The sequence below is a fragment of the Syzygium oleosum genome, unplaced genomic scaffold (assembly GCF_021117445.2).
Source record: "Syzygium oleosum isolate NSW1041296 unplaced genomic scaffold, Sole_v2.1 Sole_v2.16, whole genome shotgun sequence".
NCBI classification, from domain to species: domain Eukaryota; kingdom Viridiplantae; phylum Streptophyta; class Magnoliopsida; order Myrtales; family Myrtaceae; genus Syzygium; species Syzygium oleosum.
The window spans coordinates 7,177,188-7,392,299 of NW_026607500.1; the positions used below are offsets into that span (position 1 = coordinate 7,177,188).

The window sequence follows — 215,112 nt, forward strand, 5'->3', positions numbered from 1 at the left end:
GGGGAAGGCGCGGCGGTCAGGGTAGTGAGCATGGATAGGGTGCGGGCGGAGATGGCGGAGCCGAACTTGAAGGACTTGAGCTTCAAGAACTGTGTCGAGCGAAGAAAGTTAGCGAGATAGAGTGTAACGTCCTGAATTTGACCCACTTTCGTGATCAATAAAATAGATATGTATTTCTCATTTCGTTTTAGTAAGTCTCGCCCGGAACTGATCATTCTCGGGATACTAACCAATAGGGAATGGCTAACTAGGAAAACGATACGTGGACCCAAGAACTCGATCGTGAATTTAGTCCGATTCCAAGAAACGACGAGGGAATATTTTGTGCCAATGTGGGCCGGTCCAAGGAGAGTGACGGATTTGGTTTGACCAACGACGTACGATCGGATAGCGGGTGATTCCGCACGACCGAGAGTACGCGCGGCGAACGATCCCGAAATTATTCCGAACGACCGCGACCCCCGGAACTAGCGATAAATCCTCGTGTTCTCTGGGAAATCGAGATCGTCACAACTCAAGTAACCCTAGATCGATACGCGTAACCCCTAAACGGCCGCCCGTTAGTAAGAGACGCTAAAATCGCATTTGAGCGAAATCGATCGTGGAATTGAGTCCGGACATCGGTGTCGAATTTCGTTGGCGTACGCGACTATTTTGCAAGGACGACGTCATATTTATGTGGCCAATTATATTTGGGATCAGTTTAGTCGAAAATTGGAAATTTGACCCGGGACCGGAAAATTACCGTTTTGCCCCTATGCCCCTAGCCTTGTATTCCGAATTTTGGAATTATTTGGAGATTATTTTAGAGTTTTAAATTGGTTTATCTCAGCCCAATAATGCTGGAAATTTGGACAAGATTGCCCCTCCATTATTGGACATCAATGAATCTCAAGCCTTGGATGGGGGACATGATGGTCTTTTGTGCAAAGTAGATCAACCACCCCACTAGCTTGTGTATAACTCTCCCATTCCCTCTCTCTCTCCCTCATTTCTTCCTCACCAGCCGCCCATCTCTCCTCCCACGCCTCACTCTCTTTCCCCGCCTCCTTTCCATTTGCTCGGCCGTGAGAGGCCCTCGCCGGAAGAGCTCCGCCGCTGCCGGAGCCGGTCTGCCACCACCCACGATCACCCTCACACCATCACCGACCACCTGAGCTGCCATTCGCTGTCCGCCCTCGCTGTTGCTTCGCCGAAGTAGCCGTTGCCGTGCCAAGGCTCTTGTTTGCTTCCTTGCTAGGTTGTCTTGCTTAGGCTCTCTTGTAAGTGACTTCCTAATCCTTGGTTAGGCTAGTGGGTTACTAATGGCATGTCTAGGGATGGATTAGGGGCTGTGGATGGTTGGTTTTGTGATTGTATAAGCTTGATTTGAATAATGGTGCAAGTTTTATGATTCTCGGATTTCTGGTTGTTACTGTACCTCTGTGCTTTATTTTTATTTTTTTGGTGATCATTGTGGGCCGAATCTGAGGAAGTGTTCTTCATGAAATTTGTTCCCAACATCTTTAAGTATAACATACTTTAAATTCAGAATTTTTGGAATTTTTTTGGGGTCATTCGGAAGTCGGTTTTCAGACCGTCGCAAAACTGCCCGATTTACTGTTCACCCGATCTTCTTGTCTTTCCGAATTTTTATAAAATTTTCCAGACTTTATTTCAACAAAATTCCTTAATAAAAATTGTTGAAAACACTTGTTTCTATGACATATAAAAATTTCAGAGCTTTCCAAAGTGATTTGGGTACTGAATGAGTTGTATTTTTGATGGTCTGATGGGCTGTCCGAGCGAACCGGGTTTTGTCCGGATTTGAGTGTCAAAACGAGGTGTTTACGGTTAGAACTGGGTTTTGAGTTCTTCACGGAAAATGTTTATCAAGATGTTTTATGTAACATATCCAAATTTCATAATTTTTAGAGTTTATTTACTATTTATTTCAAATGGATTTCTATCACTGCGCAACTTCCCAGTTTGGACCCGATTTTGTATATTCTCGGTTTTTCTCTCTCTCGAGAATTATTCGGTGTTATCGTGGCGTTTTGACGGATTTAGTTGACAGTGGGCTAATTATGGTGAGTTAAAGGACCGGATTGCCGTGGCGTGTGTGGGTGAAATTGACGATTGATTGTGGCCGACTTGAATGTCGGATTGGTGAGCTCGTGGTTTGGAATTGAGATGGTTTTGGGTGCATATTAGTGGCTAATGTTGGTGGGTCAATGATTGAGCATGTTGTGGCATTAATTGAGTGTGGAAATTGTGGATGCCGAGCGTGACCTTTATGGCCATGAATGTGTATATCGAGCATTGGCATAACATGTGCATTATGTGAGTGTGCATGAATGGGATGAGCACGTGATCACCTAAATCGCCCTGATGCGTCTTACGCCGGGTTCAGATAATAATTGGTGGTATGAGTACGTGTGATCACATAAAACCCTGATGCGTCTTACGCGGGGTGTTGAACCCCTCTTGATGCGTTTTACGCGGGACGATGCCCGGATTGCCGGAAGACGGCCAGCCTAATGCGTTTTACGCGGGTTTTGGTCCGTGTAAGGAGATCGGTGTTGCGCCTGATGCGTTTTACGCGGGCTAGAGACACTGGGCCTGATGCGTTTTACGCGGGCCAGGAAGTGTTGTATGTAATAGACCTGATGCGTTTTACTCGGGTCGGACCTGATGCATTTAACACGGGTCGGTGAATAAATGGAAAGTTGGCACTTGTGCATGTGTGCAGAAAGGAACATGAGCATATGCATAGTGATGGCACGTGTGCAAGAGTGCATTAACGAGTGCAAGCATGTGCATGGCATGTGTTCGTGGCCAATTGATATGTGTGTATGTACCATTGTTGGGCTCAGTGCCAGTATTATTATGTGCCTAACCTGCAGGGTCAACATATGTTTGATTTGGGCCCGAGGGCCTAAGTCGTGTGGTTGCTCTATTATGTGTTTGGGTAAGACTTGTCTGGGTACGCATTGGCCTAGGTAGGGTTTAGGGTGTTGCTTATTGAGACTCGTTCTCATGGTTATTATATAACCATTTCAGACCCCCGACTCCGACCATGAATGGTCCGTCACAGCTAGGCTAACCTACCCGACCACTTGCCCCTTTTTGAGGATTATGGTGGATCTAACCCTAGGAGCCTAATGCCTGAATTGTACGATTGAATGTTGTAAGTGGCGGTCTTCTATTTTTAGGATATTATTGGTTTGCGTTATTGTTACCCCTCTGTCATATTTTATTGTATGAGTTGTTTTAAGTTCGCTTCCACTTGCTTACTCGTGTGAGTGTTTCTTTTGGGTCGGCGACGCGTCCTGGGACGTCGCGTTCAATACGACCAACTAAGGGGTGTCGCGAGTCCGTTGGGGTTCGGGGCGTGACAGAGAGAGAGGGGGGGTTGGGCATGGGGTTGCAGAGTAGTTGGAGAGCAGAGTGCGTGAGGGAGATGGGAGAGAGGGACAATTGTCTGACAGGTGGGCCCGCTACGGACACATGTCGATCACTGTATGGATTATTATAAATCCTACGTGGTATATTAAATGCACCTAATATTTTCTCCCTTCTAACCACGTAAACTGTTTTAGAAAAGGACAGAGGGTTGCATGGTCGCAACCATTGTTTGAACCGCTACCCGTACTTTCCGAAACCTCTCTCCTATTGATGAGCATTTCCTTTAAATTTTTATTTCTACCAGAGAACTATATCGTGTCAAAACTTATCTGGTATTCCAATTTGTATCTTCTCTTTCCAAATTTGAATTACACAAGCCCGGTTTATTCACAAGTCTCAACCATTGAGTTGGACAGAGTTTATGTACAGATAGCCAAACATAACCTTAATGCGCCGGCACCATGCAACATATACACCCACCCTAGCAACCCCATCCCAAGTGGGAATTAAGGACCCATCTAATCTAAAATGGGAATTTAATTAATCGTTACCCACCCTCCATGCATGCACCTATATATAACAGTAATCCCCGTTCGTCCCTGTTCATCTTTGTACTTGGAATTTCAGTGATGGAGGAGTCCCGTGAGTGCAAAGTTCCAGCAGCAATTCTGGCCATTGGCACAGCCAACCCTTCGAACTGCATCAATCAGGAAGACTATCCTGAATTTTTGTTTCGCGTCACCAACACCCAGCATTTGACCAATGTGAAGGAGAAGTTCGTCCGCATTTGTAAGCCCCCACACGCTTGTTTCAAAATCATCCAGAAACCAACTCTCTCTTGTACTTTTGAAGTACCAAAATGCGTTGTTGCATTCTACTTTTCAACTCCATAAATAGTAATTGTTATTTAGACGAAATAGGTGTGAGCTTCTTGAGATTTTTTTTTTTTACCACTATTTCAATCAGTACGACTGGCTATTCATTTATCATTACATACCACAATTTGTTCTTCACCCACAACTATGCACAACAAGATCACATAAAAAGTTCTATGTCGCAGAGCGAAATAGTACCAAAATCAAAGCTCAGTAATGCCCGCAAAGAAAGCATAGGAGGGTGAGTAAAATTATGAAACCACAAATTAATAACAATGTTAAAACTTGTTATTAAATAATCAACGCCAGCCTCTTTAATTCTTCACCTACAACGACGGTTCCATTGCAGTGATAAACGCTGTCCTCTTACACCCACCAAAGCGCAGGCCTAGCATCTTCACAGAATTTCACATGGTCCAACGTATCGCCAGCTAATTTGCAAAATTTGACTGGTCCCGAAGCCTTATCTTGAAGTCCTTTAAGCTCACGACCTTGAAGCTTAACCCCTTCGCCGGCTCCTCAATCTTCGACGTGATCGCGGTCGCTGCCCACTTGGAGGTGAACAAGGACCTGGCCTTCTGCTTCGTCTTAAAGAGGCTTGATAGGTCAAGGCCCGGTGACATAAGCAAGATGAACTCGAATGCATTGAACAATTTCGGCAACCAGACCTTATCAGATTTAATCGACTCTGAATTCGGGTACACTTGCACAGTTGTTTATGGAAATTACAGATTGAGTTTGGTTGCACTTTCTTCCCCAATTAATTGATGTAGACTTCTCGAATTGACTTTCTTGGGTTCAATCTTTAATCTCATGAGAGGAGGATTCGTTGAAAAAGGTTAATTTTGATGATCATGTAGGAGTTATGGCGAACTTTGTCCTTGGATGTGATTTTTTATACTTCACAGAATCTTGTTGAAAACCAACTTCCTGTAAGGCGGTCATTGGACTCCGTGGAATAAAGCCCCTTGGCCCTATCTGCCGTATTAACTAAATGGCATCTTCTTGTTCTTTTTAGAATATTAACAACTGAATTGTTCTTTTGCCAGCACGTGAATGAACAGAGTATCCTAAATGCGGTAACTATCGAGAAAGATGTGGACGGATATCAACCATTGAACATTGGTCGACTTGCTATGAGGCGTAGAGAACCCTTGTTTGTGCCCTGAACTCTTAGAAGCTGAATGCTATTGTCATGGCATTCGCACCACAGTTTTACTTGCACAAGAGACAAGTACTTAACGTATTTCTTTTGATTCAATAATTTTGAACCCCGTTTTATGAATGAACCTGTTAGAGAAAAATGAAAAGAACAATTACAAGCCAGGGTGATGGATTGAGAGTGAGGCGACATTAATGTGATATTTGTGCTTGTGTGCGCTTGACATTGAAATGATCGCTTTTTAACAACGATTGGCATTGAAGTGATCTCTTTTAACAACGACTAGCACTAAAGTGATCACTTTAAAAAAAAAATTAGCTCTCAAATGATCACTATTTACAACTTTTAGACGACATCGTCTAGGGGTTTATATACTGATTGGGCACGCCGGCGAGCCACGTAGGACTAAGAAATTAATACAATATGGCCACGTCAGATTTCCGATTACCTAAATCGGAATTGACACTTAAGTGATCGTTTTTTAAAAAGGGAAAAGACCATAAAAAATCCCAAACTATGCCACTAGTGACAAATTTACCCTGGACTTTTTTTTTGTGACACAAAAAACCCCAAACTATGTCACTTGTGACACATTTACCTCGCAATACTTTGGCCAAAGGGCATTTTCATCTTTTTCCTTTTTCTATTTTTTTTTTTCCTTTCTTCTCACTTCCCTCCGCCGGCCATGGCGGAGGGAAGCTGGCAAGGGCTACCCTCGTCGACGTTGAGGTTGGGCAAGGGGTGCCGTCGCCGGATCTGGCGAGGGCAGCCCTCGCCCGACTCAGGCGACCCTCACCGGCATTGGGTGAGGGCTGCCCATTCCGAATCTAGCGAGGGCGACCCTCGCCGGCGTCGGGCAAGAGTTGCCCTCGCATGAGTCCCTCACCGGCATCGGGCGAGGGTAACCCTTGCTTGCCTAGGCGAGGGCGACTCTCGCCCGACGCCAGCGAGGGCAGCCCTCGCCCAACCCCAACGCCGGTGAGGGTAGCCCTCACCGGCTTCCCTTCGCCATGGCCGGTGGAGGGAAGAGAAAAGAAAGGAAAAAAAAACAGAAAAAGAAAAAAGACAAAAATGCCATTGTGCCAAAGTATTATGGGGTAAATGTGTCACAAGTGGCATAGTTTTAGGTTTTTGGTGGTTTTTTCCCTTTTAAAAAAATGGCACTTAAGTGATCCGAAAAAAAATTTTGACACTAAAGTGAGCACCGTACACAATTTTTAGCACTTCTACTGTCCTTTTCCCGATTTCATTTGGGAACTATTTCAATCAGTACGACTGGCTATTCATTTATCATTACTTACCACAATTTGTTCTTCACCACAACTATGCACAACAAGATCACATAAAAAGTTCTTTGTCGTAAAGCGAAATAGTACCAAAATCAAAGCTCAGTAATGCCCGCAAAGAAAGCATAGAAGGGTGAGTAAAATTATGAAACCACAAATTAATAACAATGTTAAAACTTGTTATTAAACAATCAACGCCAGCCTCTTTAATTCTTCACCTACAACGACGGTTCCATTGCAGTGATAAACGCTGTCCCCTTGCCCCCACCAAAGCACAGGCCTAGCATCTTCACAGAATTTCACAGGGTCCAACGTATCGCCAGCTAATGTGCAAAATTTGACTGGTCCCGAAGCCTTATCTTGAAGTCCTTTAAGCTCACGACGTCGAAGCTTAACCCCTTCGCCGGCTCCTCAATCTTCGACGTGATCGCGGTCGCTGTCCATTTGGTGGTGAACAAGGACCTGGCCTTCTGCTTCGTCTTAAAGAGGCTTGACAGGTCAAGGCCTGGCGACATCAGCAAGATGAACTCGAATGCATTGAAGAATTTCGGCAGACCTTATCAGATTTAATCGACTCTGAATTCAGGTACACTTGCACATTTGTTTATGGAAATTACAGATTGAATTTGGTTGCACTTTCTTCCCCAATTAATTGATGTAGACTTCTCAAATTGAGTTTCTTGGGTTCAATCTTTAATCTCATGAGAGGAGGATTCGATGAAAAAGGTGAATTTTGATGATCATGTAGGAGTTATGACGAACTTTGTCCTTGGATGTGATTTTTTATACTTCATAGAATCTTGTTGAAAACCAACTTCCTGTAAGGCGGTCATTGGACTCTATGGAATAAAGCCCCTTCGCCCTATCTGCCGTATTAACTAAATGGCATCTTCTTGTTCTTTTTAGAATATTAACAACTAAATTGTTCTTCTGCCAGCATATGAATGAACAGAGTATCCTAAATGCAGTAACTATTGAGAAAGATTTGGACAGATATCACCCATTGAACATTGGTCGACTTGCTATGAGGCGTAGAGAACTCTTGTTTGTGCCCTGCACTCCTAAAGGCTGAATGCTATTGTCACGGTATTCGCACCACAGTTTTACTTGCACAAGAGACAAGCACTTAACGTATTTGTTTTGATTCAATAATTTTGAACCACGTTTTGTGAATGAACCTGATAGAGAAAAATGAAAAGAACAATTACAAGCCCGGGTGACGGATTGAGAGTGAGGCGACATTAATGTGATATTTGTGCTTGTGCGTGTTTGACACTAAAATAATCACTTTTTAACAACGACTGACATTGAAATGATCTCTTTTAACAACGACTAGCACTAAAGTGATCACTTTTAAAAAAAAATTGGCTCACAAAAGATCACTACTCACAACTTTTAGATGACATTGTTTAGGGGTTTATATACTGACTGGGCACGCCGGCAAGCCACGTAAGACTAAAAAATTAATAAAATATGGCCACGTCAGATTTTCTGGTGACCTAAATCGGAGTTGGCACTTAAGTTATCTTTTTTTTTTTTAAGTGACACTTAAGTGATCCGAAAAAAAATTTTGACACTAAAGTGAGTACCGTACACAACTTTTGACACTTCTACTGTCCTTCTCCCGATTTCATTTGGGAACTCTTTCAATCAGTACGACTGGCTATTCATTTATCATTACATACCACAATTTGTTCTTCACCCACAACTATGCACAACAAGATCACATAAAAAGTTTTATGTTGCAGAGCGAAATAGTACCAAAATCAAAGCTCAGTAATGCCCGCAAGAAAGCATAGAAGGGTGAGTAAAATTATGAAACCACAAATTAATAACAATGTTAAAACTTGTTATTAAACAATCAACGCCAGCCTCTTTAATTCTTCACCTACAAAGACGGTTCCATTGCAGTGATAAACGCTGTCCCCTTGCCCCCAACAAAGCGCAGGCCTAGCATCTTCACAGAATTTCACATGGTCCAACGTATCGCCAGCTAATTTGCAAAATTTGACTGGTCCCTGGAACCTTATCTTGAAGTCCTTTAAGCTCGCGACCTCGAAGCTTAACCCCTTCGCCGGCTCCTCAATCTTCGACGTGATCGCGGTAGCTGCCTACTTGGAGGTGAACATGGACCTGGCCTTCTGCTTCGTCTTAAAGAGGCTTGACAGGTCAAGGCCCGGCGACATCAGCAAGATGAACTTGAATGCATTGAACAATTTCGGCAACCAGACCTTATCAGATTTAATCGACTCTGAATTCAGGTACACTTGCACATTTGTTTATGGAAATTACAGATTATTTAGTGTTGAGGTTTATCCCACATTGATCGTAAAAGGGGTTGGTAGCAGTTTATAAGTATGAGGGAAAGTCTTACCCTTTCAACTAACTTTTGGGGTGAGAGAAGTTTAAGACCACCCAACACTAGTATCAAAGCTCAAGTTGCCAATAAGTATGTACCCAATAGTCACACGGGAGATATGGATTGTTGCGGCTCCAACCCAGGGCCTGATGTGAGAGGGTGACATTGTTGAGGTTTTATACTGTATCGGTTGTGGAAGTGGATGATGGTCAGTTTATAAGTGTGAGAGAAAACCTCACCCTTAACATATTACATGTGTCAGATTTGCATATTTTCATTGGCTGGTTAGGTTAAGCTACCCAATCCCCATGTTTCGCGTGCTTTTATCTCTATATAACAGGAAACCTGAAGGTTTCGAGTCAGTCTGATAGTCTACAAACAAAGCACTTGTTTCCCTCTAAACTTTGCTTCTTCACTCAAGTCGCGTACGGGCAGATTCTATGATGGCATCTTTAGCGACCAATGGTGGAGATGAGTCGATGGTGAAAGTGATGGGGATAATTTGAAGGTGAAAATCGCCAACAACTTACGCAACACAAGAAGGAGACAAATATGCTTTTTTCTTTTTTTATTTCACTTTATCATAAACGATTACAAGACTTGCCTTTAAATAGACTTGTTACATGACTCTTACTCTTAAATGACTCACAAATATATCTAGCATTTCAAAAGATAGATTCTTGAGATATTTTAAATCATTAAACTAGACATAGAAACACGAAGAAACTCTTAAAAGCAACATTAAAATAAAGACCTTAATTTTTGTACCAGTATTAGAAGCCGAACAGACATTGACATCAAACTTGTAAATCGACAACCAGGTAGCCAATCAAGAATTGTTGACACCTAAATCTTTTGCGTCTTATTTATATTAACTCCATAAAAAATCAGGGATTAATCTTTAACCCCTAAACAAAAATACTAAACTTAAATTGCATACATATAGTTTAATTGCATTTTGTATCAAATTGGCGGTGGATGATTTTGAGCTTAACATTCAACAAATTGAGCCCACAGCAAGAGGCCAAAACTCAACTTAGCAAGGGGAGGAAAAGTGGCTGAAAATCACAGGGTAAAGGGGCCTAATTTGAGCTTAAATCAGCCTATTGAACTTCAATTAGGAAAAACCCAAGATAGTTCGGCCCAATGAAAAATTAAATAGAAAAAGCCTAGGTTAAGACCCATCATCTTACAAAACTCGGCTAATTAACCTAGGTTTACATTATAAATACACACTTATACCTTTTGGTTGAGAGGTTGGCAATCACAATTCAAAATATGCACGAGTGACACACATGAGAAAGAGAGAAAAAGAAACTCTCAACCAAACCTTGGCCGAGGTCCTCATGGCCTGTGGCCACGTTGTCCGAAGAGCGACTGCACCGCCGCGGCTCCCTGAACCGCTGATCCAATTGATGCTCCTTCAAGCAACCGCCAATGCTGCTGCTCTTCCCTCGACGTCAACGCCCGCTGCTCCTCCTTGACGATCTATTGGTGTCGACCCAGCTGCTACTGCCGAGCCAACCCCGACGTCATTGTTACTCTCGCGTTGCCCTCTACTACCCCGCGACCGCGACGCCATGTCGTTGCTATTGGCCCGCGATGTCCAGTGACACCTACAGTTGCTGCTCTCTTGTTTACATGAAAACTAACACATCTCATACTTTGCACGTCATTGCATATAGGTTAGTTTTCATTTATTCAAGCAGAAACCAAAAAATACATTGAGTGGAATTGCTTGTTAATTAAAAATCATATTAGGGTTGATAATGTGATTTTCTAACTAACATTGCATATGCTTACGTTGCTTCGAGGTAAGTAACTCTCTTTATCTTGCAATTTCTTTAATACAATGATTATTGGTGAATGCACCCGTATGATCACCTCATATGTTAGGAAGTAATAAAATTAATCCAAGCTGCCTGCTCAAAAAATTTCATGAAAAAATAGGTATCGAAATAGCGTTAGAATAATATAACGTAATCAAGTCCCTGTACTCATATTCTCTCTGGTTCATAAGAAGAAAGTATATCTCTCTATACTTTATTTGGATTTCTAATCAACCTACCATAAATTGATTAGTGACAACTCCTAATTGAAAATCATTTGCATGTTAAGAACTAAAATCATAAGTTGTGAATTGATATGGGCTTGGAAGAACCCGGGTTAGGTATAGACTTAATAATTCATTAGCTGAACCCCTAGGTGCAACCACCCGGAGGCTTTAGATTGCAACAAGAACCATGAAATCGACAACTTGTCCATAATCGGCAACTGCAATTTATTAAATTATAGCTGAAATGGATTTGGTGTAATTACTAACACTCCTCCTTAAACCAAATTTTCTTCCATCAATCATTCCAAGCAAACTCGTGAACTTCCGAAAGCCATCGATTTTGAGAGGTTTAGTAAAAATAAATGCTACTTGATCTCCCATCTTCTCATGTCACACTTTAATTTTCTTCTCTCACTTGTTCTCAAAGGAAGTGATATAGAACATCGATATGTTTGCTTCTTCATAAAAAACTGGATATTTCGCTAAAGCAATAACAGAAATATTATTGACTAAATTCTCCGTTGCTCTCTTCTACTTCATATGAATTTCTTTGAGTGGTCTTATCAATCATATTGCATAACAAACACATGAAGATGCTGCTACTTATTTAGCTTCACATGTCGAAAGAGTAACGCTAGGTTGCTTTTTTGATAACCCCATGAAAGCAATGTTACACAAGACAAATACAAAACTCATAGTGCTTTTTTTATTATCATTATCTCCATCATAATCACTATATGAATAGGCCCTAAGTTGAAAGAATTGAGATTGATAGTAGCGTAAGCCATGAACAGCAGTACCTTTAACGTAGTGAAGTATCCTCTTTGAAGCTTTAAGATGAAATGACTTCAGTTTCTCTATATATCAACTCACAATTCCAACATTGTACATGATATCTAGTCTAGTACATGTCAAATATCTCAAGCTTCCAACCAAGATTCCATAGTACATTGAATCAACATCGACACCATCATCAAACTTCAAAAGCTTGGCTCCGCACTCCATTGGTGTATTGATCGATGTACAGTTCTTCATATTGAATTTTTCAAGTATGCTTTCTGCATGACTTATTTGGGAAATAAAAATCCCATCTACGCTTTGCTTCACTTCTATGCCAAGGAAATAATTCATGAGATCATAATCACTCATTTCAAATTCCTTCACCATGGATGCCTTAAAAGCATCTATCATTGCTAGTTTATTTCTTATAAAAACAATGTCATATACATATAAACAAGCCAATAAAACATCACATTTTTCTTGCTTCAAATAAAGTGCATGCTCATATGGACATTGAGAGAAGCCATGTGCTTTGAAATAAGCATCAATTATAGAATTTCATGCTCTCAGTGGTTGTTTAATCTCATATAGAGCTTTCTTCAACATCAAAACTTTGTCTTCATTACCTTTCACGATAAACCCCATAGGATGCTCAACATAAATCCCCTCATCAAGGATGTGATTTAAAAATGTTGATTTGATATCCATTTGATACATTTGCCAAGCATTTTGAGCTGTAATCTAATCATTTCTATGTGGATGACAGGGGCAAAAACTTCATCATAGTCGATCTCGGCCTTTTTGCTTGTACCCCTTTGCGACTAATCTAGCCTTCCCCTTCTCGTTCTTTTTGGCCTTGTACACCAATCGCTTTCTTGTCTTTCGGAAGATCAACAACATCCCATGTTTGATTCTTCTCAATAGCTTTAATTTCTTCATTCATAGCTTTCCTCCATTTTTCTTCTTTGAAAATATCATCGTAGACAAGTGGATCACAATCTGCGAGAAGGCATACAAGGTGAAGCTCATCGGTGGCTTCATAAAGCTAGACAATCTCCTCGATCTTGGTACTAATGGTTCATCAACACCAATTGAAGAAGTTGGTGATGATGCACTTGAAAAAGATATTGGAGAAGATGGTGGAGAGTGATCCTTCAACTCCATTTGTATAGAATCACCATGAACATTAGCTTCATCGAACTCGACATCTCTACTTATAAACAGTTTCAAAGTATTAGGATCAAAGAATTTATAGGCTTTGGATGAGGAATCATACCTAATAAAAATGAGCTTTTTGCTTTGATCTTCCAACTTTGATCTTTTCTAGTTTGGAACATGAGCATAGGCAATGATTCCGAAAATTCTCAAAGGGATAATAACACAAACAGTCCCTGAACTTTGGCCCATTTTGCAATTTGGTCCCTGAACTTTTAATTTGTTTAATGTTGTCCCTGAACTTTACACTAATATTTAATATGGTCCCTGAACTTTTAATTTATTTAATGTCATCCCTAAACTATTGCTACATGTTCAATTTAGTCGATGAACTATATGAAAATGTTCAATGTGGTCCGTGAACTTGAATTAATGGAAAGGACTGCATTAAACATTTTCATATAATTCAAGGACTGAATTGAACATGTACCAAAAGTTCAAGGATGACATTGAATAAATTAAAAGTTCAGGGACCACAGTGAACATTACCCTAAAGTTTAGGGACTACATTGAACAAATTAAAAGTTCATGGACCAAATTGCACATTTGACCAAAGTTCAGGAACTGTTTATGTCATTTTCCCAATTCTCAAATGGGAAACACTAGATGTTCTCCCGCTCCATGCTTTTTGTGGAGATACGCCTTCAAGTTCATATGTAGGACAACTATTTTGTAGATAGACTTCATACATGACAGCTTCACCCCAAAGCTCTTTGAGCAAATTTTCTCTTTTCAACATGATTCCAAATATGTCAAGAATGGTTATGTTTTTTTACGGAAGAAGGTTTGTAGAAGCGGCAGGGCTCTTTCTTGGAGTTTCTATGAATTTTTTAAAAATCATCCTCATAAGACTTCATGCTCAAATACTGAAAAGGAATGATGGGCCGAGGTGTCTTAGAAATCCCCGGTCCTTCACTAGATACAAATAAAAGTGTACCCAAAGATTTCCTTTGGGAACTATCTTCAATTAGTCCGACTGGCTATTCATGTATCATTACATAACGCAATCTGTTCTTCACCCACAACTATGCACAACAAGATCACATGGACAGTTCTATGTCGCGGAGCGAAGTGTACCAAAATCAAAGCTCAGAAATGCCTGCAAAGAAACCATAGGAGGGTGAGTAAAATTGTGAAACCACAAATTAATAACATTGTTAAAACTTGTTATTAGTCAATCAACGCCTGCCTCTTTAATTCTTCATCTACAACGACGGTTCCATTGCAGTGATAAATGCTGTCCTCTTGCCCCCTGCAAAGCGCAGGCACCTAATTTTCAAACTTTGATTGGTCCCTGCAGCCTCATCTTGAAGCCCTTTAAGCTCGCGACCTTGAAGCTTAACCTCCTCGCAGGCTCCTCAATCTTCGACCCGATCGGGGTCGCTGAGCACTTGGAAGTGAACAATGACCTGACCTTCTACTTCGTCTCAAAGAGGCTTGATAGGACAAAGCCCGACGACGTCAGCTAGATGAACCCCAAAGCATTGAAGAATTTCGGCGACCGGACCTCATCAGATTTAATCGACTCTGAGTTCAGATACATGTGCAGACTTTCTTATGGAAATTGTAGATTGTTTAGTGTTGAGGATTATCCCACATCAGTTGTAGAAGGGGCTGGTGGTCAGTTTATAAGTGTGAGGAAAAGTTTCACCCTTTGAGCTAACTTTTGGGGTGAGAGATGCCCAAAACCACCCAACATTTAGGGACCCCCTACTAAACCTGTTATGTGCATCAATTCTGCCTATTTTCATTGGCAGGTTAGGTGAGCTACCCCATCCTCGTGTTTCACAGTCTTTCACATGCTTTTATCTCTATTTAACAGGAAACCTGAAGGTTTGGAGTTACTCCCACAGTCTACAAATAAAGCCCTTGTTCCCCTCTGAACTTTGCTTCTTCACTCAAGTCAGGTACAAACAAAAACTGCGATGGCACCTTTGGCGACCAATGTTGGGGATGAGTCGATGGGGAAAGCTCCAGCGGCAATCCTAGCCATTGGCACAGCTAATCCGCCGTACTGCATCCACCAGGACGATTATCCTGATTTTCTCTTTCGGATCACAAACTCCAACCACCTTACTCACGTCAAAGAGAAGTTTGCGCGCATTTGTAATAGCATTTTTCGTGTTGCCAAACAACTCTAAATTCTTTTTCTTTTTAATTTTTTGGGTTGGTGCTGATAATCGGTAGACAAATCTTTTATTTCATGACTATGATTTCAATGCAAAAGTTTTATGACCTATTTACATGAATATTTTGCATGCCCCAACGGTTAGTGATACCAATAGAATTGTTCCTGCTTTAGTAAAGAACCCTTAGAGTGGTAAGGATACTCGGATCAAGTTTTTTACGGCATTTTGCAAAATCTCATATGCTAACAGGTGATCAAGGTCTTCGAGAAAAATCGCATGGGTTTAATTAGTTTCGTTCTTTATTATGTACCACTACTACGTACACTTAGTTACCCTGCATAGTATTTTCCTTTCGCCTTGATAAAGCATTTTACGACTCACTGTATATGTACCACATTTCAGTTTAGATCACTACTAACCCTCTTACCTATGGTTCGCATGGGCTTTGTCTAAAAAATATCAAGGTCATTAAGAGCAATGACCATTCCCTCTTTTTCTTTTTTAATCACAAGCACGCTTACCTTGGTATGTAAACTCTAGGCCCATAAAACGCACCGATCACTTCACGGATTATAGAAAACGCAAGCCAAAATCCTGCTGGGTGGCTCAAATATGGATGCTTGAGCACTCGAAGTATATTTTATCGGAGCCAGAAGACTCGAGCATTATTCCTCATATACCCTTTGCATCGATTTATACTCTATTCTAATATGAACAACATGAATTTGCACAACTTCTTAAATAATGGGTCCAGATGCACTAAGCTTTTCGGCCCTTAAACTCATCACATAATGAGAAGGTTCAGGTAGAAAGAGGTGTGCTACAAATACCATATAATTTTCACATCGTTTCAACCATCCTCTATCTCATACATCGTCTCCAGACATTGTCCCACCACTTTTAATGATGAGCCTCACAGTTTCTATCCCATTTGAGACTCGCTATACCCTATGAAATCTCAAATTTAAAAAGTCAACTCTTCTTTCTCTCCTTACCTCTTGTCATTGTGTTCATTATGGAGTCGTTGCCTTCTACTGTCGTCACTGCCTCCAGACCGAGACTAGATGTAGACGAGGTACCTCCACATCAAGAAATGACTCCTCTAGATCCTCTTGCCGCTAGAGGAACTCCGTCGTCAACGCCATCGATGGTGTTGGCAGAGGAGAGTTCGCAGCCAATGGGGGTGGCCGATAGCATATTCAAGTGTGGGTGGTGCAAAGAGAAGAAAGAGAGAAAATGAGTATTTATGATTATTTCCTTATGATTAAAGACCAAATAAAACATCCACGTTGCCCGTTTAAAGAATTGAGTCTCTAATAATTTTTTTTATTTTAATTCATCGTGCCTGTTGGACAAATCGTTTTTCTTAAAATTTTAAACTGTTAGAAAACGTGTCGGCATAGTATTCCCGTCATGTTTCTTGATAGTCTCATTCGCGGGTCGGTCGCTCTTTTGCAGCGGCAGACTGGGTGTAAATGTCATGAAGTCAACGAGATAACTAACAGATAGGAAGTTAGGTGGGAGAAATTTGAAAGGGATTGGAGTGCCAGAATTCGAACCCTTCAATATGTGTCGTGGTTCATCGTTTTATCATATGCTTCAAGAATGCCGATTATTTAATACTGATGATTGCGTGGAAATTGATTTAATTTTCTGATGATGTTTACTTGCAGGTGAGAAATCTGCGATAAAGAAGCGATATTTTCACTTGAACGAAGAAATTCTCAAGCAAAACCCAGCTTTATGCTCTTACAGCGCCTCATCACTAAACTTACGTCAAGATATGACGATCGACATGCTCCCGAAGCTCGGCATGGAAGCCGCCGTGAAGGCCATCGAAGAATGGGGCCAACCCAAGTCTACGATCACCCACCTTGTCTTCTGCTCCTTCTCCGGTGCGGACATGCCTGGCGCGGACCTAAAGCTCCTCAACATGCTCGGCCTCCGACCTTCGGTCAGCCGGGTCATGCTCTATAGCCTCGGCTGCTATGCCGGAGGAACCGTCCTCCGAATCGCCAAGGACATTGCTGAGAACAACCCTGGGGCTCGGGTGCTCGTCGTTTGCGCAGAGACGACCATCCCCACGTTTCGAGCTCCCTCCGAGGACGATCCGGTGTACTTAGTGAGCAATGCAATCTTTGCTGATGGCGCGGCAGCTATGATCATCGGCGCTGCTTGGCCACGCGTGACCACAGAACGGCCAATCTTCCAAATCATCTCCGCCTCGCAGTCGGTGGTGCCGGACTCCGACGGGATGATCCAAGGCCATTACCGCGAGGTCGGTGTCACCATGCAGATATCGGAGAAGGTGCCGGAACTGATTTCCGCGGATCTGGAGGGCAATTTGGTCGAAGCTTTCGGCTCGATTAAGGTCACGGATTGGAACTCCATTTTCTGGGCCCCACATCCCGGAGGGAGGAGGATTCTTGACTCCATAGAAGCAACATTTGGATTGAGGAAAGAGAGACTAAGAGCTACGAGGCAGGTGTTGAAAGAGTTCGGGAACATGTTCGGCGTGTGTGTTATCTTCATTCTGGACGAGATCAGGAAAAGGTCGATCAAGGAAGGGAAGGCCACGACGGGGGAGGGGATGGAGTTGGGGGTGCTATTAGGGTTCGGGCCCGGTCTCACCATCGAGACCGTCGTTTTACGGAGTGTGCCCATCGTTGACGGGTGAAACCGACACCAGCAAACGCCGGCGAGAGCAATTGTGTGTTCTTAATCTCGACTTAAAATGCCACTGTAATAATAATGACAATAATAGTGTGATGGATTCTGTTGATGTTTGCTTAAATTTGAATCATTTGCTCCTAGTAAAATCATTCTATGAACTATCGCTATAAACCAACTTTCTGTCCGTGCTAGCATTCCTCTAAAAAGATAATACTCGAATGAGTACATTTCTCATTCGAAGGCATAGCAGCGTCTCTCTCTTCGTGTATGCGCGCGTTATTGATATGATGTTTGATCCTGTAATATCAGCACCAAGTATTGACCAAACTAAGAATAAAAATAAACTTATTCTATCAAAGAATGCATTAGCTTTTTGAAATAGTTAAATGCATCAATTGAATGTCGGAGTGTCTGTTATCCAGTCATAAGGTAATTGTAGTAATTTAGGGTTTAAAGAATCTATTTTAGGGCTCAACTTTGGACAGGCTGTTGAAACTACTTAGTTTGGAAATACTATAGTGGCAGAGAGCCCTACTAATAGGTTGAGGAATTCATATAGGGTTTTAAATATAGCTCAATTGCCTCTGTGACTAATTCTAGAGGACGACTTGACAATCTCACTCAAATAGGAAGACCCGAATCTTTAATTTCACTTGCTTGAGATTTATCAGTTCATAATTTCATTTATACATAATAGCCAAGGTCTATATACTAGAGGCCACTACTAACATTTCTATTGGAAGAATATTTTCGTGATAGAATTAGAGCCAAATGGAACTCGATGAAAATCATATCATGACTGAAGAATTGAAGCTTCTGGAATCTGGAGATCCCCTGTTTTGCTTCCAAATGTTGGAAGCAGATAGTTAAGTTTAAGGGTCGCTAAAAGGCCTTGCATCATTGTTATCAGAACTAGTCGATTATTGATTCCTATCTTACGATTGGATACGAAGGGCGAGTTTATTTCAGGTAAAACTCAAGATTTGAAAAATATTTTCCGAAAAATGATTGGTTATATCGCTTAGAAAATTAATCAACGGAAAATATTTTTACTATCGACAAAAATTTACGCCTAACTATTTTCATGGGTGATGAAGATATTTTGCATTATTTTATTTTTGTAGGTGATACAAATGATTATTTTCCGGAAAATATTTTCTAAATTTCAGTCTTCCGTAAAACAAACGCACCGGAAGTCTAAACTCACACCATTTGTCTTGTCTTCTCCCTCCCAATTGATTGGGACAGAGGATCAGGGTGATAGGATGCATTATTCTTTTGTTACTTGGAGAAGAAATGTATGAAGGATAGCATAATAGTTTATTACAATTAACTAATTATTACATCTCTATTCCCTCGCAACCGTAATATCAACTATAACTCGGATTAATTTAGTACTTACTGGCAACTGATCTGACAGACAAGAACAACCCTTGTAGGCAAGGGTTAAGCATAAAAGTACTTTCTTGATTTCTTACCAAAAATTACAAGTTACATCCCTAAAATTAGCAGAAAAGTACTTTGCAAGGGTTAAGCATGAAAGCAACTATTACTCTTGCTACAAGTTTCTTTAAGTCTCTCATATTTATTACCATCTTTCACGAATCATGGCCAAATTCACCGGAAAAGTCTCGTAATTACACCTGAGAGACAAAATGGCTTAATCTTTAGGGATAATGACACAAACAGTCTTTTTAATTTGTTCAATCTAGTCCCTGAACTTTAGGCTAATGTTTAATGTGGTTCCTGAAATTTTATTTTGTTTAATGTCATCCCTGAACTTTTGGTACATATTCCATTCAGTTCCTAATTATATGAAAATGTTTAATGTAATCCCTGAACTTGAATTAATGGAAAGGACTGCATTGAATATTTTCATATAATTCAGGGACTGAATTGAATATATTCCAAAAGTTCGGGGATGACATTGAACAAATGAAAAGTTAAGGGACCACATTGCACATTGAGTTAAAGTTCGGGGACTACATTGAACAAATTAAAAGTTCATGAACCAAATTACACATTGGGCCAAAGTTCAGGGACCGTTTATGTCATTTTGCCGAATCTTTAATGTCCAACAAAAGCATATTTTTGCCCAGGGACAAAAATAATAAACTTTTGTTTCCGTTCAAACTATCCTACCTAGAACAGACCAAAAAAAAAAAACTATCCTACGTAGTTGCTAACATGGCTAACGTTGTTAATATTTTAATAGTCGGGCCATTTTTGTCCGGGCCCAGATATAAGTAGTTTATTTTTGGGGGTTTATGCAAAGGGGTTGGAGATTTGGCCCACAAACGATAGCATGCCAAGAATAATGCTAAATATAAAGATTGATAAACTTATTTTACAAATTTCATTGGCTCAAATGTAAGTGGTTAAGGATTATTTAGTCATCAAGTGATTGTTATATAGATATGAAAAAATGGGTAACGGCCCCATTGGCTATTACCAAAAAAAAAAAAATACAACCATTAAATGTAGCATTTTGATGGGTTTGAATAGACCAAATTTCAATGTATTCGATTAAGGGACTAGGATTCTTTAAATCTTAATTTCCCAAATTCGATGTATTCAATAGTCGATGAGCCCAAACTAGAGACAGTGGGCTTATTCCCTTGATTAGGCTAGACTATTTTAAGCTTCCTTTCTTCAAGACGCAAATAATGGGCTTCAGTGGTCTCTTTCAGGCATCGGAAAATCCGAGCCCAATCCAAGCTTTGGTTTCTATATCACACATATTGGTGAATCTATTACAGTTTTACCAATTCAGTCTTAAATATTTTTATGTTTTATCAATTAAGTCCATCCGGTCAATTTTGGCCGAAAATTGCTGATGTGGACGTCAACCGTTGAATGGCGCAGACGTGGATATTTTTTAATAATATTTTATTTTATTTTTCCAATTTTTAATTTTTTTTTTTACTTTCTTTTTCCTTTTCTTTTCTTTTCCTTGTTTTTTTTTTACAACTATTTTTTAACATTGTAAAATCCAGGTTGCCCTCACCCCGCCTTGTCCAAATTTGGGCGAGGCCATAGCAGCCGCAATGGTCTAGGCCTTTGCCTAGATCTAGCGAGGACCAATCCGACCAGCCACGACATCGTCCATCATTGAGTTGAATCTTCCTAGCATCAACACAGCAACAACAGAACAGGAAGAAAAAGAAGAAGAGCTTTTCATTCAGCCACTATCTGCTCAAACCTTCGACGCTTGCCTTGGGTTGCAGAAGAAAAGCAGAAGGACGTCATGGCTGGTCGGACAGGCCCTCGCAAGTAGACCTGTTAAACGGGTGGGTCGGGTCGGGTTTGGATCGGGTCATAAATGGTCCGACCCAAATTGACCCATTAACCCGTTTATGACCCATTTATTCATAGTGTAAATATCTCGACCCATACCTGACTCGACCCATACCCAACCCATACCCGACCTGACCCATATTGCTAAAACACTTTTATATTTAACCTAATCTAGGAATACTTATTTCTTATGATTTTTTTTTAAATTATACTGCTAAAACATTTTATGCAATACAAAGTTAGTGAAAATTTTTTATAATTTTTTTAAAAATTGAGGTTCTGTTTGTTTTGCGAAAAATGAGACTTTTCTAGAAAATATTTTCCATAAAGTCATTATCCAAGAAAATAAAAAAAATTAATATTTTTTTATTTTTTAAATCGAATTTTTAATTATTTTTTATTTTTATTTTTATTTTTATTTTTTTCTTTTTCTTTTATTTTTGGCCGATCGCCGGCCGCCGTGGCCGGCGACCGACCACAGGCGAGGACGAGCTCGCCAGAGGCCGGCGAAGCTCGTTCTCGCCTATTTGGCGAGGCCGAGGCCTCGCTGGCCTCAAGCGAGGCTCCAGCCTCGCTGATCTGGCGAGACTCGAGCTCGCCGGCCTCAGGCGAGCTCGACCTCGCCGGATCTGGCGAGGTGGAGCCTCGCCCGAGGCCGGCGAAGCTCGAGCTCGCCAGCCTCGGGCGAGGTCGAGCTCACCTGAGGCCGGCGAGCTCGAGCTTCGCCTGCCTCCGGCGAGGTCGTCCCGCCCCGGTGGCCGGTCGCCGTGGCCGACCACCGGCCGGAATAAAAAAAAAAAAAAAAAGAAAGAAGAGAAAATAAAAAATAAAAGAAAAAGAGAAAAAATAAAAATAATTAAATTTCGATTTTTTTAAACATTTTTGTAAAGAGAGAGTGTGTGTGTGGATGGGTCTAGTAGATGGGTTGGACATGGGTTCCAAACTCAACCCATTTAGACCCATTTATCTTTAAGCTTTAAAATTTAAAACCCATTTAAGGTTGGCTCTTTAAAATTAAAGTGACCCATATATGACCCATTTATTTTTAAATGGGTCATATATGGGTTTAAGACCCATTTTGACACCTCTACTCGCAAGGTCTAGAGGAGGGCCGCGAAAGCCTTGCCCAGACCATCGCAGCCGCAGGCTAGGCCACCTTGCCCAGATCTAGGCGAGGCTGCCTCGCTCGCGGCCACTATGGCCTCGCCCAAATCTAAGCGAGATCGTCCTGGCCTTCGCCCTTAGCCGGCGTGAGCCCGGCAGCCCTCTCCGGCCATATATTGTAAAAAAAAAAAAAGGAAAGGAAAAATAAAAGAAAATTTATTAAAAATTTGTAAAAAATAATAAAATATTATTAAAAATTATCCACGTAAGCGCCAGCTGTGCCTCATAGGACGGCCGGCATCCACGTCAACAATTTCTAGCCAAAATTGGCCGGATGAACTCAATCGACATAATGTTGAAATGTTTAAGACTAAATTGACAAAATTAAAAGATTTATGACTGAATTGGCAAAAGTGCAACAGGTATAGAACTTCTTAGACAATTTTCTCCACTAATCTCTCTTGAGCATCATCTTCAAAACTCAGATAACCCCTTAAGATTGAGACTAAAATCCATTCATCACCGAGCAAATGATAGTTTTGCTTTTCGCCTAATTCATGCACCAAGACACAATCTTAAGGAAACCAACTTCAATGATTTCATTAATATTGATTTTCTTAACTACATGCTTGCCACTGCATTTTGATATAGTTCTCATTTTATTTGGTTCTACAAGTTATTGTCCTTTGACAGGATGAATCTCCTAATATTCATAACAAGGAAGTAGCGCATTCACTTCACCATCTTTTTCCATCATCATATTAGTAATAATTATCGTAGCATGCCTTGGATCGCGTTCCAAACAACGTCATGCATACTTTACCAACGGATGAAATTTAGTAAGGAAGAGTGGACCTGCTTTGTGATTTCGACCCGTAAACCCCACTTTTGCAAATGGAATACCGATATGCTCATCTCATATCTCAAGTATGTAATCTTCATCGTTCCCGATGAAGATAATTAGGGATTCAAAACAGAGAATTTTTCTCAGGTTAAATTCGCAACGAGTAGAGCTTTAGTCATCCTAACTTCCCATTGGTCCAGGAATTTTTCTTCTTCTGCCTTACAAAATTTCAACTCCATTGCTAGCGTTCTTGTGGATGGGGCAACATCATTTATCAACCTTTAAAGTCCTCCGGGTAAACCTATGTTTTAGTAGACGACCAAAAAAAAAAAACACCTATGTTTTAGTTCAACTTTGCCCGTGGCAGCTCTCGAATTAGCGTTCGGAGGTGGGCTCGTGTTCTTAAATGTTAGAATTCAAACACGTGAGTATAAAGGGGAGTAAATGTGCAAGAATTTGGCCAACCTTTAGATACAAAAGTACGATCACGTGTATATTTTGAGAAATTATGCAAAATTGCCGACCCACCGTTACAATTTTTGAACATCAAATCATGCCTAATCACTTAAGATTGAAAAAAGTTTACAGTGCTTCCAACAAAATCTTATAAAATATCAAAATGAAAGGTATTAAGTTTAGGGGAAAATTATCCGATCAGTCCTTAACCTATTGTACGGATGTCAATTTAGTCCTAAAATTTTTTTAATATTGTTAATTTAGTCATAAACCTTTGCATGAAATTCCAATGTAATTCTTCCGCTCAATTTTCATCAGAAATCACTAACGTGGCGGACCAGTCACAACCTATCGTCCTACGCGGCACATCGCCACGTTAGCAATTTCAGACGAAAATTGGCTGAACGGACTCATTGAAATTTCGCACAAAAGTTTAAGACTAAATTGGCAAAATTGAAAAGTTTATGATTGAATTGGCATCCGTACAATATGTTTAGGAATGATTGGATAATTTTCCTTGAGTTTTAATCTTACTTTGTTAAATCCAAATTTATGTGTGAGGGGAGTATTAGAATATTTTAATGCTAAACCATGTTTTCGTCTAATTGATTAAACTTGTGAAACAACAGGCAATACTCCAATTAAATTTTTCATAAAATAGAAGCATGAGGTCCACTCCCCCAATCAGTTGAGCCAATGTCCCTATTGCCACAAACCCGACCTCTTCCTGCCTCTTTGTTGGGAAAGCATCCCTGTGGAACTTTGATTATTCCAAAACTATCATTGGTACAATATCTATTATGATAAATGCATATGTTAATATCATTGTCAATTGTGTTGATATCAATGATTCCTACGAGATCAGTGAAGGCAAGGACAAAAATTGTGACAATAGGAGAACAAGTACCAATATGACATGTAGCTACTAACAGAGGATTGTAGTTACTTCACATGGATCTTTTTGGACCAACTGGAAAAACCAGCCTTGGCAGTAAAAGATACCGTCTAATGATTGTGGAAAATTATTTAAGGTTCACATGGCCGATGTTCTTAGCCCACAAAAATGATGCATTTCATTCTTTGGTGAAATTTGCACGAAAAGTCTAGAATGAGAAAAGGTACAACTTTTCAGCTATTCGAACAGATCATGAAGGAGAATTCTAGAACTAAAGCTTCTTGGATTTCTATGAAGCAAATGGCTTGGAGCACAATTTCTCCATAGCATATACTCCATAGTAAAATGGTGCTATGGAAAGGAACAATCGATGTCTTCAAGAACAATGATGATTGAAAGCGGCACTTGTGCTTGTTTCTAGGCGGAAGCAATTGCTAATGCCTGCTATATCATATATTGACTATATTTTAGGCTATTGTTCAAGAAAACCCCCTATGAGTTGTTCAAGATAGAAAGCCAAGCATATCATACTTTTCACGTCTTCGGTTGCATATGCTATATACTCAAGAATACAATTGACAATGTTGGTAAGTGTGAATCAAGATCAAACGAATGTATATTTCTTGGTTACTCGACTTCAAGTAAAGCATATGGTGTTTTTAACAAAGTCTCGTAGGAAGTGGAAAAATCGATAAATATGAAGTTTGAAGATAATTTAATGAGTGTATGAGCCAATAATGAAGAGGAAACTGTACAACCGTCAACACCAGCTGCGGAAATCAATCAAAATCAGCAACCTAGACCACAAAGACCAGGCCCCGTTTCGCTTTTTTCTTTTTTTTAAATAATAATAAACAAAATAATAAATTCTATAACTATTTGTTAGTCTAGCCCACTGTCTATTTTTTGAAAAAAAAAATTCACCAGGAAAATGAGCTTTTGAGACAAGAGAGACAAAGAATAGATTAATTATTACAGAAGAAATGATCAAAAAGATTTTCAGTTTTTTTACAATTATCAAAGTATTTATCTTTTTTCCTTATTATTAGCAAAATACTTTTACACGGTGTATGTAGAACGCTATAGGAATATATATGCGTTATACGACTAGATCTACCCCCATTTAAACTAAAAGAAATGACTGCCGCCCCACGTGTTCATTCAAATGTTGTGAAAGTATGAGGTGTTTTGTGTTAAAAAAATTCAAAATGTGTCTACCATAAATTTTAAATTGAGTAAAAAATAAAAAATAAGAATCTATCCGGACATGCCCTAAATATTAATAATTTCTTTACCTAATAATTTAAACTTTTAAAGCAGTTAGGCAGTAATCTTACATAATCTTACACTCACCTCCTAGACCCACACCTTATAACCACGTAAACTGATTTAGAAAAGGACAGAGGATTGCATGGTCACAACCGTTGTTTGAACCGCTGTCCGCACTTTCCGAAACCTCTCTCCTATTGATGAGCATTTCCTTTAAATTTTTATTTCTACCAGAGAAATATATCGTGTCGAAACTTATCTGGTATTCCTATTTGTATCTTCTCTTTCCAAATTTGAATTACACAATGCCGGTTTATTCACAAGTCTCAACCATCGAGTTGGACCGAGTTTATGTACAGATAGCCAAACATAACCTTAATGCTCCGGCACCATGCAACATATACACCCACCCTAGCAACCCCATCCCAAGTGGGAATTAAGGACCCATCTAATCTAAAATGGGAATTTAATTAATCGTTACCCACCCTCCATGCATGCACCTATATATAACAGTAATCCCCGTTCGTCCCTGTTCATCTTTGTACTCGGAATTTCAGTGACGGAGGAGTCCCGTGAGTGCAAAGTTCCAGCAGCAATTCTGGCCGTTGGCACAGCCAACCCTTCGAACTGCATCAATCAGGAAGACTATCCTGAATTTTTGTTTCGCGTCACCAACACCCACCATTTGACCAATGTAAAGGAGAAGTTCGTCCGCATTTGTAAGCCCCCACATGCTTGTTTCAAAATCATCCTGAAACCAACTCTCTCTTGCACTTTTGAAGTACAAAAATGCGTTGTTGCATTCTACTTTTCAACTCCATAAATAGTAATTGTTATTTAGACGAAATAGGTGTGAGCTTCTCGAGATTATTTTTTTTTTACCACTATATTCTTAGAATGTGTTTGGTAATCATCCTATCCCCGGAAACAATTTATGCTTAGAAATTATTCTTATTTATTCCATTCCCGAAAATAATTTCTAAGCAATTGAAGGCGTTTGGTAACTGCCCAAAATTTCTATTCTTAGAATAGAATAAGAACAGAAATGCGTTTGGTAACTGTACAGAATTTCTTTTTATTAATAATATTTTGAATTTTTTAATATTTCTTTCTTCTTTTTTTCATTTTTTTTCATTTTTTTTTCTTCTTCTTTCCCTTCCTTGGCCATGGCCAGGTCGCTGGCGCCGGCGACCGGTCACAAGTCAGGGCCAACGAGGGCTGGACCCTCACTGCCTCGGCAAGAGCCACCTTTGCCAGATCTGGCAAGGGCTGGACCCTCGCTGCCGCCCTTGCCAAATCCGGCGAGGACGGCTCGCGGATTGGGTGAGTGCCGCCATCGCCGGATCTGGCGAGGGCTGGACCCTCGCCTGGCGAGGGCGGCTAGCGTCCTGTGTGAGGGCCACCTTCGCCCTCACCGGCCCTGGCCTGTGGCCGGTCGCTGGTCACCGGCGGCCGACCACAGGCCAGGAAAAAAACCAAGAAGAAGAAAAAGAAGAAAATTTATTTTCATTTCTAATTCTTATTCCCAGAATCAAGAAGCAACTTTTTTTTTTGCTTCTTGATTATGTTCCAAAACTAATTTTGAGAATAAATTTGTGCAAATTTGTGCCTGGGAACAAAAAATTTACCAAATGGATTTTTGTTCCAAAATTGATTACGGAAACAAAAGAATAGAATCAGTTACTATTATGGTGCGTTCGACAACCGGCCAAACAGTAACTATTTCTATTCTTTTGTTCTCAAAATTAGTTTTTGAACAGAAATCCGTTTAGTAAATTTTTTGTTCCCGGGCACAAATTTGCAAAAATTTGTTCCCAGAATCAGTTTTGGAATAAAATCAAGAAGCAAAAAAAAGTTGCTTATTGATTCTAGGAAAAAGAATCAGCAATGGAAAAGAAATTTTTCTTTCTTTCTTTTTCTTCTTGGTTTTCTTCTTCTTCTTCTTCCTGGCCTGTGGCCGGCAGCCGGCCACAGGCCAGGGCTGGCGAGGGCATCGCAGCCCTCGCCCAGGCGGCGAGGATCCAGCCCTCGCCGGCCCTGGCTTGTGGCCGGTCGCCGACGCCGGCGACCTGGCCATGCCCAAGGAAGGAGAAGAAGAAGAAAAATAAAAAGAAAGAAATATTAAAAAATTCAAAATATTGTTAATAAAAAAAAAATTGTGTAGTGAACAAACGCATTTCTATTCTTTTTCTATTCCAAGAATAGAAATTTTAGGTAGTTACCAAACATGGCAACTATTCTATTCCAAAAAATTGATTCTGCTCAGAAATGATTCTTTTTTATTCCGTGCTCGGGATCAATTTCTAAGCATTTGAAGGTGTTTAGTAACTGTACAAAAAAAAATTTATTAATAACATTTTAATAATATTTTGAATTTTTTAATATTTCTTTCTTCTTTTTTTCTTCCCCTTCTCCTTCCTTGGCCATGGCCAGGTTGCCGACGCCGGCAGCTGGCCACAGGCCAAGGCCAGCAAGGGCCGCCCTCACCGCCTAGGTGAGGGCCGCCCTCGCCAGATCCGACGAGGGCGGCTCACAGCCTAGGCGAGGGCAACTAGCGGCCTGGGTGAAGGCCGCCCTCGGCGGCCTTGGCGAGGGTCGCCCTCACTAGATCCAGCAAAGGCGGCCCTTGCCCAGGCCGCGAGCCGCCCTCTCCGGATCTAGCGAGGGTCGCCCATACCAAATCCGACGAGGGCAGCCCTCGCCCTCGCCGGCATGGGGGACGGTCACCGACCACAGGTGAGGGCCACGACGCCCTCGCCGGCCCTAGCCTATGGCCGGTCGCCAGTGGCTGGCGGCCAGCAACCGACCACAGGCCAAGAAGAAGAAGAAAAAGAAAAAAAATTTCTTTTTCATTTCTTATTCTTGTTCCCAGGATCAAGAAGCAACTTTTTTTGCTACTTGATTCTGTTCCAAAACTGATTCTCGAAACAAACTTTTGCAAATTTGTGCCCGGGAACAAAAAATTTACTAAATGGATTTCTGCTCAAAAACTAATTCTTGATTCTGTTCCAAAACTGATTCTGGAAACAAATTTTTGCAAATTTGTACCCGGAAATAAAAAATTTACCAAAAGAATTTCTATTCCAAAATTGATTTTGGGAACAAAATAATAGAAATAGTTACTATTTGGCCAGTTGCCAAACACGCCTTAAAATATTTAAAAATTATTTTCGGATACAAAATCAAAAAAATTATTTTTAAATAAAAATTATTTTCGAAAACAAAATAATTATCAAATACAGCCTTACTCATCGTTGTTTTTATGTTGACAATGTGAAGGAGGAGTTCGTCCGCATTCATTGTACTTTTTTCTCCGAAACATGCGAGATTGTCTGACTGATTCTCTAGATACCTTTTGTCACATCAACACCGTTTTGACTTCGCGGAATTTAGCAGATGACACTTTTACCTTTCATTCTTTTTGTGTTGACAAACGACCAGACGTACTCAAAGTCGGCTTTGTCTAATCATAATGTGATAATCAAATTACTTAAGAGTTAAACATCATGTTGCGCCGAAAGCATTTCATTTCATTGACTAATATTTCCATGTTATATCTTTAGTAAACAATTTTGTGTGCACTACTTCATACATATACCATCTCTTTTTCTACCCTTTATCACTGTCCAAGTGTGATACGAATGTTACGTGCTATGTTGAAAACAATTTGCGTCCCTTTCAATGTGACTTCGACTTTTGAAAAGACCATTCACTCTTTTTTTGATTTTACAATCACAAGCGCCCCACCTTGGTATATAAACACCGGGCCCATAGAATGCACAATAACTTCACTGATCATGTAAAACGCGAGCCAAAATCCAAAATCCTACTGGCAGCTCAATTATGGAATTTTGCAAACTCAAATTTTAATTTATCGGAACCAGAAGACCCAAAGTGGTTCCTCATATACCCTTTTAATCAATTTATTTCATCTCTTTAAACTCATCACATAAAGGGAAAGGGGGGGGGGGGGGGGGGGATTTCGGGTAAACCGTTTTTCCTCAAAATTTAAGCTGCTAGGAATATATAAATTCTAACATGTTTTTCAAGGATGCCGATGGTAATGTTTTATCTATTGTTAATGATTCTGTCAAAATTGATTTGGTTTTCTGATGATGCTTATGTTAAAGGTGAGAAATCTGCAATAAAGAAGCGATATTTTCACTTGAACGAGGAAATTCTCAAGCAAAACCCAGCTTTATGCTCTTACGGTGCCGCATCACTAGACCCACGTCAAGATTTGACGATCGAAATGATCCCGAAGCTCGGCATGGAAGCCGCCACGAAGGCCATTGAAGAATGGGGCCAATCGAAATCGACGATCACGCACCTAATCTTCTGCTCCCTTTCCGGAGTGGACACGCCCGGCGCGGACCTACGACTCCTCAAGATGCTCGGCCTCCGACCTTCGGTCAACCAGGTCATGCTATACAACCTAGGCTGCTATGCCGGAGGAACCGTCCTCCGAATTGCCAAGGACACTGCCGAGAACAACCCCGGGGCTCGGGTGCTCGCGGTTTGCGTCGAGTCGACCATCGCCTCGTTTCGAGCTCCCTCTGAGGATGATCCAGTTTACTTAGTTAGTAAAGCGCTCTTTGGTGACGGGGCAGCAGCTATGATTATCGGTACTGCTCTGCCGAATGCGACCATTGAACGGCCAATCTTCCAAATCATCTCCTCCTCGCAGTCGGTGTTGCCGGACTCTGACAGGGCGATTGAAGGCCATCATCGCAAGGTCGGTCTCACCATGTGGATATCGGAGAAGGTGCCGGCATATATTGCCACCGACCTGGAGGAGATTTTGGTGGAAGCTTTCGGCTCGATTAATGTCACGGATCAGAACATCATTTTCTGGGCCGTAGATCCCGGAGGTAGGAGGATTCTTGACTGCATAGAAGCAAGATTTGCATTGGGGAAAGAGAAACTAAGAGCTTCGAGGCACGTGTTGGAAGAGTTTGGGAACATGGTCAGCGCCTGTGTCTTCTTTATTCTGGACGAGATGAGGAGAAAGTCGATCGAGGAACGGAAGGCCACGATGGGGGAGGGGATGGAGCTGGGGGTGCTATTAGGGTTCGGCCCCGGCCTCACCGTCGAGACGGTCGTTTTACGGAGTGTGCCCATCGTCACCGGGTGAAATCGGGACAAGCACAGGCCTATGCCGCTACGATAATAATGATAATTATAACAATAATGATCTCAACTTAAGATGCTGCTACGATAATAACGATAATTATAATAATAATGTGAAGGACTTTGTTGAGGTTTGCTTAAATATGACTTATTTGCGCCTCATAACATCATTTTGAGGGCATCTCTCTAAGTGCATGCGCGTGCTATCAATGTGACATTTGATATAGCTCTATTAATAAATTGAGGAATTCAAGTACTATAGTGGCAAAGAATCCTATTAATAGATTGAAAAATTCAAATGGCGTGTCTAAGTATAGCTCAATATCCTCTGTGATTAATTCTAGAGGATGAATTGATTATCTCACTCAAATAGGAAGACCCGAATCTTCGATTTCACTTGCTTGAGATTTATCAATGCGTAATTTCCTTTACATATAATAGCCTAGGTCTTATGCCGAAGCCCAAATGGAACCCTAAGGAAAATCATTTCATGACTGAAGAATCGAAGCTCCTAGATGATGTGTTGACAATAATTGCTACAGGTCTGAGCTTAATCGGTTTATGGAACTTGTAAAGTGTTTCATGAGCGTACTGGTAATTGGATATTCACACTGTGCCCCTGAATTATTATAAAAAATAAAAATAAAAAGGCCAAATGCTCATAATGGGATGCGGTTTAATCCCCCAATCTTCATTTTACTTATAGTGATTGGGAGTATACGTCCACTATCGTAAAGCTTTAGAGAAGAAAGATTTATTTATTGACGAATAAGTAGATTCCAAGGAGGTAAAAAATTTTATACTTTCTTCAAAACTCGAATAAAAAGGTTTAAAAAATTGAACAATTTCTCAATTTGTGCCTATAATTCTTGCACAGACCCGTGCTAATCTGCACTGTATTGTTCTAATTTTATAGGATGTCTCCGAAAAGACGATTTCTCCTATCTCTCTCGTGTAATAAAAGTCGAAGTGGATGTTCGATTGTTTCCATGTTGGACTCCTCTCTCCTCCAACAGAAGGCCTAAATAGAGATTTCTTTATTTCCACACAAGGCCCACCCACACCCATCCGAAGTCATGGTGGTCTACGCAACCAAGCTCTTGTTCTCTTTTCTATACTTTATTTAGACCACGTATTTAAATAATCAACACCCTTCTTTTGACATTATATTATGTAAAATGTAAGTGATCTTGTTCTTGGCGAAGTGATTATATTTTCAATGAATTTTCATCACCTGGTATGCACGTAAACCTAGTACAGTATTTAGATTGTATTCGAATATTTATGTGTCATATTAAACGAACAGTTTACCGAAACAAGAAAACCTTATTGAATTCTTGTGAAATATGCGGAAATTGTTGACTATTTTGTTTCTTCTCTTTCTTTTTCTTTTTCTTTTTCTCAGCTCCCCCGTTCCCACTGCTCAATATTGTACTGTTCCTACTAACAAATCTTTTATAATATTACTTTTGGCCAGAAAATTATTGGAAGTTAAATGGTATGAATTAACTTATCGAGATAGGGAAGTTCACGTTCAGAATTGTGAAGTTGTAGATATATATCATATCTGAACCCAATTGTAACAGAACTAGATAGATACGAAATATATAAAATTCAGTATTATTAGCTTTTATCCAATTACTCAATATATCGAATAAAATTAAACTCTGAATATCATATATGTGGCTAAACATACTATTATGAACCTATTTTGCACTTTCACATGCAACCAAGACGGGACGCACAAACAGCTAAAGAAGAAGATTTACTCCAGTCGATGCATTCTTATCTTCTTGTAGCTTATTTCCAGTCATTTTTCAAGCGATCAATTTTCAGTCGTTCCAATTTAGTTTCTTCGTTCTCGTTCCTTTCTTGATGTAAAAGCGATTCGAAGTACAATGACCGTGATGTTTGGTCGGAATAGTTAATTAGTATCGGTGAAGCTTGAGAGAGAGAGGTAGAGAGACAGGAGCTTGTTGAGTTCATCCTTTGGCTGATGGAGGGAGAGAGCGTATTGGACGCCATCTATGAAGAGGACAACTTCGACAAGATGATGTCGAAATGGTCGACGTGGAGGAGGGCGAACTTGTGGATCATCAGAACATAAAGAACGATCTGGCACAACCTGTCGTGGATGGAGATGCCGAGGTTTCGAAGCAAGAAGAGCTGAGTAAAAATCGCAGGCGTAGGGGGAACAAGAAGAACACAAGAAGGAAAAGGGTTGCTCCTGGGTCTGACTCTAACTTCACTGACGTCAACAGGTCGCATTCCGATTCTTCCTTGGACCTTGCAGCTTCTCGTTCGATGAAAAAGAGTTCATTTGTCGCTTGGAATTTGGATTAGAAGTTCGTTGTTCTGAAAGAGCTTGCATCATTAATTGACCAGCCGGGTTTGAGTTCTCTACTGCTTTGTGTGCGCGTGTTCGTTAGCTAGTTTCGCTCTCTGTCGGTGGAGGTAAGGTGCTTCGCGTTTGTTTCCATTTTTTGTTGGGTGGATGCTTTGAATTCTAGTGTACCTGAAAGAGGAAGGATCTGAGTTTGAATAGGAATCGCTTTGGGTTTGTCTGTGTTGTGTTGAGACCGGGGTCTGGTGCTCGGCCTTCATGGACCCAGGCATAGGTAACAACACCGGAGTCCTAGGCCCTGCCTCAATTGACCCAGACACTGGGGCCGGGGCCGAGGCTCGGCCTCAAGGGACCGGGGCACGGGTGTCAAGGACCTAGGCCCAACCTTGAGTTAGCAGGTCTGGCCTCGATAGACCCCGACGCAACGGCCTAGGTTCTGAGCACAACTTAGATGGATGCAGGCAAGGCCCTAGGTCCTAGGCACAAGCACGAGTCTTGAGCTTGGCCTCGATGGACCCAAGCCAAGGAGCCAGCGAGCCGAGGTCCTAGGCACGAGCCCTAGAGTCCCAACACGGGCACTGCAGTCCTAGACCCTACCTCGACGGACCCAGGCTTGTCCTCAATGGACCTTTGTAGACCCAACCCTAACCTCAAGTCCCAGCCCCGCTACCAAGGGCCCTGGAACGAGTATTGGAGTTCTCGTACCCAAGCACAAAGTCTCATTTTGGAAAATATTTTTCGGTTTTTTAAAGAGAATCATTTTTCTGAATTTAAGCATTGATTTTCCGTTGACTAAAAAAACATTTTTCATTGACTCATTTTCCTAGGCATTCAAACACAGAAAATGTGGAAAATGTATTTCTAGAAAATATTTTTTGTAAAATAAATGGAGCCTTATTGTCGAGTCAACGATTGGAAGGGATGCTTTCCTAGCAAAACATCGTCCAATGATGAATTCATCTTAGGTAACATCTTAAAGTACAAGAGTCTTCAGCTAATATTTCTGTCCCCAATTGCTGGTAAAAAAAAGACTATAAAGCGAACAGCTGGTTCAGAACGAGGCCCCTGGACAAGCCCGTCCCATGGATTTGGTACAAGGCCTGGCCACGAGCCGGCTTGACATGACGCAGGCACGGCCCAGGTATGGAACGGGTTGTACCCAGCACAGAGCAAAATATTATCGGGTGTCATGAAAACCCAATCCGACCCGACCCGAAACATTATAGAAGTGTGTATGTTACGACCCGACCCTATAAGGCTTATAGTCATGACAAGGATTAGAATGAAGTATTCTTCTTCGGTAAGAGTTTTGACATAAACGGGAAAAGACCAATCAAACTATAAGTAGTATATATGCAAACGTGTAATATATTGAGGACTATTCTCAATCTATATTCAAATCAGAAATCTCGAGCGAGTAGGGCTCGACGTTCCGCCCCGGTGAACTATTTCGCAATACCATATAAAACCCGTTTCATTATATAGTCCTGCAATTTACAAATTAGCACACAAAGAAGCACTTCTCCTGTCAGGCCCACTTTTTTTTTGGACGCAACACCCGGTGTGACCATGAACCCACACGCGAAACGGGGTCTCCACTGCTCAGCCGCCGTGATTTGAGCATTCTAGAAAGCAAGCCTGACACTCTTAAAAAGCAGCTCGTAAACACGTTTCCTTACGCGCATATCTTAGTTACCAGAATGCACTGCAGCTCTCAGGGAACCCCCGAGCTCAACTGGCACGAGTGGGATGAGAGAGTGTAGCACGTCCGTTATCAGCGGACGGTAGCTTGGCTCCGGTTGCACGCACAACACAGCCACCGCAGCGACCTAAACAGAGACAATACACGTCCGGAATTAAGAATGGCAAATTCAATAGGAAGTTGGGTCGTTCGACAGAAATACTAAACTCGGCTTTTTTAAGGTCAAGTTGGCTATTAAATTATAGAACTGGGATGGTTTTAGCTGAAACTAACGGTCAATGAACCTGGTATAAGTGTTTCATGTCCATAGTATCTTTTATTGCAGGGTCCACAATGTTTGGAAGCTTTGATCTGTCAGTAAGCTGAGGCATGGCCTGCATTCATTAAGATTGAATAATTTCAGACCATAAATGGGGTTGCACACCCCTCAGATTAGGCATAAGATGGAGATTAGAAGTGGGTGTTTACCCATGTGACTATCGATTGGCATTGACCTGGTGCAAGTTTCTCCACAGGCTTTCTTCCCAAGAGAAGCTCCAATAGGACAACCCCAAAAGCATACACGTCGCTCTTATCCGTCAGTTTACCTGAAATGACACAATTAACCACTATGGTGATGGCATTAAGCACACTGGCCAGCTAAAAAACCATGTCGGTGCACAGATCTCATCTTAAACAAGAAACGCAGTAAACTAATTTCGACGTCGCAAATCATGCCACAAGAGGTTCTTCCGCTATCTGAGACTTGTTTGAAAAACATTCGGGAGAAGTATCTGGCAATCAGCCGTCCCTCTCTGAGTTACAGTCACTAATTCCAGAGTTCCTAGCTTTGTCTCCCTTTTCTCATTAGAGTAAAAAAAATTGGTGCTAAGCTGTCATCTTTTGCAAAATTGCACAAATTAGCATTCATCAGGAAATGCGCATGCAGCCTAGATCTTGTCTTTCGTGATCGAGCATGTTCCATAGTAAATAATGACCAAGGTTAGGCTAACAATATGAACAAAATAGACTTCGCAAGAATTAAGGTGCTCGATGTTTGAATCATAAAGACAATGCAAGCAAAGAAAGAACGTCCACTGTTCCTTCTAACTTGGACAGTAAACCACCTGCAGATAGTGTGTTCTGAGATTCGGAGTGTAGTACTCCAAGAGCGTACAGGGAAATTCTAAGGACTCATAAGAATGGGACTTAGATCTCATGGACTCCTGATTCAAATTAGGTATTTATGTGACCAAAGCTTCAATCATGTGGGTATTAGGTGGATTGCACAGAGGCAGCAGGACATGTGTGACGTGTAGCCAGGCACTCAGAACAATTTCACAAGGGAGGTTGCCCGCGATCCATTAACCGAACTCAGTAATCATCATGCAACATAATTGAGGTCACTGGCGGTCCAAAAGGAGAAGGTAAATAATTTGCGCTGGGGAAGAGTGAGCAATAAATTAATAAGACATCGCAAGCCATTACAATACTCTTATCTGTCAATACAGTGGGCATACCATCCAATAAGTACTCCGGGGCTACATAACCCAGTGTGCCCGAAAGCTTGACATTGTTTTTATTTTGGGATCCGTCAGTCACAGCAAGGCCAAAATCTGAAAGCTGAACAAGAATATGATGAGAGAGAAATAGCTGAATATAATAAACAGACAAGAAGGTATAGCAACATATTTGTAACATATCAGTGGGAATATAAAATTAAGAACATGAGAGAAGTTGCAATATTATACACACAGCGTACCTTAGCATTAAAGTTGGCATCGAGAAGTATATTGGATGATTTCAGATCTCTATGGATGACTGGTGGATTGCAGTGCTCATGCAGATATTCTAATCCTCTGGTCAAAATTCAAACAATTTGTTGAATCCGCATTATTAAATGACAGTGAAAAGAGATCAGCCTTTGGGTGCCACACCAAAAGCTTACCTCGCTGTATCTAAAGCGATTTTCATCCGCCTGTGCCAAGTTAATGCTGATCTTCGAGAAGGTCCTGATACAATAATTTTATGACTGAAAATCAGTTCGTCTTTCTTATGACCATTTTTTTTACCTGTGTTGATATACAAACCGAAGCATAAGCAGAAAGAATATTTTTTTACCATGCAACTGAGTATCCAACGAGCCATTCTGCATCAACTCGTAAACAATAAACCTTGTCTCATCATTGATGCTATAACCCAGGAGGGAAATTATATTCGGATGCTGCATTTTGCTCAACAAATCCACCTCGTTCTGCGATGTCACGCCAGAGTTGTGCAATGGAACAGTAAGATGACTGCAGAGAATCCAAAAAGAAAACACCCATTATGTAATTCTAACAAAATATAGTACCTCGAACTCTCTAATGGCGTCCTGAATCCCACAATCTAGCTTCTTGATAGCGACATGCTTGTTGTCATCCAACCTAGCCTTGTATACACGTCCAAATCCGCCCTCTCCCAAAACGTTACTGTCCGAAAAACTGTTGCTTGCCTTCTCCAGAAGCTTGTATTCAAAGAACGCAATGGAGTTTTTCCGACTAACCATCTTTAAAGAACTGAATTTACCCAAAAATGGAGCTAATGCAACCCCCGTTTCAGCTTCTGCAAGAATCAACCCCCATAACTCACAAGAGATAAAAAGCACACTGGGAATCACATTGTCAGCATCATCACTAGAGCAAAACTGAAACCCACCAAGTATTTATAATTTAGCCCAAAAGAGAATTAAAAAAAGAAAAGAATTTAGATTCAGGGAAAAATGAAAAAGTAGTTCACCTGATCTCTGAGAACTCTTTTTGCTGGACTTGTGGGTGAACTTACTGTAATAAACCCAAAGGCCCATGAAGATCAAGATGATTGCACCCAGTAAAGAACAAGAAACAATGAGAGCAATGAGCAACTTCTCATGTGAATCCAACCGGTGTTTCCTGCCTCCCACTGAAAGCCCTGCACAACCCAAAGCTTCAAACTTTATTGAAAACTTGGCTAGAGCACACAATTCATCCACCAATGTGAGATCTTTCTGCGATGGGCCTCAAAATCAAAGCACCAAACCAAAATCTCAAGAAAACGAGAAACAATCTGGCCACTCACTGATTGCAGCAGCATTTTCAAATCCCTTTCGAAGAACTTTTGGAAACTCGATTAGAGAGAAACGTTGGATCACGAGTTTGACAGAGTACCTGGAGAGAAAGCAGCCATTGAAGTGGAAACTGGAGAGGAGGGAAGAGAAGGAGGAGTGGGATGAGGAGCAGCTGACATGGAGGACAGAGGTGGGTCACTCCTCATTGCATAAGTCCAAACAGGAATCATAAGAAGGCGGAGGAGGAGGAGGAGGTAAAGAGAAAGCTCCATTCTTTGTTTTCTTCCCCTCATTAGTTGTTTTTCTCTTTCCCCTTTTGTTCTTTTCCAAGAACACATGAAAGACAGAGAAATGTGCCGAGTCCTGGCTTTTCGTTCTTGGGGGATCAAACAGGGACACACGACACACGACACACACACAACCCTCTCAGCTCATGCTCACACGAAGAACGCCTTGCCCTTGTGACTTGTGAGGCCTGTGTCTCTGGAGCAAGTGAAAGGGGTGAGGCGGAAAGTGTGGTGGTCTTTGGATCTTCTTCTAGTCCCTCATCCTCTCCATGTCCTTTCGATTTTTGAACACCTTTTCCAATACCTTTTCCTCTCTCTCTCTCTCTCTCTCTCTCTCTCTTCTCTCCTCTTTCTTTACGCTTCGTTTTTTAAAACTGTGTTTCTTTTCTGTCCGATACAGAAAGGCAAAAGGAGAAGAAGAAAGAAAGAAAAGGAGGGCCTTTAAGCGAGAGACGCGGGGACAGGGGCCACAACAATCATGTGGGAATCCGACTCGGTTGTCCATATAGATGGCATAGGAAGAAAAATCGGACTTTTCCTGTTGGGAGTGATCGGTTTTTTATTTTTTTTTTCAGCTTCTATTTAGTTTCTAAATCGAATTGGATGATTGGTTCTCGGACGAGTCGGCCCTGTGACTCCCGGCTCCAAATGATTGGAACCGGGCATCAAATATGCCCATTTTTTGTTCAGTAATTTCGCTACAAAGTGATTACTTTGTTTCTTCATATTAAATATCATGTTCTCATTCTCAATGGATGCGAAAGTACTTTCTTTTTTTTCTAAAAGAGGTTTCAAAACCGATTCAGAACCTGATCAACCTGAAAACCAAACTGGTTGAACTGTTTTTTTTTTGCAACTGGCCAATCGGTGGTTCAGTCTCGGTCGCAGGTTGAACCGGACCTAATGCACGTCCCTACATTGAAATGTGCCGCGAGCCTTTAAAAAAAAACCACCCTTTCTCGAACGGTCAGGTCGGGAGATTCCCAAAATTCGATAATCATTTTCGATATTTTTGAAATATCTTTTTCGTTCTAATGGAAAAGCCCGAAGAAATTCACGGTTCAAATTTTCCCTTCATTTTCATTACCAAGATTGCATTCACTTACCTCAAATTTCCCCCCTTCAAAAGTAGTGGGGATTTGAACATGGAAGAGCCACAAATCATGGCGTTCACGTGAAGTGGGAATTGATAATGCATAAGTGAATTATTACATACACGAGCTTTTTTATTCACTGGAATTAAATAGGAGGCAGGTATATGGGCTTTTGTCGCATTTATTTGGTATTTTTATTTTTTTGGCAGGCCCATGTTGAATTTCTGGAGTACATGTTTGCTTTTCTGCTTTTTAGTTGTAATTATTGAGGAAGAGGAATAAGTTTGGTCAGCAGAGGGGGCAAAAGAGCCGTAGAGAAATGACATTTGGGGAAACGACGACAAAGGGGGCAGGCACTCGTTTGAGCGCCTCGTGGATTTCCGAGCCGTGCGGGCTGGGATTTTTCTAATACGCGCAAGCGGCAATGCTCGCCGTTCTTGAGAAAACGACCCGGAGTTTTGCCCGGTTCGTGGCTAATTTCCAAGGCAATTATTGAAGGGATTGTGACATAAATGATCTACGAACTTTTATTTAATGTCGTGTAACAGAGTCCATAAACTTTTAATTTATTTAATGCGGTCTATGAACTTTATCTCAATGTGTAATGTAGTTCCTTAACTTTTAAATTATTTAATATAGTTTATAGATTTTCGATACACGTTCAATTTAGTCCATGACCTATATGAAAATTTTCCATATTATTCTTTTATTAATTCAAGTTCGGGGACAATATTTAACATTTTCATATAGTTCCCAAAAGTTTAAGTGCCACGTTGAATAATTTAAAAGTTCAGGGTTGATATAGCACATTAGGCTAAAATTCAGGAACCACGTTAAATAAATTAAAAGTTCAGGGATACCATTACATGTTGGAACAAAGTTAAGAGACCATTTATGTCGTTTTTCCAATTATTTAACCATGTATTTAGACACCTTTTTAAGAGTTACCAAGCATGCTTTAGAAAACACGAATTTTCTAATCTAATACGATATGTCAATGGCGTTCGGACAAGGCAGGCGGAAGTCATAGGCTTCCCCTAGCCATTTTCCAGCCACTCAGTGCTTAATGCGATTTTCATGAGATATGTACATGTTATGATCTATGAAATGTCTTTTGAATATTATTCTACTCCCCCCTCTCAATTAGGTATTGTACATTTTAATTATCTCGCCTCTTTAATTTATGTTTCCGCGCCGGTCAAACTAAGCGTAGCTTATTCATTTTTTAAGTGTCTTGATTGTTTATTTCACTAAAGAACCTTACCTAGTGTTCTAAGGTATAACAAGAAAGAAAAAAAAAGTAGGTATGAGTTAATAAGATCCAAATTGTTTGTTTTTGAATTGTTATGGTTCGTCTTCATTTTTCATATTCTAGAATAATCATAACCCATTTTCTCTTTACTTTATTATAACTAGACACAATGCGCTCTATACACGCCAATTTACGTTGAATCGGGCCGAATGACGCCCATTAAAAATCTCCGGACGATAAATAGTTCCCTCGTTAAAATGGTGCAATTACTTTTTCATATGTTGTTTTTCTTTATTTTTGTTTGTTTGACATGTGGATAGTAGAAAGTGGCGGTTAATTATGGTGTTGACTTTTAGAAGCTAATTGACGAGAATAACCCATGTACATTCGTTTCGAATTAATTCAATAAATCATCTTAACTTAGGTTTTAAGGTAATTTAGATCGAGAGACCGAAGTCCTGAAGGGATTTTTGGGCCACCAGCAATTATTGTAACTTATGCAACGGAGCCGCAACTAATAAACCAGCGATTTAATTCCAATTGATATGTTAGGAGAGTCCAAAAAGAAAGCACGAAGCCGGCGAAATTGAAGGGATGCCTTCTGCCATGGGGCCAAAGCTTGTGTCGAACTACAAACAAAAAGACATTACGCAACGTCAATGTCAAGCATTCGGCTGCATTGAGTTTTGAGTTTATGAAGGAGTGGCTCTCGACAAGACTCGTTCGAACGACTGCGAGCACCTTGAAGCGTCGCGTAGAAAAGCAGTTGACAAGTTTGCTTGAATTAAAACTTTGGAAGGGGACTGTTTGATTAGTGTCCGTTATTAAGGGGAGAACGACACCACAACCCCTGATAGATTGACTGGGTGATTAAGCGCGGAAGAAAGTTGGAAGCCACGTCTGTTGGCGGGTGCTTATTAATTGCACGCAATGGACGAGAAATTATGTGCATATCCGTGAAGATTAGTCGAATCAAAATATTTGGATGTTTCGTGCTACAAATGAACTAGAAAATTTTATAAAAAATCTCTGTGAAGTGATGTTCGTGTCTCAAAGTTCTCCTCAAACTCGACCTTATTCCAAATTATCGCGCGAGCTTGATCGATTTAGCCTAATAACCCCCTATAGAGTTGCTCATTTCTCAAAGTTCCCCTTTATTCCAAAATATGTCATGTGCATAGAAAAAAAAAATGCAGAGAAGAAGGCACATGCCATTCACATACACATAAAAAAATGTGTAAAAGCCCCAAATTTACACCGACTTTAAAGCTAAAAAAGAAAAGACTAGGGTTTCTCAAGCATGGATCAAAAAATTCGGGATGGAGGATCATTGAAGATGCGGGAGGAGAGTTGTGATGAGAATGCCGTGCCGTGAACTGAAGCAAACCCGACTAGGTGCTTTCTTGCATCCGAGAAAAACAAGGTAAGGTGAATTGCGAGTTTTTTTAAAATTTGAATTTCATGTTTGAGGGTTATGGTGGTTTTTCGATTAAAATGCCCCTCGGAAGGTGCGAAACGGGCACGTGACAAGCACATGTTCGTCGGCCAATCATTATTTTCACCGGCAATGACCTCGGGGAGTTAGGGCGCACATGGAATCCATTCTGGAGCGGAAATTCTGCTCCAGAATGCATTCCGAAATAGAAATGCGTTTGTTAAAAAGTTTCCGGAATGCATTCTGGAGCAATTTTTGCATTCTGGAATAAAAATGCGTTTGTTAAAAATACTTGATTCCAGAATACATTCTTGATTTCAGAATGAGTTTTGGACAAGAAAAAGAGAAGCTACTTTTTGTAGCTTCTCTCTTCCAGAATGCATTCTCCCTCTTTTCTCTCTTTTTCGTGGCCTTTATAACACATTTTGAGATCTCACTAATTTTTTTTTCAGAAAATGCATAAAAATTGAAAAATTCCAGAAAAATTCATAAAAATTTCTAGAAAATAAAAAAAAAAGTCAAATTTCAGGAAAACAGGAAATTTGGTGAATTATTTTTCAAAAAATATAAAAAAAAATCAAAAATTTCAAAACTTCACAGAATGGCTTAAAACATATGTAGCTACCCTTGAGTGAAATTTAAATTTTTTTAGGTGTTCAAAAAAATCAAAAAATCAAAAATTTCAAAACTTCACAGAATGACTTAGAATACTTGTGGCCACCCACTTTGAGTGAAATTTAAATATTTTGAGGTGCCCAAAAAAAAATCAAAAATTTCAAAACTTCACAGAATGACTTAAGAATACATGTGGCCACCCATTTTGAGTGAAATTTAATTTTTTTGAGGTGCCCAAAAAAAATCAAAAATTTCAAAACTTCACAAAATGACTTAGAATACCTTTGGCCACCCACTTTGAGTGAAATTTAAATTTTTTGAGGTGCCCAAAAAAATCAAAAAATAAAAAATTTTAAAACTTCACAGAATGGCTTAGAATACCTGTGGTCACCCACTTTGAGTGAAATTTAAATTTTTTTAGGTGCAAAAAAAATCAACAAATCAAAACAGATTTCTGTTCCAGAAATCAATTTTTGGAGCAGAATTAGTCATGTTTTATCAAACAGACTTCTCCTCCAGAAATCAATTTCTGGCAAGAATTTGATTTCTGGAGCAGAATGGTTACCATTCGCGCCCTTATTAGATCAAAGCGATCAAGTTTAGGGAGATTATTGGGTCTAAATAGCTAAGTTCACGGGGGGTATTTGGGAATAAAGTCAATTCCGAGGAGAACTCCAAGCAAGGGACACCACTTCAGGGTGGGCTTATTGGGTCAAAGTAGTTAAGTTCATGGGACAAAGTGAAGTCTAGGGAGAACTCCGAAAAACAGACGCTATTCCAAGGAGTTCTCGGAATTTTCCCCAAAAAAATGACACATCTGACTTTCCAAGAAAGACGACACAAGATTTGAGATACTTCATTCCATCGTTTCCAAAAAATTCTAAGACTTAAAGAACCTTCCAATAATTTAACTCGTTAAGGCACTTTCGTCCAAATTGAATGCACGATGGTTTTTTTTATTGGTATAAGAACGGGGTTGAAACTTAGGTATGAATAATTTATAATGAAATAACTTCTTTTGGTCCCACTTCTTGTCTCTTCCAAAATGACATTTCATGAAATAATAAGTAAGAAGTGAACAAATAAACTCGGAAAAAATTGTCCAAAAAGCCCTCAACCTATTGTACTTCTACCAATCCAGTCTTAAATTTTTTAATTATGTCAATTGAATCATAAATATTTTTATATTTTGCCAATTGATTCCATCCAGCCAATTTTGGCCAGAAATTGCTAACGTGGATGCCGGACGGATTGATATTTTGATTTTTTTTTTATTTTCCTTTTCCGTTTTTTCTTTGCTTTTTTCCGTGCCGACGAGGGTCACCGGCCGCGAAATCCTCATCGGCAGCCAGTGGGGCTACGAAGGCCTCAGGCGAGACCATCGCGGCCTCTTTGGCCTTTGACGAGGGTGCGAAAGCCCTCGCCAGATCTTGAGCTTGGTAGTGTTCAATCGAGATCTAAGGCTTGCTCGACAACAGCGAGGATGAACTGCCGCCGCGCGAGTGGAAATAAAAGGCAAGGAGATATGTGGCAAGGAGGTGGTGGAAAGTGACGAGTCGAGGTGGAGAATGAGGGCAAAGACGATGAGGGACGATTGTGATGGTGGCTGTCGACCCATGGTTAAATGTTGCTGTGAATCACCCTCCTATTCCTACTGCGCTCCGGTCATCGCCTGCCGTTGTTCGTGTACTTTTCTCGCGCGCGCCGTGGATCTTGGTGGCTTGCCTATGGCCACTGACATCTTAGCCTCCAAGGCCATGGAGGGTTGCGGCTTTCGGATCCCGAGGCTCGCTGGCTCTGACAGGAAGGGTAGCGAATGAGCTCCCGGGGGGCAGCGGCTGATAGCGGCAAGGTGCGAGCAGCGGGTTGATGGCGGCGCGAAGTGAGCGACGATGGTGGCGGAGGGCAAGCGACGACGGCAGTGCGACGCCACGTGGTGGCCAGACGTGGTCGACTGAAGTTGTTCTTGCTTTGGTCTATTTTCCATGAGGAGACGGGGCGGAATACCGGAAAGGGGACGAATTTTATCGAGAGATTTGCCGATCCCGCGCTAAAAGAAAGTTACGGCTTGTCGCCAATGGCGGAACTACGGCGACATGCTTGCCAATCTCGAACCTTTATCTTATTGATTGTGCCATGCTAAATTATTGCGACTTAAACAAAAGTTTTATCGAGAGTTCATGCAACGGAGAGATTATTCATTTGCTTTTTCTATATTACTGTCCCAATGTAATATTTTTCTACGTTAAAGTCAAGCGATGACGTGAACAACTCGTAAATAGAAAATTAAAACTGTGTTTGTTTTTCTTTAAATTAATAATTTGAAAAATATTTTTTAAAAATAATATCTTATATCGCTTACAAAAAATGAATGCACGAAAATTATTTTCAACTTTCACGAAAATATTTAGACATGAACTGTTATCAATAATGAAAATATTTTTCATTCACCAATTATTTCTACCGATATAAGTAATTATTTTTAGGAATATATTTTCCAAATCATTCATTTTCCGCGAAACAAATGGAGCCTAAGGCCAAAATTGCTTCACAAGACATAAAAATTTTTTTAGCAGTTTTACTGTGTCACTAATCCCACGTACTCAAGAGCAAGATCCCGTTTATATTATTTTTCCTTTGGCCACAACAGCCCAACTATAAGTAAACCCTATATTCCACATAAATAAAACACCATAAGTCAAATTAAGACAGCAAATAGATAGGTGCATGGGGGGCCAAGCACCTATCTATTTGCTGTCTTCTCAAGGATTTCGATAAATCAATCTCAAAAATCATATGAGATTCGCTTTACAATCTCGCACGTCTAACTAGCTGTAGATCATCAAAAGGTTGTCGTAAATCATAACCATTAATTAATGTCGTCCATTATATGAATTGACTTTGCAATCAATCTGCATTATGTTCAAGAAAAAAAAATATTGCAAGTTGTGCATGTTAAAGGGCCAAACTACCAATCATCATACGACACGCGGCACAACGTTATGGCCGCTCAAATCTTCCTTTCCTGGTACACCACTTTAGTGTTTTTCAAACATTTTTTTAAAATGTTGATCGGGGTAGATGACCAATTCGAGCATGGCTGAAGCTTCTATCTTTTTGTCCTCTAAATTAGTTTACCTTTAATTCTTGCTCTTATGACAATCACATTTGAAGGTTGTTTTTCTACATTGTAATTGTCGAGAATCCAATTTCCCTCTTCTTTCTTGTCTTTTATTTGTTTTCCCCTTTAAATTTTTCAGAATTTCAAAACTAGAATGGCATGTTTGGCCTAACTTCTTTTCTTATTATTATTTTTTTGTTCAAAGCAAAGACATTCTCTCGGTTCAAGGCATGATTTCATGTTTAAAATTGAATGGTTGTAACTTTAATCGTCATCTTCTCTTTCTCCTCTTTTCATTATGAAGATAGCAAATGTGCACACGTGTGACGCCCCTTGGATTAACTCACTCGAAATACTGTCCGTTTTGATCCGTACCATAATTTGATCCGACTCCGTCATCTAGCATACATATAAGTATTATCCCACGAAGTTATACATATCGGTAGTGCCATCACCTGAGCAAGCTTAACATTGGAGTTCTAGTGCTAAAATTTGCCATTAGTTCTAGCAAGCTTAACTCCGTCATCTTGTAAGTTAACTCCAGTTTCACATATATATAATCCAGGATTCCCCTTCCCTTGTTCGGTGTACAATTCGATTCATCCCTACTGCCTTCTCCATTCTACAGACCTTTTTAGGAGCCGCTCCTTGTTCGGGCTCACTCGCCCTAACAAATACTCCCCCGCCCTCGTCAAACTAGGTCATTACAGAATACATTGCATGTGTGCAAAAAAATTAATATTTGCAAGATTAGCAAAATCATTTTATGATGAAAAATTTGAATAATTAATGAACAAAAAAAAGTATTGGTAAAATTACACTGTTCTAAGAAATTGCCTATGTGGAAAGATAGAAACTTGATTTTTGTTAGGAAGGTTGTTACAGGATAGAAAAAATTCAAATTTTAACATTAGAACATGTAAGAGATAAAAGAGAATTATTAACTTTTACTCATGGGTACAACATTTATAGAATAAGTATTTGAGGATAATAGAGGAAGAAAGAACAAGGTTTGCAATTCCTAAAAGGTAAGAGGTCTTCTTTATATTATATAGTAGTATAGATTATTTACCATCAATTGCACAACAAACGTGTCACACAGAGTTCACATTTTATAGATTTTTTTCTAATATGAATTTGGTAATTACGATATGAAACTGGCCAAACACATTGTAAAAAATTGTCTAGTGTACTCCATTGTGTACTTCGCTTAACTCAATAAGACGTGATAATAGAAAGAATGACATTAAAACATAAATGATTAACCGTTTCGTTCTTTGAAATTTGATTGAGCTTTTGGAACAAATGATCGCGTCACTCAATTAAGTCACTGCCGTAGTTAGGTTTTGAGTTTGATTCTTCCTAACCCTCAATCATCTATCGATGAGTTTCTTCACGCGCAATAAACAACTGTTTTACTCACGGGCAACGAGTTTGTCTACTTAAAAGCCTTCATTATCGAATCGACCGTGACATAAAGACATGAACGTCGTCGTCTTCTAATGGTTTAAACATTTAGAACAAATTATCGCGACACTCATGGTAAAGCGATGAAGTATTATCTTGATGGACGAAAGGAAAGGAATTAAATATTCAGGTAGTCCTCGCGCCCGTGCATGATGGTCAGGGTCATGTTTTTGGTATAATACGAAGCAAAGAAAAGAAGAACGGCAGTCGCACGTGTTAGGTGAGAAGGTGGAGGGAACAAGGAATTGAAAGCGTAAGCCCTCTCGGGACGGTCCTTCTTGCTCCCCCGTGCCTTCCCAAGGATTCTCCAAGCTTTACACGAAATGCATCCATATTTCATCCTAAAGATCAAGCGGGACGATCGTTCTTGAGCCCTTGATCGAAGATCCAATGGAAAATGGATGTCGATAAGATTTGTGCGTGTCGATGGGCCGGTTCGATTCGGATTCCCCGAACATATGTTTTTGATGATCTGACTCGAGACATGACCCGCATAGAACTCGAACCGGAAAACGGGGTCAGATCGGGTCGATGGTGTCGGGTTTCCTTCTCTATCGTTTGCGAAAAAAAACCCTATTTACTCTAATCGTTTTGGTTTCAAAACAAGTTCAGTAATGTATTTCGGGTCGGTTCCAATTTATGACGGAAACCAAACCGAACCATTAGAAGCTCGCGACTTAAATTAAGAGGAAACACGGCCCAAAAAACACTGAAATTTTTTTCTGCAGATCTATTCGATTCGGTTCGGTTCAGGGGATTCTTTTTGACACTACTAATCAGAGTTAAGATTCATGTTGCATATATTTCCGATCAAAAAAATATATTATTTTTTCTCACAAACGACATTATTCATTCTTGACACGACAAGCAATGAGAAAAGCTTTATTTTCCCCTTAAATATAGAGTTGCTATAACTATCAAATCAACAATTAGAAAAGTCAGTGGGGCAAATTTTTCATGTTCCTTTTAAGATTTCAAAAAGTCGGGAAACAAGGTCTTCGTTAGAATGTGGAGAATGCACTTATTGATCAGATCTAAGGGTAGGTGATGCGTCTCTGTCCGATCGGCTGGATACCAAGCCTCACGAATCTCACTTTCGGTGTCGTACGCGAGTAGAGAAAAGGAAGAACGACCCAAAAACGACGCGTACGTTTCCTCGACTGTTCCTTCTTGAGCGCCACCTGATGAAAAGTCAAACATCGTCCCCATTTGGGTTTCTGTCGAAATTGTCTTTTCTTGCCCTTTTCGGCTAAGATCTTGATGTAGTATTGACTGTTATCACCCGCACATGGCTCTTGAAAGATGAGCCCTTTTGCCCGGAAAGATAAAAAAAAAAAAGAAGGAGAAAATGACACGATTGGTAATAGAACTTTAATTCGATGTCCAATGTCATCTTTGGATTTTTAATTAGTTTAATATAATCCATGAACTATTAGTATATGTACAATCTGGCCCCTAAACCATACGAAAATATTCGATATCATTCTTCTATTAACGGAATCTGCTGATATGATTGTCAATTCTTGGTTGATATAAAAAAAGTCTCAAGTGATTTATCTAAGGAAGATATCTCAAATCGGGATACAATAATTTACGTCATTAAATAACGATGGACATGTTAACTCCCTTTTTTTTTTCCCTTTCTAAAGTAGATGGATGTACGACCAAAAAAAAGTAGATGGATAAATAGACATGTCGACTCATCGTTTTTTAAAGTCCAACTCATCATATGATAACCACGTCATCAAAAAATGTCTGATTTGTCGTTTGAGCAAATAGAGAGACTAAATTGAACAATTACCAATAGTATAAGGACCACATTGAACAAATTAAAAGTTTCGGGACGACATTGCACATTGAACCAAAGTTCATAGATCATTTGTGTCCTTTTTTTTAGAGAAACAATTGAAATAATACTGGTAAGTTCCATATCTATTGCTTCACCATACACTTATGGTTTTAATGACTCCAATAAAGAATTTGAGATTTCTTTTCTTCTTCTTTTTAAGCAAAGAACAAGAATTTCATATGGGTATTTATATCTCGCCCTCCAAGTTAGGGTATTGCAATATATAGTCTAAACTTCTATATCCGCCATCACCCAAGTTCAGTCGCAAGCTAGGACGGTCCAAATCATTTCCAATTTTTTGGTCAAGGGTTGTGTAATTTGGAGCAGCTCGAAGCCTAGAGTACAAAAGTTGGGAAAATCAATTAACATCAATTTATTATGGCCCAAAATAAAGAATTAAAAAAAAACACACGCAAACATCAATTTGGGGTTTCTCTTTGTGGATTCTATGATGTGGTTGAGATAAGAAGCCCAATAATATAGGGCTAAGTTTGGTACTACTATGTCAGTCTTCTATGTACTGTGGGCTCTCTCCATTGAAGACATGTTGGACCTAAGAAGATTGATGGTTGCGCCAGTCGTGAATCATTATAGCGGCGGATACTTGTTGGAGATTTGCAATTAAGGGCGGATCTAGAAAATGAATCTTTTGAGTGACAAAAATCTTGACTTTTAATACACGGAACGAAATATCACTTCAAAACACTATACATCATTTGGTTGATAATTGAAAAAAAGGATTTGCTTTACATTTTTCGGTCATTTTCGTAAGTAATCCGTATCTTTTAAGTGACATTACTCTAATATTGCATTTTATTACGTGTTGAGTTGGGTGGAGCCGAAATAATTTTACTCTCTAGGGTGTAATATATTGCAAGTGACAAAGTCAATTTATTCTCTCCATATTATTTTATAGACGCATCAGTAGATTTTGTCTGTATATACTATATCACATGCCATGCATGATAGAGTTGATTTTACATATATGTATAGGCATATCATTTTCTCATTCTCATAGAGTTAATTGTACTACTTACTGCATTAAATGTTACTAATGTGATATAACTAACTATGTCAATATTTTAAAAATATATTCCCATCCTCATAAAGTCAATTTTACCACTGATTATCGTAAGATTTTCGTCAAAACTTTTATGTTGCTCATTCTAGTCGAATTAACTTCGCTACTCGGTACTATAGATGTTTATAATTAGACATCATATATATAATTATTTCAATATACTAACAAATTTTCTAAATGAAAATTCCTTTACAAATATTTTCTCATTCTTGTAAAGTCAATTTCACAATTTATTATTGCGAGATTTTGCCCAGAACCACTACTTTTACATTGTAAAGCCCTTAAATTTCAATTAGTCAATTAAAATTGAATGCATTGAATGTGCAAGAGTCGCTTTTATTATAATACATTAGATTAGATGTCGTACATTTTTTTTTTTGGATCTGAAATTCAGACCGAAAGTATTATTGATGATCCAATTGCTGCTTTTAAACTCTTTCCTTGCTTGGCAGCATAAAAGTTTCCTTTCTCTTTCTCTACTAAAGAGGCATGTGATGATCTTGTTCTTGACATCAATATATATTCCTTGTTGCTATGCCTCATTGGCATTCTTCACTTTCCAGATTAAGTTCATTGGATTTCCATAAAAAAAAAAGAGATTAAAATAATGGAAGAAATATAAAATACGAGCTTGTATTATAGCAATAGTAGTTAATGGTTGTTGTGTTTAGGGTTAATGTATTTACCCGTTAGATAATATTCTTCCTCATTCGATAATAAACCGACTAATTAAACTCATGTTTCTATAAATCCATGAAAACCCCCAAACTTTTAACAGAGTTCCCGAGTTTCAATGTTACGTTAATCGTACCCTACCATCAGAATTGCCTTTCTATATAGCTTTTTAATACATCATAGCCTCGAATATTTACGGAATTGCCACCAGGGCTAGATTTTTTAAAAAGGACCTCGTTTTCCAATTCCTTACTTTTTTGCCCTTCATTTTGTAAACTTAGAAAATATGACCTATCCAAGGATTAAATACTCCAACCAGCAACAAACAATAATTGTAATTAGTCTTTGTTAGATAGGATTATCGCCTAAGTAGCGTAATTCGTGTGAATTTGTGTGATTGAAAAAGTTGAATTAGGGCGGAGAAAGGTATAAATCGTTGACAGATAACAAATTTGTTCTAGTTCTAGGAAAGATATAATAAATAGACAAAATAAGTTTAAGAATTATGAAGAGATATTAATAAAGGATGCTGAGAAATGTTTACAGAATCGGAATATATCATATATGATCGATTCTAAAGTGAGTAGGCTCCAGGCCAAAAAACTAAAACCCACTCTATTGGAGTCGGTTCTCGGCTTTTGGTTGGTTGCAAAGTTCACCCAGGAATCGGTTCTAACTTTTAAGTAGTATAACTATCGTTTGAGGAAAAAAATATCATGTGAAAAATTTCCCATATAGGGGTTATGGCATTGATGAATTTCCTAACCTTCCTAGATTCACTATATAGAATCTAGAACCGAACTGGTCGAGGCTGATTCTCCAATTTTTTAGCCAAGAACCTACCTAGTCCCCATTTGAAGTAGCTTGGAATTGGTCAGGTAAGGCCTTGCTCGCCCATAAATGCACACCATATATCTAAAGCAACTTGGACTAATCCTAAAGTAATTCAAAATTTTCATTATTTTCCATGTTACACGATCCCAAAGAGAGAAAATTCAATTATTTAGGATTAGTCCAAGTTGCTTTAGAATCTCTAATTGGCTTTAACACTCATCTTATTGTATGTTTAAGACATTGTAGGCATATCACAGACTCTTTACTGGGACTTGATGAATCCAATAAGAGGTAAAAATATGCAATTAACAAACCATTAAGCCCAAAAACTCATAGGTTGAATATGCGCCACGTGGCAAAACGGTGCCACATGTCATGCCATGTACTATATGTCATGCCACGTGACAAGCAGAGAGAGAAAGTGAAATGCAATGCGACGAGGATTAGAACGAACTTTCTCTTAGCTCCGGCTTAACTATATATAATAGATTGTACTCCTAATTATCGCGCTCATTTCCTTCTACTTTGTTCAAAACGTGCCAACTCACACGGTGATTGCCAATCACTGATTGGTAACTAAAGTTTGGCTTTGCTAATTTTAGAATCTTAATTAAATTCATGTTCATAGTGTCTTGTTTTAGTAAATTTTGTTTTTTCGTTTAAAAAATTGGGAAGAGATGATCGACAGTGGTGACTCAAGCCTCGTAGAATATTACCGCTTGCGTATGGACCGCTAAGATATCGAGCCCCATCACGATAGCCCCGCAAGGTGCTAGCGTATCCAAAGCCGGAGTCTCGCTTGGGCTTTGGCATTTCACCAATGAATCGAGGTTTTCCAGGAATTTGAATAACAAACGGCATTCGAACTCGAGACTACCGCTTCTCCAAGCCACTTGGATGTAAGTCTTAAGCCACTCTTGACCAGCAGTGGTATATCCCATAGGTGTTAGACATTTTAAAGGTCGATGACGACCTTTTCGTGAAAACCCTTTAGGTTAAAATTCTTTCGCATTTCTTCGAAGGCTTCTTCGAAAGCGAACCAAACGCAACCAGAGTAGTCGAATGCCTTGCGTGTCTAATTAAAGTAAGGTTAGACTCGGATAAATCAATATCATTCATGCGCCGTCGGGAGGAGCGGAAGAAGTGGAAATGGGTAGGGAAAATGGAAATGGAAAGAATGAAATTTGATTTCCTCTCCTTTTCAAGCCAAGGGGGCGTAGGAAAGGTGGGGAAAAAAAAGGTGAGAAATTTACTTTCCTAAGCCAATTAATTTTTGATAATCTCAAATTTTTGTGGGAAGAAAGTGTGTGAAACTTCCATCAACTCAAATACCGGAAATTTCGAAATGAGGCCCATTCAACGTTGAAAAGATTTAAGGGTAAATGTGTCACTTCATAGGAAGTGGCTCTTGTTTCTTTCTCTTTGTTTTCCTAGTTTGATTTTGTGTTAATACGACGAAAAACTCCGAACCTGTAAATTTGTGATAAATTTACCCAAAATTAATTTTTTTATCACGAAAAACCTCAAACTGATACACCCGTGATAAATTTACCCTCAATTAATTTTCGTTAAATTTTACCGTCAAATTGCTAAGTTGGTGACACGTGGCAGTTGACGAGTGTACCAGTTTAGGGTTTACAAGTGTATCGGTTTGTGATTTTTCATGATATTAATCCAATTTAACCGAGGGTAAATTTGTCACAAATATATCAGTTTGGGGTTTTTTGTGGTCAAAAAATTAGTTTTTGGTAAATTTATCATAAAAGTACAAGTTTGGAGTTTTTCGTGATCAAAATATTAGTTTGGGATAAATTTGTCACAGATATACAAGTTTGGGATATTTTGTGATATTGACCTTTTGTTTTTTTTTTCTTTTTCCAAATAAAGAGAAATACAACCAAGCCACCACCATTCCCTTCCTACTTTACCATTCCCAAACACCCAATAAGATAAGCATCTCATTTATTTTCTCCCTCCTAGAAATTTCTTCCAAAAATCAATTTAAAAGTAGGACTAAGTACTTACTTAGTTATTTAAGATCTTTTTGTATTTCCAATTGAATCCGAAAATGGTTTTTTTTTTTTTGGGCAATCGAATCTTCTAACTATTTTGATTTGTACAATCAAATATTTCCATCAGCTGTCCCTACTAACGCAATCTAATTGACGATGCCTAAAGTTTGATGCTTGCTGCTGATGTGACAAATACCAGCATAACAATAGGGAAAAAGAAAAGTAAAATAAATGGATGACATAAAGTCCGAATTGCACGACTGCATAGATGTCAAGATTCCGGGGACAGATTAGAGGACCATTCAAAATCAAGGGATGTACAAAAATCAGCGTCATCAATAGTACAAATCAAGCTCCGTTCATTGTCGCGAAATATAAACGATTTAAAAAATATTTATCTAAAAATAATTACTTTAATATTAATTGAAATAAATTAGTCAATGAAAAACATTCAATTATCGATAACAGTTCACGTCAAAATATTTTAGTGGACGATGCAATATAATTCGTCCATTTATTTTTTGAAAATTATATAAACAATCGTTTTCGGGGAAATGTTGTCCATAACAATCATATTTTGCCAAACAGACGCACGCTTTAATGTCGGTATATCGAGTCGTATATATAAACATCCTCCAATTACATTCTAAAGAGGACTAACTTTTTTTTTTTTTGGGTCAAAAGCAAAACATTCTCATTAAGGATTAGAACTTGAAGGACAATATAGTTTGGCATCTAAACATAATAAATATCAAAGGGGTTGGGGGTTCAGAGAGCCAATTAATAGGGAGGTACCCTATTCTATGAGCTTTAGCAATCCAATCGGCACAGTAATTAGCTTACCTCCGAACTATAGAGGCGTTCTGAAATGGCGTGTCGTTCCATTTAGCGCGCAAAGGTGAGGGGAAAGGGGAAAAATAAAATCCCCGAAAAGCCAATTTATAAAAGAGAAAGTAAAAAAAAATACCAAAATTATGTTCACTGTGACACATTTACTTTGAACTTTTTTTGTAACATAAAAAATCCAAACTATGCTCACTGTGATACATATAACTTAAAAATTTTCTCGTGACAGAAGAAATTCCAAACTTTTACTTACATGACACATTTACACTCCATCAAGGTTCTGTTAGATGATTTTTCAGTCGAAACAATGTCATTTTTATTCTACTTAAGCCACGTGACCATATCCATACTGTTCGCTTTCCAGAGTCCACGTATCCAAATTTTTAGCTGTCATCATTGATTGAATTTTCACGGAAGGTAAATGTGTTACGTAGGTACAAGTTCGGAATTTCTTGTGTCACGGAAAAAAAAGTTTAAGGTAAATGCGTTACGATGGATATAGTTTAGGGTTTTTGGTGATTTTCCGCTTTTTGTAAAATGATTTTAATGGAGAAAAATAGAAAATAGAATTAAAAAAAGGAAGAAAAAAAAGAAGAAGAGGAGAGAGATGAAAGGGACATTGTCAGCGACACTACATGCGAGAATAGGGGCCAATCCTATTCGGGTCACGTGCGGGCCCCGCTCCCCACACGAGAAGAAGAGCGGGAGTTGGGTTGGTTGGGAAGTAAATAATAGCTTTTTAAATAAAAAATAAAATAGGAAAAAATGGAAAATCCAGATAAGGAAGGAGTAACTGACTGCTTCGCATCGCATGCGCATGCGCTTCGTGTTGGAAAGTCAATGTAGGAAAGAGGGGGGCGTAGGCGTACTCGTGAAGCCGCCCGCACCAAACCATAACCTTAATTATCGAAAAGGAAATGGCATAAATGACCCCTCAACTCTGGTTTGACGGACAATTTCATCCCTAAAATTATAATTTATTTAAAGATTAACATCAAGAGAAACCTCAAATTGATAAGTTTATCCGAAATTAATTTTTTGAGCACCATAAATCCAAACTGGTATAAAATCTACCATCCGTTAATTTTCGTTAAATTGGATTAATACCACAAAAAATCACAAATTAATACATCCATGACAAACGAAGGGTAAAACCCCAAACTGATACACGCGTCAACTATCACGTGTCATCCTACTTAACAATTTGACGGTAAAATTTAACGGAAACAAACGGAAGATAAATTTGTTACAAGTGTACCGGTTTAGGGTTTCGTTTGGGCTAAATCTGTCACATATGTACTAGTTTGGGGTTTTTCGTGATATTTACGTTTATTTAATGCAGTCTTTGAACTTTGGTCTAATGTACAATACGATCCATGAAATTTTAATTTGTTCGATGCGATTCTCGAACTTTGATCAAATGCTGAATATGCTCCATGGACTTTATATATATTCTCGTGTTGTTCCGAGATTACGTTCGAGATTAATTGGCTTTATGGCTCCGATACCATGAAAGGGGCCATGTTCAGAACAAGAAATTAGCAAATCCAGCTATTCAGTCCCCTCACGGTGCCTTTCCTAAGCCTTACCCTGTCGAGATCGACTTGTAGCATCCGGTTAAATCCTCACTCCGAATATAAGGCCTTTTGGCCTCAGTGTCTGATGCACAAGATCCTCACATTGAGCAAATTGATAGTTAATGAACCACATTGTATGTTGGAACCAACGTTCTAGGATTATATTGAGCGATTTAAAAGTTTAGAGAGGTGATATTGAAAATTCAACTAAAATTCGGGGACCTTTGTACTATGATCCCTTACCGAAGAAAAAAGACAAAAGAAAAAAATTTAAAAAATGGAAAAAGGAAAAGCGGAAACAAAGAAAAAGAAAACATAAACGAGAATAACTAGAATCTAACCCTCTCTCTCTCTCTCTCTCTAGACCTCACTCCTCCATCATCACCCAAACCACCTCTCTCTCTCTCTCTCTCTCTACATATATAAGCATCGATCTCCTTCTTATCTTTCTCTCTCTGTCATATTCATCAGCATTCAACACAACACCCCCAACACCGTTCTCTCTCTCTCTCTCTCTAGAGACGAGCTTTTTGCCTTCTCTCTCTAGCAAACATCTCCGCCTCCATCTCCATCTCCATCTCAGTTCTCCTCTTCCTTCGACGTCGGATTCGAGCCCCCTCGGGAAGTTGGGCTACCCCGGAACGAGGAGACCGAGACCGCGGCGGCGATGATGGGTACAGCGGAGGACGGGTGGGTGGCGGCGGCGATGGCGGACAGCGGGGTGGCGGCGGAGCTCCTGGTCCTGCTGAAGCGGGCGCGCGCCGCGGCGGCGCCGGCCAAGCCGGCGATCGTGCCGCCGATGAGGTGGGGGGTCCGGCAGCCGAGGTCGAGGACGGCCCCGAGGTGCGACGCCGCTGCCGTCGCCGCCGCCGCCGCCCAGAGGAAGGAGGCGGATTCTGCGAGGAATAGCCCGACCACGCCGCTCTCCTGGAGCGGCGGCGCTTCTCCGTCGGCCACGGCCGACGGCTTCGAGGAGTCGAGCTTGCCGGCGAACGGATCCTCCGGCTCCGCCAGATCCAAGGTACATCTCTCTCTCTCTCTTCAGAGTTCGCTTTTCTTTCTTTCCCTTGACTTCTCTCTAAGTCGGGAGGTACGTGACTGAACGCAACTGCGCTCTGTTCAGGAGAGTCCTCTCTCTCTTCTCTCTCGTCTGTCTTTCTCTCTCCGTCTCTCTCTGTCTCTCGCGTGAGATTTCCGGTGACCCTGCGAGGTTCGGTTGGTGGTGTCAGGCTACCTTTCTTCTGTGGACCGAAGTACCCCCCCCTCCCAAGTGCCCGTACTTTCGTCCTCTTTGTCTTGGGCCGTCTGGAGCAACAGGCGCCCCTTTTCCTCGCGATGCCCATCTTGTCCTCGCGCAAACCGTTCCCTCCGTCGCCCCGCCGCCTCCGCCGTCTTCGACTTTTCCGTTCATCGATCTTCTCCTTCTTCTCTCTCCCTCTCGCACCTCCTGACCTGCTCGTTACACCCACAAGGGCAAATCCGCCCGAAAGTCTCAGCGTCGCCTCCTCCGCCGTCTCGGCGGCGGGCGGCGGCGGAACCGCGCAAGGCGGGGTGTTGTCTGGTGGATTCGAACGGGCGATTGCTATGCTGGCTTTTTTGCCGCTAGCTATCTCTAAAATGCCCGAAATGCCCTCGAGAACGTCCTCCTCCTCTTCTTTCTTTTTTGGGTTTTCCTGTTGGGTAATGCTTTTGTGAGGTCATCGTGTGGCCGGTTACGATGTACTTACTCTCTCTCTCTCTCTCTCTTTCTCTCTCCTTCTTCTTTCGTCCCCCCCCGTCGCCACCCCCCGTCATTCTTGCCTTCTTTTCTTTTCCGTTTCCTTTTCTATTTGTTGCCCTCTTTTAGCAATTCTTTTTTGTGTTTTTTTCTTCTCCGAGATTTCCCAGATTTTAAAAAGTTCCGAATTTGGATTTCCTCCCCCACCACGCATCCGCATTTATTATTTTTTTCGTTACATTTATTGTCAATTACGCCCCCGATCGGCCCCTCCCTTTTTTTTTTTGGTTTTTACCAAAAGGCCATCGTCGCACCTTCTGTGCCCGTCTTCTCGGCGAGACCCTCCTCCTCTTTTGGTCCCCTTTCCTTTTCGTTCGTCACGCCCAAGGGGGGGAGAGAGAGAGAGAGAGAGAGAGAGGTAGGGAGTCGAGGAGGGCGGGGGGTAGTATGGTCATTTGCGGTGAGAGCGACGTGCGGTGCTTCTGGTGTGGTCCCCCCCTTATGTATGAGGCGGGGCCCAGAGAGAGAGAGAGAGAGACGAAGGAGAAGAAGGAAGGGAGGAGTTGGAGGAGGAGGAAGGGCGGTTTTTGCCTGCGGGCCGGTGCACCGTGCGCTTTCGTGTCGGGTCGCGCGATTTGTGATCTGTCGTGTGGCGAGTCCCGATCGGACGGTTGCGCGCGCGGGAGCGTGTGTTTCCGGACGCGTCGCATCGTATCGCTGACTCGTGTGCTTCTCTTTCTCCCTCTCTCTCTCTTCTGGGTAATTTCCTTTTTGGGGGGGGCGAGAGTGGGAGAGAGAGAGAATGCGTTGAATTTGAGGTGTGCCGCCGGCCCGGAGCCGGAGACCCGAGGCCCCGTCGGATCCCCCAGGGTCCGGCTCGTTTGACCCGGACCGGATCGGACCGGTCCTTCCCGCTCGCTCGCCTTCCTTTTGGAACCGGTTCGGTTCGGCACGTGCGGGGACACGGGAGCGGTCACGTGGGTGAAGCCACGCTCGTAAAGCGAGAGAGGGGGAGGGGTGTGGGGAGGGAGTCTGGTTTGTCCATCGGTCACGTGAAGCCACGTGTCTCGGGGTGACGTGGCGCGGGGCGATTGGCGGCTCGCTCGAGTGCGGGAGGCGACCTGTCAAGCGGGTCCCACTCTCGTGTCCTCTCTTTTTTTCGCTTTAGAAAAGGAAAAAAGAAAGGGAGAAAATGGAAAAAAAAAAGGGGAAAAAGAGAAATGGTTTTTTTCTTTTTTTTTAAATGCAATTAAAATTCGATTTCGAGAGCTGGAGACGACGGGGTTGATCATGGTGGACTGACGCGGGGGTGAGTTGACTCGGATCTCCCCCTTCTCCCCCAGTTTCTTTTTCGGTAGAAAACATACATATAAGAGAGAGAGATTCGAGAAACTCTTCTTCGGTGTTTCCCCTTCGGGGCGCCCCCTCCGTCCAATGAGTGCGCGCCACGTCATCCGGCGCTCTGACCCCCCGGGGGGTGCGTGGGTCAACGGCCCCCGACAATCCCGGTCGCTGTCGTTTGACTTTTGGGACCAATCGAGGATTGGGTTGGGGGGGGGGGGGGGGGTTCCCGATCGTTCCCGGGTTTCTTATTTTACGGTGCTGGAAATCGCGGTTTCGCTTTTTTATCGTTCTTCTGATACGCGTAGCTTTGCGGTTCGTGCAAAAGTCGATTTTTTTTCCGGGCGACCCACGTTTTGCGTTTTTCTCTCCACCTCCGGCTGACCGGCTTCCATTTGATGTGGGGATGATGTCGATCTTTTCAGGGTACTGCTCCGAACGGTGCCGCCTCGTGCCTGGCTGCTGTCAACAAGCTGAGGAAGAAGAAGGTAAAAAAAAAGATTCCTGCTCTTCCGCGGGCGTGTGGGGGTGGGGGTGGGGGAAGAGAGTTGGCTTGTGCTCGCGTCTCCGATTCTGTTTATTCTACTCCCTGCGCCGCCTGCATTTTTTTTGTGGATGCTCATCTCTTTTAAGCTTTCGGTTTCCCTCTGTTTCTTCGATAGACGTTCGCCGAGCTCAAAGACGAGGAGAGCTACTTGCTGAACGAAAGGATCCATTTGGACAAGGTACTGCTGCTCTTGCTCTCTAAGCGGGTTCGGTTCCGAATGCTTGCTCTTGGCCTTGTCGCGTGCTCGTTCCTCACCGTGTCTCGCGTCTTCGAACTCGAAAACAGGATATAGCGAGGCTGCGCGCGGCTTTCGCGGAGCAGAGAGCTAGAAACGAATCCTTGAAGAGGATGAAGGTGATGATCAAGCTTTCTTTTCTTTTCTCTTGTTCCTTTTTTTTTTTTTTTCCATTCGTCCCTCCGTTTTAATGTTTTCTTTTTCCTTGGAACTGTGCTTCCGTTGTTTGGGGATGGATACATGAATGATTAGCGAATAATACAGGTGGGAAACTAAATCATTGTGCTTTTCCGCCAATGAATTTCTCCATCCTCCCAAGCTCCATGAAGGGAGTGGCCAGTGAAGAGAGGGCTTTGAATTATGTGAAACAAAGTGGTCATCGTCTAGACAGTCGTGTTTTGAAGTTTCTGGTGGAAATGGTAGTAATTAGCCTCATAATGTGTATGTATGCTGGTGTCTCGCCTTTCATGGTCAGGAAAAGTGGCATCCATCCGATGACCATATCAGTTTTGGAATCGCGAAATTAGATTTTGTGCACATAACTCCTTGTTATTTGAACCTCTTGAAATCGAGATTTACGCTCGTCTGTTTGTCCTGCTTTTGTAGAATGCGCTTCTGACAGTTAGGCCCTCTGTTTTGCAGCTTGATTTGAATTTGCTTTCTCGAAAGAGCAATGTGGTCACTGCTGATGACAGAGATGAAGCAACCTCTGGTTTGCATGACAAGACGGAAGCATCTACATCGGATCACCCTGCATCATCGACATTGCCAGAACATGACAAGATGGAAGCATCTACGAGCGAGTGTCATCCATCTTCCAGCTTTAGCCAATTTCCTAAGCCGGCGATCAAGGACAGTGACAGATCTTTCATGCTACCTGATCTAAACATGATGCCCTCTGAAGAGGATTCTAGGCCTGAAGATTTTTATGGGTTGAGCTAAGCGAGAACATCACGGATATGCGGCGCCTTGTAATTAAAGTGAAGCGACACTCATGTCGACGATGTTCTAGGTTATATCATACAGGATCGGATAAAGAGGAGTGGATCTCCATATCCATATTCTCAAGAGCTGCAAGTTATAAGGATGGTTCTGACTCTGTGGTCGAGCTGAGATGTCGTTGGGTTGCAGAGCGAGATCTCCATCTCAACTGGAACCGGGGGGGGGGTAACATCCTCGCCGCTTCTCTCGATCGATCATAACTTGTATGAACGATGACCAAGCCATTCTTTGTAGGCATTGGCAGAGCAACTTGAATACAATCTCAAATTTTGTTCCTCAAAAAGAATCGTTTTCAGATTTACTCTCCTTATGCTTTATGTTGCTTTAATTTCCTATCTACCCACCTTTCTTGGATGGAAATGGTATCTGAATAATGAAGCATCACCGCCATTGAAGTCGATTGAAAATTTGCTGCTTCTTTTTGGTTTGGGATGGAGTGGATTCTAAGCTAAGGCTAACTAATCTTCACGTATGCGTGTAAGAAGTCTGGTCACTTTTTCGATTTGTATAATCGTTTGTTTGAATTGGTCATTCTGTCGAAATAACTAGCGAAAATGATCCACGCTGGCGTCTAACATGGTCATTAAGAAACATAAAAGGATTAATAGGAAACCCATTTTTTATACAAGAGAAATTTGGAAAGAAAAAAGTACTAATAACTTTAGCTGGAACGATGGAAAATAGTAAACAGAGGGTGGTGGTGCCGCTGTCCAGCCATCGGCATGGGTGGCCGGCCAGACGCTGGTCGGACTTGGGTGATGGCGGCCCTCTCCGGCGAGGACCACCAATCATTTGATCTTCCTAAGGCAATTGGCTTCCCAAATCACGGTTTTCGTTCTCAGCTTATATAGCTTCACACACATGATCCGTTCTTGAAGCAACATTCTTGCAAGTACCGTTCCGGTGCATCTCCCCGCGCTCTCCGCAGCTCCTGCAACTGCCGCCAATGACTCAACCCTCCATTTCTTGAGTCTGATAATGGTGCTCTTGTAGCTCTTTCTTTCTCTTCTTTGTCTTTTTAGAAATAATTACACAAATGGTTCATGAGCTTTGACTCGACGTGTAATATGATTTAAAAATTTATTTTGTTTAATGTGGTCCGTGAACTTTAGCTTAATATGCAATGTCGTCCCTCAATCTTTTATTTGTTCAATGTAGTTAATGAATTTTTGGTAAATATTTAATATAGTTCTTAAATTATATGAAAATAACCAATGCTATCGTTCAATTTATTCAAGTTCAGGGACTATTGAAAAATATCTACTGTTATCCTTCTACTAATTCAAGTTTAAAGACAACATTGAACATCTTCATATAATCTAGTGATAAGTTGAACATTTATCAAAATTTCAGGGACCACATTAAGCAAATGAAAAATTCAAAACAGTATTGCATATTTGGCTAAAGTTTGTGATCATTTGTGTCATTTCTCTTTGTTGCTTTTCTCTATGGACTTTGGGATGATGAGTCTGGATTGGTTGGTGGGTACAGATTCAGGTGGTGACTTGCCTCCTCATGCTTCAGATCTGGGAACGAAGCACATGCTATACGGATTTGGGCTTATCCAAACAACAAGAGCAAACTACATCGGCTTGCCCTTCCCCTCCGGCTCTCTATCCCACCGTGTTGAGGATGTGTTTGTTAGGGTTTCGTAACTGGCAGCCACGCCACGTTACCTCCGGTGAGGGCTGCTGGACCCTCGTCGGTGGCTGGAGGAGCCTCCGGCGCCGCCCCACTGCCCCATGGCCCAAGCTGCCCTCTCCCCTATCTCGCGCTTTAGGTTTTTGTTTGTCTATTTTTGGTTTCCTTCCGCTTTCTTTGTCTACGACAGCAATTAATTAAGGGATAAACTAACATGGCGCTGACATGGATGCCATGTCAGCATTTTTGTTAAATGTTTAGACAAAAATACTGACTCAAACAAACAATTAAATAGTTTAGGGGTCCCATTGCACAAATTATGAGTTCGAGGACGACGTTGCACATGTTGAAAAAGTTCCGGGATTTTCCATGTCATTATGCCAATAGCCTTGACATGGATGCCATGTCAGCATTTCTCTTAAAGACTATCTTGAACAAACAATTATATAGTTTAAGGACCCCATTGCACAAAAAATAAGTGCAGGGATAAAGCTGCACGAATTGTAAAAGTTAACGGATTTTTCATGTCATTATCCCAACACCCTATCGCGTAACAAGTGTTTATACCTAAAGTCATATATAGACAATTACAGACAAGATTCATGATATAGAAAAAGTAAGATCGGCATATACGATTGTTTTGCAAATTGATACCTCAAATTGTTTATAATTAAAGTGTTCTGCAAGTCCTACAATGTGTAGCAGAAATGTAACGAAATCCTTAAACTTGCAATAATTTCGGCCATCAAGTCCCAACAAAAAGTACCATTAAGTACTTAAGTTAATTCCGTCCAATTTTAGCAACAAAACAACGACGCGGTGTTTTATATATTTATGGAAACCAGATGGCGCTCCTCACATGTGGTGGTCGCAAGAAATGCGGACCCTTACCGATTGCCTAGGTAAGGATCACAGCACCCCATTCCAGCAAACCCCCGTCAAGAGCCATGGTTCTTATTTGTGCGACCCGGTGAAGGAGGGTATTTTTGTTCCAAAGGGTTCTTGGTGGTAGACGGATGTATTTTTGTCACGCTAGTACAATTTTGGGAGGTTTGGTTATACAAAAAATTTGGGGTATTAGTGTAACAGTAGATATAGTTTAAATATTTTGGTGACAAAAAAACATTGAGAAATTGATGTCACGGTGAGCACGGTTTGAGATTTTGCAGTGGTATTTACCTATTTAAAAAAACCACGTCAATGTTTTCTCTCAATTGCACTTTTCGACCAAGTTACCCAAAACCGAAAATCTAGCACACTATATTAGAATTTAGAAAACAATCTAGTTTACCATCTACCATTATTAGATAGAACACCTTATCTCATCCCACCACCGTGGTCTTTGTTGGTTGTTGGTCTAGTGACATAGGGCTTATTCTCAAGTAGTTCGGGGCTCCCGGATCACAGATTTGGAATTTCCCGATCGCTCCTTTGCCTCGTGAAACCACGGTTTGTTCATACCTAGATTGCCATGGTGTAAGATAACCCCGACCGCACTCTCACTAGCACCGTAGTGGGGCTGCGGTGACGTGCGAGCGTGGAATGCTTGGAAGCAAAGAAGCTCGCAATCAGTGATATCTTGCCCTATTTACATCCAATCCAATTATTGACATCTCAACCGTAGAGTTTGAGGATGGATAGGATTCCATTATACATATATATATTTACATCCAATCCACAATCGTTGACCCCTCAACCCTAAAGTTTGAGGATGGATAGGATTCCAATACATCTTAGATCAGGGAAAAAAGTCCTCATCTACAAATCACAGTGAATGTGTCTGATTTAGCTTCCGTCGCGAAATCTAACTCGGGCATGTATGGTTTAGCTCAAAAGCACTTTCGCTCCCAGACCAAACTTTTGAAATGCATATTTTATATGATGGAAAAATTTTCTGTGGACTAGATCTGGGTCCATATTCCGGACCCCAAATTAGCAGCATACGGTTTTTGGAATGCCGGTTTTAAGGAATCGCGTGAAATGCGGGAAAAATAAGAAGGAAAGCTGCACAAGCAAGGGTTCTACCACGCAGCAGTTGGCATTCTATAACAGAGATCGTAATCAACAAAAGATCGAGTTAGAACTTCTGTGCAGGAGGCAAACTTACAAATTATGCTTGAGCTTTTCTTCAACGAGTTCAATGCAGCGATAGAGAACTAATTCTATTGGATTTAGGCCACCGACGGCGTCGAATGAAAATGGATCATCATCATTTCTGTTCTCTGCTAAGATGCCGGTCACCAGGGTCCGGAGAGGCAGAAGCCATTCATTGTAGGCCTTCTTCAAGTTGGTCTCGGACAGCACTCCAGTGTGATTGGTTTTTCCTGTTTCAACAGTCACAGGAAGACTTGCATGAGAGAGAGAGAGAGAGTTCCTTTCTGGTAATGCATCTCTTATGCCAAAAAAAAAACATGGAAAACCTATATGTGGAACATTTTCATTAGAATCTAATTCCGAGTCTGCTTGTGGGTGTGTCCATCTACAGTAAACAGTACTACACGCACACACAAGTCTGGGCAAGGTTGCTAGCACAATGGACGTGTACATTCATACACATATATATGTGTGACTACTTACATTCAAACATCGACGAATGCAGCTGATTGAATCACACTGAGCAAACAGTACAGCCAAACATATCGACAAAAGGTCTCCAAAGATCTTTAGCTAGCTCAGTAAGATCCAAACAATAGCCAACAAGGAGTTTTGCATGCCGAAGAATGGTAGAATGACCCAGCCCCATGAAAAGGTCCAACTTACATGTTCAGTGAAAGATTATTTACATTTTGATATAGTCCATAACATGCCACGTTTGTGGAGGATTTGATGTATGTGCTTTCTGACTGCTACATTTAACCTTCCGATAAAGGATGTAACAGATATTCAAATAGAAACCGTGTCCTTCATCTAAAAGTTTAAGTTTTTAAAACAATTTGCAATTTTCTCATAAAGTTTCACATGGCATCAAAATAAGAGGTCAAGAATCCAGATCTTTCTCCCTATTATCAATTTCCACACTTTAGTCTTAGACTAAATATCATCATACATGAGAGGGCAGTGGGTGCTAGATATTTAGATACTGAACAATGCCTTTATTTATTAATTTACGTTTTTAGAACAATTGGCTGTAGTCAAACATAATTTTAACAGGATTAAATCCCATATTGACCCTATTTACTGTTTAGAAAATAAGCCGTATTTTTCTAGCGGTGTCAGCTTTTCCCCAACTGAGTAGGCAGTAATGGGCCTGCTGTAGAGAATAGGGACATGGACAAACTTAAACGTAGAAGTTCATAGTATTTGTAAGACAATTAGTTTAAAGTGGCATACTCAAATTATATTCACTTATTCAAAGATTGAATGCGACTGCTTCTTGGTATTGTTGTAGTGATGAAGATTGAAATTACTCATCCATGAAAATTAAGTTTAGAAATATTAATTACTAAATATCCCATCTTTAAGATTAAAGCGCAAAATCTTTATTAATCTCCATTATGTACGGAGATAATGATTCACTAATATCTGATTTCTCTGTGCATGAACGATGTAAAATAATCATTTACCAAGAAAGTATCATCAAAATTTGCAAAAATGTTCAGCAAAAGGTCACTGTTTGTTATGCTATTGTCTAATGGATGGTCAAAATACTATGATACCCGGTCTTTATGGTGGTTTGGTCTAGAGATACGATGTAGCAAAACTGCAATTATTCTCCCCTCGTTTAAAAAGCAGTGTCCAAAACTGCCATTCCAATGGAATGAGGCGGATTGACATTGGCATTTTAAAGCCGGGTTTGAGGGAAGAAAGCGTTTAAACAATTAGAATGCAGATACTCAAGGGAGGCACAATATAAATCTATAATTTATAGTGTCTCAGTAATACTTCAAGGTTTCTCACACGAGAAACTTTTTCAGGGAGTTCTTTTCACTATTATGCCAACTTATTCACTAATTTATCATGCCTATATCCCTGACCGATCCAACAGGTCCAGAAAAACCAAAACTAATAAAAGTGAAATAGAAGAACTTCTCCCGAAAGAAGTTCTACAGGTTCTTCGATCAACAAGACTAATCAAGATTGTCCCAAATAGTGGATCAGACCTGTATATTTGAACAAATGCTTTCTTACTGAAATTTTCACAATACGTGTGAAAATCACAGCTGGAGAAAAAACAACAAACTTATGCAGCAACTGCAAGAAGAGTCACAAACTCGCAATTTTAATAAGAAAATAAAAGTGATTGAAGCATAGGCTGAAGACTAACATACAAAATGGAAATAAAGAATTATAAAATTTTTACCTGTTGATTCAGACAAGAACACAAATCTGTACAAGTTGAGGGCAGATAGAACCTGTAAGATCAAATGCAAGCTCGTCATTTTAGATCATTAGACTCTATCAAAGATTTTAAGAGTATCGGCCAATTCATTTCAAATGTGTTTGCCTACACATTTATATTAGCACACTTCTAACACATCTCATAGAGGTTGCGCGCTCATAGTGGAAGAGGTTCAAATGACTAGTAGATAGGTTCATTACGGAAAAGTAAACAACAATAAGATCCATTTGGCATTGATAATGTAAGGATGTAAGAGATTGTGAATATAAGCTTTATATGGAAAAGGAATCGGAATGTGTTATTGCACGTCACATGTAAATATGGACTTCCCCTCAACTTCGCATCTCGAAATTTAATATAGAAAGATGGATACTTTTGATTTGGCCTTTTCATTTTTCTATTCCTATTCATTTAGAGCATTCAATGGTCTTAGGAAAACTAATGAGCTTTAAACCCGTTCAAAAGAGTTTGACACCATGGAAAACGTCACAACCAAAAAAGAAATAAGGAGCAGCCATCATCAAAGCAAGGAGACAATATGGAAATAATCAATAATAAGGAGTCATACATACCGCATCAGTTTGTTCAGGAAGACTTGGAGGGCCTCCTTTAGAAGGCCTCAAAACCAATTCCACTAGTTCAAGCACATCAGCAGACCAAGCTGGTGTCTCATGGAAAACTTCATTAACATTTCCTTTTGACAATTCGCTACTAGTTTTGGCATGCCTCACTTGTCTAACAATATCTAGAAGGATGGCAACCTACACAAGTTGTAGGCAATCAGATCAAGTTATGCGTCCTTCCATGCAAAGAAAAAATACACTTATGTCATTTAAGCAAGCTCTAATAGAGTTACCATAGAGGAAGAGTTGCAATTTGTAATCAGGGCTTTTAAGATGTGAAACCTTTGAGAAATTGGAATATCAGCAAGCACCTGGAGATTAGGAAATAAATGCACAAACTTAACTTAAACAAGAGAGAAGTGGAATATCAACAAGCTGGTTAACGATGCAAGAGCAGAGCATCTTAAAGTCAAAAACACCAACCCTTTTCAGCACATCAAAAGCGTTCTTCCTTAGTACAGCATCCGATGTGTACATAATGACGTTCTCAATCCCCTAGAATTTGCACTTTCATGATAAGAAGAACATACAACATGAAAGGGCATACAATCAAGATCTTTCACTATAATACCTGCAAGGCAGCAAAATGGCTAGGAACAAATGATGAGAAATCTAGAGTCTCACTCTCACACTCCTGTGAGATATCTCCTTCTGTGATGCAAAGCAAGAAGTCAATGGCATGTTTCTTTAATCTCCAAGGTAGAGTAGCTGAACAGAACACATGCCTTAGCATGCCGATTGCCTGCCACCTTCTGGTTTGACTATGCCGAATTTCATTCTTTACCGCAGTTAAATCCTCCTCAGCATTATGAGCAACCTCGTTAGACATATCACCCCATATAACTGTACCAGGAAGCAAACAAATTTGAAGTTGCAAAAGGATTAAAGGAAAACTGCACGAATCAGAAAGATCTTATGCGAAACTGCAACAGAATACACTGTCAACGCACTGCCAAATATTACCTGAAAGAGCTGCTCCAAGCTTGATACTGGGTAAAGGAGCCCAGAAACTATCTTCTTCTACGCATATGAAAAAAAATTTATCACTTTAAATTGCAAAAGTGAAGAAATTCCTTCCAGCTTGTAGATCGGAAAAATAATAAATCCACAGACGGAGCAGCATATTACCACCAGTTATGGTGCTGATCATCATGTCAACAGCAGACCCTGTTATCAAGCCAATATAAGATAAATGGCAACATCTCAAGAAGTGTGAAAGTTCAGTCACAAGGCGGAGAGAGCTGGACACATTCTCATCCATGCAAATGGATACATGAGTCTGCACATACAAAAGTTATATTAAGATGTGAGTATGTCAAACGGCTTCATGCTGACAAATCATCTAATGCACACGCACGCGCGCATGTGTGTGTGCGTGTGGGAGAGAGAGAGAGTAGAAGGGCAACAACCACTTGGTGAATCATCTACAAGTCATTTTCGAAAAGGAAGTTAAATCTTTCGTGTACAGACAGATACTCTAGACTCTTACATGACCTCAAAAATAAATATACTAACCATCATCTGCAAGACATACAGACCAAGCAGAATGAGGAGCTTCTCAGCTGATCCGTTGTCCTGTTAAACTTAAACCGTTAATCTAGGATCTGACAAGAAATTGCATGTAAATAATTTCACAATTATGGATCACAGACCAACTTCTGGTGAATAGTTTGCATCGAATTAGCAATATTTATACCGCTGCTGAACAGATCCTCAAGATCTGAATCCTCCTCATCTGCATCTGTAGACACTTTCTCCCAAACACGAAGGATTGCAGGAACTACCTCCTTTATTTGCTCAAAGTGACGCCTTTTAATCATAAGGAGAACTGTAATACAGAAAACACGGAGCAGTGGTTTTATAGTTTGATGCAGACCGAAGAGTTTTTCTTTTGACTCATTCTTATCAGTATCAAATATAGATACAATACTTTCAACTACAATCTCAAGCTCCCCAAGCATGTCTACAAAATGTGTAGAAAATCCCTGATATTATCCTACCAAAGACAACTTGCAGATGTTAACTTTGGGGCAGTGAATATGCCATAATGCCTGATGTTCAAATGGAAAGATAAGTCCACGTAAAGGGAAAATCATGGAAACAAAAATGACCATGGAAATATTCGAGTTAAGACACAAACAAAGTATGAATATCACCAGAAGCAATAAAATACCATAAAAAATCACAAAGTATTATTTCAAAATCGATTGATAAGCATTGAAAAAGTTGAGCACATTATAAAAAGAGACTTTTTTGTAAGCACATAAAGTTTCTTTATATTACTACGAATAAACAATTTTAAACTTGCAAGACAGACAGGATACATTTTCATCAGCATCCAACATCCAAAACAACATTTGAGCACACATTTATTTAACTGCTTTAGTGAAAGTCAAAATGGAAAAGGCTTCCTGACATTTGAATGAGTTCATGCTGCATAAAGTGCAGTGTTCTACCAGTTTTTCATTTCAATGCCTAAAGCATTGCAGAAAGGGAATTGCATCTCGTTTATTTAAACAATCAGCATGGACATCCAACATCCAATCAAGATATAATGAGCTCATTGAGGAAAAACATTTGTTTTACGTAGCTTTATGAAGGCCTCTCTGCAGTACTTCACGGATCCAAAACTGATTTTGCTAAGCATGCATGAATGTTAACAGAAGTTACTGACTGACACCTCGATAGATGTATATTCAGTACCTAAAACCATGATTGGAGGACAGATGTATTAAGAAAGTATTGATAATGCCAAGGTGGTCAAGACACTTTTGCACAATGGGTCCACAGGTTGGACTGCAAGTATTAGAGTCAGCTTTATCATTTGAATGGCATATATCGAGAAAAGCATCCAGTAAAAATACTTCGAAGAAAAGAAATCCCAAATAGCACTTTTGATACTAGAATCAAGACTTCTTTACTCAGCGATATGTCCGAGGAGATAAAATACTTTAAACGATAATCTGCACCAATAAAAACATAACCTATTCAAGGAATAGAAAAAAAGTACCTTCTGAGAGACCACTCAAAAGAGGGGCAAAGTAGCTAGAAAGCTTAATCGTTTCACCTTCGCTTGAGGAATCTAGGGCCTGTTCCAACATTGACTGAGGATTAGCAAGATCTCATCCAGCAAACTTAAAGCTTAAAAGAATTGATCAGTGCTAACCATATGACTACACATTACTATAAAGAATGTACTGCAAGATCTTATCATTCAGAAAAATCAAAATCATATAAAATTTGAATCAAATTAAAGATCAGGTTTAACCAAAAGCACGTACAGTTAATGCTTAATCCACTTTTTTGGTCATATCACTCAAAGAGGATAATTGAATCCTCATAATAGAATATGAAAGTGATAGCAGAATTTCATGAGAGGAGTGAGTTATTTGTTAGGTCATCTCATGTTTATGCCCATAAACTATCTTGACTGGTATTTGCAAGTGAAAATGCCCTCATGAGATGGAAGCAACTATTGAGTATCAAGAGAACAAGCAACAATTTCAAGCCAGAATGACAGCTCAATCAAACCAAGCCTCCTTTTGATGAGGCAATGCAAGAAAACTAATAAAAATTGGTATTATTTGTTTAGTCTCGTCAACTAAATAACTATCTTTTGAACTCGACCATGGACATGTCAGAGAGTAGATGTTCGCAATTTCTCAGATAAATATAGAAAATTATAGATGACTGCGCATCTATTCTCGACCAAATGAAAGAAAGTTCCAAATCTTTCCCCGTCAAAAAGAATAAGAGTGACTTTTTCACGAAAGAACTCAGGGAAGTATTACTTTCATATATTAATTAGTTTAACTTCATGAAGTTTGCAAAGCATCCCGCTAAAACAGGGGAAATTATTAACATGTGGCTAGACATGTCCATTATGTTTATTGACAAGTTCTTTGACAGCAAGTACAGACTCTTATACTCAGTGCTTGGCCATTCTATTTCTCAAAATGCTTAACTCGCATGTTTCATACATCCATGAACTTAAAGAGGCACTTGAGAGTGTGTGTGCAAACTCACTCATGAAGCCGAAGCAACATGAAAATGAAAGGCTTTCTTCCTATGATGCTTTCACTTTTTAAACCTGGGAAGACATCTATTTCCTCATCTTAAATTTTGCTGATAAATAGTAAACAGCTTCAAAACACCCAGTTTAATTTTACCAACACATGTTTATAAAGGTGTTTGCTAGGGAACTAAAATGCCAAAGAGAGCATTCAACATTTAACAGCTAGAGAGATCACCAGAGCACGTGTTGCATGATATAAATGCAGGGTCGAACAAACAGTACTCACTCACCATTTAACAATAAAAGACAGCGATAGATACACTTACAAATGCCAGATGTTATTAAGGAGCACATGAGGTCACATGAGAAAATCGTAATAATGACCATGAAGCTATATAATCAATCTATCACGTGACATGTGCTTACAGGATGTTTAAAAGAACATCATTTGCATGAGTACTGGTGCAACAAAGTTAATCTACCGCAAACATGTGTCTGGATGTGCAGTTACTAAGAAAACACGGATAAAAGGGGAGGATAGGTTTATTTACTTCAAATTATTCAAAATAAGTCCACGTCAAACCTCGCAGAGAATTGGCAACATGTCCCGCGGATTACACTTCACCAAAAACTGACGGATTATGCTTTCCGCAATCGCCAAAAACCGTCTCGACGCCCCTGAAAATTTCGAAACAGCCTTCGGAAGCTCAAAAGAGAGCGCATCAAGGAGCTCCTGCCATTCCACCACGCAACAGAAAACCTACTGTTAAAATAAAGACGGAACTTACCTGATCAACTAAATGAGCCACAGAAAAACATCAAGACCTGATCAATCGAAGGGGAGCTTATATACTCGTAGATACCCGACAGCAGTTTGAACGCATCTTCGTGCGTGTCCTCATCCTCCGCGGCCGCCACCGACACATCGCCGAGAAACTTGGCAAGCTCGGAGACCAACCTCTCGGTTCGATAGCTATCTCCACTCTCGACCGACTGGAACATGTACGGAGGCAATATACAGTGTCACAACCCCATCGAATGGCACCAACCCGCGGTAGCAACATAACCATTCCAAAGCGCGAAGTACAGAGTCGGAAGAAAAAATCGAATTTCTCTCAGGACAGGGAAAGCCAAAGACCGTCACCGTCGGCCATTGGCGCACAGAAACTCATCCAGTTTCCCTCAAATCCGGCTAAAACAGTTAACGGACAACCGGTCGCTTTCACTCGCGTCAGCGCAAGCGTTCGTCCGGAGAGAGCGTTCAAGCGGGACCGGATCGTTCCGGACACGACAAATCGACCGCGTCGCATCCAACGAGTTCTCTTAGGTTTCGAAATCAACAGACCGGCGCGATCGACTCCCGATTCCTCGGAGGAAAGCGAGGCGAGGCGAGGCGAAGTTCTAGGTTTAATCAGGGCGGGACGGAGAGGGAGAGCGGGGGAGGGCGGAGGAGATTCACTCACCTTGGCGCACGAGCTGAGGATGTCGCGAACGCGGAGCGAGGGAGGAGGATCGGGAGGAGGAGACGAGAAAGCCGCCGCGGAGTCGCTCGCCGCCGCCGCCGCCGCCGCCTCCGTCGACATGGAGGGCTTCGCTCGCCTGGAAGACCTTGCGCTTCGGGGTTCAGTTTTGCTTGGGATACTTGAGGAGACGAAGAAGAAGAAGTGCAGCTGCGAAGAAATGCCCGTTGAAGCCCGGAGGCGTCCAGACGGAGGGTGTGCCTAGTTTTCGATCCGCCTAATTTCCTAAAATCTCAATTTTAAGCCCGGTGTATTTCGCAGAAAATAAATAATTTTAAAAATATTTTTCTGAAAAAATGATTGCGCTTGAAATTATTGATAAATGAAATTTATATCTAAACAATTTCGTAGCCGGCAAAAGTACTTTTCGGTTATTAACTTTTGTAAGCGACACAAGCAGTTAGTTTTAGGAAAATGTTATCCAAATCATTCATTTTCGACGAAACAAAAGCATCCTTAAGTCCAATTGCAATTCTATCTTGAACTTTTTTGTTTATCTAAAAAAGATTCTCAATTTTCACTTTAATTTCAAATCTGTCCACGAATACAATTTCTTGAAAATTAGCAATATCAAGACCAGTCAGAAGTTCATTATCAAAACTTGCGTATACATCAACACCCACACCTTCGTATGAAACAACAACGGTCTCTTGAAAAAATCAGTGGCGATTTTTGGTCGCGAGGGGCAAATTAGGAACTAAAGCGAAAGTCGAAGATTTTTTAGACAAAAATAATTCGGGATAAAGTTGGGATTTGACCTAAAAATTGCGAGTTTTTACGGGGAGTTAGCCTAATTTTTTTTTTATCATAAGGTCTTATAATTCACAAGTCAAATGTGTTAAAGATGCAAGTGTGAGTTGTGTTTAGAAGTCCCACATCGGATAATTGATGTGGTGTTGAACAGTTAATATATTATAGTTGGCCTATAATTCATTGATTTAAATTTTTGAGTGAAGGTGGGTCTAACTGGATATTGACGGACTCGTACTTGAGCTCCTTCTTGGCGATCCCTCCAGGTGAAGGTATCGGATTTTTGCTGCACGTTCTTAACAAATGGTATTAGAGCCGATGGTTGATTGATGGGCCTCCAATCTGTTCCGGTGTTTGATGAATATCTCAACAAAGAAATCTCATGATCGATGTTTGTTTCGAGTGAAAATTGCTATGACAGTTGGTCTGGTTCGTTGACCCATAACTCATTGGCTTAAGCTTTTGAGTAAAGGTGGGTCCAACTAGATATGTTGACGGACTCGGGCTTGAGTTTCCTCTTGGCGATATTCCCAGGTGAAGGTATTGGGCTTCTGCTGCGCGCTTCCTAACAAAATGAAATAAGGGAAAAGTGACCAAGAACATAAAGATATATTAGATAGGGGATAGCATCTCTTTACAGGCTCACGACGACATGAAAGTTTTCAAATTAGTATTCATTAAGCTAAACATGGATTCCCAGGGATTTGAAAAAAATCAACACCAACACTCGTACCGTTCCCTTTGGGTGGGGGATAAAACCGGAAATAATCCGGCCTCCGCCTAGCCGGCGAATACTAGAGCCGGTGAAACGGCACCTGCTAAACTGAAAAATCGCTCGTTCTCCCCTTCCCTGCGAGCCCGTGTTACGGCAACTCCAGATGAAAGGCAAATGGGGGGGGGGGGGTGGTTTACTGAGAAAAGAGGCCGAGGCCGAGGTCGAGATACTTTGTCGATGCGTGGCGGTCCGGCTAATGCTCGTTCAAAGGAAGGGAAACTCGTGCCCGTTCATATAAGAAGAGGAAGCCCTATTGCCGTGGAACGACGGGCCTAAGGTCCGCACGGCAAATCCCTCACCTTAAAACATCGTTTCGTATATTTTACGTGGGCTTTACTTACAGTCAACAGGGCTTTACGGTGGCCTTTGTTCCGTGCACGATGGAGGATCCGCACCGGGCTGGGCCCTTGTGAACCTTATACTATGATAGAAGCTCCTACACTTAGTTCACTTTGTAGCCTTTGATCGGCGCGTTCGTTCGAAGGAAAATTATTTCCGGCAAATTGTTTTCCGACTTTCCAATGTTTGGATGATGGAAAACTGATTGATTTATGGAAAACGTTTTTCATGGGCTGAAAACAACAAGCTTAGATCGAGGGAAAACGACTTCCCCTTTTGGCAAGAAGGAAATCACTTTTTCTAAACCACCAAACAAATGAAAGCTAATGGGTGCGTGCGTTTGTTTCACTGAAAACTTCATGATAAAGGAAAATATTGTCTTGAATATCATTTGTAAGGAAAACAGTTAATTTTCATTTGTTTGGCGGGTTAGGAAAAAATGTTTTTCCTTCTTGCCGGAAGAAGAAGTCGTTTTCCTCCAATCTAAGCTTGTTGTTTTCGGTTCATGAAAAACGTTTTACGTAAATCGATTGGTTTTTTGTCATCCAAACAACGAAAATTCGGAAAACAATTTCCCAAAAACAATTTTCCTTCAAATAAACTGACCCTTAGTTCACTTTGTAGCCTTCAATCTTCACACCCTGATAAGCAAAATGCCAATGTAAAGAAAGTAACTGTAGTTATTGATGCAATTGAACAGCAATAGAACGCTAGTTTTTCCCACGTAGGCTTGTTCTTGCCATTAAGAACAAGCATTCATCTTTTATCAACCGAAAACGTATGAAATTATGCACTGTCGAATCTTATTTTCGGTAACAAATGACGATTTACTTAACCCTAGCTTGCTCAAATCTGTTCATGAATATTCTATTGGATTTTGCAAGTTTCCTAAGAATGCGGTACTTATGAAACCACATTAAACTGTTATTTTCGTTTAATTTGTTTTGTTTACACTTTTACATGGGGAAATCGTTTTTTTTCTCCTTTCATCCTATCGAACGGATCCTATGAATATGAATGCACAAAGGTCGATTGCATGAACAAGCCATTTTTCAGTTCTGTGACATGGTTCTTAATTCTTTTAGTTCGCAAATTTTGTACTTTCCACTTCTTTCGGTTTTTTTTCATGGTTCATGCGTCACATAGACGTAAACATGAAATAATTTTATGTTAATACGATAATTGGATCTTTTAGGATCATAGAAGCGATTGGCCATGCACGGATAAATTCGAAATTAAGAATCCAAAAACTTTTTTTTTTATATATTTGATTGATTACATAGGTTATGCTTCCTATCATCAAATAAAACCGTACTATTCTCCAATAGGCTCAGATAAGTTTGCTCACGAATAGAAGAGAATACTTTGAGATCGAATCTCAATGATTTCATTGACCCATGACGATATCTGAAAGAATATCGTAAGATGTTTTCGTTTTTTGGATGATTACTAGTGAAACTTCAAAATTAATATATAAATATATCAATTATAAAGTTTAAAAAAACTTTCTTTATTTAATATTTGCTGTAATACTAGTAATCAAGGTTAAGTATCAGTATAGAAATCACCAAAAATGAGATTTGATGGTGCATAATTTCATGTTCCGATGTGGGTGGAAGATAAACATTTAAGTTACTCTGAACTTAAGTCTGAATCTCAACCTAAATGGTTAACGTCGGTGTAGTCATTCCTATTGCTCGAAGCTAATTTGTTTTTTTGCTAACGTGGTATTCTGATCGACCATCGTCCTCCGATAATGAGTAATTAACTTCACGCTCAATGTAAAATATGAAATAACCTTTGAGAGCAATACATGTACAATCCTCCTAAATAATATGTTAAATTGAATTTGATAGGTTTGAGCATGGCATATAATGAACCTGCGCTAAAATCGATTCCAGTTTGAAGCCCAAAGAAGGGTTCGGTTCAATGCGTCTTGTGATTGGTAGTGCATGTGAAAGTTTTTCTTTGATCGAATAAAAGAGTCGATCATAACCATGTGGCGACAAATTCTACAAGCTTTTGACAAATTGGAGAGGCATAGCATTTTGCGGCGTAATTGAAGAGCCATAGTCAAGCCACATGCTCACACTCTGGTTGACAAAATTGACTAAAACTACCTATAGTTTGGTAGGGATAGGGTTATTGATGTGAGAACTCCGGTAAAAAAATAATAAATAAATAATTTCTCTAGATTGGTGCATAGTTGATTGAGGTGTCGGCAAATTTCCTAATAGGAAGTCACATATGCAAGCTCTATCAACTGCATGAAAATTACTCTAGATCGGTACCATCAAAATGCACGGGCCAAAAAGCCTGAAGTTAAACGGTTCATGAGACTTGCAAGATGTTACACAAGTCTCCAAGTAATCGGGTCTCTTCACTCCTGTCCCTAAATTATCATAAAAAGAAAATGGCGAGTCAATCAAGCACTCCGGAAGAATCTAAAATTATCTCTACGGATTGCTGAAATTTATATTTAGGATTGACGAAACAATTCACTCAGTAACCTACGGAGCACTTTGTAACCTTTGGACTCTTTGTCATGAATTACAAACAATAGCCAAGGAGTTTTAAAAGAAGTTACAATGTGCTATTGATATGAATTAGTATGGCGAAATGCACAACTACATGGAAGAAGAGCCCTCTATTGCTTGAACCTAATTTGTTTTCCATAAATGCAAAATAATTGGTAATTTAATAAGAGAAAAATCGGTAATCACTCTTATTGAGATATGTAATCTCTAAAAGAGTCGGTAAACTTTAAAAGTTGGCAAGCAAGCAAGAATAGTGGTAACTAAATAAAAAAAGTTGATGAATTAAGAAAAAATAAATGAGAATTGGTAACACAAATTTAGTTGTTAATTTAATCACGAGGTAAGTGTACTGAAAGTCTTAAAACTTATTACGAAAGTGTAATTGACTCTTAAAACTTTTAAATAGTGTAATTAAATCCTAAAACTTGTTAAATTGGTGCAATCAAGTCCTTTCATCAACTCCTTCCAACTTGACAAACGAAAAATGCTAACAAGTTTTAGGATTTGACCAATTTGACAAGTTTTGGACTTGAATACACTTTTCAAAGTTTTAGGACTTGAATACACTTTTAAAAGTTTTAGTACTTAATTGTACTTTTGTGATTGCACTTTTTGAAAGTTAGGATTCAATTGCACTTCGTGACAAGTTTTAGGACTTCAAGTACACTTATTTCTTTAATAATAAAAGAGTTGGTAAGTCGCCTAAAGAAAGGTTGGTTTCTCATTAATAATTGATGAACATAAGTTGTTGGTAAAAAAGTAAACAAAAGTTTGTAAAAGATCAGAGAATGTCTTTTTATTGATGAGAAAAATTGGTTATTCAATAAGAAAAATTGATTATTCAAAAATTCCAAATAAATATTGGTAACTAATTCAAATAAGACATAATAATGCAAAAAACTAGTTGGTAACTTAATTGAAGAAAAATCAATTGTTAAATTTTTTAAAAAAAGTTGGTAAAATTAGAATATTGACAAGCAAGGCAAATGAAAGTTAGTAAATCAATAGAAAAGTTGGTAACAAAAGTTGGTGATCAACCCAAATTAGACTTGGTAAACTTCATATAGTAGGTAACTTAACGGGAGAAAAACTGGTAAGTTACGCAAATAAATGTTGGTAAAATAAATACGGGTTGATAAATTTAAGGCGTTTATAGAAAAGACAAATAAAGTTTGACAAACTATAACAAAAGTTGATAAATTTAAACAAACCAAATAAATATCGGCAAGTAATTCAAATAAGAATTGGTGATCCAAAATTGATTTATTATTTAATTGGAAAAGAGTCAGTAAAAATAATTTACATAACAGCCGGTAATTTAAGGAGTTGGCAAGATTGATAAATGAAAATTTGTAAAAGAAAAGAAAGGTTGATGATTCGCATGTTGTCTAAAACAGTTGGTAATTTCATTATCGTGTCGAAAATTCACCATCAAGTTACCGGGAAATCAGGTCGTAAGTAACTTTTCTATAGACAATTTTTTGCACTTACTAACTCCTTCACAAATTTATTGGCACTATCCTTTTTTGGGAACGAAACAATAGAATCTCTAATGTCGTAAGCAATACATGGGCATGTTGTTGGATCATTCAATGTCAATATCCTCTCCAATCTCACCAGAAAAAGATAGAGATTGGAGAGGATATTTAGATGTCTCGATTGACATTCCCAATCATGCAAAATCATGTACTATAATGTCGTAAGCAATGCATGCGCATGTTGTCGGAAAATTCACCTAATTCCCACTAGCAGAGCAGCAGGTATCGGTTTCCTAATCGAAGTGAGAAATATCCTAATAAAATAATAACCAACACATCCTATCAGCTATCCTCAAATCCTTCTAGTACCATCACAGTGTCCCTTCTATATGATTTATTATCTTTGCCAATGTAGTTACAGGGGAAATACAACAAAATTGTTTAAAAAGTCATAAACCTATTACACTTTTGCCAATTAAGTCCTAAATCTTTTAATTTTGCCAATTGAGTCTTAGACTTTTTCACGTTTTGTTAATTGAGTCCATTTGGCCAATTTCGGCTGTAAATTGCTGACGTGAACGCCGGCTGTCCTACATGGCTGGCCATCTTACGTTGCTCAGCCGTAGGACGGCCAGCGTTGACGTGGATAATATTTATAATATTTTATAGATTTTTTATTTACTTTTTTTATTTTTTCTTTTATTTTTCCTTTTTTTTACACCTCTGGCTGGCGAGGCTCAATGCCCTTGCTTGTGGCCGGTGATGGTTGGCCAGAGGTGTGAAAAGAAAAGAAAAGAAAAATAAAAAATTAATAAAAAATTCGAAATATATTATTAAAAGTTATCCACGTCAGTGCCAGCCGTACTATATAAGACGGCTGGTGTTTATGTCAGCAAATTCTGGCTAAAATTGATCGGATGGACTCAATTGGCAATACAGGAAAATGTTTATGACTTAATTGGCAAAACTAAATGGTTAAGGACTGAATTGACAAAAGTGTTTTGTGTATAGGACTTTTTTGACAATTTTTCCGAGGAAATACAACTTAATTGGCTTCTTATAATATTACATAACAATGGTCATCGCATCCCAAATGAAATCGAAGGATATAGTCAAAGCCCATTGCCTTAGATTTTATTAGAAAACTCGATGGATATATTTTCTCAGAAACTTTAAATTATTTAAAGTTCTCCAAGCCCAAATTTTGCCTCGAAATACTTTCACTCAAAATCCGAAACTACTTGTCAAAATTTTCCGCAGCTTACGCTCATCGTTAGAAAGTCCTCTTCCTCTACAAATAGAAGTATGGAGGGGGTATCACGATGGCAATACTTGAATCGGGTTCTAAGGTACGATAGATGAAAGAAGGTAGACGGCAATCCTCGAGCCATCACCTAATGTGAGCTATTAGATTCAGTGGGCTTCACATGCAACTCGGCGATCGGTACTTGGAGCAACGAACTCGCATAAGTCGGTACGTGCAAATAACATGTCTTGGAGCTTACCCAAGATATAATATATAGTAGCTAGCAAGTGGCTGAAAATTTACAAATAACTAGCAAGTTTCCACCGGGTATGTAATTATCTTTGCTCTTGGAGCTTAAAACACTATAAACCAAGACGATTCTATAGACTACTCGTGGTACCAGGCCACTAGGGCTCATTGATATTGACTGAGTGCACTGTGTTAAGGTCTTGTCTAGTCACTCCAGTTAGAGCAAATGTTGGAGGGAAAGAGAAGAGCAAGAGCGAGAGCTCAGGCCAAGTGCACTTGTGGTCCATGGAGAGAGAGAGGAATTTCCCCCCCCCCCCCCCCAGTGGTCTTGTGGTCCATCACTTGCAAAGCCTAATCTCAAGGTGAAAGGAAAGCAAAAGAGGGAACATGATTGCGGGGAGAAGCAAGCATGCAAGCAAGAAGAAGTTGGGGCAATAAATGCCAAATTGCCACCAATGTAATGGGACACATCACTCTCTCTCACCTTCAATTTCCATCCACCCATGTAAACCTCATCCCTCACTGCCTAATCCATAATTGAAACTCCGTGTCCTAAATTAACTAAAATCTCCTGAGACGGGATCATGAAGCATCTCGTGAATATCACGCGAAATAAAGCGAGAGCGAATTTTCCCGTTCTACGATCACCAAAGTGATATTATCCCGATTTACTTTTGACCGAACTCTTTCAAGGTTTATCCCCCATTGGATGCCCTTTTTTTATGGCATTGATTGTTGTATTAAAATCAGTATGCGATACGTTCTAATCAAATGGCACGACAAATTGCAAGTGGACATCTAATCAAATGGACCATACTCATAAAAAAAACCCCAACAAAAATATGTCAAATCACTTAATATTTCAAAATTATGTCAAATTTTTTCGATCAAGAAAAAACTTAATATTTCAATAATATTATAAAAAAATTTCGATATGCTTGGGACTTCTCTCTCTGTTTTTTTTTATGGGGGATATTCCATATTACCACTTTACAAACACATCGAATCACTTAGTTCATCTTCGCGTCTACATATAATATTCCTTGGGAATTCACTTATAGAAAACTATAATTGCCTAGAATATCGGTCCACAACATGTGCAACATGGCAACTGTAGCTGAGTTCGAATTGAAATTCTTGCACCCCGAAAAACGTAATTTCTTCGAACAGGGCGAGCAACATCGCCAGTCCGTGGAGACGCGACTCGTAAAATTTCAGTCTTTCTTTTCTCCATAAATTACGTGCCATATTTTTTCACCACAAGCGCCACGAGGAAGCAATCGAATCAAAGCAAAAGACAAAACTTGAGAAGAAAGAAAGAAAGAAAAGGGCCTTCGGAAAACAAGAAAACACGAGCCTTTCGTTCCACAGTGCATGGATAAGGCGATCCCATCACCCCGTCTTGCGAGCCGACACCCCTCCTCACGCGTAACGGAATCATACGCTTTTTCTTCCCTACCTTTCCTCCTTTCTTCTGCTGTCTGATCATTGATTTTGTACAGAGGACTTGACATGTTTCGCGACAATTCAATGTGATTGTGGGGATCGTGTTGGTACATCGGCCATTTCCAGAAAGCTTGTGATGGGAACTGTTGGTCCATTCTGATTACTGTTCATGAGAGGAGTTAAAATGATTCCACAAAGGAAAAAAGAGGGGGAGCTCGGTCATACCCTAGGTGCCCTTTTTGACCCACGATGCAAGAGGTTCGTTGTTTAGTTTCTTAGTTTCAGACGATCCTAAGAACTCGGTCGATGAAACGCGGGAAATTCTTATCTGGGTCTGAAATTCATTCGGGGACCGGATGCGATCGCGATCCAGGTAGATCCAGGTATTGTAAGACCCGTGTATGACCTAGATGATCGGAAGTTAGGTTGATGTGGTCTGACGTTGAGCAGTTCCGAACTAGTGTTTGTCAGGAAAGAAGCATGAAAATTCGAACAAGCTTTCTCTCTCTATTTTCATTTGTTTTTTCACATGAGAAAACTCATTGAAGGCGAACTATTTTTTTTTGGTTAGTAAAACATGGAGCAAATTAAGGTAATCGACACATCGAACAATTGAGAATTTCCATTGGAATTGAAGAGAGAAACTAATATGCTATAGTTCAGATTTCATACTAAAATTACTTAATCGGGGTGATGTCGTTTGATTCATCTGACCTTCTTATATACCAACATAAAACAAAAATTTACATTGATTTTGGAGGTATTCCCAAGACTTACCTGCTGATAAAGTAAAAATAAAGAATGGTGAAATCCGGACTCGTTGAGATCCCTATAGAACCGGCCCTTTTTACTTTCGGCAAAAGCAAGAGAAATTATCTAATCAGTCCTGAATTTATTGTGAGGATGCCAATTTAATTATAAACTTTTTAAAGATTGTCAATTTAGTTATAAATCTTTGCGCGAAATTTCAATGTAGTCTTTCCGGTCAATTTTCTTCTGAAATCATGTAATTAGAAAAATTTGAAAATTTAGGGCTGAATTGACATCCCTACAGTAAGTTCAGGACTGATCATGTAATTTTTCCACAAATGCAAGTGGCGCTGGCGGCTGCCATCACAGATGGAAGACTCTAAGAGGATGAATGTGCATTATATGAGTGTATGATTGTATTGGACCCTCTAGAAAAGAAGGAGAAAGGAAAAAGAAAACGCATTATGGGCGACCATAACGGGATAAATATCATTTTCTTGGTAAAGGTAGCGATGGATGCGAAAATGCCCCAACTTTGTGGGAGGCTGATTGGTGGGTCCATGATCTGTGAGCATTCATCATTGAATATCAGAACCAAACCAAAGCCAAGTTGAATCGAATTGGTACTGGGTACGTTTGTTTCGTGAAAAATAAACGATTTGAAAGATATTTTTCTTGAAAGTGATCGCTTATTTTCCTTATAAAAATGAACGAATGAAAAATATTTTTATCGTCCGCGGAAATGTTTAGATGTAAATTATTGTCGATGATGAAAATAATTTTTATTGGCTAATTATTCCAAAACGTGTGTTCGCCTCGCGAAAAATGTATGATTTGAAAAATATTTTTCTAAAAATAATCGCTTATATCGTTTATAAAAATGAAAGAACGAAAGATATTTTCATTGTCCTTGATAATATTTAGACATAAATTGTTATCGATAATGAAAATATTTTTCATTAGCTAATTATTTCAAGTAATGCAAGCGATCATTTTTAGGAAAATATTTTCCAAATCATTCATTTTCCATGAAACAAATGAGTCTAAAAGTCATCTAAATGAAGGTGCGGAATACTAGTTAAATAATTTAATAAAAAATATGTTCTTTCCAAAGTATTGATTACACGTAAAATACGAAAATATCGGTGATTTTAAAATTTTCAGTATACCTTTATTTAGTTAAAGCATTCTCCAGGAAAATCCAATATTTCCCCATAAAGTGTTGAAACAAGACATTTAGATCATTTATCAAAGTTCATTGAAAATGTGTTAGAAGCATAAACTACCTTAATCTATCGTTTTTGCTTTTCTAGTGTATCTTTTTTTCCAATTTTCACGATGTTTCAGTAAGATTTGTTTTTCTGCAAAAGCCACCAAAAACTCTAAATTATGCCCACTGTGACACCCACTGTGACACATATACCCTAAACTTTATTTTTGTGACACAAAAAATCTCAAATTTATATTTGTGTGACATATTTATCCTCCATCAAACTTCTGTCAATGACAACTGTTAAAAATTTGCCTACATGGACGCTAGAAAGCAAATAGTGTTGACATGGCGCCCACGTGAGTTAAATGAAATAAAAACGAAGTTGTTTTAACTGAAAAATCATCTAACGGAACTTTAATGGAGGGTAAATGTATTACATAGTTACAATTTTGGGGGTTTTATGTCACAAGAAAAAAAATTTAAGTTACATGTGTCACAATGGGCATAGTTTGAGATTTTTTATGTCACAAAAAAAATCTCAATGTAAACGTGTCATAGGAGGCATACTTTGGTGTTTTTTTGCGACTTTTTCCCTATTTTTTTTATATTTACTTTAGTTAATGTATTCATACTAGTTTTATTTTTTAATCATTAAATCCTTCCGGGCAATGGACGGGGAAGTGTGTCTTAGGTAGATGACCTCGAACTCTAACTTCATGGGCTGAAAAGGAGACGAACCTAAGGCTAGAGTGAGTCCGGTGCACGCGGAATACACACGCACAAGTTCATCTTTTAACTATTGAGTCAATGCCAAAAGGGATCAAGGTTAGTGGTCTTGAATTGCAAAGAGACCCGTCAATCAACATACAGTATGATCAATACCACAAAAATTCTCATATTGATATATTCATACCACATTTACCCCAAATTAGTATCATAAAAAATCTAAAGCCACTACACGCGTGTCACATTTAACCCAAAATAAATTGCGTGTCATGAAAAATCCCAAATCACAAAATTAGAGATTTCCAATCTAAGATTTTGGTAATTTGGAAATTTTTGTGTTTAGTAATTTAATTTTTGATAAATGTGGCACGAATACACTAGTTTTAGGTTTTTGGTGGTATTATAGCCCTAATAGTTAAGGGATGGATGTACTAGCAGTTCCTGAACTTTTTCGGTTTGAGCAATTTAATTACAAACTTTTTTCTATCAATGGGGTCTCTAAATTATATACTTTCCATTGAGAAAAAGACACAATAAATGCCATAACTTTCATACGGCGCTCACTTGTGTGCCATAATTATTTTTCAATCACTCGAGTGTCATAATTTATGTACGAAGCTCACTTAAGTGCCATAATTTTTTGTTTCGATCACTTGGAATGCCATACAATTGATCACTTGAGTGCCATAAATTTTTAGAAATGTTTATCACTAGTGCCACTCCACGTCAGATTTCCGATGCTTGGATGAATGCTATTAAAAGGTTATGACACTCAAGTGATCGGTTGATCACTTGGAATGCCATACAATTGATCAGTTGAGTGCCATAAATTTTTAGAAATGTTTATCACTAGTGCCACTCCACGTCAGATTTCCGATGCTTGGATGAATGCTATTAAAAAGTTATGACACTCAAGTGATCGGTTGAAAGTTATGGCACTTAAGTGTACGGTGTTTAAAAGTTATGACACTCAAGCGGTTGAAAAAAATATTATGACACGCAAGTGAGCACTGTATAAAAGTTATGATACTTTGGTATCCTTATCCCATTTTTCATTCAAGTTCTTCCTAAAGTAAACGGAATGCTTCATGTGGATTGTCACGTTAGTGCCATGCTAGTGCCAAGTCACTATCCAGGTTAGTGCTAACTAGACAATCTAGTTGAGGTATGGATTTTCTTGTGCTAACTAGATTTAATATAGTTGAAATGAGAGAGAGAGAGAGAGAGAGAGAGAGAGAGAGAGAGAGAGAGAGAGAGAGAGAGAGAGAGAGAGAGAGAGAGAGAGAGAGAGAGAGAGAGAGAGAGAGAGAGAGAGAGAGAGAGAGAGAGAGAGAGAGAGAGAGAGAGAGAGAGAGAGGGGTTGCTAAGCACTAGTCAGTTAGGGTGTGCAAAGGAACCATGAACCGCCCATAATCGGACCGGATCGGCCAATATCCGGTGGTTCCCATAAGGACCGATCTGGGTCTCGATTCTAATTTACTGGAATCAGTGAATACCGGCTCGATTCTCGATTCCACGCATGGAATCACCCTCTTGGATTGGATCGGTGTGTGTATATATAGTTAAAAAAAATTCTAGCTCACTTTCGGTGAAAGTGGGTCTTTCTTGCCTGCCTTTTACTATTTACCCTATAGTTCTACATGCGTCTCGCGGTCCTCAAAATAGAAACAACACGAAGAAACCCTAACCTCATCTCACTCTCACCAAGAGAATCTTATGTGGCCATGTCTTCAACTCTGTCGCTGTGTTACAAACTCTCAATCACCTTGCGCCTCCCCTCCAGCCCTCCCTCACATCCCGCATCTCACTCTTGCCTTGTGCCTAGCCATCGGCTTTCCCTCACATCTCGCATCGGGCTCTCACCTTGCATTACATTCTGTGGCTGAGTCCCAGACTCGCAGCCGAGCGAATTTTTCTACTTAAGGATACCCATTCTTTCTGCTGTTGTTGGCGCATTTGATTTCCAACCTAAGGTGCTTCAAATTATGTCGAAGTTAAGTTCGAGATTTGTCAGTTTTTGGAATGTCATTACCTTTTGCTCTTGCTTTAATTGTGACTTTGGGTGATTCTGTGCTTTCTTAAGCCTTTATTAGCAGATAATTTTAGGGAATATACTTGGTCACCATGTTTGTAGTCTAGTTGTGAATCTATAGGGATTGGGGACCATTCCATGGACCACCCGGGAACCAGATTGGATCAGTGGTCTGGTTCTTGGGTGGATCCATGGAACTAATAAGTGGTTCCCATATCTAATTTTTTGGAACCAATCTTTAGTGGGCGGTTTCTAGTTCTAAGATGGCAACCGCCTATCTAAACCATGCTCACCCCTGCTGGTAAGGGCTGTCGTGCGCTTATCGACCTCTGGTGACTGCAGCACAATAGTCGTCACTGTCTATGATCTGAGCATTCCTGCACACTAACTCAAAAGAGAGATTTAGAAACCCAAGTATGGCTACACACGAAGCGGAATGACGGTTGGGCTAGGTAGCTGCCCCTGCATCATTGTCGCGACTACCCAGGCACGGTGAGGGCCTGGTGTCCCTCATCAAGCCAAGTGAAGGCGATGCAAACTCCATCGCTCTTACTAAGCAAACACAAAGAGAGGTACCTCGAAAGTCAGGAAAAGGACACTAGAAATATTATAACTTTTGTAGGGAGCTCACTTTAGTGTTAAAACATTTTTATCGATCACTTGAGTGCGAGTGCCATCGGCGATTTGAGTTGCTGGAAAATTTGATGTGATAATGTTTTAATATAAATGATCCGACGTGGCTCGCCGCCAAATTAAAGTCAAAACTAATGCTAAACGACTTTGTTTGGCATCTGTTCTTCAAAAAATGCTAATCCTAATTTCTCAATTTGGCGCAAAGTTACCTCTTGAATTTTTGGGGCAACAGACAGATGAAGAAGTGGAAAAGAATCGTTTTGCTCTTGATTTCTTATTTTCCTCTTCGATTTTTCGATCGTTCTTTCTAAGGAATTGAATTTCAATATTGTCACAATCGGGCTTCTTCGGAGCTGAATCATCGTCGTTTTTGTGTGTGTGGGTGCTAGTTGGGTTAATTGTTTTTCTAATCTTTCCGCAATTTTGGTTTACTCTTGTTGTCATCTAGACTTCTAAAGCTATTTGTATGGATAAGACAGCATCTTCTCTCTTAACTTCAGTGGCTCCTCTTTGATTTGCTTTCTTTTGGCCGCTGAATTCGGAGGTTTTAGTGAGCTTTTCCTTTTACTCTTCTATTGCTGCATGACAATCACCAAGGTGTGATTTTTTAGAATTTCCCTATAGCTGGACTTTTTCCGGGTAAAGAAAAAAATAGACTAACAGAGGGCTCTCGGCTGGAACAAGACAACCCGAACGATGTAATCTATAGGCACGAAACAAAAAGCACGAAGAGAAAAAGCGAGCAAAAATCAGAGAAGAAAAAAAAATCAACTGGAGTTTCTCCATTAGCCAACTCATAGTTGACTGTCGAAGAAAATATACATGCAAGTTAAAATTGTAAGTTAAAGATGAAGATGAACACGAACACGAAGGAGTATGTCAGCTCTCAATGAGGATTCGATCAAGGGATTTGTCCACGTTGGACTTCACATTTGTTTAAAATGCCACGCGGACTTTATAATTCAATAAAAATGAAAAAAGTCACGTAGGACAATTGCCAGAATGTTGCTGGAATTACTAAAGTAATCAATTTTCTTTGACGAAGCATTCAAGCGATACCTTGAAAATTTTTTGCACTAAAGTGAGCATCGTATGAAAATTGTGATTCTTATGATTTTCTTTCTCTTAGAAGTTTGATGAACTTTCCTAGGAGCTTATTTGCACATTTAACCTATGGTACCACAAAATTTGGCCATATGGAAGACTTTGGCACCATTTTCAACAGCCAAATTGAAGACCTTCAAGATCATAGTTCACTAATGGGAAAATGACAAACAGTATCTAAACTTTGATTCAATATGGACCATACTTTGGCTCAATATGTAATGTGACTTCTGAATTTTTAATTTGTTCAATGTGGTCCTTGGACTTTAACCTAATTTGCGATATGGTCTCTGAACTGTTAATTTGTTCAATGTCATCTCTAAACTTTTGGTATATATTCAATTTAGTTCTTGAAACTATATGAAAATATTCAATGTAGTTATTCCATTAATTAAAGTTCTGGGACTACATTGAACATGTACCAAAAGTTTATGGATCACATTGAACAAATTAAAAGTTCAGGGACCACATTGAATATTAGGCTCAAGTTCATGAATTACATTGAACAAATTAAAAATTTAGGGACCACATTACACATTGGGCTAAAGTTTAGAGGCTATTTGTGTCATTATCCCTCACTAATTCTTGATTAACCTCATAGAAGCTGATTGCCCCTTGCCCACATCCCAAATCCCATTGGAAACACGTTGGATCCCAAAAGGGGAAAAATTTTCACACCAATTTCAAGTTCAACATTCATGAAGAAACGTGAGATAGGCCGGATTGATTGTCGCCCAAATCGACCAAATGTATGCGGTAGTAGTAGCAGCCGCAGCCGCCATTGCATGTCTAGGCTACCAAATTCCCAGCATAGGATGAGTCCACCTACGACAGCTTTCTTGTATGTGTATGCGTGTGTTCCTTATGGCCTCGTACCAGAAGCGACGACCTCCAAACCGCCTTGGCATGAGCCCGCTGAGGGACGGCATACATCATTGTGCTCGAGCAGCACCACCATAGCTCCCTTGCCCCCTCTCTCGAACTGAGCAATAGTTAGGCTCCTACCGAATATTCCATCGCCGAGGAGATCAGAGCGGAGATATCATTAGAAAGTCTTGTCAGCAATACCCGGTAAAAGCTTCGCGACGAACAGTTGCATTTTGTTAATGTAATCACAACGTAAGATTGACGATGTAGACCAAGACAAAACCCATACTCAAAAGACTTTTTATATTAGGCCGTCCTTGAATCTAATGTTGTCTTCAACATTACAAGGAGGACCCCCCCTTATCAACAAGGCAAAAAAATAAAGAGAAACCGATGACCCCATCTGCCAAATATAGAGGAAAAAAACATAATGGAACGCCAAAAAAAAAAGACAATAATAATAATAATAAAAGCAAAAATAGGAAAAAAAGGGTAAGGAAAGGAAAGGAACCTACCAAAGCGACCATACTTTATAATTTCCATTGGGCACACTTGGTTTCGTGTGGGCACGTGGAAAATGTGTGGGGGCCCACAACGACCGTCCCACGTAATAGGTGTGCCTGACCGTGATTGGTTTCTACACTGACAACCTTGCTGCCTCGGATTGGTAATTGGGCCCACTCGTTAATCGAAGGATGCTCTTTAAAATCAAGATCATAATCATAACAATGACATCATTCGATGTGATACCATTTGGAACCTTAACTATACATGTTCATTTGAGTAAATACCACAAAGAATCTCAAATTATATCCATTGTGACACAAATATTTTAATTTTATGTCATTAGAAAACCTAAACTTACCCACTATGACCCAAATTCGCCAAACTTTTTTTTTTTGTTACTAAAAAACCCAAACTTATACACGTGTGACATATATACCATTTATTTCAGTACCATCTAAGACATATTTTAAGATTTTAGTGACAAAAAAAAGTTTAGTGTATTTATGTTATAGTAGACATCATTTGAAGTTTTTTGTTGTATTAACCTTATTTATTAGGTGAATCGCTAATTTCATCAGTTGTAGATGGGTTTAATAATTCGCCGATGCGTATATATTGATTCCAGCAATTTAATTTTTTTTATTCATTTGCCTATCGCGTCTTGTGTTAAGATAGTTACGATTCGAAGTGAATTTTTAATTTTAAATGCTAAGGTAAATAAAATGACTATAAAGATTTGTAACTAATATTTGAAAGTAACTTTTTCAATAAAGCAACTTGAAATGATATCTTTTTAAGCATTGGGATCGGCACATGTGCTCAAAATTAAAATCGTTTTGCTAAATCATAATTCTTTATTCAAAATTTTATATCTTCTAATGCCATCTATAAATTTTTATATCTCTGACACAAAATACTAATTTAAGTTATTTTACCGAATCTTACCATTCAATTGGATCCTTGATTTACGATTAAAAAATTTTAAGGTTTCAATTCATGATGCAATTTACCCTTGATATAAGACCCTCAAATAGGTAGAGAACTAGCAACAACGACCGTGCGATGCACAATTTCTTCCCTCGACTTTTTAAATACTGGAAACATAAATATAGAAGTAGTCAATGCTACAGAGATATCATACTATTCAGGCTTTCTAATACAAAATATTTGGTCTTTGTTTATAAAACATTTTTAGTGGAGACATTTTTCTTTTCAAGTGAAGATACTCTTCAACATTAGTGCAAATGAACATATATATCTTATTAGAGTTGTGACACTTATGTTTTGGAGTTAATTAGATGTAAGCTTTTATGAATTTCCATGTCAATTTTAATAATAATGAAATGATGAAATTTTCTCATATAATCATTTTACTAATCATCAAGATACGTGACTTTTGCTTTATCGATCATATGAAATTTACATTTCAAGATGTGCATTTTGAATTGTAGTCAAGACGACATTAGTTTTGAATATTATATTGTTTTTTAGAAATCTTTTGGTAAGGAAGGGCCGTTTGAAATTAAACTGAAACTAACTAAACTATATTGTTAAGATAATCAATTGGTTTACTGAATTAATTTCTTTTTGAGAAAAATATAATTTTTTTGACATTACTTCTTGGTATTGGTTGGTGGCTTTTATGATTTTAATTGGGTAAACGACGATATTTGCCTTCGAAAGAAAGAGCCATGAGGCAATTTCGAGTTAAAACTCTCCAAGTTTTGTTCGATGTAATTCATAAATAGTGTTTAATCTAAAAAATTGTCTTAACATGAGTTAAAGTGTCTAATCAAAGTATAATGCTCCCAATAATTTTTCAGTTAAAACTAATCTCATGTTATTTAAATTTTAAACTAAGATAGGCCATTTTCTGCTCGAACAATAAATGTGTTGCGCCGACCTTAATCTTTTCCACTTGTTTTTACTTTCTTCATCTTTTCTTTTTTCTTAAACAGAGAACACAGCTCGTTTACTTTTACAATTAGAGTTTCTGCTTTACGTAGAGACTTGGTTAACATATGTTTCCTTGATATAAATAGTAAATTGGAAATAGACTTACACTATTTACTCATGTTTAATTTTTCTGACAATGAAGGACTTGAATAGAGTTTTAGAGTTGAAAAATGTTAACCACCCCATGCACGCTTCTTTTTCGAATCATATATAAGCAAGGAGGCTATTTTAATAAGTTATTTTGATAGATTTTAATAATTTTAGGACTTTGATGGAGTGTGATTTTTTGGAGTAAATAATGACTCATCTTTTATACCTAAACAATAAAGTATGTTTAATATTTTATTCAAATTATAGACTTATGAATCTTTTGTTGTTATCACTAAATTTTAATATGTTATCAGAGTAAACATTTTCCACATTATATTGTTTTCTTTTTGTCTTTATTCATGTAAGTTGTGGAAAAGTTCGAGTGCCCACAATTTAGGCTTGGACCTCATTGAATTGAGATGTTGCAAAAGTCGATCGAAGTTTCTATTGAGAAAATCTCCTATGATGTTTTGAATATGATAATATAATCAAAGGCTACTGAAATTTGCATTAGTTGGGTAAATCAGTTTATAGATGCACATGCCAATATGTAAATTGAATCTCAAATTGGAACATCAGAAGGTATTGAATGTGAAGAATGTCTGAGGCTGCATGGACTTATGTAGAAGGTGAACAAACTGTAGAAAGAGGGTTCATTAGGGATTGGAGATGCTTTGCTTCTACAGAGTAGAGGACGTGATGCATGTTTCTACATTTCTTAGATAAGAAGACCCTGACTATTCTACAATTTGATTTGAATCCAAATTGGTGTCTAACAACTAAAAGCTCTGGAATCCGTAACAAGAAGCTCAGAAATGATTAGAGCAGTTTTTCTCCTTTAAGATAGCAAATCAGAGAGTTATACAGCCTGTAACAGCCGAACGCTCTAGGAAGAGAGTAGATTGTAGGGTTGTTACAGGTACTTGTGTCTGTAGAGTTATATATTGAGTTTTGTGTAGCAGATTAGTAATGGATTCAAGCCTTGTTAAACGCTATTAGTGTGAGACAATAGACGTAAGCCAAGTGGAAGGCCGGTCAATTAAATATCTATCTTGTACTATCTTCTATCTCTTTAACCCATTCATCATCTACTTGATGAAAGCTACTACATTTGTAAAACAGTCTTTCTTTCACAAAAGCACATTCACAAGTTATTAAGGAAAAAAAAATAGTTTTCTTAAAAGTACTAATTCACCAACTTTTGATGATTGTGTTAGCTATTTTCCAGTGGTATCAGAGTAGGTTGTTGAAGTTTCCGTCGGGATGTTGTCGTGGAGGACACTTGGCCAATTTCCCAGGCACTGCTACATCAATTCACTGTAAAATCAGCATAATTCAATTCAAAGGGTATCGATTAATTTTAGTTTACCATCACTAAAATACGATTTCATTATCAAGCCATTTTAGAGTACACCAAGCACTCTCTTTTCTTCTTCTTCTTCTCTCTCTCTCTTTCTCTCTCTCTCTCTCGTTTTCTCTTGACAAAATCATATCCATCTTCTCCGTCTCTCTGTGTACTCTTCACATCTTCTGGTGTCATCATATATAAACCTTCCTCTCTCTCTCTCTCTCTCTCTCTCTCTCTCTCTCTGTCTCTGCGTAACTATGAACTCCATATGACAGTAATCACCTTCATCATCATTCTCCTCACTTCATCACCTGCACTTCTCATATCATAGCAGCTATCATGTCCTTCCCAAGCAACCACCTCTCCCACGACGACCTCTCCTCCCACCTCCACCACCACCACCACCACAATCAGTTCCCCCACCAACCGCCGCCGCCGCCGCCGCCACCTGCCCACGAACCCTCCCCCACCACCGGCGCCTCCTCCGCCCCGAACTGGCTCAACGCCGCTCTCCTCCACAACCCCACCGCGAACTTCCTCGACCTCCACACCTCCTCTACCCACTCCTCCGCTTCCGGCGTCATGACCGGCGTCATCGCGCCTCCCCACGACCCGGCGGAAGCGGGTAGGCGCGAGGACGACGGGGTCGCTGCATTGGAGGACTGGCGCGAGGCCAAGCACAAGGCCGAGATTCTGGCCCACCCTCTGTACGAGCAGCTCCTGTCGGCTCACGTGGCCTGCCTCCGGATAGCGACGCCGGTCGACCAGCTTCCCAGGATCGACTTGCAGCTCGCCCAGTCCGCTCAGGTCGTGGCTAAGTACTCGGCTCTCGGCGGTGCTGCCGGCCACGACGGGGTTGGGGACGACAAGGAGCTTGACCAATTCATGGTAATTTCGCTTAAAGAAATTTACAAATGTAGCGATAACTATAATTTTTTAATCTTCTTTTTTTGTTTGACTATCTTTCCGAAGGCAAATCTTGTCGCGGTCAGTCTTGTAGAACCTGCACTTCCAACTTTTCAATACAGGAAACTCTGAAGTACTTCTGGAGAAATTTCTTTTAATATCACGATCATTGATCTTAGTTCTTAGTCGAAACTGATGACTGTGATGAGATATGATATATCAAGAAGATTGTTCTTAAGATTACCCATAACTGGTCTCTAACATATCAATCATGGGAATTTTTTCCAAGTTACTGGAGTGTTTTTCTTGACGATCGGTTGTTTCTTTCTAGGGTTTTGTGTCTGTGTTCTTGCGCTTTGGCTTGTGACCGGGTCAAATTTAATTCACCATGTACGAATCATACTGATGAACCTGAAAGAGACAATGAATGCGTTTGCGTCTGCGTCTGTCTCTCTGGGTCTGGGTCTGTCTCTCTGAGACCAATTGTTTTTCATTTTTTGCAGTAAAAGTACTTCATACACACAATTATTTTCTGACATGAGGGTTCTTCAAATTTGTGCTTATTTGCTTCCCGGTGTTTCTGTCATGGAAATTTCTGACACTCAGTTGTCTCTCTCTCTCTTTTTTTGTTGTCTCTTTTAATTTCTTTTGCTTGGAAATGGTTGTTGGCAGTTAATCTTGCACGTCGGGCTTAGGTGAATTACATCAGTCGGAGGCACCGACAGTTTTCTTTCCCTCTCTCTCTCTCTCTCTCTCTCTCTCTAGCGTATCGAGAAGGGAAGATCTTGTGGATGATGGGTCTTTTCGGGTGATGGTTGGGGAACAAGTGGATCTGTTGGGTCGTTGCTTGAAAAAAAAATTGATTGGATTGAATAAGGATGTCACAGAGACTGTAACATAAAGCGAAGATTGGTGCAACTTTTGGCACGCGCCAAACACATGATCTGTTTCTTTGCAAAGCGTTAGTTATATCGCTATGCACAGCCTCCCCCGCTCCGGTCGAATACTTCGGATTGGAAGTTCTTGCTTTGGGTTGTGAAAGGGTGAAAACTGTTGCTGTGTGCTTGAATCAGTTCGTAGAAATTTTGGGGAATGATCTTTTTCGTTCGACCAAGAAAGCCCCAATGAATTGTCTGCTTTCTGTTCCTGAATTTTCATGAGATGTGAATGCTGTAGCAGATACATGACATTGACAATTGTATCTACCAAATCCTCCTAATGCTTCACGAAAGTTGATCTCTGGATGAGCATATGTACATGTCTGTATGTGAGGATGCTTTGTTCCTAGAATCTGGACCTTTTCTCACCTCTAGTTGTTCATGAAAATGTAGATATGTGGGTAACAAATGAAAAGGCACTAAACAATATAGCACTGTATTGAAGCTGACGAAGCTTTATTCCACTACATGACGGCTTCTGCAATTTTTAATGAGGGTTTTAGGAACAAAGCAACAGGTCCATGATTATAGTTGATAGAATGGGACCAATCTGTGTATGGAACTGTCACTAAATTTTTTTATGCAAGCGACGGCCGAAACTAAATTCTTTTCCAATACAGCTCAATATTATTAATCATTTTGTTCTTGATATTGCAGACACATTACGTCCTCTTGCTCTGTTCTTTTAGAGAGCAGTTACAGCAACATGTCCGTGTCCACGCCATGGAAGCAGTAATGGCTTGCTGGGAGATTGAGCAGTCCCTGCAGAGCTTAACAGGTGATGTTCTTCTTCCAGGACTTGTATTCTACTCTGTTTTTTTTTTCATTTTGGGTCTCATCGAGCATGGTGACTATTCTTGTCAAGGTAAATGGGCTCTTTTTTGTTAGTATTTGCTTGGTTAAAAGAAGGTTAGCAACGTTGCAATCTTATTCCGTGAAACCTTTTGAGTCTCTCTGTTCATTTTTTTCACTCTCTTCATGTTAATTGGAGCCTTATTAAGCAATTTATAAAATAATAATAATAACAATAACAATAATAATAATAATTAAAGTTTCCTAAGCATAGATATGATGGCTGGGCAGATTTGGTATACATTACTTATGATACACGGCATTTACTTTTGTTACTTTATCTTTGATGAATCAATCGCTGGCATTTCAGCTGGCTTATCATTATGGTTCTTCTTGAGCATCCACACGATCGTTTTATCTTTATATCACATTAGTAAATGTGATGGTAAGGTCTTCATTTAGCCTAAGATAATCTTTAGCCAAGGGAAGGATTTAACTAGCACATTCTAATGATGTCTAGTCCCCTAATCGTGAATCAGGTTAGCATAATCATGTTCTGACATTACAGACATGCCTTATCGCAGGAGTTTCACCCGGTCAAGGAATTGGTGTGACGATGTCCGATGATGAAGATGACCCAATAGATAGCGATGCAAACCTGTTTGATGGAAGTTTTGATGGTCCAGATAGCATGGGATTTGGCCCTCTCATTCCAACGGAGACAGAACGATCGTTAATGGAACGCGTGAGGCAAGAATTGAAGCACGAGTTGAAACAGGTAAAACAGTTGGAATCCTGAAATTCCTGTATGTTACCTATCGATGCGTGATCATAAATCCTTGTATTCTTTCTTTTTCCCTACAGGGGTACAAGGAGAAAATTGTCGATATTAGAGAGGAAATTTTGCGCAAGAGGAGAGCGGGAAAGCTTCCAGGGGATACTACATCAGTCCTAAAAGCCTGGTGGCAGTCGCACGCTAAGTGGCCATATCCTACGGTATGCTCTATATCGAGCATAATAATCATACATCATTATGCTGAAATGGAAACAGCGTAACGTGAAAACCAGAGGAAATTAATTAGCATGAGAGTTGTTACAGTTGTGTTATTCATGGATTGAATTTCTCTTCCTAATCCTCATATAGTCACAGTGTCTTCAGTTCTCTGTGACAGAGAAAAGCAGTACTCTAAAATGTGGATATAAAAATAGAAAGAAGTGAAAAGAGATAAAAATTGTTGGAAGTACTGTATCTATAAACAAATTTAGGAACCGTGAAAGATTGTTGCAAGCGATTATTACCTGCTTCTATGTAAATGATTAACCTAGCTCTTTGGAAGAATCTAATTCTGTTTTGGGACTTGACAGGAGGAAGACAAGGTGAAGCTGGTGCAGGAAACCGGTTTGCAATTGAAGCAGATAAATAATTGGTTCATCAACCAGAGGAAAAGAAACTGGCACAGCAACCCTTCATCGTCGTCTGTCTCAAAGAGCAAACGCAAAAGGTCCCTCAATATAGGCATTGCCTCGTTAATGCGAAACTTCCTTGATATTCCATTTCTTTGCATGCTAAGTTTGAAGAAATACTGCAGGTGAAAGCAGCAGCTATTGATCCCTTGATGCAGATTTGAGCAAGAGCAACGATCAAGTTCTGACAGACAATATTCAGTGCTTCACTAGAATGGGTACTTAAAGAGTTAATACAAGGAACATTGGCCAGTGGCCTCATACAGAGCTTCATCAAACAGGAACATTCGGAAGATGACTTTGATTCTAGGTAAATTAAAATATGTTAGCGAAGAGGACGGCTCTCGCCTTGTGACAGGAATTCTGAAGGCACTCAACTGACCACTGATGCGATTGTGATCATTGAGGGGGTACTGAGCTAGGAAATTACACATTTAGAACTAGAAGTAATTTCGGATGGTTTCATTGTCTCTATTGATCGTCTATTTTACTGTTTTGTGAATATATAGGCGTAGTTAGGTATTTGTGTACAGTCGGTATAATGATCTCTGCATAGTTCATCTCCATTCTGCATGCTGATTACGTTTATAGCTTTTCTTCGCTCCCCAATGTAGTGTAGATTTACAGTAAGAGTAACATACAGTTGTGCTCTGTTAGATTACTGGGTTTGTATTATTACTGGGGATAATGAGTGAGTATGGTTATGGACACGATCATTTGTCTGAAAAACTATATGGTATAACAACCCTCAAAGATCGTCTGGTTCTCATGATGATTTAGCCACTGCATTGTCGTGGCTACATATTTCATTCATTCTGCAGTGATTGTACATTAGGCTGGATGCAGTAGAAAAGTTCTGTTCATATCCCCTCAGCTTCATACATGTGAGAAAAATTTATCATGCTCTCATCTGATGCAACAAAAAACAACTTTATCGCGACGACAGTTTCTGGCTGTCATGAACTCCCACACATCGAGTGATCACCTCTAGCATGGCTCATGTGGCATACGAAGCTCCGTTTCTTGAAAAACCGAGATCCGAATAGGGGGAAACGTTCCCGGGGGTCAGTCTAAATGCAACATTAAAGCTAACTATTTGAGCTTGTCCTTATGAATCCAGTAAAAAGGGCTGTACTTTACAATAATCGCCAGGAATTTCCTCAGGTTTTCTCCAAGATGACCCATGACAAAGTATTGAAAATTTGTTTCGGCCGGCCAACTCCAAGTCAGCTGATGCTCATTGGCAGAACGAGTCCGAGACAGAATGGTGCGTAAAATAGATGAACATTGGAATTTTCTGATGCGACTTGGGCATATAAAAACATTGCTTCATTTCAACCGCCCTTTTGTCCTGGTATTACAAACATTCATTAAAAACTGTTTGATGATTTCTCAATTATTGTGTATGGTTTTTTTGGTATCTTTATGGCATTATATTTTACTATTCCAATCATTGACTTCTTGGCACGTGTACCATGCACGCTATTATACAATCCACTAAATCATTTGATGCACCACTTCAGGATCTCCTAACGTTTGTGCCACCTACCCCCAATTCTTGAACTGGATAACTGCTATTCCTATTTTTCCTATTAAAGAAAAGGGAGGTATGATGGTACAATTCACAGATATGAACTGCTGTGAGTGAAGGCCATGGCTTGTCATGAAATTTAAAGCTTCTTCTTAGTGTAGTGAACTGAAACCTCATGAGATTACAAGGGCCATATCTAGGTTGTCCAGCAACAGCTTCAGACATAAGAACTTCACTATCACATAGCTTCCCGGTATGGCCAATGACAACACGAGCAACAAAAGCCTGGCGTTCGCTCATATCGAATGTATGCCCAATGCCGCCATTATCCCTAATACTCTGCTTTCCAGGTACGAGGGGTTTTTAAACATCCAATGCAACACGAAGGAATCCACAATGACCCCGAGATTTGGTGTGAATTGACTCAACTTTCACCACTTGGCCCGCCAAACAAGCAATTGCTTTCGCATTGTTCTCTGTCATTTAGCCGAAGACCAATCCATGTATTTGCAGCCGCACCTCCAGTTCATGAAAAACAGAGGTCCTCTGGTCTCCTCTGAGCATCCCATCTCTGCAGGTTTATGCGTTTTCCTCTAATCGACCAAAAGGCCAGAACTTAGGACTCTGCTTGGTGCCAATCATGAAACCTGAGCAAATACATCTTCTCATTTTGAGGGGTTATGGTAATCTCAACCGTACCAGCCCAGGCTTTCCTTCAAACTCTAGCTACGCAGCTTGACTCAAGCACTTCTCCAACAAAATCCTTCCAATGAAAACCATCTCAGCTTCCTCATCATCAACTTGCTCCAAAACCAAATGATCCCCCAGAAGATTGTCTACCAGAGATGCTTGCGATGTTAAGGGAACCTCTGCAGGCATCCTGTAATGAGAAAAAAGACAGATTAGCAGAGAATAAACTCAGAAATGTGGTCGAACAGTTGATAGGGACAGTGTGTAGTGATAGGAAAACTAATGCGACGAAACAATGCCAAAGAGACTTAACTAAAATAGAAAGCAGATGGAAATAACTAATGATGATAGAGAGCGAATACGAGGATAATGGATGATCGAGAAAAAATGGGGGGTGACGGTCATGGAGGAAGGTAGCTGAAAGAAAACGTACATTGTGATGTAGGGAAAGCTCTCGACAAAGAGAGAGGAGCTCTCCAGAGGCGAGAGACACAAATCTATGTATACCTTCCTGAAGAGAACTCAATATCCCATTCTTTTTGGAGCATAAATGCTAGAAAGCTAACATATGAAGATAAGAGAAAAATGGTTGTTGTCATTTCTAGCGTACAGAAGCTCTGTTAGTAAAATCTCTTGATTCAAATTGCATAGACGTACTTATGTGCAATCGATCTTGAGCTTCGGTGGCCGAAAAATCAATCTTGAGCTTCACTCTTTAATACCAATGATCTTCCATTATTTTTGCAGTGTTCTACTTCAATGCAGGGTCACAAGACGTCGTGAACATGTCAAATGGTGATAACATTAACTGCAATAGTGCATCTACGTTCATACACTAATCAACGGACCAGCCACCTTTTCCCTCAACAAAGCCTGCGAGTATTACTTCGTCTACACATTTGCTAATAGTGACCGTTGCTCGCAGGGCCAAAAATTAGCTGTCACCGTCAGTGAAACTTCCACCGCCCCGACCTCCAGTCCAATTGGGATCCCTGTAACTACCAGCCCTAGCCACTGGGACCACCACATCTCCGCCACCACCTGGAAGCAATGCTTCATATTTCTGTTTGACACTGCTAGTCCTATTCGTGTCCATTGCCATAAGCTTATTATACGAGTTCATTATACATGAGGATCATTATTTCTACTAGATATAGGTGAACTATTGATAGATTGTGAGATGTTGCTGTAGGGTTCCTTAAGTGCTAAAAACGCAGGGGAATTGATAAACCGAAACTCTAGACAGGATCCATGCGCATATTGACATCTAAACAGAAGTTCGACACGTACTTTTTTGTAGATCGAAGATAAATTGACAATCGATTGTGTCTGGATTAGCGCCCCAAGTGTTGCGCCTCTACCGGTATCCACACACACGAACGGAAGTCTCCAACGATCCAAGTGCTAGCTAAAGATCTTGGACTTCTTTTTCCTGATCGCCTTTGATCTTCGAGACTCTCTCAAAGATCTCTGAATAGAGAACGATTCTCTTCGTATTCTCTTGGAGGTGTTTTTTTTCTCTCTTAGGGTTTTTCGTCACCTACACGCTCTATATATACATATATAGCCTCATTATCTACGCGAATTAAAAAAAGTGGGGCCGGGCGATTTGGGCCCGCCAAACTGTCCATCTTCAATCATACGTTTAATCGTTATCTCATAACGTGCACGACTGCGTAGATAAGTTGAATAGGAGAATAAATTAAAATCTACTTCTTATTTTAAGTAGATCCCGGCGCACAGAAAATATTGACTCAGTTCGCTATTGTGTGCGACCATGTAGGTTCACTAAACATTAGCAGTGTGCTCAAACCCCTTTTTGGCCCACAAGTCATAAGCGGTCTGTAGCAAGATATTATGACTGCCTAAGTATAGTGAAGGTCGGTTTTCCGACACAACCTAATCCACAACTAATATTAGAGTATCAACCTTGATTGATTCCTAGGGCAGACCACTAACAGTTGCTACTCGTCATAAAGTTAATAAACTTGTTAAAATGCCTCTTCTCATAATTCCAGCATGATTCATATAGATAACAATTCTCAAACTTATAATAGTTCATAGGTTTCATTGGAATACATATATGGTTCTCCTACCAAATTCTGAAGTTCAGCTCTATTTTACAGTCTAGAAAAATTAGAACGTGGCAGACAAAAAGTTGCATACTGGAAAGTCGAAATAGAGCATCACTAGAACAAATCCTCATTGGCACGCGAAAAAATCGCACCATTGGAATGACAAATGGGCAGAAGAGTCCATCATGTGGTGACAGGAAAAATGATGTGAATCTTGTTAGGATCAAACTCAACACGAGCGGTTGATCGAGAACTTAAAATGACAATGAAAATAGAACTCACTCTTGCAGCCTTGCAGCATATCAAATTCACGCCTGATGATTTACTTGAAAGAACCTGATGAATTTTTAGAATCCAGAGCGCCACAAGTCCAGCAGGTCTCTCTCCTTTGCCTATGTGTTTTTGTACTTTGCTTCGAGAAGCTTCCTTAATAATCAACATGTCAATCATTAAATTACTTTGAGCAATCATATGAGAACAAACGAGAAAATTACAGTTGCAATATTCCAGAACAAGAAAAAAACCAATTCAAGCAATCAAGAAAAGCAAGCCAATTCACGTCATTCCTCAGTGTGGGATTTCTGTCGTCCACCTTAAGAAACTGTGATGACTATGGTCAAAGGATTTTTCTTAAAGAGCTGCTTGTTCTTGCAACATTTTGTAATTTCCGCCACATCAACTTCATGTATAAACCAGTATGCCTGCCATTATAACAATCAACTGAAGATAAAAGTTTAATTAGCCATGAAAACAAAACAAACATGTTACAGATGACCTGCAAGCAAGCAGGACACCCTTCAGATACAAAACTGGAAAGGAGATTATTAATCTAAAAGTCTGGTTCCCGATATCATGTTGAGATTGAGGAATCAAGTGGATGCAGAAGACAAATTATTTTCTCAAAAGGCACTCTTATGATCTAGTCCTCCAACAAGGGTTGCCAGTCACATTCCTACCATGATCGAGAGGGATTTCATTCCAACTAAGAAACATGAATTACTCAGAAATGTACAAAAGAGAATTACTCACGGATGATTCACCAGGACTGCCATCTTCATTCTTTAAACTTGAAAGGTCAGGTGATTGAATGGACATGCAACCAGAGTTATCCAAACTAACCAGACTCTTGCAATTTGCGACACATGATAGCCTTAGATGTTTTGAACTTGAAAGGTCCCGTGAACTTCAACTAGATTCTTGCAACTTGCACCATTTGTTTGCCGCGGAATCTTCGAAGTTGCAATTTGGGCTCGTTGCCTCTGGAGAATCTGGGAATGCCTAATCAATGTGTAAGACTAGGCAATACGCAGACTCCCAGCAGCTGGTGACTTTTCTTAGCCCAAAGCACTTGTAGATCAATGAGAGATTCGGCATGTTGAACATATAAGAACGTCGAATAGAAACCTTCGATAGTCTGACGGGAAGCTCAGGGAGACATTCAAGTGGACGGCAATCATAAAGAGTGAGTTCCTTGAGAAGGGTTAGTTTGGAAAGATATGGTAACGATGGACTTGGGAAAGTTACATGCAGAGCTGTTAAGCTAGAGGGCGGTTCTGGCAATCCTCCAAGATTTTTGCAAAATTGAACACTTAGCTGTTGGAGAGAAGAGAGCTTAGAAATGCTTTCTGGCAAGCCCAAAATGCCCGATCCGTCTAAACGAAGCTCGTTTAGCGAAACCAGTTCGCCTATATTACTAGGCAGTCCTTTCAGATTTTCGCAGCATGATGCACTCAACACTTGGAGTTTTGCTAGAATCCCAATGGCACTAGGCAATTCCGTCACGAGAGCTCCATCGATGTCCAAGATCCTCAAATTTTGCAGATTCCCAATGCTTTCAGGTAATTTTGTAATCGATGTCCACGCTAATCGCAACTCAATCAATGATGCCAACTTTCCAATCGAGTCGGGGATCTCTCTCAACGAGCAGCATCGCGTTAAGTCAAGGAGAGACAAAGATGTCAGATTGCCTATGGAGCTAGGTATGAGAGCTAATGATATACAGAAATAGGCATTAAGAGTCTCTAGTGCCTTCATAGAACCAATGGATTCAGGTAATTCTTTAATCCTTGTCCCACGTAGTTCTAAATTAGTTAACGACACAAGAGAGCCCATGGATTCTTGAAGTTGACCAACTTTATCACAATGTAGGGCATGTAGAGTCTTTGGCTTCATCAAACAACCTCTCGATATAGGAATCTCTTTTATAGCAATGTCATTGAGAAGCTCTCTCGATTCTTCCATTCTCCCTACTCTTGCTGGTACCTCCTTCAGTCTCTCACAACTATTGACATTCAAGGAGATGAGGGTCTTGATATACCAGATAGAATGATGAATTTCTTCCAAATTGAAACATCCTTCAAGAATCAAAATCTCTAAGCTTTTGAAAGCAGACAAATCAGGAGTTCTTCTCAAATATTCACAGAACGAGAGGTTGAGAACTTTCAGTTCGATTGCTATCTGAAAGAAACAAAGGAAACCTCAGTGAAAGTGGACAATCGTAACATGTGATTTTCCATTATTTCTTTTTTTTAAAGAATTTTTAAAATTCCTAAAAAATACCCATGCTCTGCTACTCTTTCACAGTTGTTTTATTTAATTTTAAATGGTTTTTCAGTAGTCTTAGGCTACACCACCATATTGATTTTATTTAAGCATATCCATTGCGAAAAGAATGTTGGGGATGTACAAGTGCTAACCACGTTTATTTTCAAATAAAATTTCAAAAAGAAAATATATTCAGTTTTTAAGAGCCATGGCAATGCCGTTGATTAGACATAAGCAAATTTTCTTATCAAAAAGCAGATGACACATAGATAGTATGAAATAAAAGAGAAACGAGTAGTTTCATTATGAAAAGTGATTTTTTAATATTATATGTACAAGATATAAAGAATGTTATATTCTAAACAAAATTAATGCCATTGGAAAGATAATTTTATTACTCTCATAACATTAATAATTTATATTTGTGCTATATAGTGACTTCCATATTCAACAATTATAATGATTAAATGTTTCGTGCAACAAGTCAGAGCAAATCATAAATTATATCTATTACTCTAAGATTAAAATGAATTTAGAATTTTAGTATGTATGTACAACACAAGTCACTACGTAGGAGCTTTTGTTTCTCCATGAAAGAAGATTGGGACAGAGATATAACAAAAATCGCTCAAAAGACATACTTTTGCATGGGGAGAAATTAACTTAGAAGCCATAAACCATCTAGATTAACGTAAATCAAAATAGGCACGAATATGTGGTTATATTTTAAATAGATGTTAATTAATATGGTTAATTTTTTTAGCATTGTCTAAGGTTACGCATGACGGGTTGTTGAGTTTTATCAATTAAAGATATTAAGCGGCAGAGGCTAGGAGCCTATAAATTCCTCTTATATTTAGATGAAAATCCTTAATCTGAGGAACGATACCAAACCTTTCTATAAGAAAGAAAGGAGAACTTGGTGTGATTGGACCTTCGGTAACACATTATTATTCACAAGAGATATATATTCTCAATATCTTACCTTGAGTGGACCCCATCCTCCCCAGTTCTCTGTAATGCTACTATATGATAGATTGAGCACGATTAATTTTTTCGGATGAAAGTTGGCCACTTCGAAATCTGAGGGACAATCCTCCCACTGAAGGCATCTTAATTGAGGAAGCAAGTTTTGGAAATCTCCGGTGAACTGCACACCACACACTTGAAGGAACCTCAAGTTGGGGAGTTTGTTAAATTGTTCACCTCGGCAGCTTTTCCCTCCATAATAGCCAAGACGAAGGGCCTCGATCTTACTAGTGCCCTTCAATTACGAAACATTGTGGACAATAAGTTTTAATTGATGAAATGAGACCAACTGTATATAAAAAGAAGAACTAATTTCAATTTGATTTCATACTATTATGGTGTAGACTTTTTACTTTCAACTTGGTGAAATGACAAGTTCTCATTGCATATGATTTATCTAATTCATGTAAAAATGTGAAGCTCAAGAAGGTGTAATTATGCCTTTTGCAAATTTGCACCTTTTGAATTACCAAAAATTGCATCCTTTCAAAATTACAATACAAGGCCTCTCTTTATGTACAAACTAGTTCAAATATATCAATCAAAATTCATGCCCTTTATATGTGAAACAGCACAACCCTAACTCATATCCTTTACATGTGATCAGCATGACACTTGCTGTTCAAGTACATCTATCAAACTTGTCATCAAAACATGTTTCAAAATCAAAGAATTTGAATTGTAGAATCTCCCCTATTATTCTGGTGTACCTTGTTTGCAATTCTCAATAGCAAAATGAAATCGAGAATGTCATCTCAAAAAGCATGCTCGTGTTTTACATTCCTTTCTTATCATGTGTTTCTTTAATAGTGTTTTTAATTATACATTGAAGAAAAATCGATTATATATGAAACGTTATATAGATGATCTTTACTCCTCTTTTTATTAGTACAGATGTTTGATGCAACATTTTCATTGTCTTGTTTATTTTGTTAGTGAAATAGCATAAATTAATGAGATCTTGCTTCAAGAAAGATTGAACATGAGGATTGATTAAATTGGATCTTAGGAAACTGGAATCTTTTACATTTTTCTTTCGTTGTAACCAAATAGTCTGGGAACTCAAATTTGTTTTTTTTTGTCTTAGGTGATGTATTGCACATTGAGCATAAATCATTAGAGTTATAAGACGGATTTGTTTGGCGGTTTGAATATTTCCTTCAAAATTTATTCGTTCGGATGAGACAGTACTTATTTTTCCTTTAAAAAATTCTTGTATATCATCGTATTTTCGTCAATAACTTTATAGATACCCTTTTTTTCAGTTCTAACCAATGCTTTATTTTTTTTTTGTCCTATTTCTAACTTTCCTTAGTCTCTGACTTTTGCTCTGTCTCTTGTAGAGCACATGAGTCAAACTCCGCATTTGTGATACTAGTGTTCCCACCCCTCAATCCCTTTACCAGTTGGGCCGCATGCCTATTGACAAGCAATGCTCTATTAAGTTGATTACATTTTCATTTGTGCAAAAATATGCTCGCTCAAATGCATCGGTAGCATGTTTTTCAATAAATCTCGTTACTTCATTATATTGTGCATTCTCTATATTTATATTTAGTGTTTTTTTTATTAAAGATACTTATGACATTTGCATAGGCTTGCTTGATGCTTGCACAAATCATTTATATGTTGTAATTGCTTTTAGTTGCATACCTTTGAACTTTCATGCTAATTATGAAAATTAATCATGACACAAAATTCAAAAGCATAATTATTTACATCACAAGTATTGGAATGAGCCATTGCTTTGACTACACCCACTTTGTACAGATATTACGCATATTAATCTCATTAATAAAATTGGATATGTCACTTTTTCAATGTTCCTTCATAAAATTTATCCTACGATAGTAATCTTCACATTTAGATCTAATAATAAACAAAAATATTCTGACTTCAGTTTTACTACAAAGTAATAAGAGGTATCTCTAATTGTGCATTCAATCAAATTAGAATGTAAGTATGTTATTAATTGTTATTATATGACTACATGGTTCTAAAACATAAGTGATGATCATTTTTTTTCAAAAATGTAGAATCGACATTATTTCTTATCCTAAATATGATGATTGAATTAAAGAAAGTACACACACACATATATATTATGTTAATATTATTACTCTATGAGGGATAAGAACAGTAGGAGCGCCATAACTTTCGTATAGCGCTCACTTGAGTACCATAACTTTTTTTTTCGCTCACTTAAGTGCCACATCGAAGTAAAATCGATCATTTGAGTTTCATTTCTGGTAAATCATTCAACATGGATTTTTTTTTTCTGAATTTTTTTTTATTAATTGTCCATGTTAGCGCCGGCGATACCACTAGGACAACCGGCATCTACGTCGGATTTTTCAGCAAGGCAAATCGCCAATGGCACTTAAGTGATCGATTTTTTAAATTTGTGGCACTCAAGTAAGTGCCGTACGAAAGTTATAGCACTTTTAGTGTACTTATCTCAAATATGCTTATACATGTGTCCATTGAAGGAGTGTTTATTTAACTATTCAAGAAATTTATCAATTTAGTCTTAAGCCATGTCAATTCAGTTTTAACTTTTCAAATTTGTCAATATAGTCTTACATATTTGCATGATATTTAAATGTAGTCTCTCCTGCCAATTGCCATTGCAAATGGCAAGGTGGAAATCAACAAATTGCCCCCATTAGCATGCCACTTAGGACGGCCGACGATGACTAAACGCCATGTCAGCGATTTTTTGTGGCAATTAGTTAGAAAGACTATATTGAAATATTGCCCGGAAGTTTAAAACTATATTGATAAAACTGAAAATTAGTGCTGATAAAGTGGAATAAATAGTTATTGACAATAAAATTATGACAATTGTAATTGTATTATAAGAAAATCCAATCAAACTATTGGCAAATACATATTTTTTGTCAATTCTAAATTCATTAAAATTTCCAAAGAAAGAAAAGAAAAATAAAGGTAAGAAATAATCTTAAATCTAGGACTTACAAGAGATATTATTGTCAATTTAAGGTAGTAGGGAGTGTGGAAATCAAAGAAATGGATGGAAAAGGGCCTTTATGCATTTATCATTTTCATATAATTTCTCATTTAAATGTTAAACCTAGCCTACTTATTTATATTTGAGTTGATGCTAGTAAAATAAGGAGAAAGCATGATGCGTTTCTAGAGTCAAGGGCCGTACGATGGTTGGAAAAAAGGAGAAGCGAATGATGTTATTTATAATTAATACTCCTTATATATTAGTACATAATAATTGTTTTGATGATATTTTAATTTCAATCTTTGTTGAAAATTAAATTTAAAATATTTTTGGATTTTATATGCAATGGGCCTCATTCATGAGAAGTACCTAGTTTTATATATATGGTATCCACTTCTATTAATATGTCTTAGAAAGAATTAATTAATGTAAGGTATTTGTTTACGTGGGACTCTTATGGTAAAGTTAAGAGGGATAACTGCATCTCCCCAACCTTTTCACTTATTTATAAAAATGTTTGGGGTAAGGACAATAGGAGTGCTATGACTTTTGTACGGTGCTCACTTGAATGCCACATCAGAGTAAAATCGATCATTTGAGTGCCATTCTCGGTAAATCGTCCTACATGGATTTTTTATTATTAATTTTCCACTTCGACGTGGATTTTTTTATTTTTAAATTTTGTTATTAATTATTCACGTTAGCACCAGCGATACCACGTAGGACAACCAGTGACCATGTCAGATTTTCCAGCGAGGCAAATCTCCAATGGCACTTAAGTGATCATTTTTCAAATTTGTGGAACTCAAGTGAGTGAAAAAAAAGTTATGACACTCAAGTAACCAACGTACAAAAGTTATGGCACTCCTACAATAAAATATTTATAGCTCTATTGTTCCATTTATTGTAAAAATTAACTTTTTTCTTCTACTGTCTTATTTTAATCCATAGATCTTACCAAACAACATAACATATATATTTTGTAGTTGTGCTAACAATTTATAAATTTATCTTTTTTTATGTCCGACGGGCTCATATTTGACAAGTAAATAATATTAAAAGCATACTTGTCAAATTACAGATGAATATCATATTGGACTCAAATTTGACAAATAAATAATATTAAAAAATCAATAAAAAATATATCCATCATCACAAGAAAAATTATATTACACGCTTTAGGAATAAATTAATATAATCAAATTACCCATCATGGAAGAAAAACTGTATGTTTAGAGGAATCTATTACATGGATGCACATAATTCAACAATAAGTATGACGCAATGTAGCGATCACTGTTATGATTGAAAACATGTATGGATACCCATTGTGACTAAGAAATATCCATCATCACAAAATAATTATTCAACATACTTTACAAATAATTGAATGTAATAAAATTGTCCATAATAAAAGGAAAAAGAACATATGTTTAGACGAATCTTTTACATGATTACATATAGTTCTACAATAAGTATAAGTGATGGCTATTATGATTAAAAAGTTCTATGGATACTCATCATGAGAAAATATTTTGTTGTATTTCACAAGCAGATTATATTAACAAATCGATAAAAAAAATTATGTAATATGATAGCTCATATTTAACAAATAAATGATATAAATGTACTAAATATGTGCTATAAAATGCTATTATGAGTTGAATGATGTAGAAATATCAAACATAACATGTAAGCTAATACTTGAGAAATAAAAATCGACAAAAAAGTTATATAACATGATAGCCCATATTTAACAAATGATGATAGAAAGATTAACGAAATTTTTGCTGAATACGATGCTCACAAGAGTTGAATTATGCAGCATTAATTATTATAACATGAAAGCCTATAGTTGACAAATGAAAATGAAAGCCACATTAGCACATTGATGGTGTTAAGTAACGGATGACGACAAAGGACTCGATTACACCAATTGTGAAAGGTAAAGGATTACATTGAAGGGGGAAAAAAATAGACGGGGGACTAAATCGTACAAACAGTAATACTTAGGGGACTAAATCTGTGTATAACCCAACTTGAAAAATACAGGAAGCAGGATAGCTAACCATCGCAAATGAATGGAGGTCTACTTTATCATAGCAAATAACTCATAAGAAGTCAATACTCGGTAAAAGAAAAAAAGAACGAAAGGATCGAACCAGAAATTATAAGAAAAATCCAAACATAAAAATGTGCATCAAACGCATATGTGGGAAAAGCATGGCCCAACAACTTATAGATGTCATGTTTTCTCGGAAAGTGCTCTTTCAAACATTATGTTTTTGTAGTTTTCTCGTTGCATTGCAGTTACCAAAGGAGAGTGTCCTCAACAAAATACTACGAGCTCAAGATATATATCAATCATTTATAACCAAGAAATTGCTCCTTTATGTCCTAAACCAAGGCAAGAACAACACGTAACCGGAAGAGCTCTTTTGCTAATAGATGCGCCAAATTTTGGCGCAGCAATTTCATTTCAAAAAAGAAAAGAGAAGATGGACTCGACATTCATTGACTATAAGCCAAGTAAAGAAAACTCTTACCTTGTTGTGTGCAAGCACATCTATGACTTCCTCATGAATCCATAATCTGCTACGCTTTTGAGGCTTCTTTTGATTTTCTAGACGAACAATTTCCCTTCCAAGATCTCTTAGTTGATCATGCATCAGTAGGTAGCCATATTCATCAACTTTAATGAGGGACATAAGACTTAATATTTCAATCCCCTTCCCCGGGAAAAAATCACAGGCATCCCACATATAAGTCGGACTTTGTTTAGATACACCAATAAAAAAACATGCAATATCCAAAAAAATCTGTTGTTCCTCATACTCTAATGCTTCGTAACTTATCCTCAACGTCTCTTGCACTTTCTTATCAGGCACTTTCTTTAATTTCTTTGCTGTATCTTTCCATACTTCCTTTGTCTTTCCGCATAAAAATGAACCTATAACTTCAAGAGCTAAAGGAAGCCCTCTAGTAATAGATACAACATCATAAGAGAAGACCTCATAATTACTCGAAGGAAAATCCTTTCGAAATGCATGTCTACTAAATAAAATCAATGATTGATCTAAAGGCAACTCATTGAGTTCATACATGTGGCCAGCCCTAGCCTTGTCAAGAATACTCTTGTTTCTAGTTGTGATGATGACTATACTTCCTGCTTTAAACCAACTACCGTCTCCTACCAAAGCATTCAACTGAGCATTATCATCCATATCATCAAGAAGAGTGAGGACTTTCTTACTTGTACATCGAGATTTGAGGACACTGATTCCGTCATCGATATTAGACACCTCACATGGATTTCCTATTATGTCAGAAATGAGCTGTTTTTGTAGGCATATAATACTCTCATGCTTAGATGTTTCTCGAATATTTGCCACAAAGCTACGATCCTCAAAATGACTAGACATTTTGTTGTATAACACCTTTGCAAGAGTTGTTTTGCCGATGCCGCCCATTCCATAAATTCCAATAATCCATGTACCACCAAATTTAGCATCTATCTTGCTCATAATTTCTTTCACACGATCATCAATTCCCACCAACTGTTCGGGAACATTTAGTTGAAAAAGTCTTTTCAACTCACTCATAACTCTTCTGACGACCATTTTGACTAATACTGCTTCATGCCTGTCAAATAACAATATAAAATTTCAATATATGATAGCAATATTTATATGCTTTTTCAAATAAGATCTATTTATGAAAAACTAAACAATGTTTTGGTGGAGAATAACGTACCCATCATCAATTTTATTGGATTCCCATCCTTTCAAGGAACTGACTTCTTTGAGCGCATCTTCCCATTCTTTCACAACCATTTGGTCCGAATTCTTTTTATGCGCGTTGATAGCATCTCCAAATCTTTCCGTAAGATTTTGCACCTGCGAGAGTTCCACTTTGTAAAATATGGGCAACACTACTTGCCCTCTACTTCTCCTGCAATTCAAAATCTGTGCCAGCTCACGAAGGCACCATTTGCTGGAAGCGTAGTCCTCCGAGATAATGGGTATCGAGATCTTAGATTGCATAATACTGCATAGAAGCTCTAGACCAATCTCCTCGCCAACACAGAGGTCATTATTGTCTCTAAACACGCGAATTCCTGCATCAACGAGGCTAGTATAGAGAAAATCGGTGAAGCCTTTGCGAGTGTCTCTCCCTCTAAAGCTCAAGAACACTTCATAGTCATTTCCTTTTGGCTTTTTGGTTCCGGCTTCATAATCACCTACATGTGGAGAGGTAGATGAGGAAGACGCCCTGTATATTGAATCTTTTGAATGAGTAAGTTCTTTTATTTTCATCTCAAGATTGATGGAGCAGAGCCTCAAAAGAAGAGGAATATGGACTCCTACATCTGGGAAGTGTAGAAATGTCTCTCAGAACTCAATTCGCAGCTACATTCAAACAAAAACAAAAGCTCTCATACTACTCATCACTGTCATCAGGAGAAAATGGAGCAATCAAAGCAGGAAAAAGAGAAGAGGAGAAGAACAAGGAGTCACCGATTACCTAAGGAGTGCTCAAACAACAGGATCCACACGCTGCTGTGATTACCGCCAATTCTCAGCCTTCCACGTTGGATAACCCCCAAGCAACACTCTTTATTGTGCGTGATTGAACAATGCTGGGTTCTGGCCAACCAAACGATCCAAGACTCTTCATGCTAATTGAACCGCCGCGATGCATGCTGGACCGAAAGGTCAATTATTGACTGTGCGGAAGCCGCGTAGAGAGACTTGACTTGACTTGACTTTTTGTTTTTTTGGTCGAAGACTTGACTTGACTTTTTGTTTTTTTGGTCGAAGACTTGACTTGACTTGCCTTTTCTATTGACAATGTAAGTAGAAAAGAAAGCTAACGAGCTATGGTCGCCTGCTCCCAGTGCTAACGTAGATGAGTCAATGACAAAAACACATCGGTTGTCGGATTAAATCAGAATTTGTTAAAAAAAAAATGTCTGTATGTCACTTAATATTCAAATAAGGGAAGTTTATTATTTTCAATCCATAATCTGATTTATTTTACTTTTTTTTTCAAAGAGATTCCTTTGAAAAGGTAACTCACAAAATAATTCCCTCCCAAAACAATTTTGCCAAACTAGATTTCTCCATGCTGCGTCATGCCTACATTATCTAGTCATCATCCCCTCACTCAAAGCACTTTTATCTCTGTCCTTAAATTTTTTTTTGAAGTTTTACAAAAATTTGATTCTTTCTATGTCCCGTTTGTAAATTCTTGGCCGACGAATTCTCCACAAATCGAATAATTATTCAGTCCTACATTTTTACCTTGTATTTTATATTTTGTTGAACTTTTTAATTCATCGGGGCGTTCTTCTTTTTCTCAGCTTTTCAATTAGATTTGTTTGTCATTAGTGATTGGATATTTCAATATCAAGATTTTGACCAATTATGTTGTTGTGATCTCCACCTATTCTCAGCCTTCGACATGTTATTACCAACACACAACACTCTCTGTCCTTGAACAGATTGTCCTTGAACTTCGGCTTAATGTGCGATTTGGTAATTGAACTTTTAATTTGTTCAATGTAGTCCTTGAACTTTAACTCAATGTTCAATGTGGTCCATGAACTTTTGGTACATGTGCAATTTAGTTCCTGAACTATATAAAAATGTATAATATAGTCCCTGAATTTGAATTAATGGAAAGACTACATTGAATATTTTTATAAAGTTCATGGACTAAATTGCACATTAAGTCAAAGTTCAGGGACTGTTTGTATCATTTTCGCTAAAAAAATTAGAGAGCAATTCTGCAGCATTATGTGGAGGGTACGTGGACCCAATGCATGTGCTTCTTGACCTGACTTTCTTTTTTTATTAATAAAAAAATTGAAAAGAAAGTTAACGATCAATACTCAGATGCTCCTGGCGCAAATGTAGACGAGTCAAGGACAAAAACATATCAATAGTCGATTTACATATGATTTCATAAATAAATGTCGACACTTTGTTGACATGGTGGAGTTAAGTAATAGCTATTCCTTCAATTGCTGTTCATACGATGTGTTTGTACAGGAGGAAAGAAAGATGCTGGTTGAAGATTTATGGAAAAATTATCCAAAAAGTCATAAACCTATTGCATTTTTGTCAATTTAGTTCTAAACCTTTCAACTTTGCCAATTGAGTTCTAAACCTTTTCGCTTCTTACCAATTGAGTCCATTTGGCCAATTTTTGCCAACGGTTTCTCCCAATCAAATAATTATTCCATGATACGTTTTTCCTTTTTACTTCATTTTTTATCGAACTTTTATTTCATGTTGAAATTTATTTTCCTTAATATTTTTAGTCAAGATTATCACTTATTCAGTTGAAGGTGTTATCATGAACCGATTATATTACAATAACATGACTTTGACCAATTTCTATTGTTATACAACATTGCATCACCAATTGCTTTTTTTGTTTTTTTTTTTAATTTCTTAAGTAGAATCTATTTTGTTAACATGTTCAATGTACTATCTCAACTTACAAATGGAAAAAAAAGCGAGACGGGATGATATGGTGGACTTGTACTTCACGAGGATGGCTAATTACTAGTTACGTGTTTCGTCATGGAAGAAATAAACAAGCATATGCATATATGAAAGATTAAATAGAAAAATAAGTTTGAGGGAAGAAATGGATGAAATTAGTGAGGTCTTACTTGCATGGAAGGCAAAATATTTAGAGTGAATGAACCAAACTTCCATTATTAGAATGAACAATGTAATTAAATTTTTCTGCCTAGGTAATGTTTCCTCTTCATCTGGGAATATATATGAATGAGTTGGTCATTTATTTAGACTAAAAATGTTCAAGCATAGAAAGATCGATCAGCAGCTATTTGTGCAAAGCTCGTAATGACCTCCTAATCTAGAAGGGGGGTCACACTCATCTGTGATTGCAATTGTGTTGTCGTAACCAGATTAAGACTTCTTTGACTTGGCTTGCTGGTCGAAAATAATTTTGTGGTGACCCTTTCATAGATTAGAAGATGCAATAGGCAACGGTCAAACCTGGATTTCTATGCTGTATCGGCGTTTTCTTTTGACTAAGATGTGCTATTTTCTTCTCATTCCCACTTAAGACTCAAACACTTTGAGGTTTTCAAATTTATGATACATCACTTTGGCCGTTGAAATTATGATGCATCGCTTTGAAAACTAAATAAATGATCCAAATTGTTTGCACGATAATTGTTTGCGCATACATCTTTTGCGAACATATGTGTAGTCGTACGGGGAACTATTATTCACTTTATCGGCATAGTGGCTATCTCATGAAAATTCGAAATTTTTTTCTTTATTTTGTTGGCACGGCATAGAGACCTTTATTAATTTAACTTATTTAATCAGAATGGGTTAAAAAAAAAGCGTGAGAGGCATTGGCTTTATGTGAGCTCAATGCCTTACAATCATTAAATCATTCGGGTCTCACATGAGATATACCAAAATCTATTGTATAGTGTGAACCAACTAATGTCATGGCTTTGACCAATTATATTGTTATATGATATTGCATCATAACCAATTGCTGTATAAACTCTTAGTTTACTTGGTTTGAGTAGAATCTACGCCTACTCAAGTATATTTTCGAACTGGATGATACTTAACTCGGTTGCGGCTCGGATGGGATCATCTTCAGCTTTTCTTTATCTGCTCTTCGCACCCTTCAGTTTCAAAACCATGCAATTTCCACCCCCGAAGACTCGAAAAGTCTACGCTTTTACAAGGTGTAGAATGGTAGAACAAAATGTTGAAACAACAACGCGTGGACTTTTTTTTGGTCGGACAATGTGTGGACTTAGTCTTCACAAAATTTCAGGGTGAAAAATGTGAAATCTTGAAATCACAGGGCGTAAAGAGTTGATTTTAAGATTCGATGTTCTAGATTTTCATTAATGAATTTTTCCTTCGGTTTTTTGGCTAGGTTCATTAATGAAGAAAATTCGAAAATAGTGAACAAAAATTTTAATGTTTCGACCAAATTTTTTTTTAATGCCCAAGGTAGACTGAACCCGTTGTATTAGTCAGAGGCCTAAAGTCTAACCTCAATTTGGGCTTAAACAAAAACAAGAAGCCCATTTTTGGAATTTGTCCAATGCGAGTAGGGGTGAGTAGTTCCTAATGCAGTTCAGTTCTTGAGTGGAACCGGGAACCGGACCAGTAAGACCGGTTTCCAATTTTCAGGACCAGGAACCGGACCGACGGATCATGAAACCAGAAATCGGACCGGACCAATGGTCCGGTCCGGTTCCAGGCGGTCCAATGAAACCTTTTGCTATTTACCAGAAAAAAACTAGAAGTGTGAGAATGACACACTTAACAAGTAATACCCGTTGTCGTGGCCAACTTGCTGCAAAAAGAACACAGCACATAAAAAAGGCTTGGCTTAGATTTTATTGACAACTCCTCTTACGATCTTTGCATAGCCATTCGATGTGAGACTCTCGGCATTTGCATGGAGACACGATAACAGAGACAAGCCAAGAGTCCCACATCAAAGGCGTCCACACGAAAGGCTGGACACACAATAGAGAAAAGTTATACACATTACACACAAAGAGTCCCGCATCGAATGGGAACCAAGAGACCATCAGAAGGGTTGTGTATAAAATCCAAACCTTGCACGGTAATTAGAGATCAAATGGATAAGTTTGAACTTTTTATATAAATAAAATTAAAATTTTGAATAGTATCGGTCCGGTTTGGTTGGGTTTCCCCTGGAACCGGGAATAGGACCAAAAACCACCGGTTCCAACTTTTGGAACCCGGGAACTGGACCGACGCCCCTTAGAACCGCCTAGAACCGTCCGGTCCAGTTCCCGGCGATTCCTGGTTTTTTTGCACACCCCTAAATGTGAGGTTCTTTAGAAATAATGACCCACGATTGGATGACGTCCCGGAAGTTTTATTACGATTGTGATTATTATTTGTACCTTTCTCGGCCTTCTGGCTAAGATCTAAGTGTCAATGATTATTTGGCTCTATGTCTTCTGGTTTTCTCTTAAATCAGAAATGCTTGATTGTCGATTAATTAATGATTAAAAATCTCGATACATGCAGGGGTAAGCAAAAAAGGGTTCAAACTCAATACTCAACTAAACTTTTGACAAAAGTACTATCTTAAATAAATGGATCACAAATAAAACAAACCATTTTTTGCAGTTAGGATAATGACACAAATAGTCCTGAACTTTGGCTCAGTGTGCAATTTAGTCCCTGAATTTTTAATTTGTTCAATATAGTCCTTGAACTTTTGCCTAATGTTCAATGTGGTCCCTTGACTTTTAATTTGTTCAATGTGGTCCATGAACTTTTAGTACATGTTCAATTTAGTCCATGAAGTATATGAAAATGTAAAATATAATCCCTGAACTTGAATTAATGGAAGGACTACATTGAACATTTTTATAAAGTTCAGGGACTATATAAAACATGTACCAAAAGTTCATGAACCATATTGAACATTGGGTTAAAATTCATGGACTACATTGAACAAATTAAAAGTTAAGGGATCAAATTGCACATTGAGTCAAAGTTTAGGAACTGTTTATGTCATTTTCCCTTTGTGGTTTGGTTTAGTTCCAACTATTTTGAAACCGACCGAACCACGAAATCATATCGTATAACCTATGGGGTCCATACTTTTACCATTTACACATGAAGTAACTTTTTTTTTGTTTTTTTATTATGAAGTACGTTTGATGTTCATTTTTCGTAATTTTATGAATTGTTGTGAGTGTAGACCTTGGCATTGAAGCCACATTAAACTGCATCGGACTCATCCCTAGGTACACATTGATGGTTTAAGACACTTAAGCCACTTCTTAAATATAGATCCAGATATAGACGATCATCGTAAATTTCTATCACAAAATTGGCAATCATAAGTCCGAGGATTGAAGGATTATCTCTTTAGGTTCCGAACGGTTAACAAAACTTGCAGGTTCTTCATACAGTGTGACATCCTAAAAATTCGTCCGTTTGGGATTTATAAAATACTGAGTTTTATAAATGTACTCGCAGTTAGTTCTCGCCCGGAACTGATCATTCCTGGGATACTAACCATTGGGGAAAGGCTGATTAGGGAATTAAATTCGTACGACTAAGAGAAAATTCGACCGTGAATTTAATTTCGACCATGAAATCGTTGAGGTGATATTTTGAGCCACTGTTGGCCGATCCAAGGATAGTTAGGGGTCAGTTCGCCACTGTCATAGTAGTGGATCGCGGGTGATTCCGCCGGACCACGAAATGACTTGACGAATTATCCTGAACCTATACCGAACGATCGTACCCCATGGATCTAGCGATTGATCCTCGCGATTTTAATGACAACCGAAATTGTCACGAACCGAACGGACTTGCACGTGACTCGATATATTATCAGTCACGAGTCGAATATGCGAATTTCCCAAACAAGCCGCCCGTTAGTTTGAGAAACGCTCGAGTTGCGTTTAATAGAATTTAATTATTTAATTTAGCCCAAATCGGACACCGGAAAATTAGGAAGTCACGACGGAAAGTTAGGACGACGTTGCACGTGACACGTGCGAATTTTTGGTGCGCTCAAATCCTTCGGAAAAATTCGATTTGGACAAGAAACGAAGAAAGTGATCAAAATACCCCTAAGAGTTATTAAAGGATTAGTTTTGTTGGACAAGGGCGTTTTGGTCATTTTTGGCCCAAAGTTGGAAAAGACATATTACCCTTGGATATTTTAAAGCAAGATTCTATCTGGACCGTTAATTTTAAGATTAGATCGAATCTCGGCCGTTGGATAAAAAAAGATTTGAGGGGGGTATTTTGGTAATTTGCCATAAAGTTGGTCAAAATTGATTTTTTAAGCATTTGACCCATTCTCTCTTTCCTCTCCCCACCCCATTCGGCAGCCCCCTCCTCCGTGAAATCCCCTCCCCCATTTTGGCCGTGAACCCCTCCCTCTCCACCGATTCTCTCTCTCTCCGTTTGCCGTCGCCGCCGCGCCGGACCGCCGATCGCCGGTCACGCCCGCAAGCCGCCGCCGTCCGCTCGCCGAACCGCACCACGCCACCCCCATCCCGCCGTTTTTTCTCTCTCTCTCGGTCCCCTTTGGCCGTGAACCTTGCCGGCCACCGCCCAAGCTGCGCCGTCGCCACCCAAGCCAATCGCCGCCACCCGGGAGCCGTACGTCGTTGCCGCCGTTCCCGATTAAGCGCCGCCGCTTTCCGTTCTAGCCGCGATAGTCTAGAACGCGGGTAAGTCGCGCTCTAAACCCAATTTAGGACTTCGGGTATCGACGGACGATTTTGGGCGAAATCTGTATAAAGTTAGGTGCGGAATTGTATGAATTGGTAGTGAAAATTTTATGGCGGGGCTTGGGATTTAATTCGGGCATTAATTATTGGAAATTAGAAAATAACACTGGCTGTGATATACTGTTCATGGGGCCGTGATGGGCCGATCGGGACGCAAGTTGGATTTTTAGAACCAAGAAATTATGGTGAAAAAGTTCCGTGAAGGACCGAAATCGATTTGACGTCGTTTGGTGGAAGAAAAATAATGATTTCAGTATTAACGGACTAGTGTTCGGCAAATTTTGGGGTTTGTTTCATGGACAAATTTATCGAGTTCACCTTGGGTGAAATTATGGCTGGAATTATAATGGTTTGGGGGTTATTTAGAGAGTAAATAAGGGCTGCCTACGAGAAGTATACATGCTGGAATTTGTGGTTCGGAATAATGTGTTTATGGCTTGATTTGTGGTGTATATGTGTCGGATTGTTGTGTGATGTCGTGGCTGAATTGTGAGGGTCCTTGTGACTGAAATTACTCGCGATTGTGATGGTTATATGTGTGTTTATAAGCTGCGAATTACTGTTCACAAGCTGTGATTTACTGTTCACGGCTGTGATGATTTGTTCGGGACACAAGTTGGATTTTTAGAACCGGAATTTAATGGCGAGAAAGTGTCGTGAAGGATCGGAATTGATCCGACGCCATCTGGTTAGAGAAAATTGGCAATTTACGTGTTTTAGGCATGTTTGGAATTATTCTGGATGGAGTTGATTTAATTGGGTGCTTAGTTGTGTAATTATATAATAGAATTATGCATGTTTGGTGCACGCATGGGCCAGATTGAATTAATTGTTGACAGTGACCATGTGAATTGCTGAGTGAGCGTGTTTTATGTGTGAAGTGATGCGTGCACGGGCCACGAGTGATGGGCCAGTTGCGTGTAGTAAATGCATGTAGAGCGTGTGCATGAGTAAAAAGGAATCGTGGTGTGGCAAGTGATTGTGGGAAAGTATGTGAAAGGGGTGAAAGTGCGAGGTTGGTATCGGGCCGAGTACCATAAACTCGGGCAGCGATCACGTAGGTCTGTTGCATTTGGCACAGGCTGAGGCTTGAAAAAGCAAGTATGAGATTCGGTCCGAGGCATGATAAGCTCGGGTGAGATCGGGATTGGACCGAGGCATCATAAGCTCGGGTTCCGATCATGTAGGCCTATCGCATTTGGTGCGAGCTGAGTGTTGAGTCGCAGTGTACCTGAGGCGTGTACGTTTACGCGGGACACTGGCGAGTGGTGTGGGAAGTGATAAGTGGTCGTAGTGTACCTGAGGCGTGTATGTTTACGCAGGACACTGGCGAGTGGTATGGGAAGTGATAAGTGGTCGCAGTGTACCTGAGGCGTGTACATATACGCGGGTCACTGGCGAGGAATGTGGATGAGACATGATGAGAACGGAACGAGTGCATGACATGAAAATTGTGCATGCTTGCGATTGTGTTGATGTGCCTGCTATGTGATTGTGGTGTAAGTGTGTGATTGTGTTTTCTGAAATTTCCTGGAGGTACGTGATAGCCTAGGTGGGGTTTAGGGGTGTACTTACTGAGAAGTGTCTCACGGTTATTTCAACCAAACCATTTCAGAGCCCCCGCCTGAGCCATGATCATATTGAGGCCGACTCGGAGCCGTCAGGTGAATAGACAGCTGAGGAGGATTCATGTGGTGATGCCGAGGACAGTGAGTCAGAGTGGACGCCTCCGAGAGGGCGTAGGGACTAGTTCTGGGAGCGAGGCAATAAATTGAGAGGGCCCCATTTTTGGATAATGCTGATCTAGGATGCTGATCCTTTTTGTATTTTGGAAGTTAATAATTACTGGTTCGGTGTGCTTGTAATAATAATCGATATTGTAAATATTATGATGTAAGTTTGGCAATGAGAACGAATATGTTCATTCTCCCTGATTGATTCCCCAGTTTTAATTGTCCGGGAATATTTGTTAGTGTCCGTTGTGGTTGTAAATCTCTGATGGCGATTTGAGGTCGGCGACATTCCTAGGACGTTGCACTTATCGACCAGGTAAGGGGCGTTGTGTGCCCATTGGGGTTCGGGGCGTGACATACAGTCTTGTATATTAATACAACGATCACTTTCACATTGATACCGGTCAACTGATAGATTCTATTACTGCATTTCCTTGTCAAATCATTATTGCTTCCTAATACCTTCACATTCCATATGACTATGTCTGAATTCAAACATTTTGGAGTTATCTTTTACTAAAGATTGTTCTTTTCATTGTTCACGTCATGATACTGCTCAGTTTGGTTTGGACTCTTTAATCAGTTTTTCATAGGATTCACCAGTCTCGGTGCATTGCTTGTGGTTTAATTTGTCAAATTCTTGAATCTTCACACTTCATTGATGACTGAACATGTCATTGTCACTCTCCGATTTCTCTCAAATCAATGGCAGGTTTGGGAGTTTATGGGATGCTTACTTGATCAATGACTTTTATGATCTCTTGACTCCAGAAAATTTCCTACTTCCACGACTCTGCTATGTTTGACACTTTCTCTTGAACATAACTTTTGATCTGAACTTTTGGCCTGGGCGAAAATAGTATGACATTACATACAAGCGATTGAGTTGTGATATGTAGGGGTGTAAACGGTTCGGTTCGGTTCGGTTTTCTTGAAAAACCGAACCGAACCGAACCATTAAGGGTGCCCTCTTGAACCGAACCAAAACCCCCTTGAACCGAATTGGAACCGAACCGAAAAATCAATTTGGTTCGGTTTAATTCGGTTTGGTTCGGATCAGTTTTCGGTTTCTTCTTTTTTTTTTTTTTGCTTTTTATTCATCGCCGCTTGGATCGCTCGCTCTCTCCCCTTCCTCTTTCTCCCTGACCAACTTCTCATTCTGCAACTTCAACTTCTCGTTCTGAACGGAAGTGGAGATCGCCGGTCGGTCACCATGTGCGCGGAGCCCGCGGAAAAGCCCTGTGGCGGTAAGCCCTCTTTCGAGTGAGCTGGTTCCGTGCATCTACAGCTCGTTCGAATCGTTCATGACCACCGGCGATTCCATCAAAGGTAAGGTCCAGAGGCTCTGCAGCTTGTTCGAATCCGCCAAGTCCCCGTCTCGGGGCCCTGATGAGACTCAGCGTATAGGAAGGAGCTGCAGGTTTTCGTTGCTCAAAGCCTCCCTCTCCATTTCGAGGCCATCCACGAGCTTGCCTAACCCACTCCCTCAGCCCCTCCACCTCCGCATCCCTTTGGTGAAGCAGAGGGAAGAAGAGACACAAAGGTAAATCAAGCGTCCCTCAGATCCGGGTACGAGCTGCTGTTTCTCATCCTCTCAGACGAACTCGAGGAGAACCCATATTCGCCCGATCGGACTCCGACGGTCGTAGCTGTCGTACCACTTGTACGGCGTCGCCGCCGGTTCGACGACGACGACGACTTCCGCGAGTCCGACCTCGGGTACGAGCCCGACGATCCCGCATCTCCGCCGTGGTTGGATCTGCTGAGGAACCCGCGGATGATGGCGAAGAGGACGAGGATGAGGTTGATAGTGTCCCAGCTCTTCTTGACGGAACGGGGCCGGAAGATCTGGGAAGTAAGGCTGAGGAAGACGAAGAGCCAGAGAGAGTAGCACCGGTCTGAAGAACCTTTTAGGGTAAAAAGCAAAGGGTGTGTTTTCAGTTCGGTTCGATCCGAACCGAACCGAAATAAACCGAACTGAAAGAAAAAGAATGGTTTTTTTTTAGTATCCGAACCGAAAACCGAACCGAACCGAAATGCACAAAATTTTTGGTTCGGTTCGGTTCGGTTTGTATCTCGGTTCGGTTTTTCGGTTCGGTTCTGACACCCCTAGTGATATGTGCTAATTTAGTTATTCTGCAGAATTACTGTAGAGTATGAAGTAACTAATACAACATCATGACATTGAAGCTTGCAAATCTAGATGTAGACTAGGATAACATGATCTGGACTTTTGGCCGTTTCATCATATATGTTTGATCCGATTGAGCAAATATCGATTAGTCAAATATTATGGTAGTTTGCTGGAATGATCTACAAATTAAATATAATAAGACTAAAGAATTTGTGGAATCGCAGTCCATTATCAAATCGTCCTCCTCAATCCCATTACAAACGTTTGAGAGACGTCACTTCTTCCCACCCCATCCCGCAATCCATTCGGGCAATATCATAGAACTGACCTTTCACGCCATCAAAAGGCAGATGTGAATGCATCATTCTGGAATTTTTCTTGTCGGTGAATGATTAGTACCGGCTTTCTGTATCTCAATCTCAAACTCACTCACCAACCACTCAGAAAGTTTTATACTCAGTCAAAGTAACAAAGCTAGTGCCTTACTCCACAGTACACATATAGCATCTGGAAATTTTAGGACAAAGGAATCCACGACCCCGAGATTTGGTGTGAATCGACCCAACTTTCACCAGTTTGCCCACCCAACGAGCAATAGGTTTCGCATTGTTCTTTCATTTTGTCAAAGGCCAATCCATGTCTTTGCAGCCACACCTCCAGTTCATGAAAACAGAGGTTCTCCCGTCTCCTCTGAGCATCCCATCTCTGCAGGTTTATGCAATTTCCCCTAATCGACCAAGGGCCAGAACTTAGGACTCCCTGCTTGGTGCCAATCGTGAAACCTGAGAAAACACATTTTCTTATTTTGAGGGGTTATTGTAATCTCAACCGTACCAGCCCAGGCTTTCCTTCAAACATTAGTTAGTCAGCCTACTCAAGCACTTCAACAAAATCCTTTTAATCAAAACCATCAAAGCCTCCTCATCTTCAACTTGCTCCAACCAAATGATCCCCCAGAAGATTGTCTACCAGATGCTTGCGATGTTAAGGGAACCTCTGCAGGCATCCTGTAATGTGAAAAAAGAAATAGATCAGCAGAGAATAAACTCAGAAATGTTGTCGAACAGTTGATAGGGGCAGTGTATTGATAGGAAAACTAAAGCGACGAAACAATGCCAAAGAGACTTGACTAAAATAGAAAGCAGATGGAAATAACTAATGATGATAAAGAGCAAATATGAGGATTATGGATGATCAAAAGAATGGGAGGTGATGATCATGAAGGAAGATAGCTGAAAGAAAACATCATTGTGATGTAGGGAAAGCTCTCAACAAAGAGAGAGAAGCTCTCACAGAGGGGAGAGACATAAATCTATATATACCTTCCTGAAGAGAACTCAATATCCCATTCTTTTTGGCGCATAAATGCTAGAAAGTTAACATATGAAGATAAGAAAAAACAGTTCTCATAATTTCTAGCTTACAGAAGCTCTGTTAGTAAAATCTCCTGATTTAAATTGCATAGACATACTTATGTGAAATCAATCTTGAGATTCAGTGGCCGAAAAATCAATCTTGAGCTTCACTCTTTAATGCCAATGATCTTCCATTATTTTTGCAGTGTTCTACTTCAACACAGGGTCACACGACGTCGTGAACATGTCAAATGGTGATAACAATAACTGCAACAGCGCTTCTATGTTCATACACTAACCAACGGGCCAGCCACCTTTTCCCTTGACAACACCTGCCAGTATTACTTCATCTACACCTTTGCAAACAGTGACCGTTGCTCTCAGGACCAAAAATTAGCTGGCGCCGTCAGTGAAACTTCCACCATCCCCGACCCCCAGTCCAGCTGGGATCCGTGTAACTACCAGCCCCAACCACTGGGACCACCACATCTCCGCCACCACTTGGAAGTGATGCTTCGTATCTCTTTGCAACACTGCTAGTCCAGTTCATGTCCATTGCCATAAGCTTATTATGTGAGTTCATTATACATGAGGATCATTATTTTTACTAGATATAGGTGGACTATTGATAGATCGTGAGATGTTGCTCCTCGTCATAAAGTGAATAAACTTGTTAAAATGCTTCTTTTCATAATTCCAGCATGATTCATATAGATAACATTGCTAGTTCATAAGTTTCTTTGGAACAAATATATGGTTCTCCTCCCTGAAGTTCGGCTCTATTCACAGTTCCAATATCATGAAAACCAAGATCATTAGAAAAATTAGAACGCGGCAGGAGACAAAAACTTGCATACTGGACAGTCGAAATAGAGCATCACAAGAACCAATCCTCATTGGCGATGCGAAAAAATCCCACCATTGGAATGACAAATGAGCAGAAGAGTAAATCACGTGGTGACAGGAAAAACGGTGTGAATCTTGTTAGGATCAAATTCAACACAAACGGCTGATCAAGAACTTAAAATGACAATGAAATTATGAAGTCACTCTTGCAGCCTTGCATCATATCAAATTCACACCTGATGATTAGCTTGAAAGAACCCGTCGAATTTTGGGGATCCAGAGCACCACAAGTCCAGCAGCATGATCGCTCTCCTTTGCCTATGTGTTTTTGTACTTTGCCTCCAGAAGCTTCCTTAATAATTCACATGTCAAACATTAAATTACTTTGAGCAATTATAGGAGAACAGACAAAAGAAAATTACAGTTGCAACATCGCAGAACAATAAAAAACCAATTCAAGCAGTCAGGAAAGCAAGCAAATTCACGTCATTTTAGAGTGTGGGATTTCAGTCATCCACCTTAAGAAACTGAGATGACTATGGTCAAAGCTTAAAGAGCTGCTTGTTCTTTCAATGTTTTGTAATTTCCACTGTATCAACATCAAGTATAAGCCAGTATGCCTGCCATTATAAGAATCAACAAAAGATAATAAAAGTTTAACTCGCCATGTAAACAAAACAAACATGTTATAGATGACCTGCGAGCAAGCAGAACAACCTTCAAATACAAAACTTGAAAAAACATTATTAATCTAAAAGTGTGGTTCCCGATATCATGCTAAGATTGAAGAATCATAGTGGATGACAAATGACAGATTATTTTCTCAAAAGGCATTCTTATGATCTATTCCTCCAACAAGGGCTGCCAGTTACATTCCTACCATGATCAAGAAAGATTATATTCCAACTAAGAAACATGAATCACTCAGTAGTGTACAAAAAAGAATCACTCACGGATGATTCACCAGGACTGCCAGCTCCATTCATGATTTTATCAAGTCTAAGATTTTGCCTTATTAGGGGACAGGGATCGTCTCAAATATCAAACTATCACCAGAATGTGATCTCATGAATACCTGACAAAACAACTGCTGATATTCTATATGAGGAAAACTCAAGACAATTCAGATATTGGCTTTAGCGACTTGAATCTGGAAATGTCTAAAGTTTGTGGAAGCTCCAAGTCTCCAAGCCCTCGAGGCCCAATTAGTTTGTCGCAGTCTCGTGCGACAATTGACAAGCATTATGAAATCTCTATACTTTATAGGTATCTCGATCTTTTGTGCCCTGGGATGTCTGATAGTTTCCAACAAGCTGTCACTATCAAGTTCCTTAAATTTTCCAATTTCGACACATCTGGGAATTTTGCTAACGACTTGCATCCTTGAATACACAAACTTTTGCAGGATGAGAATATCTCTAGGCTTTGAATGTCATGTAGCTTCTCACAGTGGTTGATGTTCAACCTTGTCAGGGTTTTCGAGCACTATAGATCCGATAATCTTCCAAGGGAAGTGCAACCACGGATATCCAATCTTACCAAAAAATCCAGCCCGTCAAGGCCACATTTCAACAAGACTCTTGCAGTTTGCAACATGAAAGCCCTCAAATTCTTTAAACTGGAAAGGTGTGGTTATCTTTCGATGGATGTGCAATGAGAGATATCCAATCTTACCAATAATCAACCTCTCAAGGCCGTGAATTTCAACTAGATTCCTGCAGTCTGCAGCATAGAATCCCTTTAGACATTTTTAACTTGAAAGGTCTGTTTATCTTTTAATGGATTGAAAGGTCGGGTAATCTTTTAATGGACATGCATCTAAAGACATTAAAACTATCCAAAGATTCTAATTAATCAATCAAGGCCTCGAACTTCAACTAGATTCTTGCAATTTGCAGCGTGAAATTCAAAGTTTTTAAACTGGAAAAGTCTGGTAATCTTTTAATAGAAGAGCACCCAGAGATATTCAATTTTGCCAGTCAATCCAACCTGTTAAGACCATGAATTTCAACTAGATTTCAGCAATTTGCAGCATGGAATCTTTCAATGGATGCGCATCCAGAGATACAAAACGTTTCCAGATATTCTATATGGGTCAAAGCCTCAAACTTCAACTAAATTCTCGCAGTTGGCAGCATCTGATTCTTTTAGATTCTTTAAACTTGAAAGGCCAAGTGATTGAATGGACACAGAGATATCCAAACTTACCAGACTCTTGCAGTTTGCAACGCTTGATAGCCTTAGATGTTTCGAACTCGAAAGGTCCCCTGAATCTCAACTAGATTCTTGCAACTCGCAGCATTTGTTTTGATGTTGTAAAGCAGCACCTTCTGCATTGATTTTCTGCACAAGTGCATCTAAAGAGCCAAAATGATTGTCAATGGCCCAACTGAGGGAACCTTTTGGTGGCTCACCACCTCCTCCCTGCATTACCCAACATATGAGGTCAGAGAGACATAGAGCGACCGCATGGATCAAAATTTGTCAAACATGCATTTACCTGAATTGGAGCAAGATTATTCCAGAATATGAAGTGATTAACATGACCTGAACATGGGTTACATCCACAAAATCGTAAGAGGAGCAAAATCATAAAGGATAATAACGGGCTAAGCGGCAAAAGCTAATATTTAACAGTTGAATATGCACATAGAGAAAATAAAAAGAAAATTTAAGATTGTTGGATAATTTATAAAACCAAGAAGAGGTAATAGAAGGGCCGGCACAGCCATCAGTGCTCTTAAAAAAAAAACACAAAATTTCTGCAAATTGTTTTCGAGCAATAGACCTGAATGAAGCGTGTTTCAAAGGTGATGGAGTTCTGTAAGAAAGTTCAATCACAGTCGTGGTTCAACATGCCTTTGCCAAATTGCGTGAACTACCACCGCAATGCCTATGAAGCTTACTTAAAAATGAATTGATAATATCTGATACAACATTTCACACTTGTTCATCACATGCTGTAAATTATTCAAAAACGAAACTCAGAAACCCTAATTTCACCTCTTTTCCACTTCCATTTAGTTGGTAGCAACTGCAATAAGAATGTGCTAATAAATAAAACCTACCGATACAGTGACTAATCTAAGCAACTGTCTTCAGGACGGAAAGACAACCCTCAACAAAATTTTCCTCCTAGTCAGGAAGCACGACACAATCTGAATATGGTCACATTTGAATGCCACCCATTCTCACTAGTGCCATATAGATCCAAAACTTGTCACTCTGTACATTCTATAGTACTATGGCTCGTCAGGAGGACCAGCGCACCATTCACATCGATATGGAAAAAGCTATTGACAACCAATCAGACATTGGTGAGCTATGGCAGACAAATACTAAAAAACCAGGAACTTTGGCTCTAGAGGGGAGCTAACCCATCAAGGATTCGACATGAGCTGCGACTGCAGATAATAGATTTATCTTACCTAGTGCTGGCAAAGCCAGATCAGTCGCTTTATATACACTACAAGTTCCCTCGCGAAGGATAGCTCATCTTTGAAATGTGCCGCTTCTTATATTCAATTGTCCATGAGTTAAATTCTCGACCACCTTTCACTCTCAATTTCATTGAATCTCAAGAAGCTTTCATCACAAATAACGCCTTCCTTCAGTCCATTAACCTTAAATGGAACAAAGTCGAGAGCATTGAACAAAAACTAAATCCCAGACAGAAGGAACGAAAGAAACAAGAGGACAAAACAGAAAAGAATCGAACCTCCGCCATTGAACTTGATAGGCGCTCTGCAACTTATTAACGACAGCCGCAGCGTCGCCCTCGCCCATGGCGTCGTGGAGCTGCTCGAGCGCCGTGTTGGAGGCCTGGCGGTGGTGGTGCTTCTTCTGGCGGTGCAGCTGCATGATCTCGCCGCTGATTGCGGGCTGGAGAGCGCCGTAGTCGCAGGGGAGATCGGGGAAAGGGGGGAAGAAGGTCTGGAGGCCGCGGAAGCTCGTGGCGACGCCGCCAATTGGAGCCGAGGCCGGAGGCGGAGGCTAGGGTTTTTTCCGGCCAGCAGCGTGCGGAGAGCCATGGGAGCTGATCTTCAAGCTCAGTCAGATATACACCTGGGCTCGTCACCTCCGGAGAATTTGGGCTCGTTACCTCTGGACAATCTGGGAATATGCCTATTCAATGTCGTAGTGTATGAAATACCCTAACCCCCAGCGTCTGGCGACTTTTCTTAGCCCAAAGGACTTGTCGCGGATCAATTCGTATAAGCGCTCCTCGTCGGTATCAAATGGAAGAGAAACCCTGGATAGTCGGACGGGAAGCTCGGGGAGACATTCAAGTGGACGGCAATCGAAAAGAGTGAGCTCCTCGAGAAGGGTTAGTTTGGAAAGAAATGGTAACGATGGACTTGGGAAAGTGATGTGCAGAGCTGTTAAGCTGGAGGGCGGTTCCGGTATTCCTCGAAGGTTTTCGCAAAATGCAACACCGAGATGTTGGAGAGAAGAGAGCTTAGAAATGCTTTCTGGCAAGCCCAAAATGCCCGATTTGTATAAACGAAGATTGTTTAGCGAAACCAATTCGCCTATATTATTAGGCAATCCTTTCAGACATGTGCACCATGATGCACTCAACACTTGAAGTTTCGACAGCATTCCAATGGCACTAGGCAATTCCGTCACGAGAGTTTCATCAATGTTCAAGATCCTCAAATTTTGCAGATTCCCAATGCTTTCAGGTAATTTTGTAATCCATGTCAGCGCTAATCGCAGCTCGGTCAACGATGCCAACTTTCCAATCGAGTCGGGGATCTTTCTCAACGATCGACATGCCGATAGGTCAAGGCGAAACAGAGATGCTAGATTGCCTATGGAGCTAGGTATGCAAGCTAATGATTCACAGCCAAAGGCATTAAGAGTCTCCAGCAGCTCCATAGAACCAATGGATTCAGGTAATTCTTCAATCCCTATCCCACGTAAGTTTAGCTGAGTTAACGACATAAGGGAGCCCATGGATTCTGGAAGTTGAGCAAATTTATCACAACTTAGAGCACCTAGAGTCTTTGGCTTCATCAAAAAACCTCTTGAAATAGGATTCTCTTTTATAGCGGTGTCATTCATGAGAAGCTCCCTCGATTCTTCCATTCTCCCTACTCTTGCTGGTAGCTCCTTCAGTTCCCCACAATTCTCGACATTCAAGGAGGCGAGAGTCTTGATATGCCAGATAGAAGGATGAATTTCTTCCAGACTCCAACAGTTTCCAAGAATCAAAATCTCCAAGCTTTTGAAAGCAGACAAGTCGGGAGTTCTTCTCAAATGTTTACAATACGAGAGGTTGAGAACTTTCAGCTCGGTTGCCATCTGAAAGAAACAAAGGAAAACCTGAATGAAATTGGAAAGCTGCAATGTGTGATTTTCCTCTATTCCTTGTTTTTTTTTTTAAGAACCTTTAAAATTCCTGAAAAATACCTATGCTCCACTACTCTTTCACAATTGTCTTATTTAATTTTAAATGTTTTATCAGTAGTATTAGGCTACACCACCATATTGATTTTTTTAAAGCATATCCATTGCAAAAAGAATGTTAGGGACGTACAAGTGCTAACCATGTTTATTTTCGAACAAATTTTCAAAGAGAAAATATATTCAGTTTTTAAGAGCTATGGCGATGCCATTGATTAGACATAAGCAAATTTTATTATCAAAAAGCAGATGACACTTCAATAACGGGTAGTTTAATTATGAAAAGCAATTTTTTGATGTTATATGAACAAGATATAAAGAATGTTGTATTCCAAAAAAAATTAATGCCACTGGAAGGATAACTTTATTACTCTCATAACATTAATAATTTATATTTGTGTTATACAGTCACGACTTCCGTAATCAACAATTATAATGATTAAATATTTCGTGCAACAAGTCAGAGAAATTCATAAATTATATCCATTACTCTAAGATTAAAATGAATTTAGAATTTCAGTATGAATGTACAACACAAGTCACTGCGTGGGAGTTTCTGTTTCTCCAAGAAAGAAGATTGATATAGAGATATAACAAGAATCGCTCAAAAGACATGCTTTTGCACGGGGAGAAATTATCTTAGAGCCATAAACCAACTAGATTAATGAAATACAAAATAGGCACAATTAAGTAATTAAAATTTTGATTGATTTTAATTAATATAGTTAATTTTTTTCTTTCTAGTATTGTCTAAGGTTAAGCATGATGGGTTGTTGAGTTTTATCAATTAAACATATTAAGGGGCAAAAGATTCTGAGTATTTAGATAGCTATAAATTCCTCTTATATTTACCTGAAAATCCTGAATCCGAGGAACGATATTAAACCTTTCTAAAAGAAAGAAAGGAGAACTGGGGGCGATTGCACCTTTGGTAACACGTTATTATTCACAACAGATATATCTTCTCAATTTCTTACCTTGAGTGGATCCCATCCTCCCCAGTCCTCTGTAATGTCACTATTTGATAGATCGAGCACGACTAAATTTTTCGGATGAAAGTTGGCCACTTCGAAATCTGAGGGACAATTCCACCACTGAAGCCATCTTAATTGAGGAAGCAAATTTTGGAAATCTCCGGTGAAATTCACACCGTACACTTGAAGGAATCTCAAGTTGGTGAGTTCATTAAATTGTTCACCTCGGTAACTTTTTCTGTCCGAAACAGCACGATTAAGGGCCTCAATCTCACCAAGCCAACCAAAATTGTGACGACAAAGGGCCTGCCGATCAAAATTGTGAAGACGAAGGGCCTCAATCTTACTAGTGCCCTACAATTACGAAACATTGTGGACTAGAAGTTTTAATTGATGAAATGAGACCAATTGTATATAAAAAGAAGGACTAATTTCAATTTGATATCATACTATCATGGTGTAGGCTTTTTACTTTCATCGAATTTGAGAAGAATAGGAGAAAGATCAAGGTCTTGAAACTGAAGTGTGCAGCAGAAGTTAAAAGTATTTCGACTGTTAAAAGATCTAAGTAGAATACTTATGAATCTGTCAATCCCACTTATTGTAAAATCTCAACTTTTTCCTTCAAATGTCTTATTTTAATTCATAGATCTTACCACATAACATATGTCACTTAGTTGTACACACATATTTGTTCTAGTTACACATATATTTTATAGGAATGGAAACAATTGAGGGATTTATCATTTATTATGTGCAACGGGTCATTTTTTACAAATAAATAATATTAAAATCATATAGTGACTATAACAAAATGTGCAATAAGTGATGACTGTTATGATTGAAAAGTTGTTTGAATATTCATTATGAGAAAATATTTTCTAAGTAAATGATGTGAAATAAATTGGTAAAAAGTTATAAATCATAATAGCTCATATTTAACACGTAAATGATATAAAAATACTAAATATGTACTAAATAAAATGCTCACTAAGAGTTGACCGTTGTAGATATATCTATAATAACGTGGTAGTCAAAATTTGACAATAAATGTTATTAGGGCGTTCATACAAAAATTATCCATCATCACAAAAAAAAATAGCAAATTCATGGAAAAAATTATGTACTACGATGAAAAGTCTATAGAATGAAAACAATAAATGTTTAGAGGGTTAATTACAATGTTGCACATATATCGTAGATAAATATGAAAGCCACATCAATAAATTGACTGTATCAACTAGCGGTTGACGATAAAAGACTCGATTGTACAAATTGTGAAAGATAAAAGACTACATTGAGCATTAAAGAAGGGATAGGGGACTAAATCGCCACAAGTAGCGATACTTAGGAGACTAAATCTGTACTTAACCCAGTTTGGAAAATACAGAACAAGGATAGCTAATCATCACAAATGGATGGATGTCTCATTTATCATAGCAAACAACTCAAAAGAAGTCAATACTCAGTAAAAGAAAAAAGAGCGAAAAAACCTCACAAGAAATCAAAAGAAGAATCCAAACATCAAACACATGCATCAAACAGAAATGTGAAAAAAGCATGGGCCCAACAATTTATAAATGTCAGGTTTTCTCTGAAAGTGCATTGTCAAACATTATGATTTTTATTTGTAGTTTTGTTGTTGCGTTGAAGTTACCAAAAGGAGAATGTCCTCATCATGTACTACCGGGTAAAGATATATATCAATCATCAATGACCAAGAAATTTCTCCTCAATTATGTCCTAGAATTAGGCAAAAACAGTTTCTAATTGAAAGAGCTCTTTTGCTGGTAAAAGTGAAAAGTTTTGGAGACTGACAATAATCTTATCTCAAACAAGAAAGAGAAGGACTCACGTTGACTAACCAAGACAAGTAGAGATAGCTCTTACCTTGTTGTTGTCAAGCACGTCCGAGGCTTCCTCACAAATCCATAATCTGCTACGCTTTTGAGGCTCCTTTGGATCATCTAGACGAACAATTTCCCTTCCAAGATCTCTCAGTTGATCATGCATCATTAGATTGCCGTCTTCATCAATTTTAATTAGCGACATAAGGCTCAATACTTCAATTCCATTCTCCGGGAATAATTCACAAGCATCCCACATATAAGTTGCACTTTGTTTAGATGATCCAATGAAAAAACATGCTATATCCAAAAATATCTGTTTCGTCTCATAATCTAATGATTCGTAACTTATCATCAATGTATCTTGCACTTTCTGGTTAGGCACTTTCTTTAATTTCTTTAATGTATCTTTCCATGTTTTATTTTTCTTTTCACGCAAGAAAGAACCTATAACTTCAAGAGCTAAGGGAAGCCCCCCAGTAGTAGACACGATATCACGAGCGATAACCTCATAATCACCATGAGGAGAATCCTTTCGAAATGCATGTCTACTAAATAAAATCAATGATGGATCCAAAGGCAACTTCTCGAGTTTGCACATGTAGGCTGCCCTAGCCTCGTCAAGAATACTCTTGTTTCTAGTGGTTATGATGACTATACTTCCAGATTTAAACCAACTACTTTCTCCGGCCAAAGCATTCAAGTGAGCCTTATCATCCACATCATCAAGAAGAACTAGGACTTTCTTACTTGTAAATCGAGATTTGATGATACCGATTCCCTCATCGACATTAGACACATTTTCTGGACTTCTTAGTATATCGCGAATGAGCTGCTTTTGTAGCCGTTCAATACCCTTGCGTAGAGATGTTTCTCGAATATTTGCCACGAAACTATGATCTTCGAAACGACTGGAGAGATTGTTGTACAAGACCCTTGCAAGAGTTGTCTTACCGATACCACCCATTCCATAAATTCCAATAATCCTTGTATCATTAAATTTAGCATCTATGAAGCTCATAATTTCTTCTACACGATTATCAATTCCGACCAACTCTTTGGGAACAATTAGTTGAAAAGGTCTTTTTAACTCGCCTATGACTTCTCTGACAACAATTTTAACTAATTCTCCTTCATGCCTGTCAAATAACACCGAATTTCAGTATAGGATGGCAATATTTATATTCTTTTTTAAGTAAGATCTAGTTATGAGAAACCAAACAATGTTTTAGTGGAGGATAACGTACCCATTCTTAATTTTCTCCGATTCCAATCCTTTCAAGGAACCGACTTCTTTGAGCGCTTCTTCCCATTCCTTCACAACCATTTCTTCCACTTTCTCTTTATGTGCATTGATAGCATCTTCAAATTTTTCTGTCAAATGTCGCACCTGTGAGGGTTCCACTTTGTAAAATATGGGCAACACTACTTGCCCTCTGCTTTTCCTACACTTCAACATCTGAACAAGCTCGCAAAGGCACCATTTGCTAGAAGCGTAATCCTCAGATATAATCGGGATCGAGATCTTAGACTGTGTAATACTGCAGAGAAGCTCCGGACCAATTTCCTCACCAACATGGAGCTCATTGTCATCTCTGAACACTCGAATTCCTGCATCAACAAGGCTAGTATAGAGATAATCGGTGATACCTTTACGAGTGTCTTTCCCTCTAAAGTTCAAGAACACTTCGTAGTCATTTCCTTTCGGCTTTTTGGTTCCGCCGCCTTCATAATCACCTACATGTGGAGAGGTCGATGAGGAAGATGCTCCGTATATCATATCTTCTGAATGAGTAGATTCTTTTCTTTTCATCTCGAGATTGATGGAGCGAAGCCTCAAAAGAAGAGGAATATGGAATCCCAGATCTAAGAATTGCATAAATGTCTCTCAGAACTCAATTGAGAGCTACACTAAAGAAAAAAACAAAAGTTCTCATACAACTCATCAAAACATATGGAGCGATCAAAAGAAGGAAGAGAGAAGAGGAGAAGAGCAAGGAGTCACCGATTACCTAAGGAGTGCTCAAACGACGCAATCCACACGCTCCTGTGATCGCCACCGATTCTCAGCCTTCGACGTTGGATAACCCACACGCAACCCTTTTTATTCTGCGTGCTTGAACAAAGCTGAGTTCTGGCCATCCAATGATCCAGGACTCATCGTGCCAATTGAACCGCTGCGATGCATGCTGTACGGAAAAGTCAATTATTGCTGGCGTGCTTTCCGTAGCACTGCGCGGAAGGTGCGAGGAACTTAATGAGCAATACTGACGTGCAATGCTTTTGTGCTTTTATTGAAATGTCAGATCCAGCGAGGCTTTGACAGCCTTGACTTGACTTGCTTTTTCTATTAACAAATAAAAGTGGAAAAGAAAGCTAACTAGCTATAATCACGTGCTCCTGGTGCTAGGGTAGATGAGCCGATGACAAAAACATATCAATTGTCGGATTGAATCAGAATTTGTTAAAAAAAACGTCTGTATGACACTTAATATTCAAATAAGGAAAGTTTATTATTCTCAATCTATAATCTGATTTGCTTTTTTTAAAAGAGATTTCTCTGAAAAAGTAACTCAAACTAAATCTCTCTCAAAACAATTTGAGTTCCTCAAACTAGATATCTCCATGTCACGTCAAGCCTAAAGATTATCTAGTCATCATTTGCCTCTTGCCTGATGCACTTTTGTCTTTGTCCTTAAATTACTATTTTTTCCGACCAAAAAAAATTAATAATTTTTTATGTTTTACATAAATTTTATTCTTTCAGTGTCGGCCAACGGATTCTCCATGATCGAATATTTATTCAATAATACATTTTTACTTTTTTTATTTTGTTTTTTGTCAAACCTTTTTTTATTTCATGGGGACATTCTTCTTTTGCTTAGATTTTAAGCCAAGATCATCACCTACAATATCTAGACTTTGACCAATTATATTGTTGTGGTCTCCACCATTCTCTGCGTGCCACGTTTTGTTACCAATGCACAGCACTTTCTGCTATTAAAAAAAATTATAGGGCAATTTCCGCAGCATTATGCGGAGGGTGCGTGGAAACTACGCAGGTGCTTCTTGACACGACTTGCTTTTTCTATTAATAGAAATTATACAAGAAAACACACCAACAATACAATACTCATAAGTGATTAGAGAACTGTGTAACTGTGTTACATATGTTCATGCTGGCAAATTGGCGTTAGAACAATCTAAAGAAAAGTGCCCATTTTTACGGCTCATTCAATTGGGATTACCATAAACGAAGTTCCTGTCTAATTTCTCGGCTGCTGAAGGGTGACACCAGCTTAATTTCTTTTGCCCTTTTCTGTGGTTTAGCAAACGCAAATTAAGTTGAAGCAGCTGCTGTCGATTTTTTTTCAACAATGTCTAGAGAAAGAGATGATGGCAATTTTTAGGACGAAAACGTTAAGAGGAGTATCTTACACACTCTTTTTAGCATCTGGTCATTTTGTAAAATATTATGCTGATTTGTCTGTTCAATTCGATTTCTTTACAATTAAGTTGCATGATATATGTGTATATAGAGAGATATCTTTGTACATGTATCACAGCTTAACAAATAGTGGGCTTAACAAATAGTGGACCATTACTGTGAAGAAAGTGGTGTGAAACAGAAGCGTGCACCTAAGAATTTTCAAAAGATGAGTGGGTCCCTTGTCAAGTGACTTGCTTTTTTTTCTTCCTCACCCACTTTTTTGAAGGTTGAAGCTATTTGTAAGCTAAAGGGATTATTCTTTTCAATCCGTAGCTCCAGGAAGCTTCAAAGAAATTTCCATGACGTGTTCTAAATAAGAACTCTTTTTAAAATTCAATTTTCGTGTCTCAGCAATTTGTCCTTTCCTTCTTTTTGTCCTAAAAAGAAAAGGTTCGTTGATGTCATGGGTAAAGTTCATGTCATGGAATCTTCACTGTTCAATTGGTATGGTCAAATTTGTGTCGTCAGCGACAGTGACGACCCTTGGTTCCACCTAGAGGTGGCCACGGTTCGGAACCGACCGGTTCCGGTTCGTGGCCAAGTGTGAACCGGAACCGGTTCCGGGCCGGTTCCGATTTTTTTTTTTCTGTTTTTTTTCTTTTCCTTTTCCTTTTCTTTTTTTTTTCTTCCTCCGCGGCCGGCCATAGCCGGGCCGGCGCGGAGGTCGCCGGCCTCAGCGAGGCGGCGCTCGCCGGCGCCCGGGCGAGGCCGGCCTCAGGCGAGGCGGCCCTCGCCGGCGTCGGGCGAGCCCGGCCTCGCCGCCCGGGCGAGGGCCGGCCTCGCCCGACGCCGGCGAGGTCGAGCCTCGCCCGACGCCGGCGAGGGCCCCTCGCCCGACGTCGGCGACCTCCGCGCCGACCCCGGCCATGGCCGGCCGCGGAGGAAGAAAAAAAAAAAATATAAATTATAATTTTAAAAAACAGAAACAAGGAAAAAAGACAAAAGAGAAAAAGGAAAAACAGGAAAGGAAAAGGAAAAGAAAAAGAAGAAAAACAGAAAAGGAAAAACAGAAATGAAAATAAAAAAATAAAATAAATACTATTCTTGTGATAGAACATTATTCAATATAAATTGTGATTAAAATGTAAATTGTACTCAAATTTGGGGACAAAAAGACAAGAGAGAAAGAGAGGGCTTCAACTTAATAAATTATCATTAAGCACATTACAATTCGTTACAACGATCTTAAAAAAAAAGGAGTACAATATATATACCCTAAAATTATCCCAAAATCTAAACATTCCGTGCGCAGGGGACCAGAGGTCACATATCGTCGGATTATATTTCGGTTTCCCTAAGCTCAAGTGGGCGTACCCGGTATGAGAAACAAGAGTTCCCGAAATACTTGCCAACTCCAATAGTTCTTTTACCCTCAATCGTCACTACCCGTTCCAGTACGGATACTGGTAGCGGTAGTATCTCCATCGTTAAAGAATTCGGATTCATTATTCCGATCTATCTCTTGTTGCCGGTATTGAGCCTTCGTCCAATCAGCAACACAAGCTTGCATCTCCACTAATTCTGGATCTAATCTTGAACGATGTTCGTTCAAAATATTACCTCCGGCACTGAATGCTTGTTCGACTGCAACTGTGGAACAAGGGGTTGAAAAAATCTGTTTTGCAATAAGAGAAAGGATTGGGTATTGGCTTGCGTGCCTCTTCCACCAATCCAAAATAAAAAAAATCTGTACCACCTTCGGCTTCAGTAAACTCAAATAAAATGGTTAGATAACTCTCTAATTCAGAAATATTTCCTATTACTCCCTTTTGTTTTTTTTGTCTATGTAATAAAAGTTGGTACCATCTACTAATTTTACCTGTATTGTCATTTTGTATCTTCGTAGATTGAGAAGATCTAATATCACCTAAATTATATTTAGTATAAAATTCATTATATAATTCTATTACTACGTTTTTAACCTCACGTACTATGGTTGTAACATTTGTCACATCATAATGTAAACATTGATAATACGCACGCAAAAAATCATTTAAGCCATCCAATTTGCAACGCGGATCAAAAACACAAGCAACTAAATAAATCATGGGAATTTCACTATAATAATGAAGCCATTTCATTTTCATTGCAACTATAGTATGTTGTAATTCAACATCATTTTCATATTCATCAAAAGTTCCGACAATATTAGTACACTCTACTAAAAATAAATGTGTAGTAGGATAATAAACACCAGACAAAGTATAAGTTGCATCATTAAAAACCTTTAAAAGATCTAAAATTTTTTGGCAAATATGCCACTCTTGTGGGTATAAATTAATCTGAGGTATATTATTAGAAATGAATGCACATAATAAATCTTTATATGCTAAAGATTCACTAAGCAAGTGGAAAGTAGAATTCCAACGAGTTGGAACATCTCTTGAAAATCTTTTTGGCTTTTTGCCATTTTCTCTACAAAATCTACCCCATTCTTTCATTTTTTGGGGATGTTTCCATAAAAATTGAATCGCCGTTTTTATTGGTTGAAGAAAAATATCAAGAGTTTTCAAACCATCTTGTACACATAAATTTAAAACATGACAAGCACATCTAATGTGAAAAAATTTTCCGCCAAAAGCGGGTTTACAAATATTTTCTAACTCGGCAATTGAAGCGGTATTTGCTGCGGCATTATCAAAACCAATTGAAAATTTTTTGTTAAGCAAATAATATTCTTCTAAAACTTGCCTAATTATTCTATAAATATTATTTGCCATATGATGATCATCGAAAACTCTAAATGCAATAACTCTTTTTTGAATAGTCCACTCGTCATCTATCCAATGACATGTTATGCCCATGTAAGAATGATTTTGCCAATGATCACTCCAAATATCACTACCTATATGCACGCATCCATTAAATTGCATAAAAAAGTTTTGTAAATCATTTTTTCCATTTTTGTAAAGATCTTTAATTACTCGTTTAATTGAATTTCTAGGAACACGTTTTGCTTGTGGAGCACATGCTTTTTGTACAAATTCATTAAAACCAAATCTTTCTTCAAAATTAAATGCTAAATGCTCAACGGAAATAAATTTGCCTAATTCTTCCTTATAAGTTTTTTCATTAAAACGAAATAAAGGGGAAGTGTTAGGATTGACGTACCCGGAAATTTGTTGTTGCCCGATATCGATTCCCGTTTCGGTTGGATGTTTGCTCATAAGATGTCGTTTAAATGTTCCATATCCTTGTCCACCTGTATATTTATATATTTTTCCACAATATTTACAAATTATATCATACCTTTTTTTACCGATATCAAACCTTTCCATTTTCGTGAAGTGATTCCAAATGTCAGATGTAAATTCCCGTTCCGCTTCCTTTGTTGTAGATATTTCAGCAGGAGGATGAAAACTTTCTTGCGTCAGGATGCGCTCCACATCGCGAAAAATGTTGATTTTATCATCTTGAAAATCTGCATATTCACGAGGATCAAAAGAATGATGGGATTCCGTCGCGATATTCTTACCTTTGCCAGTTGGCACTCGACTTCCACTTGCCATTTTTCGAATGGATTGAGAGAATTGAGCGGATTAATTGGGAGAATTAAGAAAGAATTGCGTGGATTGAGAAAATTGAGAGAATTTCAGAGAATTTGAGAGAATTTCGAGTATTGAGAAAATTTGAGACTTGAGAGAAGAGAATTGGAGAGAATTTGAGAGAATTGTGTGTGTATTGTGAGAATTTGAGAGAATTTATAGGAAAAAAATAGAAGAAAATTTAGAATTAAAAAAAATAAAACATAACCGTTGCAAAATTGCAACGGTTATGTGTTTTTTTTTTTTAATAAAAACGCCCGTTGGGGCGTAGTCGTTGCCGCAAGGTGCAAGCCCGCAGCGGGGCTGCACGTCTCCGAGCCCCGCCGCGGATAAATTTTTTTTTTTTTCGCAGAACCGGCCGAACCGGCGGTTCCGGCCGGTTCAATTTTCTGAACCGGAACCGGGCCCGTATGCCACGGGCCGGTTCCGGTTCCGGTCTCCAACCGCGGGCCCGGTCAACGGGCCGGGCCCGGGTTTGACCGGGCCGGTTCCGGTCCGGTTTCGGGCCAAAACCGGCCCTTGGCCACCTCTAGTTCCACCTAAGAAAGCCTTTACTTTTGTTTCTAAGGAAGGAATCAACACAAAGTGATAAGAAAAGAAGAAGGAAATATCGTATGCAATTCATTGTACTTTCTAGAGGTGTCATAACCGAACCGAACCGAAAATTTCGTGCATTTCGGTTCGATTTTGATTTCGGTTCGGATCATCAAAATAAATCAATTTTTCTTTTCGGTTCGGTTCGGTTCGGATCGGTTTGGATCGAACCGAACTAAAATAAACACTTCGGTTTAGGGCTATTTTGCCCTCTCTCTCCCCTTCTCTCTCCTCTCTCCTCTCTCTCTCTCTGCTTAATGAACTTGAAACAGAAAACTGATCCGAACCAAATCGAACCGAGCCAAACCAAATCGATTTTTCGGTTCGGTTCCAATTCAGTTCGGTTCAAATTCAGTTCGGTTCAAGGGGGCACCCTTAATGGTTCGGTTCGGTTTGGTTTTCTTGAAAAACCGAACCGAACCGAACCATTTACACCCCTAGTACTTTCACGGTCAAACTAACAATTCAAAGTCGCACAATTTAAAATGTCGTAATTTTTTCAATCATATTCTTTTGAGCAAACAACATTATAAGGGATATCAGGTTTGGTATTTTTATTATGAGAAAGCCCACTAAATATAGATAAGCCCACCTATGATGCCAATCAGTGCCCAAATAGATGAATCAAATATGTGTTATAGGAATTAAAAAATATTAGATGAAAATTTAGAACTAGGCGTATCAATAATACCGTCTTAAAGATAGTGATTTTCTCAATGGGATTCGCGATCCAATATAGTTGGCTCCAATGGATATGTTGTCCCCTAATACAATGCCCTGACTATAATCTTCCTCACTTAGTCTATGTAGCAAGCAAAAATGAACACGATTCAAGCTTAGAAGTGGTAGCCAATACAGAGAAAGCATGAAAGAGATGAAGAGGAGAAGAAGGAACAAAGGATAGAGTATTATTAATCGTGATCTCTTAGTTTCTGTTTTTCCTAGAAGATGCCACTGGATATATAGAGAAAGGAAATGACACATGCGAGAATTCTATTTACAAAGAGTAATTCAATTTGCGAACTTTATCTTCTTGACCAATTTCTATATAGCCTTCCTGTTGAGATATAAGTTTCTTCATCTAAGTCGCCATTTAGAAAGGAAATTTTAACGTCCATTTGACGAATTACCAAATTATGTATAGAAGCTAAAACCATCATTTAATCTAATTGTTGTAAGCCCTGTTACCGGAGAATAAGCATCAAAGTGATCAAGTCCTTTTTTATATACCTTTTAGCCACTAATCTTGCCTTACATTTATTTAGAAAAAATTTCAAATAAGTGCCATAAGTAGATGAGTTTTCTCAAAAGAGGGTTCGGAGTGAATGTTATCTCAAGTAAGAATCTAAAGTGGCAATTTAGTCTCAAATAAAGGCCTAAATTCGCCGGTCTGTCAAATCTTCACCGGTTAGCAAGCGCATGTTTATTCCGACACCAAGCATAAAATCGTCCAAAGACATTTCTTTTTTTATCTTCTCACTTTTTTTCTCTTCTTCCTCCTTCACCCACGCATATCTTCAGATCTCGCCATCTTCCATGCCCGTCGCTCAGCGTTTAAGCATCTTCTTGGCCAGCTCTTCAGATCTGGCCATTCATGGCCACCAGCGCCGAACGAGCCGTCATCACTTGTCACCACGGCTTGAGTTGATATTTGTTTGTCACGAACTCCTCCATGAGTAGGTAGTCCTTGATCCGCTCCCGCTTCAGCAGCCTGAGCTTGCACTTGGTCAACGGTGTGAAAATCGTACCTCGCAGCGGCCTGCGACCCTTTCTATTTCTGTTGCTTCCGACCAACGTATGAGGGCGATGTCACCACTCAAACTTCTTCTTATTCTTATCAGAGCCATGCTGCTTGCGATCGCCAGACTAGCAGTTGAGGGTCTTCTTGCCAAAGCTGTCCCATGGCTCTTTGGAGGTTTTTTGGGGGCGAAATCAAAGTATTGAGAGAGAAATCATAGGTGATTTTATCAGAAAATGGCTTTGGGAACAAGTTATAGAGAGATGAGAGCTCATTCGATGCCAGCTGCCGTGGACGACCAGATTTGAAGAGCCAACCAAGGCGATGCTTGAACGCGATGCTAGTGGCCATGGAAGATGGCCAGATCTAGAGGTGAGCTTGAGACCTACAACTTCACTTCAAGCATGAAGAAGATCAATAGTGAAAAAATAGGAAAAGAAAAAGAAACATAAAAAGAAATGTCTCTGACAAAACTGCCTCCACTCATGCTACCAGAATAAGCATGTGCTCACTGATCGATGAGTTTAGATCCTTGTTTGAAATCAAATAGCCACTTCATGTCATTATTTGAAATTAAATAGTCACTTCAGTCGTTTATTTGAGACAGAGTTCACTCTAGACCATCTTTTGAGAAAAAGCATCTACATCATATCCTTATTTGGAATTTCTAATTTATCTATGGTATCGTCCGATTTTTAATTTTTTTCGTCAACACCCATTTAGAACCTATAGTTCTGGTGTTAGGAGGAAGATTAGCTAATGACCCTGTATTATTTTGCTTAATAGACTTTACCTCAACATCCATTGCCATTTTCCACATATGTGCATCCGGTCTAGACTTATTATCACTATAACTCTTTGGATCATCTACTAAATCTATAACATAAGTGAAGAAATTGGGTCCTAAGACTTTTCTTATTCATTTTACTGTTAAATGCTAAACATACTTCGCCAACTAAATTTGCTTAATAACTTGATGTGGCAAATTCCTCTTAAGTGATTACCGAATGCTTAAATAAGCCTGCTTAAATAACTTTTGAATGCTAACGTCTGTCAAACTAACTAATAGATAAGAGATTAAAAAGAAAAACAAGACAACTACTAGATAATTTAAAACTCTCGATCTAATAAATTAAATGAACCAATAAATTTTTTTTAGAAAATGAAATTATTTACTTTCGATGAACTTATGTTGTGTGTCTAATCGACACACAAATATATTCCTAAACAGCCAAATGCGGAGAAAATTACCAAAAAAGTCTTAAATCTATTATACGGCGCTCAATTCAGTCATAAACCTTTCAATTGTATCAATTTAGTCCTAAAGATTTGACGATTTGTCAATATAGTCCTTTCGGTCAATTTTGACCAGAAATCACCGACATTATGGTCCAGTCAACACCATTCGTCCTGTGTAGCATAAATAGCATTGGCATGGACAATTTTTTTAAAAATAATTATGATTTTTTTTCATTTTTTCCTTTTTCTCTTTTCCTTTTGTTCTAGTGGCCGGTCTCAAGAGATGATAATGATCATGACTATTTAGGCGCTTACCATTGTAAATCAAGATGGTGATCACTTTGGAGATAGCCATTGCCCCCATTCCTTTCTCCATAGGGTTCCCTCTCTCCCTGGATACGAGAAATAATATCTGACCCAACTCGATAACTTTTATTTAGGTCCATATTCACATTAAGTCTGCATTTTGTCACGGTCCGATAACTAAGGTCTCCATACAAGCATTTATATTTTCTAATCTAATAAGAAAATGTCGGACCTAGGTCGGCCCATTAGGGCATAACTAGGCCCGGGCACGGAGCAAGACACGGCCCGCCACCTTATGCATGGCCGTGCCTGGCCGTGCATGGGCCACTACCGATCCCTATCCACAAGAAACGGAAGTTGCATCCACATCATCATACCCATAAAGTAAATCCGATTCATCCAAAGACATGATTTACACTTCTTGTTAGTTCGCATTCCGTTGACCCAACACTAATCAGCAAAAAGTTGCTTGAACACAGATCGCTCCCGGCAGGAAGCGAAAGCAAAATGGAGCCAACAACCACACATCGAACCAGAAGTTCCATGGATTCTCCATGAATTTGAGATCTCAAAAATCTACAAATTGTAAGGGCACTATGGACCTTGATAGCCAAACTTGTCGATCAAAATCAAAACGAATCTTTTCAGAGACGAAAAACTTTAGCTGCGTGCTACTGCGACTTCCTCTGTTTGCATCTTCCCCGGCGGCGACCGATCTGGAGACACCGGCAGCCTCACCGAGAAGTTCCTCACCGGGAACCCCCCGTCCCACTCCCGGCTCCAATCGTCCTCGAAGTTGAGCGCATAGCTCGCCGGGTCGTACCTGAACTCCGAGGCGGCCGCCACAGCCACCGCGACCTGGCCCCGCCTCCTCCGGCGGCTCTTGATCCGAGCGACGAGGCTCCGCCACTTGTCCCGGATCTCCCGGGCCGTCGAGCGGAGCCACGCACAGGGCGATCGACCCGCCCCGTGGCGGCCGCCCTTGTCACGGCCCGAGGAGGCGGCGGCGGCGTTGCCGCCGTCGTGGAGGTGGCAGAACAGGAGGCGCGGGGAGGACGATCTGAGCTTGTGGATGAACAGCATTTTGGGTGTGTGAGGATGAGGGCTGGAGGGGTAATTTATAGGGCGGACGGGATAAGGACGGTGGCGGGCGGCGGCACAAGCGGCGGAGCGGAGCGGAGGCAGTGCTGAGTGATGTGTCGCGGGCAAGTGGGGACGCGGTTTCTCGAGTTTATCCCGCGTGACGTTACGTTTCGTTTCAGTTTTTACCCCACCACTACTTCATTTTTGGGGCAGCTTCGTAATTAAGCAAAAGTCGAGGGACCGGATAAGGGATAAGCTGCTACCTTTTTTAACTTTTCCGTGTTTGCCAAGATTGAATTTAAATAATTTTTGGGCAGCACTAGTTCCGCTTCTGTGTGATTAGGTCTGCCCGATTTTCGTCGAAAAGATAAAATTGCCCTCGATTATTAGATTGCAATTTAAAGTGCCGGTCACAAATGATTTTACTTTCCTTTCTTTTTAAGTTTTTCTATTTTTATGTAAGATTTAGTTACCAAAAAAATAAAATTCCCATGTATATTAAAAGATGATGTGTTTTTTTTAATTGTCGGATTTTACTTCCATAAAAATTAGTTTTGATGAAAAGAGATATCTCTCCAAATAAAAAACCTAGGTCTTTTCCACTTTGTCATTCAAATTCATGGATAAATTGTCGAGCAGAATCTAAAAATAAATTAACATAGACCATTTGTTTATAAATTTTCACTTCTGTTGTGCATATCATCACCATCAAATCCCACGTTATCAGCTTTCTTTTATATATGGGATGATAAAGCAAAAAAGAAATTTCATTGAAGATTTTCCAAAATAAAATCACGATTACATTCTTCAATGTGAAACTTGTCGGGCCTAGGCTGGCCCGTGGGCCTGACCCGGCCTAGCACAAAACAGACACGGCCTGCCACCTAACCGGGTCGAAACGGCCGCTACCTATCCCTATCCACCAAAAAAGAAGTTATCATCCACGTCATCCTTAAAGTAAATCCCATTCATCTAATACTAAATTTGCTTCTTGTCGATTCGCATTTCATTGACCCAACACTACTTAATCAGCAAAAATTGTTCGAACATGGAAAATTCCAGATGAAAAAAAGTGAAAGCAAAACGGAGACGAGGACGACATATAGAAGCAGAATTTCCATGAATTTCAGATCTCAAAATCTACAATATGTACAGGCAACTGGGATCCCTCCAAGGACTGTTGATAGCCCCCACCCAACTTGTCGATCAAAATCAAAAAGATGTTTTTTTTTTTGCCAGAGGAAACGACGTCAACTACAAGCTACGACTCCCCTCGGCAACTTCCCCGGCAGCCTCGCCGAGAAGTTTCTGGCCGGGAACTCCTCGTTCGACTCCCGGCTTCTATCGTCCTCGAAGTTGAGCGCATAGCTCATGGGATCGTACCCGAACCCCGAGGCCGCCGCGGTGATGTGGCCCTGCCTCCACCGGCACCTCCCGAACCGTGCGACGAGGCTGCGGCACTTGTAACGGATTGAGCAGGGCGATTGAGCCGCCTCGCGGGGGTTGCTGCCGTCGTCGCAGTCGTCCGAGGAGGAGGCGGCCTCGTGGTAGGCGGCGGCGGCGGCGTGGCCGTCCTGGAAGCAGCAGAATAGGAGGCACGGGGAGGACGATGATCTGAGCTTGTGATTGAGCGACATTTCGACAGAGAGAGCGACGAACTCGTAGCCTTGGCGCGGTCGGTGGAAGACTGTGAAGGGAGGGAATGGCGATGAGGAAGCAGATGGAGAAGAGGATGAGGTTGGTTTTTTATAGGACGTGGCAGAACAGAGTGGAAAGTCGACGTGGGAGTGACGATGAAGAAAACCGAGGGTTTGTTCGCGGGGGCAAGTGGGTATCGGTTTTTTTGCGTTAATCCCGCGTGAGGTTTGGGGTGGTTTGGTAATTAAGCAAAAGTCGAGGGACCCCATAGGTCCTGCTTTTTTTTTTTTTTAAAGTCTTTCTTTTGTTTTACCAAAGTTGGAATTTAAATAACTTATTTATGGGTTTTATTAGAACTATCAAATAGGTGGGTCGAATCCGGTCGAAAATGGTTCGAGCCGAATTGACCAATTTTCATGTAATACAAATTTAGTGATTCGTACCCAACACGTATCCGATTAGACCCATATTGTTAAAACACTTCTATTTTTGGCCCAATCTAGAAAAACTCATACCCAAACTAAGACGAGAGCACGGAGTGAGCCAGCGCGATCGAGTGAAGGCGAGAGGGAGCGAAGAGAGAGTAATAGAGGTAGGTTGGATCTAAGTAAGTTGTTAACGTATTTAACACTTACATTATTTGAGCCTTATCATTCTAAATTCATTTATGATTTATTTACTGAATATTACTAATCCATAAAAAAGACCCAAACTATCAGATATGGGTTAAGAAATAAATTTATGTCCCATTTTAACAGATTTAGGTTTGAGCATACAACCACATGAATCGAAAGAATAAATGTGAAGAACATAAGTGTGATTTCAAAGTCTTGACTCCTAACCATAGTCTCCTGAAATAGCTACGGCGTGCGAAAGATGATTTATTTGAAGTTGGAGAATCCATAATCTTGAGAATGTGATGGACACGATTAAATCCAAAAAGAAAACCAATAAAATTTGGAATATCGCAGTCTAAACGAGTATAACTTGGAGGCAAGACGACAAAAAGAAAGGGGATTAATCGGGATTTTTCCCGTGACATCAAATCAAATATTCGAAGGTTCAAATCCCTCTATCACCTCCAAATTACTATCACTCTTGATTTTCTTTCAATGTCTTGAGAAAGCATATTATATAAATGGGTTAATACCACGAAAAACCGTAAACTGGTACACTTGTGACAGATTTACTCCAAACTATTTTTTTTACCATAAAAAACCCCAAACTGGTACATTTGTGATAATTTTACCCCGAACTATTTTTTGACCACCAAAAACCCAGTACATCGAACAATTTTATTTCGAACTAATTTTTTAATTTTATTTTTTTTTTTTTCGAATTTTTTTAGTTTTTCTTTTCTTTTCTTTTTCCTTTCCTTTTCTTTTTTTTTTTCCCTTCATTTTTAACCTCTGGCCGGTGAGGTCGGCCTTGCCTACCCTTGGCGAGGTTCGACCTCGCCAGTTGCCGGCGAGGGGTCGTCCTCGCCGTCGCTGGCGAGGGTCGGCCCCGCCACAACTGGCTAGGTCAGCCTCTCCCAGAAGCGGCGAGGTCGAACCTCGCCAGCGACGGCGAGGACGACCCCTCGCCGACAACTGGCGAGGTCGAACCTCACCAGGGGTGGGGCAAGGCTGACCTTGCCAGTTGCCGGTGAGGTCGGCGTCGCCAGCGGCCGGCGGGGCCGACCTTGCTTACCCCCGCCTTCGGTCGGTTGCCGGACCGGCGACCGGCCATAGGTTGAAGATGAAGGAAAAAAAAAAAGAAAAGGAAAGGAAAAAGAAAAGAAAAGAAAAACTAAAAAAATTCGAAAAAATAAAAAATAATATTAAAAAATTAGTTCGAGATAAAATTATCACAAGTATACCAGTTTGGGATTTTTGGTGGTCAAAAAAATAGTTCGGGGTAAAATTGTTACAGATGTACCAGTTCGGGGTTTTTTATGGTCAAAAAAATAGTTTGGGTAAATCTGTCACAAGTGTACCAGTTTAGGGTTTTTCGCGGTTTTAACCCTATATAAATCGATCTACACACAAATAAATTATTAAAATTGAGGATTCAAATTGGGTTACTCCAATAATTTTTTTTGTTCGAAAATGAATATTTCATTTACATCTTAAAATGATATATGAAGGGTTCAAAACGAAACAAATCTCAACAGCAAAAACAATAACATCACGAACCGTCGTGACGAGTACATTTGCATCCCATAAGAATGAATGTCTTGGCATCAATATAGAACTAATGGCGGCCAATTATTAAAGTTAGTAAGAATGAATCATTTTATTCCTTAAATGCCCTACACTAATCTCCACTTATCTCATTCACGTGACCCTAGCTCTTCACTTGGTGGTTTCATAGATCTCCAAGCTGGTTTTCGCACTTACCAAGAACTGCTTGCTCTCTCTCTCTCTCTCTTGTTGTAATAAACGAGATTGTCCCATGGTGCATGAACGAAACGTGGGTACTGGGAACGATGAACGATCCCTAATACTCAGTAGCTACGACACATCCATTGAAATTAACTATTAATTAAGAATGATGGGGGAGGTCATGTTGTTTTGGTTTGGATTCTAGTCAATTTACGAGCCGAGCGTCTCGCGTGATTGTTGGGCTCGCGTGGTTCTCGAAGTACAAGGCCGCATATGAGAGGGCTCCACGTCAGAGTGGATTGGAGTGAGTGTGCCCGCCGCCGGACGCTTTCTCACCTGACAATCGAGAAAATTATTGAAAAAGTCTTAAATATGTTGTATTTGTGCCAATTTAAATTGTGCTAATTGAATTTTAAATATTTTCACATTTTACCAATTGAGTCCATCCAAATAATTTTAGCCAAAAATCGCTGACCACGTAAGACAATCCTACAAGCCCAACGAGGGCCGGCCAACTCTCGCCAACCCCAGCTGGTCATAGGTGAGGGCTGGCCGACCCTCACCGGCCATTGGACGATGGGCGCGAGGCCCTAACCAAGCTTGGAAGAAAAAAAGGAAAAGAAAGAAAGAAAAGAAAAAAGAATGAAAAATTTAGAAAATTTAGAAAATTTTAAAAAAATTATAAAAATTATCCACGTCAGTGCCAGCCATATCACATTGGACAGCTAATGTCCACGTCAGCAATTTTTAGCTAAAATTTGTCAGATAGACTCAATTGGCAAAATTTTGAAAGGTTTAGGACTCAATTGGCACAATTAAATGATTTAGGACTGAATTAACACAAATGCAATAGACTTGAGACTATTTTGGTCATTTCCCTTTCCCCCGATAATTTGGTATAAGAATAGAGAAATGTGGCATTTGTCTTTAGGAGTGTATTCAAGTCAAGTCCGATCATATACGGTGCCCTCAAGCTTGGTTTGACTTGATCCGTGTGCATGACATTTACAACTCGACTCGAGCTTAATCGAGTGTTAAAATTTATGCTCGAGTTCAATTCGACCAGAAAAATTGTAACACTCGAGCTCGACTCAAATGAAGTTGCATCCACATTATCCATAAAGTAAGTTCATTCATCCAAGACAAAATTTACTTCTTGTCGGTTCGTATTTCATAACACTGATCAGCAAAAATGCTCGAACACAGAACACTCCAGGCGAAAAAGCGAAAGCAAAACGGAGACGATGAAGAGATATCGAAGCAGATTTTCCATGAATTTCAGATCTTGAAATCTACAGTATGTACAGGCACTGCGGATCGCTCCAAGGACTGTGGTATAGCCCAACTTGTCGATCAAAATTAGAAGGATCTTTAGAGAAAAAGACTTATACTACACACTACGACTTCCCTCGGCATCTTCGCCGGCAGCAACCAATCCGGAGACACCGGCAGCCTTGCTGAGAAGTTCCTCGCCGGGAGCTCCTCGTCCGAATCCCGGCTCCGATCGTCCTCGAAGTTGAGCGCGTAGCTCATTGGATCGTACCCGAACTCCGAGGCCGCGACATGGCCCTGCCTCCTGCACCTCCCGATACGCATGATGATTCTCCGGCACTTGTACCGGATCTCTGGCAGCGGGAGCTCCTGAGCCGTGGAGCGGAGCCACGAGCAGGGCAACCGAGCCGCCTTGCGGTGGTTGCTGTCGTCGCAGTCCAAGGAGGCGGCCTCGTGGTAGGCAGCGTCGTGGAAGCAGAAGAAGAGGAGGCAAGGGGAGGATGGTGATCTGAGCTTGTGATTGAACAACATTTCGACAGAGAGAGCGATCCTCGGAGTCTTGGTTTGGTCTGGTCTGGTCTGTGCAAGAGAGTGAAGAGAGTGAATGGTGAGGAGGAAGAAGATGGAGAAGAGGGATGAGATTGGTGGGTTTTATTTATAGGGTGGACCGGATAAGGACGCGATCGTGTGGCGGCGTCAGCAGCAGAGCAGTGCGAGTGATGAAGAAAACCGTGGGACGTTCGTGGCCAAGTGGGGAAAGCGGTTTTTTGCGTTAATCCCGCGTGGGTTTTTTCACTTTGTTTTTCTCGACTTCCGCTTTTGGATAGTTTGGTAACTAAGCAAAATGCGAGGGACCACGTAGCAACTGCTTTTTTTTTTTTTTTTTATCTCTCTTTTGTTTTACCAAGAAATTGAAATGACTTTTTCATGGGTTTTATTATACTTGTCAAACAGTTGGCTCAGATCGAAGATGGTCAAACCAAAATCGATCTATTTCCATGCAATACAAATCTAGTCACCCGTACTCAACAAATACCCGAGCATATTCATATTGCTACAACACTTTTATATTTAACCCAAATTTAGAAAAACTCATGTCCAAATTAAGGTGAGAGCATGGAGTAAGCAAGAGCCATCAAGTGAAGGCAAGAGAGAGTGAAAAGAGAGTTATTGTGAATTCATTTAATACTCATGAATAAAGAGAATAAATGGCAAGAACAAAATCGTGACTTCAATGTCATAGCTTCTGACCTTAGTCTCCTGAAGCAACTACAGTGCGGGAAAGTTGATTCATTTGAAGTTGGAGAATCCACAATCCTGAGAATGTGATTGACACGATTAGATCCAAAAATAAAATCAATAAGATGTCAAACATTGCGGGCTAAATGAGTATAACTTGGAGGCAAGGCGACAGAAGAGAGGGAATTGATCGGAAGTTTAATTTTTCACGTGATATCGAATCAGATATATGAAGATTTGAATCCCTCTATCACCTAATCACTTTTCATTTTCTTTCAATGTCCCACACAATACTAGCTTTGAGTCGTGTTAATGCAACTTCTTTTGAGCGAATAGGTAATGTTTAGACCACTTAAACCAGTGCTTTGTTGGTGTGTTGATGCATCTCTTAAACATGTGTTGATGCGCAAATTGATCCCCAGCTTGAGAAAGCGTGTTGCATTAATCGATTTGCATGCACAAATAAATTGTGAATCAGGGGTTTAACCTGGGTTACTCCGATAATTAAAGTTAGTAAAAATGAACCATCTCATTCCCTAAGATGCCCTTGCACTAATCTCCACTTAATTTCATTCACGTAACACTAGCTCAACTTCTAATGGTGGTTTCATAGATCTCCAAGCTGGCTTTCCCACATGCCTAGAATTGCCTGCTTTCTCTCGCTCTCTAGTTATAATAAACGAGATGTCCCATGGTGCGTGAACGAAACGTGGGTACGGTGAATGTTCCTCAATACTCAGTAGCTACGACATAATCATTGTAATTAACTAATAATTAAGAATGATGGGGGAGTCATGTCATTTGGCTTGGATTCTAGTCATTCACGAGCCGAGCGACTCGTGTGATCGTTGGGCTCGTGTGGTTCTCGAAGTGCGAGTCCACATGTGAGAGCGCTCCACATCGGTGTGGATCGAACTGAGCGTCCGAGGAAATGGTCCATGCACCCAACCATCGGTGCCCGCCGCCGGACGCTTGCTCACTTGACAATTTGGTATAAATAATTGGGGAAATATGGTATTTGTCTCTAGGGGTGTCTTTGAGTCAAGTCCAATCGATACAGTGGCCTCGAGGTCGGTTCGACTCGATCCTTATACGTGACATTTAAAAGTCAACTCGAGCTTAATCGAGTATTAAAATTTATGCTCGAGTTTGATTTGACCAGAAAAATCGCCATACTCGAGCTCAACTCAAATAAAGTTGCATCCACATTATCCATAAAAGTAAGTCCATTCATCCAAGACAAAAATTACTTCTTGTTGGTTCGCATTTAATTCACGCAACACTGATCAGTAAAAATGCTCAAACACGAAACACTCCAGACAGAAAGCGAAAGCAAAACGGAGACGATGATGACATATCGAATGTTGGAGATATAGATATATATATATATATATAGGAGATTTTGTGTATTTCTCTTGATTGATTCTGATTGTCATTTCAAAACTCAAGTAATATTTCAATCAACAGTTTGAAATGATAGATCTTGGGCGACTAAGCTTTTAGGCTTAGAGGTTCATTCAGATTCTTTGGTTATAATATTTCCCAAGTCAAGTATGCCACCAATCTCATCTGTCAAGCCAAACACACAAATAATAAGATCATTACAACTCCTCTTAAGACAAATGCCAAATTTGATGATCCTCTTTCGAATCCTACGCTCTATCAACAACTAGTCCGCATTCTTATATATCTCACTATTACTCAATTTGGTATAGCCTATGCTATCCATATTGTTAGTTAGTACATGACTGCGTCTTGTACGACTCTATTTCATAGCTAGTAACCCTCAAGATTGTCGCTCCACTGTGGGTTACTGTTTCTTTTTGGGCATCTCACTTCTCTCATGTCGTAGTAAGAATCAAATGACTATCACTTGTTCTATTATAGAAGTAGAAAATCGAGCTCTTGCTAAAATCAGACCTATGATGTTAGAAATATATATATATATATATATATATATATATATATATATTGTATTTCTCTTAATTGATCCTGTAAAGTCTCGTGTACTTTTCATTAATGAATGACCAGAAAATTACATTTTTCTATTATCACAATTCTCAACTTCCAAGCATATTTTCCATGTATTTGAGATCTCGAAATCTACAATATGTACAGGCACCTTGGATCCTTCCAAGGACTGTTGATAGCCTCCACCCAACTTGTCGATCAAAATAAAAAAGATCTTCAGAGAAAAATATTTTAACTACAAGCTACGACTTCCCTCGGCAACTTCACGGCAAGAAGACTCGATCCGAGACACCGGCGGCCCGTCGAGAAGTTCCTCGGCGGGAATTCCTTGTCCGACTCCTGGCTCCGATCGTCCTTGAAGTTGAGCGCGTAGCTCATCAGATTGTACCCGAACTCTCTGGCCGCGACGTGGCCCTGCCTCCTGCACCTCCCGATCCGCGTGATAATTCTCCGGCACTTGTACTGGATCTCCGGCAGCAGAAGTTCTTGAGCCGTCGAAAGCAGCCACGAGCGGGGCGATCGAGCTGCCTTGCAGTGGCGGTTGCCGTCGTCGCAGCCCAAGGAGGCGGCCTCATGGCAGACGGCAGCGTGGCCATCGTGGAAGCAGCAGAAGAGGAGGCGGGGGAAGGATGATGGGAGCTTGTGATGGAACAAAATTTTGTGGGTGTGAGAGAGAGAGAGAGAGAGAGAGAGAGAGAGAGAGAGAGAGAGAGAGCACGATGGACTCAGAGTCTTGGTCTGGTCTGTGCAAGTCTGCGAAGAGAGAGAATGGCGATGAGGAAGAAGATGGAGAAGAGAGAAGAGGTTGGTGGCTATTATTTATAGGGTGGACCGGATAAGGACGGCGGCGCGCGGCGGCGCGAGCAGCGGAGCAGAGGCAGTGCGAGTGACGAAGAAAACCATGGGAAGTTCGTGGCAAGTGGAGAAGTGGTTTTTTGCGTTAATCCTGGGTGGATTTTATCAATTTTGTTTTTCTTAACTTCCGATTTTGGGCAGTTTCGTAATTAAGCAAAAGTCGAGGGACCACGTAGCAACTGCTTTTTCCTTTTCCGCGTTTACGAAAAGTTCAAAGATGAAATAATTTTTATTTATGGGTTTATCGTATGACAATATAAATTACAGAGGGAAAAGGCCAAGAACGGAATCGTGACTTGGAAGTCATGACTCCCCCGACCTTAGTTTCTACCACGAGTAACAAAAAGATTGTTGGAAATATGGGATAAATTGATGGGTGAATGAATGAGAAATTGATGCTCAAAAAACACCCTTGAGTTGGAAGTGGGACGTGGAAAAACGCTAGTCCCACATCGGAAAAGAAAGAAGGCTATGGAGTGCTTTATATACAGTTACACTTATTTGAAGTGGTAACTATCATAGCACAAACTCTCTGCCTCGCGCGCAGGCGCAGGGGGGGTGCAAATCCGACGCCCGACAAGCTGAAACTTGGGCGCGAGCGTACACGATTGCAGGACCGAAAAGTGGGCCTCGCGACGAGCCCAATTTTGCCTTCTGATTTATTTTTCCTTTCAACTCAAACAGTTACGAATTTCATAACGTGCGACAGATTTAATCAGCCGTTATTCCCATACGTATTTATCTTATAACGGCAGAATTAATAGTTCGTTATTCGTATTGATTTTATAACGGCAGAATTAATCGGCCGTTATTCGTATTGATTTTATAACGGCAGATTTAATCGTCTGTTATTCGTATTGATTTCGTAACGACAGATTTAATCATCAGTTATTCGTATTATTTTATAACGGCAGATTTAATCGTCCGTTATTTGTATTGATTTTGTAATGACAGATTTAATCGGCCGTTATTATTCCCGAAATGCTCTCCCCTGCGTTCTATTTTTATCGAAATCATTCTTCCTCTGTTTTATATTCTCTGCATTTGCACGATTTTCGATAGTGTTCAGTTCCGCAATTTGTTCAAGTTCGCCGGAAGCTTTGAAGTCCTGATTATTTCTTAGCAGTCAACCGTTGTATCCTGGGAGACAGACGTTCACGAAACCTCGGACGCGTCCTGAGGGGAACGAATCTGTTTTAAGGAAACTGTGTCAAACACAGGCCTCGGTATTCATTTGTATCGATTCCAACTTTGTTATTGCAATTTCGTTTATTTGCGATTCTGTATTGTTTGTGATTTTTATACTAATGCCAATTTGAATTTCGCAACAATCTTAAAACAGATTCGTGCTTTTACAAATTCAAATGGCTACTGGTAAAGAAGTCATGGATGTGGCTGCTGGAAACGATGGTGTCGATGTGGTCGCTAACGACATCACCAAAAACTCGCCTATGCCTCACTGTCCAAATTGCCTCGGCTCATCCTCTGTCCTTCCGCGGTTTCGTCCATCATGGTGAGAAACCTGAAAAGTTCGACGGATCGAACTTCAAAAGGTGGCAGCAAAAGATGTTGTTTTACTTGACAACTTTGAATCTTGCGAGATTCTTGACTGAGGAAGCTCCTAAGTTATCCAATGGAGAAACGGATAAGCAAGTCTTCAATGCTGTTGAAGCATGGAAGCACTTTGACTTCCTGTGTCGGAACTATGTCATAAATGGCTTACATGACTCATTGTACAATGTCTATTGTGCAAAAACGACGGCAAAGGAGTTATGGGAAGCCTCGGATCGGAAATATAAAACAGAGGATGCCGGAGCAAAGAAATTTGTTGTCGGTCGATTCCTTGATTATAAGATGGTGGACTTTAAAACTGTGATCAGTCAAGTGCAAGAAATTCAAGTGATCTTGCATGAAATTCTGGCTGAGGGAATGATCTTGAGTGAAACCTTCCAAGTGGCTGCTATTATTGAAAAGCTACCTCCTGGGTGGAAGGATTTCAAGAACTATCTCAAGCATAAGCGAAAGGAAATGAACCTGGAAGAGCTGATTGTTAGACTTCGAATTGAAGAAGACAATAGAGGATTTGAACGCAAAGGGTTCAATCCTACTACAGCTAAGGCAAATGTTGTGGAACTTAGGCAAGGCCACAAGAACAAGAAGATTGCCAAGCCAAAGTTGGGACCAAAAGGAGGAGTTTCCAAGAACAAGTTTCAAGGAAAATGCTTCAACTGTGGTAAAATGGGACATAGATCTATGGAATGCAGACTTTCGAAGAAGAAGAATTATGAGACAAATATGGTGAGTGGCATCGCTCAAGACGTGTCAAACATAAACCTTTCTGCAATGGTTTCTGAAGTAAACTTAGTTGGGTCCAATCCGAAGGAATGGTGGATTGACACTGGTGCTACTAGGCACATATGCTCCAATAAGGACCTGTTCACAAATCTTGAACCAATTAATGGGGAAAAGGTTTTTATGGGAAACTCTGCCTCTTCTGCTGTCGAAGGCCAAGGGAAGGTGTTGCTGAAGATGACCTCAGGAAAAGAGCTGACTCTAAACAATGTTCTTTATGTGCCAGAAATCCGAAAGAACCTGGTTTCTGGGTCTTTGTTGAACAAGTATGGATTTCGTATGGTATTTGAGTCAGATAAAGTTATTTTGTCTAAATCCGGAATGTATGTGGGGAAGGGATATGTAACTGATGGGCTTTTTAAGCTCAATGTAATGACAATTATCAATAAAGATAATAAGTCTTCCGTTTATTTGCTTGAGTCTTCCAATTTATGGCATGGTAGACTAGGACACGTTAATTATGATACATTGCGTAGATTAATTAACTTGGAACATATACCTTCATTTCAAATTGATTCAAAACATAAATGTGAAATTTGTGTTGAGGCAAAATTAACGAGATCATCATTTCAAACAATTGAAAGAAACACTGAACCCCTTGAATTAATTCATAGTGATGTTTGCGATTTGAAATTCATTCAAACGAGAGGTGGTAATAAATATTTTATTACTTTTATCGATGATAACACCAAATACTGCTATGTGTATTTGCTTAAAAGCAAAGACGAAGCCTTAGAGAAATTTGTTCTCTATAAGAATGAAGTTGAAAATCAACTCAATAAGAAAATTAAACGATTGAGAAGTGATAGAGGTGGCGAGTATGAAGTACCAATTGGTGAATTTTGTGCACAACACAGAATTATACATGAAATAACTGCGCCTTACTCTCCTCAATCAAATGGTGTTGCTGAACGTAAAAATCGCACATTGAAAGAAATGATGAACGCGATATTACTAAATTCAGGTTTACCTCAAAATATGTGGGGAGAAGCTATATTGTCAAGCAATTACCTTTTAAATAAGGTACCTCGAAAGAAAGAGGATAAAACCCCTTATGAGTTATGGAAAGGTAGGAGACCATCCTACAAACACTTGCGAGTGTGGGGGTGTCTTGCAAAAGTGGCGGTTCCAACACCAAAGAAGACAAAGATAGGTCCTAAAACAGTGGACTGTATCTTTATAGGCTATGCACATAACAGTAATGCATATCGATTTCTTGTGCATGAATCTAAAATTCCAGATATACACAAGAATACGATCATGGAATCTAGGAATGCATCATTCTTTGAAAATGTATTTCCTTGTAAATCCAATGATTGATCAAGTTCATCTAAACGAAAGAATGAAACTATGAATGAAGAAAGTCACGATTCGGCTCATGAAATTCATGACTCAGAACCGAGACGTAGCAAAAGAGCAAGAGTGGAAAAATCTTTTGGAAATGATTTTCTAACTTATTTGTTAGAAAAGGAACCATTAAATTATGCAGAAGCTGTAAATTCTTCTGAGGGACCTCTTTGGAAAGAAGCAATAAAAAGTGAAGTTGATTCTATTTTGCAGAATCATACTTGGGAGCTAGTGAATCTTCCTCCTGGTTGTAAGCCTTTAAAGTCCAAATGGATTTTTAAAAGGAAAATGAAAGCAGATGGCTCCATTGATAAGTACAAAGCCAGACTTGTGATCAAAGGATACAAACAACGAGAAGGCTTAGATTACTTTGATACTTATTCTCCTGTGACGAGAATAACCTCCATTAGGATGATAATTGCAATTGCAGCATTGCAAAATCTGGAAGTACATCAAATGGATGTAAAAACAGCTTTCCTAAATGGTGATTTGGATGAAGAAATCTACATGGAACAACCTGAGGGTTTTATAGTTCCAGGACAAGAAAGAAAAGTCTGTAAATTGGTGAAATCATTGTATGGCCTAAAACAAGCACCAAAACAGTGGCATGAAAAGTTTGATAATGCAATGATTACCAATGGTTTTAAGATCAATGGATGTGATAAATGTGTGTACATTAAAGAGACAACAAATGGCTATGTCATTTTATGTCTTTACGTAGATGACATATTAATTGTTGGTAGTGATGATAAAATGATCAAATCTACCAAGTATATGTTGAATTCAAGATTTGACATGAAAGATATGGGACCTACTGATATGATTTTAGGAATTAAAATCACAAGAACATCAGAAGGTCTTATTTTAAACCAGTCACACTATGTGGACAAGATTCTTGAAAAATTCAACATGAATGATTCTGGTATTGCTAGAACACCATTAGACAATAGTCTTCATCTTTCCAAGAATAGAGGAGAGGGTATTTCTCAAGTAGAGTACTCTAGAGTTGTTGGAAGTCTAATGTACTTAATGAGTTGTACTAGACCAGACATTGCCTATACGGTTGGTAAATTAAGTAGATATACAAGCAATCCGAGTGCTGACCATTGGAAAGCAATAGTGAGAGTATTCAGGTATTTACGATATACTCGGAATTATGGCCTGCATTATACCAGATACCCAGCTGTTCTGGAAGGATATAGTGATGCGAACTGGATATCTGATATAAAAGACTCAAAATCTACTAGTGGATATGTATTCACACTAGCAGGAGCAGCCGTATCTTGGAAATCCTGTAAACAAACTATTATAGCCAGATCCACAATGGAATATGAATTTATAGCATTAGATAAATGTGGTGAAGAGGCTGAATGGCTACGCCATTTCTTAGAGGATATTCCAAAATGGCAAAAACCTGTGCCACCAATAAGTATACAGTGTGATAGTCAATCTGCGATTGGAAGAGCACAGAGTAATATGTATAATGGTAAGTCTAGACATATACGTCGTAGACATAATACCATTAGACAACTACTCTCAACAGGAATTATCTCTATTGACTACGTAAAGTCAAGGGATAATATTGCGGATCCGCTAACCAAAGGGTTAAACAGAGAGTTAGTTGAGAAATCAACAAGAGGAATGGGACTGAAGCCCATGAAAGAATAAGTTGGTATAAAGGAAACCCAACCTAGTTGACTGGAGATCCCAAGATCTAGGTTCAAAGGGACAACCTAATTATATAAACTTAGTGATGTCACTGTGGGGGTTATCCCTAAAACCATTCCTATATAAAATAACAGTGATATTGTAATGGAAAGGATAGCATTTTGCTTTAATGATTCTTAAGTGGAGTAAACAAATTACTCAAAATTAAGTAATCACCTATGTAAGAGAGAAGTGGGGCCGCTTCAAAGGAGAATTATTAGGGCTAAATTCTTTAGAAACTCTTGCAGAACCAGGTTGATGTTCATGGCCAAAATGAACATAACTATGAGAACTGAATAAACGTTTAGATGATTCCTGTGTGAAGTGTATGGTTCATTTACATAAGAAAGCTGGACAGTTCAAGGACATCATGTCTACTGGACAACTAGTAAAGTAAATATACTTTCACAAGGGAAGGTTCAAAGGGTAATACCTACCTATCCTATGCAGGTTTCAATTGTTGAACACTATCACAGAGTCAAAACTAAAACAATTTTCATTCATGTGGGGGATTGTTGGAAATATGGGATAAATTGATGGGTGAATGAATGAGAAATTGATGCTCAAAAAACACCCTTGAGTTGGAAGTGGGATGTGGAAAAACACTAGTCCCACATCGGAAAAGAAAGAAGGTTATGGAGTGCTTTATATACGGTTACACTTATTTGAAGTGGTAACTATCATAGCACAAACTCTCTGCCTCGCGCGCAGGCGCAGGGGGGGTGCAAATCCGACGCCCGACAAGCTGAAACTTGGGCGCGAGCGCACATCCCGCGTACACGATTGCAGGACCGAAAAGTGGGCCTCGCGACGAGCCCAATTTTGCCTTCTGATTTATTTTTCCTTTCAACTCAAACAGTTACGAATTTCATAACGTCCGACAGATTTAATCAGCCGTTATTCCCATACGTATTTATCTTATAACGGCAGAATTAATCGTTCGTTATTCGTATTGATTTTATAACGGCAGAATTAATCGGCCGTTATTCGTATTGATTTTGTAACGGCAGATTTAATCGTCCGTTATTCGTATTGATTTCGTAACGACAGATTTAATCGTCCGTTATTCGTATTGATTTTATAACGGCAGATTTAATCGTCCATTATTTGTATTGATTTTGTAACGACAGATTTAATCGGCCGTTATTATTCCCGAAATGCTCTCCCCTGCGTTCTATTTTTATCGAAATCATTCTTCCTCTGTTTTATATTCTCTGCATTTGCACGGTTTTCGATAGTGTTCAGTTCCGCAATTTGTTCAAGTTCGCCGGAAGCTTTGAAGTCCTGATTACTTCTTAGCAGTCAACCGTTGTATCCTGGGAGACAAACGTTCACGAAACCTCGGACGCGTCCTGAGGGGAACGAATCTGTTTTAAGGAAACTGTGTCAAACACAGGCCTCGGTATTCATTTGTATCGATTCCAACTTTGTTATTACAATTTCGTTTATTTGCGATTCTGTATTGTTAGTGATTTTTATACTAATGCCAATTTGAATTTCGCAACAAGGATGGCATCCGCTCATATCGGATCTCTACCCAATACCTTTCACCATGGTCCCTGACACTCCACTTTCCAGGTAAGAGGGGTTTTTTTAACATCCACTGCAACTTTAGCGCGAAGGAATCCATGAGACCCAGAGATTTGGTGCGAATTGACCCAACTTTCACCACTTTGCCCGCCAAAGGAGCAATAGATTTCGTACTGTTTTTATGTCATTCGGTTGAAGGCCAATATATGTATTTGCGGCCACATCTCCAGTTCATCAAAACAGAGGTCCTCCAGTCTCCTCTGACCATCCCATCTCTGCAGGTTTACGCAATTTCGCCTAATCGACCAAGGTCCAGAACTTAGGACTCTCCCTGGTTGGTGCCAATCGTGAAACTGGAACAAATACATCTTCTCATTCTGAGGGGTTATAGTAATCTCAACCATACCAGCCCGGGCTTTCCTTCAAACATTAGCTATGCAGCTCGAGTCAAGCACTTCTCCGACAAGATCCTTCCCATCAAAACCATCTCAGCTTCCTCATCATCAACTTGCTCCAAAACCAAATGATCCCCCAGAAGATTGTCTACCAGAGATGCTTGCGATGTTTAGGGAACCTCTGCAGGCATCCTGTAATGAGAAAAGAGAAATAGAGCAGCAGAGAATAAACTCAGAGATGTCGTCGAATAGTTGATAGGGGCAGTGTGTAGTGATAGGAAAACCAATGCGACCAAACAATGCCAAAAAGACGGAACTAAAATAGAAAGCAGATGCAAATATCCCATCCTTTTTGGAGCACAAATGCTAGAAAGCTAACATATGAAGATGAGAGAAAAACGGTTCTCGTAATTTTTAGCTTACAGAAGCTCTGTTAGTAAAATCTCCTGAGTTAAATTGCATACACGCACTTATGTGCAATCGATCTTGAACTTCAGTGGCTGAAAAATCGATCTTGAGCTCCACTCTTTAATGCCAATGATCTTCCACTATTTTTGCAGTGTTCTACTTCAACACAGGGTCACACGACGTTGTGAACATGTCAAATGGTGATAACAATAACTGCAACAGTGCTTCTATATTCATACACTAACCAACGGACCCGCCACCTTTTCCCTCAACAAAGCCCACGAGTATTACACCTTTGCTAACAGTGACTGTTGCACTCAGGGCCAAAAATTAGCTGTCACCTTCAATGAAACTTCCACCACCCCAAACTCTAGTCCAGCTACATCCCCGTAATTGCCGCCCCAAGGCCCCCAACCACTGGGACCACCACATCTCTGCCACCACCAGGTAGTGATGCTTCATATCTCTGTGTGACACTGCTAGTCCTGTTTATGTCCATTGCCATAAGCTTATCATGTGAGTTCATTGTACATGAGGATCATTATTTCTACTAGATATAGGTGGACTGTTGATAGATCGTGAAATGTTGCTCCGTGTCATAAAGTGAATAAACTCGTTAAAATGCTTCTTCTCATAATTCCAGCATGATTCATATAGATGACATTGCTCAAACTTGTAATAGTTCATAAATTTCTTTGGAAAACATATATGATTCTCCTCCCAAATTCTGAATTTCGGCTCTATTCGCAGTTCCAATATCATGAAGACCGAGATCATTAGAAAAATTAGAACACGGCAGGAGACAAAACCTTGCATACTTGAAAGTCATAATGGAGCATCACTAGAACAAATCCTCATTGGTGAAGCGAAAAAATCTCACCATTGGAATGACAAATGAGCATAACAGTAAATCACACGGTGACAGGAAAAACGGTGTGAATCTTGTTAGGATCAAACTCATCACAAACAATCGATTGAGAACTAAAAATGACAATGAAACTATGAACTCATTCTTGCAGCCTTGCAGCATATCAAATTCACACCTGATGATTATTAGCTTGAAAGAACCCGACGAATTTTGGAGACTCAGAATGCCACAAGTCCAGCAACATGATCACTCTCTTTGCCTATGTGTTTTTGTACTTTGCCTCCAGAAGCTTCCTTAATAATCTACACGTCAATCATTAAATTACTTCTAGTAATCATATGAGAACAGACAAGAGAGAAAATTACAGTTGCAATATCGCAGAACAATAAAAACCAATTCAAGCAATCAGGAAAAGCAAGCAAATTCATGTCATTCCTGAGCGTGGGATTTCTGTCGTCCAACTTAAGAAACTGAGATGACTATGGTCAAAGGGATTTTCTTAAAGAGTTGCTTGTTCTTTTAATATTTTGTAATTTCCATAGTATTAACATCGCGTATAAACCAGTATGCCTGCCATTAATCAACAGCATAAAAGTTTAACTCGCCATGTAAACAAAACAAACTGGATTTCTATACTGTATCAGCGGTTTTGTTTCAACTAAGATGGGCTATTTTCTTCCCATCCCCACTAGAGACTAAATGCCTTGATGTTTTTCAAAATTATGATACATCACTTTGGCTGTTCAAATTATGATGCATCGCTCTGAAAACTAAATAAATGATCCAAATTATTTGCACAATATATGTTAGCACATACATCTTTTGCAAACATATGTGTAGTCGTACAAGCAACTATTATTCACTTTACCGGCAAAGTGGCTATCTCATGAAAATTCGAAGTTTTTTTCTTTATTTTGATGGTATGGCATAGAGACCTTAATTAATTTAACTTATTTAATTCGAATGGGTTCGAAAAAGTGCGAGAGGCATTGGCTTTATGTGAGCTCAATGCCTTACCATCGCTAAATCATGAGGGTCTTACATGGGATATGCCGAAATCAGTTGGATATAAGGAACCAACTGATGTCATGACTTTGACCAATTATATTGATATATGATATTTGCATCATAACCAATTGCAGCATGAACTCTTAGTTTACTAAGTTTGAGTAGAATCTACTCCTTCTCAAGTCTATTTTCCAACTAGATGATACTTAACTCAGCCGCAACTCGAAATTACAATGTGTGGACTTAGTCTTCACGAAATTTCAGAGTGAAAAAGTGTGAAATCTTGAAATCACAGGGCGTAAAGAGTTAATTTTAAAATTTGATGTTCTAGATTTTCATTAATGAATTTTTCCTTCTGTTTTTTGGCCAGGTTCATTAATGAAGAAAATTCGAAGATAGTGAACAAAAAATCCTAATGTTTCGACCAAAAAAAAAAGAACAAAAAAATTTTAATGCCTAAGGTAGACTGAACCCGTTATATTAGTCAGAGGCCGAAAGCCTAACATCAATTTGGGCTTAAACAACAACAAGAAGCCCATTTTCTGAATTAGTCCAACGTGAGGCTCCTTAGAAATGATGGCCCAAAGATTAGATAGCGTCCTGGAAGTTTTAGTACGATTGTGATTATTATTTGGACCTTTCTCGGCCTTCTGGCAAAGATGTAAGTGTTGATGATTATTTGGCTCTATGTCTTCTGGTTTTCTCTTTAATCAGAAATGCTTGATTGCCGATTAATTGTATCCGAAGACAATCTTCGAATGATAAAAAATCTCAATACATGTAGGGATAAGCAAAAAAGGGTCCAAACCTTTATACTCAACCGAACTTTTGACAAGAGTACTTTCTTAAATAAATGGATCATAAATCGAACAAATTTGGCTTCAATTATTTTGAAACCGACTGAACCACGAAACTATATTGTATAACCTATGAGGTTCATAATTACGTTTACCATTTATACATGAAGGTTTTTTTTGTTTTTTTATTATGAAGTAGGTTTGATGTTCATTTTTCGTAATTTATGAATTATTGTGAGTGTAGACCTCGACGTTGAAACCACATCAAACCGCATCGGACTCATCCCTAGGTACACATTGATGGTTTAAGACACCTCAGCCACTTCTTAAATATAGATCCAGATATAGACGATCATCGGAAATTTCTATCACAAAATTGGCAATCATAAATTTGAGGATTGAAGGATTATCTCTTTAAGTTCCGAACGGGTAGCAAAACTTGCAGGCTCTTCATATAGTCTTGTATATTAATACAACGATCGCTTTCATGTTAATACCGATCAACTGATAGATTCTGTTAGTGCATTTCCTTGTCAAATCATAATTGCATCTTCTCATTCCATATGATGATGTCTGAATTTAAACATTTCGGAGTTATTTTTAACTAAATGTTATTCTTTTCATTGTTCATGTTAGATTGCGACATCGGATAACCCAGTGGACATAATGACTAAGCATGTTTTTTTGGCTAAGCTCAAGCTCTACTTGAGCACTATTGGTATCTGCGGAGAGTGAGCGTCTATCGGGGCGTTGGGAGAGCATCATGATTTATGAGTATTATAACTTTGCTACAAACGTCGAACCAAAGTGGAGAATTGTTGAATTTATGTCACGGGTTTGAACCCACGTAACAAATTCACTTTCTTATTTAGCTCATTTCGGCAGGGGCTCACGGTCATTGGCTTAACACAAATCGAGAATAAAGAAGGCCACTAAAAGACAAAATAGGAGCACACTTTATTTTATTATATCTATTTCGGTGGGCCCAGGTCAATTTGTTGACTCCTTTACCAGTAAAGGACTTCACTTCTTGTACGTACAAAAGAAATGTGTGGGGCCACGGAAGTTAGAAAAAAGGGAAAGCAAAAACAAAGGGTTTTTTGCCGCATATAAAAATATAAAAATTGAGGGTTTCTTTCTTTCAGCGAAGACCAAAGCCGTACAAAGCAAGACGTACAGAGATGCTTGTATTCAAGCCGCATAAAGGAGGCAGAACGTACAGAGACGTTCTTAGACATGCGCGTGTTTTGCTTTGGACTTGAACACGCGGTGATTTGTATAGTGAGTTTATTTCGTCTAATTGAGTTATTTATTTGTAAACACTTTGGTTCTACGCTTAAATCTAGGTGTGAGAAACACTCGAGCGTATAAGCGAATTGTAAATCTGATTCTCCGATTATAATGAATTATTTGTTGCTGACTCTCACCGTAAATGTAAGTACCGATACTTGGACCGAATCACATAAATCTCCAGTGTCCTTATTATTTATCGTATTTTTCTAGTATTTTCGCATTGACTTAATTTACAAGATCCTATCGTTTTTGCGTCATATTTCAACAATAACCAACCTCGCTCTTTATACCATAAGCAATATGACATTACATACAAGTGATTGAGTTTTTATATGTGCTACTTCAATTATTCTGCAGAGTTATTGTAGAGTATGGAGTAGCAAATATAACATCATGACATCGAAGCTTGCAAATCTAGATGTAGACTGGTATAACATGATCTGAACTTTTGGCCATTTCATCATATATGTTTGATCCAATTGAGTGAATATCAATTAGTCAAATATTATGGTCGGTCGCTGGAATGATCTACAACTTGAATATAATAGAGACTAAAGAATATGCATGATACCACCCGCCTGGGTGGCGCTGCTGGAAAGGGCACTCTTCCTCTCGCAAAAGGTTGGGTGTTCGAATCCCGGGCGCCGTAGGGTGACTTAACCGGTGCACGTGTGTGGTGGCTAGCACGTGTCGCCCCCAGGGTTTACCTTCCGGCTGTCGGCCGTGCGGGGGTTCCCTAGGTTACCAAAAAAAAAAAAGAATATGCAGGATTGGCAGTCCATTATCAAATCGGCCTCCTCAATCCCATTACAAAGGTTTGAGCGATGTCACATTGATTCCCACCCCATCCCGCAATCCATTCCGGCAATATCATAGAACTGACCTTTCACGCCATTGAAAGACAGATGTGAATGCATCATTTTGGACATTTTCTTTGTCGGTGAATGATTAGTACCGGCTTTCTCTATTTCAATCTCAATCTCACTCACCAACCACTCGGAAAGTTTTTTTTTTTTTTTTTGGTAACCCAGGGAACCCCCGCACGGCCGACAGCCGGGGAGTAAACCCTGGGGGCGACACGTGCTAGCCACCACACACGTGCCACCGGTTAAGTCACCCTGCGGCGCCCGGGATTTGAACACTCAACCTTTTGCGAGAGGAAGAGTGCCCACTCCAGCAGCGCCACCCAGGTGGGTGGTTCCACTCGGAAAGTTTTATACTCAGTCGAAGTAACAAAGCTAGTGCCTCACTCCACAGTACATATATAGCATCTGCAACTTTTAGCACCAAGGAAGCCACCACGACCACGAGATTTGGTGTGAATCGACTCTACTTTCACCAGTTTGCATGCCCAATGAGCAATAGGTTTCACATTGTTCTCTTTCATTTGGTCTAAGGCTAATCCATGTATTTTGCAGCCACACCTCCAGTTCATGAAAACAGAGGTTCTCCCGTCTCCTCTGAGCATCCCATCTCTGCAGGTTTATGCAATTTCCCCTAATCGACCAAGGGCCAGAACTTAGGACTATCTCTGCTTGGTGCCAGCCGTGAAACCTGAACAAATACATTTTCTCATTTTGAGGGGTTATAGTAATGTCAACCATACCAGCGCAGGCTTTCCTTCAAACACTAGCTACGCAGCTCGACTCAAGCATTTCTCTGACAAAATCCTTCCAATTTAAACCATCTCAGCTTCCTCATCATCAATTTGCTCAAAAATCAAATGATCCCCCAGAAGATTGTCTACCAGAGATGCTTGCAATGTTAAGAGAACCTCTGCAGGCATCCTGTAACGAGAAAAAAGAAATAGATTAGCAGAGAATAAACTCAGACATGTCGTCGAACAGTTGATAGGGGCAGTGTGTAGTGATAGGAAAACTAATGCGACAAAACAATTCCAAAGAGACATAACTAAAATAGAAAGCAGATGGAAATAACTAATGATGATAGAGCGCAAATATCAGGATATTGGATGATCGAGAAGAATGGGGGTGACGATCATGGAGAAGGATAGCAGAAAGAAAACATCATTGTGATGTAGGGAAAGCTCTCAACAGAGAGAGAGAACCTCTCACAGAGGGGAGAGATACAAATCTATGTATACCATCCTGAAGAGAACTCAATATCCCAATCTTTTTGGAGTATAAATGCTAGAAAGCTAACATATGAAATTAAGAGAAAAACGGTTCTTGTAATTTCTAGCTTACAGAAGCTCTGTTTGTAAAATCTCCTGATTTAAATTGCATACACGTACTTATGTGCAATCAATCTTGAGCTTCAGTGGCCAAAAAATCAATCTTGAGCTTCACTCTTTTAATGCCAATGTTCTTCCATTATTTTTGCAGTGTTCTACTTCAACGCAGGGTCACACATGGTGATAACAATAACTGCAACAGTGCTTCTACGTTCATACACTAATCAACGGACCAGCCACCTTTTCCCTGAACAAAGCCTGCGAGTATTACTTAGTCTACACCTTTACTAACAGTGACCGTTGTTCTCAGGGCCAAAAATTAGTTGTCACTGTCAGTGAAACTTCCACTGCCCCGACCACCAGTCCAGCTGGATTCCCGTAACTGCTGGCACCAACCACTGGGACCACCACGTCTCTACCACCACCTGGAAGTGATGCTTCGTATCTCTTTGCAACACTGCTAGTCCAGTTCATGTCCATTGCCATAAGCTTGTTATGTGAGTTCATTATACATGATCCTCATTATTTCTACTAAATATAGGTGGACTATTGATAGATCGTGAGATGTTGCTCCTCGTCATAAAGTGAATAAACTCGTTAAAATGCTTTTATAATTCCAGCATGATTCATATAGATAACATTGCTCAAACTTGCAATAGTTCATTAGTTTCTTTGAAATACATCTATGGTTCTCCTCCCAAATTCCTAAGTTCGGCTCTGTTCACAGCTCCAATATCATGAAGACAAAAACTTGCATACTAGAAACTTGAAATAGAGCATCACCAGAACAAATCCTCATTGGCGTAGCGAAAAAATCCCACCATTGGAATGATAGAGCAGAAGAGTAAATCACGCGGTGACAGGAAAAATGGTGTGAATCTTGTTAGGATCAAATTCAACACAAATGGTTGATCGAGAACTTAAAATGACAATTGTCGGAGGTGTCAACAACAATGAAACTATGAACTCACTCTTGCAGCCTTGCAACATATAAAATTCACACCTGATGATTAACTTGAAACAATCCAACGAATTTTGGGGATCCAGAGCGCCACAAGTCCAGCAGCATGATCGCTCTACTTTGCCTATGTGTTTTTGCACTTTGCCTCCAGAAGCTTCCTTAATAATCCACATGTCAATCATTAAATTACTTCGAGCAATCATATGAGAACACACAAAAGAAAATTACAGTTGCAATATCACAGAACAATAAAAAAACCAATTCAAGCAATCAGGATAAGCAAGCAAATTCATGTCATTCCTGGGTATGGGATTTCAGTCATCCACCTTAAGAAACTGAGATGACTATGGTTGAAGGGATTTTGTTAAAGAGCTGCTTGTTCTTTCAGTGTTTTGTAATTTCCACCATAACAACATCACGCATAAGCCAGTATGCCTGCCATTATAAGAATCAACAGAAGATAAAAGTTTAAGTCGCCATGTAAACAAAACAAACACGTTATAGATGACCTGCAAGCAAGCAGAACAACGTTCAATACAAAACTTATGATCTAGTCCTCCAACAAGGGCTGCCAGTTACATTCCTACTATGATCAAGAGAAAGATTTCATTCCAACTAAGGAACAGGAATCACTCAGTAATGTTCAAAAAAGAATCACTCACGGATGATTCACCAGGACTGCCAGCTTCATTCATGATTTTATCAAGTCTAAGATTTTGCCTTATTAGGGGACAGGGATCAGTCTCAAATATCGAACTATCACCAGAATGTGATCTCATGAATACCCGACGTAACAACTGCTCATATTCTATATGAGGAAAGCTCAAGACAATTCAGATATTGGCTGTAGCCACTTGCATCTGGAAATGTCGTAAGCTTGTGGAAGCTCCAAGTCTCTAAGCCCTCAAGGCTCAATTAGTTTGTCGCGGTCTGGTACGACAATTGACGAGCATCATCAAATCTCTATACTTTACAGGTGGCTCGATCCTTTGAGCCCTGAGATGTCTGATAATTTCCAACGAGCTGTCACTATCAAGTTCCTTAAATCTTCCAATTTCGACACATCTGGGAATTTCACTAACAACTTGCAACCTTGAATACACACACTTTTGCAGGATGAGAATATCTCTAGGCTTTGAATGTAATTGCAGCGGTTGATTTTCAACCTGTTCAGGGTTTTCAATCACGATAGATCCGATAATCTCCCAAGGGAAGTGCAACAACAGATATCCAATATTACCAAAAAATCCAGCCCGTCAAGGTTGCGTTTCAACAAGACTCTTGCAGTTTGCAACATGAAAGCCCTCAAATTCTTTAAACTAGAAAGATCTGGTTATCTTTCGATGGATGTGCAATTAGAGATATCCAATCTTACCAATAATCAACCTCTCAAGGCCGTGAATTTCAACTAGATTCCTGCAGTCTGCAGCATAGAATCCCTTAAGACATTTTTAACTTGATAGGTCTGTTTATCTTTTAATGGATTGAAAGGTCTGGTAATCTTTTAATGGACATGCATCTAAAGACATTAAAACTACCCAAATTTTCTAATTAATCAATCAAGGCCTCGAACTTCAACTAGATTCTCGCAATTTGCAGCGTGAAATTCTAAGTCTTTAAACTGGAAAAGTCTGGTAATCTTTTAATAGAAGAGCACCCAGAGATATTCAATCTTGCCAGTAAATCCAACCTGTAAAGACCACGAATTTCAACTAGATTTCGGCAATTTGCAGCATGGAATCTTTCAATGGATGCGCATCCAGAGATACAGAATGTTACCAGATATTCTATATGGGTCAGCCTCAAACTTCAACTAAATTCTCGCAGTTGGCAGCATCTGATTCTTTTAGATTCTTTAAACTTGAAAGGCCAAGTGATTGAATGGACATGCAAACAGAGATATCCAAACTTACCAGACTCTTGCAGTTTGCAACACATGATAGCCTTAGATGTTTCGAACCCGAAAGGTCCCCTGAATCTCAACTACATTCTCGCAACTCGCAGCGTTTGTTTCGAAGTTGTGAAGCAGCACCTTCTGCAGTCATTTTCTGCACGAGTGCGTCTAAAGAACCGAGCCAAAATGATTGTCAATGGCCCAACCGAGGGAACCTTTTGGTGGCTCACCACCTCCTCCCTGCATTACCCAACATAGAGCGACCACAAGGATCAAAATTTGTCAAACATGCATTTACCTGAATTGGAGCAAGATTATTCCATACTATGGAGTGATTAACATGACCTGAACATAGGTTACATCCACAAAATCGTAAGAGGAGCAAAATCAAAAGGATAATAATGGGCTAAGCGCCAAAAGCTAATCTTTAATAGTTGAATATGCACATAGAGAAAATAAAGAGAAAATTTAAGATTGTTGGATAATTTATAAAAACAAGAAGAGGTAATAGAAGGGCTGGCGCAGCCATCAGTGCTCTTAGATAAAACACAAAATTTCTGCAAATTGTTTTCAAACAATAGACCTGAATGTAGCATGTTTCAAATGTGATGAAGTTCTTTAAGAAAGTTCAATCACAGTCGTGGTTCAACATGCCTTTGCCAAACTGCATGAACTACCACCACAATGCCTATGAAGCTTACTTAAAAATGAATTGATAATATCTGATACAACATTTCACACTTGTTCATCACATGCTGTAAATTATTCATATGAAACAAAACGAAACTCAGAAACCCTAATTTCACCTCTTTTCCCCTTTCATTTAGTTGGTAGCAACTGCAATAAGAATGTGATAACAAAAAAAACCTACCGATGCAATGACTAATCTAAGCAACTGTCTTCAGGATGGAAAGACAACCCTCAACAAAATTTTCCTCCTAGTCAGTAAGCACGACACAATCTGAATGTGGTGACATTCGAACGCCACCCATCCTCACTAGTGCCATATAGATCCAAAACTTGTCACTCTGTACATTCTATAGTACTATGGTTCATCAGGAGCACCAGCGCACCATTCACATCGATAGGGCAAAAGCTATTGACAACCAATCAGACATTGGTGAGCTATGGCAGACAAATACTAAAAAACCAGGAACTTTGGCTCTAGAGGGGAGCTAACCCATCAAGGATTTGACATGAGCAGCGACTGCAGATAATAGATTTGTCTTACCAAGTGCTGGCAAAGCCAGATCAATCACTTTATATACACTACAAGTTCCCTCGCGAAGGATAGCTCATCTTTGAAATGTGCCGCTTATTATATTCAATTGTCCACGAGTTAAATTCTCAACCACCTTTCACTCTCAATTTCATTGAATCTGAAGAAGCTTTCATCACAAATAACGCCTTCCTTCAGTCCATTAACCTTAAATGGAACAAAGTCAAGAGCATTTTTCCTTGTTCATCTGTTTCGCTGACAAATAAGACTATATGCTAAATTGCGTTCAGCTACTGTGACCGAAAACCTTAACAGCTCTGCCTAGTCCTCATCATTTCTCGAGGGAACACTTTAAGTCACTAAGGATTGACCCCAAACGAGAAGTGAAGCACCTCCTCAGCAAATTTGACTCTGGCAATTCATTAAGGTCCTGTTTCTATGCAACGGCAGGCAACAGTTAAAGAACAATCCGAACACTCGTCGAGTCCGCGTTAGACAAGAGAATGCTCGATCAATTATCGCTCCGACAAATTTCACCCTCACTTCCATTGAACTTAGAAAGCAAACAACAAAAACTAAATCCCAGACAGAAGGAACGAAAGAAACAAGAGGACAAAACAGAAAAGAATCGAACCTCCGCCATTGAACTTGATAGGAGCTCTGCAACTTATTAACGACGGCCGGAGCGTCGCCCTCACCCATGGCATCGTGGAGCTGCTCGAGCGCCGTGTTGGAGGCCTGGCGGTGGTGGTGCTTCTTCTGGCGGTGCAGCCGCATGATCTCGCCGCTGATTGCGGGCTGGAGGGCGCCGTAGTCGTAGGGGAGATCAAGCCGCCATTAGAGCCGAGGCCAGACGCGGAGGCGGAGGCTAGGGTTTTTGCCGGCCAGCAGCGCGCGGAGAGCCATGGGAGCTTCCCTTCTGCTGTGGAGCTGATCTTCGAGCTCAGTCAGATACACACCTGGGCTCGTCACCTCTGGACAATCTGGGAATATGCCTATTCAATGTCGTAGTGTATAAACGGCCCAACCCCCGTCTAATGCGAGCGCTGGACAAATTAACCTCCCCAGAGAAAGTAACAGATCGAACAGAAACCTTGGATAGTCGGACGGGAAGCTCGGGGAGACATTCAAGTGGACGGCAATCAGAAAGGGTGAGTTCCTCGAGAAGGGTTAGTTTGGAAAGAAATGGTAACGATGGACTTGGGAAAGTGATGTGCAGAGCTGTTAAGCTGGCGGGCGGCTCAGGTATTCCTCGAAGGTTTTCGCAAAATTTAAGGCTGAGACATTGGAGAGAAGAGAGCTTAGAAATGCTTTCTGGCAAACCCAAAATGCTCGATCTGTCTAAATAAAGCTCGTTTAGCGAAACCAGTTCGCCTATATTATTAGGCAGTCCTTTCAGATTGTCGCAGCATACTGCACTCAACTCTTGGAGTTTCGCCAGCATTCCAATGACACTAGGCAATTCCGTCACGGGAGTTCCACTAATGCGCAAGATCCTCAAATTTTGCAGATTCCCAATGCTTTCAGGTAATTTTGTAATCGATGTCCATGCTAATCGCAGCTCATTCAATGATGCCAACTTTCCAATCGAGTCGGGGATCTCTCTCAACGATCGACATTCCGATAGGTCAAGGCGAGACAGGGATGCTAGATTGCCTATGGAGCTAGGTATGCGAGCTAATGATTCGCAGCCATAGGCATTAAGAGTCTCCAGCGGCTCCATAGAACTAATGAATTCAGGTAATTCTTTAATCCTTGTCTCATGTAAGTTCAGCTGAGTTAACGACACAAAGGAGCCAATGGATTCTAGAAGCTGAGCAAATTTATCACAACTTAGGGCACCTAGAGTCATTAGCTTCATCAGACAACCTCTCGAAATAGGATTCTCTTTTATAGCGGTGTCACTTATAAGAAGCTCCCTCGATTCTTCCATTCTCCCCACTCTTGCCGGTAGCTCCTTCAATCTCTTACAATAGTTTACATTCAAGGAGACGAGGGTCTTGATATACCATATAGAAGGATGAATTGCTTCCAGACTACAACAGTTTTCAAGAATCAAAATCTCCAAGCTTTTAAAAGCAGACAAGTCGGGAGTTCTTCTCAAATGTTTACAATACGAGAGGTTGAGAACTTTCAGCTCGGTTGCCATCTGAAAGAAACAAAGGAAAACCTCATTGAAATTGGACAGCTGCAATGTGTGATTTTCCACTATTCCTTGTATCTTTTTAAGAATCTTTAAAATTCCTAAAAAGTACCAATGCTCCGCTACTCTTTCACAATTGTCTTATTTAATTTTAAATGTTTTATTAGTAGTGTTTGGCTACACCACCATATTGATTTTTTTTAAGCATATCCATTGCAAAAAGAATGTTATCTACGTACAACTGCTAGCTGTGTTTTTTTTCGGATAAAATTTCAAAGAGAAAATATATTCAGTTTTTAAGAGCTATGGCGATGCCGTTGATTAGACATAAACAAATTTTATTATCAGAAAGCAAATGACACTTTAATAGTATGAAATTAAAGAGAAACAGGTAGTTTAATTATGAAAAGTAATTTTTTAATGTTATATGTACAAGATATAAAGCATGTTGTATTCCAAAAGAATTTGATGCCATTGGAAGGATAATTTTATTACTCTCGTGACATCAATAATTTATATTTGTGTTATACAGTGACGACTTCCATAATCAACAATTATAATGAATAAATATTTCGTGCAACAAGTTAGAGCAATTCATAAATTATATGCATTACCCTAAGATTAAAATTAATTTAGAATTTTAGTATGTACGTACAGCACAAGTCACTGCATGGGAGTTTTTGTTTCTCCAAGAAAGAAGATTGATATAGAGATATAACAAGAATCGCTCAAAAGAACTACTTTTGCATGGGGATAAATTATCTTAGAAGCCACAAACCAGCTAGATTAACGAAAATCAAAATATGCACGAATATGTAATTATGTTTTTAATAGATGTTAATTAATATAGTTAATTTCTTTTTTAGTATTGTCTAAGGTTAAGCATGACGGATTGTAGAGTTTTATCAATTAAAGATATTAAGGGGCAGAAGCTTCTGAATACATAGGTGCCTATAAATTCCATATTTAGATGAAAATCCTTAATTCGAGGAATGATATTAAACCTTTCTACAAGAAAGAAAGGAGAACTTGGTGTGATTGGACCTTCGGTATCACGTAATTATTCACAAGAAATATATCTTCTCAATATCTTACCTTAAGTGGACCCCATCCTCTCCAGTTTTCTGAAATTTTACTACTTGATAGATTGAGCACGACTAATTTCTTCGGATGAAAGTTGGCCATTTTGAAATTTGAGGGACACTCCTTCCACTCCAGCCATCTTAATTGGGGAAGCAAGTTTTGGAAATCTCCGGTGAAATTCGCGCCGTTTGCAGCTTGAAGGAACCTCAAGTTGGTGAGTTCCTTAAACTGTTCACCTTGGTAGCTTTTCCAGCCATAATAGCCAAGATGAAGGGCCTCAATCTTACTGGTGCCCTACAATTATAAAACATTGTGGACCGTAAAATTGACGAAATTGACTGTATATAAGAAAAGATGGACTAATTTCAATTTGATATCATACTATTATGGTGTAGGCTTCTTACTTTCAACTTAGTGAAATAACAAGTTGTTTTTGCATATGATTTATCTAATTCATGTACAAATGTGAAGCTCACGAAGGTGTTTTCGAACTTTTCCTCTTCCAATTATGCCTTTCGTAAATTTGCACCTTTTGAATTACCAAAAATTGCATCCTTTCAAAATTACTATAGAAGACCTATCTTTTTGTACAAACTACTTCAAATATAACTATCAAAATTCATGCCCTTTATATGTGAAAAAGCATAACTCTTACAGTTCAAGTACATTTATCAAACTTGTCATCAAAACATGTTTCACAATTAGAGAATTTGAATTGTAGAATCCCCCCTATTATTCTGGTGTACCTTGTCTGCAATTCTCACTGGCAAAGTGAAATCGAGAATGTCATCTCAAAAAGTATGCTCGTGTTTTACATTAATTCCTTTCTTATCATATGTTTCTTTAATGAGTGTTTTTTAATTATACATGGAAGAAAAATCGATTATATATGAAACGTTATATAGATGATCTTTACTCCTCTTTTGTTGGTACAGATGTTTGATGCAACATTTTCATTATCTTGTTTATTTTTTTAAAGTGAAATAGCATAAATTAATGAGATCTTGCTTCCAGAAAGATTGTACATGAGGATTGATTAAATTGGATACTAAGGGAATTCAAGTCTTTTCCATTTTTCTTTCATTGTAACCAAATATTTAGGGGCCTCAAATTTATTTTGTCTTAGGTGATGAATTGCACAGTGAGCACAAATCATGAGAGTTAAAAGACGGATTTGTTTGGTGGTTTGAATATTTCCTTCAAACTTTTATTCTTTCGGATGTGACACTACTTATTTTTCCTTCAATTTTTTTTTTGTATATTATCATATTTTCGTTAATAACTTCATAGATACCCTTTTTTTCAATTCTAAGCAATGTTATATTTAGTTGATTACATTTTCATTTGTGCAAAAATATGTTCGCTGAAATGCATTGGTAGAAATTTTTTTACAAATCTCGTAACTTCATTATATTTAGTGTTTTTTTAATTAAAGATACTCATGACATTTGCACATGCTTGTCTGATACTTGCACAAATCATCCATATGTTGTAATTGCTTTTAGTTGCATACCTTTTAACTTTCATGCCAATAATAAAAATTAATCAAGACACAAAATTCAAAACCATAATTATTTACATCACAGGTATTGGAATGAGCCATTGCTTTGACCACCTCTCTAGGAAGTAAAACGTCCGAACTGGAATTTCTCTTTGCATTTTGAGTGGCATAGTTTCTAGACGATTTTTTTTTATGGTACATACATAATGTTTTTGCATTAACGGACACTTAGTTTTGAAAACGTAAGTTTGAATAGACACATTTCTACATATTACACGTTCATGAAACAGAACCATGTAATAACTTTTACATAACTCAAACCAATCAACATATAGCTACTTCGGCTTTATTACATTACGGTGTGATAGCGATTATATTGTAGCCTTGTTCCATTACCGTAACCATACGGGTTGTTAGTGTAATTTGTTGACCACCTCTAGTTTTGTAAATTCATTGAATTTGTGAAGAATAGGGAAGATCAAGATCCTGAGACTAGAGTGCAAAGCAGAAGTTAAAAGTGTTTTGAGTGTTAAAAATCTAAGTAAAATATTTATGGCTCTATTGTTCCGTTTATTGTAAAGATTTAACTTTTTTTCTTCTAATGTCTTATTTTAATCCATAGATCTTACCAAACAACATAACATATATATTTTGTAGCAATGGGAACAATTTATGAATTTATCTTTTATTATGTGCGACGGCTTCATATTTGGCAAGTAAATAATATTAAAAGCATACTTGTCAAATTACAGATCAATATCATATTGGACTCGTATTTGACAAATACATAATATTAAAAAATCAATAAAAAAGATATCCATCATCACAAGAAAACTTATATTACATGCTTTAGGAATAAATTAATATAATCAAATTAGCCATCATGGAAGAAAAAATGTATATGTTTAGAGGAATCTATTACATGGATGCATATATTTCAACAATAAGTATAACGCAATGTAGCAACGACTGTTATGATTGAAAACGTGTATGGATAACCATTGTGACTAAGAAATATCCATCATCGTTGTTTAGCATGCTTTACAAACAAATGAATGTAATAAATTTGTCCATCATAGAAGGAAAAAGAACATATGTTTAGACCGATCTTTTTACGTGGTTATATATATTTCTACAATAAGTATAACAAAATGCATAATTAGTGATGGCTATTATGATTAAAAAGTTCTATGGATACTCATTATGAGAAAAAATTTTGTTCTATTTCACAAGCAGATTATATAAAAAAATTATGTAACATGATAGCTCATATTTAACAAATAAATTATGTAAAGGTACTAATTATGTGCTATAAAATGCTCATTATGAGGATGTAGAAATATCTATTATAACATGGTAGCTAATACTTGAGAAATAAAAAATCGACAAAAAAGTTATATAACATGGATAGCCCATATTTAACAAATGACAATATAAATATTAACTAAATCTTTGCTAAATACAATTCTCACTTGGAGTTGAACGATGCAGTCATAATTATTACAACATGAAAGCCTATATTTGACAAATGAATATTATCGGGGGATTAACAGAAAAAATAATCCAACGTCATAGAACTAAAAAAGTATTAGCAAATTCACGGAAGAAAATTATCCACTATTATGAAAAGTCAATAGAACGAAATAATATATAATTAGAGCATTATACTACACAGTTGCGTATATATCATAAATAAATATGAAAGTGACATTAACAAATCAACGCTGTTAACTAACGATTGACAACAAAGGACTCAATTGCACAAACTTGGAAAGATAAAGGACTACATTGAGCCAAAAAAAAATAGATAAAAGACTAAATCACACAAACAATAATACTTAGGGGGTACTAAATCTGTACTTAGCCCAACTTAAAAATTACAGGAACCTTGATAGCCAATTGTCACAAACGAATAGAGGTCTCATTATCATAACAAACAACTCATAAGAAGTCAATAATGAGTAGAAGAAAAAAGAAAGAACCAGACCTAGCAAGAAATCAAAACAAGAATCCAAACATCAAACATGCACGTCAAAATGATATGAGAGAAAAGCATGGCCTCAACAATTTATGCGAGCTTTTCTCTAAAAGTGCTATGTTAATCATTATGTTTTTGTAGTTTTGTTGTTGCGTTGAAGTTACCAAAAGGAGAGTTTCCTGATCACAATACTACCGGGTAAAGAGATATATCATTTATCAATAACCAAGATATTGCTCCTCAATTATGTCCTAAAACCAGGCAAGAACAACAATTAATCGAAAGAGCTCTTTTGCTGGTAGAAGCAGCAAGTTTTGGGGACTTAGGACCGGCAACAATTTTAATTCAAACAAGAAAGAGAAGATGAGCTCACATTCACTAATTAAGACAAGTAAAGAAAACTCTTACCTTGTTACTCTTGAGCACATCCGTGGCTTCCTCACGAATCCATAATCTACTACGCTTTTGAGGCTTCTTTTGATTTTCTAGACGAACAATTTCCCTTCCAAGATCTCTTAGTTGATCATGCATCATCAGTGTGCCGTTTTCATCAACTTTAATGAGGGACATAAGACTCAATACTTCAATCCCCTTCCCGGGGAAAAAATCACAAGCATCCCACATATAAGTCGGATTTTGTTTAGATGCTCCAATAAAAAAACATGCAATATCCAAAAAAATTTGTTGCTCCTCATAATCTAATGCTTTGTAACTTATCCCCAACGTCTCTTGCACCTTCTTATCAGGCACTTTCTTTAATTTCTTTGATGTATCTTCCCATGCTTCCTTTGTCTTTCCACATAAGAATGAACCTATAACTTCAAGAGCTAAAGGAAGCCCCCCAGTAGTAGATACAACCTCATAAGAGATATCCTTGTAATCACTAGGAGGAAAATCCTTTCGAAACGCATGTCTACTAAATAAAATCAATGATTGATCCGAAGGCAACTCGTTGAGTTCATACATGTGGCTAGCCCCGTCAAGAATACTCTTGTTTCTAGTTGTAATTATGACTATACTTCCTGCTTTAAACCAACTACCATCTCTGACCAAAGCATTCAACTGAGTATTATCATCCATATCATCAAGAAGAGTAAGAATTTTCTTACTTGTAAATCGAGATTTGAGGACACTGATTCCTTCATCGACATTAGACACCTCACATGAACTTCCTATTATGTCAAAAATGAGCTGCTTTTGTAGGCATTTAATACCCTCGCGCTGAGATGTTTCTCGAATATTAGCTAGAAAGCTACGATCCTCAAAATGACTAGACAGTTTGTTGTATAACACCTTTGCAAGAGTTGTCTTACCAATGCCGCCCATTCCATGAATTCCAATAATCCATGTACCATTGAATTTAGCATCTATCTTACTCATAATTTGTTCCACACGATCATTGGTTCCCACCAACTGTTCGGGAACATTTAGCTGAAAAAGTCTTTTTAACTCACTCATAACTCTTCTTACTACCGTTTTGACTAATTCCGCTTTATGCCTGTCAAATAACAATATAAAATTTCAATATATGATGGCAATGTTTATATGCTTTTTCAAGTAAGATCTATTTATAAAAAACTAAACAATATTTCGACGGAGAAAAATGTACCCGTTATCAATTTTATCGGATTCCCATCCTTTTAAGTAACTGACTTCTTTGAGTGCATCTTCCCATTCTTTCACAACCATTTGGTCCGAATTTTTTTTATGTGCATTGATAGCATCTCCAAATCTCCCTGCAAGATGTCGCGCGTTCGAGGGTTCCACTTTGTAAAATATGGGTAACACTATTTGCCCTTTACTTCTCTTGCACTTCAACATCTGAACTAGCTCATGAAGGCACCATTTGCTAGAAGCGTAGTCCTTCGAGATAATGGGGATCGAGATCATAGACTGTGTAATACTACAGAGAAGCTCTGGACCAATCTCCTCACCAATAGGGAGCTCATTGTCGTCTCTGAATACATGAATTCCTGCATCAACAAGACTAGTATAGAGATAATCGGTGAAACCTTTGCGAGTGTCTTTTCCTCTAAAGCTCAAGAACACTTCGTAATCATTTCGTTTCGGCTTTTTGGCTCCGTCTTCATAATCACCTACATGTGGAGAGCTCGATGAGGAAGACACTCCGTATTGCAGATCTTCTGAATGAGTATGTTCTTTTCTTGTCATCTCGAGATTGATGGAGCAGAGCCTCAAAAGAAGGGGAATATGGAAATCCCAGAGCTGGGATGTGCAAAAATGTCTCTCAAAACTCAATTCAGAGCTACATTCAAACAAAAACAAAAGCTCTTGTCCGACTCATCAGAAGAAAATGGAGCGATCAAAGCAGGAAAGAGAGAAGAGGAGAAGAGCAAGTAGTCACCGATTACCTGAGGAGTGCTCAAACAACACAATCCACACACTGCTATGATCTCCACCGATTCTCAGTCTTCGATCTTGGATTACCCACACGCACCGCTCTTTATTGTGCGTGCTTGAACAATGCTGAGTTCTGGCCATCCAACGATCCAAGACTCTTCATGCCAATTGAACCGCTACGATGCATGTTGCACGGAAAGGTCAATTATTGCAGGCGTAATTTCCGGAACACTGCTTGGAAGGTGCATGGAAAGACTTGACTTGACTTGCCTTTTCTGTTAACAATAAAAATAAAAAAGAAAGCTAACAAGGTAAAGTCACATGCTCCTAGTGCTAACGTCGATGAGTCAATGACAAAAACACATCAGTTGTCGGATTAAATCAGATTTTGTTAAAAAAAAATGTCTGTACGACACTTTATATTTAAATAAGGAAAATTGTTATTTTCAATCTATAATCAGATTTTTTTTTCAAAAGAGATTTCTTTGAAAAGGTAACTCACAAAATAAATCTCTCCAAGAACAATTTCTCAAACTATATTTCTCCACGTCACCTCAAGTCTAAAGATAATCTAGTCATCATCAACCCCTCACCCAAGTCACTTTTGTCTCGATCCTTAAATTAATAATTTTTTACATTTTACATAAAATTTATTCTTTTAGTGTCGGTTAACGGATTCTCTTTGATCAAATATTTATTTAGTAATACATTTTCACTTTTTTATTTCGTTTGTTATTGAGCTTTTTTATTTCATGTGGACATTCTTATTTTGCTTAGCTTTTAAGCCAAGATCATCACTTAAAATATTACGACTCTGACCAATTATATTGTTGCGATCTCCACCGTTCTCAGTCTTTGACATTTTATTACCGACGCAAAAAAAACTCTCTGCCATTAAAAAAATTAGAGAGCAATTCCGCAATTTCCACAGCATTATGCGGAGGATGTGTGGAAACTACGCAAGTGTTTCTTGACATGACTTGCTTTTTTTATTAATAGAAAATATAAAAGAAAACGCACCAACAATACAATACTCATAAGTGATTAGAGAACTGTGTTGGATAAGATGGCAAATTGGCGTTAGAATAATATAAAGAAAAGTGCCCTTCTTTATAGCTAATTCGATTGGGATTAGCGTAAATGAAGTTTTTGTCTAATTTCTCGGCTGCTGAAGGGTGATACCAGCTTAATTTCTTTTGCCCTTTTCTGTGGTTAACTTGAAGCAACTGCTGTTGATTTGTTTTAGCAATGTCTAGAGAAAAGAGATGGTGGCAACTTTTAGGAGGAAAACATTAACAGGAGTATCTTACACACTCTTTTTAGCATCTAGTCATTTTGTAAAATGTTATGCTGATTTGTCTATTCAATCCAATTTCTTCACAATTAAGTTGCATGATATATGTTTGTGTGTATAGAGAGATATATTTGTACATGTGTCACAGCTTAACAAATAGTGGATCATTACTGCAAAGAAACCTTTTTAATCGGTGAAATTTTTCGATGTCCTTCTTACAGAATTCCAACCTCTTGATCAGAGAAATGTTATGCCGCATTCATAAGAAAGTTCTGTCGTGTCTCTTTCTCTCTCTCCCTAACAAGTGAAAGATTAACAAGTACAACATCATAATAGCATAGTAATGTGCACCTATTGTGATGTACAACATTACGACACGTCAAAGTAATTAAGTACAAGAACATCATAATAGCATAGTAAAATTGTTATGTGACGTTATGATGTATTATTGAAATCAAGTGCAAAAATGGTGTGAAATAGAAGTGTGCACCTAAAACTTTTCAAAAGATGAGTGGGTCCGTTGCCTATTGACTTGCTCTTTTTTTCTCACCCACTCTTTGAAGGTTGAACCTTTTTTTTAAGCTAAAGGGATTATTCTTTTCAATCCGTAGCTCCAGGAAACTTCAAAGAAATTTCCTGTTCCAGATTTTTTTTCATTGCCTTTATAAGGTAAGACAAGTTAGTTAAGAAATTATAATGCTAATAATTAGTAATGATCGGTATATGAATTCCCTTTAATTAGCCAAGAAGAAAAGCATATTGTTATATGACTTCAGTAATTTCTCAGTCACTAAGATGATCATCCAGAAAGGATTGTTTTAAAAGATTCATTTTGATTAGTGAGATAATTTTTTTTCGTTGCTCTTGTTAACAAACACTAATAGTGTATGAAGAGACTGAAGCCTCATTATATAGAAATCTGATATATTGGGAATGAGATATATTATGAAAAACAATAGAAAAATGTAAACTTAAACAGTTTTCATTTTCAATGAACTGGAAATGTTTTCTCGAATCAAATGGGCCGTAAGTAAACTTGACTCTAGTTATTTTCAACGAAATCATGTTCACTAAAAAAAGTTTCCATGAAAATTATTTTCCAGTAATGATAATTTACAAAATCATGCCTTTCATCTATCGTCATGCGAGGGCTACAATCTCCATGGTCGCGGTGATGGGGCTCATCTCCACCGCGGGGATTGATTTTCACAGAGAGATAGACGTGGCCATGGAGGTCACGGCCTCTGTCGACTCTTTCCGATGGAGATTTGCAGTCACTGGAGGCCACGACTTCCATGGCTGCGGGTTCAAATAAAATATCCTTGCGCTATTATGCCCTATTTTTTCTTGGACCATTAGACGGTTTCTGAATCAGCAATAAAGTCACTTTTCTCGTCTCAGCAATTTGTTCTTTTCTTCTTTTTTCCTAAAAAAAGGTAAGTTGATGTCGTGGGGAAAGTTCATGTAATGGAATCTTAACTGTTCACGACATCAATGAACCTTTTTTTCTTGTCAATGACCCTCGCTGCCACTTAAAAAAGCCTTTATATTTGTGTCTAAGGAAGGAATCAACACAAAGTGATAAAAAAAAAAAAGAGAGGAAATATCACATGCAATTCATTGTACTTTCAAGGTAAAACTTACAAATTCAAAGTTGTGCAATTTAAAAATGTTTAGCTAATTTGTCTATTCAATTCAATTTCTTCACGATCAAGTTGCATGATATACGTGTGCGTATATATAGAGATATATTTGTAGATGTATCCCAGCTTAACAAATATTGGGCCATTAATGTGAAGAAATCTTTTTAAGGGGCAAAATTTTTGAATGTCTTTCTTGGAGAGTTCCAACCCCTCTATTAAAGTGATGCTATGCCACTTTCATAGGAAACTCCTATTGTATCTCTCTCTCTCTCTAGCAAGTGAAAGATTGACAAGTATTTTTTGAGTATGCTTTTCAAATAATTCAATTATGTGAATCGTATAAGGTCCCCACATTTTTCAATGGTTGAGATAGACTAACATTTTTGTTTTGCCAAAAAAATCATGAAGAATAGCGTGCAACCAAAGTCATGCATTTGATTACTCTTCTTTTCTATCTCGTGAGAATCGCGGTGTACATGAATAGCAACTCAAAATGAAAGAAAGGAAAAAAGAAAGAAAGATTGATTCAAGGGAAAATTCCAATTAAGGACGCCAAGTGGGGTCAAATTCTCAAAAAAGGGTCCAAAGTGAATATTGTGTCAAATAAAGGCCTGAAGTGTCCAATCAGTTTCAAATAAGGACCCGAAGTGCCCAAAAAGTCTCAAATAAGGACCTGGGTCCCCGGTCGGCCAAAATACCCGCCGGCCGGCGAGAAAGTTACTGTTCCGGCATCGGAACAGTAACTTTTTAATTTTTTTTATTATTTTCTTTCTTTTTTCCTTTTCTGTTTTTTTTCTTTTCCTTTTCCTTTTCTTTTTTTTTTTCCTTCTCTTCCTCCGTCGGCCATAGCCGGGGCCGGCAGAGGTCGCCGGCCTCAGGCGAGGTCGGCCTCGCCAGTTGCCGGCGAGGTCGAGCCTTGCCAAATCTGGCGAGGGCTCGACCTCGCCGGCGTCGGGCGAGGCCGGCCTTGCCAGTTGTAGGCGAGGACGAGCCTCGCCAGATCTGGCGAGGGCTCGGCCCCACCGGCCGCTGGCGAGGCTCGACCTCCCCGGCAATTGGTGAGGCCAGCCTCGCCCAGCCTAGGCGAGGGCGGCCCTCGCCCGACGCCAGCGAGGGCGGCCTCGCCTGAGGCCGGCGACCTCCGTCGGCCCCGGCGATGGCTGGCAGAGGAAGAGAAGAAAAAAAAAAAGAAAAGGAAAAGGGAAAGAAAAAAAACAGAAAAGGAAAAACAAAAAGAAAATAATAAAAAAAATTAAAAAGTTACTGTTCCGGTGCCGGAACAGTAACTTTCTCGTCGGCCGGCAGGTATTTTGGCCGGCCGGGGACCTAGGTCCTTATTTGAGATTTTTTGGGCACTTCGGGTCCTTATTTGAGACTGATTGAGCACTTCATGCGCTTATTTGACACTATGTTCACTTTGGACCCTTTTTTGAGAATTTGACCCTACTTGGGGTCCTTCATTGAAATTTTCCCTTGATTCAATGGCCTCTCAAAAATATGAGAAAGATGGGGCTGCTTCTGGTCTGGCGCTTTTATGCATAACAATTTTGCCATGTCTGTCAGCCATTCGATGCAAGTATTTGAATGTCATTTGTACATTTAATTTGCGTTGAGCTGTGCAATCAAAACTTTGCCAGTGTGAACCATCAGATTGAGCATGGTAAAATAGCCATGTTCAAGGTCACTGGATCGCAGCAAAGACCGAAAGACGAGGAAACCTTTTATGGTATACCTATTGTAATGTTACAACATTACAACACATCAGAGTAATTAAGTACAAGAACATCATAAGAGCATATTCTATGACGTAATCAAGTGCAAAAGTGGTGTGAAACAGAAGTGTGTATCTAAAGATTTTCAAAAGATGAATGGAATCAACACTGATGGAAGTTTCGCAGGAAAAATATGAGCTGACTAAACCTGTGGTATCCGTCGCCTAGTGACTTGCTTTTCTTTACTCACCCACTTTGATGACAAAAAATTTGCCTTAATCCTGCTTTTTTATCAACAGGGAAAAAAGAAACAATAAAGTGAGAGCATTTACACTTCTTGTGGACCCCCAATTGATTGTGTTCCTGAGCGGGTTGGAAATTGGAATCTAAAAGAAACTAAATATATTTGTTCATCTCTCTAATAAAAAATTGCTCTTTGTGACCCAAAAGAAGAAATAATTATTGAAAAAGATATATGATTTGTCAAATAATATAGAATGTGACACGAAAGTTAAATGTATTTTGGGTCTCATGCTAATTATGTGTACAAAGATTGTAGGTTCAACCTCTCATGATTAGCGCAGTTGGTTAGCGAGTCAGAAATTTTCATCTTATAAATTAGAGTCAGATGTCCAAATCTCATCAAAACGACTCTAAGTCAAAGCCACTTGCGCACAGTCCAAAGGTCTGAACTTAACTGATTTATAAGTTTAGCAAGGTATTTCACGTGCTTTCAAATAGCTAGCTTATATGTCGGTGCGTATGAGTTATCGTAAGTTTGCTCTTGTAGACACTGAAATTAAAATTGGTTTGAAAAAACTCTTCAAATTTTCATTCTTACTATCATTTGACTGAGCAGGTGAAGTCTCTCTCTCTCTCTCTCTCTCTCTCTCTCTCTCTCTCTCTCTCTCTCTCTTTGAATACCCAGTTAATTCTTCAGAGCTCCAAAATATTAGCCCGAACTTTATCTTGAGTGACAATTCTTGCCTAAACTTTTTTTTGTCTCAATAAAAAGCACCAACTTTTACTCGAGTCCCAAATATGGCCCCCGTGATGTAAAATTTTCATATTGTTCGGGTCAGATGTGGAATTTAAGTGAAAATTGGTGATTTTTTATGAGATAAAAAAAAGTTCGGATCAAAATTGTCATTCAAGGTAAAGTTGGTGCTTTTTTTTGAAATTAGGCCCACAAATTTATCAATATTTGAAGCATTTCCGTGATTTTTTTGAAGGTTGAAGCTTTTTTTAAGCTAAAGGGATTATTCTTTTCAATCCGTAGCTCCAGGAAGCTTCAAAGAAATTTCCTGTTCAACATTTTTTTTCATTGTAAGACAAGTTAGTTAAGATATTCTAATGCTATTAAATAATAATGATGGGTATAGGAATTCCCTTTAATTAGCCAAGGAAAAAAGCATATTGTCATATGACTTCAGTAATTTCCCACTTGCTAAGATGATAATTCAGGAAGGATTGTCTTAAAAGATAGATTAATATCATGAAAAATCCAAACTAGTACACATGTAGCAAATTTACTCCAAACTAATTTTTTAACCATAAAAAACCTTAAACCGGTACACCTGTGACAATTTTACCCCAAGCTAATCTTTTGACTGCCAAAAACCCCAAGCTTGTTCATTTGTAACAAATTTACCCTCCGTTTACTTGGATTAATATCACGAAAAATCGTAAACTAGTACATTATGTGACAAACAAAGGATAAAATCTCAAACTGGTACACCCGTCAATTACCACGTGTCCTCGAACTCAGAAATTTGACAGTAAATTTAACGGAAACTAATAGAGGATAAAATTGTCATAGGTATACCAGTTTGGGGTTTTTCATGGTATTAACCCTTCAAAGATTCATTTTTATTAGTGAGATAATTTTTCCATTACTCATATTAACAAACACAAATAGTATATAAAGAGACTGAAGCCTCACAATATAGAAATATGATATATTGGGAATGGGATATATTATGAAAAATTAAACCAAACGTGTATTGTTAGTTCCAATTTCTACAGAAAATTTTCACACCAAACGTTTTTCGGTGAAAAATAGAAAATGTAAACTAAATCAATTTCCGTTTTCAATGAACTGAAAATGTTTTTCCGAACCAGATGAGCCGTAAGTAAACTTGACTCTAGTTATTTTCAACGAAATTATGTTCGCTTGAAAAGGTTTCCATGAAAATTATTTTCCAGGAATGATAATTTATAAAATTATGCGTTTCATCTGCGGTCACATGAGGGCTACAACCTCCGTGGTCGTGGTGATGGGGCTCGTCTCCATCGCATGTGTTGATATTCGCAGAGAGAGAAAGAGAGACGTGGCCATGGAGGTTGTGACCTCCATCAATTCCCTCCGATGGAGATCAGCAGTCGCAAGAGGCCTCGACCTCCATGGCTGTGGGTTCAGATGAAATATTCTTGCATTCACATGCCTTTTTTTTCTTTTTGCCGCTAGATGGTTTCTGAATCAGCAATATTTTTTAAAATTCAATTTTCACGTCTCAGCAATTTGTCCTTTTGTTCTTCTTGTCCTAAAAAATAAGAGAAGTTGATGTCATGGGTAAAGTTTATGTGATGGAATCTTGACTGTTCAGTTGGTAGTGTCAAATTTGTGTCATCAACGACAGCAACGACCCCCGCTGCCACCTAAGAAAGCCTTTATTTTTGTGTCTACCGAATCAACACAAAGTGATAAAAAAAAAAAAAGCAAATTTCATACACAATTCATTGTACTTTCACGATAAAACTTACAAATTCAAAATCGTACAATTTAGAATGTTGCTTAGAATTTCGATCATATTCTTTTGAGCAAATGACATTGTAAGAGGTATCTGGTTTGGTATTTTTATGATGAGAAAGCCCACTTAATATAGATAAGCCAACCTAAGCTGCCACCTAGTGCCCAAATAGATGAACCAAATATGTGTTATGGGGATTCAAAAAAATTAGATGAAAATATAGAACTAGGTTTATCAATAATACTGTCTTCAAAGACAGTGATTTTCTCGAAAGGATTCGAGATCCAATAGAGTCGGCTCCAATGGATATCTTGTCCCCTAATACAACGCCCAGACCTTAATCTTCCTCACTTAGTCTATGTAGCAAGCAAAAAATGAACACGATTCAAGCTTAGAGGTGCTAGCCAATACACAAAAAGCATGAAAGAGACGAAGAGGAGAAGACGGAACAAAGGATAGAGTAATGTTAATGGTGATCTTTTAGTTTGTGTTTTTTCTAGAAGAAGCCTTTGGATATAGAGATAAAGGGAACGACACACGGGAGATTTCTATTACAAAGAGTAATTCAATTTACAAACTTTATCTTCTTGACCAATTTCTATATAGCCTTCCTGTTGAAATATTAGTTTCTTCATCTAAATTGCCAATTTTTTGTCGAAATAAAGCCTTTCATTCATTTGCGAAAAAACCCGGAATCAAATATAACAGCTTCGGAACATCAACTATTCCACAAAAACCCCGGGGGTTTAGCCATCCGGTCTGGAGATAGAGCATTTCGACGGAAGGCTTTAGCAACCCAATCGGCCGTAGAATTGGCTTCACGAGAGCAACGAGGGACTTTAACGGATCTCAACTTGGCCCACATCAGCTTGCAATCGTCCACGATTGGAGACAAGGCCCATGGATTTTCTTCTTTGCCCAAGAAAAAATCTGCAACACATCTGCAGTTTGTCTCTAGCAGAACCTCCATATCTATCAGCCGGAGGAGATCTACTTTTTCCATCAAGTACAGCAGAGCTCGGTGGGGGGCTAGGGTTTCCGTGGTCAAGGCAGAGTCTGTTGGCTAGAATCAGTCAATGTAGTTTTCTTTAGAATCAGTCAAAGTTGTATAGTTTGTTAGAATTTTATTGTTACGGTCTTAGATTATAGGACTTGGTTTCTTTTGTTGCTTTCTTGTAGTTACCCCGTTTGTATCAGATTAATGCAAGCACTAAAGCACTTTCCTCTGAGTGTCTCTTTCTTTATTCGCTTTAGTGCCTCTTATTGCATCAGTGGTATCAGAGCCTATTTTAGTTGAGAGTGTTGAGAGTTCAAACATGTGAGAAAATGTGAGCCACAAAAGGTTGAGAGCAAAAAAGAAAGAGAGTCCGTGAGAATAGCGCAGTAGCTCTATTCCATTTTTACGCTTGCAATAGCAGTTGAAATCGAAGGCCTTGGAGACATTTGTGCAACCAGCTATCCCACGTTTTGTGGTCATTATGACCATTGGAGCATGTTGATGGAAAATTTCCTCAGATCCAAGGAGTATTGGCAAGTAGTTACCTTTGGACTTGCAGAACCAGAGGAAGGAGCTATGTTGTCGGTAACGCAAATAGCATATCTGGATGCATTCAAGCTGAAAGATCTCAAGGCCAAAAATGATATTTCCAAGCCATTGAGAGATCAATCTTGGAAACAATTCTTTGCAAGGATACCTCCAAGCAAATTTGGGACTCCATGAAGAAGAAATATCAAGGATCAACAAGAGCAAAGATTTAGACCCAAAAAAAAAAAAAGATTAAAGAGGCAGCAGCTTTCAAACACTTTGTTTGTAGTTCGAAATCCTACGAATGAAATCGAGAGGGTCGGTCATAGACTATTTTTCCCAAACAATGGCAATTGTCAACAAGATGCGGATTCATGGCGACAAGACGGATGACGTCACCATAATTGAGAAAATTCTTCGATCTTCGATACCAAAATTCAACTTTGTTGTCTGTTCCATAAAGGAAGCCAAGGATATCGAAGAACTTTCAATTGATGAATTGCAGGGATCCTTATTAGTTCATGAACAAAAATTTCAATAGCAAGAGATGGAGGAGCAAGTGGCTTCAACTGAAAACCACTTTTCATCATCAGCTAAAGCAAATAAAGATAGATGGTGGGTGAGCATGGAAGAGGCATAGGCAAAAGAAACAATGATTGCTGTAGCTCAAATAAAAAATCTGACAATAATCAGTTTCATAATCCTTAAGGGAAAGGAAGAGGTCGTGGAGGTCGGCATTCAACTGGTTAGGGACCAAAGTCAGCATACAAATCTAATGTAGGGTGTTTCAAATGTCATAGGTATGGCAATTACAGATCAAAATGTCAAACTAATTTGAATAGACAAGGTGGAGAAAGAACTAACTTTGCAGAAAAAGAAGAAGAAGTGTCTTTGTTGATGGTGTGTCACGTGAAGGAAGAAACTCAACCAAACATGTGGTATTTAGACAATGGCTATAGTAACCACATGAATGGAGATAAAAAAGGTGTTTTCTGATTTGGATGAATCTTTCCACAACACTGTGAAGTTTGGAGATAATTCCACTATTTCTGTTATAGGAAAAGGGAAGGTAACAATTTGCATGAAGGGAAATTCTATGCAGACCATCTCAAATGTTTTTTATGTCCCTGAGTTAAAGACCAATTTGCTGAGTGCTGGCCAACTACAAGAGAAGTGATATGAAATCTCTATTAAAGGTGGCATTTGCAGAATAAAAGATGAAAAATTGGGCTTAATTGCCCAAGTCCATATGACGGAGAAACGAATGTTTCCGCTGTATCTCCACAATACTACCTATTCATGCTTCTCTATGAGATCAAAAGATGTGGCTTGGTTATGGCATTTTCATTATGGACATCTCAATTTTGGTGGGTTAAGAACACTACATCAAAAGAACATGGTGACGTGTCTTCCTCAAATTACAGCTCCTTCTCAAATTTGTGAAGAATGTGTTGTTAGTAAACAACACCGTAGTCAATTTCCACAAGGAAAGTCATGGAGAGCAAGGAGGACATTGGAGCTCGTTCATTTGAACATCTGCAGGCCAATAAATCTATCTTCTAATGGAGGTAAAAGATACATAATTACCTTCATTGATGACTATAGCCGAAAAATTTGGATTTATTTTTTGCAGGAAAAAATCTGAAACTTTTGTAGCCTTTGAAAGCTATAAAGCACTTGCTGAAAAAAAAAATTGGCAACCCAATAAAAGTTTTTCACACTAATTGTGGTGGAGAATACAACTCACATGAATTTGTAAATTTTTGTGAGATTCATGGAATCAAGAGGCAACTTACAGCAGTCTATATGCCACAACAAAATGGTATTTGTGAAAGGAAGAAGGGCACTATTTTGAATATGGTACAATGCCTTTTGACAATAAGTGGCATTCCGAAAAGCTTTTGGCTCGAAGCATTCAATTGGAGCATTCATATTTTGAACAGAAGTCCCACTTTTAATGTTCAAAATATGACACCAGAGAAAGCATGAAGCGGCCGAAGACCAGTAGTAAACCATTTCGGAATTTTTGGGTGTGTTGCTTATGCCTATGTTCCAAACCAGAAGAGGAAAAAGCTAGATGACAAGGGAGAAAAATGCATCTTTCTTGGCATTAGTGATCAATCAAAGGCTTATAAGGTTTAAGATCCTATCACCAAGAAAATCATTATCAGTCGTGATGTAGTCTTTGATTAAGATTGAACCTGGCCATGGAGCAAGAATAGTGTTGGAGACCATATTCTAGCAAACTTCGATAATGATGAGGAAAGATAGCAACCTATTGAGCATATGCAGCAAACAACAATCACTCAAACTTTCCCAAAAGATGCTCAAAGTCCACTTGTAGCTTAACAACGGCCACAATGTGTTAGAAGGAGGCCCACATGGATGACTAATTATTAGGTAACTGAAATTGATCAATCTAATGACCCACTTACACATTTTGCTCTATTTTCCAAATGTGATCCTACAACTTTCGACGTCACTGTAAAACAATCAAGTTGGTAGAATGCGATGGATGAAGAAATTGTAGCCATTGAAAGAAACAATACTTGTGAGTTGACAGATCTTCCTAGATGACACAAAAAAATTGATGTCAAGTGGGTGTACAAGACAAAGTTGAAAGCAAATGGTGAAGTTGGCAAGTACAAGGCATGCTTAGTAGCTAAAGGGTATAAGCAAGAGTTTGGTGTAGATTATAAAGAAGTCTTTGCACTTGTTGCACGGCATGATATAATCAGATTGGTGATTGCATTGGCAGCTCAAAATTCATGGCCTATCTTCTAATTGGACGTGAAATCAACATTTTTGCATGGTGACCTGCAAGAATAGGTATTGTTGATCAGCCTACTGGATATCCGAAGCCTAGTAGTTAACATAAGGTATATAAACTAAAAAATGCATTGCATGAGCTAAAACAAGCTCCACGGGTTTGGTAAAGTTATTGATGCTTATTTTTTGAAAGAAGGTTTTAAAAAATGTCCATATGAGCATACACTTTTTATTAAAATAGGTGATGGAGGAAAGCTGCTTATTGTGTGCTTATATGTGGATGATCTTATATTTACTGGAAATGATCATGCCATGTTTGACAAGTTTAAGAAGTTTATGATGGTTGAATTTGATATGATTGATCTAAGGATGATGCATTACTTTATGGGTATTGAAGTGACTCAATCAGCTGCAAGGATTTTTATTTCTCAAAAGAAATATGTACTAGAAATTTTAGACAAATTTCCAATGAAGAATTGCAATTCTATGAGTACACCAACTAAAGTTGGTTTCAAGCTTCTGAAAGATTCCAAAGGAAGAAAGGTGGACAGCACTCTCTACAAGCAAATTGTGGGAAGCTTGATGTACTTGACTCTAGCACGACCTGATATAGTGCATGCTACTCATTAGTAGGTACATGGAATGCCCAAAGAGATGTATCTTAATGCTGCAAAAAGAATTTTTTGTTACTTGCAAGGTACTGCTGCTTATGGACTGTTTTATAAGAAGGAAGAGAAGTCATATCTATTTGGCTTTACACACAGTGATTATGCAGGAGATCTAGATGATAGAAGAAGCACTTCACGATATGTTTTTATGCTCGGTTCAGGAGCTGTCTCATGGTCCTCAAAGAAGCAACCAATTGTTACTTTATCAACAATCGAAGTTGAGTCATAGCTGCAACTTCATGTGCCTGTCAAGCTATTTGACTAAAGAAGATTCTTAAAGAACTTCAGTTGAAGCAACAAGGAGCAACTTCAATTTACTGTGAGACCATTAAACTACCTAAAAATCATGTTCTACATGGTAGACAGTATCACTTGTTCAAGGATCTTATGAAGGATGGAGTAATTGATCTTTTTTTTTTGCAGAAGTGAAGACCAAGTTGCGGACATGTATACTAAACTCCTCAAGTTGCCTACGTTTTCTGAAGCTAAGAAGATTGCTTGGTGTTTGCTCGGTGGATAATCCAATTTGAGGGGGGTATCAATTGTTTTTTTTTTTTAACTGAGTGTCTATAGCATTAATTTAAGGGAGGGAATGTTGGCTAGAATCAATCAATGTAGTTTTCTTTAGAATCAGTCAAAGTTATTTAGTTTGTTAGGATTATGTTGTTACAGTCCTAGATTATAGGAGTCGGTTTCTTTTGTTGCTATCTTGTAGTTTTCCTGTTGGTATAAGTGGCCTATTTAAAGATCTGTTGTCAGATGAATAATTAATGCAAGAAGTGAAGCATTTTCCTCTGAGTCTCTTTCTTTATTCGCATTTGTGCCTCCTATTGCATCAAAGTCAGCCTGAACGGATTCGGCGAAGCCGGCTACCAGAACTCTAGTGGAGTCGCAATACACGCCAGCCACCGATCCCGTCGAAGCACCTTCCACCCACGAACCGTCGATGTTGAATTTAAGCTTTCCTCTGGCCGGCGGTTTCCATCTTTTAGGTACGGTTGCTCAAGCTTTGCTCTGTTTTCCTGAGCGTGGGTTCCATCTCATATAACTCCAGTGCTGGCTAAGGGCGTTCTGCACAATCGTTGACGGGTCAAGTGTCCGGCCTTGAAAAATCCAAGCATTTCTCGCTTTCCAGATCATCCACAGTACTTCAGTAGCGAGCTCTCCCGATGGTGAGTCCCGGCTTGAACTTAGCACTTCCGTTAACCATTTATCCATCCTCGTCATGCCTAAAGAGCTAATTGCGAGGTTGATGCATGGGTTTCCTTTTATCTAAATCGCCATTTAGAAAGGCAATTTTAACATCCATTTGACGAATTACCAGATTATGTATAGAAGCTAAAATCATCATTACTCTAATCATTGTAAGCCTTGCTACTGGAGAACAAACATCGAAGTAATCAAGCCCTTTACTATACCTTTTTGCCACTAATCTTGTCTTACAATTATCTAGGGAAAATTTCAAATAATGGCCCAAAGTGGATGAGTTTTCTCAAAAGAGGGCCCGGAATGAATGTTGTCTCAAGTACGAATCTAAAGTGGCTATTTAGTCTAAAATAAGAGCATAAACTTATTGGCCCGTCAAATCTTCGCCAGCTAGCAAGCACATACTTATTCTGACAGCACAACCAGAGACATAATCATCCAAAGACATTTATTTTCTATTTTTTTTTCTTTTTCACTTTTATCTCTTCTTCCTCCTTCACCCACGTTTCTCTCCAGATCTGGCCATCTTCTATGGCCGTCGACAAGCGTTTAAGCATCTTCTTGGCTAGCTCTTCGGATATGGCCATCCATGGCCATCGGCATCGAACGAGCCATCATCGCTCGTGGCCATGGCTTGCCGATCTTCTTTTGTCATGAACTCCTCCATGAGCAGGTAGTCCTTGATCCACTCTCGCTTTAGCAATAGGAGCTTGCACTTGGTCAGCGACGTGATGGTTGGGCCTCGCAGCGGCCCGCAGCCCTTTCTGCTTCTAGTCAAAGTACGAGGGCGGCGCCACCGCCGGCTCAAACTTCTTCTTTTCTTGTCGGAGCCATTCTGCTTGCAATCGCCGAACTAGCCGTTGAGGGTTTTCTTGTCGGAGCTGTCCCATGGCTCTTTGGAGGTTTTTTAGGGGAAAAATCAAGGTGTTGAGAGAGAAATCATAGGTGATTTTATCATAAACTGGCTTTGGGAACAAGTTAAATATATGCTTTTTAGTGTAGAGAGAGACGACGGCTCGTTCCGTGTCGGCGGCTATGGACTGCCAGATTTGAAGAGCCGACCAAGGCGATGCTTGAATGTGATGCCAATGGCCTTGGAAGATAGCCAGATCTGGAGGTGAGCTTGAGACCTGCAACTTCCCTCCAGGTATGAAGAAGATGAACAGTGAAAAGATAAGGAATGAAAAGGAAACAAAAGAAAAAATGTCACTGCACAAAAATGTCCATGCTCGTGCTCCTGGAATATGCATGTGCTCATCAACCGGTGAGTTCATACCCTTGTTAAGACCAAATGGCCACTTCATGCCATAATTTGAAATTAAATGGCCACTTTAGCCCTTGTTTGAAACAACGTTTACTATTGGCCCTCTTTTTAGAAAGCACATTTTTATCGAGTCCTTATTTGGACTTATCGTGTGATTTTAATTTTTTTCTTCAACACCCATTTAGAACCTATAATTCTAGTGTTAGGAGGAAGATTAGCCAATGACCATGTATTATTTTGCTTAATAGACTTTACCTCAACATCCATTGCCATTTTCCACATATGTACATCCGGTCTAGACTTAGCATCATTATAACTCTTTGGATCATCTACTAAGTCAATAACAGAAGTGAAGAAATTGGGACCAAAGACTTTTCTTATTCTTTTTACTGTTAAATGCCCAACATGCTTCGCCAACTAAAAATGCTTAATAAGATTTGGCCAACAAAATTTTGCTTAAAAAGTTGATGTGGCAAATTCCTCTTCAGTGATTACTGGATGCTTAAGTAAGCCCGCTTAAATAACTTTTGAATTCTAACGTCTGTCAAACTAACTAATAGATAAGAGATAAAAAAAAAGAAAAAAACCAGATAACTACTAGATAATATAAAAATCTCGATCTAATAAATTAAACGAATCAATAAATTTTTTTTAGATTATGAAATTATTTATATTCGATGAAATTATGTTGTGTCTAATCGACACACAAATATATTCCTTAATTGCCAAATACGGAGAAAATTATCAAAAAAGTTATAAACCTATTGTACTGCTCCTAATTCAGTCCTAAACTTTTCATTTGTGCCAATTTAATCCAAAACCTTTTGATGATTTGTCAATATAGTCATTTCGATTAATTTTCATAAAAAATTATTGACATGGTGGTCCAGTCAACATCATCCGTCCTATGTGGCATAAACAGCACTAGCATGGACAATTTTTTTTAAAATTATGATTTTTTTTCCTTTTTGCCAGTGGCTGGTCTCAAGCAATGGCAAGGATCATGACTATTTAGGCGCTTGCCATCGTCAAATTGAGATGGTGATCGCTTTGGAGATGGCCATTGTCCCAATTCCTTTCTCCACGGGGTTCTCTCGCACCCTAAGGTACGAGAAATATTATCTTACCCAACTCAACAACTTTTATTTAGGTCCATATTCATGTTAAGTTTGCATTTTATCATAGTGTGATAACTAAGGTCTACATACAAGCATTTATATTTCTAATCTAATAAAGCCTTCATCTTTATGTGTCTGCATAATCAACAAAAGTGAACAAAAAATTTCCCGCCCATCGCTTATGACATTCGCCTTGCGATCCCTTCCAATCTCATGGGGCCCGACTACTGGACTCGACCTCCGCGGCCAAACCCCCCGAAAAGAAAATCGTTGGACCTAGGTAGGCCCATTATGGCCCATGGACTTGACCAGGCCTAGGAAAAAAAAAAGCGACTCGGCGAGTCACCTAATGGGCCATGCTTGGGCATGGGCCCAACTACCGGACTCAACCCCAAAGGCTGAATCCAAAAAAAAATGTTGGACCTACGTCGGCCCATGGGCCCAACCGGGCCTGGGCACGGAGCAAGACGCTGCCCGCCACCTTATCCATGGCCGAGCTCGGCCATGCATGGCCCACTACCGATCCCTATCCACAAGAAAGGAAGTTGCATCCATCCACATTATCATATCCATAAAGTAAATCCATTCATCCAAAGACAACATAATTTACACTTGTCAGTTCACATTTCGTTGATTCAACACTGATCAGCCAAAAAGTTGCTCGAACACGGAACACTCTGGACAGAAAGCGAAAGCAAAATGGAGACAATAACCACACATCGAAGTAGAAGATCCATGGATTCTCCATGAATTTGAGATCTCAAAAATCTACAATTTGTAAGGGCACTGTGGACCTTGATAGCCGAACTTGTTGATCAAAATCAAAATGAATCTTTTCAAAGACGAAAAACCTCAGCTGCACGCTACAACGACTTCCTCCCCCGACATCTTCCTAGGTGACGACCAATTTGGAGATGCCGGCAGCCTCGCCGAGAAGTTCCTCGTCGGGATGAAGAAAACCGTAGGGATGATGTATCGTGGGCAAGTGGGGACGCGGTTCCTTGAGTTAATCCCGCGTGATGTTACGTTTCGTTTGGGTTTTTTTCCGAACTTCTTTTTTGAGGCAGCTTCGTAATTAAGCAAAAGTCGAGGGACCAGATAAGGGATAAGCTGCTGCCTGTTTTTCCCTTTTCCGTGTTTGCCGAGATTGAATTTTAATAATTTTGGGCAGCAGTAATCCCGCTTCTGTGCGATTAAGTACACCCGATTTTCATCGAAAAGACAAAATTGCCCTCGATCATTAGATTGCAATTTAAAGTGGCGGCCCAAATGATTTTACTTTCCTTTCTTTTTAAGTTTTTCCATTTTATGTAGGATTTAGTTACCAAAAAAACAAATTTCCCATGTATATTAAAAGATGCCGTCAAATTTTACTTCCATAAAAATTAGTTTTGTCAAAAAGAGATATTTTCAAAAAAATACCTAGTTCTATTCTAGACTATCGATCAAATTTATGGATACATTATCGATTAGAATCTAGAAATAAATTAACACGGATAATTTTTTAGCACAATCATTTATTTATAAATTTTCACTTGTGCATATCATCATCAAATCCCGTCCTATCAGTTTTCTTTTATGTATATAATAGGCTGATAAAGCAAAAAAAAGAATTCTTTGAAGATTTTCCAAAATAAAATAACGATAACATTCTTCAATGAGAAACTTGTCGGGCCTACACTGGGTTAGGCCCTAGCCTAGACACAAAACGGACATGGCCCGCCATCGGCACAGCCCCACAACCGATCCCTATCTACAAGAAAAGAAGTTAGCATCCACGTCATCCGTAAAGTAAATCCAATTCATCCAAGACTAGATTTGCTTCTTGTCGGTTTGCATTTCATTGACACAACACTACTTGATCAGCAAATATTGCTCGAACACAGAAAACTTCCAGACGAAAAGCCCAAGCAAAACGGAGACGACGACGACATATCGAAGCGGAATTTCCATGAATTTCAGATCTCAAAATCTACAGTATGTACAGGCAACTTGGATCCCTCCAAGGACTGTTGATTGCCCCCAACTTGTCGATCAAAATAAAAAAGACGTGTTTTTTTTTACAGTGGAAACGACTTCAACTACAAGCTACAACTTCCCTTGGCAACTTCCCCGGTAGCAACCAATCTGGAGACTCCGGCAGCCTCGCCAAGAAGTTCCTCGCGGGGAACTCCTCGTCCGAATCCGTGCTCCGGTCGTCCTCGAAGTTGAGCGCGTAGCTCATGGGATCGTACCCGAACTCGGAGGCCGCGGCGGCAGCGTGGCCCTGCCTCCACCGGCGACTCCCGATCCGAGCGACGAGGATGCGGCACCTGTGCCGCATCTCCGGCAACGGGAGCTCCCGGGCCGTAGATCGGAGCCACGAGCAGGGCGATGGAGCCGCCTCGCGGCGGTTGCGGTTGCCGTCATCGCAGTCCGAGGAGGCGGCCGCCTCGTGGTAGGCGGCGGGGCGGCCGTCGTGGAAGCAGCAGAAGAGCAGGCGCGGGGAGGATGATGATTTGAGCTTGCGATGGAACAGCATTTGGGCATGTGGAGAGAGAGAGAGAGAGTGGATGGCGATGGCGAAGGAAGGAGCCGGGGAAGAGGGATGAGGGTGGAGGGATAGGTTCGACGGATAAGGACGCCATCGTGTCGCGCCCCGAGCAGCAGAGCAGAGTGACGAGGAAAAAACCGTGGGATGAATCGTGGACAAGTGGCGACGCGGTTCTCTTCCTAACTTCATTTTTTGGGCAGTTTGGTAATTAAGCAAAAGTCGAGGGACCAGATAGCTGCCGATTTTTCCTTTTCCGTGTCTACGAAGGTCGAAGTTAAAATAATTTTTGGCCGCGCTATTTCCAACTCTTATGTGATTTATTTTTTTTTGTCAGACCAACTCCTATATGATTAAATTCACCCATTTTTAATAAAAAAGATAAAATTGCGCTCAATGATTGAGTTGCAATTTATAAGTGGCAGCCCCGAAATTTTACTTTCCTTTTTTTTTTACTCTTTTCCTGTTTTTATTGCCATATATATTTAAAAGGTACTATGTTTTTTAATCGTAAGATTTTATTTCCATAAAAATTAGTTTTTTCGAAAAGAGAAATTTCCAAAAAAATCTACTTCTTTTCAAAGGCGTCGATCAAATTTATGAATAAATTGTTAGACAGAATCTCGAAACAAATTAACATAGACAATTTTTTAGCACAATCATTTATATAAATTTTCACTTTTGTTGTGCATATCACCGTCAAAAAGAAATTTCTTTGAAGATTTTCCAAAATAAAATCACAATTAAATCCTCCAACATGAAACTTGTCCAGCCAAAATATAATTCACAAAATAAACTATACTAATTCACAAAAATTCCAAAAAACAAAGAAGTCGGGCCTAGTCTGACCCATGTGCCTGACCCGACCTAGGCACAAAACGGACAAGGCTTGCCACCTAACGGGGCCATGCCCTGGCACGGACCCAAGTGTGCCGGGTCGTGCCATGCCCGGGTCGGCACGGCCCACTACCAATCCCTATCCACAAGAAAAGAAGTTGCATCCAGGTCATCTTTAAAGTAAATCTCATTCATCCGAGACTAAAGTTGCTTCGTGTCAGTTCACAATTCATTTTGTATGTTTTTTGGTCGAAGGTTCGCATGTCATTGACGGAACGCTGATCAGCAAAAATGCTGGACCGCGGAATGCTCCAGACAAAAAACGAAAACAAAACAAACACTATGGTGTCATATCGAAGCAGATCTTCCATAAATTTGAGATCTCGAAGTCTAAAATATGTACAGGCACTGCAGATCGCTCCAAGGACTGTTGATAGCCCCCAACTTGTCGATCAAAAAAAAAAAAAAAAAGGTTTTCTTTCCAGAGGAAACAGCTTCAACTACAAGCTACAACTTCCCTCGGCAACTTCCCTGGCAGCAACCAATGTGAAGACGCCGGCAGCCTCGCCGAGAAGTTCCTCGCCGGGAACTCCTCGTCCGACTCCCAACTCCGATCGTCCTCGAAGTTGAGCTCGTAGCTCATTGGATCGTACCCAAACTCAGAGGCGGCGACGTGGCCTTGCCTCCGGCACCTCCCGATCTGAGCAACGAGGCTGCAACACTTGTAACGGATTGAGCAGGGCGATCGAGCTGCCTTGCGGCGGTTGCCATCGTCGCAGTCGTCCGAGGATCCGGCCTCGTGGTAGGCGGCGGCAGTGTGGCTGTCGTGGAAGCAGCAGAAGAGGAGGCACGGGAAGGATGATCAGAGCTTGTGATTGAACGACATTTCGACAGAGAGAGCGACGAACTCGTAGTCTTGGTGTGGTCGGTGGAAGACTGTGAAGAGGGATGAGGTTGGTGGGTTTTACTTATAGGGTGGACCGGATAAGGATGGGGACGGGAGTAAGGATGAAGAAAACCGAGGGTTGTTCGTTGGGGCAAATGGGAAGCGGTTTTTTGCCTTGATCTCGCGTGAGGTTTGGGGCAGTTTGGTAACTAAGCAAAAGTTGAGGGACCACATGGCCGCTGCTTTTTTTTTTTCATCTCTTTTTTGTTTTACCAAAGTTGGAATTTAAATAAAAATATTATGAATTTTATTAGACCTATCAAATAGGTGGGTCAGGTTCAGTCAAAAATGGTTCGAGCCGAATTGATCAATTTCTATACAATACAAATCCAATAAATTGTACCCGACTAGACTCATATTAGTAAAATATTTCTATATTTAACCAAATATAGGAAAACTCATACCCAAATTAAGATGAGAGCACGATATGAGCGAGGGCGATCGAGTGAAGGTGAGAGAGAGTGAAGAGAGAGTACTAGAGGTGGGTTGAGTCTAGGTAAATTGTGAACCCATTTAACACTTATATTATTTTGAGCCTTACCATCTATGACCTATTTACCGAATATATAACTAACACATATAACAACCCAGCCTAACACATATGGGTTAAAGATAGAGATTTATGTCCCATTTTGATAGGTATAGGTTTCATCGTACGACCATATGAATAGAGAGAGTAAATTGTGACTTCAATGTCATAACTTTCAACCTTAGTCTCCTAAAGTAGCTACAATGCGGGAAAGATGATTTATTTGAAGTTGGAGAATCCGTAATCCTGGGTTTAGATTCAAAAAGAAAATCAATAAGATTTGAAACATCAAAGACTAAACAAGTATAACTGGGAGGCAAGACGATAAAATAGAGGGGATTGATCGGAACGACAATCACAAAAAAATGAAAAAGTGAGAAAGAAGAGAAAAAATTCAGAAATTTTAAAAAAATTATTAAAATTTTCACATCACGTCAGCCATGCCGCATAAGACGGCCGACGTCCACGTTAACTATTTCTAGCTAAAACTGGACGGATGGACTCAATTGACAAAACGTGAAAATATTTATAACTCAATTAGCACAATTAAAAGGTTTTAGATTAAATTGGCACAATTGCAATAGATTTATAACTTTTTTGGTAATTCCTCCTCCCAAGATAATTTGATATAAATAATAGGGAAATGTGGCATTTGTCTCTAGGAGTGTATTCAAGTCGAGTCCGGTCATATGCACAACATTTACAACTTGACTCGAGCTTAATCAAGTATTAAAATTTATGCTCGAGTTCAATTCGTCCAGAAAAATCGAGATACTCGAGCTCAACTCAAATAAAGTTGGATCCCTGTTATCCATAAAGTAAGTTCATTCATCCAAGACATAATTTACTTCTTGTCGGTTCCTATTTCATAACATTGATCAGTAAAAATGCTCGATCACGTGGACAAAAAGTGCGAGCAAAACGGAGATGATGATCGAAGCAGATTTTCCATGAATTTCAGATCTCGAAATCTACAGTATGTACAAGCATTGTGGATCGCTCCAAGGACTGTGATATAGCCCAACTTGTCAATCAAAATTAGAAGGATCTTTAGAGAAAATGACTTCAGCTACACGCTACGACTTCCCTCGGCATCTTCGCCGGCAGCAGGCGATCCGGAGACACCGGCGGCCTCGCTGAGAAGTTCCTCACCGGGAACTCCTCGTCCGACTCCCGGCTCCGATCGTCCTCGAAGTTGAGCGCGTAGCTCATCAGATCGTACCCGAACTCCGAGGCCGCTGTGACGTGCCCGTGCCTCCACCGGCACCTCCTGATCTGAGCGACGAGGCTGCAGCACCAGTGCTGGATCTCCGGCAGGGGGAGCTCCTGAGCCGTGGAGCGGAGCCACGAGCAGGGCGATCGAGCCGCCTTGCGGCAGTTGCGGTCATTGTTGCAGTCCGAGGAGGCGGCCTAGTGGTAGGCGGCGGCGGCATGACTGTCGTGGAAGCAGCAGAAGAGGAGGCACGGGGAGGATGGTGATCTGAGCTTGTGATTGAATAACATTCCGATAGAGAGAGCGATGAACTCGGAGTCTTGGTGTGGTCTGTGGAAGAGAGTGAAGAGAGCGAGTGGCGATGAGGAAGAAGATGGAGAAGAGGATGAGGTTGGTGGGTATTATTTATAGGTCGCACGGATAAGGACGGGGGTCGTGTGGTGGGCCTGGTGGGAGTGGGAGTGAGGATGAAGAAAACCGCGGGTTGCTCGTGGGCGCAAGTGGGAAGCGGTTCTTTCGCGTCAATCCCGCGTGAGGTTTGTTTCATCTTTTACTTGTCTCCATCTTAATTTTGGGCAGTTCGGTAACTAAGCAGAAGTCAAGGGACCACGTAGCAGCTGCTTTTTTTTTTCCTTCTTTATCCCTCTTTTGTTTTACCAAAGTTAAAATTTAAATAATTTTTTTATGGATTTTATTAGACCCGTTAAACAAGTGGATCGAGTCAGGTTGAAAATTATCCGATCCAAATTGACCAATTTCCATGTAATACAAATATATCCAATACGTGCTCGCCCAGACCCATGTTGCTAAAACACTTCTATCTTTATCCCAATATAAGAAAACTCATATCCAAGCTAAGGTGAGAGCACGAAGTGAGCGAGCGCGATCGAGTGAAGGCGAGAGAGTGAAGAGAGTAATAGATGTGAGTTGGATCTAAGTAAATTATGAATATATTTAACACTCATATTATTTTGAGCTTTACCATTCTAAATCCATTTATGACCCCATTTATTGAATATAGCTAATCCATATAACAATCCAACCTATCAAATACGGGTTAAAAAATGGGTCTATGACTCATTTTGACAGATGTAGAATTTGTCGTACGACCATATGAATAGAGAGAGTAAACGCCAAGAACAAAATCATGACTTCAATGTCATGACTTCTGACCTTAGTCTCCTGAAGCAGCTGCAGTGCGGGAAAGTTGATTTATTTCAAGTTGGAGAATCCGTAATCCTGGGAATGTGATGGACCCGATTAGATACAGAAAGAAAATCAATAAGATGTGAAACATCTTAGACTAAATGAGTATAACTTGGAGGCAAGGCGACCAAAGAGAGGAGATCGATCGGGACGTTCGATTTTTCATGTGATATCAAATCAGATATTCAAAAGTTCGAATCCCTCTATCACCTTCCACATTACCATCACTTTAAATTTTCTTTCAATGTCCCGGCATATACTAGCATTGAGTCGTGTTAATGCAGCTTCTTTTGAGCGAATAGGTGATGTTTAGACCAGCTAAACCATTACTTTGTCGGTGTGTTGATGCATCTCTCAAACATATGTTGATGCGCAAATTGATCCCAAGCTTGAGAAAGCGTGTTACATTAATCAATCTGCATGCACAGATAAATTGCAAATCGGGTATTCAACCTAGGTTACTCCAATAATTAAAGTCAGTAAGAATGAATCACTTCATTCGAGACGCCCTTGCACTGATCTCCACTTAGTCTCCTTCACGTGACACTAGCTCCACTTCTAATGGTGGTTTCATAGATCTCCTAGCTGGCTTTCCCAAATACCTAGAATTGCTCTCTCTCTCTCTCTCTCTCTCTCTCTCTCTCTCTCTCTCTCTCTCTCTCTCTCTCTCTAGTTAAAATAAACGAGATGTCCCATGGTGCATGAACGAAACGAGGGTACGATGAATGTTCCTCAATACTCAGTAGCTACGACATAATCATAGTAATTAACTAATAATTAAGAACGATGGGGGGTGTCATGTCGTTTGGCTTGGATTCTAGTCATTTACGAACCGAGCGACTCGCGTGGTCGTTGGGCTCGTGTAGTTATTGAAGTACAAGTCCGCATGTGGGAGTGCTCCACATTGGTGTGGCTTGGACTGAGCGTCCGAGGAAATGATCCATGCATCCAACCATCGGTGCCCGCCGCCGGACGCCTGCTCACCCGACAATTTGGTATAAATAATTAGGGAAATATGGCATTTGTCTCTATGGGTGTATTCGAGTCGAGTATGGTCGATACGGTGCCCTCACGGTCGATTTGACTTGATCCGTATACACAACATTTAAAAGTTGACGTGAACTTAATCGAGTATTAAAATTTGTGCTTTGAGTTCAATTTGATTAGAAAATCGAGATACTCGAGCTCGACTCGAATGAAGTTGCATCCACGTTATTCATAAAGAAAATTCATTCATCCAAGACAAAATTTACTGCTTGTCAGTTCTCGTTTCATTGACGCAACACTAATCAGCAAAAGTGCTTGAACACGGAATGCTCCAGTCAGAAGCGAAAGCAAAACGAAGATGATGATGACATATCGAATGTTGGAGATATAGATATATTTAGGAATTTTGTGTATTTCTCTCGATTGATTCTGATTAATTCTGATTGGTATTTCAAACTCAAGTAATATCTCAGTTAACGGTTTGAAATTAGATCTTGGGCAACTAAACTTTTAGACTTGGAGATTCATTCAGATTCTCTGGTTATAATCTTTCCCAAGCCAAGTATGCCACTAATCTTATTTCTCGAGTTACAACTCTTCTTGAGACAAATGCCAAATTTGATGCCAAAGATGGGATTCCTCTTTTGAATCCTACACTCTATCGACAACTAGTCGGCAGTATTATATATATCACTGTTACTCAACTTGGTAGCTTATGCTATCCATATTGTTAGTCAAGTCCTTCGAATTCGTTGCTACATCAAGGGTATGCTCCACTATGGGTTACTGCTTCTTTTTGGGCATCTCACTTCTCTTATGTTGTAGCAGGAATCAAACCACTGTAGCTCGCTCTAATACAGGAGCAGAAAATCGAGCTCTTGCTAATACAAGATCATAGTTACTATGGTTACGATGGCGCTGTTGGAAAACATGGGAGTGCATTAACATACAAGAACAATCATTTATTACGATAATCGAAGTGTTATTCAAATAACACATAATGATGTTTTCCATGAACAAATCAAGCACGTTGAAATAAACTATCATTTCATTTGATATCATGTTTTTTGCGGCGTTGTTCGACTTGTCTCTATTCATCCGCTGAACAAACTGATGATATCTTCATTAAGACACATCCACTTGCACGTTTTTTAGATCTTTTCTCCAAATATGTATTTCTCTTAATTGATCCTGTAAAGTCTTGTGTACTCTTCATTCGTGAACGACCAGAAATTTACATTTTTCTATCATCACAATCATCAACTTCCAAGCACATTTTCCGTGAATTTGAGATCTTGAAATCTACAATATGTACAGGCAGCGTGGATCCCTCCAAGGACAGTTGCCAACTTGTCGATCAAAATCAAGAGGATCTTGAGAGAAAAAGATTTCAACTACACGCTACGACTTCCCTCGGCAACTTCACCGGCAGCAGCCGATCCGGAGACACCGGCAGCCTTGTCGGGAACTCCTCGTCCGACTCCCGGCTCCGATCGTCCTTGAAGTTGAGCGCGTAGCTCATGGGATCGTACCCGAACTCCGAGGCCACGACGTGGCCCTGCCTCCTGCACCTCCCGATCCGCGCGATGATTCTCTAGCACTTCTACCGGATCTCCGGCAGCAGGAGCTCCTGAGCCGTCGAAAGCAGCCACGAGTGGGGCGATCGAGCCGCCTTGTAGCGGTTGCCGTTGTCACAATCCGAGGCGGCCTCATGGCAGATGGCAGCATGGCCGTCGTGGAAGCAGCAGAAGAGGCGGGGAGAGGATGATGGGAGCTTGTGATGGAACAACATTTTGGGTGTGAGATAGAGAGAGATAGCGCGATGGGACTCGGAGTCTTGGTCTGGTCTGTGCAAGTCTGCGAAGAGAGTGAATGGCCATGAGGAAGAGGGATGAGGTTGGTGGGTTTTATTTATAGGGTGGACCGGATAAGGACGGCGGCACGAGCAGCGGAGCAGAGGCAGTGCAAGTGATGAAGGAAACGGTGGGAAGTTCGTGGGCAAGTGGAGAAGTGGTTTTTTGCGTTAACCCCGCGTGGGTTTTATCAATTTTGTTTTTCTTAACTTCCATTTTTGGGGCAGTTTGGTAGTTAAGCAAAAGTCGAGGGACCACGTAGCAGCTGCTTTTTCCTTTTCCGCGTTTACGAAAGTTGAAAGATTAAATAATTTTATTTATGGGTTATCGTATGACAATATAAATTACAGAGGGAAAAGGCCGAGAACGGAATCGTGACTTGGAAGTCATGACTCCCGCGACCTTAGTTTCTTCACCATTATCCCTGACACTCCACTTTCCAGGCAAGAGGGGTTTTTTTAACATCCACTGCAACTTCAGCGCGAAAGAATCCATGAGACCCAGAGATTTGGTGCGAATTGACCCAACTTTCACCACTTTGCCCGCCAAAGGAGCAATAGCTTTCGCATTGTTCTCTGTCATTTGGTCGAAGGCCAATCCATGTATTTGCAGCCACACCTCCGGTTCATCAAAACAGAGGTCCTCCACTCTCCTCTGAGCATCCCATCTCTGCAGGTTTATGTAATTTCCAATAATCGACCGAGGGCCAGAAATGAGGACTCTCTGCTTGGTTTCAAATATGAAACGTGAACACATACATCTCCTTCTGAGGGCTTATAGAGTAATCTCACCCATAACAGCCCGGGCTTTCCTTAAAACATTAGCTACGCAGCTCGACTCGAGCACTTGTCCGACAAAATCCTTCCAATCAAAACCATCTCAGCTTCCTCATCATCAACTTTCTCCACAACCAAATGATCCCCCAGAATATCGTCCACCAGACATGCTTGGGATGTTAAGAGAACATCTGCAGCCATCCTGGAATTAGCAGAGAATCAACTCATAAATATCGTTGAACAGTTGATAGGGGCAGAGTGTAGTGATAGGAAAACTAGTGCGAGGAAACAATGCCAAAGAGACTTGTTAACAGAAATAGAAAGCAGACGGAAATAACTAATGATAAAGAGAACTTGGATGAGGATTACGGATGATCTGAAAAGAATGGGGGATGACATCATGGAGGAAGGTAGCTGAAAGGAAACATCATTGTGATGTAGGGAAAGCTCTCGACAAAGAGAGAGAAGCTCTCACAAGAGGGAGAGATTCATATCTATGCATACCTTCCTGAAGAGAAAAACGGTTGTTGTAATTTCTAGCCAATAGAAGCTCTGTTTGTGAAAGTCTCCAGACTTTTATTCGCATAGACGTTGTGGTCATTAATGAAATTTTGTTTTTTATAATATTTTCTTCGAAGGATTAGAAATTTAGAATCGAGATGATAAAAAAAATCATTCGATCAGCGTAGAATATGGAATTGAATATGATTAGAATATTAAATCCTTCAAGCCGAATATATTAGCTAATTTGAGCCCCATGAATCCTGTTTCATAATTTGGCACAAGCCTACCGCCTGCACCATTTCTGGTATTCAACTGAAACAAAGAAATTCATACTAAAAGCCAAGAAGTAGCAGTCTAGTTCAGTAACCATTCACGACAAAATTCGACCGGAGATGTGTCGATCCTAGTAAGTCCGAGTATTAAAAGGATTATCTCACGCCATCGATAGAAAGATTTGAATGCATCATTTTGACTTTTTCTTCGTCGGTGAATGATTAGTACTGGCTTTCTCTATTTCAATCTCACTCGCCAGCCACTAGGAAAGTTTTATACTCAGTCAACGAAGCTAGTGCCTTACTCCACAGTACATGTACAGCATCTGCAACGTTTAGCACAAAGGAATCCACAACGACCCCGAGATTTGGTGTGCATTGACTCAACTTTCCCCAGTTTGCCCACCCAACAAGCAATAGGTTTCGCATTGTTCTCTTTCATTTGGTCAAAGGCCAATCCATGTATTTGCAGCCACACCTCCAGTTCATGAAAACAGAGGTCCTCTGGTCTCTTCTGAGCATCCCATCTCTGCAGGTTTATGCGTTTTCCCCTAATCGACCAAGGGCCAGAACTCAGCACTCTCCTTGCTAGGTGCCAATCGTGAAACCGGAACAAATACATCTTCTCATTTTTAAGGGTTGTGGTAATCTCACCCATACCAGCCCAGGTTTTCCTTCAAACACTAGCTATGCAGTTTGACTCAAGCACTTCTCCAACAAAATCCTTCCAATTTAAACCATCTCAGCTTCCTCATCATCAAGTTGCTCCAAAACCAAATGATCCCCCAGAAGATTGTCTACCAGAGATACATGCGATGTTAAGGAAACCTCTGCAGGCATCCCGTAATGAGAAAAAAGAAATATATTAGCAGAGAATAAACTCAGAAATGTCATCGAACAGTTGATAGGGGCAGTGTGTAGTGATAGGAAAACTAATGCGACGAAACAATTCCAAAGAGACATAACTAAAACAGAAAGCAGATGGAAATAACTAATGATGATAGAGCGCAAATATGAGGATATTGGATGATTGAGAAGAATGGGGGGTGACGATCATGGAGAAGGATAGCTGAAAGAAAGCATCATTTTGATGTCGGGAAAGCTCTCAACAAAGAGAGAACCTCTCACAGAGGGGAGAGACACAAATCTATGTATACCATCCTGAAGAGAACTCAATATCCCATTCTTTTGGGAGCATATATGCTAGAAAGCTAACATATGAAATTAAGAGAAAAACGGTTCTCGTAATTTCTAGCTTACAAAAGCTCTGTTTATAAAATCTCCTGATTAAAATTGCATACACGTACTTATGTGCAATCAATCTTGAGCTTCAGTGGCCGAAAAATCAAACTTGAGCTTCACTCTTTTAATGCCAATGATCTTCCATTATTTTTGCAGTGTTCTACTTCAATGCAGGGTCACACAACGTCGTGAACATGTCAAATGGTGAAAACAATAACTGCAACAGTGCTTCTACATTCATACACCAATCAACGGACCAGCCACCTTTTCCCTCAACAAAGCCAGCAAGTATTACTTCGTCTACACCTTTGCTAACAGTGACCGTTGCGCTCAGGGCCAAAAATTAACTGTCACCGTCAATGAAACTTCCACCAACCCGGACCTCCAGTCCAGCTGGATCCCCGTAACTGCCAGCACCAACCACTGGGACCACCACATCTCTGCCACCACCTGGAAGTGATGCTTCATATCTCTGTGTGACACTGCTAGTCCTGTTCATGTCCATTGCCATAAGCTTATTATGTGAGTTCATTATACATGAGGATCATTATTTCTACCAGATATAGGTGAACTATTGATAGATCATGAGATGTTGCTCCTCATCATAAAGCGAATAAACTCGTTAAAATGCTTCTATAATTCCAGCATGATTCATATAGATAACATTGCTCAAACTTGCACTAGTTCATTAGTCTCTTTGAAATACATATATGGTTCTCCTCCCAAATTCTGAAGTTAGGCTCCATTCGCAGCTCCAATATCATGAAGACAAAGATTATTAGAAATGTTAGCACACAGCAGGAGACAAAAACTTGCAAACTAGAAAGTCGAAATAGAGCATCACTAGAACAAATCTTCATTGGCATAGCGAAAAAATCCCACCATTGGAATGACAGAGCAGAAGAGTAAATCACGTGGTGACAGGAAAAATGGTGTGAATCTTGTTAGGATCAAATTCAACACAAATGGTTGATCGAGAACTTAAAATGACAATGAAACTATGAACTCACTCTTGCAGCCTTGCAGCATATAAAATTCACATCTGATGGATTAACTTGAAACAGCCGGACGAATTTTGGGGATCCAGAGCACCACAAGTCCAGCAGCATGACCGCTCTCCTTTGCCTATGTGTTTTTGCACTTTGCCTCCAGAAGCTTCCTTAATAATCCACATGTCAATCATTAAATTACTTCGAGCAATCATATGAGAACACACAGAAGAAAATTACAGTTGCAATATCACAGAACAATAAAAAAACCAATTCAAGCAATCAGGATAAGCAAGCAAATTCACATCGTTCCTGAGTATGGGATTTCAGTTGTCCACCTTAAGAAACTGAGATGACTATGGTTAAAGGGATTTTCTTAAAGAGCTGCTTGTTCTTTCAATGTTTTGTAATTTCCACCAAAACAACATCATGTATAAGCCAGTATGCCTGCCATTATAGGAATCAACAGAAGATAAAAGTTTAACTCACCATGTAAACAAAACAAACACGTTATAGATGACCTGCAAGCAAGCAGAACAACGTTCAATACAAAACTTATGATCTAGTCCTCCAACAAGGGCTGCCAGTTACATTCCTACTATGATCAAGAGAAAGATTTCATTCCAACTAAGGAACATGAATCACTCAGTAATGTTCAAAAAATAATCACTCACGGATGATTCACCAGGACTGCCAGCTTCATTCATGATTTTATCAAGTCTAAGATTTTGCCTCATTAGGGGACAAGGATCAGTTTCAAATATCGAACTATCACCAGAATGTGATCTCATGAATACCCAACGTAACAACCGCTCATATTCCGTATGAGGAAAGCTCAAGACAATTCAGATATTGGCTGTAGCCACTTGCATCTGGAAATGTTGTAAGCTTGTGGAAGCTCCAAGTCTCTAAGCCCTCAAGGCTCAATTAGTTTGTCGCGGTCTGGTACGACAATTGACGAGCATCATCAAATCTCTATACTTTATAGGTGGCTCGATCCTTTGAGCCCTGAGATGTCTGATAATTTCCAACGAGCTGTCACTATCAAGTTCCTTAAATCTTCCAATTTCGACACATCTGGGAATTTCGCTAACAACTTGCAACCTTGAATACACAAACTTTTGCAGGATGAGAATATCTCTAGGCTTTGAATGTAATCACAGTGGTTGATTTTCAACCTGTTCAGGGTTTTCAATCACAATAGATCCGATAATCTCCCAAGGGAAGTGCAACAACAGATATCCAATATTACCAAAAAAATCCAGCCCGTCAAGGTTGCGTTTCAATTAGACTTTTGCAGCTTGCAACATGAAAGCCCTCAAATTCTTTAAACTGGAAAGGTGTGGTTATCATTCGATGGATGTGCAATTAGAGATATCCAATATTACCAATAACAACATCTCAAGACCGTGAATTTCAACTAGATTCCTGCAGTCTGCAGCATAGAATCCCTCTAGACATTTTTAACTTGATAGGTCTGTTTATCTTTTAATGGATTGAAAGGTCTGGTAATCTTTTAATGGACATGCATCTAAAGACATTAAAACAACCCAAAGATTATAATTAATCAATCAAGGCCTCGAACTTCAACTAGATTCTTCCAATTTGCAGCGTGAAATTCTAAGTCTTTAAACTGGAAAAGCCTGGTAATCTTTTAACAGAAGAGCACCCAGAGATATTCAATCTTGCCAGTAAATCCAACCTGTAAAGACCATGAATTTCAACTAGATTTCGGCAATTTGCAGCATGGAATCTTTCAATGGACGCGCATCCAGAGATACAGAACGTTTCCAGATATTCTATATGGGTCAAAGCCTCAAACTTCAACTAAATTCTCGCAGTTGGCAGCATATGATTCTTTTAGATTCTTTAAACTTGAAAGGCCAAGTGATGGAATGGACATGCAAACAGAGATATCAAACTTACCAGACTCTTGCAGTTTGCAACACATGATAGCCTTAGATGTTTCGAACTCGAAAGGTCCCCTGAATCTCAACTAGATTCTCGCAACTCGCGGCGTTTGTTTCGAAGTTGTAAAGCAGCACCTTCTTCATTCATTTTCTGCACGAGTGCGTCTAAAGAGCCGAGCCAAAATGATTGTCAATGGCCCAACCGAGGGAACCTTTTGGTGGCTCACCACCTCCTCCCCGCATTACCCAACATATGAGGTCAGAGAGACATAGAGCGACCGGAAGGATCAAAATTTGTCAAACATGCATTTACCTGAATTGGAGCAAGATTATTCCAGACTATGGAGTGATTAACATGACCTGAACATAGGTTACATCCACAAAATCGTAAGAGGAGCAAAATCAAAAGGATAATAACGGGCTAAGCAGCAAAAGCTAATCTTTAATAGTTGAATATGCACATAGAGAAAATAAAAAGAAAATTTAAGATTGTTGGATAATTTATAAAAAGAAGAAGAGGTAATAGAAGGGCCAGCACAGCCATTAGTGCTCTTAAAAAAAACACAAAATTTCTGCAAATTGTTTTTAAACAATAGACCTGAATGAAGTGTGTTTCAAATGTGATGAAGTTCTGTAAGAAAGTTCAATCACAGTCGTGGTTCAACTGCCTTTGCAAAACTGCGTGAACTACCACCACAATGCCGGTGAAGCTGACTTAAAAATGAATTGATAATATCTGACACAACATTTCACACTTGTTCATCACATGCTGTCAATTATTCATATGAAACAAAACGAAACTCAGAAACCCTAATTTCACCTCTTTTCCCCTTTCATTTGGTTGGTAGCAACTACAATAAGAATGTGATAACAAATAAAACCTACCGATACAGTGACTAATCTAAGCAACTGTCTTCAGGATGGAAAGACAACCCTCAACAAAATTTTCCTCCTAGTCAGTAAGCATGACACAATCTGAATGTGGTCCCATTCGAATGCCACCCATCCTCACTAGTGCCATATAGATCCAAAACTTGTCACTCTGTACATTCTATAGTACTATGGTTCATCAGGAGCACCAGCGCACCATTCACATCAATATGGAAAGAGCTATTGACAACCAACCAGACATTGGTGAGCTATGGCAGACAAATACTAAAAAAACCAGGAACTTTGGCTCTAGAGGGGAGCTAACCCATCAAGGATTTGACATGAGCCGCGACTGCAGATAATAGATT

The 215,112-nt window shown here is 39.4% G+C and overlaps 12 protein-coding genes, 1 non-coding gene and 2 pseudogenes across 32 annotated transcripts; 4 read left to right on the forward strand and 11 right to left on the reverse strand.

The window, feature by feature from the left end:
* Positions 1-15,035: 15,035 nt before the first annotated feature.
* LOC115684395 (chalcone synthase-like) lies at positions 15,036-17,926 on the forward strand. Its single transcript, XM_030609126.2, has 2 exons — positions 15,036-15,226; positions 16,923-17,926. Exons 1-2 carry the CDS (start codon positions 15,046-15,048, stop codon positions 17,924-17,926), a joined length of 1,185 nt encoding a protein of 394 aa, XP_030464986.2. The 5' UTR covers positions 15,036-15,045.
* Positions 17,927-22,718: 4,792 nt separating this feature from the next.
* On the forward strand, positions 22,719-30,943 carry LOC130140134 (chalcone synthase 2-like). The gene is made up of 3 exons (XM_056318737.1): positions 22,719-22,745; positions 26,356-26,506; positions 29,918-30,943. The coding sequence occupies exons 1-3, from the start codon at positions 22,719-22,721 to the stop codon at positions 30,919-30,921; spliced, it is 1,182 nt and encodes a 393-aa protein (XP_056174712.1). The 3' UTR covers positions 30,922-30,943.
* An 805-nt stretch (positions 30,944-31,748) lies between these two features.
* LOC115684418 (U6 spliceosomal RNA) lies at positions 31,749-31,850 on the reverse strand. The gene has a single exon (XR_004006141.1). It is a non-coding gene; the product is annotated as a U6 spliceosomal RNA (small nuclear RNA).
* A 2,728-nt stretch (positions 31,851-34,578) lies between these two features.
* Positions 34,579-38,628, reverse strand: LOC115684406 (probable receptor-like protein kinase At1g80640). The gene is made up of 10 exons (XM_030609138.2): positions 38,128-38,628; positions 37,721-37,891; positions 37,296-37,546; positions 37,064-37,196; positions 36,891-36,954; positions 36,705-36,801; positions 36,463-36,565; positions 35,432-35,550; positions 35,248-35,337; positions 34,579-35,090 (listed from the first exon to the last, which is right to left on the reverse strand). Exons 1-10 carry the CDS (start codon positions 38,363-38,365, stop codon positions 34,950-34,952), a joined length of 1,407 nt encoding a protein of 468 aa, XP_030464998.1. The 5' UTR covers positions 38,366-38,628; the 3' UTR covers positions 34,579-34,949.
* An 18,007-nt stretch (positions 38,629-56,635) lies between these two features.
* LOC115684396 (uncharacterized) lies at positions 56,636-61,322 on the forward strand. The gene is made up of 5 exons (XM_056318678.1): positions 56,636-57,193; positions 59,656-59,718; positions 59,893-59,955; positions 60,063-60,131; positions 60,655-61,322. The coding sequence occupies exons 1-5, from the start codon at positions 56,840-56,842 to the stop codon at positions 60,952-60,954; spliced, it is 849 nt and encodes a 282-aa protein (XP_056174653.1). The 5' UTR covers positions 56,636-56,839; the 3' UTR covers positions 60,955-61,322.
* A 3,352-nt stretch (positions 61,323-64,674) lies between these two features.
* On the reverse strand, positions 64,675-73,355 carry LOC115684377 (aberrant root formation protein 4). Of its 2 annotated transcripts, XM_030609112.2 has the most exons (14): positions 73,096-73,355; positions 72,458-72,625; positions 72,216-72,365; positions 70,628-70,706; positions 69,270-69,445; positions 69,133-69,192; positions 68,746-68,896; positions 68,581-68,637; positions 68,189-68,460; positions 68,041-68,112; positions 67,851-67,928; positions 67,567-67,755; positions 66,956-67,007; positions 64,675-64,979 (listed from the first exon to the last, which is right to left on the reverse strand). In XM_030609112.2, the coding sequence occupies exons 1-14, from the start codon at positions 73,213-73,215 to the stop codon at positions 64,759-64,761; spliced, it is 1,845 nt and encodes a 614-aa protein (XP_030464972.1). In that variant the 5' UTR covers positions 73,216-73,355; the 3' UTR covers positions 64,675-64,758. The 2 variants fall into 2 exon arrangements, with proteins under 2 accessions (XP_030464972.1, XP_056174855.1); XM_056318880.1 differs by lacking the exon at positions 68,041-68,112.
* A 19,925-nt stretch (positions 73,356-93,280) lies between these two features.
* On the forward strand, positions 93,281-98,067 carry LOC115684400 (homeobox protein knotted-1-like 3). Its single transcript, XM_030609130.2, has 6 exons — positions 93,281-94,086; positions 95,700-95,820; positions 96,419-96,612; positions 96,699-96,830; positions 97,200-97,336; positions 97,424-98,067. The coding sequence occupies exons 1-6, from the start codon at positions 93,538-93,540 to the stop codon at positions 97,425-97,427; spliced, it is 1,137 nt and encodes a 378-aa protein (XP_030464990.1). The 5' UTR covers positions 93,281-93,537; the 3' UTR covers positions 97,428-98,067.
* A 782-nt stretch (positions 98,068-98,849) lies between these two features.
* On the reverse strand, positions 98,850-182,332 carry LOC115684369 (disease resistance protein RPV1-like). 8 transcript variants are annotated; one of them, XM_056318781.1, is made up of 8 exons: positions 135,769-136,012; positions 135,004-135,622; positions 133,800-134,895; positions 131,913-132,263; positions 129,245-130,833; positions 127,735-127,950; positions 125,763-125,878; positions 98,850-99,709 (listed from the first exon to the last, which is right to left on the reverse strand). In XM_056318781.1, exons 1-5 carry the CDS (start codon positions 135,896-135,898, stop codon positions 129,652-129,654), a joined length of 3,378 nt encoding a protein of 1,125 aa, XP_056174756.1. In that variant the 5' UTR covers positions 135,899-136,012; the 3' UTR covers positions 98,850-99,709; positions 125,763-125,878; positions 127,735-127,950; positions 129,245-129,651. The 8 variants fall into 8 exon arrangements, with proteins under 8 accessions (XP_056174756.1, XP_056174761.1, XP_056174759.1 ...); XM_056318786.1 differs by lacking the exons at positions 98,850-99,709; positions 125,763-125,878; positions 127,735-127,950; positions 135,769-136,012 and adding an exon at positions 182,143-182,332 and having other exon boundaries at positions 129,361-130,833; positions 135,004-135,493; XM_056318784.1 differs by lacking the exons at positions 98,850-99,709; positions 125,763-125,878; positions 127,735-127,950; positions 135,769-136,012 and adding an exon at positions 182,143-182,259 and having other exon boundaries at positions 129,361-130,833; positions 135,004-135,662.
* On the reverse strand, positions 101,885-112,765 carry LOC115684402 (disease resistance protein RPV1-like). Its single transcript, XM_056318797.1, has 7 exons — positions 112,666-112,765; positions 111,895-112,510; positions 110,688-111,783; positions 105,124-105,402; positions 102,624-104,051; positions 102,187-102,295; positions 101,885-102,020 (listed from the first exon to the last, which is right to left on the reverse strand). The coding sequence occupies exons 2-5, from the start codon at positions 112,455-112,457 to the stop codon at positions 102,873-102,875; spliced, it is 3,117 nt and encodes a 1,038-aa protein (XP_056174772.1). The 5' UTR covers positions 112,458-112,510; positions 112,666-112,765; the 3' UTR covers positions 101,885-102,020; positions 102,187-102,295; positions 102,624-102,872.
* Positions 127,801-129,387, reverse strand: LOC130140141 (superoxide dismutase [Mn], mitochondrial-like). Its single transcript, XM_056318754.1, has 4 exons — positions 129,259-129,387; positions 129,079-129,149; positions 128,530-128,560; positions 127,801-127,950 (listed from the first exon to the last, which is right to left on the reverse strand). Exons 1-4 carry the CDS (start codon positions 129,385-129,387, stop codon positions 127,801-127,803), a joined length of 381 nt encoding a protein of 126 aa, XP_056174729.1.
* On the reverse strand, positions 150,995-151,836 carry LOC115694419 (uncharacterized). The gene has a single exon (XM_030621548.2). It carries the CDS (start codon positions 151,556-151,558, stop codon positions 151,127-151,129), a length of 432 nt encoding a protein of 143 aa, XP_030477408.1. The 5' UTR covers positions 151,559-151,836; the 3' UTR covers positions 150,995-151,126.
* LOC130140161 (uncharacterized) lies at positions 162,010-174,038 on the reverse strand. 12 transcript variants are annotated; one of them, XM_056318794.1, is made up of 4 exons: positions 173,766-174,028; positions 173,700-173,716; positions 169,995-170,110; positions 162,010-162,615 (listed from the first exon to the last, which is right to left on the reverse strand). In XM_056318794.1, the coding sequence occupies exons 1-4, from the start codon at positions 173,840-173,842 to the stop codon at positions 162,532-162,534; spliced, it is 294 nt and encodes a 97-aa protein (XP_056174769.1). In that variant the 5' UTR covers positions 173,843-174,028; the 3' UTR covers positions 162,010-162,531. The 12 variants fall into 12 exon arrangements, 6 of the variants coding, with proteins under 6 accessions (XP_056174769.1, XP_056174766.1, XP_056174768.1 ...); XM_056318793.1 differs by lacking the exon at positions 162,010-162,615 and adding an exon at positions 168,004-168,584 and having other exon boundaries at positions 169,995-170,106; positions 173,766-174,038; XM_056318795.1 differs by lacking the exon at positions 162,010-162,615 and adding an exon at positions 168,004-168,584 and having other exon boundaries at positions 173,766-174,038.
* On the reverse strand, positions 176,300-180,607 carry LOC130140155 (disease resistance protein L6-like; annotated as a pseudogene).
* Positions 180,758-181,994, reverse strand: LOC130140157 (disease resistance protein L6-like; annotated as a pseudogene).
* Positions 182,333-210,019: 27,687 nt separating the features above from the next.
* LOC130134614 (uncharacterized) lies at positions 210,020-212,682 on the reverse strand. Its single transcript, XM_056318796.1, has 4 exons — positions 212,639-212,682; positions 212,454-212,485; positions 212,018-212,134; positions 210,020-211,466 (listed from the first exon to the last, which is right to left on the reverse strand). The coding sequence occupies exons 1-4, from the start codon at positions 212,665-212,667 to the stop codon at positions 211,306-211,308; spliced, it is 339 nt and encodes a 112-aa protein (XP_056174771.1). The 5' UTR covers positions 212,668-212,682; the 3' UTR covers positions 210,020-211,305.
* Between the last annotated feature and the right edge of the window lie 2,430 nt (positions 212,683-215,112).

What these genes read in the sequence shown, in the direction of transcription:
- LOC115684395 (XM_030609126.2), top strand. Translation starts at nt 15,046, where the DNA reads ATGGCACCTTTGGCGACCAATGTTGGGGATGAGTCGATGGGGAAAGCT. An exon ending in AGAGAAGTTTGCGCGCATTT is followed by an intron (nt 15,227 to 16,922) that starts GTAATAGCATTT and finishes GTTTACTTGCAG; the next exon opens with GTGAGAAATCTGCGATAAAG.
- LOC130140134 (XM_056318737.1), top strand. Translation starts at nt 22,719, where the DNA reads ATGACTGAATTGGCAAAAGTGCAACAG. An exon ending in AATTGGCAAAAGTGCAACAG is followed by an intron (nt 22,746 to 26,355) that starts GTATAGAACTTC and finishes GTGACGGAGGAG; the next exon opens with TCCCGTGAGTGCAAAGTTCC. An exon ending in GGAGAAGTTCGTCCGCATTT is followed by an intron (nt 26,507 to 29,917) that starts GTAAGCCCCCAC and finishes CTTATGTTAAAG; the next exon opens with GTGAGAAATCTGCAATAAAG.
- LOC115684406 (XM_030609138.2), bottom strand. Translation starts at nt 38,365, where the DNA reads ATGTGTTCTTGGAAAAGAACAAAAGGGGAAAGAGAAAAACAACTAATG. An exon ending in GTTGGATACTCAGTTGCATG is followed by an intron (nt 36,955 to 37,063) that starts GTAAAAAAATAT and finishes TTATTGTATCAG; the next exon opens with GACCTTCTCGAAGATCAGCA. An exon ending in CCCGGAGTACTTATTGGATG is followed by an intron (nt 35,551 to 36,462) that starts GTATGCCCACTG and finishes GTGTCATTTCAG; the next exon opens with GTAAACTGACGGATAAGAGC.
- LOC115684396 (XM_056318678.1), top strand. Translation starts at nt 56,840, where the DNA reads ATGATGGGTACAGCGGAGGACGGGTGGGTGGCGGCGGCGATGGCGGAC. An exon ending in AAAGGATCCATTTGGACAAG is followed by an intron (nt 59,956 to 60,062) that starts GTACTGCTGCTC and finishes ACTCGAAAACAG; the next exon opens with GATATAGCGAGGCTGCGCGC. An exon ending in AATCCTTGAAGAGGATGAAG is followed by an intron (nt 60,132 to 60,654) that starts GTGATGATCAAG and finishes TCTGTTTTGCAG; the next exon opens with CTTGATTTGAATTTGCTTTC.
- LOC115684377 (XM_030609112.2), bottom strand. Translation starts at nt 73,215, where the DNA reads ATGTCGACGGAGGCGGCGGCGGCGGCGGCGGCGAGCGACTCCGCGGCG. An exon ending in CTTTTGATGTGCTGAAAAGG is followed by an intron (nt 67,929 to 68,040) that starts GTTGGTGTTTTT and finishes CCTAATCTCCAG; the next exon opens with GTGCTTGCTGATATTCCAAT. An exon ending in TTCCTGAACAAACTGATGCG is followed by an intron (nt 67,008 to 67,566) that starts GTATGTATGACT and finishes TTGATCTTACAG; the next exon opens with GTTCTATCTGCCCTCAACTT.
- LOC115684400 (XM_030609130.2), top strand. Translation starts at nt 93,538, where the DNA reads ATGTCCTTCCCAAGCAACCACCTCTCCCACGACGACCTCTCCTCCCAC. An exon ending in AGGAGCTTGACCAATTCATG is followed by an intron (nt 94,087 to 95,699) that starts GTAATTTCGCTT and finishes TTGATATTGCAG; the next exon opens with ACACATTACGTCCTCTTGCT. An exon ending in GTCCCTGCAGAGCTTAACAG is followed by an intron (nt 95,821 to 96,418) that starts GTGATGTTCTTC and finishes GCCTTATCGCAG; the next exon opens with GAGTTTCACCCGGTCAAGGA.
- LOC115684402 (XM_056318797.1), bottom strand. Translation starts at nt 112,457, where the DNA reads ATGAAAATAAAAGAACTTACTCATTCAAAAGATTCAATATACAGGGCG. An exon ending in TCCAATAAAATTGATGATGG is followed by an intron (nt 111,784 to 111,894) that starts GTACGTTATTCT and finishes GTTATTTGACAG; the next exon opens with GCATGAAGCAGTATTAGTCA. An exon ending in GAGGATGGGGTCCACTCAAG is followed by an intron (nt 104,052 to 105,123) that starts GTAAGATATTGA and finishes TGTTTCTTTCAG; the next exon opens with ATAGCAATCGAACTGAAAGT.
- LOC130140141 (XM_056318754.1), bottom strand. Translation starts at nt 129,387, where the DNA reads ATGCAGCTGCACCGCCAGAAGAAGCACCACCACCGCCAGGCCTCCAAC. An exon ending in AGTTGCAGAGCGCCTATCAA is followed by an intron (nt 129,150 to 129,258) that starts GTTCAATGGCGG and finishes GTTCCATTTAAG; the next exon opens with GTTAATGGACTGAAGGAAGG. An exon ending in TAAATGGAAGTGGAAAAGAG is followed by an intron (nt 127,951 to 128,529) that starts GTGAAATTAGGG and finishes TGGGTAATGCAG; the next exon opens with GGAGGAGGTGGTGAGCCACC.
- LOC115684369 (XM_056318781.1), bottom strand. Translation starts at nt 135,898, where the DNA reads ATGGCCAGAACTCAGCTTTGTTCAAGCACGCAGAATAAAAAGGGTTGC. An exon ending in TCGGAGAAAATTAAGAATGG is followed by an intron (nt 134,896 to 135,003) that starts GTACGTTATCCT and finishes GTTATTTGACAG; the next exon opens with GCATGAAGGAGAATTAGTTA. An exon ending in ACGTGCTTGACAACAACAAG is followed by an intron (nt 132,264 to 133,799) that starts GTAAGAGCTATC and finishes TCGTAATTGTAG; the next exon opens with GGCACTAGTAAGATTGAGGC.
- LOC115694419 (XM_030621548.2), bottom strand. Translation starts at nt 151,558, where the DNA reads ATGTTGTTCAATCACAAGCTCAGATCACCATCCTCCCCTTGCCTCCTC.
- LOC130140161 (XM_056318790.1), bottom strand. Translation starts at nt 170,731, where the DNA reads ATGAGATCACATTCTGGTGATAGTTCGATATTTGAGACTGATCCCTGT. An exon ending in GCAGTCCTGGTGAATCATCC is followed by an intron (nt 170,111 to 170,614) that starts GTGAGTGATTCT and finishes TGGATTATTAAG; the next exon opens with GAAGCTTCTGGAGGCAAAGT. An exon ending in TGTTTCAAGTTAATCATCAG is followed by an intron (nt 168,585 to 169,994) that starts GTGTGAATTTTA and finishes TTCTCGTTACAG; the next exon opens with GATGCCTGCAGAGGTTCTCT.
- LOC130134614 (XM_056318796.1), bottom strand. Translation starts at nt 212,667, where the DNA reads ATGAAGCTGGCAGTCCTGGTGAATCATCC. An exon ending in GCAGTCCTGGTGAATCATCC is followed by an intron (nt 212,486 to 212,638) that starts GTGAGTGATTAT and finishes GCTTGCTTGCAG; the next exon opens with GTCATCTATAACGTGTTTGT. An exon ending in GTGTTTGTTTTGTTTACATG is followed by an intron (nt 212,135 to 212,453) that starts GTGAGTTAAACT and finishes TGGATTATTAAG; the next exon opens with GAAGCTTCTGGAGGCAAAGT.